This window comes from Rattus norvegicus, chromosome 10 (assembly GCF_036323735.1).
Source record: "Rattus norvegicus strain BN/NHsdMcwi chromosome 10, GRCr8, whole genome shotgun sequence".
Classification (NCBI taxonomy): Eukaryota; Metazoa; Chordata; class Mammalia; order Rodentia; family Muridae; genus Rattus; species Rattus norvegicus.
In genome coordinates, this window is record NC_086028.1 from 11,107,206 (window position 1) to 11,342,339 (window position 235,134).

The 235,134-nt window shown below is 47.9% G+C and overlaps 8 protein-coding genes, 1 long non-coding RNA gene, 1 other non-coding gene and 3 pseudogenes across 54 annotated transcripts; 7 read left to right on the forward strand and 6 right to left on the reverse strand.

The window, feature by feature from the left end:
- Nucleotides 1-782: 782 nt before the first annotated feature.
- Dnaaf8 (dynein axonemal assembly factor 8) lies at nucleotides 783-14,270 on the reverse strand. Of its 5 annotated transcripts, none has more exons than XM_063269293.1 (9): nucleotides 14,102-14,270; nucleotides 12,478-12,615; nucleotides 11,298-11,444; nucleotides 9,563-10,021; nucleotides 7,192-7,309; nucleotides 5,092-5,233; nucleotides 2,868-3,014; nucleotides 2,546-2,629; nucleotides 783-1,440 (listed from the first exon to the last, which is right to left on the reverse strand). In XM_063269293.1, exons 2-9 carry the CDS (start codon nucleotides 12,583-12,585, stop codon nucleotides 1,200-1,202), a joined length of 1,446 nt encoding a protein of 481 aa, XP_063125363.1. In that variant the 5' UTR covers nucleotides 12,586-12,615; nucleotides 14,102-14,270; the 3' UTR covers nucleotides 783-1,199. The 5 variants fall into 5 exon arrangements, with proteins under 5 accessions (XP_063125363.1, XP_017452853.1, XP_063125362.1 ...); XM_017597364.3 differs by having other exon boundaries at nucleotides 12,478-12,636; nucleotides 13,394-14,174; XM_063269292.1 differs by lacking the exon at nucleotides 14,102-14,270 and adding an exon at nucleotides 13,828-14,020.
- A 28-nt stretch (nucleotides 14,271-14,298) lies between these two features.
- Anks3 (ankyrin repeat and sterile alpha motif domain containing 3) lies at nucleotides 14,299-35,056 on the forward strand. 12 transcript variants are annotated; one of them, XR_005489787.2, is made up of 17 exons: nucleotides 14,299-14,422; nucleotides 17,491-17,662; nucleotides 19,876-20,074; nucleotides 20,262-20,383; nucleotides 22,135-22,216; nucleotides 24,089-24,224; nucleotides 27,165-27,320; nucleotides 28,600-28,737; nucleotides 29,206-29,315; nucleotides 29,528-29,695; nucleotides 30,704-30,828; nucleotides 32,796-32,937; nucleotides 33,241-33,413; nucleotides 33,709-33,794; nucleotides 34,211-34,265; nucleotides 34,489-34,577; nucleotides 34,681-34,723. XR_005489787.2 is itself a non-coding variant. In NM_001414337.1 (17 exons), exons 2-16 carry the CDS (start codon nucleotides 17,493-17,495, stop codon nucleotides 34,563-34,565), a joined length of 1,968 nt encoding a protein of 655 aa, NP_001401266.1. In that variant the 5' UTR covers nucleotides 14,356-14,422; nucleotides 17,491-17,492; the 3' UTR covers nucleotides 34,566-34,577; nucleotides 34,681-35,056. The 12 variants fall into 12 exon arrangements, 9 of the variants coding, with proteins under 9 accessions (XP_063124966.1, XP_006245850.1, XP_063124967.1 ...); XR_005489786.2 differs by having other exon boundaries at nucleotides 34,494-34,577; NM_001414337.1 differs by having other exon boundaries at nucleotides 14,356-14,422; nucleotides 34,182-34,265; nucleotides 34,681-35,056.
- A 364-nt stretch (nucleotides 35,057-35,420) lies between these two features.
- Nudt16l1 (nudix hydrolase 16 like 1) lies at nucleotides 35,421-37,337 on the reverse strand. Its single transcript, NM_001100782.1, has 3 exons — nucleotides 37,172-37,337; nucleotides 36,830-37,090; nucleotides 35,421-36,257 (listed from the first exon to the last, which is right to left on the reverse strand). The coding sequence occupies exons 1-3, from the start codon at nucleotides 37,322-37,324 to the stop codon at nucleotides 36,036-36,038; spliced, it is 636 nt and encodes a 211-aa protein (NP_001094252.1). The 5' UTR covers nucleotides 37,325-37,337; the 3' UTR covers nucleotides 35,421-36,035.
- On the reverse strand, nucleotides 35,421-87,568 carry Mgrn1 (mahogunin ring finger 1). Of its 13 annotated transcripts, none has more exons than XM_017597213.3 (18): nucleotides 87,314-87,547; nucleotides 66,970-67,058; nucleotides 66,488-66,606; nucleotides 63,206-63,294; nucleotides 62,550-62,696; nucleotides 60,256-60,373; nucleotides 57,960-58,026; nucleotides 57,628-57,677; nucleotides 56,126-56,173; nucleotides 54,735-54,803; nucleotides 52,420-52,579; nucleotides 50,387-50,496; nucleotides 48,770-48,835; nucleotides 47,208-47,434; nucleotides 44,844-44,967; nucleotides 44,516-44,558; nucleotides 43,372-43,470; nucleotides 35,421-39,595 (listed from the first exon to the last, which is right to left on the reverse strand). In XM_017597213.3, the coding sequence occupies exons 3-18, from the start codon at nucleotides 66,578-66,580 to the stop codon at nucleotides 39,486-39,488; spliced, it is 1,620 nt and encodes a 539-aa protein (XP_017452702.1). In that variant the 5' UTR covers nucleotides 66,581-66,606; nucleotides 66,970-67,058; nucleotides 87,314-87,547; the 3' UTR covers nucleotides 35,421-39,485.
- Nucleotides 60,589-60,689, reverse strand: Mir3568 (microRNA 3568). Its single transcript, NR_037356.1, has one exon. It is a non-coding gene; the product is annotated as a microRNA 3568 (primary transcript).
- On the forward strand, nucleotides 81,514-81,873 carry Rpl37a-ps12 (ribosomal protein L37A, pseudogene 12; annotated as a pseudogene).
- Nucleotides 87,569-91,202: 3,634 nt separating the features above from the next.
- On the forward strand, nucleotides 91,203-92,120 carry Rplp0-ps14 (ribosomal protein lateral stalk subunit P0, pseudogene 14; annotated as a pseudogene).
- A 2,871-nt stretch (nucleotides 92,121-94,991) lies between these two features.
- On the forward strand, nucleotides 94,992-99,757 carry Ubald1 (UBA-like domain containing 1). The gene is made up of 3 exons (NM_001007668.1): nucleotides 94,992-95,164; nucleotides 98,129-98,188; nucleotides 98,674-99,757. The coding sequence occupies exons 1-3, from the start codon at nucleotides 95,045-95,047 to the stop codon at nucleotides 99,022-99,024; spliced, it is 531 nt and encodes a 176-aa protein (NP_001007669.1). The 5' UTR covers nucleotides 94,992-95,044; the 3' UTR covers nucleotides 99,025-99,757.
- Nucleotides 99,758-106,583: 6,826 nt separating this feature from the next.
- C10h16orf96 (similar to human chromosome 16 open reading frame 96) lies at nucleotides 106,584-149,975 on the reverse strand. The gene is made up of 16 exons (XM_063270076.1): nucleotides 149,528-149,975; nucleotides 127,189-127,293; nucleotides 125,727-125,807; nucleotides 125,443-125,529; nucleotides 122,120-125,366; nucleotides 121,517-121,602; nucleotides 121,135-121,245; nucleotides 119,116-119,190; nucleotides 118,078-118,242; nucleotides 114,215-114,333; nucleotides 113,703-113,765; nucleotides 111,511-111,606; nucleotides 110,246-110,417; nucleotides 109,972-110,065; nucleotides 107,706-107,786; nucleotides 106,584-106,968 (listed from the first exon to the last, which is right to left on the reverse strand). The coding sequence occupies exons 1-16, from the start codon at nucleotides 149,945-149,947 to the stop codon at nucleotides 106,793-106,795; spliced, it is 5,178 nt and encodes a 1,725-aa protein (XP_063126146.1). The 5' UTR covers nucleotides 149,948-149,975; the 3' UTR covers nucleotides 106,584-106,792.
- Nucleotides 149,976-150,153: 178 nt separating this feature from the next.
- On the forward strand, nucleotides 150,154-151,260 carry LOC134480753 (uncharacterized). Its single transcript, XR_010055519.1, has 2 exons — nucleotides 150,154-150,497; nucleotides 151,021-151,260. It is a non-coding gene; the product is annotated as an uncharacterized LOC134480753 (long non-coding RNA).
- Nucleotides 151,261-171,007: 19,747 nt separating this feature from the next.
- Cdip1 (cell death-inducing p53 target 1) lies at nucleotides 171,008-196,210 on the forward strand. Of its 15 annotated transcripts, none has more exons than XM_039086264.2 (8): nucleotides 171,008-173,712; nucleotides 179,997-180,070; nucleotides 186,622-186,734; nucleotides 192,400-192,466; nucleotides 192,933-193,040; nucleotides 193,281-193,436; nucleotides 194,037-194,310; nucleotides 194,407-195,709. In XM_039086264.2, exons 5-8 carry the CDS (start codon nucleotides 192,956-192,958, stop codon nucleotides 194,516-194,518), a joined length of 627 nt encoding a protein of 208 aa, XP_038942192.1. In that variant the 5' UTR covers nucleotides 171,008-173,712; nucleotides 179,997-180,070; nucleotides 186,622-186,734; nucleotides 192,400-192,466; nucleotides 192,933-192,955; the 3' UTR covers nucleotides 194,519-195,709. The 15 variants fall into 15 exon arrangements, with proteins under 15 accessions (XP_038942192.1, XP_006245875.1, XP_063125364.1 ...); XM_006245812.5 differs by lacking the exon at nucleotides 171,008-173,712 and adding an exon at nucleotides 173,851-174,035; XM_063269298.1 differs by lacking the exon at nucleotides 171,008-173,712 and adding an exon at nucleotides 174,024-174,226.
- A 96-nt stretch (nucleotides 196,211-196,306) lies between these two features.
- Hmox2 (heme oxygenase 2) lies at nucleotides 196,307-230,435 on the reverse strand. Of its 4 annotated transcripts, XM_063269916.1 has the most exons (7): nucleotides 230,301-230,412; nucleotides 224,690-224,776; nucleotides 200,228-200,346; nucleotides 199,172-199,289; nucleotides 198,032-198,523; nucleotides 197,228-197,354; nucleotides 196,868-197,138 (listed from the first exon to the last, which is right to left on the reverse strand). In XM_063269916.1, the coding sequence occupies exons 3-7, from the start codon at nucleotides 200,308-200,310 to the stop codon at nucleotides 197,011-197,013; spliced, it is 948 nt and encodes a 315-aa protein (XP_063125986.1). In that variant the 5' UTR covers nucleotides 200,311-200,346; nucleotides 224,690-224,776; nucleotides 230,301-230,412; the 3' UTR covers nucleotides 196,868-197,010. The 4 variants fall into 4 exon arrangements, with proteins under 4 accessions (NP_001264002.1, NP_077363.1, XP_063125986.1 ...); NM_001277073.1 differs by lacking the exon at nucleotides 224,690-224,776 and having other exon boundaries at nucleotides 196,307-197,138; nucleotides 230,301-230,407; NM_024387.2 differs by lacking the exons at nucleotides 224,690-224,776; nucleotides 230,301-230,412 and adding an exon at nucleotides 211,445-211,595 and having other exon boundaries at nucleotides 196,307-197,138.
- Hmgn4-ps3 (high mobility group nucleosomal binding domain 4, pseudogene 3) lies at nucleotides 200,343-204,568 on the forward strand (annotated as a pseudogene).
- Nucleotides 230,436-235,134: the final 4,699 nt, after the last annotated feature.

A 235,134-nucleotide genomic window follows, 5' to 3' on the forward strand; every position in this document is an offset into this window, starting at 1 on the left:
ACTGCAGCAGAGTTTATTTTCTATCACTGTGAGTCATTCTCAACAAGCCTTGTAACTAACATTATGTGGGTTAGGGACAGTGGGCACCTTTGCTCTCCACAGTCAGTGGTTGAAGTAAAGGCTGCTGGGCAGAGGTGGAGTCATGCTGCCCTGGAGTTCAAGCAAGGGCATCGGCACCTGGGCAGAGCAGCCTGGCTCCCACCTACAGGGAGGCTGCCTGTGGCCTTGGTAGAGGCCTGACTTGCATGTGGCTTCTAAAGGACATGTCTTGGGGTTGGGACGGATGGTGGCATCCCTGTGGACAGGATTGTGTAGGCTTAACACTGGCTCCCAGTGGCCTGCCATGGACCTGCCCTTTGTGTGGCTCACAGCTTGACACTGAGACTCCTGCCTATCCTCAGAGGCCAGGCAGCTGGCAGTACCACTCCACCTGAATGCTAAGACATCTGGTAGGTGCCAAGTCTCCTGCCATGCCACCTGAACCCTGCCTCAGTAATGGCTTCTCGCTCTTTCACAGAGCAACCAGGGGAAGACTCTTGAGAGATGAGGTGGTAGGAGATCCAAGGGGTTGAGAAAGCAGGTACAAAACAGTCCTAAAGATGGAGTCTACGAGGTGGTTGTAGGGGGGCAAGCTTGCAAAGTAACCAGGTGGAGGAAGCGCAAGTGTCCGGGAGGCCCGGGTACACAGCTGCTATTGGGTACCCAGGGAGGGAGACGGGGTACCATTGCATTTCATACAGTGTTAGAATTCCCAGGAAGAATGGCATTCCATTCAGACTAGCAAAGATTGGTGTCACCTTTAATTTGGAGTGACCTGAAATCTATGTGTGCTTTTGTGTCTCAGTTAAAAAGAGAGAGAAAGCAAATTTCAGGTTCTGCTTCCTTTTCCATCAGATCTGTATGGGTGTGTACATAAAATACCAGGAATCCAGGAACCTGGGGACATTTTCTATAGGAAACTATAAATGTGTTTAAATATGGGAACGGAAGAGGCCCTGGATGCAGTTCCCAACACCGCAACAACAAAAGTTTAACTGTTAACTTAAACTGGCTTAAACTGGCTGCATGGGGTCTAGACTGGGGGTCCCAGCCCCTGAGGCCCATGCTGTTAGAAACAGGCAGACTGTAGAGACCACCAGAGCTGTGTGGGTAGAAAGTCTGCCACCCAACCTGCTTCTCAGGTCTTTTACCTGAGTTGCCTATAGCTGGCCCATACCAGGGAGGAGCCGTGTCCCAAGAGGGTCCCCTAGATTTAGGGCATTCTGCTTCTCAGCCCAGAGTTTGATGTGCTTCTTCCTCTGAGTTTGTGATCCCCCAGTATCTTCTTGGGCCTGATCCTTTTGGCCTCCAGGGCCATCCTTGGCAGACAGCTGAGGTGGAACAGCCCCCTTTCGAAACGCCCTCAGCTGCTGAAGAAGCTGGCTTTTCCCAGTACAGTACCTGTGACACAACATAAGCAACCTCAGCCCTGTCACCTGACAGCCAGAATTCCCAGCACTGAAACAGCAATGTCCTTATGTAGTTTCAGTTCCATCCCAAAGCAAGGGCAATGTCGGACCACCGCTGCAGTTGGTAGGGATGACCAACTTTTCTCTTTGTAAGGGACATTGTCCATAAAACAGGCTAGTTTTATGTCAACTTGCCACAAGCTAGAGTCATTCGAAAGGAGGGGAACCATAAGTAAGAAAAAGTCTCCATAAAATCCAGCTGTGAGGCATTTTCTTAGGGATTGACAGGGAGGGACCAGCCCACTGCAGATGGTGCTACTATCCCTGGGCTGGTGTCCTGGGATCTATAAGAAAGCAGGTTGTGCAAGCCATGGGAAGTACGCTAGTAAGCAGCACCCTCTATGGCCTCTGCATCAGCTCCTGCTTGAGATCCTGCCCTCACTGCTTTTTGTTTTTGTTTTCAGTTCAAGATTCTCTCTGGGGGTTGGGGATTTAGCTCAGTGGTAGAGCGCTTGCCTAGGAAGCGCAAGGTCCTGGGTTCGGTCCCCAGCTCCGAAAAAAAGAACCAAAAAAAAAAAAAAAAAAGATTCTCTCTGTAGACCAGGCTGGCCTATAACTCACAGAATCTGCCTGCTCTGCCAATACTTCCCACCCTGTTTTCCTGGGATGTCCACATTCTACATCTAAGCTCTGCACATGATCTGCAGCCTGGGCTCTAATCCTCCCAGCAGTGCAGGCAGCTGAGACCCATACTTCTCATTCACCAAGGGTCTAGGCTCCCCGGGCATGTCTGATTGGATGCTGCTCTTTAACCAACTGGAACTTTCACATTTGGCTAACCTCTGGCCCTACATTTTATCTTCTGCTGGGATGCAGCAAGGCAATCAAACTAGGGAGCTGTTCTCAGAGGCTGGAGAAAGCTGCCATAGGGGGAGCTGGGTACAACAGGCCTGGCCACACAGACTTCCCCTAGGGACACGTCATAAAACACAATGATGTCCACTCTCACCACACCACGTGCTGGCTTACATGTGTGTGTGTGGGGCAGGGTACATCAAAGGAGTGTCCCTAAGCAGAGGAAGAGACTCTAAAGTTACCTTTGTTCCCAGGAAGATGCCACTGGTATGGAGCCTGCTGACCCCACTTCCTCCTCCTCACTGTCAGAGGAGCTATGTTCAGAGCTGGGAGTAAAAGGAAATGGATTCTTAGGATGTTCTGCAGCTTCCTTGCCAGGCCTACCTCTCACCTTCTCACCCAGGGACCTCCCTGGGAGTTCCAGAGGGTTGGTAGCCAGCCAAAGCTAAGGAGCCACTGGGCTGTGCTGCCCATGTGCTGACAGGAAGGTACGATGTGCTCAAGCCAGATGAGCGTTGCCTTCTGTCCCACCTTCCCACCTCAGGCACAGTTCCTGCTTTGTACCTCTCCTGGGACTGGTGTTCTTGTGGATCTGATGGTTCTGTCAGCCGCAGGTCAAGGAAGACAGTGGGAGGCTCTGTCTTCAGCCTCCTACTCTCTGCCCTCTTCTGGACTCGCTCAGTTTGAAAGCCGGACTCTGCTGAAGCACTTCTGCAATGGAGGGTGGGGTGGCCCTTCTGTGTGATTCCTTGCCACCAGATGAGCTGCTCGAATCACAGTGCTCAGGCAGCTGTGACAGTGTTCCTGCTGTGTGTTCATGGGCACCTGGAACCTGTGTGTTCTCATGGCTACTGTTGGGACAGGCCAGCACTACCCTATAGAACTGGGCAAGTCTGACGTGCTGCACATCAGCTTGGCTGATTGGTAGGTCTGTCATCCCAAGTGCCAGGGAAACCGAGGCAGGAGGATGGAAAGTTCAAGGACTAGGCAACTTAGCAAGACTTTATACATGTAGTTTGCTTTTCAAGACATAGTTTCTCTGTATAGCCCTGGTTATTCTGGAACTTGCTCTGTAGACCAGGCTGGCCTCTAACTCATAAAGATCCACCTGCCTCCGCCTCCCAAGTGCAGAGATTAAAGGTGTGCGCCACCACCCAGTTTATACATGTGTTTTTAAAATGTGCATGTGTTTGCTTTCATATATATCTATACACTATTTATATATCTGGTACTCATGGAGGACAGAGAGGGCATCAGAACCCCTGGAACTGGAGTTTCAGACAGTTGTGAGTCACTCTGTGGGTGCTGGGAATCAAACCTGTGTCCCCCAGAAGAACAATCAGTGCCTCTCACTATTGGGCCATCTCTCTGACCTCCTAGAAAGACTATAAAAAGGAAAAAGAGACTGGAGAGATAGTTCATCGGTTCAGAGCACTGACTGCTCTTCCAGAGGTCCTAAGTTCAATTTCCTACAACCACATGGTGGCTCACAACCATCTGTAATGGGATCCGATGCCCTTTTCTGGTGTGTCTGAAGACAGAGACAGTATGCTCATATACATAAAATAAATAAATTTTTAAAAAAGTAAAAAGAAGCCTGGGGTTTGTGGGGTGGTGGTGCACACCTTTAGTCCTAGTAGTTAGGAGGCAAAGGGAGTGGGATCTCTGTGAGTTCAAGGCTAGCCTGGTCTACAGAGCAAGTTCTAGAACAGCCAGAGAAACTCTGTCTTGAAAAACTAAACAGGGCTGGAGAGATGGCTCAGTGGTTAAGAGCACCGACTGCTCTTCCAGAGGTTCTGAGTTCAATTCCCAGCAACCACATGGTGGCTCACAACCATCTGTAATGGGATCTGATGCCCTCTTCTGGTGTGTCTGAAGATAGCAAGTGTACTTACATATATAAAATAACTATTTAAAAAAAACAAAGGGGTTGGGGATTTAGCTCAGCGGTAGAGCGCTTGCCTAGCGAGCGCAAGGCCCTGGGTTCGGTCCCCAGTTCCGAAAAAAAAAAAAAAGGAAAAAAAACCAAAAATAAACAAAACAGCAAATCCAGCAACAACAACGAAAGAGTCAAAAGACGACTTGTGATGCGGCAGTGGCAGAGTCAAGCACATGTGAGGCCCTGGCCTTGCTCCCCATAGCATAAGAAATTCTATTCAGTTGAAGGAGGCCACTAAGCACAGGGGGCTGTTTATATATTCAAGCTAGTCATTTCCAGTAGGTCCATAAAATTACATAGTCCTCATCCCAGTAGCCGCATTTCCGGTGCTTAGTAGTCCTGTGGAGCTGGTGGATTTCATACTGGAAAGTGCAGGCCTGCTAGCCATGCAGAACCTACAACTACCTCACAGAAAAGGCTCCCAGACTCCTGAAGGCAGTGGAAGGAGCGTGTGGGAAAGGCAGGCCTCAGGGAACCCATCTCCACCTCTGCTACCCCAGCTTCACTCTGTCCCTCCTTGCTTCCCTCCATGTCTAGGACAGGTTGCTGCCCACAGCCCTTCCAGCCTCCCTCACCATCCTGTTCCCACTGGTCATGCAGACAGTGAAGACAAAGTGTCTTTAGCATTAGGGAACAAGACACAGCTCTGCCACTGATGGACTGGGACAGGCACAGCGATCTAAACCTCGGTTTTCTCATCAGGAAAAACAGAAAATGCAGCATTTGCCTAATCAGGTTCCTTAGTCAAAGAAAAAGTACATGCCCAGTGGCCCACCAAAAGGCCCAATCAGCACTGCCCAGAGGTAGGGTGGTTCTAAGGAAATGGCTGCGGCTGGTGGAAAGTCTCACCTGGTTCTGGCTACCTGCTCTTCTGTGTCTTGGAGCTTGTCAGCAGATACCTTCCAGGTAGGGTGTCGGACTCTGGACTGAGTGGCACACAGGAGGGCCAGCTGTTCCAGAAGTATGTCCTGGGAGGGTCCAGTGCTGTGCCCTGGGGATTGCCAGGAGAGGGGCTGCTGAGCTCAGGTCTGCCTCTGAGAGGTGGAGCTTGACTCCAATGTGCCCCACCCCAGCTTGTCCTGAGGCTTCCAGCTTCACCTGGCAAAGTCAGGGGTAGTCATGTCTTCAACAGGGACGGCTGCATTTATGCCTTGTGACATAGGGTCAGAGTGAGCAGATGCTTGTAGCTTTCAAAATGTAGGAAACAGGCTTATCATATAGATCAATTTCTCTCTCTCTCTCTCTCTCTCTCTCTCTCTCTCTCTCTCTCTCTCTCTCTCTGTGTGTGCGCGCGCGCTCGCGCACACGCACGCGTGTGCACTTGGGAATGAATCCAGGGTCTGTGTGTGCTACCAAGAGCTCTGTCACTGGGCTACATCCCCACCCTCTTATACATCTTTATTACTTTTTTTTTTGAGATAGGTAGCCCTGTCTGGAACTCAGATCTGTAGACCAGGCTGCCCTGGAACTCACAGAGATAAGCCTGCCGCTGTGCACCACCTGAGTGCACCACTACCCTGCTCATAGTACATCTTTCTGTGAATACAGTTCGATACTGAGCTAAGGGCACTCTATGACGAGCTTGATTTAGCTAGACCCCTATTGAATATGAGCTCTTTTCAACTTTTCAGAATTTTAAAGTATATAGCTCTGAGCATCCTTGTAACTTTTTTTCCCTTTTTTTCGGAGCTGGGGACCAAACCCATGGCCTTGCGCTTGCTAGGCAAGCGCTCTACCACTGAGCTAAATCCCCAACCCCGAGCTCTGAGCATCCTTGGGTGTGTGTTTACAAGAGATTTTCTAAGTGGAATAGCTTAGCTGGTGGAAATGGCACTTGGGAAGTAAAAGCAACATCAGGAGTTCAAAGCCAGTTTCAGGTATAACATGAGTTTGAGCCAGCCTGGGCTTCATGTTTCAACAAAACAAAACTAAACAAAAAGGAACAGCTTGATCAAAAAGCCATGAACATTTAAAAAAAAAAAAAGAAGACTATTTCCTGCCACAGCACACTCAGAGGGTGCTCATGCAGAGGACGGCTTTGCCACACCCTGAAGCTCTGCTGACACAGGACTTGCTGTCACATGCTCATTAGGGGCAGACCTTTGAAGTCTGCAGCAGGAGGATTGTCAAGAGCTCCAGGCTGGCCTGGGCTAGTGTGAGACCCTGTCTCAAACACAGGTGGTGGTGTATTCCTTTCATATCAACACTCAGGAGGTAGAGTTCAACACATCAAGTTCCAGGTCTACCTAGCCTAAACAGCTAGACCTTGTCTCAAACACAAAACAGAGCTAGGGCTGAAGAGATGGCTCGGTGGTTAAAGCACTTGCTGTTCTTGTGGAGTACCTGGCTTCAATTCTAAGCACACACTAGGTAGCTCACACACGTAAGGAACTCCAGTCCAGGGGATCGGTTGCCCTCTTCTGGTATATGCACAGTTAAACAGCCCAGAGGCTGTTGGTCTAGTGGAGTCTTTGGTCTGGACTAAACCCTAACCTTGCTCCTCAGCTCAGATGTGCTTGCACCAGCTGCTGGAGGCCTGTGTGAGTAGGGACAGCATGAAGAGCTTCTGCCTTTTACAGAGCTGCTCACAGCAAGGCCACAAGGACAGTGAGAGTATGACCTCCTCTGCCTTCCTGCGGGAGTGTGCAAGATGCCGGAAGGGGAGGAGGAAGCAGGTTCTGCTTTCCCTTAGGAAAGAAAGGGGAAAGAAAGGAAGCTGGAGGAATGAAACAGATGAGCCACAGGGCAGGTCAACTTTAAAGGCCTGAACATGCCTGGAAGATCAGGCAGCCACATGTATGATGAATGAATGACGTCTTTGTAAGGCCCATTGAAATGTGTGCTGAGGGCAGTAAGGGAGACCGACCCTGCCCAACCCATAGCCCTGCCACTGAGGCTTAGGAGGAGGTGGGGACTGACTGGCTTGGGCTTCAGGGTTGAGAGTCAGACCTTGGTCTTGGCAGCGATCCGCTAACCACCATGCACTTCTGGATGCACTGTCACCCTGGCTGCCTTGTTGCCCTGGCAGACTCTGGAGGATGTAGTCCAAGTCCCAGCCTTCAAGTTGCTGAAATGGTAACACTGATTACAAGGTTGCAGAAGTCCTGCAGGAGCCCCCACTTTCACATCAGCTGCGCCAGTGGAGGGGAAGATCATCCACTGCAGTGAGGGGGCAAACAGGGAATAGTGCAGCTTAGGACCCCCCTCCCAATTTGGTTTTAGATTGTCCATATCCCCACTGCAATAATGCACTTGGCAGTGTAGTTCCTTCACTTGCACGCACTGCACAGACAAAGCCCCCTTCAAACACTGCGCCTAGAAACCTCAGAAGTCTCTCGTCATCCCTGACCTGCATCAAGCTACAGGTATTCCCATCTCTCTGAATTATGGTATAAATCTTCCCCCTCAACTCCCCTAGCAATCAAATTTAGACAGTTTCTATTCAAGTGGGTGTCCAGTGTATCTAGGCATGGAGAAAAGAAGGAGCTATCTTGCCTGAACTGATTTTGAGTGTATAGGTATTAAGGAAAAAAAACTGCGTCTCGAACAATCTTTTAGGGATAACCTATTTACTGTAATCTTGAGCCTGTGCATAACTAGGCTTTGATGCATCGTGGGAAAGGAACATGTGCAGTAGGGAAAAAAAATCAATCAAAATAGAGAACCACACATTTATGCTCTTAGTAGCCAGCCCCCCTTCCTTTAGACCTTATAAAATGAAGCCCTGTCAAACTTGACAGTGTATAGCTTTTTATCTGTTGTCACTGAGCTTCAATAAAGTTATCCTGCTTCAAAAGATAACTTTGCACATCTGTGTGATCTGTGTGAGGCTTTGTTTTCAGCTCCTTGGATAAGGGGCCAAAAACCTGGAAGGACCCCGCCCAGACTCCAACCACAGTAACAATAGAGTGGTGTCTGGAGTTTGGGTGCATATAGCAAATGAATGCCCTGTCGTGACTGATTACACTGAGCCAACCCTTTAATGGGAGACGTACATTCCTTGGCATCTCCTTCCTTTGGCGGCTTTGCCGGGGGTGGGGGAGTGTGTGTGGCACAAAGATAGCTAACCTGGAGGAAGCCCCGGTTTTTTTCAGACATGATCTCATTATAGCTCAGGCTGGTATTGAACAGTGTAGCCAAGGATGACACTGAATGTCTGATCCTCCAACCTTTGGAATTACAGGTGTACACCCATTTTGTGCATGCAAGGTAAGCACTCTACCATAGAGACACACCCTTGCCTTTTCCAACACATAATTGTTTTTTGGGGGGCAGCATTTCTATGTGTAGCCTTGGCTGTTGTGGTACTTGCTCTGTATACCAGGCTGGTCTCAAACTCAGAGATCCACCTGTCTCTGCCTCTCTACACCCAGATCATCATGTAATCTTTAAACTGTCTAAGTTCATACCAATTTAAGATGTTAGAAAGGTTTTGCAACTTTAAGAACCTGGTGGTTCAAGCAGGTGCTTAAACTGGAGACCCTGTTGGCATGCTTGCCTTGGCAGGCATTAGTATGACAGAGGGAGAACGAATGCTTATGTGAGACCTTTCAAATTCTTGTAGCCCTATAGGTGAGAAAGAATTAAAGTCGTGAGGGTGAACAGAGGAAATTGTTGGCTTATGCAAACAGCAATGAAGAATCCTATGCAGGCTACATGCTGACACTCTGTACAATGTTTGAGTGATGCAGGGCTGAGGTGCATGGCCTTCCCATGCCAGGCTGGACCATCTTCCATCATGCCTACCTGCAAGCTGACCAGGTACTCTTCTCTTTGAGAACTGGGCTAGTATGATGGCTTCTTTCCTGTCCAGTGGGCAGGGTAAGCTCATAGATCTCAGCTGTGTCCCCCACAGGCTGCCTACCCCACAATGGGGAACGGCTCCACCATGGAAGGACACAGAGCTGCTGCTGTGGTTTACCGGTTTGCTTTCCCAGTGGTCCTCATACTCCTTTCTCTGCTGCAGTACCTCACAGGATGGCCTCTCCTACTCCCAGCCTGTCTCCCTGGCATATGACGTCTGCCCGCCAAGGGCCTCCCTTCTGCAGTACTGCTTGTCTTAGCATGACTGACAATCAGCACTGACATTTGGTTCATGTTCTCTCAAGAAGGCTGGAGTTGGCTTCTCTTGCTGTTGCCACTAATTCTCCCCGAGGGTGAGCTCTGTGCCAGGCTATCCCACACTGTCACAGGAGCAACAGGTGGACTTGGGACCTGGGCTCTATGTCCTGAGGCACTGCTTCCAGCCTCCACTGCGGGGCAAGAATATGCCAGGCAGTAGGGACTACCTGAGGGCAGGGTGGGCCGTGCGGACACCTACCTTGAGTGAGAGAACTGGTCTTCCTTCCCAAGACTGCTCTGAGGTTGCTTTTGGACGGGGTCCTAACTCTGCCACCTGGCCCTGGTCACCAGAGGCTGGGTTCTGAGCAGCCTGGGTCACTTTCTGAAGGATCTCTCTCTCTATCATCTTCCTCCTCTCCCTGCGGAGGGCTCTTCGCTTTGCAGAGTTTTTAAAATCAGTATCTGAGGGCTCTGTCTTCAACTTTCCTTCCAAAGGAAAGGTGGCTCCTTCTCCCTGGGAACTCCAGGGAGGACTCTGGGATCCTCTGCCTTCAGGCCAAGCGGGTGCCTCCTTAGTATCCAAAAGGATTGGGCTGCTCTTGACACAGCTCTGGCAAGACCAGCCTGGGCCTCTTCTTTCCTGATGGGCCAAGTCCTTTGATCTTACCATCCATTCACTTCTGGGTTCTATGGCTAATCTCCCAGGAACCAGAAGTGGCTAGGGAAAAAAGGCATCCTTTATGAACACCTGGAGACATTCTTCAGAGAGTGTATATGCACGATTAAGTCAGAGTATAACTGAGAGCTGGTTCTCTCCTGCCATGTGGGTCCCAGGGATGGAACTCAGGCTGTTAGGCTACCACCAAGCCATCTCAGGGACCCCATTTTGACTTTTCCCCCCCTTTCCTTTTTTCAAGACACAATCTTACTATATAGCTCTGGGTGTCCTGAACTAGCTCTGCAGACCAGGCCAGCCTTGAAGAGATCTGCCTGACTGTCTCCTGTGTTGGGATTAAAGGCATGCACCACCATCGCTAGGTCTCATTTTGACCCTTCTGAGTTCAGCAGTCTGTCAAGTCATGTAGTCATTGCCACTGTTTCCCAAACTGTTCCACTCCCCACTGCCTCTTTCCCAGAGGTTGGCAATCCTTACGGAAACAAAGACAAAATCTCATGAAAATCCTGCTGTTGGGTGTGAAGCGCACACCTTTAATCCCAGCACTTGGGAGGCAGAGGCAGATGGGTCTCTGAGTTCAAGGCCAGCATGGTCTACCCACTGAATAGGACAGCCAGGACTGAGAAACCCCATCTCTAAAAACCAAACCAAACAGACTAGAAGTGACCTAAAGTGACCAGAGCCCCAGTTGCCTCTCAGGTTCTCCTGTGGAGGGCAAGGGGTGTTATTTACATTTGTTCTTCTGAGGGCTGGCCTTCAGGCAATGTATATGGTGGAGGTGGGTCAGGTGATCCTGTTCAGCCCTTGCATATCCAGTTTGTTTCGAAAGGATGTTAGGATTAACTGAGCAGAGGGAGGTTACCCAGAGCTGAGTGGCTCCTAGAGCCCAGCCTGGCCTTTAAAATGGGTTTTGGCTCCTACAATGTTTTCTTTGGGAAGTATGTTTAACCACAGCAACTTCAAGAAGTGTTATCAGGTCTAACAGGCTGGGGTTGCCAAGGATAAAAGCCTCGGGTGGGATCTATTAAGGTAACGATTCATTTTCATCATCAAGCCAGTGATGTTTTAAATCTATCATCCATCCATCCATCCATCCATCTATCTATCTATCTATCTATCTATCTATCTATCTATCTATCTATCATCTATGTATCTATCACCTATCTACGGACCTACCTACCTATTTGTTTTTCTGAGACAGGGTTTCTCTGACCATTTAGACCTACACTGCTGCTGGAATCCTTGTGAGACTTTCAATGACCTCCCTCCCCTCCCCTCCCTTCCCCTCCAGAGCTCCCAAGGCCTGTGTCCCACAGACCTCAGGTGAAGGACTCCTCCCTGCAGTAACCCAGGTCCCAGACTCATCGACACCAACAGGGTCTTCAGCCAGCTCCTCCGTTAGGTCTGGAATCAGGACAGGCTGGTTCCGCTGAAAGATGAAGGGTTCTTCTTCCTCACAGTCAGACTGCGGACAGACCGGAGTACTTTAGAGGAAATGGCAGTCATGTTTTGCCCATCCTGCCCAGGAGCAGGTCTAAGCAGGTCAGTTCTCTACCAAGGGCCTAGTCCTGTGCTGCTTTCTGCAGCCAATTTGAAAACAGGCCTAACAGCATACCTCCTGTTGGTGAGATGTGGGCTTCATTTTTCACAGGCCATATGCAAGCCTTGCAAACCACGGATGCTGTGTTAATGCCAGCCCTGAACAATGGTGGTGAAGAGGCAGCTGAGAATGGAGGCCAGCTCACTTTCATATTGACTAGTCACTTAACACAGGAGCTTTGGTCACCTGTCTCTAGTGGAGAGAGGCTGAGCGGGTACTGGCCTGCCTCCTCATAGGGACTTCACAAGGCAATGGCAGCATTAGAGCACTGTGGCGCTGTCACTGTCTACCTCTTCTGCCTCGTTCACTATGAACTGGATGGTGCCCGAGTCTCAGCTACACCATGCTCGTCTTGGCAAATGCTCAGGCATGGCACAAAGCAGCCATCTTGCTTCTAGAACCCTTGCTCTTCACTTGAAATGTCCTATGTCAACCTGTGTGCTAAGCCTCTGGCCAGTGCATCACCATGTATCCCTCTCACCTGTGTTAAAAAAAATGGTCGGTGACCCCTGGATCACCTCAAGTAGCAGAATCCCTGCTGGGCCATACTGTGTGGCTCTGGCATGATGATCACTCTCAGAGGTTGGAGCTGGCTCTGACCTGACCCAACAGAGTTGAGAGCAGCGGAACAGCAGGGTGGGAAGACTCTGGACTTTGGCACTGAGCCCAGCTGGGTGTCAGGACCACAGCAGGAGTGGCCTTGGAGATACAGAGCACTAATATCCACACTCAAGCGTTCTGGCAAACCCAGAGAGAAGCCTGAAGGAAGTGGATACCCAGAAGTAATCCCAGACACTGATGAGTGAGAACAAAGCCCATAGACCAAGGTGCGGTCTGTAGAGAGAAGTGCCCGAAGCTGTCCTTGCCCAGGCTGGACAGTTAATATCTTCTTGCTCACCAGGGAGGAGTCTGAATCCAGAGATGGCAGCTGGTCTTTGGCAGCCTTAAGGATGGCATCCCAGGGAGAAACTGGCAAGGATACCACAGCTTTGTCTTTGGATGTCATGGGGGCCAGGACTCAAAGGATGCCCTCTGTCTGTGTCATCATCAAGGAGCCCTGTGGAGCACACAGGGTGAGGTGGCGGTGACTAGGTGTCCAAGGAGAAACTAACATTGGTAGCCTTCCCCGGGCCTTGAAAAGCTGTAGGTGAAAATGCGCCCGCAGAATCCCACTTTCTACCTATTTCCTTCTGGTTTTGCAAACTTATGCTACTGTACGTGTGGGTGTGTGCAGTAATGAGTGCACAAGACCATGGTGTCTGCACATGTGTGAGATGTGCTTAATGGCACGTAAATGGAGGTGTGTATGATACAAATGGTGTATGTATAGATACACAATCCTTAGGACTTGGAGATTTTATATATGTGTTTTAAGAACACGATTACCTCCATTCTATATGCTTAGAGAGGTTGAATTAAAGTTAAGGGAAAGCTGGGAGAGCCTTTAGTGGAGCATTTGTCTCCATGTAAGAAGAACACGAGTCCAATCCCCAGCATTGAGAAAAGGAATGAGATGGCTCAGCAGTTACGATGTCCTCGTAACTACTCTTGTAGAGGATCGGAATACAGCCCTAAACCACAATTACTTGTAACTTCAACCTCAGGGAGAGCCGATGTCTCTGGTGTCCACTGGTACCTGCGCTAGACTACACATATACATACCCACCTTCACACACATACATATAATTACAATAAAACTAATAAAATCAAAAATAATTTTTAGAAGTTAGATCCATTATACGATTCTGTTTGTCATCATTCAAATGAGTCCCTATAATCCAGTTCCTGGCTCAGCTCCACCCTTTGTATCTTACCCTAAAAAAAAAGATGCTCAGCCTTCAGGGTTTCGAAAGAGGGACTTTAGGATTAGGGGGTGAGGGCCTAGCGAACCAGGCAGATCAGCTAACGGTGTCGAACCGGAGCAGCATCAGGGGAGTGTGTGGGGGCTTAAGGTCTTTGAATATTGTTTTTTTTTTTCTTTTTCTTTCTTTTTTTCGGAGCTGGGGACCGAACCCAGGGCCTTGCGCTTGTTAGGCAAGTGCTCTACCGCTGAGCTAAATCCCCAACCCCGGTCTTTGAATATTGTAAAAAGGACGTGTGCTTGGCGGTCCTGAATTGGGAACCATAGGTGAAGACGCTTTTGGTATACGCAAAGGATGCTTCATAACAGGGGCTTTGGCAGTACGGTACAGAATCACCAAAGTGAAGGGGGCCGCCCAAGACTGGTCGTCCTTTAGGTGTGCAAGACCTTGAGGTTGAGGGAAGGTCTGACTCGCAGGGGGAAGAGCATGAAGGAGCTGAGAAGACCGAGGGGCTCAGTGTTTCTCCTCAAAGCCAGTTGGTCTCGCCTCGCTCTGCCCCGCCCCGCCCCGCGCCGCGCCACGCCAGGCGTCGTTGTCAAGGGGACTGGAAGGCAGCGGGACAAGCCGGCCTGTGTTAGAGCAAAGGGGAGGGTCGACTCCCTGCCACCCGCAGCTGGGACCAACACATGGTCGCATAGGTTTCCGCGGTCTCCTACTCGCCTCGTCCGCTCCGCTCGTCCACTTGCCCTGAGCCCGGGCTAAGCACAGCTACCCAGCGCAGCCCGACAACCCGCCTCCTCGCCTCTTCCTCGCCCGGCACGGCCCGCCTCTCTGTCTCAGGATTGGCTCCTGAGCAATGAGCGGTATCTGCCATCTCATTGGCTGCTATGGGATGTCAATAACAGAACGCCCGTCGCCTTCCCGGGGTGCTCTGCGCTGCCCGACAATTACTTCCGGGGTGGGCCGGGCGCAGGGCTGTTGGCCGGTGAGGGAGCGTGCAGCTGCTGCTGGAGGGTGGCGCGGGAACCTGAGGCCTTGCAGGTAGGCCGGGCCGCGGCGGGGCCCTCTGAGAGGCGGGGCCCGAGGCGCCCCGCGGCCGCCTTGACGGTCAACCCTGGCGCTTGCCTGTCACAGGGTCTGGGGACGCGGGCCCGGCTCCGTGTTGCTAAACTGAGGTACCTGCCAGACTATACAGTCACACGGGAGCCAGCGGTCGTGCACGGTCGTCGGGACCGCTATAGGGCCGGAACCGCGTCTCACATTTGGGCTACAGGGGCTCCCTCGAGGCCTTCACGAACCTCTTGAAGGAGTGACAGTTGCCTCCAGAATAGATTTTTTTTTTTTAAACGAAGACTTAAAAAATTTAAGAGTAACGTCAGTGCTGTTACTGAAATTCTGGAAGCGAGGTGCAGAAGACATACAAACCTTTATTTTACTCGAATCGATTTTTTGGGTATTGGTTTTTTTGAGATTGTGGGCGTGTCTCGCTGGGTAGACCAGGCTGGCCTCGAACTCAGTGAGGTCTGCCACCAAGTGCCGAGATTAAAGGCCTGAGCCACTACGCTAGTGGGCTGTATGTTTTTTGAGTAAGCATCTCATGTATTCCAGGTTGTCCTTGAACTCAAAAGTGGTCCTATTTTCTCAACCCCCACCCCCACCCCCAAGAGCGGAATTACAGGTGTGAGCCCTTCCAGGGTTCTGCTTATCTGCTAAAATTGCACCTTTAGGCCAGCATGTGTCCACTATTGGTTCAGACTCGGTTTCACCAGTGAGGTTAGGTACTACTTGAGTTCAGGCGTTGCAACATGAGAAGCTAGTGCTTCCAGAATGCAGGCCTTGATTTTCACCTCACCAGCCTACACACATCACTCACCATGAGGCTTGCAAGCTGCTCCCCAGATTAGTGATTTGTACGTTGTCCTTTTTATAATTCAATTTTTAAAATATGTCCTTGCAAGCTGTGTATATATGATATTTATCACTAAGATAGCTCCTCAACCAGAAAGACAGATCTTTCTACCCCCCCCCCCCCTTTTTGGCACTCACCAACACAGAATAATGCTAGAGTGTTTAAAAGCAGGGAATTAGTACTTTCTGGGTACACACTTCCTTCAGGCTTCCTCTGGGTTCCTCTTGAGTATGGATATTATGGTGCTCTGTGTCCTTGAGGCCACTGCTGCAGTGGTCTTGACCCCCCTAACCCCCACCCCTGATGGGACCCAGGTAGGCTCAGTGCCAAAGCCCAGGTCTTCCCATCCTTCTATTCTGCTCTTGACTCTGATAGATCAGATTAGGGTCAGTTACAACCTCAGAGTAATAACCTTACCAGAGCACTGTGATTCAGTCCTGGAGGGGTTCAGCCACTTAAAGTAGTTTGAGGTCACTGAGGTGGCCCCATGGATGCGTAGTACCAGTGACCAGTGACTGAGTATAGAGGCAGATGCCTTCAATCTCAGCAAAGACTATCTATGAGACCAAGTCCAGCCTGGTTTATAACTTGAGTTCTAAGTTATCCAGGGATACACAGTAGGACCTTTTCTCAAAACAAAACAGTGGCCATTGCACATGTGAAAGTTGAATGTGAAACTAAGGCCCTACTCACAGTAAACTGCCATTATCTCTTCTCTCTCCCCCTTCCCCCCCAACACTTTGCCTTGCTAGGGCTTGGACTCAGGACTCAAGGTCTTATGCAGTAGGGCACCTGACATCTCCCATCTCTTCCTGTTCTGTACTAGCTTCCTGTGCTCCTAGACGTAAGAGTCTGCTAGAAGATAAATGGCTAGTCTTTGGTTTGAGTAGGCTTACCCAGAATAAAGCACTCCTAACCATACACTTGCCCTCCTTGTGGTCATCTTTCCTACTTAAAAGGGTTGTGTGGGTGGGTTCCTGCTCAGGTAGCATTTGCTGAACATCAGGATTGCCTTCTGCAGTCTACTAGGGTTTTCTTTTCCCCTGCCCTACTTGTCCTCCCCCCACCCCACCCCCTTTTTTTTTTTTTTTTGAGGCAAGTTCTGTCTGCCCAGGCTGTTTTTTTGTTATTTTTGGTTTTTACTTCTCTGAGGGTTTCACTATTGTAGTCCTAGTTATCCTGGAACTCAGTCCTGTTTCCATCTCCCCAAGTACCATAATTAAGTCGCATCACCACATATAGCCTTCCATGTGGTTTGTGGAGATGCAAATGCATGACATTCCTGACCTTTATGTGTGTGTGATCCCCTGGAGGCAGCTGTGAATTGCCTCATATGGATGCTGGGAATTAAACTCGGGTCCCCTGTAAGAGCAGTACGTGCTCTTAACTGCGAAGCCATCTCTCCTGCCTTGGTTTGTTTTAAGAAGACTTGAAATTCTGTGTATGCATGTATCTTGGGGGTAGTATGTGCACACACGAATGCAGATCCAGGAAGCCAGAAAGGAGTATTGGATCCGCTGGAGCTGTAGTTACAGGAGGTTGTAAGCCACTGGACATAGTAAGTGCAAGGAACTGAACTTGGGTCCTCGGTAAGACCAACCCCTGAGCCACCTTTCTGGTCTTACTTACTCTTGCGTTTATTCAGAGACGATCTCTGTGTAGGTAGACTGGCCTAAACTTGTTGTATAGTCCAGGCTGTCCTTAAATTCATAGTCTCCCTGCCTTTCTTCTACCTTCCCAGTGCTGGGATTACAGAGGTATGCCACCACACACAGCTTCCGTGCATTTTAGCAACAACCTTTTATACACACATGTCCATAAGTGAGGAATTAGGAACTGGAGAAGCTAGACACAGAGCTCAATTTTGCCGCCCACCCAAATTCAGCAAATAGTGCTAAATAACCCAACTTGCACTGTTTTGCTACCAGTGAAAAGGCCATCAGACTCCTGGAGAATCTGATGCAGACAGAGCCTGTGGTATGGAGCAGGTATGCAGCAACACAGTTAATGGCTCCATAGGTGTTTCTGTCCTCTGGCTGGCCTCAAACTGCCAGCAGCTGTGTGATGTTAGGAGGAGGCTAAGTCAGCCTTAGTGGCTTCAGTTCTTAGGAATCTGAGGTGATAGCCTGCTGTTGGTAGGAGTTTTTCATCTTTGGAACAGCCAGGGAAGAACAACTAACCCCTGGGCCTCCCTCTGCAGCCATGTCTGAGCTCAGCGATGAAGCCAGCGAGCCGGAGCTTCTGAACCGCAGCTTGTCCATGTGGCATGGACTTGGTGCACAGGTCAGCAGAGAGGAGCTGGATGTCCCCTTGGATCTTCACACAGCTGCCTCCATTGGCCAGTATGAGGTGGTGAAGGAGTGTGTGCAGCGGTAAGAGGTCTTGGGGTGTATCCCTTCACCTCACATTCTAATTTGCATCTTGGTGGCTTCACTTCCCAACAGGCTGCATGCAGCCTTGCAGAGCTCAAGGTCTTCAATCCATATCAAATAGGCTCACCCACTTGTTGCAGGTGTCCTTGACAGCCAGCTCCTGTTCAACTCCTAGAAAAAAGATACCTTTGATTCTGAGGACAAGAAAGATGCTTAAAACATGTTATAAATACTAATTTGTAGTTTATTTGAACCAGAATCATTTGGGGGTTTCCTCTGACTGTAGAAAAACCCAGAGAAAACAATAGAAAGGACAGACAGCCAGCACTCTGACTCTGTGACTACAGGCTCACTGTGGTTCTTGAGCACAGAGGTGAGAGGGTAGCCTCCTATCTTCACTGCCTGCTTTACTAATCTGCATATGTGTATTTAGTTCCACAGCCTGTCTATTATTCTGTGTGGTCAGAAGGTTTGGCTGAAGAAGGGTCTCTTTACTTTCTTGGTTCCACCCCACTCTATACTTAAAAGTTTGTCAGTGCTCACTCATTTAGTATCTTGGTTAGATGATGTCTCTCAGCCCTCTCTGTGCCATCTCAATTCCTGATGAGCCAGGGGAAAGCCTCAAAAAGCCTGTGTCTCTGGTTGCTAATCAGAGCCATCCATCGTCCTTGGCCAGCAGAGTCTGAGTGCTCTCAGTCTAGAGCAGTCTGTAGGACTCCTTTACTTAGTGCCTCAGAGGTGTGCAGCTAGGTGTGTAGTCAGCACATGTCCTTACAGGATCCCAAGACTCCTGCTGAAATTCTTTGGAGTCCCAAGTTCTTATATGTTGAGTGTTCTGTTAAAAAGAACATGTCTCAAAGCAGCCCAAAGAGGGGAAGATGGAGTAGATCTGTGCTCTCACTGGAGTTGACCCAGTTGAGAAGCACACTTGCTCACAGAAGCCTAGGTTGGGGCCAAGGGATATTGGAGGTTTCAAGAACAGGTGCTGAAAGGTAGGTGTTGGTTAGCTTTGCTGAGGTACTTGCTACTGTTGACCTTGTTGAATTTCCACTCATGAAGCCATACAGGGGTGGATGCCAAGTCATTCCAGTGACTCCAGAGGTAGCTACATGTAGCTCTACAGGCAGGGCCTCAGGCCACTGCAGAATGCAGAGCCAGCTCGAGCTGCTAGTGTGTGGAAGTCACTGCCTCAGTCAGCTTAGTATGGATCTCACAGGAGGCACTGATCAGACAACAGTTTCTACACGGGGAATAAGAACTGTAAAGGGGAAGGCCTGGGCCTTAACATACCTTCTTTGGAGTGGGCAGTGGGTGTTATTCTAGAATGGGACTATCATTCCCAAGCCTTAAAGTCTGAGAGCCCCAATCTTCTGCTTTTCTCCGTGAAAGTGCATTTCCAGAACTATAACAGAAAGAACTTAGGTAATAGGTACTCTGGTGATAAGTTTTTTTATAGGGTGAAATGACAAAGGATCAGTGGCAGTGATGTCCTTAGTTCCTTTCTCTTTGCTTGACCACTCTGCATAACTCTGAAGGCAGACTGTGTTAATTTGGTGCCTCGTGGTTAAGGTGACTCAGCCTCATTTCTACTAATAAACTAGGCCAGTTAGTCTTTTCTGTGCTGGGTCCTTTGTGCTGTAGGGTGTTTAACCCGCTACCTAGACCTAATCTACTATGTGCCAACAGCTGGCTACTTCCTAGATAATATAACTGGGGAGAAATGGCAAGACCTTACCTAACTCCCCTGCTTGATCATGGTTGGTATTGCTGTAGGTACAAAAAAGATTATTGGCCTTGTCCAGGAGGTACTGGACAGGTGAGAGCATTAAAATAAAAGGGTTATATCAGTCACTTTTACTTTTTTCCCCTTTTCTTTCTGTTTGTTGTTTGTTTGTTTCTTTTTTAAAATTTACTTATTAGTCTGTAACCACAGCCCATGGAATGCTTCCCACATCATTTTACCCAGTCTAGAAAATTCCTCAGACCTGTGCAAAGGTATGTCTTTTAGTTGATTCCAGACCCTGTCAAGTTGACACTCACGATTAACCATCACAAGACTCTGAAGCAGGGTGGAAACACTTACCTGGGGATGACTCGAGGCAAGTGACTCCTGCCTTCTGGAAGGGCAGCTTGTCCTACCAGGCCTAGCACCTGGCTCTGACGAAGCCACATGTGAGATGCTGGTTATATCTAGCATAACTTGTGTTATTTAGGAGAGAGTTAGATTTGAATAAGAAGAATGGTGGTGGCTGGACTCCGCTGATGTATGCCTCCTACATTGGACACGATACCATTGTTCACTTGCTGCTCGAGGCAGGTGTGAGTGTGAATGTGCCAACCCCAGAAGGACAGACTCCACTGATGCTGGCCTCCAGCTGTGGTAACGAGAGCATCGCCTACTTCCTGCTCCAGGTGAGCTGTGAGTGGGCCCAAAACCCCAGGTGCTCCCTGGTTGCCCTGACAGGATATGAGATGCTGCAGGCCACAGTGTGCATATACGCATAGGTCAGCTGAAGGTCCAGTGGATGCTTCCCAGGCACCCACCCAGATTATATATTTTGGAGACTTGGGGCATAACCCACATTCTATTCTTTTGAAGCAAGGTGCAGAGCTTGAGATGAAAGACATCCAGGGCTGGACTGCACTCTTTCACTGCACCAGTGCCGGCCACCAGCAGATGGTCAAGTTTCTTCTGGAGAGTGGAGCCAATGCCAACGTGAGGTGATTGTTGCAGCCACGTGGTCATAGGAGTGGGCTGGGTTTCTGAGATCAGATGGGTGGTTAGCAGAGAGGAGCTAGGCAATGAACAAACCAAGCCAAGATTCCTACATGCAGAGCATGTGTGCAGGCTCAGGCCCAGGCTCTCGTGCACTTAGAACTGCTGGGATGTTGAGATTGGGCTGGGGGGTGGCAGTTCAGTTGGTAAGGTGTTTGTTGCACAGGCATCAGCTTGATCCCCAGGGACAGGAAAAAATGTTGCCGTGGTTGTGTATGCTTATAACCACAAGGCTAGTAGGAAGAATAGGCAGATGCCAGCCCAGTCCACTAGTCCAGTTGGTGAACCCTAAGTCGTAGTAAGAGAGCATCTCAATAAAAAAAAAAAAAAAAGGTAGGTGGTTGTCAAGAAACAGCACCACTTCCAGCTTCTGCACTGTGCACACCCACCCATCCCGCGCTCACCCTCACTACACAAGGACACCAAGGAGATGAGGTGGAATAGTCACGAAGACCACATGAGATTTAGTAACTCCTCTGCTTCATTAATAGTCCATCTTCCCTTCCTCAAAGCCATTCCCACTTCATTCTAAATCCCCACTTTAATCATGCTCAAAAAGCATCTTCTGCTAGGCATAGTGGAGCACACCCTTAATCCCAGCACCCAAAAGGCAGAGGAGGATTTCTGGCCAGCCTGGTTTACACAGCGAGCTCCAGCCAATGGACAGCCAATGCTACCTGAAGAGACCCTGTCTCAAAAAACATACTAACTGAACAAGCAGATGTTAAAACATACTAACTGAACAAGCAGATGTTAAAACATACTAACTGAACAAGCAGATGTTAAAACATACTAACTGAACAAGCAGATGTTAAAACATACTAACTGAACAAGCTCGTGTTAAAACATACTAACTGAACAGGCTGGTGTTAAAACATACTAACTGAACAGGCTGGTGTTAAAGCAGCTACTGCTCTTCACTTCTCACAGATGGTGATGTCTCTTCCCAACTGTCCAAGTCTTATCTATTGGGTTCAGCAGCCCATGAACTGTTTCTGTTAAGCCCATCTGTGTTCTCAAACAGCCCCTTCACTGTTCCTCATTCTCTGCTGAAATAGAAGCCAGGAGTCATGCTAAACCTGTCTCTCAACCATTGTAAGAAACAGTTTTCAACATCTCTCAAGTTAGAATATAGCTTAGAATCATTAGACAAGTTGAATTTTAATTAGTAGCATTTTATTTCTATTTTAGAGTCATTCAGAATTATATCGTGTCTCCCAGCATGGGTACCAAGAGCCAGAATTTGCCGTGCCAGCTTAAGGTGGCGCTCAGTTGGTACTTGCTGTGAAGGGGGATCATTACATAACATGCACCAGACCACAGTAGCTTCATGTCATGAAAGTCATGAAGGAGACTAGGGAGGTGGCTTAGTGGGCAGAAGTGCTGTGCAAGCCTGACAACTGTAACTGTAGGATGCAGTCATGTGGGTAGTCTGTAAGCCAAGCACACAACAGGAAGTAGGAGGGCAGAGACTGAATCTCCAGAAGCTAACAGGCCAGCTAGCCTGGGATACCCAGCAACCAAGAAACCATGACTCCAGCAAGGTAGAAAGGCAAAGATCAATACCCCAGCAGTTGTAACAGCACGAGAGCCTAGGCCTGAGCCTGCACCCCTACTTTGCATGTAAGGATCTTGGCTTGTTTTGTTCATTGCCTAACTTCTCTCTGCTAACCATCTATCTGATTTCATCTTGCAGGGAACCTGTATATGGATTCACTCCTTTGATGGAAGCAGCTGCCGCTGGCCATGAGATAATTGTGCAGTATTTTCTGAATCATGTAAGTACCTATTTACTACCTTATAATTTACTCACAGCAAATGGGAAACTATAAACTCTAACTGGGGTTTCTTTTACATGTGTAGTTAGCATATTGTATATATGCACGTGTATACATGTGGAATAGAGGACTGTAGGAGTCTGTTTTCTGGGACGTGAACTCAGACCGTAGGATTGATGGCAGGTGGTTTTACCTACTGAGCTATCTTGCTACTTTGTAGGCAGTACATTTTCACTGAAACATACAGTGCTGAGTAAAAATAGACACCCACATTTATGTATTTACAATGATTTTGAAAACACATTAACTCTATTCCTGGTGCTGGAGATTAAGCCCAGGTCTTTGCATGTGCTGTGTAAGCTCTCTATTGCTGAGAGAGATCCTCGGCCCTTTTAAAAATGTTTTATTTTGAGACAGGCTCATAGTAAGTTGTCTAAATTGGCTTTGAACTTGTGTAGCCCAGGAAGACTGTAAACTTTTAATCCTTCTGCTTCAGCTTTCTGAGTAGCTGAGTTACAGGCCTGTGGCCTGTGACAACCAGGCAGTGTGACTAGAATGACAAGAAGGGAGGGATGGAGTATGAGTGACAGTGTCCAACATGAACCTCAGCAGACTTCCAAGTGGCATCGCTTGTCAGGACACAGTCTGGTAACTCTAGGCCCAGCTAGCATTACTGTAGCATGCGTCAGCCCTTGTCTCAGTAGGACTGAGAACTGTGTCCACACAGAATTGTACACAGTGTCTACAGCAGGAGTCTTCCTAAGCACAAAGGGGAATCAGCGTGCATGCTTTGGGATTTACTTTTGCTGTTTGCTGTTTGTTACTTTTGTTTTGCTTTCTGGAGTTTGCATCAGATGTAGCCCAACCAGGTCTCATACCTACTATCTAGGTGGTAAATGGCCTTGACTTCCTGATACTCCTGCTTCCACTATAAGTACTAGGATTATAGTCATGAGCCACCACCCCATAATGCGTGTTTTCTCCACGGGTTTTGGGTGTCCTTCCTGCACTGCATCCACTCCTCCCTGGGGAGTGGTGGGAGGTATCTTATTTGCTCCCACTGACACCTACTGCAAGTTCCTCTGAACCGCAGTGTTACTTGGAGTTACGCTGTCAGTCCTTAATTATCAAGTTAAACTCCTGGAAGAGACTCTGGGCCAATTTTTATTTTCTAAATTCCTTGTCATTTGTCCTCAAAACCTTGCTGGGCAGCCTGCCACCATGATATTAGACTGTATTGTGAACACTTTGAGAGGAGAAATCTATTGCATTAGGTTCAGAATAAGGATCTTCCCACCTCAGGAAACCTAAACTGTAATCTCGTTAGGTTATTCTAGCAGGAGGATTGTGAGCTCAAGGCCTGCCTAGAATCACAGTGAGACCCTGTCTGTTTCAACAAAACACCAATAGTTGGAGGTGGAGGCAGGAGAATCAGGAAGTTAAGGTTGTTCTTGGCTACATCCTGTCTCAGAAAATCAGGGACAACAGACATAAGTTCAGTTTGGGAGGATGGAGCCTTCTTTCTGGGGGTGGGCTGAATGGTTGTTTGGTTCTCTACTAAGAGACAGATATAGTAGGTGTAGAGGGTGAAGGTGGGCCTCTGTTGCAGGTTCCAGGTTTTTTGTGTCTCCTTGCCTTATGGCAGGCAGTATTCAGGAGGGAGAGTGGCTGCCGCTGCAAGATGGCTTGGTGACTGCTCTTGGTGATGGGCTTGTTGTCACCAGACCTTTTCACTCCTACCCCTCCACCCGAGTGTTATCTCAAACAGGGGGTGGGGAGTTGACCATAAATGTCCTTGTTTTCTCATCCCTCTGGACCAGCAGTCCACTTAGCTGGAAGAATTTCTGACTCTTCTTTTGTGAACCTTTTTAGGGAGTCAAAGTGGACACAAGAGACCACAGTGGAGCCACAGCCCGGATGCTAGCCAAGCAGTATGGTCACATGAAGATTGTGGCTTTGATGGAAACTCACTCACCTGTACTGCCCAAGAGCCTCTACCGTAGCTCAGGTACCTGATCTGCCTGTGTCCTGATGGAGTTGAGGCAGCCCTGAGCAGTAAGGAAACTAGGAGACAAGGAGGGCCTCTCCCCAGTCCATCCCTTTGCTCAGGTTGGGCTCTACCAGCCCTGCTCTGAGGCCTTCTTTTCTTACCAGTTCCACTGTGGAGCAGAGGTTGGGGTCCAAGGCCTAGGGCCAGAGAGATGCAGACTTTCCCACAGAGAACAGTGTCTGTCAACTGATATCACGCACAGCACAGGCTGTGGAGCCTAAGGAAGAAGGGGAAGAGATATGCCTCACTCACAGAGAGGCCTCTCTGGCTTTTAGTTCTTGACTTTGACAATCTCGTGCTGTGTAACTTTTACCTTTATGTGAGCAGGTGTCCTTTCTTGCCTCTGGATGTTGAGTCCTCACCAGTGTTTCTCAGGGCTGTGATGGCCATGACCCTTCTAGCCTGTACGCTTTCATCTTTTACGTGTACATGTCTGATCCGTGATACTTGTTTCTCCTTTCCAATTGTTCACAGTGTTGCTGGAATTTCCAACCCCAGTAAGCCCATGTAAAAACCACACAATCCAGCTATTATAATTATCAGCCACATGCCTAGATTGTGCAGATCTAGCACTATACTAACTTATTCTGCAGCCAGGAGACCCTTTGCTATTTGTGGTTCTCTGAGCCACATGGTTCTGCTCCATCATGGCCACCTCCTCTCCCTCCTCTTCTTCCTCCTTCTCCTCTTCCTCTTCCTCCTCTTCTTCCTCCTCTTCAGTACTCTCCCTTCTCATTCTCCTCTCTTCACCTGCCCCCACTCTTTTTTTTTTTTTTTTTTTTTGGTTCTTTTTTTCGGAGCTGAGGACTGAACCCAGGGCCTTGCGCTTCCTAGGCAAGCGCTCTACCACTGAGCTAAATCCCCAACCCCCACCTGCCCCTACTCTTAAAGATCTCCTGTCCCACCTTTCCCCTCCACTGCTCAATCACAGGCTCTAGCCTTTATCGACCAGCTAAAATGGGGAGAAGGTTCACAGGAAATCAAGTACATGATCGACTGGTCATGGGGACAACCCCTGAGGAAGTGGAATTAACATCAGAATACAAATAGCACTAGGACAGCCCTCAACGATACAGTTGGGACAGCATGACTGACATGTACAGTTGGGCCAGGATGATGGACATGTACAGTTGGGCCAGGATGATGGACATGTACAGTTGGGCCAGCATGATTGACATGTACAGTTGGGCCAGCATGATTGACATGTACAGTTGGGCCAGCATGATTGACATGTACAGTTGGACCAGCATGATTGACTTGGCTCCTTAAAAGGTGTTGTTTTAATTAAGATGGTTGAGGGCTGGAGAGATGGCTCAGTGGTTAAGAGCACTGACTGCTCTTCCAAAGGACCTGAGTTCAATTCCTAGCAACTACATGGTGGCTCACAACCATCTGTAATAGGATCCAATGCCCTCTTCTGATCTGTCCAAAGACAGTGACAGTGGAATAAATACATGGAATAAATAAATAAATCTTTAAAAAAAGAAAAAGATTAATTAAGATGGGTTGAAAAGGTGTATATGATGGTGTACAGCTACAATCTCAGAATTTTGGATTGAGAGGCAAAGTAGAAGGATACAAATTCAAAACCAGTTAGGAACACAGACTCAGTCTCAAAAAAACAATGAGCACATATCAAGGAGACTACAGGAAATGTGTAAATTCACTGTTTCTATGGTGTCACCTGTCCATCTAAGAACACAGGGCATGTTTTATATTTAGTATACTTTTGGGACGTTGAGGACGGATTAAATTTTTCCTGATATATATTTTGTGTATAGCTAAGTTTATTCTGAAGTGTTTGTCATCCTTTCTGCTTTTGTATATGGGTTCACTACAGTTATTTTCTTTAACTTCTGATTGAGGGTTTGCTCCAATTCTTGGTGTGTCCATGCAGGAGACCCTGGACTCCCACACTGATCTTGTCAAGTTAGTTTCTTCTCCATTTGTCCAGTCTGCAGACAGAGCTCACCCTTTGCTTGGCATGCTTCTGTATCTTATTTCCTCCAGTTGCCAGTGCTTCTAGGATGGCGCTAATCATTGTGCACATCCTTTCTTCACACTGTAACCCAGCCTGGGGCTAGCTTGGGAAAGTGTGTGTACCTTTCACCATGTTAAGAAAGTTAAGCCAGATGGTGGCTCACGCCTTAAATCCCAGCACTCTGGGAGGCAGAGGCCGGTGAGTCACTATGGGCTTGAGGCTAGCCTAGACCACAGAGTGAGTCTGCAGGACAGTCGGGGTTAAAGAAACCCGTCATGAAAAGGACGGAAAAAACCAAAAGAATTAATGAAGGTTTCAGTGCAGTGGCCTGCCAGTTGTAATGTTTCGAGTCCAGTCTTGGTAAACTTTTCTTGAGACAGGATCTACCTCCCATATACTTGAATTAAGGGTATGGCGGGAACTACCATACACCAGCCCAACACATTTTTCTAATTCAATATTATTAAGGTGGTTTGGCTGGAGAGATGGCTCAGTAGCACTTAAGAGTCAGTTACCTATTGCTCTCTCAGGGAACCTGTACATCTTTTACAGAAGAAAGTTCAGCTCACCCCTCCCCACACCCACCCCAAGGCAATGTGCACAAACACCTGTAATTCTAGCGTCAAGGGATCTAAGTGCCTTCTTTCTAGCTCCATGGCACCTGTATTTTCACACTCACACACAACTAAAGATGAAATCTTAAGAACATATTAAACTGAGTATGGTGGCATATACACATAACCCCAGCATCAGGGATAGAAAGGCAGGAGGATTGCTGTAAGTTCAAGGCCTGCCTGACCCTATGTAGGGAGTCATTTTTTCAAAAAGCATACACAGACACATGACCTTAGTGCTTAGTGTTGGCAAGTGAAGTTATTATTGAACCAACTGTCTTAATTCTCATGTCTGACCTTTAGAAAACTATGAAGACCTGAGCTCTTCAGATGAGTCCTGGCCTGTTCCTCAGCGCCAGAGGCCCTGTCGAAAGAAGGGCCTGAGTATCCACGAGGGGCCTCGCGCCCTGGCCAGGATCACAGCTACTGGACTGGGAGGCAAGACTCCGGACAGCTATGGTGAGAGCCACATTTCCCAAGGCTCTTTGGTATCACATGCCGAGACTGGATATGGACAGGACTGCCCTGGTACATGGGTCCCTACTACAGTAGGATTGGGTGCTTCAGGAGTGAGGCTCAGAATTGACCTAGTGACAGGCTCCAGGCATCCCTGATAACTCAAGACACTTGGTTTCATTCTGTGGATTTTTCTTTTCATTGGATGTTTCTATTCTGTCAATTATATATCACACCAATTGTGATGTGTTAAGGGTTTTAGTCCCCGTCTGGCTCTGCCCACACCTGATCCTGGGGAGCTGAGACTACAAATATGAGACATTTCTTTGTTTCTACTTCCTCTCCTCTCTTTCCCTTCTGGGTTTCACCCCATAAACCCAGGCTGGTCTTGGATTCAATCCTCCTGGCTCTGCCTCCTGAATTCTGGGATTACTGGTGTGTGCCATCATGCATGGAGGATTTGGAGTTTGTTGTTTCCAGTGCTGGAATGGAAGCCCGAGACTGAATGCTTGGGAAGCACTGTACCCTGGAGCCACATCCCGTCTTTTTGCTTTCTGTGGGCAAACATGTCAAAGGTTACATGAGCTTGTTCTGCATTGTCCACTTCTAGGTCAGTCTCTCTTGAAATACACTGTAGCTGTCGTCAGACACACCAGAAGAGGGCATCAGATCCCATTACAGATGGTTGTGAGCCACCATGTGGTTGCTGGGAACTAAACTCAAGACCTGTGGAAGAGCAGCCAGTGCTCTTAACCACTGAGCCAACTCTCCAGCCCTAGGTCAGAGTCTTTTTCTTCCTGTTCAGGCAGATTTTTTTTGGCTGGGGTTGGAGCTCTGGTACAGTACTTGCCTATCACATAAGGCCTCGGGTTCTATCCCTACACTGTCAAAAAAGTAAAAAGAAAAAAGAAAAAAAATGCTATAGTTACACAGATAACTGGTGGGTGGGTGTGTGCATATTAAGTTTGGAGTTTATACTAAATGTGCCCAGATAACCTTTAAGTTGAGGAATCTGTAGATCCAGCCTGCCTTGCCACTTTGTCCCTAAGAAAATAGTAGCAGGTGCTAAGGGCTGACCTTGCCTGGGTGCTGACTCTGGCCCCACCAAGCTCATCTCCTGTGATGTGCAGATTAATCTGTCTTGGAGCATGGTAGCATGGCCAAGTTACTGTGCCAGAAGATGATGTGGCAGCTGTGGAGCTGCTTCACCCCCAAACGCCTAAGACAGGGGGTTCCTTCCTTCCTTCATGTCTGAGGGTTCACACGCCCATTCTGTACACAGAGCAAGTTCCTCCACGGGGCTATGTGACCTTCACCAGCAGTGATGAGAACACCATGGAAGGCGAGGGCCTCTGCTACCGAGATGTCACTTCCCCCATCAATGAACGCGATGTGGAGAGCAGTAGCAGCAGCAGCCGGGGTATGAGTTCCAGTCCTTGTGGGTTCCCGTAGAGGAGGAGAAAGAGAAGCCCCCAGTTCTTGTGAGGTAAACCAGAGTTGGCCATGGGCAGGTGAGGGCAAGCATTCCACTTCTGAGTCCCCACAGGCCAAGGAGGCACGCCACTCAAAGGTTCAGTGCAAGGGCTTCCTGACAATCTCCCCTGCAGGGGGCTGGGCTATGACCTGGCAGTGCTATGACCTGGCAGTGCTTTGCCAAATCTCTCTTCACGCCAGGCTCTGTTGTAGGTGTGGGGAATTTATGAGCACATAATAAAAATACATACAAACTAATACCCTAGACAAGCACTATCTACCCTATAGTGTGGGGTTGAGACAGGAGCCAGGCCAGACGAGCAGAGCTGAGCTGTGTAAGAGGCAGTTGAGAGTGAGCTAACAATGCAGGCAGCTTCACTGGTGAGACCTGTCATCAGGTGTTTTCCATTACCAGAGGAACCCACTTTCTGTGCCAGTCTTGGGCCTGTGTGGAGGAGCAGCAGCAGTGATGGCCTAGCAAGAGCCCAGGGTCTCAGCAGTGAAGCCTCCATAGAGAGCAATGAGGTAAAGGTCCCTCTTCCTCCTTCGGTGTTGTAGGAAATGGGTGTTTAATATATGTCTACACCATGTCTGGAGGACTCAGAACCCTTGAGTGTGGGGGCCAAAGCTGCAGGTAAGTCATGATAGATTTCACAGCTCACCCTTGCCATGGGTGAGGAAGGCTAGAAGTTTAGGGCCAGACAAGGGCTGTTCCCAACACACCCCTTTCACTGCAGGATTCTGATCACGCCCGCAAAAGCTCGGTTCGTAAACAAACCAGGACTTATTTGAAGAATAAGAGTCGTCACAACAACAGTGATGGTCACTGGCCTTCTAGCACAGGGACTGCTCGCACTCCAGGGTCTGAACCCCAAGCTGAGAAGTCCCCTTACTCAGGACCCCAGGTGAGACCATTCAAGAACCTGATAGTACATGCCTAGAAAGGTGGTACTTCTCTGACTGTGGGATGGGGATTGTGGCCTCACTTATGTGTATACTTGACAGGCCAGGCACTTTTGAGAGGAGAGAGGGTAACTGGGTTCTCCCACAAGTTCTTCCACTGGGAACTGATCAGGCTCAGAAAGGGTTTTTGATGAGCAGTGGCCAGCTATAGGGCTGGCCTACTTTTCTTCCTGTGTGCAGGTACTGTCTCCTTGCAGTCTTGCTCTCTGGCCCTCCCCAAGCCTAGGGAGATAACAGGATGCTCATGAGCTGGGGACACAATAGTGGCATGTAGCAGATGCTTATGTGGGTCAGCCTGGTGCAGCATCATCTCTGGTCAGATCAGCAGCTCAGGGTGTGATAACATAGGCCTAAGTCCCAGCTGCGCTGCTCCTAACAGCCAACTCTGCCTGCAGCCTCTTTCAGGCCTAGGCCTGCAACATAGTGCATCTCTCAGTTCTACAAGCATGTTAACAGATGTGCTGGGATCTCAAAGCTGGTTCTTTGAGGAAGGTGGTAGAGGAGCAACCTTGGAACATATTCTCTCCATCCTAAGCAACCAAGCACGGGCAGAAATGGAAACTGGAAATTCTGGTATTGAAAAGCTGCTGGGATTGAACAGTTGAACTCAGCAGCAGCTGACTTGGCAGGGCCGGCTATGAAAAGCTTGTGCCATCACCAGGCACCCCTCACTTGGAGCTCTGGAAGCTCCAGGTGGAGTCAGGATAAGTACAAGAATGGCCATGCAGACGTGGATTCACACAGTGGCACCAAGTTCCACAGGACTTGGACTTTAAGCCTGAGCCGCCTCCTGGATTCTTTTCCTTTTGCTCTGTCAGCATCTCTTCTCTGCCTGAGGCACTAAGGTTGCAGGGGCAGTATAGGGGATCTAGTCAAGCTTGGGTCAGAGCCTTGAGGAGACCCGTTCTCCAGTACTGGCCCCAGCCTCCCACTTGTCTCCTCTACCCCAGGATCTTGCCACACTGTTGGAACAGATCGGCTGTCTAAAGTACCTGCAAGTGTTTGAGGAGCAGGATGTAGACCTGCGTATCTTTCTGACCCTCACTGAAAGCGACCTGAAGGAAATTGGCATCACGTGAGTTCCCTAGTGCCTCCCTGCAACTCCACCAATTTCAGTCATCCTTCCAGCCTGTGCTCCAACAGGTGGATGAGCAGCCTGTCTAGACAGTTGGTCTTTGTGACCACATGGCTTCAAGATGGCCTTGCTGCTGTATGCTGGACCTTTGGACTTAGTTTTTTTTTTTTTTCAGTTTGCTTTTCTGTGATTTTAAAATATTTTTTTCAAGGTAACTGTCACAGTTCTGGAGTTAGTGTTTTATAGTATAGGTTTTATTTCCCAAAAGCTTGAATATAAAAGCTTTTAATATAAAATCCAAGCTATGTAATATAATATGCCTTTTGTCTCAAAACATTCAATATACACAACTGCAGTGTGTGACTTGGAGGTAATTTCATGGTTGGCTCTCACACTAGAAGTGCTCTCCCCTGAGCACTGGTGGCTCTGCTGCAGCAGGTCCCCTGCTGTCGGCAGGGCTTCCTCAGTGTTTGCCGATCTGGGAATGTCTGGTTCTCTCCTGCACCGGGAAGGACAGTTTTCCCAGGTAAAGGATTCTTGGTGACAGCTGTTTGCTTTGACACTGTGGCTGCCTCAGCCTTGCAGAGTTTTGAATGAGAACGTGCAGGTACTTTACTTTTTTGCTCCCTGCATGGGACAAGCTGCTTTTTTTTTTTTTTTTTTTTTTTTTTTTGTTGCTCCAGGGTTCTGTAAGTCTTTAGCTTAGCTGTGTCCTAGTATTCATCATCTGTGGCGTTCACTTTGCATCACAGATGTTCCTGTTTTTGATGGAGGTGGAAGTGTCCAGTTGCTAGCTCCTCAGACCCCCTGCCCTCCCTCCTAACACTGAGGCATTCAGGGAGAGGCTGGCCCCATGAGGTCTTGAGCCCATGCTTGTGGTTTTCATTCTCTTCCTCCTCAGACCGAATTCCAGCGTGCTCTAGTTTGCTGTTCCAGTCTGGTTGTTCTGTCGTCTGTCTGCTTACGTAAGGCTGCCTCCACCTGTTTTAGGAGACTTTACCTCAGTCACCATACTTGTTATATTTTACATTTCTCTCCATTGTATCTCCATTTTGTATTGTTTCCACATCATCTCTGATTATCTTTAAGATGGTTGTTTCAGGGCCTTTGTCTATCAGACATGCTGCAGGGCTTTCTTGGAACTTTCATGAACTCAGGACCTCCTTCCTTCCTGGGATCTGCAGGTTTTGTTTTTGGTTTTTAAACTTACTGTTGTTGGCTGCCTCTGTGCACAGGACTAGCTGGAGGGTGAAACCTGAAGGTCCCCCTCAGAGCCTGCACCTTTCCCTAGGCACATGTAATGACTTTCCTCCCCTCTGTAGTTGCTTTGAGACAAGCCACTTCTATGTGGTTGAGGGTGATCTAGAACTCTCATGCTCATCTTCCAAGTGCACCAGTGTTCTGAGCGTGCAGGTCCTCTCAGTGTCCTAGTCTTTATTGTTGGCTCCTTACACAGGGAAGATGAGGAAGAGGCATTGCCCCTTAGACCGCTCCCCGTTCCCCCACCCCCAATTCTATTCTTCAGGCAGAGAGTGAATGCGTGGCTTATTAGCAGTAGCCCTCAGTAACTAGAACTTCTGTTCTTGATACTGGGAGGACAGGGTCTGCCTTGCCTACCCTGATTCCTGCATGTTGGGTCTGGGTGGCTGCTGCTATGCAGAGCTGAGATAGCCTAAGCTGGCTGCACTCACTGTGAAAGCCTGCAGTGACTTCCAGGGCACTTGTCTGGAGGGGAGAGATTCCTGGAGATCTCTCTTGAGAGCACAGACACCGTTGTCCAAGTCTGAAGCCAGTGATGGTAGGTAGAGGCTTTTTGAACCCTCTTGTTTTGGTTCTCAGCCCCAGGATCTTCTACAACCTCCCTTCTTCAGAGTTAGGTGTTCCCTAGCAACTGGCCTTGGTAGCGGGTTGGTACCAAGGTCCATGCACATGACAGAGCTGATATGCACTCTGATTTACCCATTCAGGTTGTTTGGGCCCAAAAGGAAAATGACCTCTGCCATTGCCCGATGGCACAGTAGTGCCCGCCCACCTAGTGATGCCCTAGAGCTGGCCTATGCTGACCGGCTGGAGGCGGAGATGCAGGAGCTTGCCATCCAGCTGCACAAAGTAAGTGGGGAAGTCCTGGTGGGCTGTGGGCACAGGAGGCAGAGTACATCTAGAGTACTCACATCTTTGTAGCAGGGGGCTGGAGACAGGTCGATGGAATAGCCAAGTCAGATGAATTTAGGAGGCAGAGCTAGTTAGAGAAAGGGGCTCACGGAACCTGGAAGCTGCAGGATGGAGTCAAATGAGTAACTCCTACAACAGGCTGGGGAGAAGCAGACAGGCACCTAAGAGACTGTGGGCAAATAAGCATGCCTGGGCCTTGGCTTCCTGGCTTGGGCCCTCTAGCCTGGTATTTGCCTACAGTGCTGTGAGGAGGCAGAGGCTCTGCGTGGCCAAGTCTCCCAGGAGCAGGAATTGCGGGCTGTAGTAGAGAGCTGCCTCCTGGAGCAGGATAGTGCCCGAAAGGACATCCATGCCCAGCTGCAGGAGGCCCAAACCCTGGCCCAGGATGCTGCTCTTGTCCTAGACCAGCTGCGGTAAGTGGGCTCACATACTCAGGTAGACACCCACACACACTTGTTGGTCATTGTCCCTTCCTAATCCTCTAAGCAGTTGAGAGGTGGGGGGAACCATAGTGCCTTTTCCTGGGGCTCTGTCTCTTACAGAGCAGACCCAGGCTTGACTCTAAAGCAGACTGGGGATCTGCATGTCTTTCCAGCCTACCAGTATGGGCTGGCTACAGGGCTGAATTGGTTTTCCTTACCCGGATGGTTTGGGCTTGGGTTGGTGGCAGGGGCTCTCCTGTGTCACACTTGATCCTATGTCCTGTAGGGCCTGTCAAGCTGAGTTGTCAGCTCGATTGAAGCAGCACCACTCCCCCAGCGAAGCTACCCAAAACCCACCCTTTCTCCCAGCAGGTATGAAAAGTAATAGCGTGGCTCTGGACCAGGACAAGGGCGGGCAGGAATCCGTTAGCTTAGGTTCAACCAGTGGTTCTGCAGAGTTGGCACAGTGGCAACCCCATCCCCAGAACAAGCCCACTTGTGATAAGAGATGTGCTATTACACTTGGTGCGTAGGTGGCAAGTGTAAGGGCCATAGTCTCATGGCTCACTACACTCTTTAAGGCCTCTAGTGAGTTGGGTGGCTATAGCTCCCAGGGTTCAGCTCTATTTAAAGCCTGAGCCTTAAGTGGCAGCTATTAAGCTCATAGCCTGGTACAAGCATGAGAGGCACCCTTGGGCGGTCACTCATGCATAAGCAGTAAGGACACACCTGTGGCCAACCCACCATTCTATACCACAGATTCCAAAGGCTGGCCTATTCCCCTGCAGGCCTTGAGCCTCCCTGAGTTGTCAGGAGCCCTGGAAGACCGTGTCCATGAGATGGGTAAGTCTCCAAGAGGGTAGCCAAGGCTTTAACCTGACCCTTCCTCAGACCCTCTTCCATGGAATGAGGCTGAGACCTGAACCTAAAGCTATCCATATTCAGACGGCTCAGAGCCCTGAGTAGTCTTACCTCAGGGTCACCTATTCATAGTGCCCTAAGTTTCCCTTCTAGACTGCTGCTGAGACTTGACCACAGACCACTCACTAATTGGCCCTCTCCCTAGGACAGGCATTATGCTCCGTAACGCAGAGCCTGGAGAAACTACAGATGCTGAATGGGAAGAAATGGAGGGAACCATAGCCAGGAGGGACGGTGAGAGTATCCACTGCGTGCCCATGAGTGCCTTGGACCACTTGACCTTCCTGTCCCTTCTTACCAGGTGCTCTCTCCCTCTCTCTTAAACAAATTTATTCAGATTCTGACGTTGGGTGACGAATCCACCCTGAAGTTATGTGCCACGCAAGACAGGGCAGTGAGCAGATGGCTGCGGCAGCCCAGGGAATAGAAGACCAGCCCAGGGAGCAGCTTGTGGACAGGAGGACAGGACTTCAGTCCTCACTAGGGCAGCTTGGGCCAGCCCTGAGACAGGATGAAGGGCCTAGCACCCAGATTCTGGTGGAGAGGCCCATGCTGGTAGGCAGAGGCAGCTTTGGCTCAGACCAGGCAGGGCCGTATGGAGAGGCTAAGTCCTGCACATGTAGGGGCCACACTGAAGTCTGATTTTACAGTCGAAGTCTGGGGTGCCTAGAAAATGTACTCTTTGAAAATAAAATTAGACGCAAGTTGGTGGGAGCTCATTTCTGATCACATGACATATTCCTTACTGCCACCAAAAGATCTATCACCCTTGCTCTAGGGTTTCTCCTGTTTCTAAGCCCTAAAGTGGAGCTGGCACACATCCTTCCTTACCCAGTTGGTTTTGAGCTGTGGGGATTCTCCAGCCTTCCCAGTGTTTGTGCGCCAGGCTGTAGGACTGCTGCAGTGTCAGTCCTGTCCCATGGTGGCATGCTGTTGTCCCTCTGCATACTAGGTCTGTGCCTTCAGCTCCACCATCACCACTACATGAGCTCAGTTCAAGCTGCCACCCAGATTGATTTTGGTCCTGGGCCCAACCTTCCACCTCAGAAAGATGGCCATGCCACTCAGAAGCAGACATGAGCATCAGAGGAATGGCTTTATTGTCTTCTTTCTTCCTCAGTTTCACAGAGCCAAGTCAAAGCCCTCATGGGGAAAACAAAGCCATATGGGGCACAGCCATTCTGAAACCAACCCACAGTTCATACACCAAGGAAAAAAACCCAACAGAAATCCAACAACCACCCAAGCATCATCCTACCCCAAGCTGGACCGGGTTCTGGGCTAAGGGAAGGAAGGGCTGATCTAATATGGGTCCTCTCTACTGAACAAAACCCACAACCAGTCCAGGATCTGGGTACCATCCGAGTGGTTGCCTGGGAAGAATGGCTCTAGCTGGGGCTCCACCAGTCATGAACAGACTCACGGCACAGTTTGAGCCCTGGGATGGGTGAGAAGAACATCTTCAGCTTGAAAAGCTGGGCCCGGGCCCAGGCCCAGCCCACTGACCAACCTGAGAGAGGGTGGCTGGGTCCCAGGGACTGCTTGGGACAACAATGATGAACAGCTGCCTGCTTGTCCCTTGCAGTAGAAGGGATGCAAAACCAAACACACTAGAAGGCACGCTTCTCGGGAATTCCAGGGCCTGTGGGCAGAGACAGCCAAGGGAGGGCAGGGACCTGCACAGGAACCACCTCAGGATGAGGCCGGGAGCAGCTTCTCTAGGGCCTTCTTCTGCTTCTCCGTGGCTGAGGCCAAGGCCTCGGCCAGCTTTTCCGAGGGCATCATGTTGAGTACCTTAAGGGCAAATAGGAGCTGATATTTGGCAGTGCTGACGAAGGCGTTGCTCAGAAAGTTAGGGAAGCCTCCTACTCGATCCTTCTGTGTGTACAGTGGGACACGTACAAGGCCCAGGACCTGCGGGACAGAGGGCACGGGTGGGGCTGGGCTCTCCTGTAGAGGCAGGACTCTGGCAGAAAGGCCTGTCAGCCACCAGTTTGCCAGAGACAGGGAGACCCAGGCCCGGTCTGGCCAGGCATTGCTAATGCAGTAAAGCCCCTTCTCCCCAAGTTTCAAGGCCAATCCTACGCACTCCCCACCCTGTCTGGCTGCAACTCCCATGATCACTAGTTTCACTCTATGCCCTTTAGACCAGAGAATCCTCAAATCCCCAAATTTCCTCAGGAGGTAATCCTAAACGCTACAATCCGGTTTTTGTTTTGTTTGTTTTTTGTTTTGTCTGTTCTCAATTTTCCAAGCAGGCCCTGATCATCCCTTCCAGTGACCCCAAGCCCCACTCCCAGGATTGACAATGGCAGGCAACAAGGCAATGTAAACAGCCCATGACCCAGATCCCAAGTCCCTCTTCCCATCCAACAAAGCCAGGGTGAGGACCCTGAGGGGCACTTGTTACCCATTGGTGCCTTCTGTGGTGCCAGAGCCAAACCTCAGGAGTGGGAACGGGGGCGGGCCCCAGGCAGTAGTCCCACCTCCAAACCGTGGTCCCGCGAGTGCACAGCGCTGATCTCCACAGCATGCAGCTGTTCCAGCGTCAGCTGCCGTGCGTACAGGTGTGCCACCACACGGTGTGGACCCTCAGTCAGGTGTGAACTCAGGTAGTCAGCTTCAGTAAGGCGTAGGCCGCCCAGGCCCAGACCCAGGACCCGGTTCAAGCCATCCTCCAGTGACCAGAAGCGGCGGTCCACGAAACCCCCGGGAAAGCCCAGCAGCCCATCGAAGCGCATCTGCATCTGCAAGGTAAGCCTGGTCAGGACGCGGGGTCCACTGGGTGTCCCAAGCGATCCGCCCTGCTAGCCCGCCCGGCTCCTCACCAGTACTGAGAAACGCATGGGGATACGGCCGAAAAGTTGCCCGGGGTTGGCAGCGTACAGCATGGCGTGGCATGAATGGCTCCAGCCGGGCCCCAAGCGCATTGCTTCCTCCCGACTGATCTGCTTCAGCTCCGGAACCGTCGTGGTCGACATCTTGATGTGCTCCAGGCCCACTGCCCAAATGAGCATGCGCGACCCCGCCCACGACACATAGGCCCAATCCACGTGCTTCCACGTGCATAAGCCCGCCCCCACCAGCCCTGAGACTGGTGTTGAATCCAGCAAAGACTCGAGCTCTTGGTGGAGGCGGGGTGGGGGTGGGGTTATGTAGTTAGCTACTCTCCTTTACATAGGAGACCCCCCACGACTACCAGAAGACTACGGCTCCCAAGATGCACAGCACCGAGGCCAGGTTGTCCTAGGGAGGTACACTGATCATCAAGATGTGCCAGTCTCAAGTCCCAAACGTCATTGAGAGTGCAGCTGGAAATCTCAATATCCACCTCATCCATGATCTTTCCCTGAGGCTCGACCCGGAGCTTGTGACTCCACTGCCCTGTGAAATCATGCCTTTAAAGACTTAAGCATCTAAGTGACTCCAGCTCAAGTGATGGGTCCCCCTTGTCATAGGCTTTGCCCTCTGGTACATTGATTAGTACTCGGTAGACATCACAAGAGCTGGGGTGGGTATAAGAACTAGGACCATCTGCCCACCTGGAGGCTGAGATCCAGCAATTGCTCCGTGGAGGTGAGCCAAATTCTATGTCAGCTTCAGACAGAGCGAGCAACAAAACAAGCACAATGACCGTTGTCTGTGTGTGGAGGGGCTGCTCACTGCCCCTCTCACAGAAGCAAATGAAGGCAGCACCAAAACCTGTCAGCCAGTGTCCTGTCAGTACACCGAGAGCCAACAGTGCTGCCTACAGTGCTGTGGCAGAACAAAGGCGCACATAGAATATTGCTGCATGATTTTATTACTATAAATATACAGTAAAAATGAACCCAAACTAGCCAATCAGTACATCAAATGATAGTACATGTGAATCTGAGACAGGTAAGTGTGGAGTCTGCATCCCATCTTTCAAAGTACTGGCACCAGGCGCCAGGGTGTTGGCAGGTGAGAAGTGAGGGGTGGGCATGCACATGCTGACATGTGTGCACATATGTGCATTCAGAGAGAGAGAGAGAGAGAGAGAGAGAGAGAGAGAGAGAGAGAGAGAAAATACGGATGGATATGCAGACAGAACTGTGCTTACAGGCTTACCAGAGACCAGGCCAGTCACTGCTAGGAAGGAGCAGGGGGAGAGCCAGAGCTCAAGCAACCCTGAGCCTAAAGGGGTCTCCATGCATTGCTACAGGCTGTCACCTGGGTGAGTGGCAGGGCAGCTCCTTGGGCTGACTTCCCTCTCTAACTGACCAGGGAGCTGCATTGCCTGGGGCATCTCTGCCCTGGGGCCACCCTTGGGCTACTTCTGCCTTAGAAACCAAGTGACCCTAGGATCCTGTGACAGAAGCCTCAGACAATAAATCGGTAAGAAAGTAAAAGGACAGGTAACTGGCAATGGATGTGCTGTGGAAGCTGCTCAGGCTCGTCCCTGGCAGGTGGTGGGCAGTGTTGCCCTGCAAGCACAAGCATCTCCATCTTGGAGGCCTGTGAGGATGTGAGTGAAGCAGGACCTGTGAGGGCTACTGGACACTGACCACTGCAAAGGACTGTGGTGTTAACACAGTCTGACTACCCCCGCCTTGCCTCAGCTGCCTCAGCTGGACAGCTGCCAGAGATCACTAGTGGGTAGTAGAGCAGAGCAGGAGGGGACCTGGAGGCTCCAAGGAGGGTCACCCATGCTCAGGACATCTGTAAGGTGAAAGAAAGCAGCAATGACAGCCTGGCTGCCTTGGGGTCACATGAGACAGGCATTGTTTCCTTCATAACCGTAACCTAGGCGGCCCACCTTCCAGAGTGTTTGTGAGGATGACACTTCAGTCCATGGGTAGATTCTCTTATGCTGGTTTGCTAAGTGCTCAAAGCATCAGCTTTGACAGTTGGGGAGAGTCCCTCTAGGGCTCGTGGCCCATGGGGACAGCTGCTGTCCTTCATCTTGTACCATTTACAAATCTATTGACCATAAAAAAGGAGGGTGTGGGGAGGAACAACCCACTGTGCAATTGGATCAAGGTTCCCTGTGGCCCCTCAAATCCCAGTGGCCACATGAGGCGTGCAGACAGGAGAGGCCAGGGTCTCGCTGGGGTCCAGGGAGTCTCCTGGCAATGTTTGGGATGCTGAGGGCTCTGTGCTGCCCACTGAGCCATACTCTCAGAGAGGGGTCAGCTCAGAAGCTCCAGGTTCGGGACTAGAGCCACTCAGCAGAGGCCAGGGGGAGCTGGTGGTGGCAAGGCTGTGTGTCTCCATGGAGGTGGACCATCCTGTAGGTGGGAGCAGAGAAAGGAGGAGTCATGATTGGTTGGTGGTCTTGCATCTGTTCATCAACCCAGAGCCTCATGGGGCTTGGTCAAGAAGCTCCACTGGAGAAGTGGGCCTGAGCCTGTCTTCCACAGAGGCCTCTGCTAAGTGCCAGATGCCAGAGCTATGGTGCTGTGTAGCGTTATCCCAGGGCAGAGCTTCAGAGACATCTCCAGCTCTACCCTCTGCATTAGGAGCTTCAGCTTCAGGAAAGGCAACCTACGTACATCTCCCGTCTGTGACCTACACTCCCACCTCACCCAACACAGCTGCCCCTGCCTCCTACAGAAGTTATAAATAGCAGTGGCTGTTTCGGGAGTGCAGCTTAAGGGGGACAAGCAAGTTCCAAAAAACCATGAACCCTACCAAAGCCAAAGAAACGGCACCAGGTCTGGCTCCCTGGCTCATGGGAGAGGACTGCGGCATAGACGTCTCACCAACTTGGCACTTCCCAGACAGGTTGTGTGAACCTGGCTATTATGGTGCTGTCCTTCTGGGGAGCCCTGACAGGAAAGGCTGCCATCCCCTCTGTAAGAACCTTAAGAAAGAAGAGTCCCTGCTTGTCAGCCTGGTCTTCACGGGTGCTTCTGTAACCAGCAATCTGGGCTACCTCCAACAGGGCACCAATCCACTGGTCCCTAAGATTGTCTGTGTGTTTGTGTGTGTGTGTGTGGTGTGGCAAAAAGGTTTCAGAGACAGGATGGACAGGTTCCCAGTGGCAATGATGGTTTCATGACAGAAAAGCTGAGCAGTCCACAAGAGAGCTGCATACCAGGAAAGGGGACAGAGGCCACAGTGACAAGTGAAGGAGGCATGAAGAATTCCCTTTGCACAGGCTGTGCCTTTTTTTTTTTTTTCTCCTTTAAAACCAGAGACAAGGTTTCTCAGTATAGCCCTGGCTATTCTGTAACTCCCTCTCTAGACAATGATGTCCTAGAACTCAGAGATCTGTCTGCTTCAGGGTCCTGAGTGCTGGGATTAAAGGCCTGGACCACCGTGCCTGGCATTATACTGTTTTAATGTTTCGTTTTCATTCTAAGTCTGAATGTTCTGTCTGCGTGTATCCCTGTGCAGAAGTTGCATGCCTGGGGCCCACAAAGGCCAGAGAGGGTATCCAATCCTTTGGAACTGAAGTCAGCTACCATGTGGGTACTGGGTCTTCTGGGGAGGAGCCAGTGAACCTTCTCTCCAGCCCCCCAGGATACAACAGACCTGGGAGGATGTACGTGTCCCACAGACTGGAGCACTGATGGGAGCAGGTGATGTAGGGCCTCCCAGCAACTGGAGCAAATCTCAACTACTGCTTAAGGCCACAACTGCAACTGAGGCAGGAGGAATGTATACTAGAAGTATGTTTGGGCTGCAGAGCAAGTTCAAGGCCAGCCTGGGGAACTTTCTAAAATAAGACCCTGTCTCAAACAGTAAAGAGGGCTGGGGATATAGCTCAGTGGCAGAGTGCCTACCCAGCACTGACTTTTGTTGTGTGTGGGCCCTAGGATGTTGCTGCACATGTTCCTAGGACTCCCTGACTCTCCAACTCCTCCCTCCTACCAGTGACAGTAACTCCAGAGCCTGAGTTGAGTCACTGCTCGAGGGACCCTACATTATCACTTTAGAAGAGCCTGGGTGGACAACTGTCCAGGTAGGAGACCCTCTGGCTCCAAAGCCAGGAACACCAGGAGGCCACCTTTCAGACACCAAGGTACAGCAACCATCAGTGGCTCTGGACTCTGGATCCAGAAAGCACCCCTCAGGGGATTGGGCTCTTCTCTGCAGATATACCCAGCCAAGCCACCAGAAGTGTGGAGGAAAGGTCACGTACCAGCTTACTCCTCTATACCAACAGAGCACGACTCAGGACCCAGGGCTGTGCAGAGAGGAGGGAGAGATAGACGGAGCTCAGTTAGCAGAAAGGCATGAACTTTAGGGTCAGGGGTGGGAACTATCTAGAAACAGACTATTCATACATCACCTGCTACAACAAGAACCTCCAGGACAGATCCTGAACAACTTTCTAACCAAGAGAGAGACGTGTATGTGTGATGCTAACAGGCATGGTTCCTCTTGTGGCTACAGAAGCCAGGCTACTGGACCATGGAGAGGACCCAGCAGTCTTCTATTTCGTGGCTTTCCCCCGGCCCTGTTCTTTCTATCTGCAGGGGACCTGGATTCGGTGAATTCAGCTGCATCCAGAGGATGACAGTGCAACCATCAGAAAGTAAAGACACCAGCTACATGTGTATCCTTACAAAGATAAAAGATATGCAGCTTTCTCAGACAAAAGCCCACAGAAGAGACAGTGCCACTGTGAGAGTGAAAAGCACATGCAGGTGTGTACAACAGCCACACACACTGTCCACCATCCTCCAGAGAGCTCCAACAGGATGTGCAGAGATGGCAGTATGCCTCCATAACAAAGGGTTCTCAGAGAGGAGCTGGGATCCAGAAGCAATTTCTGCGCAGGACTGCCCAAGACTAGCTCTTCCGAAGCTACGCACACAGACCCTGCCTCCCCATGGCTTCTACAGCTCCACCTCCCACTTACTTGGTGGAACTAAACACAGCCTAAGATCCTACCTACAGCTGTCTCTGTGGCTAGTCCTAATGTGTTGCTGGTCACAGCTGGGGTTAAATACTCTATGCTGGACAGTGAAGGTGCCCTCAGGGCCATCTGCAAGAGCAAAACTCATAGCTGGGACTCAAGAGGTCCAGGGGCCTCTCCTGACTCCCTGCTCAGCCAAATTAAATAGATACGGGGGGTGTTCCTAAGAACATACCAGAATTGTGTCCTTATAGAATGTGTTGGTTCTAAACACACTTCGCTTATGGGTTTGTTTTGGATAAGCCATGGTGATCTAAGACAACCCATAGCTGCTCTCCCACAAGGGGTGACCTGATGACCCCTGTGTCCTCTATGAGTCACTTCATATCCAGAAGACAGGGGCAGACATCCTCTCTGCCAAAGGATGCCACAATCTACCACTATGAAGCAGCCCTGAGAAAGTGAGCAGGGCCAAGCAGGGGCAAAGGAGTCTCTCTGCTTTGTGGAGCAGCCCAGCTCTCTAGGTAGCTACTTTTAAGAAGGTGTAGCTGCTTAGAAGTTGTAATGGCTGTTTATCCAAGTTTCCAAATGGCAGAACTCTTGTAAGTCTGAGAGACCCACTTCTAGCCCTGACCTGGAGCCCCCAGTGTGCAGCTGAGGTCTTCATCCCAGAACAGAGGAGGAAATAAGCGACAGCCTGTACCAAAACCTTCAGAGAATAACAGCAAGTCCTGGCCCACTGCCCGTGGCTCAACCGGTGCACCCTACACTTAACCCTCTGGTCTGACTAGGAATGAGCTGTTGTAGCCTAGGTCAGCCCCAGGCAAACATCTGTGGCATGGGCCACAGAGGAAGAAAGAAGGCAATCTCAGCAGAACCAGACTGGCTTCCCAGGGTCTCTGCAGGGAGCAGACAGAGAACAGACTTTGTCCTTTTACCCTTTTAGTTTGAGCAGCTTGTCCTGCCTTCCTTGGGCAAAGTTTATCTCAGTGGGAAACAATCTTGGCCAGCAGGAAGCCAGCAGGCAGACAAGGTGGGCCTGACCCATGCTGTGGGGATTAGCAGGGTAGAGCTCAGCGCCAGAGAGGACCTGGGCTCTGAGAGGGTACAACAGGTCTCTGAGATTCCCTTTTTCCTGCTCCCTCAGAGACAGAGGTAGGCTCTGTCCAAATGTTAACACAGGCTTGGTGCTGTTACCTGGTAGGTAGATGTCAGCAGGAGGGACTGGCTGGCTGCAACCATGATGCTGGGGACTGCCATCCTGCAGGACATCATCAATAGAGGGTACTCGGCTTCCTGCAGCATGGAGAGGAGTGAAATCAGGACACACAGGTAGAGAGAGGTCCTTGTGGTGCACTCTGACTCCATATACTCGAGAGATCAGTGGTGGGCATATGCATAGGTGAGAAGTTTTGCTTCTTTTGTTTCAAAACCAGTCTTGGTTGGAGCCAGGTGGTGGCTGTCCTTTGCTTTTCCTTGCAGCTGAGCCATCAGGAATGGTACCATTACCCCAACCAGTAATGGTGCATTGCAGGGCAGCCTTCTGGAGCAGCCCTGAGGACCATCCCTAGTCCCCATCCCTCCGCCCCCACAAGTCCTTACCAACTTGAACCTGCATTCCTAATAGAGGGAGGGGCCCAGGCCCTAGGTGGGAAGCCGAGGCCCTGCCTGAGACAGAGGACAGAAATACGAGGCCAGTCTAGAAAGGCTGCAGTGACCACGTTGCTCTTAGTGGTGCCACCCCATGCACACCCAGGGCCTCAGCCTCCTGCAGGTGGGCCTCGTATGAGGGGACCTCTCAGGAGGACGCAGGATACAACAGAGCAGCTACAACTGCACGGGGGTTGGGGGCATCTCATCATCCCATGAGCCTCATTGCTAGTTATAGCCATGTCTGAGACAAGTGACGGGCCTCTCCTAGATGCCAGCCCTGAATCTTGCTTTGTTCTTCTGTCCAGCAGCAACATGGCAAGGACTAAGCAGAGGCAGGCTTGAGGGGGTTCCTTACCACCCAATAAGGATGCAAGCAAGAAGGATGGGGGAACCCAAGCCTCCGGGGCTCCCGATTAAGCCCCCACTATAGGAAGGTAAGGAAGTATCAGCTGTCCTCAACTCATCAGGAAGACATAGCCACAGTATGACAAATGGCTCCCACACATGGGCAGAGCTTCCAGGACACACATGCGGTACTGGCCAGTGTCACAATGCCCTTACCATCTCTGCACACTAATTGTCCAGGTTCCTGACAGCAAGAGCAGGGTAGGGCGAAGGGGTGTATGTCCCTGACCAGGACCCAAAGCTTACCAAGGGCTCAGGGACAGACCTGGGAGAAGCGGCTCACCTTGCTTTAGGGATGGCTCACCCACCTCCTCTGTTCCGAAACTCTAGAAGACAAAGAGGAAAGGCCTCTGATGCAAACGTCCTCAGGTCAAAAGGGCCAAACCCTGAGACTAAGCTGAGGGCAGTAGGCAGGGATGCCACGGGCATGCAAAGACATTACTGGAAGCCAGGCTTCATATGTGGGCTTGTCTACAAGCTTCAAAGTGACTCCACCACAAGGCACCCCACCTAGTCAGGGACACTCATCTGTCTAGCTATAAGTGTCTAAAGGGCTGGGGAAAGGTCAGGATCAGTGAGGAAGGCCTGGGGAAGGCTGGCCATGGCCTCACCTCAGGGGAGCTGCTCTCCTGAAGCACGAGCTCCACACCGCTTGGTGGGAGAGGAGCCTCCGGGTCCTCTGAGAGCTTCTCCTCATCCTCCTCATGAATGGGAGATGATGGAGACCGCAGGGTGCTGGGGAGAGGAAGGAAGCAGGGCTATAGGACAGGTGTATGAGGAATGCAGTCCTACAAAAGGCCACAGGGGCCAGCAGCCTTTGCATATATATACACCTGGAGACAGGAGAGGTGGCATGTCTGCAAAGATTCAAAATGTGAACCTGCCCAACAGAGGCTCCCTAGGGAGAGGTGCTCTTCAGCACAGACCGGAACAACAGAAATCTAGGCCGGCACAACAACTTCCTGCCTCACAAGGACATCAGCACAGGCCTCACAGCCTGACACTACAAGAAGAGACATTGAGCCCCAGGCAAACATCAGAGGGGACTGTGTCTCTGAAGTTGTTCTGCCATATACACAGAGTACAGGGCCTCGGCAACTTGCAGAAGACATTCCTTTCTTATACTTTTCTCCTTGAGGATGTCAGCAGAGTGAGACTGACCAGCCACCCCAGGCTAGTCTCCGAGGGAGCAAGACTGACTCTTGGGCAGCCTGAGGGATGTGGTACCAGAGCGTCTTGTGATGCTGAGGGTGGAGCTCTGTGATAGAACTGTGGCCCCACATGCACATGGTCCTCCGGAAACACAGATATACAAACCCCATCTGACAGATTAATATCGAGGGCACATAGAACCTCAAGAAGTTGTACTCCACATAGCAACTCATCCAATCAATAAATGAACTCAGAGCAGTTTGCAGAAGAAATACAGCCTTAGTTGTGTGGCACTGGGGAGATAGAGGCAGGAGAATCAGTGCTCTAGGCCAGCCAGTCAAGGCTGCATGAGAGCATCTCAGAATACTCAAAAAGAGTAAGGTCACCAGGAAGTGATCAGGCAGAGGCAGATGGATCTCTGTATCCGAGGCCAGCCTGGTCTACAGAATAAATTACAGGATAGCCAGGGCTACACAGAGAGACCCTGTCCTGAAAAACCAAACCAAACCAAATAAATAAATTTGCAGGAAAACTGATGGAACTAGAGATTATGTTCAAACAAATCTAGCCAGACTAAGACTCCATCATATGCTGCAGAATCCAGATTTTAGTAAGTATAAACTTAGTAAGTGTATTAACATGTGGGGCATGAAAGCAGAAAGGGACTGTGTGGGGGAGAAGTAGCCAAAGGAGGCAGCGACAACACAGGGTGTATGACAATAAAGGTGTATGTAAATGAAGGTGTATGTAAATGAGGTCAGGGAGAGAGAGGGAAAGAACCAGGATGGGTGTGTGGGACAGTTCAGCCACAGTGATACAGATGTGTGAAATGCCACAGTGACTATCACTGTTTCATATGCTAATAAGGTAAGACCAACCTAGCAAAAATACCCACTTACAAAAGCGAAGGGTACCACTTGCAGAGAGCCATGGGCCTTCCAGTGTGAACAGAGAAGCAGTGGAAAGTGGCAGAGCCTGGAAAGGGGGCACACATCTGGCTTAGCCAGCACACGGAGCAGCAGCAGCAAGGTGTGCTGCCTGGTACTGTCAACCCGATACAATCAAGTCAGCCTCAGAGCAGAGCCCAAGCCTGTCCCCGCGCTTTTTTAGTTATTGAAGGATGGATAGGAAGGGCCCAGATCATTGCAGTGGGATCATCCCTGGGCTGGTGCTCCTGGGATATATAGGAAAGCAGGTTGAACAAGCCATGAAGAGCAAACTAGTAAAATAGCACTCCTCCATGGCTTCTTTCTGCACAGCTCTCCCCTCCAGGTTCCTGCCCTGTTCTAGTTCATGCCATAAGATACAGAAGTGTAGATCCTTTCCTCCCCAACTTGCTTTTGGTCATGGCATTTCATCACAAGAGAAACCCTAACTAAGACACAAGGCAATACCTGCTTCACGCCCTAGCATCCCCATCTCAGCTGCTACTGCTGCTCCTTAGACGAGATATGCTTAGGTGATCAGCTGCTAAAAATTCCAAGATTTAAGTCAGCTCCCTGGGCAGGGACATGGCACAGGCCCGTACAAGTCACGACAGCAAGCAACTGGTAAGGCTTGAGGCCTTGTGAGCACTTTCCTTGATGCACTGCTCTACTCAGTGCAGGCTATGACCAACTATGGCAGAGTCTGACCCGCTGTTGTGCCTTTTGAGTCCCAATTATCAAGGAACAAAATGTACCACAAAGTTCTGTAAAAACACACAGAGAGAAGCCTTGCAAGTCTTACATGCACACACAGCAGATCGCCCTCCCTCCCTTACATATGCCCACTTTCACTCAGTGTGCTGACACACCTCATCAAGGGAGAGACACTGGCCTCACCTGTCTGGAGACTTGCTCTGTGTCTTGCCCTTCTGTATTCCATTTTCTATGATTCGATCGAGTCCAGCAAGGGGACAACTGGCCTGGGAAAGACCGTCCGAGATGCCTGAGTAGGTGATTTCCTCATAGAGGGGAGCTGATGGGATAGCCGGGGAGACAGCCCGTAGTCCATTGAGTGCCTCGAGCAAGGAGATGGGCTCATAGCCAGGTGGGACACTGTCAGAATTCTGTGGGAACAAAGCCAAGTGAGGAGGGACCAGACAGGCTCCTTGCCCACAGCCATGAAACACCAGAAAGGGGACATTCTCCTCCCTAAACCTGCTTGGCTATGTCTCGATCATGCCACTTTCTGAAGGCTTAAGCCCCATCTCTTATCAAAAGCTACCTTGCAGAATGGAAGTCATCCTGCTCAGGATTCCCTTGGCCACCAGCTTCAGCACACATCCCAACACCCAGATGTCCAAAACGATCATGAAGGTCTGCAAAAGTCACTGCGCCCCTCACTATCAAGGCCTACAGAGCTTGCTTTGCCACCTTGCACAAGTGGAAAGTGTGATGGGTTAGTGAAAACAGCAGAACTCAGGTAGAGCAAGCCATGCCAGAGGCTAGGTGCTGCCCTAGACCAGGGGAAGTATGGCCTCCAGGGACCCCAAGCAGGATGACAGTGGGGGTAAGGGAGGGTGCTAGCTGCTGCAGCCTCTCATTAGGACTAGATGGATTTGGCAGGGGGAAGGGGAGAGGACCATGCCCAGATCCCAGGGAATAGCGGCCAGGCCGTGGAGTTCTGTAGACAACTGTGCTGCTCCCACAGGCTCTCACAAACCAGACAGAGGGGAGGGCTCATGATTGCTCACACAGGAAGTGCCTACCCTGTGAATAACAGGAGGGGCAGCACCCCTGGAAAATGTGATCTGCACCAGGTTGGTGCTGGTCCTCTGGCTAACTCTCATCTGTTCCTACTGCCTTCAACTTAAAGGTGAAGAACTGCCTCCTGCCCCACACCCTCCATAAAGGAAAACTCGCTGCTTCCCAAGCGTCTTCCTTCTGTTACACTAGCTGTCAACTGGCTCTCACTACTACCTGACTTTTGCTCCCTCTTTCTCTGTCTGATGCCTGGGGTGCAGGAGAAATATCAGAAAACCAGAGTCCTCGGCCCAAAGAGCCAAACTTCAAGAGACAGCCAGCCAGGATGCAAGACATGAAGCATGCGGGGAATGCCGTGTGCCAGGAGGAGCAGCATTGTCAGCTCCACCTTCAGCATCAACTCCACTGCCAGCAAGAAACGAAAGGGAACCAGGGCGCTCAGGAGCTACAGCGAGCAGAGCTGGAAAGAAGGGCTGTGCCAGGGCTGGCTACCCCAGGCACCGACCCCGAACAACACACCTTCAGCTTTGCTTGTGCCATAAAACTCCCTTCCTGGGCAGGGGTGCCGGGACTAGGGAGAGCAGATTTGACAAAGTGTGTTAAACACATTAGCTTGGGGTTAAAATGACCTCCCACACTTGTTGGTTTAAAATTAAGGGTTGAGGCAAAAACGGAGCCATATGACCAAACACACTTACTGTTTCCCTTTTAGGTTTCTTGCTGGCCAGGGAGGCAGGGTGCGACTTTGATTTTTTAAAGGGACACTGTCAAAATAAAAATCACATGTTTTACAACTTCTACCTCCACATGGCATGGGGATTAGTGGGGTGAGACAGGCCTCTGGTTTACTGCCCTCCAAGCACACCCAGGAATTGAATTCCAAAACTATGGTAGACTTTAGACCATACTCAACACAACAAAAATTCTGCATTAGGGCTACATAGGCTACCTGCACATTTAAACAGTTCCTGGGAGCCCTGCAGTGGGTCCCACACAGAGAAGAAGGGTATGGGATCTAGCCACCTAACTTACTCATGGACTGGGTCTCCCCAAAAGAAGAGGTCTTGGCCAAGGTATCATGTGGCTGGTCATTCAGCCCCATCTCTACCTAACGACTCTCTAGAGACCTTATTTGGGGACTTCACAGCCATGGCCTCGACAGGACAGGTGGCAGAGAACAAGCACCTACTGAGGTTCTCAGAACCCTGCAAAAGGTAGGTGCTTCCCAGAGCAGATTAGAGCTTCTGGCTACTTACAAATCAAGGTTGTGTCTATTCTGTAATTGGTTCACTCAGAATAAGAGGACGGACAGAAAGGGATCCACCTGACCTTCAACCAACAGGGTAAAACCAACTAACAAGCCAGCACTGCCCAGCACCAGTGGATCCCTCTGCCACATTCAGACCCCTCCTTCATGGGGCAGCCCCACCTCAGAGCCATTTTCCTACAACCAGCAAGCACAAGGTTGGTGAGCGCATGGTTCTTCAACCAAAGCCCACACAGTATGCCTGAGAGCAGAGTTGTTGCAGGGGTCCTTGTGTGTGTGTGTGTGGCCGGGGGATGGTCCATTGCAGCAGGAATGCTACACTTCTAGCCTGGGGGCCTGAACAAAGCCTCAGTTTTTGAAAGAGAGGAAAAAAAAAATCTACATTTCATGGAATACTTCTAGGCTTTTAAATGTTGGCATAGGCCAGGTGTGGGGCCGGGGCAGGAGCAGGGGCAGGTGGATCTCTGAGTTCAAGGCCAACCTAGCCTACAAATGAGGTCCAGAATATCCAGGGCTACACAGAGAGAAACTGTCTCAAAAAAACAAAGTAAAACTGTTGGCCCAGTTTTCAGAAGTCTACTGTGGGAGAGCACAGCACAACTGCTGAGCTTGCTGGCTGTAAGGAAATGAAGCAGGTCTCTCTGGGAACAAAGGCTTTGTCCCCGATGTCCAGGCCACAGAGCTTATTGCTCTCTCCTCCCATGCACTTCTTGGTTCTGCTCTCATGTCTCTGAGCACGTCTGTGTTAGTCATTATTTATGCCTCACTCTTTAGGTCTTTCGATTGACAGCCTTCCTGATCTGCCTGAAGCAAGGCCTACCTAGGCGATCTGTAGAGGGAGGCTCTCGGCTGAGGCTGAAGCTAGCCCACAGACAGTAACATACAGGGGCCCCTCAAAGGGTGCTGCCTAAGGCAACAGTGGGAAGAGAGCAAACACTCTTGCCCTGCAGGCTCCTGTCAGCACTGGTCCTTCATTAGTACCTCACAGGCTGCTGTGGGGCCCATGCCTACCTTGTAGACAAGAAGAAAGAAACAGAAAGGCACTCACAGAGTGTTCATCGTGGTCCACACTTTGGGCCAAGACAGGACTGAAGGAGATGGGAGACAGAGCTCCTGGCTTCTTCCGTACAGCCCGGATCTGTAGGAGAGCTCGGAATGCTGTGGCAGAAAAAGCAAGAAAAGCATGTGAAGAAGGCTGCAGCTTCAGAGGCCTGAGAAGACACTAGACTGTGGACACTGGACACACTTTGCCATTCCCAGTGCCGAGAAACAAGGAACACGTTTCTACATCAGAAGCAGAGGGAATCCTTAGCAGATGGAGAACTGGCCAATCTGAGGCAGCTAAGAAACCAACAGCTACCTCAGGTCCCTCTACAAGAACAGCAGCTGCGGTGCTGTGCATGCCAGTGGGCTCCAATAGTGGCAACCACAGGTCTCCACACTACAGCTCTGCCCTTGCCCTTCAGAGGGCAAGGACATGCGATGTCTACCACAGACACCAGGAAGGATAGTGGTTATGGAGCAGAAGGGACAAATTAGGACAAAGGTCATCTCTCGTGCCAGCTCTCCCCACAAACGTGTGACATTCTGAAGACACAGTGAAGTGAGGTGAGGCCCATGAATCTATGATAAATAGATTCTATCATGTCCCATAAATCAGGATCGAGTAAGGTATGCCATCAGCCTGTATCCCGGTGCTGTGGAATGAGAGCAGGCCACGGAACAGTGGGCCTTCTACTCACATCTGCAGTAAGTTCTGATCCCTTCCAAATCCATACCAGAACCCTTTCCATCCTTCCAACCTCAGCCTACACAGCTGCCATCCTGACTATCCCCATCACCTCAGTGGCTGTGTCCCCTCTGCTTCCAGCACTGGACACAGAAACACAAGGCCTGTGCTGCCTGTTCATCTAGGCTCCTATAACAGCCTCGCTTCCCCACAACCACTTGTACTTGGATATCTAGCAATCAGGAAAGGAAGGATATCTCCATATTTTCAGCCCAGCCCAGGATACACACCTGCTTAAACCTGCTGACCTGCGGGTCCCACCAATACACTCCCAGAGTGCCCAGGCGGCCAGGCCTGGTGCTCAGCCTCACTAGAGCGACCACCTCTCACAGGCTGAGGCTCTAAGCTGCTGTGTATATTTGGGACAGTAGGTTCGCAAGGGGACAGTGCTAGAAAGGACTACTCCAGAAAGACGGCAAGTCCTGGCCACCTGGCTCACTGGGGACTCTCTATGTAAGAACAGTACCTCTCAGGGGTTGGGGATTTAGCTCAGCAGTAGAGCACTTGCCTAGCAAGCGCAAGGCCCTGGGTTCGGTCCCCAGCTCCGGAAAAAAAAAAGAAAAAAAGAAAAAAAAAAAAAAAAAAAAGACCAGTACCTCTCCTTTGTCACACATAGGTACCAAGCCCTGCAGAAACTCAGGCTGGAACAGTCTGCTTCCCTTACAAAAAGACCTATAAACCACCCAAGCCAGCCCACCTATGGCTCCATCCTACCTCAGCGGAGTCACCAGGAGCCCCCAAACAGGCACTCTATCTTCCCTTTCTGTATATGCTGCCTGTCTTATGACACAAAGGAACTTCCACAATGCTAACTCACACATTATATGGACATACACACACTGCATTCAGACAGTGAGGTCAAGAGCAGAAGCCAGAACTCCACCAAAGAAGCCATTTCTGACACTTTAGTAGCCATGAGCCCGGGTGAGTTTCCTTAGAGTCTACATTGTTGGCAACAAACCGACCATCACCTGCCAACTTTTCTACCCACCAGTGTTCTGCTTTTGACTCACTTCAAGGTTATCAAAAATAGTTCCTCTGCTACCTTGACAATAGATTTTGTTCAGAGCTTAACCTGCCTGGTTCAAGTGTCATCACACTCTGCCTTGGAAGACCTCTATATCTTCCTTCTAATCTTTCCCTGAAGGAGCAACACTATGCCTTGCATGTAAAACTCTTAGTGTTTCCTTTTTTCATGTAGTAGGGAATGGCAGTCCCCAAACTGCCTGGAATGAGCAGCCCCAAATCTCCTGCCCCTTCCACAATCAGAACCCTGCCCCGGGTATGCTCACGCAGCCGGCAGATGGGGCAGTTGTTGGCCTGGTACCGCAGCGTGTCAGCACAGGAAGTGCAGAGGCACAAGTGGCGGCAGGGCAGGATTAGCGTGTCCCGCAAGTCTGACAGGCACACCACACACTCACTGCTGTTGTCACTGTTCTCATCGTCGGAAGGCTGTGGAGACAAATGTCTGCATGTCAGTGGCTTCCTAAGAGCCTGAGAATGGGCCTGATGCTGCCTGGAGCAAGCCCTCCTGAGTTTACGTTTGCCGCCATCCCCAGAGACTATGGAAAGGGAACAGGAGCTATCAGGGTCACATGGAGCTCCCCGAGCACCATCCGGGGAGCACCAGGCTCACACACAGGGAAGGGCCTCGCCTCCCCTAACTCCAGACAGGATATAAAGAAGCAGAGAAAGGTAGGACAGCACTGAACCATGTGTCTACAACAGCTGAAACGTCTATTCAGCCAAAATCATTAAGCAGATCTAACTTGGAAATAATTTCATTTATATCAGCTTCCAGAAACCACAACAGGACCTGGAAGGAGAGTAAGGAACTATCTTAAATGTGAACTCGGTAACTGAACCTGCTTATTTATTGGGACGCTGCCACACATAGTCATCTTTGTGCTATCCGGGACGACGTCTGAGCTACGGCTGCCATATACGGATGGCTAACCTGGTGCAGTGGCACACACCTTCAGTTCCAGGACTCGGGAAGCAGAGGCATGGATCTATTGAAACTTGTGGCCAGCATGGTTTACACAGTGAGTTCTAGGGCAGCGAGAGCTACATAGGGAGAGTCTTTCTTAAAAAACAAATAGGGGCTGAAGAGATGGCTCAGTGGTTAACAGCACTGATTGTTCTTCCAGAGGTTCTGAGTTCAATTCCCAGCAACCACATGGTGGCTCACAACCATCTAAAATGGAATCTGATGCCCTCTTCTGGTGTGTCTGAAGACAGCTACAGTGTACTTATATATAATAAATAAAATAAATCTTTAAAAACAAACAAACAAACCAACCAACCACAGATGGCTCCTAAAGTCAAACATACTATGTGACCCTGATGTGTCAATGCAAGTGAACAATATGGGCTCACCCTGGTCAAGCTGCCCTGCTTCCCAGCTCTCGTGATGCCACATCACGGTTGCTGTCTGTTTATTAGTTCTGGCTGACTTGGAATTCGCACTGTGTACCATGGTTAGTCTCAAGCTTGCAGCTTTTTTCCTGCTGCCTCTGCCTTCTGCATGCTGAGATTATAGGTGTGCACTACCATGCCAGGCTGACTTTCAAAGGTTTTAAAAGCAGGAGGTCTGGCTGGACCACTAAGACAGCTTAGTAAGTAAAGATGCTTGCTACTAAGTCTGACAACCTGAGTTCAATTCACCAGGACTCACACTGTGGAAGAGAGAATTGTCTCTCACAAACTGTCCTCTGACTTACACACACAGACACACACACACACACACACACACACACACACACACACACACACAGTGAAAAATGTTCTAGCCCTCACACAAAACAGTCAGCAAATTGATTTACACCATTATATCTTTAAAATAATAATACAAGAAACCAGGCTCCCATTCCATTCTGCTGCACTTCCCAGGCCTTGCTGAACCTCTACTATCAGCACCACAGCTTCGAGAACTCTCTGCGATGTCTGTCTGTCTGTCTGTCTACCAGTCTAGAGTGTTCTCTGTCCGTGAGAAGGTGGGAACCAGGAGATAGGGAAGGTTCTGCCAATGAGGACAAAGCCCAAAGCGGTCCTGTATGGATGGGAGGAAGAGACAGAGGGTCCCTGAACCCCGGCAGCCGGCAGGAACCCTGGCTGCCAGGATAATTTAGTGATTTAAACATGCTGGGGGAAGGACAAAATATCAAAAAACCCTGCTGTCTTCTGGTGTTATTGGGGACGTATGAAGTGTCTCTCCAAGAGGCTTATGTGTTGGAGACTCTGAAACCCAGCTATTAGGGGAGAAAGTGGGCCACTAAAGGCCAGTGCTTGGAGAGCCAGGGAGCGTGTGACTGCAATGGTAGGGCTAGCACTTGCAAATCTGTGAATGAATTGTCCTTGCTGTTTTCAAGTACTCAGGCATAAAGACACAAAACTCTAATTGGCTTAACTGCTGAAAGGGAATTAAGGAGAAATGATGGAGTCTGGGTCATAAACCTCTAGGGAAAGACTTCTTTCCCATCAAACCTTGTGGGTTCTGGGCCTAGGAAACCTCAGCAAGTTACCCCCTGAGTTATCCTTGAAAGGCAGATGGAGACCTGGGCATGTGGCCAGCCTGGAGCCTAGGTAGTTGCCCATAAGAACGTACCTTAGTCTCCTGGTTGTTCTTGTTCTCAATGCCGTAGATCTCTTGCAGCAGGTAGCTGACCCGGTCCACCTAAAGAGCAGAAAGATGTGCTGGGGTTTGGTCGGTCTCCACTAGTGGGTTTCTCTGTACCTAGAGCACCTCCAGAGCCACATGTCCCAGGAAAATTATGGCTAGAAAGTCTGTGAGACTAGTTGAACTCCTTTTCCTGAGAAAGGGCAGATGCCAGGAACAGGAGGAGGAAACCCTGCCCTGTGCTGAGCTCAGCTAGCAACACAGGGAGTAGAAAATGGGGCCAGTGGTCCCATCATCCATCCATCCATCCATCCATCCATCTATCCATCCATGCATGCATCACCCATCCATCATCTATCCATGCATCCATCCCAGAAGGCCCAGCTCCAAGCTGCCCACAATCATCCCCATTACCAGAGAGCAAATACTTTAGACCCATTCTGTCCAAAAACAAGAGGGCTCACAGGAGGGCTATAGCTGCTGTCTGTAGGCAGGAGAAAGCAAGCCATATAATTGATGTTTCCACAAGATGTGAAAGTCATTAGACACAAGACCAGTCATTTTTTGACTTAAAGGTCCCATGTTGACCTGTCTCAAAGTGCCCTCAGTCACTGGTTCCCAAGTTCCATGGGCTATGGCATCCCTCCAGAAAGCCAGGATCCTACTAGCTAGCTTAAGGAAACAAGTGCCCCAACTACAAGTAGGTCTTCTGCCTACCTAGTATCATTAGGATCTGAACCTACCAGGAAGAATTCACTCTGTCTCTCCTTTAAAGGCTAATAAACTCTATCCCACCCTGTAACTTTAAACTGATCTCTGGTATCTGAGTAGCTAGCACAACCTCACCACAGCCTTGGAACACAAACTCCTGCTTATCAGTCAGTCTCATGATAAAGGTCTCAAACAGAATAACTGCCTTATGTAATAACACAAAACATAAAATGCTATCCCAAGTCTCCCCTATACCCTGGAGTTCCTCCCGTGTGAGGTGCTGACATGGTTCATTCAAGTCTTTACCCAATGCTGCTCTATTTCCAGTAATTTGTAAGCAAGAGGCAGCTGCCATATTTCTGCTTCCCGTTTTTCCTTAGTTCCTCCACCCACTCATTTAGCAAACACTCACCAAGAACTAACTGCAACCCACGCACCATGGTTCACGATAGGCAGGACTCAGGCACCTACACAGTTGCTGTAGCATCAAGTAGCTATGTAACCACCACACACAAAGCACAGACCCCAATATCCCAGAGCACAACAGGGCAGACTCAGGAAAGCAGCTCCTTCATGTCCAGAAGGAACAGCCATGGAGACCAGGCATGTGTTCACAGCTGCATTATGTGTGTTTTGCAACCCAAAGGCCCGTGTTATCTGGCACTTACAATTTGCTTCTGCTTTAATGGCTTCACGGAGAAGCTGCCATCCACGTGCTGCAGGAGAGAGACACAGTTACTCTCAAACCAGCCCCTCCCTGCACTCTTGTCCAGACCGATGAAGGCCAACCTACGTTCATGGCTGACAATAAAAGGGTGAAGACAGGAACCAGGCCACAATGACCTCATCTGTGACTGCATGCCTGCCTTCTACAGTACCTGGAGCACCGTCAAACATCCCTGGAGAACCCAACTATCCTGAGTGGGTCTCAGCATGCGCAAACTGAAGCCACTCAGCTACACTCTGATCTTGGCAAGGCACTTCCTGCTACCCAGAAGCAAGCGTGAATACACAAAAATTCTTGAGCATGGCTTAGTCAGGAAGATGACACAAAACACACTCAGAGAGCTAAAAATAAAGAACAAAGTGGGATAAACAAGTGTGCTTAGTGATATCTAGGGAAGCAGAGCTCTCAGAGTTGGGAAGGTTTATCAGGGTTTAGAGTGGAAATTTTGAAATGACACCAATTACACGGAGTCAACTAAAACCAGCACTCAGGGTCGTAGATACTAATGGAAATCTCTAGAATGTCATACTACAAAACAAAGTTTCTTACTTAGCTTTCCATGCAAGCACTGAATGGAAACCTGTGAGGGACAGCCCATTGGTCTCACCAGATCCTGTTGTGAGCACTTCTCCCAAACATGGGGTGCTCAGGAGGTGAGGGCCAGCTCGCTCATGTCAACTGCACTTCTGCCCCAAAAGAGCATCCCAAGGCTTCCCACAGAGCAGGCTGGCAAAGCTCTGAAGACCCCAGAGTGGTCCAGAGACCTGGGTCACAGTAGGAACGGGCTCGGCACTGAAAGCATGCAAACCTTGGTAAAGGACCCCAAGTCAGCAGGACTCAGGATGAGTCAGCAGAAAATGAGCCATGGGGACCTCCCAAGTAATCCAGTCCGTTGTTGGGATCCTTGTAACCTGGGCTCCAGCCTGGTGCTGTTTTTAGCTGCTAACTAAGGAATGACAAAGGCCTGGGGAGTGGACCCCGCCCACACCTCCCACAAGCAGGAGAGTGTGTATGTATACAGGCCAGAGGCTGTTCCAGCAGGCAGCAGACCCTTACCCACCAGTCAGCCCCTCCTGCCCTGACACACATAATAACATTAACAGTTGTTCTGAGGGACCAGGAAGGCCTCCTATGGGGATGGAAATCTGCCCAGCCCTACCTGGACTACAAGCTGCAGCTAGCAGGAGGGGTGAGGTAGACACACACCTCAGGCAAGGCTGAGACCAGTGCCTGGTGGCACCTGAGGATACTGAACCTGGTGGGAAAAGATGGTGGCTGGCGGAGGGAAAGTTAGTCTGTAGTAGGGTTTCCATGTTGGCACCCTAGCTTGTGCTGGCAGGTTCTTGAAGGTCCGATGGAGCTGGTTTTTGTCTACAACATTCTGCCTCACCACTGCCTGCCCCAGTTCCCAGGAGACAGGGTGGTGGCCAGGATGGCACTTACCTTCTCAAAGGCAGCCAAGAGCACATGAGCGTGGCCAGTCACTTCCACAACTAAAGCAGTGAAATAAGAGAGGGGAGGCCAGTGTGAGGTCATGGCTGGGACTTTTTCCCTTTCCCTACAGCACTGGCAGAGCCCAGAGTCTACTCCTATCCTTGTCCTCATCCAGCACCCACTTCTCAAGCTGTCGCACGGCAATGAACCTGCATGTGAGCTATGACGGACACAGTTTCCAGAAGAGGGGTCCTTTGATGACTCAGGAAGAAGGAAGCCACTTCCCCCCACAGGTCCTACACAGTTGACAATGAAGATGAGGAAAGACCAGCAATGCTCACCATCTCCTTCATCCACCACAGCCTGGATGACTACTGGAAACACACCCCGGTCCAGGTCAAAGTTCAGCTTCAGAAAGAAAGCAGAAATGGTCAGGTCCACAGGTAGTGAGCTGGTCAGCTCGAACTGGAGCAGACCGAGGGAATCAAGGACACTCAGTGCCATTGGACCACTAGACCACATGGCTCCCGACTGGCTCTCCAAACAGAAAGGCCATCTTCTCCATCCTTGACAGCTACTTGCGTGCCTTCCAGAACTGTGGGTGTGCCTCTCTGGACAGTTCCTACGGTGAACTGTTTAGTGTCTACCTTTTTATGCCTAGCTTTTTTATTGAGCACGCTTTCTAAGTTCAGTCACAATTCCCACAGTCCCATTCCCTTTTTGTGTTGCAGTTATTCTAGGCGGTGGGTAAGCCACATTGTCTATTCATAAGTTGTGGATCCATGGTTTTGACATTGTGAACACTGTGAACAGTGCTGACACCCAGTCTCCTGCTTTGGGTGAAATTTTATTAGGTAACTGCTTGATGGAACGTGTCTGGCTTAAGCCCCACCAGAGACGGAATGAGAGCAACAGTGAGTTAGAGACCACTTGGCCCATGCTTCCCTTTCTAGGCCAGCAGCTGCCTTCCTCCCACACCCAACCCCACACAGCAGCCTGTGACAGAACAGGTCCCCATCACTTCACAAAGACCTACTATCCTGGAACCCCTGGCCCTAACCCTGCAAAGTTCAGCCTGTCCAGCCTCTAGAGCCCTCTGGTATCTCAGGGAAGCAGACATTTCCATTTATTCTCACTAAGGAGTTACTGGAAGAGTGGTCAATGGGCCAGATATAGCAGTGCACACCGCTGACTTCAGTTACTCAGGAAGCAGAGGCAGAAGAGTGGTGAGCTCATCAGTGAAACCCTGTCTTAAACAACAGTAGTGCATACCATTAATCCCAGGCAGGCAGATCTCTGTGAGTTCAATGTTAACTTACACACACACACATACACACACACATACACACACACACACACACACACACACACACACACACACACACACACACACACACACACACACAAAGACTGCCTGAATACCAAAAGCAAGCCAGGCAGTGGTGGCACTAGCCTTTAATCCCAGTACTTGGAAGGTGGATCTCTGTAAGTTCAAGACCATCCTGGTCTACAAAGTGAGTTCCAGGGCAGCCAGGGCTGTTACAAAGAGAAAACCTGTCTCAAAAATCAACATCCCCCGAAACAAAACAAAAACAAACAAAAGCCCATACCCTCCCAGTCTCTTTCTGGCTGCGACTCTTCACAAAATATGAGCTCTCACCTCCTGCCCCAGCGCCATGCCTGCCTGCCATGCTCCCACCATGATGGTCACAGACTCACCCTGTAGGTAAGCCCCCAATTAAAGGCATCCTTTAAAGGCTGCCTTGTATGGCATTTCATCACACTCGGAGCACTGGCTTCCAGCTCGGCCCTGTGCTCATTCACTGTGAACAAACTCAACTGAGCCTGATTCTCATCTCTAGAGGAACAGGCCAGTCTAAGTGCAAGGCTGAGCACAATGCCTGGGACAACATGCTTCACTCCACACGGTTCCTTTTGTGTTTGGAAGTAGGATACAGGCAGTAGAGGAGGTAGCAGCAGATGGCCATGTGGGCAGTCACAGCACCAGGCTGGGTAGAACACTGTGAAGCCACAGGATGGGTACATCACCCAGAACAGCACTCCTCACAAACTGGGATGTAAGAAAGCGAATGACCTTCCTGGGTGACTGCCTTGCTCTGGCATGCGGTCTCTTCAGAGGAGCCACTCCGGAGTGCTCCTGCTGATGCTGACGTTGGCAGCATGCTGACCCTACAAGATCATAAACTAAGACCAAGAAGAGCCTCTCATGTAGGAAGTGTCTGTTAGTCAGGTAAGCTAGCTACAAGAGCAGAGCCGCATGCCCATGCCAGGCTGGAAGCTGACAGAGCGCAAGCCTGAATGCACTGGGGTCTCTTATGCTCCGAGTAGCCCCAAGCATTCGTGCTCTTCTCAGCTGCACTCCGCATCCTGGAACAAGCCAGCTGCACTAAGTGAACTCAGCACAGAACCAGTGGCTGCAGAAGGTGTGCAGTGACTGCAATCCTGTCCTCTGAGTAGCCCAGGACAAATGACAGTGGAAGAGGACACACACCCACCACCAGAGGGAGCTAGAGGACGCTGCTTGTTTTGTTTTTATTTTCACATTTTATGTGCATGGGTGTTTGACCTGCAGGTATGTCTGTGCACCACTCGAGTTCCCGAATTCCCCAGGGTTACCTCATCATCCTTCCACTCGGAGAAGTCAATCTTGAAAGAAGGCAGGGAGAACTGCTGGCTAACGCCTCTCTTGTAATGGACAGTCTCAGATTGCAGAGAAGGGTTCTTACAGCTGTACCTGAGGGCAGCAAGGCAGCCACCTGACTCCTGTGGAGCCATGGACCCCCAACCCAGCATCCCATCTCCAATGTTACTCCTCTGAACCAGCAGCCATTTTTTCTATAGGGACTGAGAGCTTCAGCCATCCCAGACAGAAACAGGAAGCAGTCAGCTTAGCCAAGTGGCCCTTGCTTTTCCAAGAGCCTGCCACTGCCAGCTCTGCTCACCACGAGGCTGCCCAGTCACACCAAGTGGCTAGTTCTTCCAGGGCCCAACCAGCCTGATATCTCTGCTGCTTCTGCACGGGAAGAACAAGCCCACTGGTGTTTGGTGCATTTGCTTTTTCTGAATAATCATGGTGCAGTACTCCCTGTGCCAATTCTTGCTCCTCGCTGCCTGCTTCTCAGGCATTCCCACAGAGCGTGAGGCCTTCGCTTCAATGTGAGTCATGTTCTGAGAGTGTGATGTTCCCTGAGCCATGCTGGTCCACTGAAGCTTTGCTCTAGTGACTCAGAGACTAGCCTCCTGTCTTGCCAGTCCCCACAATGCTTCCAGGACCATCCTTTTCCTTATGCAGAAGTCCGTCTCATGCCAGGCTGACCATCAGAAAATGAGAGCGTTGAGCCCGTGTCCCCATTCATGAACAAAAGCCATGCCCCTTGCTGTTCCCACCCCCAACCCATGCTTACTGTCCCAGGGCTTCTCTGGGTCTCTAGGACAAAGGCCACACTCAGCCTGGGAAGCTGGGTGACGTCCCTGCTGTCCCGACTATCAGTGCCAGTATGGGAGGGAGCCCCACAGGGAGGTCCAGCCTATATGTAGTGAAAAGCCCAGGACAGGAATCTCAGTACTTGGGCTTCAATTATATGCTGTAGAACCCCAGAACCATTCTACTTCAAATTTCTTGACAAAAAATTAAGGGGGCCAGGAAAGGAACAGGAGGACTGCCTGTCCTACAACTCAGGACAGAGAATTCCTGTTGGCTGGGTTTAAGAGTCTAAAACACAGCCTTTAAGACCTGGAGCCTCTTCCTTCTCAGTCTTGGTGATTTGGTGCTGGTGTCATGCAAGCTAACTGAGAGGCAAACAGGCCTCATGCAGATCTCAGAAAAGGTCTACTAGAACAGAATCCCTAGGTAGCCATGATTAGCTGACCATCTATCTAGCCCAGGTGGTGGCAGTAGGACCCTGTTCTTATATATCTCACAGGACACAACAGAGAACTGCTGATCTGGATGGGTTGGGTTGGGAGCCCACTGCACGGTGGTCCTCACCTCCACTGGAGCAGCTCCAAAGCACCTGAATCCAGGGCGTATCTGCTATGGTGGCTACTCCCAAGGACAACTCAGAAACAGGAGCTCTTCTCAACTGTCATCACACTGGAGGCCCAGAGAGGTGGCCATACTCCCTACTGACAGTCATCGCACATTGGAGTACTGTTACGTAACAGTAGTAGCTTACTGCTTAGGCCACAGTGGGTCCTCAAAGAACCAAGTGTGGCAAAGTCATTCTCTCCCTACGTGTGTGCCACCACTCGGGAAGGGGTCTGCTAATGGCCCAGGGCCCAGTCCTGAGTCCCAGAGGAAAGCCTTGAGTTTTCATAACCAGCAACTAGCTGTGACCAGCTACTATGCCCCATGATATATGGGTGCTGTTCAAGCACAGCACCCATAAGAGCTGAACTCCCCAAACCTCATTCCCAGCTGAGGAAACTTGCAGAGAAGAATTTATATCTCTGGTCACATAAACAGGCAGAGCTGAAAAACACTCAAAAGCCCTCCTCTTTCCAACTCCAGATCTGAGCTTCTCTAAGGTCTTCCCCAGTGTAGGAGGGGTTCGACATGCTGCTACCCATCTGTGAAGCCACTCAGGGCAGGGCTGACTCTTACTGAGGCAGCACTGCTGAAGTCATGCTGCAGGGTGCACACTCCTAAGAGTGTCAATACTCATTTTAAAGGAAATCTCCAACAGTTAAAATCATAACTGTAACATAACAGAATGTCTTCAAGTTTTCTGGGTGTTGGGTGTAGAGGGTCTGTGGAGGTTTCTGGAGGGGGCTGGTCACCAGAGAGACCAAGCCACCATCAGCAGTGGGGACCTTTCAGTCCAAAGCCGTACAGGAAGGGGGAAAGGTGAGCTGACTGTGAGGATACCGCAAAGCCTTCAGAAAGCCCAAAGTGCTGCGGAGGGACTCACACCGTCATGCCGTTGACAAACTCCTCCACTGCCTGGCAATAAATGGTGATAGCCACACGGGCATCAGCATCAAAGGTGAATTCCAGACTGTAGAGCACGCGGGGCTTCTCGCCGTCCTCTGTGGGGCTGTCTGTGTCATCTTTGTACCTACCGAAAGTGAGCAGGAGATGGCAGGTAAGGAGCCACAGCCCCAAGAACTGGCCTGCCCACACAGCCGTGGGGCATAAAGCTGGGTGCTTAGACATGTCTGCTTTGCTGGCAGAAGAAGGAGGCCTGTTCCCTATGGCATAAGGCCTGTAACCCATAGATAGTCTGTCCCCTTTCTTCTTCCTGTCCCCAGAAACCAGGGATACGTGCTGTTGGTGTGGACGTCTTGGGTTTAAGGCAGTCTTGTATGCTATTAACAACAGGTGGTAGCCATCCCACGCACAGCAGGAACTTGACATTATTCCCTGGACTGCTTTCCAAACTGGGCTAGTAACTCTGGGACGAGACTGCTGGAGGTGTGAGACCCTCGTTTAATGGCTCAGGTCCCGTCACAGAGTTAGGATGCATAAACAACAGAGACTGGGCCCTGGAAATACCACCAGTCCCAAGGACAAACCAAAGCCTTGCATCGCACAGAGTCCCCAGGAGGGCAGCACTAAAGGAGTTACCTCACCAGCCGGAGAGAGTCTTTGCGAATGTTTACCAGGCTCCTGAGTGTCTTCACTGGCTCATGGGGGGCAGGGGTGACATAGGGGAACTAGAAGAGAAAATACAAAGGAACACTGGAACTGATGATGCAAAGATGCAGCAGAGAGCATCTGCTACTACACATACTGCTCGTTTACTAAGGATGTGGGCTAGGTCTGGCCCACACAGAGTGGTTTGACTATTTATCCACAGTCCTCGGCTCTATAGGAGGCGCAGAAGTGGCCATGGTTAGGTTCTTAGCGTTCTCCTGTGATAGGGCACACCTTACTGCTGCCAACAAAAACAACCATACAAAGCACAGCAGCAAGGCTCTGGAAAGACAACGCACATGTGTGCATGCGTATAATTACACCCTGTATAACATACATACAACTGGTGACATGAAACTGACTGTATGTGTCCATGTCTTCTGCCAGCAACATGGTGCCAGAGCTTGACAGGAAAGCACCCGTGAAGAGATTAAGCTGAGTAAAGCAGATGGACTGAACATGCTCTTGATCATAACCCAGGTGGGCCCCCACCTGTCTCAGCATGGAGTAAAAATAAAAGATCTGGAGGCCAGAGAGACGGCTCAACAGCTAAGAGTACTGGCTGCTCTTTCAAAAGGTCTGCCTTCTATTCTCAGCACCCACATCATAACCACATGCATCCCCAGTTCCAGGGATATGATGCCTTCTTCTGCTGTCCATGGGTACTGCGTGCACGTGCCTCATACACACACATCCACTCATAAATAAGTCTTCTTAAAAACTTCACAGAAGACTCGTGGGAGGTAAGACTCGTGGGAGTTGAGGCAGCAAATGTGAAAAGGGAAAGATCCCATGCCAGCTCCCAGGCAGGGGAGGACAGCACCTGCCCCTCTGTCCCACAGGATAAACTACCTGCCTGCTCTGGACTACACTATCTTAAAGCTCCTGGTGTAGGCCAGGATGCAGCCGTGCTCCATGCTGAGGAATGAAAGAAACCCAGCGTTCCGTAGAGAGGGAGGGCTCCTGTCTTGCCGATCATTTAAGCTCTGCCCAGGGATGTCCTCCCTGACCCTTGTCTCTCTCCCCTAGGACCCTATTCCTCAGCATCACACCCTGCCCTAGTCCCACTGGCCCCGCCCATCACTGTGAATGTTCTGCCTTTTGGTGTTCCTTGCTCTCACGTAGCCAGGAGCTACTGTGCTTTCCTCAATACTTCCCACATTCCAGGAACCTCTGCTGCTCCTTCTCACCTCACCTGACCTGGGTCATCCTAAGGCACTGCACAAGCCATCCAGTAGGGAGTCTTTCTTGCCCTAGGCTCCCTCATCCCCTGAGGGCTTTCTGGCCTCTGGGTTGTAACTCACAGGATGTGTGGTCTACTTTCATGCCAACTCAGCACAAGCTGCAGCCATCAGAGAGGAGGGAGCTTCCCCTGAGAAAATGCCTCCAAGAGACTGGACTGTACGCAGGCCTGTAGGGCATGTTCGTCATTAGCAATCATGTGGGAGTGCCCAGCACACTGTGGGCTGATTCTCTAAGAAAGCAGGCTGATGCTTTGGGAACCCTTTCCTCCCACAGAGCTAACTCTTCCAGCCTTAATAGGAAGGGCGGTCCTGCTCCTATTGCAAACTGATATGCTGTGTTTCATTGATGTGCCTGAGAGAGCTGACCTTTTCTGAAGGGAAACAGGGAGGAGTGGATTGGGGGGACAGAGAGGAGATAGGGGAGGAACTGAGGGTAGAGGAGGGAGGAAGAACTGCAGTTGGAATGTAATAATATATGAGAGAATAGAAAAATGAAAACAAGGGGCTGGAGAGATGGCTCAGAGGTTAAGAGCGCTGACTGCTCTTCCAGAGGTCCTGAGTTCAATTCCCAGCAACCACATGGTGGCTCACAACCATCTGTAATGGGATCTGATGCCCTCTTCTGGTGTGTCTGAAGACAGCCACAGTGTATTCTTATACATTAAAAAAAATAAAATCTTGGGGTTGGGGATTTAGCTCAGTGATAGAGTGCTTGCCTAGGAAGCGCAAGGCCCTGGGTTCGGTCCCCAGCTCCGAAAATAAATAAATAAATAAATAAAATAAAATCTTAAAAAAAAAAAAGTCGAAAGGCAGGCAGGCAGGTAGGCAGGCAGGCAGCCGGGCAGGTTAGCTGAGCAAGTCACTAGGAGCAAGCCAGTACACAGCACTCCACCAGGGCCTCTGCATCAGCTCCTGCCTCCTGCTTCCTGCCCTGCTTGAGCTCCTGCCTTGGCTTTCCTGTATGCACTGTGATTCAGGACATGTAAGCCAAATGCATCCTTTCCTCTCCAAACTGCTTTTGGTCATGGTGTTTCACCACAGCAGTGACCCTAAGGCAAGAGGCCTACCCTCTGGCATCACAGCCTACTTCTTTGGGATTCCAGGATACACTGAAGACCAGAGGAGTGAGACATCCTGCCTAGTGGACTGAGCAGCAACAGGGTTCCTGGACTTTCCCTTCACAGCCACTGTTGGATTAGCTGGACTACAGCCTGTGAGTCATTCTAGCGAATCTCTCTCTCTCTCCCCCTCCCCCACCCCCTCTGTGAGAACCCTGACAAATACCTACTTCAAGTTCCTACAACTGGCTTGCGGACCTGCTGCGTGCTGGAAGCCTGGATTAGTATTCCAGCTCCTCCTCCCCATCCTGCACAGCTCGGCTCAGCCATGGACTCTGAATGGGACCTTTCCCTGTCACTTCTTTACTTGTTCTTCTGTTCCTCCTTTTTCTCTTTCATTTAACTGCTCGTCCTATATTTTCTTCTTTATGATTCTTACCATTTCAAAAATGGGAAAAGGACTGACTTCGACCTCCAAGCCCATCCAAGAGCCCAAGAGACACACCAGTTGCCAAGTGTGTACTGAAGGACACATTTGCTGAAATGTGTGTATTTTTACCGATTATTGAAGTTCTCTAGGCACTCACATTCCCTGTGGGACCATGGCTCTTTTCCACCGTTCCACAGAGTGTGGCTGCTCTTTCTACTCACACAAAAGGCCTAGAATGAAATCTCTCACTTGTGCACCCTAGAGGCGCCAGGCTCAATAATGGCTGTTCTGTCCCTCAGTGCTGACTCTCTGGTCTCTCTGAGGCAGCACCAGGACACACTCCAAGTCACATGCCCACGTTCAGCTCTGTTCAGCTCTTGCATGCTCTGTCCCATCTGGGGTAACTTGGTGCCATCGTGTCCTCACAGCGGGACAGTCTTCCCACTACTCACCCCAGCCAGCCCTACCAAGACTGACTCACCTGGACTGGACGACTACCCAGGAAGTTCAGGTCCATGTTCTCGCCAAAGAGGTAACCTTCAGGATGGGGAGTGTCAAACTTCTCTCCTCCCATGAAAAAGTGCGAAGCAAAGTAGTTTCCTGCTTAAAAAAGGAAACATGTTTATTTGTGGAACATGGTACTGTGCAAAACTCTGTGGGAACAGTCAAGAAGCTCCCAGAGCCCTTGTCCTAAGGGGCTCATGCTCTGGCTCTGTCTGCAGCCAGTCTTCTGCACACCACTGGCCTGTATACCTGCTTCTCCCCGCTCACAAATGAGTTCTGGATTTGGACGTCACTGCCCTCAGGAGTTGGGCAAACCATGTCCCTAACCACCAAAGATGTGTTCCACCCCGTACCTCTGGTTTGTTGGTGTGATTAATCACAATGAATCCAAGCAGACTAGAGAAACCCTAAATTCAGTGATGACACGTATCAGAGAGGGAGGTGTGGATAGAGACGCACCCAGAGGAAAGAAAATGTTGAAGATACAGGCACGGACTGGAGGGAAGCAGCTACCAGGTCAGATGTGCCCAGGACTGTAGCCTCCAGAGCTAAGAAAAGAGCAGAGAAATTTTTTCTTTGAAGCCTTCAATGGGAGCACAGCCCAGCAAGATCTTGACTCCTGACTCCTGGCATCCAGAATACTCAGAAGTTGAAGATTAAAGGTTAAAGGTTAGTTTTCATAGCTTCTCCATACATCCCTAGACAATTCTTAGTCCCCCACTTCCTATACCCTGCCCCCCAAACCTTAGAATACCGGCAATGATCAAAGTTTAAAATTTGATGTTGGTCTGGATTCTTTCTCACAAGTACTGAAACTGTAAGTTGTTTCCATGTCAACCCCAGAGCACTTAAAACCCTAAACTTGGGGTTGGGGATTTAGCTCAGTAGTAGAGCGCTTGCCTAGCAAGCACAAGGCCCTGGGTTCGGTCCCCAGCTCCGAAAAAAAGAAAAGAAAAAAAAAAAAACCAACCAACCAAACAAACAAACAAAAAAAACTCTAAACTTGCAGGGCAGGAGACATCCCTCAATGGTTAAGAGCACGAGCTGCTCTTGCAGAAGAGTGGGTTTGGCTCTCAGCATCCACATGGTGCTCAACAGATATCCAAAACGTCAGGTCTAGGGGTCCAATGCCCTCTTTAGCCTCTGTGTGCACTAGGCATGCATGTGGTATACATACATGCATACATACATACATACAACATACATATATACATGTAGAGAATACACTCTCATACACATAATATAGGGTAACTATATATTAAGATTTTTAAAAATTAAAACACTAAACTTGCATTTCTCCTCTGAGGAAAAAAGATGAAATGCTTCAGATGTTGAAAGAATTGAGCACACACACCTCTGAGGACAACCAGAAGTCAGGCCTCTCCCAAACATCCCAGCTACCATAGCCCAGGACTCTCCAACACAGGGGACTTAAGCAAAAGCCCAGGTAACCATGGACCCAACAAAGTTTGGGCTGTGTAAACTGTACATCTGCTTCATGAGTATCAGGAACTTCTGGGTTCCTAAGCCTTTAAGAGTTCTTCTTAGGGTCCCGGTGGGAAATCTGGGCCTCTCAAGCAACTAAGAGCAACATAAATCTGTGACTTTCCTGAGAATTACAGCCCCAGTGATGGCAAAACAGACAAGGCCAGTAAGGCAGGTCGGGGCCTGGAGATAATGCCAGACAGCTGTTACCCAGGGTAGGGGACCAGAACCAGCTCTCCATGACTACAGGACATGTCATGTGCACCAGACAACCAACTGTGGCCAAGCATGACAGCTAGTTTAAATGTGAGTTTATAGATTACTTTACAGTGCTCCACAAAAGACCTACACATACACACACACACACACACACACACACACACACACACACACGCATGGAGCAGAAGGACTTATACACATGTGCTAGTAAGGTCAGAAGAGCATGCTGCATGTACTCCTAGATCTTGTTTGGAGAGACACATGACACAAGCTGTGAGAACAGAACAGAACAGTCTCAAAAGACATGTTGAGAAGACAACAAAAGAAGCCACATAAAGTCTGAGAAAAAGACCAAAGCCCTGGCTCTCTGATCTGCATTAACATGTGATGTTGTGGTTTTAAGTCAATAAAGAGAAGGCCACAGAGACAAGCATAAGAGCATCTTCCCAAATCACTGCAGCCACACACAGCCCTGCTACCATGAAAGCACTGGCACATACAAGCTCTAGAGGGAGAGGACTCCAAGGCACAGGGTTTCTGACCATGCCTGGGCCTGAGCCTCAATGCTGGCTGACCTCTATCCACTAATAGTAAGTGTGAACCATGGAGCATCGGAGTGGGACTTTGACAAAAAGCCTAGTCTGCCCTCACATACACAGTACATCGAATGAATGGCTGGTAGGATGCTAGCCTGTGCTAAGACTCCTCTGATGGGCTGGCACTGCACTAGCTGGGCAACAAGAGAGGCAAGAGGCACTGGATGCAAGGAAGCCTCCTGACAGCACACATGACCCTATGTCCCCTTAGAATACCTGTCCATCTAGGCACTCCACTACAGAAGAGCCTTGGTCTGGAGGGAAGGCTTGAGAGAAGGTACATTGAGCACAGAAGCTGGCTGCCTCAGAGCCCCAGGCAAGACACAGGGACCTGGCTGGGAACACCCAGACTTCCTTTAAGACACAATCACATTGTGAAGGCAGACTGCAAACAGGCTCCAAGACATCTCACAGGCTCTCACCTCTAGGTTCTAACCTCTAGGGTTTCTCTAACCCTAGAGAAAACAGAAGGGCTGAGCGCATACCAGGGCTCTTGTGGAAATAGTGGAGTAGGATTCCCAAGACTCTGGACAAAGCAGATGCTACACTGGAGCACATTCAAGCAGCCAGCCCATGGAAAGGTCCTGTGGTAAGGAGTAGGGAAACCATATTAACCTGTAGGACATATGCAAGCCAGCCCTGAGGCATCCTGCAAGATCTCCAGATGGTTCCCAGACTCCTGAGCATGCTCGCATGCCGGTAAATTCTTTTTACCAAAACCTAAATTGAAAAGACATTCTTTTTTCTTTCTTTTTCTCCTTTTTGTAGCTTTTCAAGACAGGATTTCTCAACGTAGCCCTGGCTGTCCTAGAATTTGCTCTGTAGACCAGGCTGTCCTCCAACAAATGTGCTTAACAGTCTTAAGAATCCTTAGGATTGGACTGGGGATTAAGCTCAGTGGTAGAGCGCTTACCTAGGAAGCGCAAGGCCCTGGGTTCGGTCCCCAGCTCCGAAAAAAAAAAAAAAAAAAAAAAAGAATCCTTAGGATTGCCAGGCATAAGATCTTCAAAACAGGGTTTCTCTGTGTAGCCCTGGCTGTCCGGGAACTCATTCTGTAGACTAGGCTGACCTCAACCTCACAGAGATCCACCTGCCCCTGCCTCTGTAGTGCTGGGAACTGGGATAAAGGCATGTGCTGCCACTGCCTAGAACTGATACATGCTCTTAACTACCAAGCCATCCCTCAAGTACAGCTGTTGGCAGAATGACGATTCTTCCCACACAGAGCCTTGGCGCTCCTAAGACAGTTGTATGGCCTGATTGAGGCAACCGGTGTCTTCCTGCCTCACAGGCTTGACACTACCATTAACCCACCAGTCTTTCCCATACCCTGGCACCTCCAATGGTTTTTTATCTGTCATACCAGGACAAGTTTCATCCTCTTGTCTGTATCACGTAGAGTGTGCTGCCCACCTCAGGACCTTGCACTTGTTCCCATTGCTTACGGGCTCCTCCCCACGAGCTCTGCCTCCATCTTCCTTCCACCTGTCCCTTCTGGGCGGGGCCTCTTCTGAACACATGCTTCAAACTGTAGCCTTCATCTCCAACCTGCCCGCCCCTTGCTGTATTTCCTACAACTTCCTCAGTCCAGTGATCCTGTTCTGGAGGCTTCAAAGACTGAGGGTGAACAGTTATAGGTGTCATTAACTTCAGAAAGTAAATGGATGAGTAGTGAGTAAACAGCTTCCTTATTTATACTGTCACTATTTATGAATAACATTACTTGTAAAACAAAATTTTCCAAAGGTATAAGATATGGGAAAGCATGTCTGTCATCGCAGTGATTACAATATGTCAGGATAACTCAAGTTCTATCTAGAATGAGTTATTTGTGATGGCCACACAACTGAATAAACTAGAAACCAGCAACTATATTTAGGAACTGACATCAAGGTATATGGGTAACGTTCCAATAAAGCATTAAGAATAAGAAAGCTGGGCAGTGATGGCGCACACCTTTGATCCCAAGACCCAGACAGCACAAACAAGTGGATGTCTGTGAGTTAGAAGCCATACTGGTCTACAGAGTGAGTGTCAGGACATGCAGGGTTGCAGAGAAACCCTGTCTTGAGAGAGAAAAAACCCTACCAAGAAGAAGATAAGTAACTAGCAATTCGATGTTATCTGTTGGGCTGCAGAGGTAGCTCAGAGGGGATCTGTTTGCCTAGTATGCTAGGGCAAGGTTTTATCTCCTCATGTCCACACCCACACACTCACACACCCACACCCACACACACACACACCCCACACATACACACACACCACACACACCCCACACATACACACACACACCCACACCCACACACACCCCACACATACACACACACACCCCACACATACCCACACACACCCCACACATACACACACACACCCCACACATACACACACACACCCCACACATACACACACACCACACACATACACCCACCCACCCACACACACACACCCCACACATACACACACACCCACACCCACACACACACACACACACCCCACACATACACACACACCCACACCCACACACACCCCACACATACACACACACACACCACACACACACCACACACATACACACACACACACACACACACACACACACACACACACACACCACACACATCCCTAAACTGAGGACATGACTGCTCCATAGTATAGTATTGTTGAGGGGAAGGCTTTTATTGTACATATGAGAGAGAGAGAGAGAAAATAGCCAGAGGCATCTGGAAGAATCCAGAGCAGAGAGAGCAGCAGGCTGGTCCTGGCCAGGAGAGGGGCAGAGTAGAGACAAAGGAACAAGAGTGTGCACAGTCACACAGCAGGGTTCTAAGGACAATGAGTAGCTGCAGGAGGAATGCTCATGAGCTGGGGGAGTTTGTAGTGTGTAGTGAGAATTCTGAAATTTGGTTTCATTACAAACACAAAAATTATAACTGTTTTTGTTTCAATCTCAGGTGTGGAGAAATGTGGCTGCTGCATAACAGCTGACTATGGTTTGCCTCACACTCTAGCAGAGGCGTGGTTCTGCCAGCTGCAGACATTTTCTGCAACTGTGTGACAAATGTAATTCCAAGGACCTTTCAGAGGACATATAAATGCTACAGCCCTGATGGTATGGTGGGTGGTTGCTGGTCACTCAGGGCTGTGGTTTGTGGTTTGTTAGTAGTCCTGCTCAAAGAAAAAAAGAAATTAGATCTCTCTCTCTCTCTCTCTCTCTCTCTCTCTCTCTCTCTCTCTCTCTCTCCCCCCCCCACCCCATCCCCAATCCTTCTTCCTCTTCTAACTATAGTGATAGGGGGTGAAACAGGAAGCAGGGGGTTGGGGGTGGAAGGAATAAAGGGTGAAAAAAAGAAGAACCCACAAAGTAGCAAAGACTGTAGCACCCAACATGTGATAAAGAAAAAATATAAACTTTGATTTCAAATGCCATAGAGGAAACAGCAAGGGACAAAGAAATTAATTTTTTTCCAAGAGGCCAGCAAAAAATTTATTGCCTGCTAACACTGGGATATCCCCTGATTTGCTTCCAGAGATTTCCTGTTTTTTCTTTTTCTTCATATATTTTGTTTCAAAGTTTTTGAAAGACTAGCTGAGCAGTGGGAAGAAACTGCAGGTGGAAATGGAGGAGCTTGAGAACAAAAACCAGCTGAAATGGAAAAACAAAATGGTCACTCTGCTCTTCCATTTCAGAAAAGGGCGGGTGCAGAGTTGGTGGTGCAACTGGAGAGGCTGCAGGTGGGAGTGGAACATCTTGGGAAGTGAGGAGCACCAGAGAAGAGAACAAAAGGCACCAATGACTGAGCAAAAGAGTGGGAATCTGGGGCTGGAGAGATGGCTCAGGGGTTAAGAACACTGACTGCTCTTCCAGAGGTCCTGAGTTCAAATCCCAGTAACCACATGGTGGCCCACAACCATCTGTAATGGGATCTGATGCCCTCTTCTGGTGTGTCTGAAGACAGTGATAGTGTACTTCTATATAATAAAAATAAATAAATAAATAAATAAGTCTTAAAAAAAAAAAGAGTAGGAATCTGTACCAGAGGTTGCTCTGTACCAGAGGGTGGTCGAGTCAGAGAAAATCTAAAAAAGTGGGAGGACAATCTGATGAAACTTCTCATATGGAGAGAAAGGGTTAATCTAGAACCAACTGTACTGCCAGAGTGGGAGGAGGGGCAGCCAGCTTAGATCACCCTCATCTTTCCTAGTAGTCCCAGCCTAATGGTGTGGGACAGGGTTATGATGAGACAAGATGGAGTCCTACAAAATGACAGGTCTAAACTGGTTTAAAGAGACCATGATTTCATATGGGATGCACTCATTTTATATTCAAAACATTATTCCCTAAGACTGGAAGGGATCGTAACAGCTGTACTACAGGCTGGTCTTAAGTTCCTACCATGGTTAATATGGTGGAGGGAAGGAGCCATGAATATTAAATAGTGGGGTTAACGAATATAGTCAAAGACCAGTTGCTAGGGGAAGGGAGGTACTCTGACATACAAGAATTGATCTGATTTGATGATGTTACTAAGAACAATGTCACTTAGTGGCTTTAAGAGCTTGGGACAAAGTTGAGGAGCTCTGGAAAAAGTTTACCTTGTTTACAAAGATTATACAAGGTTCTAGAGAAGCCTTTACTAATTTTTTTTTTAACAAAGATTAGTCTTAGCTGTGAACAAAGCTGTAACAGACCCTGATACAAGGCAGGTGTTGATAGAGACCCTGGCATTTGAAAATTTGAATACTGAATGTAAAAAAGTTATTAGACCATTAAAGGCACAGGCAATGCCTATGTGAATGGCTAAGGGATATGACCAATATTGGTTCTAATGTGTACCATATTAATACAATAGTTATAGCAAGGGGTCTCCAATACCAAAACGCCTGGTGCTTCAGTTGCAGGAAATGCAGTCATTTGCAAAGAGATTATGACCAAGCTGCTAAAGATCTCAGGTCTCAAAATACTTAGTGCCATAACTGTAAGAAATACTGTACTTTGGGCCACAAAAGTGGATGGCCCATTTCTAGGAACAATGGTTTCCCTAAACCTCAAACAGAAAGAATACCTTGGCTTCCAGGGTATGCATGTAAATGCCAGCACTGAGCACTGACTCTTTAGGGTGCAGATCCTAAAGAGATGTTCAAGGCAATTTCTTGCCATCAGAAAACAAAATGGGGGGCAGGGGGAGCTCGAGGCCCCATAACAAGAAGTACAAGCCAACTGGCTCTTGCTGGCCAAGAAATAACATGCAGCCATAGAAAGATCTAATCAGGGGTTGGGGATTTAGCTCAGCGGTAGAGAGCTTGCCTAGCAAGCACAAGGCCCTGGGTTTGATCCCCAGCTGGGGGGGGGGGGGGGGGGGAGAAAGATCTAATCACACCTTAAAGGAAATGCTTATAGCACCAAACAGAAGAATGAAAATCCCCAGGGAGAGACTAAATAGTGCTCTGCCAACTTTAAATTTTCTGAATGTTAATGAGAAAGGATCAATAACAGCCCAGAGACACTGACTGGGTCATAGAAAAAACTGTGACATTAAATCAGCCTATCTATATTCTATAAGGATGTATTAACAACTAAATGGAAGGCAGCCAAAATTTTGCATTGCAGATACAGATTATATTCCACAAGAAATTAAAAGTTATGGATATCATTGAAACAGATAAAGATTAGAATTGAACAGAAAAGGTCTCCTGAAAACAGTGGTCACTGACCGAAAAGGGCTTATTTCGGTTTATAGTTTCCTGATAGACACAGCACAATTAATGGCTTAAAACAGGTAATAAATATAGTGAGAATTCTGGGATTTTTGCTTCTTTAAAAAACAGAAATATTACAAGAAAGTGTTTTCGTTGTAATCCCATGTGTGGGGGTACGGGGCTGCTTCGAGGCAGTGGACCATGATTTCCCTCGTGCTCTAGCAGGGGCTTGGTTTTGCTCACTGCAGATAGTTTCTGCAATTGTGTGATGATTGACACTCTGGGGACTCTTCAGAGGGTATGTAAGTGCCACAGCCCCATAAGTGTGGTTGTTGGTTGCTCAGGGGGCTTGGCTGCAGTTCATTAGTAGCTGTGCTCAAAGAAACAAAAGGGAAAAAATTAGATTCAGGGATACTCCCTCTCTCTGTCATTCTTCCTCTACTTGGTGACAGGGGTGAAACTGGGAGCTGATGAAGGGTGGGAAGAAGAACCCACAAAGAAGCGAAGACCAGCTGCAATAGTAGAGATGAGAAGAGCTAGGAGCAGGCACTGTGACCCTGAGGGAGCCTGGAGCCCAGCGTGCACTTTGGCTAACTGGCCCACAGAGAGCCACTTGAACCTTCTGCCTTTAGGAATTTAGGAAAATGGGAGTTTCCTTTGGGCCTGACACGGGTTAGATGGATAAGGCCACTTGACGCCAAGCCTGGTGACTGAGTCTACTCTTAGGCCTCGCATGGTAGGAGCCCTTTGCCTGTTATCCCTGAATGTGCACACACTCACACACAAAAATGGATGAATAAAATGTAATGAAGAAAAATAAGGTGCTCGCCACCACTGCCTGGTTTAAATCTCAGCACTCAAGAGGCAGAGGCAGGAGGATCTCTGTGAGTTCAAGGCCAGCCTGCTCTACATAGTGAGGTTCCAGGATAACCAAGCTACACAGAAAAACCCTGTCTGGGGGTGGGAGTGAACCCTAAACTTTTTTTAAAAGAACAAAAGAGTGGAGAATAAGGGCAAAGCCTAGAGTCCCAGCAGGAGGTTAGGACAGATTGAGCAACATCCATCCACTCAGAGACAAGGAAGGAAAGGAAAGACCAATCTGCAGGAGCTAAGGAATCCTGTTGACAAACTCCAGAGAAGTCAGAAGAGCCAGAGGTGGAGGTGTGAGACAGAACCCCATGTGTGTTGCAAAGCCAACTGCACTGCAACTCTCACCCACTCATTCAGGTCCTGTTGCTGTTTTAATCTAATTTCAGAGAGAATCTGAGATTAGGTAAGAAGTTCTTGGTCTAGACCCATGGTTCTCAACCTTCCTAACCTTGTAACATTTTAATACAGTTCCCCATGTTATGGTGATCACAAAAATAAAATTATTTTTGTGGCTACTTTGTAACTGTAATGTAAATATTTAATCTGCAGGATATCTAATATTCAGACCCCTATAAAAGAATCATTCAACCTACAAACCCACAGTTTGAGAACTGCTGGTCCAAATCCTTAAACATTTGCAACCAAACCAATAAACCCTTGATCAGACCTGGGCTGAAGATCACTTGTTCAGAAAGGACTTCCCAGGCACCCTCAGTATCCCATATTCTCTCCTGAACATGAGGACAGAGGCCCTGTATCTGGGTGTGGGTGTTTTCACCTTCATTTCCTCTAGACCTACATGTCCCAGGAATGGAGGCTCCTGATTCAGAGGTTCAAAGTTCAATTCCCTTTTCCTTATACTCTAGGTACCCACAGCACAACAAATATCACTGTGCCTGGCCCTATGCACCCCCTCCCACCCGTTTACTCTGCCCTCCTCCTGCCCAACAGACTGTGGCTGCTTAGGACTCCTAAGTGAGGTCAACCTCAACCACATAGAGGCTACTTACTGTCAATCCCTCCCTGCAGGACTCTGAGTCACAGCATGACTATGCAGTTAGAGGCCAGCACACACCAAATAAGGGAAGGCAGAGGTGGTTGTGTCCAATGTTTGATTGCAGAAACTGAGCACACAGGGAGGTCATAAACTCAGGCCATACAGCCAATGAAATGCCCTTCCTGGCCCCCTGTGCCCTTCCTTCAACCACACTAAGCAGAATGCTGTGACAAAGCCACTTAGTGTACATACCCTAAGAAAGAGAGCAGCTCCTCAGGAACAATGAGGGAATGTAAGCTGGCAGGGTGGTTTTCACCATCACCCCACTCTAAGGAAGGAGCAAGCATGGCAGAAAGGAGGGGATTGCCATGCACACACGGGAAAGAACAGACTGTACCTGAGGAACATTTCTCTTGATCTGTTCACAGGACAGGTGTCGCCAGTTCACAAAGTGCTGACACTGCCCCTAAACCCAGCTCAATGATGCAACCTGTGAGATCAGAGCATCGGAGGTCCTAAAAGAACGATGCTCTTGGAAAGCTCCCCAGGCAGGTCCCAGACTTCCTGCCAAGTGGGAGACCATGAGGGCATCTGCCCTATCGTTTGCCCGTGGCCAAGGGTAGGTCCACTTGCCCCAGTCATCTGCTCTCTGAACCCTGGACTGTGTCTGTCTATATGTGTGCACAGACCAGCACTTCTCTCTGCTCCACATGGAACTTCCCAGTTCCTAGGGCTCAAACTCTGATGTAATCTGCCACAGGAAGGGGTACTGACTGGGCTGGTGCGACAAGGGAAGTCACCCATAGCTGGAATCCTGGCTCATCTGCAGACTAGAGATACTAGGCCCAGCAGCACCTTGCCTCACTCAGGACACCCCCAGGACTGGCAAGTGAAGACACTGGTGGCAATGTTTCCCAACCTCTCTGTGTGCCTGGTGGACGGCCTGTAGCTCCTCACTCCCAGCATGGAGGAGGGAAAACAATGGTAAATCAAGCTAAGCACAGGAGTGATTAAGAAAGATTCTAGCTCCTGTGTCTCCACAAGCTTAGCCTAGACAGTTCTTTTCTGGGAAAGGTTTCCATCACGTGAAGGATGGCCCGATGGCTGGGCACTGGAGGTGCTTAGTGCAAGGCAGATGCTGGGGCAGCTGGCAAACGCTATGGTGTTTCACGCACAGGTCAGGAGGATACACATCAAGGCTGTGAAGGTAAACAACCAATGTCGTCACGTAACAAAACAAGCCAGAAGCAAGCGTCGGGTCCCAAAGACCCTCACCTCCCACCCTAAAACCTCTTCAGCCCTCAGCTCTGTTTCCCTCCCCCAGCTTTTGACTCCTTTTTTTTTTTCTTTTCTTTTTTTTTCTTTTTTTCTTTTTTCTTTTTTTTCAGAGCTGGGGACCGAACCCAGGGCCTTGCACTTGCTAGGCAAGTGCTCTACTGCTGAGCTAAATCCCCAACCCCCTTTTTGACTCCTTTACAACCAAGCCATTGACCTGGTTTTCTAGGTCCTCTGCTCTGGCTTCTAGTCTTCTCTCTGCTGCCCCTCTCTCCCCTTTAAGTTCAGTCTAGGTCTTCCCCTATACAATAAAAACCTCCCCAATCATACCTGTATTGTTCATGTTTTCATTTTCATTATCTGGTACCAAAACCAAGGAGAGAGATAAAGGAGCCTCCTTCCATCCCCTTTGTCTACTTGGTGTTTCTCTGGCTCCTAGAGCCTGACATCTGTCTCTCCATCTCTCTGGCTTTTATACCTTCAAGGGCGTCTCTGTACAAAGACACTCCAAGGTTGGAGAAATTGGAGGCTGGTTTCCACTGCAGCTATGGAAACACAGGCCCAGAGAAGCAGAAACTTAGAGGCAAAGGCAGCAGCGCACCACAGAACTCACCAATTGGCTCTCCCAGCAGTTTGTTTGCACAGACTGAGTAGAGCCAGGCCCCTACTGCCTCTAAGTGAGATACTCTCAGTCCTAACTACCCTAGCAAGAGAGGTGAGCAGAGCCTTTTAGGCAAGAAAAGAATTTACCAGGTCCTTTTCTATTTATTTGAGATACAAGTCTCAATATGCTGTCCAAGTTGATGTCGTACGTATGGGCTCAAGCCTCCTGCTCAGCCACTCAAGGAACTAGGCTACACTTGGCTTTTATACTTTTGGAGGTGGGTGGGGATGAAACCGAGGCCTCATACAAGCTAAGCAAGAGCCTCCCACTGCACTACATACATTCCCACACAATAGGGCAGTTCTTGGCTTCCGTCTCTTACAGAGGCATCAACCCCATCCAAGATGAGATGGACTTGGCTCTGCCACATATCTGAGGAAAGAAGAACACCTTCTCTGGGTAAATGGAAACAGGGAAAGAGACAAACATGGGCTACCCAGACCATGGAGGCCTTCTCATCCACAGAGATGAACGGAACTCACACACCCCCAGAAGAAAGGTGACCCCTCACTCCTCCTCTACTGGTTCTATTTTGAGTGACCTGGTATGTTGTGGTTTTTTTCAAATAGCAGGGCAAGGAGTCAGCTCCACATGCCAGTCATTTAAGTGTGTGCTCAGTGACTCCACACCTGCTTTAGCCCTCAGCTGTGTGAGGAAATGAGCAAGGGCTGTGCTCTGCATCCACAGGAGCGGGACAGGGCTTGATGAGCAAGCTGTTAGGCTCCTGAACTCAGCAAGCCTTACGGCTGCTGACACCACATGGACCTAAGTACTGGGATTCCACAGAAGCCAGAGGGGAAACTTGTAATAGAACCAGATCCCTTGTCCAAAAGAACCCACACTTCCCATTTAAGCATAAAAGTTCCCAGACTTGGGTGCCCCTCAGCTCAGTTCCTGCCTAATTCACTTCCTGAAAAGGAATGGCAAGTCGTCATCTCCAGGGACACACACAGGATTGTAACGTCACCCTGCTCTCTTCAACCCATAGCAGAAAGGGCGTACGGGAGGACTCTTCAGCAAGTTCACAGTTCTACAAACCTGACCTGGTCACTCTGTACAAAATGCCAAATGAGAGGGAACCTATGGAAAAGAACTGCAGTTTCTAAGACTGGTGTGTTGTGGCTACCAGGTCCCTTACAAGCAGGCTGTACTGGATAGGTTTATGTCAACTTGACACAAATTAAAGTCATCTAAGAGAGGGGAACCTCAATTAAGAAAATAACTTCACAAGATCAGACTGTAGGCAAGTCTATAGGGCATTTTCTTAATTAGTGATTTATAGGGAAGGCCTAGTCCATCGTGGATGGTGCTATCTCTGGGATTGTGGTCCTGGAGTCTATAAGAAAGCAGGCTGAGCAAGCCATGAGGAGCAAGTCAGTAAGCAGCACTCCTCCATGGCCTCTGCATCAGCTCCTGCCTCCAGGTTCCTGTCCTGTTTGAGTACCTGTCCTGACCTCCTTCAATGGCAGGCTATGGAAGTGTAAGCCAAACAAACTCTTTCTTCCTTATCTTGCTTTTGGTCACGGTGTTTCAACATAGCAACAGTAACCATAGGACACAGGACACAGGAGGAAGAAAGCATAACCAGGGCTGGGAGTTAAGGGGCCCTGGCATCAGCTCACCATGTGACCCTGACTGAATCACTTCCACTTCTGGGCCTCAGTGTCCTCAGACAATTGTGGCCATGTGACAGTGACATTATTCCCTAAGCTGCAAACATTGTGTGGTTACTTAAGTATGTGATTTTGACTAGTATTTTCATTAAAATTAACTTGTAAGTAAAGGAGCAAGGCCCTAGACCAGAGAAGCAAATATCACTCACTTTTAAAGTTATCTTTAAAAAAAAAAAAGGGGGGGGTGTTGGGGATTTAGCTCAGCGGTAGAGCACTTGCCTAGCAAGCGCAAGGCTCTGGGTTCGGTCCCCAGCTCCGGAAAAAAAAAAAAAAAAAACAAGGACAAATTGATAAGATTTTCAGGAGGTGGGAGAGGAGATAGGGTCTTACCAAGTAACTCAGGCTAGCCTGAAACTCACTCTGTAACCCAGGCTGACCTCAAATTTGTGACAACCCTCCTGCCTCAGCCTCCAGAATACTAGGATCACAGCTGTGGTTCACCATACCTGGCCCTGCTGCGAAGACTGAAGGATCTAAATGGATGTGGAGCCAGACATAGCCGCACAAGTCTACACTCTTGAGAAGTCAAGGCAGGAGGATAATGAATTTGAGCCCAACCTGTGTTTCAGGGCCTGAGGGATAAAATACAATCACACGAACATACAAAAGAGATAGATTTATCATGTTCGCGGGTATGAGAAATCCGAGTAGAGATGGGAATTTCCCTAACGTGATGCATAATCCCTATCCAAATCCAACTGTTTTGTAGAAACTGACAAACTATAAAATTTCTATGGACATATGTAAAAGTAACTTATTCTCCTGTTGTAATTGTCGTCTCTGAGGCTCGCTGCCTCAGTCTGCTGACCTTGCCTGGAAGCTTCTAGCCCTCTGTACAATCTTATCTAGGCCTAGAATGCTTTCAGCCTCTGAGACTTACTGTTGAATAAATATGCTCACCCGTTCTAGTTCTTTCTGAGCTCTGGCCAGTTCAACTCAGCTGTTCTGCATCGAAACTCCTCTCCACGATAACTGATTCAATCTGGCCTCTCGGCTTCTGAATTGCTAAAACTGGCCTCATGAACTAACTTTGGCAGTATGTTCTAATTCCCTGGCTCCTCCTCATTCTCTGGCCCATTCTTTCTTTACCTGTGTCTAGCTCGTTCACTTTCTGCAACCTGCCTCTGTACAACTACACAGTGCCTTCTGCCTCTCTGCACTGCTCTCTTAAGTAGCTTCCCTTTCCTCTCTCTTCTTGTGAGAGTTGGACATATCCTGGTCTGTCAAATCTTTCTCTGATTCGTCACTTTGCCTGCCAATCAATTAAACATCACTTTCAAAAATGGGTGCTTCCGTCTACAAACTAACTTTACGTTCATTCCTTGAGTTTAAAGGTGTCTACTAAGGGTATGTCTATATTTCAGCCAAAGGGATTAAAGGTGTCTGAGAGACACCACAACTAGAAACAGGTTAGTTTGGCTTTCTTTTTTCCCCCCAGTAAATAACACAGTCCTGGGGTTCACAGTGTGATCAAAAACCTGCAACAGATAGATGAAGGATCCCAAGTAATGTTAAGAAAGAACCGCTCTTCGGGCTTGGGCTTCGGTGCGACATGGCTAAACGCACCAAGAAGGTCGGGATCGTCGGAAAATACGGGACCCGCTATGGTGCCTCCCTCCGGAAAATGGTGAAGAAAATTGAAATCAGCCAGCACGCCAAGTACACTTGCTCCTTCTGTGGCAAGACCAAGATGAAAAGGCGAGCCATTGGTATCTGGCATTGTGGTTCCTGCATGAAAACAGTGGCCGGCGGGGCCTGGGCCTACAATCCCACTTCTGCAGTCACAGTGAAGTCTGCCATCAGAAGACTGAAGGAACTGAAGGACCAGTAGAAGCCTACCTTCTGAGACTTGCCTGGTCTGCAATAAATGGGCTAATTTACAGAAAAAAAAAAAAAAAAAAAAAAAGAAAGAAAGAAAGAAAGAAAGAAAGAAAGAAAGAACGAACCACAGTAGAGAGCCTGGCTCCTACCCAGCCTCTACTTATCAGCCGTGCGCTGCTGGTAGGATGAGGTAGACCAGACTTTCCCAGCCTTAGCAGATCGGGCTCTTTGGACCCTCCAAATTCTGTTTGGGGTGGGGGTGGGAGGATGTCCTGTGATTGTATCCATTAGATATCAATAACACATACACACCCTGAGCTGTGACAAACTATCTCTATGCACTGACAAACACAAGCCCCAGGAGGTATAGGGACATGGGGGTGGGAGGACAAAATTGTCTCAGTTGAGAAAGACTAGAAAAGAGTTACAAAGCAAAGAGAGAGAATGCCGTCCAGAAATAAACCTTTCCCATTTACAGTTAGCTGCGTTTTGACAAAGATACAGAGGCACTTTGATGGAAAGAGGGTGGGCTTTGTCTGAAATGAAGGCATGCCCAGGACCTACACAGTGTAAGTAAAGAAACAACTGCAGCACGTTACTCTCTGATGTCACACTTAAACTAGAAAAAAGTAGGAGACTAGGAAACACCCTGGGGTCAGGGCGTGTGTGGCACATGTGAAGACCAAAGTCTCTATCCCAACACCCACGAAAAAGCAGGGTAAGCAAGCGTAGTGGCCCACCCATAACTCCAACCTCGGAAGGTTCAGGATGCGTCAGAGTAAACTGAATAGCTAGAATAGCCAAATCTGGCCAGCTCTGGGTTCAAGCTCCTGCCTCAACCAATATAGAAGGCAGAGGGCAAACAAGGAAGGCAAGGTGGAGACCTCCACACACATTTATAAGCATGCATACTGACGTGCACAAACCTACCACCACCAACCCCCACCTCAATAAAGAGAATCTGTGATCTTAGGCTAGGCAACGGTTTATTAATTACTCCAAAAGCATTATTCACATTAAAACTGTTAAACTGAGCTAGATGTGGTGGGTCCTATCTGTAATCCCCAGCATCGGGGAAGCTGGAGCAAGAGGCTATCCATGACAGAGAGGCCTCAAGGGCAACACAGTAAGTTCCAAGCCAGATGGCCTCCCACATAAAACTTTGTTGGAAATCAAAAACAAAATTTCAAACCCAAGGAGCTTGAGACAGAGCCTGTAGTGGATAGTACTTGCTGCTCTTACAGAGGACCACACAGTGGCTCAGAGACAATCTCTAGTTCCATTCCCAAAAGGTCACACACATGCCTTCTGACTTCAAAGGGCACCAGAGCACTCCCATAGTTCACACATACATGGAAATAAAACACTTACTCACAGAAACAATCAATTTAAAACATTTTTAAGTACTTAGGAGCTGGCTGTTCTAGAAGGCTTTCAGGGGTCTATCACCCTCTCCTGGCCTTCACAGGCACCAGACAGGCATGTAGTACAGACATGCATGTAGACAAAACACCCATAAACATAAAATTAAATTAATTCCAGAACCTAGAAAGCAAAGGCAGGCAGGTCTCTGTGAGTTTCAAGGCCAGCCTGGTCTACACAGAATTTGAGGCCAGAGAAAGGGACATAGCTGAGAGTGGCATGAACACCTTTTTGCTCACAGATATGCACTAGGAAACCTGGAATGTTAAGCACTTTAAATGTTCCCACTTCAAGGGAAGGGATGAACTTGAGAGACTGAGAAGCTAGATCCTGAGTTCTAGTCAGCATGGGCTACATGGCAAATTCCAAGCTAACTTGATGAGTGTAGTCTCCTAAAAATAAAAGCACAAAGTGAAGGAAGCCAGCCACACAGACAACAGCACTAGATTTTATGATTCCATTTATGTGAAATATCCAGAAAAGAAAAATTGCAAAGACAGAAAACTGAACACTGACTGTGCTACTAACACTGGCTACAAACCGGCACAAAGTAACTTCAGGAGAGGAGGGTCGCAAATGTGTTGTACATTCTACCCACTTACTAAAAATCCACTTGTGTTTACAATAGGTCAGTGACATAGTGCACAAATTATAACAAAGCTGTCAAGAATAAAATCAATGGGACGAAAGCAGAGCGAATATTACTGACATCATTGTTGACAGCACATGATAAAACTCCCTAAGAAAGAAAACTGGGCAGCATGAAATGTTAAACATTGCTTGGGGAGCTGGAGAGAGAGTGGTTAAAGAAGACATTTGCTTTTCCAGAGGACCCAAGTTCAATTCCTTGCACCACACAGTGGTTCCTTCCAGTTCCAAGAGATCAGACACTCTCTTCTAACTTGTATGGGTACCAAGCATTCATATGGTGCATACACACACATACAGACAAAACATCCACATATAAAATATAAAATGAATACATCTAATAAAAATTTGTTTTAAAAAAAATTGCTTGGGCTCTAACAATGGCTCAGGAGTTAAGAGTACTTGTTGCTCTTGTAACTAAGTTCAGTTCCCAGTACTAACATGGCAAATAACAACTGTCTGTCCAAAGGAGCTGATGTCCTCCCACAGGTACTGCATGTACAGGACATGTGGATACAAGATAAAATAAAAACAATACTTTTTTTTTAAAGATTTATTATATATAAGTACACTGTAGCTGTCTTCAGAGACACCAGAAGAGGGCATCAGATTTCATTACAAATGGTTGTGAGCCATCATTTGGTTGCTGGGATTTGAAATTAGGACCTTCAGAAAAGCAGTCAGTTCTCTTAACCACTGAGCCATCTCTCCAGCCCAAAACTCTTTGACACAGGATCTCTTACTATGCAGCCCTGTAGACCAGGCTGGCCTAGAACTCACAGAGATCCTACTATCTCTGCCTCCCAAGAGCTAGGACTAAAGCTGTGCACTACCTAAATAAATGTAGCTTTAAAGAAAACAACAAAAATTAGCACATTGTTCCTTGAAATTCAAATCAAGAAAACCAGCAGAAGGCTGGGAATACAACTTTGCACAGTTAAACAGTTCATGGGAGTACCCTTCAAGTGTTCACCATTTCTGTCATCCCCAGTTGGTACATGAGACCTTGAGAACCCCATGGTAAGTAAAAGACTGGAGAGAACTAGGAAAGACACATTGTTAATGTTGTTATCCAGGAGGGTATGAAACAGAGTAGCACTCTCTAGGTGCCATGCCAGTACCAGCATACCAAACAAACAAAAGTCTTGGGACTGGGCAGGCCCAAATCTCAGCAATGTCTGAATAGCAGCCCAGTGAAGGCCGGGTGGCCCATGGACCTCACCTGCTGTGTTAGAACTGTCTGACAATGCTGGCTAGAACGATCTGGGATGGATTCTGGAAACCCCATCCAGGTTGGAGGAATGTCTGAGCAATCAGAAATCCTACTTCTGTGGATCTGTAGTGTGTGCACAGGCCACACATTGTTGTTTTATCCAATTGCCTAAGTGAAGGGACATTAACAGTGCTCAGGGAGCTGGAGAGATGGCTTAGTGGTTAGGAGCACTCACTGCTCTTCCAGAGGTCCTGAGTTCAAATCCCAGCAACCACATGGTGGCTCACAGCCATCTGTAATGAGATCTGATGCCCTCTTCTGGTGTGTCTGAAGATAGCAACAGTGTACTTACACATAATAATAAAAAAAATTCACTTAAAAAATAGTTTAAAAAAAAAAAAAAAAACAGTGCTCAGGTGCTAGGTGAGAGAAGGAAGCTAGGTTTCCAGTATCTGTCACACCACTGCCACATACAGGTAGGGTTTGCCAGTCCCTAGTTACCTCTGAAACAGTTACAGTAGCTAACATTTGCAGAAGAATTCCTATGTGCCTGGCATAGTTCTGAGCACTACAGATTATCGACCCTTCTCAGAGAAGAGAAAACTGAGATGCCAATAAGCAAAGTTAACCAAGGTCACTCAGTGGAAGACAAACAGGGAGAATCTCAGGGGAGGGGTAACAACAACTGTTGTCTTAAGATGTGCAGGCACTAGTCCCTGAAGTCTCCACCAGAAACTCTGGAGGGGCCACCTGTACTAGAGATGCACACAGGCAAGGAGGTCTCCCTACACTGGCATGTGACCCCATCCGATTCACTGAAGTGTGTCACTAAATAGTGCCAGTTTCCTGTTCTTTCATCCTGGGAATTCCCTAACTTCACACCAACACTTTCTCAAACTTGAGTGGGCATTGAACAAACCAAAGAAAATAAGCTTAAAAATGCAGATTCCCTAGGCCAAAACAAGTCTTGAAGAGCAGCCTGAAATGTTTCACAAGCTGTCCAACTAATGGGAGCAGATTCTTCTCAGTCACACAGGAAATCTGGCCAGGTTGGTCTGGAAACACCTGAATACCAAACAACACACTGAACACTCAGAAGACTGCGTCTAAAGACCCAGCGTCCCACCCTATCAGGAAACTGTGGAGAAGTGAATGTAGCTTTGACAAGGCACCAGGCATTGCTGCGTGTAGCAGAACACACCTGTCATCTCAGCACCAGAAGTCTAAGGCTGGAGAACTGAGTACCAGGCCAGCCAGAGCTACATAGCAGGGCTTTAGTCTCAGAAAAAGGCCTGGTCTATGAATGGGACTAAGTTAATATAATGTTTGACTAGCATGCACAGTGCTCAAGTCTCCAACACCTCATAAAACTGGGCAGAGTGGTGCACATCTCAAATCCCAGCACTGGGAGGGTAGAGGCAGGAAGACCAATGTTTGGTCAATGTCACTCTCATAAGGAGTTTGAGCCAATGTTTGGTCAATGTCACTCTCATAAGGAGTTTGAGCCATCCTGGGCTACATGACATCCTGTCCTTATTTAAAACACACACATACACAGAGGGGGGGGGGGAGACAGAGAGAGAGACAGAGAGACAAACAGAGACAGAGATAGACAGAATGAATGAATATGAGACTAGGACCAAGGTGCTCCTTTGGGATCCCACATCTGATGCTGGTTCCAGTTCCATACAGCTCCCATAATCTACTAGTGAGTCTCTGCCCTGAACGAGAGGGGAAGGTCAGTAGTCCTCTCTAATCACTCCAACCATTATCCTGTCCTCCAATAGAACCCAGTACCTCCCTATTGATCATCTCCCTAGGTCAAACACCAGTGTCCCTCACTCGCACGGGAAGAGGAAAGCCCGGGTCCAAATCCTAATTAGTTCTCACAATTCGGGGCCGGTCATGCCTCCAAGTCTGGCGACCCCCAGGGGTAAAGCAGTCCTCGCTATAATGCAGTCTTATCCCAGAGATGCCAAGCACGGCTGTGCAAAGTGAGCGGCCCAAGGTCATCAGTTAAAAAGGGGCCGCATAAGGTGCGACTGCGGCCAGCAGGGCTAGCCAGGGCCGCAGCCACGCCTCAAACTCCACAGGTACCGGGAAGGGTCACAGGAGGAGGGTCAGCGGCAGGGCAGGGCGCTCGCGCGTCTGGTTCCCCGGCCTCCTGGTGTCCCCAGTCCCCGTTCTAGCCCCCTTCCGCGATCCGCGCCCTTGGAAGCTCACCGGACTTCGGAGGGTAACGATAGGCCGAGTTGGCCTGAATGTCGATGTCCTCCACGCCCGCGATGCGGCGACTCAGGATGGAGCCCATGGTGCGGGTTTCTGCGGACCAGCCGGAGAGGAGGGGGTGACGGCTGCGGCGTCCTCACACGGACATGGCTCAGACCAGGCCGCACCGACGCGTACCCACCGCCGCCGCCGCCGCCGCCGCCGCCGCCGCCGCGGCTCCTCTCCACAGCCCCCGCCCCCGGCCGCCCAGGCCTAGGCCCGGCGCCCCGCCCCCCTCGCTAGGCCCCGCCCCGCAGCTCCAGGGGAAATGGAGTCCACGCCCGGACGCCGATGCGCCTGCGTACTACGCTTCCCAGGATTGCCCCCCCCTCACGTGAGTGGCCACGGTGGGATGAACCAAGAGGCCCGGTCTGCGGGGGTTATCTCCTTCACAGACACTAACCTCTGCGGCTCCACTGGACATTGAAACCGGAATGCCTCAGTCACTTCATCTTCTTTTTATATTTAGACTCTCTCAGAAGTTCGAGCGTCTCTCATGTGAACCTATCTGAAAATCTCGACATTTCTACAGTGGCTCTCCCCCACTTCCCAAGGTTCTCGCGTTCTCAGCCTCAAAGGGAACACCTTTAACCTGACGGGAACTGGGTAGCCACCAAGCGTTAGAGGAATGCAGGGTTTGGTTGAGCCTTGGCCAAAAAGTCCAGACATTTACAATCGACACGTAATTTTCAGAAAACAGATTTCTCCCCATTTTACATATAGGGAAACTGAGGCCCAAAACAAGGCAGACTGCAAGTAATATACTAAAAGCAAGTTCAGAAAGACCAGGTTACTGATTGCAACATTACAACTTAAAAGCTGTGCCCTGCCTTTTCACACACAAGCACGCAAGCAGGCATTTCTTTGAGGATGCCAAGTCATGTTTTTATGATCCTCAGGTGAATTGAGTTTCTTAGAAGTGTAGCCAAACTTGAACCGGCTGTGCCAGGAGAGCAGTTAGGGAGACCAACAGATAATGAAGTGTCCAGTGGTGAATTCACCATAGTACACTCTAAACTGTACAACACCTGAATGCAAAGTCCTCTGGGACCCTCTCACTATACCTTGTAGATAAGGTGAAGTGCCTAGGCCTTGATGTAGGAAGACCCTCAAGTGAGGAAGAAGGCAGAGAGACAACAGGTAAGCTGAGAGCTGTGTGAGGAGGCGATCAAAACGGCTGGATGATGGAATAACGTACAAAATTGAATATAGTAATATTCAAACCATAAAGGGCCAGCTCTGGAACTGGTGCCAATGGAGAGAGTGGCTATCCAATTGGAAGGCATGCTCAAGGTTGCCATTCACCAGAGACAAGACTTCCCTCGAGACCATGTTGCTGAGACTAGTAGGGAACCTCTAGGATGTCAGAGGTCCTCCAAAGTTCAACTAAGGCATCAATGAACAGCCTAAGAAGCTGGATGAAAAGCTCTGTTTCCTGGTTGGAAATTCTTTCCTCTTACACTGGAAACAAAGACACAAAGTCTAAAGCAAATCTGTCTGCCAGACTGCCTTTGTCCCTCAAGGGGCAGGCTCCACCATCCACCTCTACTATGCCTCCCACCCAGGCAACTTACTCCATCCCCCGAAGAGTCAATGTTTTGGTTATCCTTTGGTTAACACTACTCTATAAGGTAACTGTATTCTCTGAATTTCTTCAAACTCAAAACTACAGCAGCAAGTTAGCACTATGGACCAGTTGAGACGAAGACCCATCATCTCTTCATAAACATATTAAGAATCACAAGGCTTAACACACACTAATGACTGTTGTGGAAACATGCCTAGACTAATGAAAACAAGGCCCTGATGATGAAATTGCACCAAGGCTACAATTCAATACATTTAGCTCACAGGCTGTGCCTGAGGGAGAGACATCTTCTTGAACTCTGAAGACAATCACTGGAAACTCCACAGTTCCTCAGCATCCCACCACCCTCTCTGTGACCGCGGCACAAACTGCAACCAACTTGAGCTGCAAATGAACCATAACTGCCTGGCTCGAGTGTGTCAGCCACCACAGAGCTGCATAGCGACATACTCCTGCCGAGCAACCTGTCTGATACACAGGAGAAGTGAGTCCACGCACAGCTTGGGTCACTGAGCTTGCATTTGCAACTGTACCAGGATATCGCAACCAGAATTTCAATTTCACCAAAAATCTGGAAAGCTGAGAATGAAATGACCCGGGCTGGAAAGATGGCTCAACGGTTAAGAGCATTGACTGCTCTTCCAGAGGTCCTGAGTTCAAATCCCAGCAACCACATGGTGGCTCACAACCACCAGTAATGCGATCTGATGCCCTCTTCTGGTATGTCTAAGACAGCTACAGTGTACTCATGTAAATAAAATAAATAAATCTTAAGAAACAAATGAAATGACCCACTAGATAGAGTCCAGGTGTTCAATGTAACCTGAGCATATCTGTCCTATAAGCTCTACATTGGCCCCCATAATGCCTGTCTGTAGCCCAGGCTGGCCTCCAACTCATAATTCTAAGTACTGAGTGTAAGCATGCATAACCACACCAAACCTTGGAACCAAACACTTTTCAGATGCGGTCATCCTGCCTGAGGTATCTAAACATATTCTCTTACTTAGTACTCTGGCGTTCCATTTTCTATTTTCATTCCCAACTTACCTTACACTACAGGAAAGTACTGTACAAACGAGTAAGGGCCCTATGCCAGTCACACAGAAGATAGTATGATGGCTAGTGTTGACTGTCAATCTAATAGAATCCCAAGTACCTGGAGAGGCTCGCCTAGGCATCCATGTGGGAACGGCCTTGATTGTACTCATTGATGTAGGAAGGCACATCTTAACTGTGCTGAGCGGTAGCATTTCTTTTTTTTTTTTTCTTTTTTCTTTTTTCTTTTTTTTCGGAGCTAGGGACCGAACCCAGGGCCTTGCGCTTCCTAGGTAAGCGCTCTACCACTGAGCTAAATCCCCAGCCCCGAGCGATAGCATTTCTTAAACAGGGGACCCTGGACTGCCTAAAATAGAGAAGGCTAGGCCGCTGAGAGCACAGCAGGTGAAGGCGCTCGCCACTGAGCCTGCATTTGATCCCTAGAACCCAGAGAGTAGAAGGCAGCTGACTCCAGAAAGTTTTGCTTTGCGCTCCACACCATGGCATTCACATGCCCACATAAACATACAATAAATATAAAACAAAATATTAAAAAAAAACGAAGGTGAAGTGAGTATCGATCCCATTTTCCTGATTTCGGATGTGATGGGGCTAGCTGCTTCAACTCCCTGCACCTTGACTACTCTGCCACAACAGACCATACCCTGCAACTGTGAGGTGGGATAAACCTTCTCTATTTTAAATATGCTGAACTCTTGGATCAATGAGCTTAATTAAGACACCCAAACCTGGTTTAGTCTTCTTTAAAAATCAAAAAAAGGAAAGTTCCTTCTTGTGAAATCCTATCACTCTTATGCATATATCTTATGGTATATATGCTACATGAATGTTTTAACACGCGCGCGCACACACACACACACACACACACACACACACACACACACACACACAAATGCGTGCCCTAATACTGCCCTCCCTGATCATGAAGAGGGAAAGTCCTGAGGGTTCTGATTGTCAAGGAAATGGGGAACTGTTTTCACCAAAGAGATGTCTCACTAAACATTGTTCTTAAGAGTTTGAATTCAGGGGCTGGGGATTTAGCTCAGTGGTAGTGCGCTTGCCTAGCAAGCACTGGGTTTGGTCCCCAGCTCTGAAAAAAAGAAAAAAAAAAAGAGTTTGAATTCAGCTCGCCAGGCGTCCTTGTTAGAGTGACATTGTCTTTAAACCCCGCATGGCAATCCCTGACGCACTGCCGTGATGCCCAGGGAATACAGGGCGACCTGGAAGTCCCAACTACTTCCTTAAGATCATCCAACTTTTGGATGACTACCCAAAATGCTTCATTGTGGGAGCAGACAATGTGTGCTCCAAGCATATGCAGCAGATCCGCCATGTCCCTCCGCGGGAAGGCTGTGGTGCTGATGGGCAAGAATGCCATGATGCGCAAGGCCATCCGGGGGCACCTGGTGAACAACCGAGCTCTGGAGAAGCTGCTGCCTCACATCCGGGGGAACTCGGGCTTCGTGTTCACCAAGGAGGACCTCACCGAGATTAGGGACATGCTGCTGGCCAATAAGGTGCCAGCTGCCGCTGGAGCTGGTGCCCTCGCACCATGTGAGGTCACTGCGCATGCTCAGAACACTGGTCTGGGGACTGAGAAGAGCTCTTTCTTCCAAGTTTTATTGCCACTAACATCTCCAGAGGTACCATTGAAATCCTGAGCGATGTGCAGCTGATAAAGATTGGAGACAAGGTGGGAGCCAGCGAAGCCACACTGCTGAACATGTTGAGCATCTCCCCCTTCTCCTTTGGGCTGATCATCCAGCAGGTGTTTGACAACGGCAGCATCTACAGCCCTGAGGTGCTGGACATACAGAGCAGGCCCTGCACTCTCGCTTCCTAGAGGGTGTCCGCAATGTGGCCAGTGTCTGTCTGCAGATTGGCTACCCGACTGTTGCCTCAGTGCCTCACTCCATCATCAATGGATACAAGAGGGTCCTGGCTTTGTCTGTGGAGACTGACTACACCTTCTCACTGGCTGAAAAGGTCAAAGCCTTCCTGGCCGATCCATCTGCATTTGCAGCTGCGGCCCCTGGGGCTGCTGCTGCCCCAGCCAAGGCCGAAGCAAAGGAAGAGAAATCAGATGAGGATTTGGGATTCAGTCTCTTCGACTAAGCCCCTCACACCAAGTCAGCCTGCTTAATTTGAGAAAGATGGAAATAAAGGCTTACTTCTCTTAAAAAAAAAAAAAAAAAAAAGAGTTTGAATTCAGGTGTTCCAAAGCCCCTCGAGCAATTGCCCACACCCTGAGGAAAATAAGCTCCACTATCAACAGTTGAGTTAATTTTATTTAACAAATATTTATTGTGCAGCTATAGTGGATGAGTTGGGCAGCAGAGATCAACTGACAGAATAAAGGAGCCTGCAGACTAGAGGAAGCACCACACCTCCATTGACTAGCTCTGGGACATGTCTCAACTTACCTGACCCTCGGTAAGAGAAGGCTGGAAATGCCCTACTCTCCCTCTCTCTCTCTCTCTCACACTCTCTTGGCCCTGCACACAGGTCACATCACAGACTGCTAAAAAAAATCCAAAGTCTACCCTCCAGTCAAGCAAATGGTAGTTGAAAACAATGTTGTTTTCCTTCCCTGCCACTCCTGGGAAAAACAACCTAGGTGGGGTAACTTGGGAGCTGGGTGACCTATCCTTCTGTCAGCTCTACCTGTTCTGCCAGTGCAAGACTTGCACGGAGTAGCTGTTTCTGGGATAAGCAAGCCACTGAGGTGACTGGAAAAGGTAGGGGTGTGTGTGTGTGTGTGTTCCTACATCCATGAACAAAAGGTCCCCCAACCCAATACTCAGCTTCCTTTGCCAGAAAGATGCAGCTGGCTCACTGGATGCCTGTTCTTTTTTTTTAGCTCTAAATGTCGCCGGTTAAAGGATGAAATCTATCGTGAGCTCACTTAATTATAAAAATGAGGATCACACTCCCTAGAGTGGCCAACGCAGGATTCGAAAAAAGATGCATGCCAGGTCTTGAACACAGTAGTTCCAGGCCTTTTGCTAGGTCTGCCATGCTCATCCACCCCACACTGCACAGTGAGGAGAGTTCCCACAAAAGAGAGGAACATGAAGAAACAGCGGTCAAAAATGCCATCCAAGTCTGTCTGGCTACCAACCTACCCACCTTCCTTCAGGCTGTGTTACAGTCACCATGGCAACAGTGGAACCCGAGCTGCCTCTTACTGTGATTTCCTTGTGTGTTGGCTTTGCCTACAACAACACACAAGCTCCGTGCTTCCTAGAGATAAAGGCGCGTTCTCAGCAAGAGCAAAAAAAAAAAAAATATTTTGGTACTATTGCTTTGCAAAGAACAGTGCTGAGTGATCCCCCAAAAGGCAGCAAAGAGGCTGAAATCTTACTTCCCGTGAACAGATGGGAAAGATGCTTAAGAAAGAGAGACACGGGGTTGGGGATTTAGCTCAGTGGTAGAGCGCTTGCCTGGCAAGCTCAAGGCCCTGGGTTCGGTCCCCAGCTCCGAAAAAAAGAAAAAAAAAAAAAAAGAGAGAGAGAGAGAGAGACACTCATTTGTCCGGCTGCTACCCATAAACTAAACTCCCAGCTCTAAGAGTCCTCCCAGTCTCCCCACCCCCTTCCTTCCGTACAATCCTGCCCAGGGGCCGAATTTCAGTACTTGCCCACCTACTTCCCATCTTCTTGCAGCCACCCGATGTGACAGTCCTTAGGAGTGAGGGGCTAGGAAGAACACCCGCTATTCCCTAGGTATCAACTGCGCCCCACACCTTTATGGCCTCAGTGGTCCTAGCAGGGAACAAGCGATCAGGTGTATTAAAACGACGTCTAAGTAGCCCGCAGTCTGCTCCCGCGGCCTGCGCTTACTTCCTTGGGGCAGGATCAGTATAATGAATGCCCCATTTGCTCGAGTTTTCTGACCTAACGTCAAACCCCCGGTTGGTTCTATTCAGCAGGGGGTCAGGTCAAAGAAGCGGACGGCGAGGCCAGGGAGAGCAAAGAACCCAGCCAACGTCACTCAGCCGGGGAAAGAACGCCAACCTTCTTCCCCAGCTTCTGGGCGACTCTTCCGCTTCCGACCCGCCACTCTCCCACCCGCGACGTCAACCGGAAGCGGCATGTGCGGGGCTGTAAACACAGCCTGCAACACTCCACACCCTGCTCCGACCCCGCCCCCACGCCACGTGATGCTCCCGCCCCCGCCGCCGCCTCATTGGGCCGCCAGCTTTGTTTACCTTATATGGCCAGGTCCTAACACCCCGTGGCGGCCCATTGGTACAGTCGCGGCCTCATTCAGGTGACGTCACCGGGACAGAAAGATGCAAATAAACCGGGGCATTATGGGACTGGCAGTCGTGGCCGCTTTCGTACGTGCTCCCCGCGGTCCTGTAGACTGCAGGCTGCTGGAAGTTTTTCTTCTTTTGCGTGGGAAAGTGGAAGTCAAAAGGAAGGGGACTCCAAGGCTCCAGAGCAGGGGCTGTCTCTTTTTTTTTTTTCCTAGACGCTCTTCCTGCAGGACAGGCCAAGAGTCAGGCAAGGATGCTTTGCCTTGCGTGCTCTGGAAGGCTTCCAGGAGGTGGTGATTTCTAGCAGCACCTTGAAAGGCAGATGATCTGCTACACCGAACGTCTTCTAAGTCTGAGGACTTAAGGAGTCTTGCAGCCTAGGGCAGTGGAGTAGGACCAAAGCTTTCAGGGAGCCCCCTAAGAGTGTGCCTACTAATACTGTGATGCAAACCACAACAGAATACAGGACCCCCGGGACCCAGTGATATGGCAAGCTTGTGCTGTGGTCCCTGGTTCCCAATTTCACATCTCAGCCTGGGGTAGGGGCTGCACGCCCCACTGAGATCAGCCAGGAAGAGGGCGTCCACGCTCCTCCCCGGTCCATTCGGCGGGGGCGTCGCGGACTACACATCCCAGCATGCTTCGCCGGCCGCCGGGTAGCAAGGCGCGGTGAGTCAGAGCGCACAGTAAATATTTGTATTAGCCGGGGCCGGCTCGCTAATGGTGGACGCGTGAGGCTAGCGCGCAGGGAGGCCGGAGCGGGCTGCGCGGCGGCGCCATGTCCGTGAACATGGACGAGCTCAAACACCAGGTCATGATCAACCAGTTCGTGCTGACGGCGGGCTGTGCGGCCGACCAGGCGAAGCAACTGCTGCAGGCGGCCCACTGGCAGTTCGAGGTGCGTAAGGGAACCAGGGACGGGCGCGGGCGGTGTGGACACGTGCCGGGGTGCGGGCTGCGGGTTTCACTGATCGCCAGGCCCGAGTCCCGGAAACCCAGCGATCTGGACCGGACACTTCCCCCCCACCCTCGGTCTCGGTAACGGCTGAGGACGAAACAGCGGCCGCCTGTAAGATGCCCAGGGCCTGGCCGGAGGCGGAGTCGCTCGGAGTGAGCGGTCCTGGGGTCCGTGTGCCCGGTGGGCGGCTTTCGGCGTGTGCGCACACGTACATGTGGATTTGTATTTACGCACGCACCGCGCTTGGGCGTCAGCAGGGCACATCGAAGGTTGTGGGCATGTGGGCGCGTGTGCGGACTCGAAGCCTGGCCCGAGTGCGTGTCTGATGTAGGATACCCTTGTGTCGTGTTTGTGTGCAGCGTGTACATAGGTGGTGGTTTGCTGATGGTGGCCATGCTGGGTATGGTGTGGCGTGTGTACACACACGGCATGGAGTGTATGGGTGGTGTGCAGGATCCTAAGAGCAAATTACGAGAATCTATATATGTGTAGCCCACTCCAATGGTGTCACTGGGGCAAGATCCTTATGAAGGCCTGGGTATCCTCGGGCCTGACAAAGGAACCTGTGTCTTTGGGGTGATGTACTATATGGTTCACTAATTTTAGGGCATTTTAGACAGACGATGGGAATGTCAGTCTGGCCCCCACCTACTCCCAGGTTTCTCTTGACCGGTAGAATAATGTGCCCAGTCTTTTGAGTTACTGGGATGCCTGTTTTCCTCTAACTCAAAACTCCACATTCACTCCTTGTGGGCATTTTAAGATGAGGCTAGAGGACTTGGAGCTGTGTCCCTTACAGGTGTGAGTCACAGCGAGAGCCAGTCTAGTAATCTGTGCCCAGTTGGAGACCCCAGAGCCTGGTTTCCCAATGGGAGCCGTCCCATTTTCTCTAGGAAGAGTCAGGAAGTGGAGACCGAGGCTTTGCTTCCTGGTGCAGGATCAGACCTCCCGAGCCCAGGAACACAGTAGCCCCTCCAGCTCTGTAAACCCAAGCCTTTGCTCTCTTTGCCTAGTCCCTGCTAGACTTCCAAGCCAATGCCCCGACACAGGAGAGGGGAGACATTCTTTCTTAGCCTCAGTTTCCCTACCCCTGGAGGTAGCAGTGTTTGTCAGGCTCTACGGTCTGAATGCTCTGCCCTCTAACCCCTCCCCCCTGCAGCTCCACCCCAGGAGCTCTGCAACAGTCTTAATCTGCCCTGTTGTCTCTGGGGTTGGATGTGGTAAAACTTGTAAAACCACATTCATGGCAGTTGCTGGAGCCCAGTGGCTGTGCTTGCAGGTCCTTGCCTGAGGCTGGGCAGGCAGGTGTCTCGTGGGAAATGGGTTGTGTGGAAGACTCAGCCCATCAGTGTGGGACAGGCTGGACGGAATGGACTGAAATATATGGCTACCAAGATTAGGGAAAACTGTCCTAGGAGGAGCAGGGACTTCCTGCAGCCTGGAAACAGACTGACATGGGTAGGTTCTCTGCCCTCTGGGCTTGCAGTCTCTCCTTGTCACTGTGCACAAAATGAGGAGTGGGCTGTGAGCTCCCCTTGACCTGAGGCATCTACCTAGGAGTGAGGGGTTCCTCATGGTTAGCCCTCCCCCACCCTCCTGCCAGAACCAGGCAGTGTTTCTGGGTCACATTCTCAGATTCAGGTGCTAATGGGGGCAGAGGCTGGGGGTGGGGGCCCCTGTCCATGGAGAACTCACAGTGCCCTTTGGAGGACAGTACCATGTGTATCATGTTGGGGTCCTAGGCTAGAGCAGCAGCTGCCCCTGCCAGGGGGTCTTGAGTGACACAGGTTCATCCCCACTCCGCTGTTTGGGAACCTTGGTGTAGGGTGTCTCCAGCAGGGTATGCCCAGAATAATTCATTTGAATATATTTGAAGAGAAAAAAAAAAAGAGCAAGCCCAGTAGTCAGACTGGGTTTCTGGTGTGAAGTCAGAAGGGCTCAAAGTCCTGGTGGCTTTCCTGGACTCCCCCTGGCTCTTGGTTAGGTAGAGGAGTGGTTAGAGGCTGGAGTTTAGCAGGCTCCAGAGGACCCCTCACCCACTTGACAGCTGTCCTCACCCAGCACTTTCACAACAGCATCCAGTTTCCTCTTGTCCTGAATCGGGCCAAGGCAGGACATGGTCAATACAGACACTATCCTTTGGGTTCCCTGAGGCCACCTTCCCTAGTGACAATGCTTTTCACCCTGAGTCCTCTTTCACCACACTCTTTGGCCAGTCCTGAGTATTTGCCTAGAGTCCCAGTCCAGGGTTCTGTTACTGTTCTCACCTCATGCTGGCCAAGGGTCTTAAGTCACTCATCCTCAGTTCTCCTTCTGTAAGAGGGAGGACACCAATTCCAGCCTCTCGGTTTGATGGTGTGTCCTTGCTTTGATAGAGCTGTGCTTGGTGAGGCTGTAGCTTGGAACAACAGGTAGTTAGGGAGTTGTCCCATAAGCTGTCAGGGGAGCAGTCTTCAGTTTTGTTAGGGGTTCAGTTTCTGGGTCACCCTTAGCTGTCCATGTTAGGGACATCCCTCCAGAGACAGAAGTTATGCTAAGAAGTTTCTACCCTCTCCACCGAGACTCACTCTTTGAGAGTCCCCTGGTTCATATGTGATACAGAGACTCAGAGAAGAGTGGAGATTTGTGCTCCCCTCCCCCCACTGAGGTGAAAGACCCAGGCCACAATAGAGTCCAGAAAAGCCACAGTGACAATGCTAGGGTGTGGGGTGAGGGTTCATTAGGCCACAGCCACCCGACTGGTGGGAAGCACAATGTTGTGTCTTCACTGCCTGTCCATCTTGCGGGGAGTTCCACGAGACCTCCTCATGTGGTCACCGACACACTGCTGGACCTCAGTTCACCCTGTCCCAATGGGATGGTTGGACAGGTCGTAGAGGGTAAGCACAGCCTTTCTCCCTGCAGACAGCCCTCAGCGCCTTTTTCCAGGAGACCAACATCCCCTACAGCCACCACCACCAGATGGTAAGTGTCCCCTGGAGACCCAAAAGTGGCAACACTGGTGGCTCCCAGTCCGGGTAGGGGGAGGCTGAGCTTACTGGCTACACCTAATGAAACCTCAGGTGGAAGAGGGCGGGCGCTGGAATGAAGGCATTCTTCACGTGAGGTAGGAGTGTGGGCAGCCTGGGCCCTGCAGAACCTGGAGAACACTGGCTCTTGGAGCTCCGCTCCCGCCAGGCAGTCTGCCAGGGCTGCCATACTGACCACGGGCTGGAAAGCCTCAGAGCCAAGGCAGCAGGCACTGTGCCAGGTGGTATGGTCTCCATGAAGCCCGACTAACCCATCTTTCTAGATGCCTTTTCCTGTGAACCCTGGGTGGTGGGCCAGCTGGGGCCATATGCAACCCAAGTAACTCCCAGTAACTTCTGGGCATGTCTCCTTTTTAGAGACAGCAAAGGCCCCACCAGGACAGGGTGCTCAATCCTCCATCTGTGCTTTCTCCCCCACAGATGTGCACTCCCGCCAACACCCCTGCCACGCCCCCCAACTTCCCTGATGCCCTCACCATGTTCTCCCGTCTCAAGGCCTCTGAAAGCTTCCACAGTGGTGGCAGCAGCGGCAGCCCAATGGCCACGTCGGCCACGTCACCCCCACCGCACTTCCCCCATGCCACTGGCAGCTTTGCAACACCCAGCTGGCCAACTGCAGCCTCGCCCCCAGGAGGCCCACAGCACCTCCAGCCGCAGCCGCCCCTGTGGACTCCGGCACCCCCTTCCCCGACTTCAGACTGGCCTCCCCTGGCTCCCCAACAGGCCACCTCAGAACCAAGGGCCCACCCTGCCATGGAGGCAGAGAGATAAGGGAGGCCCCTCCCCCCTCCCGGAGGCCAGAACCCCGTGGGGTGGGGGAGAGGATGTCTCCGTGGGCCCCTTCACCCCTCCTCTGTCTGCACCCCTAAACCCCAGAGCCCTGGAGGGGAGAGACTGGACTCTAGCCAGGCAGTCTTGTGCCAGCACTCAGCTGCACGCACGCACGCAAGTTCACAGCACAGGCACCCCCAGCTCGCATGGATCTGACTCAAAGTGGCTTGGGTGCCTAGTGGGCAGCACCTTGGAGACCAAGCAGCCATCCCAACGAAGACTTACCTGCCTGGCCCCACCACCTGGAGTGTTTCAGAGAATCACTTGGTGGCAGACACATGATGACTCCTGTCTTGGGGCCAGTAGGCCTAGATCCCTACCCTTGGGAATGCAGAGCCTTCTCCGCATGTGTGCGTGTAGCTGTGTCTTATGTATTTATACGTATGTCGCTCTTCAAAAGCAACCTAGTTTATGGGGCAGCTGGACTTTGCATGTTAGAGTGAGCCCCAAGCCCCTTGGCCCGCCACCCTGTTGTTTGAAGGGCCCTGCCTCACTCCACCTCCTTATCTGCCAGCATTGCTGTTTCCTGCGAAGGATTATGGGAAACTCCAGGACTCTTCTACCCAGCCCCTGCCTGCAAGGGTTCCCTGCATGCCTGTTTCCCAGAGCCCAGGGGTACCTGGTCCCCATTTCCTACCCCTCTTTTAACAAAAGAGAAAAGAATTCCAAACCACCACCAGGCTCTGTAGTCTTGCCTCGTATGTGCTGGGTGTTGCTGGCTGGCTCTGGAAGGGGGTGCTGAGCTGAATAAGCCACCCCATTCTCTCTAGCTCCACACCCTCCTGTCTCTGACTGTCCTGTCTACGTGTTCTGAAATCATCTTGCCACCAGAGCCTATCTCTGCCAAGTTCTCTAGCATTTGTTCCCAGAATCTCGCATCTTACTTGACCCCTTTTCTGATGAAGTGAAGGGGTCTTAGTCCTACTGCCTGGGCTCACATGGATCCACTTGGACCTTTAGCCTAGCCACCAACTGCAGGGCCTGGTGAGCTCCCTTACCAACCTGGATGCCTCTCTGAAGGGAGAGAATGAGGCAGGAGGAAGGTAGGTGTGTTTGGCCTGAGTCTTACAGCTTCCCTACTCAGGGATGGTAGAAAACTGTTCCTAGGGATCCTAGGGCCACTCGCTGTGAAGGGTGGCCTGTGGGCTCTATATATGATGCAGTGCATGGCCTAATGCCAGTTTTTAAATGCCCAGCAGCCACTAGGTGGCCTGTGGTGGACCATACCGGCCCTGCTTAAAATAGTTTGTCATGGCAAAGTGGAAACCATCACCCTAGAACTTGGTTCCTACATGAAATTAGTGTGCAGCCACACCCCAAGTCAGAATCCAAGGTATAAGAGTGAAAGTACACAGTGAAGCTTATCCCCCCGACCCCCCAACAAGGTTTCTCTGTGTAGTTCCTGTCCTGGAACTCACTGTGGACCAGGTTGACCTCAAACTTAAGAGACCCACTTGGCTCTGCCTCCCAAGTGCTACAATTAAAGGTGTGTACTACCACCTGGCTGAGTTTTGAGACATATGCTTGAGATAGCCGCCACCAAGCCTAGCTGTTTGAAAAGACTCCTGAGAGTTGGGCCTGGGGATCTCAAGTGGTTGCACACATGAAGGCAGAAGGGACTTTTTGTCTTTATCACTGTGAACATCTGGGTATATAGTGGTTTTTTTTTTTAAGATTTATTCATTTATTATATATAAGTACACTGTAGCTGTCTTCACACACTCCAGAAGAGGGCATCAGATCTCTTTACAGATGGTTGTGAGCCACCATGTGGTTGCTGGGAATTGAACTCAGGACCTCTGGAAGAGTAGTAGTCGAGTGCTCTTAACCGCTGAGCCATCTCTCCAGCCCTATAGTGTCCTTAAAGTGAGAGCTATCCTATATACAGTGTGATGCCCAGTGTTCTGAAGCCTGCCCAAAAGATCGGGTAGCACCCATCCCCACTGTGGTGATCAAACCCCACTGTAGACACCGCTGACATCTTCTCCTTTGGAGATGGCCATTGCTAGTCACATGGTTCCCATGCCTAGGTGCCCAGCCTAAACAGAGCCCAGGTCTCCACACCTGTCTACATCAGTGCTGGGAAGAGTAGCAGGTAAATAACAATGACCCCTCTGCCTAAGCCATTGGTTTACACTTGGGAAAGGTGAGCTTTTTGCTGTGTCAATTCTCCTAAAAAGCTGTTACCAAAAATATACAGCTCCCACTGCCAGGTGGCTCTGATGTAGCAGCTAAGCACACAGCCACCAGTCTCCTGATCTCCAAACGTGCAGAAGGCTAAGAGTATTTTGAGTGCTGTGAGTGGTTTTGTTTTGAAGCAGGGTCTTACTGTGCGGTTCAGGCTAGCCTTGAACTCCCCTCCTAAAGGCTAGGATCACAGGTTTGAGTCATTTTAACCGTTTTTAAGTACTTGCCAAACATCCTGGATTCCAGCCTAGTAAGAACTTCCTGTGATGAGCGTCCGTCCTAGGTACTTGAGTTTGTAAGATGCTGGAGCCCTGCTGGTAGGACACTGGGCTGGAACCCTGGTCTGAGCTGGTCTGAACAACTCAAGAGTGTCAGGACTAACTTGGGTGAGTCAGATGTGGCTGGTGACGAAGCTCTGGACCCTCAACCCCCCACCAGGAAGCTGAGAAGCACAAAGATAAACGATGTGCTCAGAAGTTGTTGGGTAAAGCAAAGGAGTGAAGTTCTAGAACAAACCTTGTAAGCCATCCTGAGCAGTGCTTCATCTCAAATACTTCCTCAGAGCAGCCTGAGCAACCACGGAAAACCAGCTCATGGTCTTCGCATGAGGCTGAGTTTGCAGCGTGCTTGCCTAGCACATAGGAGGCCCTGGTTGTGATCCCTGGCACTGCATAAACCGGTCAGGCTCAAGAACATACAGTTGTAGTCTCTCAACTGTAGAATGTGGAGGCAGGCGGGCAGAAGCTCAAGGTCATCCTCAGCTATATATTTAGTTGAAAGCAAGCCTGAGATACAGGAGACCTGTCTCAGAATATCCACAAACAGCCTGTTAGAGTTGATCATGTCCAACATGCCCAAATGACTGGTGTCCAAGTGATGTTTCACAATCCCAATCTTCTAAAATTCCATTTGCATCTATGAAGTTGCTTTAAAGAGTGTGTCCGATTCCTAAAGGACATTGTGACATACAGAAATAAGGGAAAACATGGCTTTGACAGGTGGTGGCTGTATCCTCCCTAAGTCGGGAGGAAGACAGTTATCTCAGGGGCTTACTTGTCACATGCTCACACTGTTACCTGGTTTGCTAACTGTGTCAAGTGTTTTAAAGTCAAGAGGTTTGATGTAAAATCCTCACTTCTGACTTACCTTGGAAAACCCACAGGTGGCAGGAGCTGGCTGTCACACTAGGGACACGGCCTGGCCCACTTCTGCCAGGTTGGTCCCTCCATTTCATTGGCTAATAGGTAGCTACTGTCCTGAGATCAGCCAGCCTCTGACAGGCACCTTGCTTTTCACTCAGAGCAACTACAGAGCAGTCTGCCTCAGGTGGGCGGAGGACACCAGCTGATGAACACAAGTCTTAGCTCCTTTCTGCAGCTGACAGGGCTCCTTCAAACAACCTTGAGGAGTGAAAGACTTGTTCTTTGAGAATCTCAGATGTGGAGCCACACCCAAGACTGCTCAGTCTCCCCAGGGTCTGTCAAGTGGCGCAGCCAGAGTTCTCTGAGCACACATCATGACCAACCCAGAGAACCACACTGTCCCCACTGCTGGTTCCAGTCCTAAACTTCTCTAAGAGGCTTTTTCACAGCAGTCCCTGCCCAGCTGAAGACAAATGAACCCTTTGGCTGGGGTCTCCTGGTTTGGAGAGGCCTCCTGGGTTGACTAAAATGAAGATCTTTTGATGGAATGCCAGTTCCAGTCCCTGTATTTGGAAAGGTGTCAGTGTGTGCTTAATGCATGTATTTAGGAAAATATGTACCTCAAATGAGCCTTAAAAGCTGGCGTTTTGTGGTGGGGGCGGTGAGTTCTCGAGATAGACAAGGTGGAGCTGGCCCAAGAAGGCAGAGCCACGTCTGTGACTGCATACAAGGTGTTGGAGGACCAGCGGCAGAAGTCCTGCTCTGCTCACCGGGGAGGTAACCGTGACCTCAACTGTGGTCATTTTCTCCAGACCCCGATAAAGCACGGTTGGTGGGACTGGTGGGATGAGGGAAACTTCTCTGGTAGGTAGTGTGAATTGGGAGGGACTGCCTAGAGCCAGCCAACCCCAAGTTGTGTTGGGGTGAGCACTCTGTGGGAAAGGCTCTTTCTTCCAGCACAGGAGCCTCCACCCTGCGCTCTTAGCCTGAAGCACTGGTGGAGGCTTTCTAATGCAGACATCAGCTTTGTCAGTAGTTTATACCTTAGGCTAATGAATTTGTGGTCTTAGGCATGGAGAAAGTTCGTGATCATTCATTTATGGCAATGTGGATCCGGTGGTCACTGAGCAACAACGGCCCTGCTTCAATAGCACACCCAGGTGACCTCTGCAGAAGACACCCCCTTTTGTGCTGCCTGCCCCCTGTGCAGTTCAAATCACTCCCCCCACCGTACCACCATCTCAGTCTTGGTTGGTTAATTCTTTTTTATGTGATTGAATGTTTTGCCTGCAGGTATAGATGTGCACCATGAGCATGTCTAGAGGCCAGAAGAGGGTTTCAGTTCCCCCGGAACTAGAGTTCATGTGTAGGCGCTGAGAATCAACCCTCTTGACCAGCCTGCCTGTGCTTTTAACCATTGAGGCACCTCTCCAGTCCCTCTTGTTTTTTTGAGACAGAGTCTCAAAAACTTCTTGTAGCCAAGGTTGACCTTTACCTTCTAATACTCCGGCCTCTGCTCCATGAGTACAAACATCACAGGAGTGTACAACCGTCCCTGGCTACCACCTTAATCTTAAAACACAAATGCTGACATCCTGAGATGCCCTATGCCAATTGATGAATCAAGACAGTGGGCCACCCTGCCCTGCCCCTTCATCCAGTCTGATCTTGCAGCTACTCCTAATCCAGGTATTATGAGCCCCATGTAGAGGAAAAGGCTCGGACAGGCCTGGGATGGGGTTCTACTGCTTTGGGTGGTTCCCCCATTGTGGGGTCAACCACATTCCTAGCAACTGCCTGCTCCCAGCCTCCAACCTCCAGGCCTTTAACTTTTGGACCAGACCTGTCTTTGAAGTTGCGCTCCCGACAACTTATTCTGTAGTGGAAGGATGGACGTTAGCCTGCAGGACTGACGACTCATCTTCAGTCCCTGGGCCGTAGGATCCAGCTCAAGTGTTGACCACTGAGGTTCTTCAACCTATAGAGGAACCTCTGAAATGACCATCCAGGGGTTAGACATGAGTTTGCGAGGGAGAGTAGGCCCTCTTTGAGGACCAGCAAAGACTCTTGGGTGTCCATATGCCAGGGACACATGCACAGGCATAGCCCAGACCCCACCTCCCCAGCAAATCTGTAGCAGAGGAGGGGGTAGCACAGTGCCCAACGGTTATGACCATCTGCACGAGTCAGAGCTGTGTGACCCTGAGCCCATGGAGTCCCCAGGATCTGTGAAACAGCTCGGGAAATGTGGCTGTTTGGAGTGAACAGCTTTTGAGTCTGCAGACTTCTCATATTCTAGATGGGGGTACTGGGAGGCTGGGCCTCACTGTCAGTGACCAGAGGAGGGGCCACCAAGGCCCACCCATGTGGAAGAGGACAAGGTCTCTACCTACAGATGGCTCCGGGACAAGCCCTTCATTTGAAGTCCAAAAGGAATCAGATTTTATTCTGGCCAGAGAATGCTAAAAATATGTATCTATGGTATGGGGTTGGGGTCTCCAGGCAAGGATAAGTGAGTCACCTGTGTTGGAACTGACCCAGCCTGATTTGGACACCTTTGTAAAAAGAAAAGGTAAATTGGCTGGAGGGGTGGCCTCAGGCAACAAGCTGGTACTGACAAGAGGACACAGGGAGCTTTGGAAACAGATAAGCACATAGCACCCTACACACCGATGGCCTCCCAAGCCAAGGGTTTCTTTCCTTCACACCAAGATCCCCTCCTCCAGCTCTCTAGGAAGTGCCAGACCTCCATCACCACCTCAGCTCCCTACTCAGCAAGAACTCTCTGAGGTGGGGCAGGAGCCATGACTGGAACCTGTGCTCAGGAGAGGTATGTGTGTGTGAAGTGGGGTGGAACTCTCTCAGCAGCAGAAAAGGGGGAAGGGAGGAGACAAAGGAGAACTGTGAGGGAGTAAAATTAAGAGGAGCAAGGAACAGGCAGGGGGATAGCCCAACTTGAGTGTCCAGGGGAGTGGCTGCACTTGCACCCCACCTCACATCCCAAGGCTAGTCACTAACTGCCAAGAGAACGGACCTCAGGGTGCTGTTCTTCCACAAGTACATGGGCTGTGAACCTGCTGGGATGGGAATAGATTTGGAGTACCCCACCTTGGAAGGCACCTGCAGTCCTAGACGACACCAAGGTGCTATACCAGTCTGTAGACTAGTTGAGACATAGAAATAATTAAATGGTTAATCGATTAAAAAATGGGCAGTGTAGCTAGAGTACGTGCCAAACATGCCAGAGTCCTTGATTTGATTCTCAGCCCTGCAGAAGTAACAGCTGCACAGGACTGTAAACCCATGTCTGGGTGGCGGACACTGAAGTGTCAGGTCAAGGTCATTCTTCAGCTACAGCCTGAGGTCTAAGTCATCCCAGAATACACAGGGCCCAATCTCAGAAATAGAACCAAAGAAATAGCTCAAAAAGCAGAGTGTCTGTTGCATAAACATGAAGACCTGAGTTCAAGTCTCTAGAACCCAGGTAAGGAGCTGGGTGTGGTCTCTGTAACCCCAATACTGGAGAGTAGAGGGCAGAGACGGGAGGGGCTATGGCTTACTGGCCAACAGCTTAGCAGTACCATGTTCTGTGAGAGACCCTGTCTCAAGGGAATACAGTAGATCGTGATACAGCAGGACACTCAATGTCTTTAGTGGCCTCTGTACATGCACAGGGACACACTCCACATACACACGAGCTTACACTATAGCACATCCTCTCTCTCACACACAATTCAATTCATAATAATGGTCACTGGTAGAAATGATCACAGGAAATAAAAATAATGCATGGTGACATTTGCTTCCCATGGGAAAACTAATGGCCTCTAAGAAAGATTCAAGGAAGAAGCCAATCCTAAGGATGCCTTAAGCCAAATACTAAAGAAAGGGGTTTCTGTTTCTGTTGTTTGACCCAGGGTCTCATGCATCCCAGGCTGGCCGTGAACTCACTGTGTGACTGAGTGTGATCTTGGCTCAGCCGTCCTTCCATTAGCACTGAAGTGCTTATATTATCAGTGTATGCTAGAGGGTCATTCTCAGGGCTGTGACACCAGGCAAGCACTCTGCCAACCCAAAGGGGATTGTTTTACAACTGCTTTGTGCTTAAATTCCGTTGACTCTGTAAAAACTTCACTCAGAAGCTCTGTTATCCATGAAAAACATTGGCTAGGAACGACTGTGTTTTGTATTTCAGATACACAGTTAAACACTGAGTCAACATGGGTCCCTTATGCAGACCCTCCCCCCCCCCCCCCATCCAGGATCCCCACACCCTTTCCTGGATCTGTTCCAGGGCTCCGGGTCTCTTTCTTTGAGCAAAGGGGACCCCTCCCCCTATAGTAGTTGGGTCACAGGCATGGGTCTCACGGGTTGGTGTGCTACAGTCGTGGAGATTTCAAGCGCTTGGCAGATCCAGGGGCCTCTTGGGGATCCCTTGAGACTGGGATGAGTGGTGGTAGCTGCGGCCCTGGTGGCAGGGATGGTGACCGTGCCATCATGGTGGTTGCAGAGTGTAGACTGGTGGCGGAGTTGATGCTGGTGCGGGGGCCCAAGGCTGGAGATGAAGGAGAGACCCACGCTGTGTGCCTACATCTCTGGAAGCAGTTGGCCTCTTGGCGTTCTACCCCCCAGGGAGCAGAAGCTGGAGACTGGAGGTACATTGTAAGCTATGGCAGGACCGGCCACTGCATCTCCTCTGGTCCTACTCCTAAAGAGATCCTCTAGGGTGACCGAGACACATAAGCCCAAGAATGGGTGCTAGAGTACAGTGGTGCACCTTGGGGAGGGACTCAGGGTTTAGGCACAGGTGTGTGGGCTAAGCCTCAACTACTCTGCCTTTGACAAGAAAAACAGCACCACCCTCTGAGCCAGGATAAGAACAGAAGAGACAGACAGTAGGAAGTGGTGCTCTGTGAACATTAAGGTGCTTCTATAGAGACGCTAAAGGACTCAGTCCTCTCAGACTGGCTCCTAACAGCCCTGCCCATGAAGCTCAGAACTATAAGTGGGCTCACTTGTCCCACCTCTGTAGCCAAGGTGACCTTCTGGGGACAGGCACTGACTGGCCAAGAAACTCTCAGAAGCCCAGAACAACTGGAGGCCCCATAACCTCCTGCCACCTCCTGCCCTCTGCCCCCCAGCCAGAGAGAAGATGGGTGCCAGGATGTGAGCAAAGCAGGCATGAAGTGGGGGAGGGGGTGAGTGGAGTGAGAGCTGGGATAGAGGTGAGGAATGGGAAGGACTGGGAGAAACCGGAAATCAGCTGGGACCCCAGGTGGGTCAGGTACTCACGCGGGTAGCCTGAAGCAAGTAAGGATCCTGGGCGCACGCGGTCAATCAGGTTTTGAACGGTGTGACACGAGACTTTCACAGCTGAGGAGGAAAGCGCTGAGTAGCTGGGCCCATCCAGAATGCTAGCTCCTACATCGGGCCAGATTTCTCACTCTGAGGGGTCTCCAAGCAAGGTGAAGCCATTGGGCTTGTCCCAATCCAAGCTCTGTCATATAATTTGTCTCTTATATACCACCCACTGAGAGAAAAGCCCATCACTCCATCCTTGTAGAAGGTCTTCAGTGATGGATGGGATTCAGTGTCACTCCACTGATCCACTCTTCTCTCCTGAGACTGCCTCACTCAAGCAGACCTCACTTGTTCGTTTGTAAAATGCCTTGCCTGGTTGCTAAGGGCAAGGATTCTGGAGGGGCTGGCACAGAGATGGGGTTCATCGACATTAGCTATGTTGCTTCTGTTATCCCCGAGGCCCAACCGAGTCCCAACCGAGTCCCAACTGAGCCCCCTCCCCTCAGATCTTCAGGGTGGTGGCTGAGCAGTCAATTCCTGCCTGGGCAAAGGCCTGGGAGATGCTGTTCCACCTCCTTGGAAATCGGGTAGAGTCTGTGAGTGAGTTACATAGCGGGCTCCTAAAAGGTACATTCTGTGGAACTTACAGAAGTGACGTTATTGAAGCAAAAGATTTTTGCAGGTGTAATTTCAGGTCTCGGAATAGGCTGACCCCAGGTTATACAAAGCCTGAATTGAAGTCTAGTGACAAGTGTCCTCATGAAAGTCAGAAGACAGAAAAGTGGAGGTGGCACAGCATTGGTTGCCGGAGTGACCTGGCCCCTACTTCAACAGCTACAGGAGCTGGCTGGGACCAGGAGAGACTGGGCAGCTCTGAGGAGAGCACAGCTCCGCCTACATTGCGACTTAGGACCTCCAACCTTCAGATCTGGGAAAACTGTTGCTTCTCTGGGACCCTGGGCTGTAGTGATCAGCTCTGGTGGCTGCTATGGGGTGTGTCCTCAGTCTGTCTGGACTCAGTGCTCTGGTCCCTGGGTGGCCCATGGGGTTACCATGAGTTAGATGCCCTGAGGATCCTGTGTCATCCCTGATATAAGAGCTGCTTTAGACATCCCCTTCCCAGAGGAAGACATCTCCAGGGTGTGCAGAGAAGCTCTGTTTTTTGTTACTACTTTATTACATACCCAGTGGTGAAATCAATAATTTCCAGCAGGTCTTAGACTCCGGGGTAACCATAGCAACCAATTCAGAATGCAAAAAGGTTGGGGTCCCTTGCCGATCTGACCCTTCCTTGGTCTCCCTGTTCATGGTTCTTTACCCTCGCCCTAGTTTTCATGCTCTAAGTAGACTCATCTTCCCTTGCCCATCCTACCACAGGGCCTTTGAGCCTACTCTTACCCCAACCTGGAACACACTCCTCCTTCTCCACCCCTTCGCCAGCTAACTCCTGTCCCTTTTCAAAGGCGTTCAAAGAGTGGTCCAATTGATCCCCATGGACCAGCTTTGCCAGGCACAGCTCACTGCCAGCCCAGCATCCCTCCCTCCTCCACCAACCTCTGCCGGTGCCTGGTTGCCTTACAGCTGGGGCCTTCAGCTCAGCTATTCATTTATTTTCCAGTACTGGGGGAAGAACCCAGGGCCCTGCATTTGTGAGCTTCGTCTCTCAGCTGTATTCTTAGGCTTTCGGGTCAGTTGAGTTTATTTTCGTTTGTTCGTTTTGTTTGTGCAGCCCTGACTGTCCTAGAACTCACATGGCAGAGCAGGCTGACCTTGAATTCAGAGACCCACCTGCCTCTCCTGGGGTTAAGAATGTGTGCACTGCTGGTCAGTGGTGGCTCACACCTTTAATTCCATCACTCAGCACAGGCAGGTGGCTGTCTGTGAGTTCTAGGCCACCCTGGTCTGTAGAGGGGGCTCCAGGACAGCCAGGACTACATAGAGAAACCCTGTCTTGAAAACCCAAAACAACAACAAAAAGCTTGGCTCAGGTTAGTGGTTTGTGTTTGTCACCATGGACTCCTGCCCTCTGATGTGTGCTTACAGGCTGTCCCCACCCACAGGGGCCACTCATCGCTTTCGCTCCCCACTCGTTCCTGGTGCCTGGTGAGGTGCCACATAATGGGGACTCTATTCCTGCAAGTGGCTATGAGGACTCCTCAGCCAAGGGCAAGACCAGCCCCAAGTCCACCTGCACCCCCCCTTTTCTGACCAGCAGTCAGATACTATGGTGGGGATCCCAGGAAACACCAATGCTTACCTGCCAGGTCCTTCTCCCCCATCCGAGTCCCAATCTGGCTGCACATTCGGCCTTTGTAAAGAATTCCGTTTACCCCCAGGATGTCCACCTCGGCCTGTGGGATGGCCCAGACCCCAAGTCAGGGTCACCATTGCCACCCCCTTTCCTTGATGCACACAGATGCCCAGAGCCAGAGCACAGCTTCCTCAAGGTGCCCCCAGCTCAGAGCTTCATCTCACACTGGGGCTGGGTATGCTGGTGTCTAGCCTCTATGGGAGGGAACAGCCAGACTCACGGTATCATAGTCCATCAGCTCGGGGTCCCCATAAGGATAGAATGTTGTCAGGTCGTGTGACTTGTGCTTCAAGATGGTCTCATTTCGGGGCCCATCACCCCAGTCCTTCTGGAGGCCCAGGCCCTCCTCATGGACTCCAAAGGTCTGGAAATGCAGCTGCTGCTGTTGCTCCCTGGACAGGGCAGAAGATCAGCAGCCACGGGGAGACCCTCTCTAACACAGAGGAGCCACGGGGAGACCCTCTCTAACACAGAGGAGCCACGGGGAGACCCTCTCTATCACAGAGGAGCCCCGCAGGGCCCCAGGCTCCGGACAGTATCAAGGAAGGAGGGCAGAATGACAGGCAGGCCTGGAACGTGGTGAGCCAACACAGACATGGACAGTTCTGGAGAGAAATAACCCACATTCCCTTCCCTGAGCCAGTCACACCTGAAGCCCTGGTCTGGCCTTGCACACTTTTAATCGTGGGCTCCAACTGTCGGCACAGGATGGGTGAGCCAGCGTGGATGTTTCATTCTTCCCCTGATGCTGACTACCCCTTAAGTCGTTCATTCCACTGCCCCAGCCCCGCTCCTGGCTAGAAGCTCACATAGGTTAGGCCCTGGAAGGAGCCCCTGGCATCCAAGGATGAAGGAAATGGTAGAGTGAGAAAACTGATGGCAGGTAAGGCTCCCCAGCCACTCGCTAGCAGGTCACATGGTCTGAGTCTGTTTCTTCAACTGTGAAGTGGGATGATAATCCCAAGGAAGCCATGTGGCCCAACAAGTTTCAGCAAGTCTCCCAGAGGATCCTCCAATTACCCACTCACAGGAACCGTGCATGTTAACTATAACCCTGGATCCCAGGACTTAAGGGGAAGCCTTCCCATTTGCAAATGCCCACTTCTTCAGCAGTGCTGAGATTCATCCAGGGCCTTGTGCATGCCGGACACACACTTATCACTGAGCTATGACCCCAGCCCTTCTGTTCTTTTTACTTTGAGGCAAGATTTTACCCTAAAGCCTATGAAGCCCTCATGATACTTTTGCCTCAGTCTCCTAAGTAGCTGTTACAGGATGCATCTGCTACAGGACCCAGCTAAGATCCAGGTCACAGTATATGCCAATGCAAATGTCGGTTCCTCTCCCCCACTGTCCTCTGTGTGCCCATCAGCCACCTCCCAGATGGGCATCCTGGGCCCTCTTTGGCGCTTGCATCAAAGGAAAGTCTCTTCAGGACAGAGGTCTTGGCTCTCTCCCGAGGGTGGGGGTGGGCATAACCCTCACCTCATCAGCTGTCGCTGCAGATACTCATAGCTGTTGGCACTGGCTGGCCTTATTCGTGACAGCCCCCCGTGGATGTTGCGAATGGTGATGAGCTGTCTGTGGAGGCAGAGGGAACCAGGGCTGTGAGAGGTGCACATGGCCAGCAGAGGGCTCCAGGCTCCCAGGCCTGTTCAAACTGTGTGTCTGCAGCTCACAGCCCAAAGCCAACTCACAAAACCTGCAGGGCTTCTGAGAACCGGGGGAAGACACAAACAACATTCTGAATATAAGTGAAAAACAAGCCAGGGGTGGTGGTGCACCCTACAATCCCAACACTTGGGAGACCGAGGCAGGAGGGTAGCAAGTTCAAAGTCGGCCTGTACTATTAGTACATACTGAGTTCAAGGTTAAGGCTATCTTTGGCCTTGTTTCCAGTAATAAGTAAATAAATAAATAGTCAAAAACCAACACATAACTGTGGTGACTACCTTCATATGGCTAAGGTTGTATCCTGTGTATTTTGCCTCCAAAGGAAACAAAATAAGGAACTCCAGAGCAGGCTCCCAGGGAGCTGGGTCTTGTCCCACATCCCATCTGAGATGTGTGGTTAAACACATGCAGAAGTGTCCTTTACATATAGACGGTAAGCCACTCGGTGCGTGCTCATCGAGACACTGGTTACCACTTTATAAAACTCAGGAAGGCACAAAGAAACAAGCACCGTGACCAGGGATAGACTTTGATTCAGATCCTTCCAGTATGTCTCCATGTTCATGTGATTTCTCTAAAGAAGATGGACAAATCACACACATGGTTCGAGCTCATTTATCATTTTTTCAAGCTATTAATATTCCTCTATTTCCATGGTACCCAGTATAGTTACAAGTGGCTAATTAACAAAACTCAAAGATTCACCAACCAGATTCTTGGTTGGTAACATTAGTCCTTAGCTACGCGTGTACAAAGCCTTCCACCCAGGACTACACAGTTTGCACAGTTTCTGGTTGCTCACCAGGAATGTCCTATTGGACATTCTCCAGTCTACACTATTTGCTGCGAACATGCCACAGTTCCCCAGATGCTGCCATCTTTTCACTGCCATAAACAAAACTGCAGCGCCATCTTGTGGTTTGAAACGAAAACCTCAGTGGAAGCCCTCCAGCTCCCTGCTCGGGTTGAGGCTGTGGCAGATCTGTAGATCTCAAAGCAGAGCCAGCTCTGCAGACAGCCAGCATTCCAGGACTGATTACTGTCTGGCAGCTTGAAGAGTCATTGTATGACTTTTCCTCCTAGGTGTGTTTCTCAAACAATGGAAAACTGGTACTCCAATACACACCGATATTCACGGCAGCACCGTCACAACAGTTGGAGGACAGAAACATCCCGAATGCTGTCCAAGTGATGAACACACCCACCAACCCACGCATGCACGCACGCACGCACGCATGCCTGCAGGACATGCTTTCTGCCCACACAACGAGATCTTACTCAGCTGTAACAAAGTAGTAAAACATAGATGATGTCTGCTGCTGTGTGGAGAGAACAGTAAGCTCAGGAAAGAAGCCAGACACCAAAGGTCCCATATTGTACAGTCCCATTTACAGGAGACATCTGGGAAAGGAAAGCCAATGGTTTCCTGGGCTAAAAGGAGTTGGCAATGAGAAGTGACCAATAATGGCACTGGGGATGTCTTTGGGGGGACTAAAGGGGACCAGAACTGACTAAAAACAACAGTTGCAGTGTTAGAGGCCGCTGAACTGCAGGCTTTCCAATGGTCTCAAAGTAAGAGCAAGGACTTGGAACTAAACATGTGCACCTGAAATCCTAACGCAGGGAACAATGACAAAGGAAGACAGCAAGTTCTGAGCCCAGTCTGGGCCTCATAGCAAGACTCTCTCGGGAAATATGAATGAACTCGGAAATAACAAATTCCTGCTTTTCCTCAGTCTCTGGAACAAAGCACTGACAGTGTTAAAGGTGAGAGGACGGACCTACTCCCCTGCGAAGGGAGCCACAGAAGTGGAGCAGGCGATGGTGTCTAGAGAATGGGGTAGAAGAATGGATATATACATAGGTAGGTGTGTGCCTTGCCTATGGAACAGCTTGGTGTCAGGCTGTACACAGGTGACAAAAGTGGAAAAGCACACACTGGACCTGCGCTGTACGCTGGACCCCCACAAGCCTGGAGGGTGCCCTCTGGCGGCAATACTCACGGGCCAGTCATCATCTCTACAGGCCGGTCGCAGGAGATGCACTTTACCCTCTCAAACAATTTCCTGGAGGACAAAGAGATCAGTGGCCAGGGGCTAACAGGGCCCGGGGCTGGAGGGGGTGACCTTAAGGTCCTCCAATCCCCCTTGTCTGTGCCTGTGGCCCCGGGACAGAGCTTTGGTTTCCCACCCACTGAAGGCACATCACATCAGTTAAAAACAAAAAAAAAAAAAAAAAAAAATGCCCTTGGAAGAGGGAGGTATATGGAACCTGATGGCAAGCCTGCTTGCCTGTGGACAGGAATCACTGGCCTGACTCAGTGTCCACAATGGACTGCCAATTGTGTAGGCTTGACCTGGTTTCCCTTCCCTCTCTGAGCCTCAGTTTCCTCATCTGAAGAGAAGGTCAGAAGGCTCCGCTGCACCCCTCCTCCCTGTCCCCATCCTCATGACTGAGGACTGGAATGCTAGGCTTTCCTCTGCTGGCAGCAGAGGCATCACCCTGGGGAACTCACTTCTTAAAGCCTGCAGCACTGTCAGGGTCGAACCGGAGGCCTTCTAGCAGAAGCTTCCTGACTATGTTCCAGACCTCTTCTATGTCCTTCTTCAGGCTATTCAGATCGCTCTGCACTAGCTGCCAATCACAGGGAAGAAAGAAGTCCCATCAGTTAGTTCACCCGAACAACCCGCAGTCACACAAAGACTAAGATAAAGACATCAAGGGATCCCAGGGGAAAAGGAAAACCATTAGTAGTCGTGACTTTGTGGGTGCGAGATTCCCGGTGGTCATTGCAAGAAATGACATTAGTTCCTGCCTCCAAACCTACCATTCTGCTCAACTGCAGGGCTGGAGGCTGGAAAACTATTTCTCCAATGAATCCTATGCCCTGACTTTCACATATCTGACAAGTATTTATGGAAGGTTTGCATGTAAAATGGACAGTTCCTTTAATATACTCACAAAGTATGGAAACATCACAATCAAATATAACTACTACCACCACCACCACCACCATGACCACTTCTACCACCACTACTACTACTATTACCACCGCTACTACTACTACCACTACCACTACTACTACCACCACCACTACTACTACCACTACTACTTTTTTTTTCTTTTTTTTTTTTTTTGAGCTGAGGACCGAACCCAGGGCCTTGGGCTTTCTAGGCAAGCACTTTACCACTGAGCTAAATCCCAAACCCCTTTAAAGATTTTTTTTAATTTTTTATATGCCAGTTCATTGTCACTCTCTTCAGACACCAGAAGAGGGCATCGGATCCCATTACAGATGGTTGTGAGCCACCATGTGGTTGGTGGGAATTGAACTCAGGACCTCTGGAAGAGCAGTCAGTGCTCTTAACTGCTGAGCCATCTCTCCAGCTACTACCACTACTACTATTACCACCACCACCATCACCACCACCACTACTACTACTACCACTGCTACTACTACTACTACCATTACTACTACTACTACCACTGCTACTATTACTACTACCACCACCACTACTATTACTACCACTACCATTACTACTACTACTACTACCACTACTACTATTACCACCACCACCACTACTACTACTTCTACCACCGCTACTACTACTACTACCACCGCTACTACTACTACCACCACTACTACTACTACTATCACCACTACCACTACCACTGCTACTACCACCACCACCACTACTACTACCACTACCATTACTACTACCACCGCTACTACTACCACTGCTACTACTACTACCACTGCCACTACTACTACAACTACCACTACCACCACCACCACCACTACTACTATCACTACTATACTTCTACTACTACCACTATTACTATTACTACCACTACTATCACTGCTACTATCACTACTATTACTACACTACCACTCCCACTACCACTCCCACTAACTACTATTGAGGCAGGGTCTCTAGAGAGCACTGGCTGTTTTTCACAGATCCACTTGTCTCTATCTCTGAAGTGGGATTAAAGACATTAGATTAAAGGCATGTACCACCACGTCTGGTAAATTTATTATTTCTCTTTTTTAAAAGTTTTTGTTGATTTTTTTTTTTGTGAATTTCACATCATGCACTCAGTCCCATTCATCTCCCCATCCCTTCATATCTGCCCTCTACCCTTGCAATCTCCCTCCCCTCAAAAGAAAATTTAAAAATTAACAAATGAGAAACCAAACCAAAACAATCTCATTGTGGAAGCTGCACTTCAGTGCGTCCCACGGTACAGCCTTTTGCCCACACCTTTACTTGTAAATGTTCATTGCAGTGAGTTGCTGGTCTGTTCCAGGCCTCTGGCGTCTGCTACACTATCAATACTGAACCCTCATGGGGCTCCTCTGGGATATCCTACTGTTGCCCTGTGTCATGGGGGTCCTGCAGCCCTGGATCTGCAGGGCCAGGCCCTTCACATGTTCCACAGTTCATAGATGGGGTAGATGTTGAGGTGGCCAACTCTGGGTCTGGGTGTAGCTGAGCAGGTCAGCATACCAGCTCTCTTGCACCCATACCACCGGGCAAGCTCTCTAGTACTGCCCGGACTAGCTCGCCCAACTCGGCAGCTCTCCCATGCCCCTGCTGCAGCATGGTAGTTGAGGGTGGGTCAGAGAGGAGGGCAGTATTACTTCTTCTGAGACACTGTTTCACTATGGAGTCTGGCCTGGAACCCACAATCTTCCTGCTTTAGCATCAGAAGGGCTGAATTTGCAGCCTTATAGTATACTTCACACCTGGCTTCACAATCCGTTTCAGAACATCATTCTCCAAAGAAACCCCGTTACCAGTCACCCCTGTTTCTTCCCAAATCCTCAGCCTCTGGCAATCAGTCACCAACTTACTGTCTTTAGAACATGTCTATTCTGGGCCCCATTTCCTTTTCCCTGTAAAACAAGATCTTGCTATATTACCTCAGCTGACCTTCAGGCCCAGTCTGGACTTGAACTTGTGATCCTCCTGAGTACTGGGATTATGGTTGTGCACCACTCCACCCACATCCTGAGTACACCAAGTTATGTGATAATTCCTGCGTGGGTCACATTGTCAGTCCAGCTTTAGAACCAGCTCCACATCAACAAGAGAAACACGGGTCGGCTGTTCGTGAATTCTCTGGAGTTACGACTTTGCATTCATTTGGGTCCTTTCCTTGATGAACATGTCTCCACAAAGACAGTGCCCCCATCTGTTTGGCTCACTGCTTACCCAGCAAGGATCGCAGAGGCTGGACTCCCTGTCTACACTCCTGAGGTGTGGCACACCGGAGGTAGCTACTGAGTGATGAAGGAACAAATGGCAGGCATTTCTGGGGAAAGCCTCCTCCCATCCCCCACCTACGAATTTTCTTGCACCACACCAAGCATTCTGGAAGGGAGCCTCCAACATGGCTCCAGATATGACTGGGGACTCATACCACTGGACCCAGCCTCTCTTGGCACTGAATGAGATTGCCTTGGATAACCAACAGACTAATGCACTGATGGGAGTGACTTCATGCTTGTGCATGTGTGTGCTTGTGTGTGTGTGTGTGTGTATGTGCATATGTGCTTGTGCATGTGTGTGCTTGTGTGTGTGCATGTGTGTGCATGTGCATATGTGCTTGTGCATGTGTGCATGCGTGTGTGCATGCATGCATGCTTGTGTGTGCGTGTGTTCTTGTGCATGTGTGTTCATGTGCGTGTGTGCTTGTGTGTGTGTATGTGCATGTGTGCTTGTGCTTGTGTGCATGCATGTGTGCGTGCATGCATTCTTGTGCATGTGTGCTTGTGCATGTGTGCGTGTGTGTGCTTGTGTGTGTATGTGCATTGTGCTTGTGCTTGTGTGCATGCATGTGTGCGTGCATGCATGCTTGTGCGTGTGCATGTGTTCTTGTGCATGTGTGTGCATGTGTGTGTGCGTGCGTGCGTGTTTCAGGGTATGTGCATGCGCGCGCGCGCGCGTGTGTGTGTGTGTGTGCGCGCGCGTGCGCATGTTTCAGGGTGTGTGCATGTGTCAGGGGAAGTTGACTGCCGTATTATAAGGACCCTTAAGGGCTGGAGAGATGGCTCAGCCGTTAAAGGCTAGGCTCACAACCAAAAATATAAGGACCCTTAATTGATCCTGAGAAGGAGTCATTAGATGAGAAACAAACATTTTGCCAACAGTCACGTGAGGGTATAGTCTTTGAAGTGGTTCCACATAGCCCATTCAGATGATATAGCTGGGAATGACCTGTTCATCTGACCTTGTGAGTCACAGGTCCTGAACGACCCAGGTAAGCTGCTCCCAAGTTCTCTCTCCTCAAACCTGTCAGGATTTGCTCTCTGTGGCTGCCAAGCTCTGGGACGTTTTGTTAGGTAACCCGTGCTCCCTCGCACCAGCTCACCTTAGTGTTCAGGTCCTTCCTGAGATGTTTCAGAGACTTCTTCCAGTCAGACTCGTAGTTTGTGATCTTGAGAAGCAGACTGTGGATCATCTCATTCAGGTCCATCGCCACCGTCTCCAGGTCCACTCTATTCGCCTTGCTCGCTAGCATGTCCCTGTCAGCTTTCTAGGGAGAGGGCGTTCAGGGCAGCAAAACTGCTGGGAGGTGGGGCCTCTCTTCCCTGTGGTCAGTTTCTCTAGTTGAAGGACACAAGTGTAGCCTTGGCTTAAGTTCAGTGTTGGTGTCTACACTGTCAAACACAGCTGTGGGATCTGAGGCAAACGGGAAAGTTGACGTGACGTGTACACCAGGTTGGCCTTGTTCCCATAGTCCAGGATAACCCTGAATTGCTGGTTCTCCTGCTTTCTGTGTTGGAATTATGGCTACCTGTCACTATGCACAGTTCATACGGTGCTGGGGATTGAACCCAGGTCTTTGTGAATGCTAGGAAGGCACTTGACCAATTGAGTACATCCCCAGACTAATGCCTGATTTATTTATTTATTTATTTATTTATTTATTTATTTATTTATTTATTTAATTTTGTTGGGCTTTTTCTTTTTTTCGGAGCTGGGGACCGAATCCAGGGCCTTGCGTTTGCTAGGCAAGCGCTCTACCACTGAGCTAAATCCCCAACCCCTTGTTGGGCTTTTTGAGACAGGATCTACCTATGTATCCCTGGCTGGCCTGGAACTCACTTTGTAGACTAGGCTGGCCTTGAACTCACAGAATCTACCTGCCTCCGCCTCCCAAGTGGCACGTGCCACCACCACACCTGATCTGATGCCTGATTTTTAAAATAATAGCGTCATCAATCTCCAGTCGTGGAAAAGAGGAATGGATGAGTACTTTTTGAGAGGAGTGCAATTTCCTGAATTAATAAAGGAAGAACGAATGCTCTTGCTGTCTCCACCTGGGTGCATCTGTCCCCATGGTTGGCACAGTAGAGGCTCAGGATTAGCAGGGAGAGGAAATGGGGGAGCTAGGAGGATGTCTTACTTCATTCAGCTCCAGATCTATGGCTGTTTTATCTGCCTTAACCAGATCCAGCCTTTCGAGTTCCGCCTTGAGGACCTAAGAACAGAACACGGGCAGGTCAGCCTTTGTCCTGACCTTGAGCGTGACATCTACTTTATGACCTCGAGCGTGACATCTACTTTATGCTTCTAACTTTGCCATGTGGACAAGCAGCAGGTGGGACTGTTAGAAGGCTCGTGCTCACAAGCAGCAGGAACTGGAGAGGGGTGACACAGGAGCAGGGATGGGCTAATCCTTGGAGAGGGTGTCAACCCAAAAGAAAAGAAGCACAAACCGGGGCTGGCTGGCGATTTCACTTCCTTAGATGCTTAAGGCCAGCTCCACCTCATCTGATCTACAATGGGGTCGGAGTGTGCTTTGCTAAAAGCAGAACACTAGTCACAGACCACACATAGTGTCCAAGCATGATGGGGAAACCCTCACTTCCCATGACATAATTTCACCAGTGCCGGCCTGTCCACTGCCAACCGATTTCCCCCACTATTGGAGCAGCATCGAATCTCCCTTGTCCCCAGAGCCTAGGGTCACTTTCTCTCTCAGTCTGCACACCGGCTTCTTCTCTCTTCACTTCTGGTCTCCCTCACCCACAGGGGAAAAATCCAAGTTAGCTACTCGAATCAGGACTGCAGTCTAGAGCCTGCCTTGCATTTATGCGACTGGGATGTAGACTGAGGTCAGTGGGTGTGGTTAACCTTCTTCACCTATACTCCCTGTGTCCTAGAGATGGAGCTCAGGGCTCTGCAGATGCTAGGCAAGTGTTTACCACCTTCCCTCCCCTCTTTGCCACTGGCTTGAACAGAAGAGTCAATGTTTGGAGACCAGCCACAATGACATTATGAATGGTAGTCACAAAGAACTAGAAAACGGAGCTCGTGTTGGTAACCTCGACAAACACCCTACCGGCTCTAGACCAATCACTTGAACTTTTTTTTTTTTCTTTTCTTTTTTTCGGAGCTGGGGACCAAACCCAGGGCCTTGCGCTTGCTAGGCAAGTGCTCTACCACTGAGCTAAATCCCCAACCCCTCACTTGAACTTTTTAATGTGAAAGATAAATACATTTATACCTTTTGTTGGTTACTCGGGGATTCTTATGTTATTTGAAGTTAAGCTCAGCTGTAACTAACACCAAGTCGTTACCACATCCATCTTGTCCCCAAGGTCACCAACGACAGGGGGGCGGTGTCGGGGGCGGGGGAGTCCCCAGTTTGGACTCTCATTTAGTTCCTTTCTGTTAGTCTGCTTGCCTAGCGTGCATGAGGCCCTGGGTTCTATTCTCAACCCTGAGGGAGGAAGAACTGGTTCAGGAAAAACGTTATTAGCATAGTTGTTGGTGCAAGAGAGCCTCTTATTCACTCACTGATCCCTTCAGCAAGTGTCATTAAGCCTTAACCTGTCCTCCTACCCTCAGGTTGGTGACACAAAGACTCTCAAGAATGGACACTGTCCAGGACCTCTATGTATAGGGCGGTGATTCTTTAAAAAAAGGTTTATGTATATAAATGTTGTACCTGCCTGTATAGATGGACATCACAGGCATACAGGTGCTCCTGGGATCCAGGACAATGAATCCACTGGAGTTACAGGTGCTTATGTGGGTTTTTGTTTTTGTTTTTGTTTTGGGGTAGGGTTTCTTTGTGTAGCCCCAGCTGTCCTAGAACTCCATCTATAGACCAGGCTGACCTCGAACTCAGAGATCTCCCCTGCCTCTGCCTCCTGAGTGCTGGGATTGAAGGTGTGACCACCACCACCCAGCTTTGAAGTTAAGCTGGGAGTGGGCCCCAGGTGCTCTGCAAAAGCCAGTGTGGTTTTAATTCCCTCCAGCCCCTGGGGTTTATTTTTAATTGAAGTATAATTTATGCAGAATAAAATGTTGTCTAGTTCCCTTGTATTTTGTGGACCTTAGGGGATGGTCTCGTAGTCTCAAGGAGGAATTCCCTTGTGGTCTCCACCCCCCCCGTTGGGTTGTCAGGCCTCCGAACCTTCAAGTCGTCCATGCGAACCTGGAGCCTTTCCACCGCCCTGTCTAGCACCATGTAGTGACTCTTCATTGTGTCTATCTGGTGTCCCCAAACTCTCTCCAGTTCTTCCTCCTAAATGGCAGAGACAGTGATATATCCAAGACCTCTGCTACAAGTCAAAGGGTCCCAAGACCGAGAGGAGATACCAGTCTGCCATCTGACAGCCCACGAAATACTTATTGACAGAGACAGCAGAGCCCCGGTTAACTCTGCATGGAGGCAACTGCTGGGCCACCCCATGCACTTCAGAGTGTCACTGGGAGGGTAAAAGTCAGGAGGCTGGGTCCTAGCTCAAGCCAAGCCACCATTTTCTCCAAAGCCCTTCTGTGATCATGACACTGACCTGCAGCCTGGCCTTCTGGAGGTTAACAATCTTTTCCTCCAGTACATTTACCGTATTACCAAGCACACCAGAGCTTCCCATGTTAGCTGAAAGGAAAAAGAGGGACCAGGTGTTAAAAGGAATGATGGGGTAATGTGACAGGAGAGAGCTCCCATGTTTGTGTCATGTCCCAAAAGAAGACAGTGGGCAAGTCTAGGGGGGGCACTTAAAGAGAATGATAGGTTTTCTATTACAGTTTTTAAGAAACTCACAAAAGAAATTCTTTTGTGAACCAAGCATGGTAGTGCGTGCTTTTAATCCCAGGACTCAGAGGAAAAAGCAGGCAGATTTCTGAGTTTGAGGCCAGCCTGGTCTACAGAGTGAGTTCCAAGACAGCCAGGGCTACCAGAGAAACCCTGTCTTGGAGAGAGGGGGGAGGGAGAGAGAGGAGAGGAGAGGAGAGGAGAGGAGAGGAGAGGAGAGGAGAGGAGAGGAGAGGAGACTAGTGTTTAAGCCAAAGGAATGAGTGGCTAATGTTTGAAAGCAGAGTTTGTAGAGGAAGCCTGAGGAGGCTACAGGGAGGATCAGAGCCTCTGCTGCCCTCCCCGGATGGGCCAGCCCTACCTAGGTAATTTAGACGCTGGTTTAAGTTGGTTGACAGGTTGGCAAACTCTTCTTTCAGGGAGTCATGTCTGATAGGCATCTGGGCAATATGGCTCATGGAATACTGCACAGCCTTTTTCTTTTCTTCAGGACTCGTAGCGTACATGGCATTTATCATAGCCTGGGACAGGACTGGTTTGGCTGGGAAGGGGTTAAAGGGTGCTGTAAATTCTTCAGGAAACTCTTCCATCTCCTCATCACGGAAAGGTAGGTTGATGGTGGCCCCACGGCGAAATCCTGCACCCAGGATATCTGCAAAGGCCCCTAGAGGCACTGAGGATGCAACGCGTGATGCTTCGGCAGCCATCTGGGTTGCAGGAACATCCTGGATGGCCTTGGCAGCATCTTTGGCTACCTGGGCAGCTGAGTTTGCTGCGGCTGCATATGCAGCGGCAGCTGCTGCAGCTATGGTAATAGCAGACCTCAGCTTCTTTAAGGCAGGCGGTGGGGCCTTATGGCGTTGTTCCGAGGCCTTGTCCTTCTGGGTTTTGTCTTTGTAGATCACCTTTTTGAGGACTTTGACTTCAGGAGTCTCTTCTTTGATGACCATTTCTTGGGAGCCCACATCCTTGGGGGCTCTGTGATGGGAAACCCTCTCCTTAGGGGTTCTGTACCTGGGGGCCTTTACTTTGGAAATCTTCTCCCGAGGAACTCTTCCCTTGCGAATCCCATCCGAGGGAGCCCCTTCTGTAGACATCTCTTCCTGGGAAGCCCCTTCCGAAGGGATCTCTTCCTCGGGAGCCCCGTACTCAGAGATCTCTTCCTGAGGAGCCCTATACTCAGAGATCTCTTCCTGGGGAATCTCATCCATACGCATCTCTTCCCGAGGGCCTGGAAGGAAGTACTCGTATTCATCCCCTCTTTCTTCAAGACCCGGGAGCCGGTAGGTCTGCGGCATAGTCCACGGTATTCCAGTGTCCATGACGGAGAAACGAGCACGGGCCATCTGTCCCATGGGGCGAATTGGACCTGGGCCAGTCTGGTAGGGCCCCATATCCCACACGGGCCAAACATTACCCCTAGCCCAGGCTCTTGGTGGTGAGGTCCATACACCTGGGGGAACCATTCCAGGTCTAGGGCCAAAGACTGGCATGAAACCAGGCCCAGACGCAAATCCAGGGACCCCGGCAGGGACAGAGACAGGGGCAGAGACAGGGACCCCGGCAGGGACAGAGACAGGGGCAGAGACAGGGACCCCGGCAGGGACGGAGACAGGGGCAGAGACAGGGACCCCGGCAGGGACGGACACAGGGGCAGAGACAGGGACCCCGGCAGGGACAGAGACAGGGGCAGAGACAGGGACCCCGGCAGGGACGGAGACAGGGGCAGAGACAGGGACCCCGGCAGGGACGGAGACAGGGGCAGAGACAGGGACCCCGGCAGGGACAGAGACAGGGACCCCGGCAGGGACGGAGACAGGGACCCCGGCAGGGACAGAGACAGGGACCCCGGCAGGGACCCCGGCAGGGACAGAGACAGGGACCCCGGTAGGGACCCCGGCAGGGACGGAGACAGGGGCAGAGACAGGGACCCCGGCAGGGACAGAGACAGGGGCAGAGACAGGGACCCTGGCAGGGACCCCGGCAGGGACAGAGACAGGGACCTTGGCAGGGACCCCGGCAGGGACAGAGACAGGGACCCTGGCAGGGACCCCGGCAGGGACAGAGACAGGGACCCTGGCAGGGACCCCGGCAGGGACAGAGACAGGGACCCTGGCAGGGACCCCGGCAGGGACAGAGACAGGGACCCTGGCAGGGACAGAGACAGGGGCAGAGACAGGAACCCTGGCAGGGACAGAGACAGGGACCCTGGCAGGGACCCCGGCAGGGACAGAGACAGGGGCAGAGACAGGGACCCCGGCAGGGACAGAGACAGGGGCAGAGACAGGGACCCCGGCAGGGATGGACACAGGGGCAGAGACAGGGACCCCGGCAGGGACAGAGACAGGGGCATAGACAGGGAACCCGGCAGGGACGGAGACAGGGGCAGAGACAGGGACCCCGGCAGGGACAGAGACAGGGACCCCGGCAGGGACAGAGACAGGGGCAGAGACAGGGACCCCGGCAGGGACGGAGACAGGGGCAGAGACAGGGACCCCGGCAGGGACGGAGACAGGGGCAGAGACAGGGACCCCGGCAGGGACGGAGACAGGGGCAGAGACAGGGACCCCGGCAGGGACGGAGACAGGGGCAGAGACAGGGACCCCGGCAGGGACGGAGACAGGGGCAGAGACAGGGACCCCGGCAGGGACGGAGACAGGGGCAGAGACAGGGACCCCGGCAGGGACGGAGACAGGGGCAGAGACAGGGACCCCGGCAGGGACGGAGACAGGGGCAGAGACAGGGACCCCGGCAGGGACGGAGACAGGGGCAGAGACAGGGACCCCGGCAGGGACGGAGACAGGGGCAGAGACAGGGACCCCGGCAGGGACGGAGACAGGGGCAGAGACAGGGACCCCGGCAGGGACGGAGACAGGGGCATAGACAGGGACCCCGGCAGGGACGGAGACAGGGGCAGAGACAGGGACCCCGGCAGGGACGGAGACAGGGGCAGAGACAGGGACCCCGGCAGGGACGGACACAGGGGCAGAGACAGGGACCCCGGCAGGGACGGACACAGGGGCATAGACAGGGACCCCGGCAGGGACGGACACAGGGGCATAGACAGGGACCCCGGCAGGGACGGAGACAGGGGCAGAGACAGGGACCCCGGCAGGGACGGAGACAGGGGCAGAGACAGGGACCCCGGCAGGGACGGAGACAGGGGCAGAGACAGGGACCCCGGCAGGGACGGAGACAGGGGCATAGACAGGGACCCCGGCAGGGACGGAGACAGGGGCAGAGACAGGGATCCCGACAGGGACAGAGACAGGGGCAGAGACAGGGACAGAGACAGGGACAGAGGCAGGGATCCCGACAGGGACAGAGACAGGGACAGAGACAGGGACAGGGACAGCCTGTCTCAGACTGTGTGTCTGAGACACAGAGGCCTGACCCAGCTCTATGCCCTGGGAGTCAGCAAACTCAACAGCCCGAGTGAACTCGTCCCCCTTGAGGATCCCTGTGGTTCCAAACTGCACCATGGTGTGCATAGGGGTGGCACTGGGAATGGGGACATCCTCAGGCGGCTGCTGCTCCAAGGGACTCTCTGGAAGAGAAGTCACGCTCTGCCGCACAGTGGACGGCTCCACTTCCGGCTTATGCTTTCCCTGCAGGGGAAGGAACTGAAATGGTTGGTCTGTTCTCACCATCCTCCCTTCGTCCCGGTCTTCCTTTCCCACTCACCAGACTGAACATGGCCTCGTGGAGGCTACTCCAGAGTACCATCTCCTCAGGTTGGGGGATAGCACGGACCTTGTTCTGGAGAGTAACCTGTGTAGTGGGATGAAGAAAGTGAGTGGATGCCTGGGAAGGGCGGGGTGGGGTGGGGCGGTATAGCATATATGTGGCTACTACACCTGATCCTGGGGACTTGCCTGCTCACTGAAACCCTTTCCAGAATGTGCTGTTCTCCAAACTTATTGCATCCCTAGTGCACAGGGCAAGAGACTGGAATCCAAAGATCTTACCACTTCCCGCTGCAGGGCACCCAGCTTCCGGTTCTGTACTTTCAAGTCATCACAGAGAAGTTCCATTTTTTGTGGGTTTAGCTGTCCAAGAAACGGAATCCGAGGCTGGGGTATGGGCTGTGGTCCCAACCTGGCTGCTTCTCACCATATTAGCTAACTGAGTCTGGAATGGAAGGATGTAATTCCCAGGAAAGTTGGACTACAGAGTATTTAACAATCTTTGAATTTTTCAGGATGCCGAATGGGTAGATCATGAAGAATCTTCAAGAGGGGCAAGGTCACAAGGGTGGCAGAGCAGGCATGGAAAGACTGGGAAATGAGTGTGAGCGGGGTGCATGACATGAGGTTTGCAGAGAATCAGTAAAATCGTTATGTTGTGGGGAAAGAGAACGATCGAGAGGAGAGATGGCAGTGTGGCTGAGTTGGTAAAATGCTTGCCAAGCATATCTGAAGCCCTCAGCTTGATCCCCAGTGCTGCATAAAACCAGGAGGGATGAAGCTTGCTCTGATGTGGAGGGGAGAATCCAATGTAAGCCAGTCTCTGCTGGAAGCCAGCCGGGGCTACAAGGTACCCTGTTACAGAGCAGATTAGCATGAGGACAGTGAATGTGCAAGAGATGGGCCAAGGAGGAATTATTTCTCAGACATACTTCCCCCAAGGTGTCCTTTTCTAGCACTTAGTGGTCCTGACCCAGCCCCAGATTAGCCTGAGGCTCAGATGTTACAATCAGTCCCTCTCTTTGGGGGAAACGGCCCAGCTGTGACACTTGGTGGCTTGCAGATGAAGACCTGGCTCTGGACTCCAGCTCAACTTCATCTGCTGTGGTCCCTCTGGCTTCAAGGATTCTGTGTCACTCCATGGTAGGCTGGGATGTGTTCATGGTAGGCTGTTCCTATATGGAGCAGCAGGAACCCGTGTGCCTGTGCTAGGTTTAGCCTGCTTTTTAGATTGGATAGCGCTTCTAATGAAAGGAGTGCCGGGGAACCTGAATTCAGCAGTTGCCCAACACCCGGGCAACTCTGAACCTCCCAGCATCTACATAGTGGACCCTAACCATCTGTAACGCCAGTGCTAGGGGATCTGACACCTTCTTCTGGCCTCTGTATGCACCAGATACACACATGGCACACAGACATGCACACCCATACACAAAACATTAAAACACATACAACACACACACACACACACACACACCACCCAATGCATTTTAAGCAATTTAGAAAGTAAAACAATAATTTCTATTATTTTCTATAATTTTCTATAATTTTTATTATTTTTCTATAATTTCCTAAGTCAAGATGAAGTAAGTATGTTTCTGTTACCGATACCTGACGCTTGGCACAGCAGAGGGAGGACCATGTAGCGGGATCACAGAAAGTTCAGGGGGACAGGACAAACGACTAGGCTGGCTTAAACCTTTCTCCCCCCTTTCCGGCCGAGTAAAGGGAGAGGGATGACTACCTTTTCAAATACAAACTTAACCGTGTCCATATCCTTCTTAACAGTCTCCACAGTGCTCTTGGTTACGTGAAGGTCACTGAGCAAATCCTGCAGAGTCTTTGCAAACTGAATAGGGAGAAAAGAGGGGAAGCCATGAAATTTGGTGTAGAGAGAATAAGTCATATTGAGAGATCTGGGTGACAGCTACCTAAGGGATCTTAGGTTCTTGAAAGTCCTAAGATGGATGGATGTACTAGGAGAGCAGCAAAGGAAACTGAGAACAGCACTGTGCTCCTTGAGCAGTCTGGGTAGGAAAGGCACACAGTATAGTGTTCTCTCTCTCTCTCTCTCTCTCTCTCTCTCTCTCTCTCTCTCTCTCTGATGTATATTGGACATGGTGACACTAGAGAGGCAGCATAAGCCATCCTCATGGGGAGCTCTCGGCTCTGCTGCCCAAGCCCCATGGATCCATAGTTTCCAAAGATCCCTCTGGTTGCATGTAGAGACTGACTCCAGCTGGTGAGAGAGGAAGTCACAGGGCTTACAGTGTAACCTCTGGGGCAGAAGCTCATGTCTGTGATGCTGGGGTCATGGCTGAGCTCACAATGACTGATGATTTTCTGTGACTTCCTAAGTTTTGATTCTTCAGCTAAAAAGTGAGTGGGGGAGTGGAACCGTGGTCATGTGTGTAATCCCCTGAAGTGGGGTTAACCATTTTACACATAACAAAATGGCACGGGCCAATATCTCTTCACAATTACACTAAGAGCAAATGTATGATTCATATACATTATAACATATATATAACTTCCTGGTAAAAGATTAAAGAGCAACATATAGGTAATAATGAGATATAGTTATGCCAGGCAGTTGTGGCACAAGCCTTTCATCCCAGCACTCAGGAGGCACAAGCAGGTAGATCTCTGTGAGTTCGAGGCCAGCCTGCTCTACAGAGTGAGTGTCAGGACTGCCAGGGCTACACAGAGAAACCCTACCTCAGAAAACAAACCAAAAATCCAGCTACAAGCTCTGTAAAGGGCACTTTTAGTGTGTGTGTGTGTGTGTGTGTGTGTGTGTGTGTGTGTGTAGGTACATCTCTGTGTGTGTACCCCAGAGGTCACCCGTACTGTTGTTCTCAGTCACCATCCACCTCATTTTTTGAACCAGGGCTTTTCGGCGGAAGCTGCAGATCGCTGATCAGTGTAGGGTGAGCAGCCAAGCAGCCCCAGGTTTCCTCTGAGTTCTGCATCTCCAGCACTGGGGTTCTGGTGGAAAACATGTGCCTGGCTTTTAATGTGGTTGGTGGGGATAGAACTTAGGTCCTCAGGCTTGGGTGACAAACACACTACCAACTGGGGCCTCTCATCAGCCCAAGAGCACCACAGCTAGTTATTTATTTGAGGCCCATTTGTCCATTTGTTATACATCCCAGGCTGGCCTGAAACTTGAACTCCTTTGCCTCGGCATCAGGAATACTAAATTTCCAAGTCTGAGACATATTTCATGATCAAAGTAAAAAATACAAGGAAAAGATTCTCTGAAAGCAGTGACCTAAAGAAATCTAGAGGGGGTTGGGGATTTAGCTCAGCGGTAGAGCGCTTGCCTAGCAAGCGCAAGGCCCTGGGTCCGGTCCCCAGCTCCGAAAAAAAGAAAAAAGAAAAAAAAAAAAGAAAAGAAATCTGTAGGGGCTGTACCAATACCAATCAAAAACAACATATCAGCCCTTAATGGATGCCGGAGCGGAAGACACAGAGGCATTTATTGTAGCAACCAGTGACTGTGCGTCACTCAACAAATGTCTCAGTGCAATGGCTCAATCCTCCATCTTAAGGTCCTGGAACAGCTCGTAGTGATGGCTCATGACCATAACCCTTAAACTCAGGAGGTAGAGGCAAAAGGAGCGGGAGTATAACATCATCCTCAGTTATAGAACACGTTGAGGCTAGCCTGGGCTACACAAGACTGTCTCAAAACTAGCTAGCTGCCTGCAAACATAAAGAATCCCTGTCTCAACAAATAAACAATCCCCAATAAAATTGTAATTAAGTCAAGCGATATGTGAGAACTGTGTGTCATGGCCAAGTTGGATTAATCTCAGTGAGTCAATTCTTTATCTAAAAGTCACTAAATATAACACAGTAAAAAAAAAAATCCTGTCTATCAGAAAGCAATAAGGGGCTGGGGATTTAGCTCAGTGGTAGAGCGCTTACCTAGGAAGCGCAAGGCCCTGGGTTCGGTCCCCAGCTCCGAAAAAAAGAACAAAAAAAAAAAAAAAAAAAAAAAGCAATAAAAGCTGAGTGTGGTAGCTCATGCCTTTGGTCCCAGAACTTGGGAGGCAGAGAGAAGCAGGCAGGTGTCTGTGAGTTCGAGGCCAGCCTGGTTTACACAGTGAGTTTGGGGCTAGCCAAGGCTGTGTAATGAGACCCTGTCTGGAACAACAGCAAAGCAACCAGCCAAAAAGACAAAACAAAACAAAACAAACAAACAAACAAAAAAACCCAGAACATTTTTCATCTCAGGGGCATTACCAAAAAGCATTTATTAAAACCCATTCGCTCTCATGGTAAAAGTTCGAACTTCCTCAGCTAGATAAAGCCCAGTGCCAAAAGACCTAGATCTATCTCCCTACCAGAGTGCTCGCCACGTGTGTGAAGCCCCGCCTCCAGCAGCGGCAAGGCAGCAGAGTTACCGTCTCACCTCATGCATCTGGCCAGCACGATTACTCCACGGAAAGAATAAAAAGCATTGGATTGAGAAGGAAGTTAGACTAAGTGCATTTGCTGGTGACATTATCTTCCACCTAGAATAGGCTAAAGGGGCTGGAGGAGAAGTATCTGAGTGCTTAAGGAACTGTTTTGCTCTCGCAGAGGACCTCGATCCCAGGGTACACACTCTTCTGACCTCTACTGGCACCACCCAAGAATGTGGTGCGCATGCATGCATGCAGGTAAAAAACACTCATACTCAGAAAAGATAAGAAGAAAAGTACCGGGAAATCGATGACTATAGCTAATAATTTAATTCAGCGGATGTGTAGAATAGGTGCAATATTACTCTGCAAAAAGCAATTGTATTTCCAGGCTTCCCAAAATGAAGAAAAGTAATCTCATTTCCCAGCAGTAAAGAAGGCTACAGTTCTGAGGAGTAAATTCAATAACAAATGCAGGCCCGTCAGCCTGAGCAAGGTGACACACCTGTGATCTCAGCACTTGTGAAGCAGAGAGGAGCACAGAGAAAGTTCGAGGTTATCGCATGCTATAGCTAGTTCAAGACTAGCTTCGAACAGAACAATAAAGCAAGACCAGCAGGATAGCCTAAATGGAGGGACTCCAGCCAGCCCAGCATGGCAAGTAGAGCTCAGACAGCCTTGCCCTTCTGCCCCATTTCCTCTGCTTTGCTCAGTTCCCTCTGCTTGCGTTCCTAAAGCTAGTCACAAGGTCTATTCCTTTTTTTGGCCACTTCCCTCCTGATGCTGACCACCAAGGTCCAGCTATCAAAGTATTGAAGTCCAGCAATCAAAAGCCCCCTTTAGCTGCCCTAATTAACATGCCCAGTTACTCTCCTCATCCCATACAGGGTTTCTCCTTTCCCCTTATAATCCACCATTTGCCTATGGGCCATCTGTCTCCTCTCTTCCTGGAGTCAGTCTTTTGTCCTTCAGGATAAATACCCCTTCCCCCTCTCCCTTGTTCCCCTCCCCATCATCCTCTATCTCCTGTCTGTGTCTCTATTCCCTGCCCTCTGTCCCTCTGGACCAAATGAGTCTCCTCTGTGCTGAGACCTTGGTCTTGGAGGTCCTAAGCTGGATGCTTTTCCTTTTACCAGACACTTGGGTTCCATCCATGTCCTGGTTAGTTAGCTAGGTAAAGGTTTCTCTAAATAATTAGAAAATATTCTCTCCTCATGTTTCTGTGGTTTTATTTATCCCTTACAATTTCATGCATGTTCACAATGCACATGTAGTGAAAATGTTTACATTTTAAAATATATATACATACATACATACACATACACACACACACATATATATATATATATACATATACATACACATACATATGTGTGTGTGTGTGTGTGTGTGTGTGTGTTTTACCTGCAGGTTTATCTGATCATGTGGATGCCTGGTACCTTAGGAGTTTAGAAGAGGACATCTTGGTCACCTGGGTCTGGGGCTGTATAGTTGTGAGCTGCATCATGGGTGCTGGAAATGGATCCTGGCCCTCAGGAAAAGCAGCAGTGCTCGTCACTACCAAGCCCCAGACTGCACGGTTCAGATCTCCAAACGTGTCTACCAACCCATTCTAATTTAATCCAATCCCCGTCGGGGAAGTTCACAGAAGTAGATAATCTTGTAGTTCTCATGGAACCTCATGGCTCCAGAACAGCCAAAACAATTTGAAAGAGCAACAGAGGAAGCCTGAACTCGCAGATTTCAAACATCGAGAGTCTTGTTGATGGCAAGACAAGAGTCATCAGCTCAGTGCGGCAGAGGTCAGGGTCAGAGCCTTAGTCCAGTATACACAAAGCTCTGGCTTCTGTCTGCAATACAGCAAAAGAGAGGAAGTATGGTGTTGTCGTGAGGACGGACGTACAGATCCACAGACAAAAGCTGACAACCTGGCGACAGACTGACAGGCTCACATTGAACTAAGTTGTAAAATTTTACTTGTGCGTAAGAGTCCTTTGTTTGCATTTATGCCAATGTTTCACATGTGCACATGATGCTCCCACAGAGGACAGAAGAGAGCATCAGGTTCCCAGGGACTCGAGTTACACATGGTTGTGGCCACCCTGTGTGTGTTGGGGAATTGAGCCTGGGTCCTCTGGTGTAGCCACCAGTGCTCTTAACCGCAGAGCCCTTGACTGATTTTTAGCTAAAGCACCAAGATGATCCAACGAAAGAATCATTTGTTTTAACAAATGGGGACAGGATAATTAGATATTCATATGTAAAGTTGTCTTGGATGGTGGTTTGGGTCTGTGGTCCCAGCTACTTGGAAAGAAGGATCAGTTGAGCCTAGGAACCTTGAGGCCAGATTAAGATTTTGTCTCAAAAAAAAAAAAAAAAAAAGAAAAGAAAAGTGGGAGCAGGGTGTGCTAGAGATGGACCAACAGTTAAGGGTACTTGGTACTTTCTAGAGGACCAGAGTTGTTCGATTCCCAGCACCCAGCTAACTCCAGCCCCAGAGGCTCTAGCATCCTCTTCTGGAGGCAGGAGTGGGGCTTGACTGCAAATCATTAGGGAATCTCTTCTGGGGCTCTCGATAACGTCCTAGAATTAGATAGCAAGAGTCACGCAGTTCTGTGAATGCGCTTAGGCACAACCAGCATTGGAATGTTGGCGCTGGTGTTGCTCGTCGCTGCAAACGCCAGCGAGCGGAGACAAGTGTTGAACCTGTATGTTGTGCTGTGTTCAGAGAGCTGGTAGTCCCAGAAGACAGTGATTTAACACCCTTAATATGCTGCCTTCTGCCTCAACTCTAGCCAACAGGCTGTATAAGGACAGGCTTTCTGCCTGTGGTCATCAGATTGATGATGCGTGTGCCTCCATTACCGTTCCTTGAACTCCTGCTTTCTGGAAACTGAGTCTAGTTAGTGTCTGCTAGTGTTCCTCTAGGCCCCACCTATCCTGGGGAATTAACTTAGGGCAAGCAAGTCAGTAACTATGTACATCTGCTAAGCTACTTATAGCAATGTGGGCAGATGCCTTTCTAGAATACGGAATATAAAAATGCCCTATCCACTCCCATCCCTGGTCATAACTGAATTCCATATACTTAAAAAAAGATTTATTTTATGTAAGTACACTGTAGCTGTCTTCAGATACACCAGAGGAAGACATCAGATCCTATTACAGATGGTTGTGAGTCATCATGTGGTTGCTGGGAGTTGAACTCAGAACCTTTGGAAGAGCAGTCAGTGCTCTTAACTACTGAGCCATCTCTCCAGTCCTCCATACACTTTCAAAAACATGAATTTTCTGCTTGTGTGGAATATTTTAACAAAGTAAAATATCACAATGGTGGTGGTGGTGGTGGTGGTGATGATGATGTGATGACGACGACAGGGTCTCCCTATGTAGATCTGGCTGTCCTAGAACTCTCGCTGTAACCCAGCTGGACTTGAACTCACAGAGATAAGCCTGTCTCTGCCTTCCAAGTCCTGGGATGAAACATGTGTGTACCACCACCAGGCTCGAGATGGGTTTTAAGGTCCCGTGTACTTGTGATTGGAAACTGTCCTTCAGAGAGACCTGTGCTATATATAAACTAGAAAGTCTAAATCCTGCTTCTTCTCTTCTATCTCCTTTAGAGCCACTCGGGGACCAAACTCCTCAAGCAGGAATAACCTTTCCTGACAAACACAGCTAAGTGTCAGGTAGGGCCACATCTGAAACCCCAGTATCTGGAGGCAGGATGATCAGGAGGCCAAGATCATTCTTTGCTGCAGAGCAGGTTTGAAGCCAGCCTTGGATATATGAGACCCTATCTAAAAAAAATCAACAACAACTACCCAGAAAAGACAGCAGAATCTTTGGGCTGCCCCATGAGTGAAGGCTGAAAACAGAGGAAGCAGGGTTCTGTTCCAATCTGAGGGTCTGTTCTGTGTCACTGCATTGCAAGGTTTCCTATGGCCAGTAGCCCCACCTCCTGTCTCTCATGCCGGGAGTATGCCCCCTCCCTGGAGTTCCCCCGCTGGGCCTGCGAGTCCACGGAGCTCTCCACCCCCAAACGGGGAGACCCCTGCATGCAGGAGATTCAGCTGAATAAACGCTCTTTGCTTTTGCACACTATTTGAGTCTGGGGTATCTTCAGTGACTCTTGGACCCTAACAGGATCAAGCAGCAGTCAGTCACAACTTTGGACAAGCTTGGCTTCTAGAGCCTTAAGGGAAAGTTCTCCCTCTGCCCAGGCACACAGGCCACAGACTGGATGGAGCTGGGTTTACAGAGTGAAGTCCAGAAGCTAACCGGCCTGGTGCACAAGTCAGGCGTGTCCTTACTTGTGACGGCTCCCGCTCTATATCATTCTCAGGCCCCAAGGAGTACACGACAGGGACCCAAAGCAAGCGGTGTCTTGAGCAATCAGCCACCTAGGCTGTCGTGTCACGTCCAGAGCTGGGACAGATGGGAATGGAGACTGAAGAAAGGCAGAAGTACTTCACAGCACTCTGCGAAGGGTGACAACACCTTTAAGCAGCATTATACGACCCCCAAATCCAAGTTAACTGTGAAGTCATTTGAATTTGTATGATGTACAACTTTGGTTGTGGGAGAGAAGGGGAGGGAGGGAGATCAAAACAGACACAGCGCTAATGTCACTCTTTTCTCCTTTGAAGCGGGATGCCAGGGTCGTTCTTAAAGGAAACCAGACAGGGACCAACGAAGGCAGCTTTCCAGGGAGGTGAGGAGTTGGGGGCTCAATAGGAGCCTGTGATTTGGGGAAAACCTGCTGGAGGGAGCTGCTGTGGGAACTGCTGGGACTGGTGACAGACTGTGAGCTACAATATGGAAGAGATGGCAGATGGCTGAGACTGTGGTAGAAGCTTGATTTTCCTCTCTCCTTTCCTTTCTTCTCTTCCTCCTCCCCTACCTTATCCTCCCCTCCCCTCCCCCATACTCCCATCTTCCTCCCCTCCCCTCCCCTCCCTTCCTTCCCTCCCCCTCCCCCATACTCCCCTCCCCCATACTCCCCTCCCTTCCCTCCCCCTCCCCTCCCCCTCCCTTCCCTCCCTCTCCCCCATACGCCCCTTCCCTCCCCCTTCCCTCCCCCTTCCCTCCCCTTCCCTCCCCCTTCCCTCCTCTCCCCTCCCCTCCCCCATACTCCCCTTCCCCCCCTCCCCTCCCTCACCCTCTCCCCCATACTCCTTTTCCCTCCCCCTTCCCCTCCCCTCCCCCATATTCCCATCTTCCTCCCCCTCCCCTTCCCTCTCCTTCTCCCCCATACTCCCCTTCCCTCCCCCTCCCCTTCCCTCTCCCTCTCTCTAAGGTTTCTCTGTGTAGCCTTGGCTGTCCTTGAATTTGCTTTATAGACCAGTCTGGACTTGAACTCACAGAGATCTGTCCATCTTTAAAAATGTGCACCACCACCACCTGACAGTTTTCTTTCTTTCCCTCCCTCCTTCTCTCCCTCTCTTTCCCTTCATCTCTCCTTTCCATCCTCCCTCTCTTCCTAAGATAGGGGTCTGGCTACCTAGTTACAGCTGACCTTGAACCTGATATATAGACCAACCTGACCTTGAAGTTAAGGACTGCCTCTCCAGGTCCCCAGCCTGGAGCCCAGGTTTCTTAATCCAGCAGTCCTCACCCGGGTTGGTGGGCGCCTGGCAGTATGCGGAGGTGTTTTCAGTGGTGGTAAGAAGGTGGCACTTCCAGTGTCTGTGGGTGTTACTAGACACCCTCCAATGCACAGGACAGTCCCAAGCCGTAGAGAGTGATCCTACCCACCACATCAATATAGTATTGGGACAGAGAAACCTGACAGTCTAACCCTGCTAATAATGAGTTGTTGTGGGACCAGCATGCATGGGCCCTGGACCCACCCGTGGGGCAGGAGGCCTCCGGTGTTTGTGTTGGTTTCCAGGCACCTCCTGCCTTCTCCAGTGAGTATTGAGAGCGACAGTGTCTTCTTATGCCCTTAAAGGAGGGACGTGAAGGTGGCAGGATACAGTGACCCAAGCATTGCAGAGAAAGGAGGTGGAAGGGCGCTGTGGAGGTGGTCCCAGCATCTCATGTCTGTGACATCTGGCCTGCCATCCTCACTGTCTAGCTCAGGCAGACACTTACCTAAGTAGCTCCCCTTGTTCTTGTACAGTACCATGGCAACTTCATCCAGTGGGTCGCTGGCAGCGTGCTCGAATGGCTGGAGCATTCCTTATTGGTACAGACAGTCCTCTTGGGGCTGCAGTGCCAGGTCTGATCCTGTCCACGAGGCCTCTCTTGAGCAGAGGAGGTGATCTTCCTCAGCTTCTCAGGGCACGTGAGAATTCTAGAAGCCTTTACTCATCAAGGCCAAAGTCCCTTGAGGCAGGCTGTGGCTACACGTCTAACATCTGTATCCACCTATCCTACCATAAGGCCCTGAGCCATCAGGGGCAGCCTTGTCTCCAGAAGTGTTGTCTTGAAGCCCAACAAGGCTGGTGCTGGCCCAGGCATACCTGCTCTGTTCTGATCCTGAACGCATGCTTTTGCATAACTTCAAGACATTTTATTGCCCTGCAAAAAATTTCTTTCTCCATTAGCAGTCACTCCTCATGCCACTTCTTCCTAGAAACTACAAATCTTCTCTCTGACTCCTCAGATTGGCCTTTTCTGAACACTTTATATAAATGGACTCCCAGAGCATCCCCTCAGCAGACTGGCTGACACTCCTTTCTGTATTGCTTGGCTCTTTAGCCTGGTGTGAGACCTGGCTGTGTTGGCCAGACAGGGTTTCTGCACTCTCCTGCACTCCACAGCCTCAGGCTCCTGTGCTCCTCATGAGACTCCCTGAGGTTGTATAATGTAATGTATGGTTTACAATTAATCGAAAATATTTTTCTAAGGTGGGCTCTCATGTGGTCCAGACCAGCCCTGAACTGAATATTAATCAAGGATGACCATGAACCCCAGACCTTTCTGTATCACTCGTGTACTGGGACGCAGCCTCCATACCCAGCTTACGTGTTGCTGGGGTAGAACTCAGGGCTTCATGCATGTTAGGTGGGCATTTTATCAGCTGAGCTGTCTCTTTGGCCCCAGTTTGTGTGAATTCCAACTACAATTCTGGGATAAGAAAACATCCATCGACAATCAACAAGCCCCACCCTTTCCTACTAGCAGAGGGCTGGAGTTAACTCCCCCTGCCCACTCTTCTGGGCCTTGATAGCTTCTGTTTCCCAACATAATGACCTCAAATGGCTCAGTTAACCTGTACCTCCACTTCAGCATTTGAAAACTGGAATTAATAAACACGTGCCTTATAGAATTACTACAGAGCTTAAAGGTGCTAACTAGGGCAGTGTGCAGCTCACATGCTACACAGTGTCACTGTTTTCCTGGAGAGAGAGCAAAGGGGAAGCGGGGAAGGAAATGGGACAAGCATACAGCCCAGGAAAGTCATGGCACTGAGATAGCGGGCAGCCTGTTTCTTTCATCATCTCTACAAACTCCTGAGTTGAAGATCTCATACCTGCAGCCCCTCGGTCAGACCCAGCAGCCTCTCTGTGGCTGGTGCCAGTTTAGGCTCCCGTCTGAGACTTGTTGGGTGACTGGTATAACTCTAATGACTGCCGCACACTGGGGGTGAGAAAAGCCCTTCCTATCTCTAAACCAGTGACAATTCTCTACTTCTCTCTAGTCTAGGGTTCTTCTAACCATCAGGGCTCATAGACTGGTGGAGAGTGGAAGAGAGGAATTCCTGAACCCAGTGCTTCATTCAGTCTGGCTTCACTCAGTCTAGACCTGCAGTCTTGTTCCTGGCTCTCAGCCCAAACTATATCTCCCCACCCCCTCCACCCCATGTCTCACAAGGCCTAGGATTTACTTAGTGCTAGCTGAGTGTCAAGGACCTGTCCTCTACACAGCAGAAGCTCAAGAAGGAGTTACAACTTTGATCTCCATTTCACAGACTATGGAACGGTGGTGGAGGGCGAGCTGCTCAAGGCCCATGGCTCTAAATGGATGTGGGGGTCAGTACAGAAGTACCCTCAGCTGAGAGACATTTGGCTAGCTTCTGTTAGGTACATCAGTGTGCAGGCGTTTGGCTGAATCTCTTTTCAGTTCTTTTGATTTCATACCCCAGAGTGGAGCGGTTGCCATAGTCACATGGTAACACTGTTTCACCTCTTGAGGCCTGTGAGCTGCGTTCCAGAGGAGTTGCACCTTCTTACATTCCTCACAGCAGTGGGTGAGAGTCCAGTTCTCCAGTTAACAATTCTTCTTCAGTAGAGATGAAGCCCAGGGCCATATGCTTTCTAGGACACTATACTACCACTGCACTAGACCGTTGGTCCTTGAGACAGTTTGATAGACGGTTCGGGCCAGCCTTGAACCTAAGCATCTCTTGCCTCACCTTTCCCATGGGTTGGAAAATACACCTGGATGTTTCCTTCCCTTCCCCCTTTTAAATTAATTACATTTATTATTATTCTCTCTGTGTGTATATGCATGCAGATTCAGGGAATTCATGGAGATCAGAGGATAACTTGTGGAGTCAGTTCTCTCCTTCCACCATGTAGCTCCGAGGGGTTCAACTCGGGTCGTCAGACTTGGTGGTAAGCAGCTTTACCTTCTGAGCCATCTTAAAGGCTTTGTTTCTCTCTCCTCTTCATTTAAACAAATTTTAAAGATTTATTCATTTTATTGTATGTATAGATGTTTTTCCTGCATGTTTGTGTGTACACCATATTCACGCCTGGTGTCCTTGAGGGTTAGAAGAGAGCATTGGAATGGAGATTATGGATGACTGTGAATCTGGGAACTGGGGATTGAACCCAGGTCCTTTGTAAGAACAGCAGGCGGGTTTTTTTTCTTTTCTTTTCTTTTTGATCTTTCTTCTTTCTTTCCTTTCCTTTTCTCTTCTCCTTTCTCTCTTTCTTTCTTTCTTCCTTCATTCCTTTCTTTCTTTCTTTCTTTCTTTCTTTCTTTCTTTCTTTCTTCCTTTCTTCTTTTTTTGTAATTTGGGCTGCAGAGGGATACACAGAGGGACGGGATACACAGGGCTTTTCTGTGTATCCTGACATCTTGGAACTCACTCTGTAGACCAGGCTGACTTCAAACTCAGAAATCCACATGTTTCTGTCTCCTAAATGCTGGGATTAAAAGTCTCCATCACCAAAGTCTAGCACAACAAATGTTTTTAATTGCTGATTTATCTCTCCAGCCCCTGGTTTTCTTTTCTTATTCTTTTTGAACTGGTTTTGTTGATAGAACTACATCCTAGAGTAGGAAGAATTGGGGTGTGGCATTCCTAGGTAGGGATCTGAGTCAAGCGCTGGACTCCTGGTTTCAGCATTACTGGCTGTGGAGCCTCCAGCAAATCGTAAAGCATTGCTGAGTATCAACTATAGATACTTCTCATCTACAGGATAGGGATAATTACCTTTTACATGGCTGCTTCTCATGGATTTGTATTCATTCATTTTATGTGTGTCTGTAGGCAAGTTGAAACTCCTATTATCATGATGACGAGAGTGTCTCCCTGATGATAGATCCTCATATTAATTGATATTTTCAGATAGGGTTTCTCTGTGTGTAGCCCTGGTTGTGCTGAAACTCACTCTGTAGACCAGGCTGGCCTTGAACTCACAGAGATCCATCTACCTCTGCCTCCCAAGTGCTGGGATTAAAGACGTGCATCACCACCATTCAGCCTCTTTTTTTTTTATTGAAGAGTCACATGACACAGTATTTTTTGATATTATTATTTGACTAGGGGTCCTATTTGCCAGGCTGGTGTGGGATTTCCCTTGAATTTCTGACCCTCCAGCCTCTATCTCCCAAATATTAGATTGCAAGTGTGTGCCACATTTTTGCTTTTATTTGGGGCTAAGGATCCAACCCAGGGCCTCACATATGCAGGCAAGCAATTCTACCAACTGAGCTGCTTCCTCAGCCAAAACAGCCATTTAAACACCTGTGCGCGTCCGAGAAGCGGTGGCACACACCGTTAGCCCCAGAACTCAGAAGACAGAGGCAGGTGGATCTCTGCGAGTTCCAAGCCAGCCTGATCTACAGAGTGAGTTCTAGGACAGGAAGGACTGCACAGAAAAACCCTGTATTGAAAAACAAAAACAACAACAACAACAAAAAAACCCAAAAAAAACCAAAAACAAACCCAACCCTACAAACCCTAAAAACAACAAACAAGAAAAGATCTTTGTGTGTTTGTACGTGGTGCTATGCAAGTGCAGGAACATGTGTGCTGAGCATACAGGAACCAGAGTACACCCCTAGGTGTCAGTCCTGCTACCTTGTTAGAGGCAGAGCCTCAGTAATGCTCTGATTGACAGGCTAGGTGGCCTTTGATTTCTGGGAAATTTCCTCTCTCTACTTCTCAGCTCATCATAATTGAATTGGAATTGGGCCTAGAAAGATGTCTCAGCAGTGAAGAACTTGCATTATACTTACAGAGGTCTTTTTTTTTTCCTCCACCTTTATTAACTTCAGTATTTCTTTTTTTTTCTTTTTTTTTTAAGATTTATTTATTTATTATATATAAGTACACTGTAGCTGTCTTCAGATACACAAGATCTCTTTACAGATGGTTGTGAGCCACCATGTGGTTGCTGGGAATTGAACTCATGACCTCTGGAAGAGCTCTTAACCGCTGAGCCGTCTCTCCAGCCCAACTTGAGTATTTCTTATTTACATTACTATTGTTATTCCCATTCCCAGTTTCCAGGCTAACATTCCCCTAACCCCTCCCTCTCCCCTTCTAGATGGGTGCTCCCCTCCCCATCCTCCCCACATTACCGCCCTCCCCCCAACAATCCCGTTCACTGGGGGGTTCAGTCTTGGCAGGACCAAGGGCTTCCCCTTCCACTGGTGCTCTTACTAGGATATTCATTGCTACCTATGAGGTCAGAGTCCAGGGTCAGTCCACATATAGTCTTTGGGTAGTGGATTAGTCCCTGGAAGCTCTGGCATTGTTGTTCATATAGGGTCTCAAGCCCCTTCGAGCTCTTTCAGTCCTTTCTCTGATTCCTTCAACGGGGGTCCTGTTCTCAGTTCAGTGGTTTGCTGCTGGCATTCGCCTCTGTATTTGCCGTATTCTGGCTGTGTCTCTCAGGAGAGATCTACATCCAGTACCTGTCAGTCTGCACTTCTTTGCTTCATCCATCTTGTCTACTTGGGTGGCTGTATATGTATGGGCCACATGTTGGGCAGGCTTTGAATGGGCGTTCCTTCAGTCTCTGCTCTAAACTTTGCCTCCCTATCCCCTCCCAAGGCTATTCTTGTTCCGCTTTTAAAGAAAGAGTGAAGCATTCGCATTTTGGTCATCCTTCTTGAGTTTCATGTGTTCTGTGCATCTAGGATAATTCGAGCATTGGGGCTAATATCCACTTATCAATGAGAGCATACCATGTGTGTTTTTCTGTGATTGGGTTACCTCACTCAAGATCATATTTTCCATGTCCATCCATTTGCCTATGAATTTCATCAAGTCATTGTTTTTGATAGCTGAGTAATATTCCATTGTGTAGATGTACCACATTTTCTGTATCCATTCCTCTGTTGAAGGGCATCTGGGTTCTTTCCAGCTTCTGGCTATTATAAATAAGGCGCTATGAACATAGTGGAGCATGTGTCTTTGTTATATGTTGGGGCATCTTTTAGGTATATGCCCAAGAGAGGTATAGATGGGTCCTCAGGCAGTTCAATGTCCAATTTTCTGAAGAACCTCCAGACTGATTTCCAGAATGGTTGTACCAGTCTGCAATCCCACCAACAATGGAGGAGTGTTCCTCTTTCTCCACATCCTCGCCAGCATCTGCTGTTGCCGGAGTTTTTTTGTTTGTTTGTTTTTTGTTTTTTTCTTTTTCTTTTTTTTCGGAGCTGGGGACCGAACCCAGGGCCTTGCGTTTGCTAGGCAAGTGCTCTACCGCTGAGCTAAATCCCCAACCCCCGGAGTTTTTGATCTTAGCCATTCTGACTGGTATGAGGTGGAATCTCAGGGTTGTTTTGATTTGCATTTCCCTTATGACTAAAGATGTTGAGCATTTCTTTAGGTGCTTCTCAGCCATTCAGCATTCCTCAGCTGTGAATTCTTTGTTTAGTTCTGAACCCCATTTTTTCCCGTCTAGACATACACTATGACTTTTTATTTAAAAATAAGAATCCCATTATAATCATTAGACACCAAAGTCATCTGTGTTTTTCAGTCTCTTCAAGGAGGCAAAGAAGAAAATGCAATGTTTGTATGTTTTTCTATTGGAAATGACACTAAAACTTGATCAGCTTAGAAAGAAAGAAAGAAAGAAAGAAAGAAAGAAAGAAAGAAAGAGAAAGGAAGGAAGGAAGAAAGAGAAAAAAGGAAAGAAGGAAGGAGAGAGAGAGAGAGAGAGAGAGAGAGAGAGAGAGAGAGAAAGAGAGAACAGCAGGTGGGTATTTTCCAGGCACACTCATGTCAGGGCAGTGTCAGGATGCAATCGTCAAAAAGCCATGGAATGACTGTCCCAGGAGTTCACACAATCATCAATGAAAATAGAATTCCAAATTGAAATATCAAACACATCCTTGCATTTCCTTGAATCATCTGAAAATATATTTTCTAAAAGAATATCCATCTTCAACTCATTAGTCAAATCTGGGTCTCCGAAACTGCCGGCACATCTGGGCCAAGAGAATGGGGTGAGCGGAGAAGCTGACCTAAGTACGGGAGGAGATAGGATTACATGTGTGCAGTTCACAGCTGGAGATGACATTACATGTCCACAAGAACATAGTATTCTGGACATATATGAATTCAAGAAAACCTATGTGTCAATTACGGGAGGAGAGTTATGCCACAGAGAATCAGGGGCTGCTGAGAGACCCATGCACACACCATCACAGCACATCTTACCAACACCACACTGTAGTAATGGTTCCCAGGAGCATCAGGAAACGGGAATTTCCATTTACCTGTCTCCTCTATAATCAGAAGAACTCAAGTCAATTCGTCTAATGTGCGTAAAACTAAAACTGCAAAAGTGGGTGCCATTTTTAAATATTCATGGCTCTAAATGGTCAGGCTACTACTGCTTAATCAGAACTTGGCCAAGATAAGAAGTTACACCTGAGAGGGCAGGAAGCTCACACACCACTGTGAGTTGTTTAACACAGCTGGCCCAAAAGAGCATCGTTGTGACTAATGAGAAACACTTCCCTTGCCCACCCCGACCTGACGGCTCATGGCACCACTGCAGGTTACTCGCACTAAGCAACGGAATGAGGAATATAGGCATGGAGGACCACAAAGCAAGGCAGGTCGACAGAAGGCAAACAGGCAGGACAGGCTTCTCTGTGAGGACGACCATCACTGAACATAGCCCAGGTCTCCATCTCGCTCCTGTACCGCTGCTCGGACACCTTGCTTTTGTGCTGCTTGCTCTCTAGATGCTGCTGGAACTCCACCTCTGAATCTCATTTTTTAATAGGGTTATTTGTCTCCCTGCAGTCTAACTTCTTGAGCTCTTTGTATATTTTGGATATGAGCCCTCTATCAGTTGTAGGATTGGTAAAGATCTTTTCCCAATCTGTTGGTTGCCGTTTTGTCCTAATTACAACGTCTTTTGCCTTACAGAAGCTTTGCAGTTTTATGAGATCCCATTTGTTGATTCTTGATCTTAGAGCATAAGCCATTGGTGTTTTGTTCAGGAAATTTTCTCCAGTACCCATGTGTTTGAGATTCTTCCCCACTTTTTCTTCTACTAGTTTGAGTGTATCTGGTTTGATGTGGAAGTCCTTGATCCACTTGGACTTAAGCTTTGTACAGGGTGATAAGGATGGATCGATCTGCATTCTTCTACATGCTGACCTCCAGTTGAACCAGCACCATTTGCTGAAAATGCTATCTTTTTTCCATTGGATGGTTTTGGCTCCTTTGTCAAAAATCAAGTGACCATAGGTGTGTGGGTTCATTTCTGGGTCTTCAATTCTATTCCACTGGTCTATCTGTCTGTCTCTGTACCATACCATGCAGTTTTTTGTCACTATTGCTCTGTAATACTGCTTGAATTCAGGGATAGTGATTCCCCCAGAAGTCCTTTTATTGTTGAGTAGAGTTTTAGCTATCCTGGGTTTTTTGTTATTCCAGATGAATTTGCAAATTGTTCTGTCTAACTCTATGAAGAATTGGATTGGTATTTTGATGGGGATTGCATTGAATCTGTAGATCACTTTTGGTAAAATGGCCATTTTTACTATATTAATCCTGCCAATCCATGAGCATGGGAGATCTTTCAATCTCCTGAGATCTTCTTCAATTTCTTTCTTCAGAGGCTTGACGTTCTTTTTTTTTTTTTAAGATTTATTTGTTTATTTTACATAAGTGCACTGTCACTCTCTTCAGACACCAGAAGAGGCATTGGATCCCATTACAGATGGTTGTGAGCCACCATGTGGTTGCTGGAAATTGAACTCAGGACCCCTGGAAGAGCAGTCAGTGCTCTTAACCACTGAGCCATCTCTCCAGCCCGAAGCTTGACGTTCTTATCATACAGATCTTTCACTTGCTTGGTTAAAGTCACACCGAGGTTTTTTTGTTTTGTTTTTTTTCTTTTCCTTTTTTCGGAGCTGGGGACTGAACCCAGGGCCTTGCGCTTGCTAGGCAAGCGCCCTATCACTGAGCTAAATCCCCAACCCCTACACCGAGGTATTTTATATTATTTGGGACTATTATGAAGGGTGTCATTTCCCTAATTTCTTTCTCGGCTTGTTTCTCTTTTGTGTAAAGGAAGGCTACTGATTTATTTGAGTTAATTTTATACCCAGCCACTTTGCTGAAGGTGTTTATCATGTTATTAGTTCTCTGGTGGAACTTTTGGGATCACTTAAATATACTATCATATCATCTGCAAATAGTGATATTTTGACTTCTTCCTTTCCAATCTGTATCCCCTTGATCTCCTTTTGTTGTCTGATTGCTCTGGCTAGAACTTCAAGAACTATATTGAATAAGTAGGGAGAGAGTGGGCAGCCTTGTCTCGTCCCTGATTTTAGTGGGATTGCTTCAAGTTTCTCTCCATTTAGTTTAATGTTAGCAACTGGTTTGCTGTATATGGCTTTTACTATGTTTAGGTGTGGGCCTTGAATTCCTGTTCTTTCCAGGACTTTTATCATGAAGGGGTGTTGAATTTTGTCAAAAGCTTTCTCAGCATCTAATGAAATGATCATGTGGTTTTTATCTTTCAGTTTGTTTATATAGTGGATTATGTTGATGATTTTCCATATATTAAACCATCCCTGCATGCCTGGGATGAAGCCTGCTTGATCATGATGGATGATTATTTTGATGTGCTCTTTGATTCGGTTTGTAAGAATTTTATTGAGTATTTTTGCGTCGATATTCATAGGGGAAATTGGTCTGAAGTTCTCTTTCTTTGTTGGGTCTTTGTGTGGTTTAGGTATAAGAGTGACTTCATAGAAGGAATTCGGTAGTGCTCCATCTGTTTCAATTTTGTGGAATACTTTGGATAGTATTGGTATGAGGTCTTCTATGAAGGTCTGATAGAATTCTGCATTGAACTCATCTGGTCCTAGGCTTTTTTTGGTTCAGAGACCTTTAATGACTGCTTCTATTTCTTTAGGAGTTATGGGGTTGTTTAAATGGTTTATCTGTTCCTGATTTAACTTTGGTACCTGGTATCTGTCTAGGAAATTGTCCATTTCTTCCAGATTTTCAAGTTTTATTGAATATAGGCTTTTGTAGTAGGATGTGATGATTTTTTGAATTTCCTCTGATTCTGTCGTTTTGTCTCACTTTTCATTTCTTTTTTTTTTTCTTTTTCTTTTTTTTCGGAGCTGGGGACCGAACCCAGGGTCTTGCGCTTGCTAGGCAAGTGTGCTACCACGAGCTAAATCCCCAACCCCTCCCTTTTCATTTCTGATTTTGTTAATTTGGACACACTCTCTGTGTCCTCTGGTTAGTCTGGCTAAGGGTTTATCTATCTTGTTGATTTTCTCAAAGAACCAGCTTTTGGTTCTGTTGTTTCTTTGTATAGTCTTGTTTTGTTTCTACTTGGTTGATTTCGGCTCTGAGTTTGATTATTTCCTGCCTTCTACTCCTCCTGGGTGTATTTGCTTCTTTTTGTTCTAGAGCTTTTAGGTGTGCTGTCAAACTGTTGATATATGCTCTCTCCTGTTTCTTTCTGCAGGCACTCAGAGCTATGAGTTTTCCTCTTAGCACAGCTTTCATTGTGTCCCATAAGTTTGGGTATGTTGTACCCTCATTTTCATTAAATTCTAAGAAGTCTTTAATTTCTTTCTTTATTTCTTCCTTGACCAGGTTATCATTGAGTAGAGCATTGTTCAACTTCCATGTATATGTGGGCATTCTTCCCTTATTGTTATTGAAGATCAGCTTTAACCTGTGGTGGTCTGATAGGACACATGGGATTATTTCTATCTTTCTGTATCTGTTGAGGCCTGTTTTATGACCAATTATATGGTCAATTTTGGAGAAAGTACCATGAGGTGGTGAGAAGAAGGTATATCATTTCGTCTTAGGATAGAATGTTCTAAAAATATCTCTTAAGTCCATTTGGTTCATGACTTCTCTTAGTCTGTCTATGTCTCTGTTTAATTTCTGTTTCCATGATCTGTCCATGTGTGCTTTGAGGTTTCTTTTACATATGTAGGTGCCCTTGTATTTGGGGCATAGATATTTAGTATTGATAGTTCATCTTGGTAGATTTTTCCTTTGATGAATATGAAGTGTCCTTCCTTATCTTTTTTGATGACTTTTGGTTAAAAATCGATTTTATTTGATATTAGAATGGCTACTCCAGCTTGCTTCTTCAGACCATTTGCTTGGAAAGTTGTTTTCCAGCCTTTAACTCTGAGGTAGTGCTGCCTTTGTCTCTTAGGTGTGTTTCCTGTAGGCAGCAAAATGTTGGGTCCTCATTGCATATCCAGTTTGTTAATCTGTGTCTTTTTATTGGGGAATTGAGTCCATTGATGTTGAGAGATATTAAAGAATAGCGATTGTTGCTTTCTGTTATATTCGTGTTTGGATGTGAGATTATGTTTGTATGTTTGTCTTCTCTTTGTATTGTTGCAAAATGATTAGTTTCTTGCTTTTTCTAGTGTAGCTTGCCTCCTTGTGTTGGGCTTTACCATTTATTATCCTTTGTAGGGCTGGATTTGTAGAAAGATATTGTGTAAATTTGGTTTTGTCATGGAATATCTTGGTTTCTCCATCTATGTTAATTGAGAGTTTTCCTGGATACAGTAACCTGGGCTGGCATTTGTGTTCCCTTAAGGTCTGTATGACATCTGTCCAGGATCTTCTGGACATATCTTTCATAGTCTCTGGTGAGAAGTCTGGTGTAATTCTGATAGGTCTGCCTTTATATGTTACTTGACCTTTTTCCCTTACTGCTTTTAATATTTTTTCTTTGTTTTGTACATTTGGTGTTTTGACTATTATGTGATGGGAGGAGCTTCTTTTCTGGTCCAATCTATTTGGAGTTCTGTAGACTTCTTGTATGTTTATAGGCATCTCTTTCTTTAGGTTTGGGAAGTTTTCTTCTATGATTTTGTTGAAGATATTTTCTAGTCTTTTGAGTTGGGAGTCTTCACTCTCTTTTATACCTATTATCCTCAGGTTTGATCTTCTCATTGAGTCCTGGATTTCCTGTATGTTTTGGACCAGTAGCTTTTTCCGCTTTACATTATCTTTGACAGTTGTGTCGATGATTTCTATGGAATCTTCAGCTCCTGAGATTCTCTCTTCTATCTCTTGTATTCTGTTGGTGATGCTTGAATCTACGGCTCTTTGTCTCTTCCTTTGGTTTTCTATATCCAGGATTGGCTCCCTTTGTGCTTTCTTTATTGCTTCTATTTCCATTTTTAATTCCTTCACCTGTTTGATTGTGTTTTCCTATAATTCTTTCAGGGATTTTTGTGTTTCCTCTCTATAGGCTTCTGCTTATTTATTTGTGTTTTCCTGCATTTCTCTAAGGGAGTTCTTTTGTCTTCCTTGAAGTCCTCCATCATCATGACCAAATGTGATTTAAAATCTAGATCTTGCTTTTCCGGTGTGTTTGGATATTCAATGTTTGCTTTGGTGGGAGAATTGGGTTCCAATGATGCCATGTAGTCTTGGTTTCTGTTGCTTGGGTTCCTGTGCTTGCCTCTCGCCATCAGGTTGTCTCTGGTGTAATCTTGTTCTGCTATTTCTGACAGTGGCTAGACTGTCCTTATAGGCCTGTGTGTCAGGAGTGCTGTAGACCTGTTTTCCTGTTTTCTTTCAGCCAGTTATGAGAACAGAGTGTTCTGCTTTCAGGTGTGTAGTCATTTCTGTCTACTGGTCTTCAGCTGTTCCTGTGGGTCTGTGTCCTGAGTCCACCAGGCAGGTCACTTGGAGCAGAAAAGTTGGTCTTACCTCTGGTCTCAGGCCTGGAGTCGCTCCTCGGGGCTGGGTTTCAGCTCTCCATGAGGGCAGCAACCAGAAAGGCCTGCCCTGCCTTCTCTTGGGTCCCTGTGCACAGGGGGCCCAGATGGCGCTAGGTGTTTTCCTCTAGAGTCAGAAATGTGGGCAGAGAGTAGTCTCCTCTAGCTTCCCAGGCGTGTCTGCCCCTCTGAAGGTCTAGCTCTCCCTCCCACGGGATTTGGGTGCAGGGAGTTGTTTGACCAGGTCCCTTCAGATCCGGGCAGTGTCTGGACCGCAGCGCTCCTGCAGCTTGAGTGCCCCTATCTTCCTGTTCCCAGAGGCCCTATACAGTTTCCTCTTGGGCCAGGGATGTGGGCAAGGGTGGGAAGTATTGGCGGTCTATCCTGCCCTGCAGTCTCAGGAGTGCCCACCTGTCTGACTTACAGAGGTCTTAAGTTCAGTTCCCAGCACCCATGTTGGGTGGCTCACAACCAGCTATAATTCCAGTTTTAGGGGGGATCTGACACCCTCTTGTCTCCTCCAAGGGTTTCTTCACACAAGTACACACACACACACACACACACACACACACACACACACACACGGGGGGGGGGTAAGAAGGATGGGGAAGGGGAGGGAGAGGGACAGGTAGAAGGACAGGAAGAGGGAGAGGGACAGGGAGAGGGAGAGGGACAGGGAGAGGCAGAGGGAGAGGGGGAGGTACAGGAGAGGGAGAGGGAGAGGAATACATTTAAAAGGAAAATTTGAATTAGAGAGACAGGCTACTGTGCCTGTCTTTTATATGGGTTCAGGGAATCTGAATTCATACTCAGGTTTATATAGCAAACACTACCCACTGAGCCATCTCTGCAGTCCAAATTACCCAATTTAAATAAACAATTCAGTGGTACTGACACCATAGAAGTTCATCATCCATCACTTTGATTTGATACAGTTTCAAACGTCTTCATCACTCCCAAAGGAAACCCCATATACACCTGATCACCATGCCCCATGCCTCTCCCCTTGTCTCCTGGAAACTGCCAGTCTGCCTTCTGAATAGGAACATTTGCCTACTCAGGGGTATTTTGCAAAAGCAGGATCTTTAATTATGTTGTCTGTTGTGTCTGGCTTCTTTCCTCAGTATACAATTAAAGATGCAAGCTTGGAACCTGAATTCTGTCCAACAAAGTCTCACCTACTCTCCATAAGGGGACATATATCCCGTCGCAAGGGAGAAGAGGGGACATAGTGTGTAGGAGGAGAGGCGGGGTCTAGAGTGCTTCTCCAGAAGGGGGCTTTACCTTTTCTGTGGCTAGCTCGTTGCCCTCAATCCTCTTCTGGATCTTGATGTTATTCCACATATCCTCAGCCGGCCGCTTGGTCCCCTGGCTATCCTCTAACAGCTTAGCAGTCGTGGGTATGCCCTGCATCTCAGCCAGTTTGACCTCTATCTTTTCCATCCGGTCTACCACGTGGTCAAAGATGTTGCTAAGCCTCTTCATTGGGTTGATGATGGGCTGTGCATCTCCTTCCCTGGGTATAAGCATCACTGGTGAAGCTTGAAGGAAGTCCTCGTCCCCTGAAAGGACTTTCTTGAGCTCAGCGATTTGGATGTGATCCAGGATGCCCTGTAGCAGGAGATGAAGGGCCTTGAAGTTCACTACCCCACACTGTGGTATGGCTACGTTGACCAGCTCAGTGTATGTGAGAGAGAAGCTCATCTTGCCAGGAGATGGACTGATGTGGCAGGGCTTCTGGGTGTCCTTGTGGAAAAGTAGTGCCTTTCAATTATCTGAATGGGTACACCAACAGTTCCTGAGAGACTTGGGGCAGCAAGTCACAGTGGTCAGCAAGGAATGGCTTCTGTCCTTGTCAGAGCTCAGATGAGGGCTTCTGGTTGCTAGGACACCAGAGAACATGGTGGAGTGGGCATGCTTCCGAGAACCCAGGGTGGGGTGGGTGTTCATAGGTGAGCTTGCTCAGAAGAGGTGTTCAATTAATATTTGACAAATGCTTCAGGGGTGAATGGTAGCCCTCTGATTACATAAGACTTGTGCCTCTAAATAACACAGAGAGGTGAAGGAAAGGAAGCTCGCTCCCTGGAAGTCTCTGGAATCAGGACAGAACACAGTTTTCTTAGAGTTAGAAAGTCCAAGGTTTTAAGAAAAGAGCCTAAAGAATTAAGCTGGTTTCTGGATGTGGTCAAAGGTACCTCTACCCACCCCACCAGCCACCCAGACACTCATTCCTGAAGAGGGAGAGGGCAAGCAGGTGAGGTTTAAGGTATGTTCTAGGATCAAGGGTTGCATGTTCCAGTAGCCCAGGTGAAAAAGCCTCTGCAGTGTTGGGCTTCATTGCTCCCCTGGGGGTGGCACACATCTTTGATTCTGGTACTCAGGAGGCAGAAGCAGACAGATCTCTGAGTTTGAGGCCAGCCTGGTTTGCAGAGTGAGTTCCAGAAGAGCCAAGGCTACACAGAGAAACTCTGTTTTAAAAAACAAAAACATAAGAAAGAAAGAAAGAAAGAAAGAAAGAAAGAAAGAAAGAAAGAAAGAAAGGAAGGAAGGAAGGGAGATGGAAACAAAAAGGAAAGAAAAGGAAAAAGGAAAAGAAAGGAAAGGAAAGGAAAGGAAAGGAAAGGAAAGGAAAGGAAAGGAAAGGAAAGGAAAGGAAAACCTGTGTGCTTCGTGTATCCTTCTAAGGTGTGTATTAGGGTTCTCCAAAGAGAACCACAGACAACAGCAGTGACCACGAGGGGTTTATGAGCATTGTTTTTTGTTTGTTTGCTTTGTAGTTATGGAGACTGAAGTCCCATGACAAACTGCAAGTGGGAGACCCTTGGATGCTGGCAGTGTGACTTCGGCCAAGTCCCAAAGACTTCATAACTAAGGAAGCCTGTGGTTCCTTAGACTAGGTCCAGGGTCAAAGGTCTCCTGAGAAAACTGGATAGGGAAAGCATAGGTATAAATCTTGGAGTTCAAAAGCAGGAGAAGAATGCCCAGCTCCTGGACATAAATGAACAATTTGTCCTTTCTTTTTATTTTATTTTTATTTCTGGGGTGTGTGTGTGTGTGTGTGTGTGTGTGTGTGTGTGTGTGTCCAGGAGTTAGCTTACATTCTGCTAACTGATTGATCTTGGCAGTCTGGCTAGCCAGCAAAGCCCTCAGAATTTGCCTGTCTCTGCCCAGTAGTCCCGGAGATAGACATATGCCAACATGTCTGTGAGTTCCAGGACAGCCCAGGCTACATAGAAAAACTGTTCTGAAAAACAAAAACAAAAATGAAAGAAAAGAAGGAAGAAAGAAAAAAGAAAGAAAGGTTTATGAGGAGTTTATGAGCATTGCCTTTTGTGCTTATGGAAACTGAAGCCCCATGAAAAGCTGTCTGCAAGCTGGAGACACTTTGCGTGCCAGGGATCTGAAAACAGACCCACATTCTTGTACCGTGAGCACTGTTACCCACCGAGCGGTTTCCCAGTCTCACCACCACACACCCCTTAACAAATGCCTCTCGGTTTCCCCACTGTGCTGTGAGATGTAAAACTTCAAGTGCTGTCATCGCACTGGAGTTGCACAGGGCCCTTGACTTCTCTGACAGTAGCGGCTCACCCAATAGGAAAGGCTTCTGTTTGGCCACTTCCTCCATCAGTCAGACCAGCTATGCTCAGACTTACCTACCTCATCTCTCGAGTTCTCTTCCCACCAGCTCTTGGAAAACATTTAAACAACCCACCACATCTTTCCGTGGGAAGCTGAAGGTACAGTATGCCCTAGTCACCACAAAGCCTGCTTCCCACATGCCTGCTGGTTCCCTTCGCAACCAAGTGCTTCTGCATGTCCTCACATGGGCTATGAGTGCATGCGACTAGTGAGCTCGGTCAGTCATCAGCATCCAATGGGATCAGTAATGGATGTTTGGCCATCTTACATTATGAAAGGCGGCCAAACATCCACAGGCTACTTCTGCCTTGATGCAGTCCCCCGTCCTGAAGGAGAGAACTGAGTTTGTTAACTTAGGACTATGTTTCTGTGGCCTAAGTCTTGTGTCACAGTAGATATTTAAGGAAGCATTCTCCCGCTGGGCAAAGGAAGACAACAGGGATTTAACACAGTGGGATTGGGTACGGCTGGGGCCATACAAACACTGCTTGGTCATTCAGAGCCGGACTGCTGGCTGGCTACATGGCATCATGAATCTCTCTCTCTCTCTCTCTCTCTCTCTCTCTCTCTCTCTCTCTCATTCTCAGTATCTGAACCATTTCTGTGTCTGGTGATATCTTAATTTTTTTTTAAGATTTATTTTATATATGGGAGTACACCATCACTGTCTTCAGACACACCAGAAGAGGGCATCAGACCCCATTACAGAGGCACCATGTGGTTGCTGGGAATTGAACTCAGGACCTCTGGAAGAGCAGCCAGTGCTCTTGACTTCTAAGCCATCTCTCCAGCCCCCAGGATATCTTAATTTTAAGAATGTTGGTGCGCTTCATCCTTACACAGCTCCAGGGATGGATTTGAAATAGAGGTAGCCAAGGAATGAAAAAAGACAGACACAGAAATGCTGGGGTCGGATGGTCTAGGCTCTCAGATGGAAAGACCTCAGCACTCTGGATCTCAGGGTGCGTGTCACAGACAGCTGAACAGAAAGGTGGGGTTATTGCATACAACTGAGCGAGCACAGGGGAGCAGTCTTCAAGCTACAAATGCCCCAAGAGAAAGCTGTAATGGCTACTTTCTAAACACATAGACCAGAGGAGAAAGCTTTGTCATCTCTCTGAGCCGCATTGCTGGGGGTCAGGCTTTGATTTCCCTCTAAGTCTTGATATGGCCGTGTCTGTATCCACAGCATTTACTAGGAATGTCTTTCACTCGGGGCTTCCTCCTCTCTCCACATCTCTCCCTTCTTAGCTCTCAGATGTTCAGGATAGGACTTCGTGCTTAGTCCAGGGGCCGTTCGCTGCTTAACCCGAGACCGACAAGACCAAGTAGGATCAAAACAGCTGCTATGCCCGTCAGAAACAAGATGAGTTTTAACAGGTCTAAGGAATCGAAACCTTGAAACTTGACGGAGTTTGTCGAGGATCCTTCTCACAACATTAACAGAAGAAAACAACCTGATCACAAACTTTTTGCTTTTCCAAGATGTGCCCACATAATTGACCATACCCGTGATATCGCAGCTGGAGCCTCCCAGGAGAGCGATAGGTCCCAGTTAATTCCCAATTACCCTGTCGAAAATGCAGCACCGTAACACCCGGAATAGTTAAATGGGGCTAATTGGGACTCCTAGGGTTAGAGCAGTAGCCCCACCCCCACGCTCCCAAACAAAAAGACTCATTAGTATAAACAGGTGTGAAGGATGTGACCAAGCTACTGGACGCAAAAGCATCAGCCCAGTACGTACCTCCCTTGAATTTGCATTGAGGGATACAAATACAAGACAGCGCACTTCCCCTTCATCTGACTATTTACAGTGTGCGCCTTCTCGCCCTGACGAGGGCGCTGCAGCCACTGAGGTGGTTGTTGCCTGTGTGCTTGCCAACCCCAACCCCAACGCTAGGCGAGACTCAAATAGGCTGTACTTAGGGATCATGCTGCAGCTTGCGGCCCACGCAGCTGCCTGAGCCTGCACACAAACGCCCCCTGCACGCTGGATTTTTTTTTTTTCTCTCTTAAATGTAGTATAAAAGCAGTTAAACTGAAAGCAAAAATGGCAACATGCTCAGGTCCCGAGGCTGTGTACCCATCCCGTAATCCTCATATTTTAAATTTTATTTTTCACCTCTCCCGTCCCTAGAAACCAAGGGCACGCCTCCTTAACCACAGCCCAAGAAACCTTGAGGCAGCAATGGCCTCCACCTCACTTCTGAGTTCCCAAAATCTCTTTCATGTACTGACATTCAACCCCCTGTCTCTGGGTTTTACTTACCTCAAAACGCTTTCAAATACTCACACGCAACCGCTTATCTCTAGTTTCCGCATCCTGACGGTTTCCGCTGGGGCTTAGCACCGCAAGCTCCCGTCTTTAATTTGTTCCTATCCAACTTAACGTTTGTTTCTTCCCTTCTGCTTTTGTTTCTTCTTTTACCTGTATGAGTTCTCCCAAGAGGGTCCCAACTTTCCCACCACGATGGACAGTACCTTCCAATGTGAGCCAAAAACCAACCCAAAGCCCTTCTAGAATGCTGTTCTTTTGAAAACATTCTTGTTTTTTTTTTTCTTTTCTTTTTTTTCGGAGCTGGGGACCGAACCCAGGGCCTTGAGCTTGCTAGGCAAGTGCTCTACCATTGAGCCAAATCCCCAACCCCAAAAAACATTCTTTTCTCACAGTTTCCCCTCCCTCTCCTCTCCCAGGTCTTCGCTGTTTTCCCTCTGCTCCATGTCCTCTTTTCTGTCTCTCATTAGACAAGAACGGGCTTCTTTTTTTTTTTTTTTCCTTTGGTTCTTTTTTTTGGAGCTGGGGACCGAACCCAGGGCCTTGCGCTTCCTAGGTAAGCGCTCTACCACTGAGCTAAATCCCCAGCCCCAAGAACGGGCTTCTAAGAGATAACAATCAAACCTAGCAAAATAAAACACAATATACAGCAAAAGCCATTGTTATCAAAGTCAGACAAAGCAACCAGACAGGGGGAGAGTCTCAAGAGAGTCTGGCAAAAGCCTGTGTCTCGGTGACAGGGAAACCTGAGAAACACAAAACACCATCCATGCTTGATGGTCACTGAGATGCTTTTTGTCAATGTGGTCTCATTTAAAAAGGGAGGGGGGCAGAGAGAGGGTCAGAAGTTCAAGGGCATCCTTGAACACAGCAAATATGAGGCTAGCCTAGGATGTATGTGATCCAGTCTTTTTTTTTTTTAAAGATTTATTTATTTATTATCTATAAGTACACTGTAGCTGTCTTCAGACACACCAGAAGAGGGTACCAGATCTCATTACAGATGGTTGTGAGCCACCATGTGGTTGCTGGGATTTGAACTCATGACCTCTGGAAGAGCAGTCGGAGCTCTTAACCACTAAGCCATCTCTACAGCCCGTGATCCAGTCTTAAAAAAAAAAAAAAAAAAAAAAAAAGGAGGGTGGGGGGTTTTAACTAGTTTTCATTCATTGTTTCTTGGAAATGTATTCTCCTCCTCTCTGCACAATGGTTGTCAGACTTGAAGGCTTTCTGCTTTTCTCAGCACCCTTAGATGGATGCCCAACAGGAACAGTCACATATAATGTCGAAGGGCGTCTGTGATGCCAATAAGCACAAGAGCCAAAAATTCCTTCAAATTCCCAGGGTAGCAAAACAAACAAACTGGGCTAGTGAAATAACTCAAGGGGCAATTGCCCGCTGCCAGGCCTAGCAGCTGAAGTTCCGTCTCTGGGTCTGCACGGTAGACAGAGAGAGCAGAGTCCTGTAAGTTATCCTTTGACCACAGCAGGCATGTACAACATCATAATCAATTTTAAAACAGAAAGCCTGTGGCATAGCTACCCAATGAGAGGGAAGGCTCATAACTATGCCACAACAATGGGCAACTTTTACAGCTATAAAAACAGGCAGCAGAAGCCATATTTAGTCAAGTTTACATTGCTCGAGGCAATGACCAATGGCTATGAAACATGAACAGGGTATGGTAGGACACTTCTTTAATCCCAGTACTGGGAGGCACAGGCACGTAGATCTCTCTGAGTTTGAAGCCAACATCATCTGTATAGTGCGTTGCAGGACAGCCGGGGCTGCACAAAAGAGATTGTGAAGAAGAATTTGTGGAGTCAGCCTGGAATATTCACAAGGTGTTTGTGTGATGGTTTGTATATGCTTGGGCCACAGAGTGGCACTATTAGGAGGTGTGACCTTGTTGGAGTAGGTGTGTCACTGTGGGCATGTGCTACCCTAGTGCTAGCTGCCTGGAAGCCAGTCTTCCACTAGCAGCTTCAGATGAAGATGTAGAACTCCCAGCTCTGCCTGCACCATGCCTGCTTGGATGCTGCCCTGCTCCCCCCTTGATGATAATGGACTGAACCTCTGAACCTGTAAGCCAGCCCCAATTAAATGTTGTCCTTTATAAGGCTTGCCTTGGTCATGGTGTCTGTTCACAGCAGTAAATCCGTAACTAGAACAGTATATATTTCTGATGGAAGCCCTGGTCTATAGCAAAGGTCTTAGAATAGCAGAGCACGGTAACACCCACTTAGGATCCCAGGACTTGAAAATCAGAGACAGAAACATTGCAAGTTAGAGGATAGATTCATTCAGAGTATCTTCAAGATCAGCTTGAGCTATGCATTCAGACTTTCTCAGAACACCAAGGGCGAGCTAGCAAGGCAAAGTTCAGTGGCAAGGTGTTCATCCAACACACGCCAGGCCTCAGTTGGATCATTGGCAACACAAAAACAAAGAAAACACCTGGGTATTTATAACCATGAAACGATTGATGCCACAGTGGGCTCCACAAGATTGCTGCCTCAACTCAGGGGACCCCTCTGAACTGTACAGGGAGTAAACAGATTTTTGCAAAGAACTGGCCTGAGTCCAACACCCCCCCCTCCAGATTGTGTGTGTTTATTCACATACAGTCCTGCAGTAGTGGGGTCTATCTCAGACTAGAATCCCAAGACATGAATTCTGCAGGGCCCTGACCCTGGACATGTTCTTTATCCCACCCTACTCCACCCAGACACCAACTGCCCCTTCTCCATGTATGCTTGAGAGACAGAGGTAAACATTTCCAGGCTCTCCGTTGAAATGAACGAAGGTGCATTCTCAAAGTCCTTGGCTTGGTACCCAGCACAAAGTGTTCCGTGATAGTAGTTGTGTTTCTCAAAATGAGTACATGATTTCGTTGGAGGTTTTCAAGCCAAGGACACATAAACTCCTTCGTTGGATGGCAAGAGAACAGAGTATGCAGGAGGGGAAAATCCTCCTGACTGTTCTGTCTGCTCCGGGGAATGCAGCTGCACACAGAACACCCTTTAATCAACTCAGGCCTCTGCACCATACAGCTTACCTACTGTGGGTGCCACCAGCTCTAAGTAACAGGAAGGGAACACGGGGCCTTCCCAGGCAAATGCTCTGCTTCAGAGCTGTACCCCAACATTTCTAAGTTATCTTGGGAAAAACACCAAATGAAATGAACCCGTGACTTCTGTTGGGGCGAATGAGTGGAAAAGGCCACGGACTGCAGAGTTGTGGGCACGTTCTGTTCAGTAACCTGGTTCTGACTGCACTAGTAATTGAGGTTTATGAAAATTACAAAGCCCAGCAAGACTTCCTTTTCCTGTACCGTGTAGTGCTAGAGATGGAGTGTATGAGCTTGCACCTCCTAGATGAGGACTCACTGGGCCACAGCCACAGACCCAAAGTGCTCTCTGCTTTATGCAGTCTCAATGTAAAGCTCAGGGCTGAGTCTCTCTCTCTCTCTCTCTCTCTCTCTCTCTCTCTCTCTCTCTCTCTGTGTGTGTGTGTGTGTGTCTATGTGTGTGACATTGATTGACTGACTGTGACAGAATCTCATTATGTAACCCAGGCTAGCTTCTTTGAACTCCCAATCTTACTGTCTCAGGCAGGTGCCTGAACCTGTGGGGCTGCACATGGCTCACCAGGTCTAACTGTAATTCTGGCCTAGAAAGATCTAACATCCAAGGACAAGCAACAAGGGATTTGTCCATTGTGTTATTGCATTGAGAACTGGCTGTGGAACTTCTAAGTCCTGACTTTCCTACCTTTGGGCTGTTTCTGTAACTAGGTGTGAGCAACACACACACACACACACACACACACACACACACACAGATACACACACACAGACACACAGACACACAGAGTAAATAAATGGCTTTTATAAGCGCTTGAACTTGGGGGCCAACCTGTGGAGAGTAACTTTTACCCAACAGCAGAAGAGTGCTCTTGTGGTGGCAGGGCCACTAAGTGAGCAAGCGCCTGTCACTGAAGATGTACTGAGTTTCTGGCACTTCTCCCGTCCCAGTTTTGCTGAAATCTGGATTTCAAAATAAAAGGTGGCCAGCTCTGCAGTGTGCACACAAGGCTGGAAGGAGCCAGTGATGTGAAGGAACTATATTCCGATGGATGAAGGACCTGGGCTCCACTGTCCAGGTAATGGTGACACTGTCAAGCTGGAACAGTTGTGGGCTCCTGATCTTAGACATAGACAATGAAGATTCTAGAGCAAGTGATATAAACACAATGCCTTTGAATGGGGCTGTTGGGGGAGAGTAGCATTCTGTTGTTATTTTGTATCTAAATTCTTTGTGAATTCCTTGGAGTAACAACGTATTACAATGTAACTTACAAACTAAACAATCCACCCATTTAACTTGTACAATTTAATAGCGTTTAGTGTATTTACAAATATGTGTGATTGAAAGACCACCGAAGTGGGGAGACCCTCACTCAAGTCTCGGGATGACGCGACCCCCCCCCCCAAGACTTGATGCAATCAAGAGAGACCAATCTTGATGCAATCAACAAGAGGTTTATTGATAGGGATGACAGAAACCAGTGCACTGGGGTTGAGACTCTTATCCCATGCAGGGGTAGAGGAGTTCGACCTTGAATGGTTGGGAGAAGGGGTATTTAAAGGAAAAACCATACCGAATCACAAGGAAGAACCTCCTGTTTCTCATGATTGTTCTTTAGGATTTTAATCTAACTTTATGGTTAACCAGTTCCTGCTACTATGATCAACTGCTATTATGGTTAGCTAGTTTCTGGAATGAAGTGGCTGAACCAGCTGGTGCAATTACTCTTTCTGTGATCAGCTCGTTTCTGGAACAGACAGTTCCAGGGCCCGCTTTTGGCTTCAACTTTTGTCTAGGGGGCAATTTTAAACTTTTTCCTTTCATGATCATCTTCCCAATTTCATAAATTTTTATCAACATGAAAACAAAACTCAGAGTTAAGGCTTTAGCTCAGTTATAAAATGTTTGCTTGTTTAGCATGTGTTAAGGTCCTGTGCTTAATCTTGGGCACTGAAAAAAAAAATCACCACAGGCAGGCCTGGTGCATTCCTGTAATCCCATCATTTGGTAAGCTGCTGTAGGAGGATGGCACATTAGAAATAGCCCAGGACAACATGAGATGTTCCAGGCCAGCCTGGACTACATGGAAAACGTCCATCTGTTAGCTTGTACTACCCTCCCCATCTCCTTTGAAGTTGTCCAACCTGAAGAAACCACCAATCACCCAGTCTGCAATTTCACCTTTTGTGGATTATTTTCTGTTCTCAGATTTCTGTTGTCGTGATAAAATGCTTGGGGGAAATCAATTTAATAGCTGGGTGTGGTAGCACAAACCTGTAATCATAGCACTGAGAGGTAAGAGATAGAATAGAGCCTGTGGCATGATGGCACAGGCAGGTGGATCTCTGAGTTTGAGGCCAGCCTGGTCTACAAAGCAAGTACCAGGACAGTCAGGGTTACACAGAGAAACACTGACTCAAATAATATATTATAGGGGCTAGAGAGACGGCTCAGCATTTAAAGCACTGACTACTCTTCCAGAGGCCCTGAGTTCAATTCCCAGAAACCACACAGTGGCTCACAATCATCTGTAATGGGATCTGATGCCCTCTTCTGGTGTGTCTGAAGATAATGACAGTGTACTCATAAATAAAATTTTTTTAAATTATATAGTATAAAATATTATATGGTAATATATTATATATAATATATAATAATATATTATGATTATCATATATACACACACATACCCATATATAATTACACACACACACACACACACACACACATGTGTGCACATATATAATTACTGTGGTTTGCTGGTCTAATCAAATTGGTGAGCTAGGAGAAAAGGTTTCCTCTGGTTCGGCTTCAGGCACTTCAGTCCATGGTCACAGCCTTCTTATTTGCAGGCAGGGAAGAACACCACAGTGTGGAGGAAGTAGCAGAAGAAAGTTGCTCACCTCATGGTAGCCAGAACAAGACACATCCTTCCAGGACACCCTCAAATGACCTAATTCCTCACTAGACCTACTGGAGTCTCTATTGCCTCCGAACAGTGCCCTTAGCTGATAACGAACCCTAACATATGGCCTCTGTGGGACTGGAGGCATGGCTCAGAGTCTGAGGGCAATTCTGGCTTATCTTAGTTAGGGTTGCTGTTGCTATGGTGAAACACTGTGGCCAAAAACAATGCAGGGAGGAAAGGTTTATTTTGTTTACAATTCCAGGAGTTACTATTCGTCAGGCCAGGATCTCAGAGGAGGAGTCTGGAGGCAGGGGATGATGCAAAAGTAATGGAGGAGTGCTGTTTGCTGGCTTGCTCTTAATTACTTGTTCAGCCTGCTTTCTTATAGAACCCAAGGCCACCAGTCCAGAGTGCTACCATGTAATGTGAGCTGGGCCCTCCCACATCAATCATGGAAGTGGACATTTCTGGTAGTGTCACTCAGTGCAGACTCACATGATGTTTTGCCGAGGCAAGACCCCTGAGAGCACAGGTGATGTTTGGAGAGAGTAGAACTAGGACTCGATGGACAGTGATGCTTGCAGAGCTGGCTGTGCAATTCTTCATTGGTCCCTCGTCTTGGCTGATCTTTATCTCCTTGAGAGGCACGGTAGAGAACTCTGGGCACTCTGGCTGGTCCTGGTAGCTCCTGCTGACTTAAGCCAATTTGATCTGGCAGAGGTCTTGCAGGTTTTGCAGAATAATACCGCCACTGCTGGTTCATGGTTGGTGACTGCTGAATTCTGACAAATGGAGATTGGAATCACCTCAAAGAACTACTTCTAAACAGGTCCACATCCCCTTGTCCTGTTTACCATCTTTTCTCCTCTACCTTTGGACAGTGGGCTAGTAGAGGCTTGAAGCGTTTGAGAGAGCTTATTAAAGTAGCATTTTGGTCACTTTGCCTTCAATTCATTCTCCTATTGGGCTCGCTATGCAAAGAGAAGATAGGATTATGGAATGGATCTTTCTTAGCTCATAAACAAAATAAAAAATTGGAGGTATATAGAAAACATTTTTGAGAATTATAAAAGCAGAATAATATCGATTCAATTATCAGGAACAGATCCAGTTGGAATTATAGTACTCTTCACAGTGCTGAGGCTGTGTCATTATGGGTGATCAATGAGGACTGGCAAAGAGCTGGATGTAATTACTTGGGCAAAATTAATAACAAATATCGGAAAAGCAAACATATACAGTTTATATAAACAAAGAACCAATTGGATTTTTCCACATATAGTAAAGAGAACACCAATCCCAGAGGCTCCAACATTTTATACAGATGCAAACAAGACGGGGCTGGCAGGTTATAAGTCAGATAAAATAAGCACAGTGGTCAGAATCAGAACTGTACGCTATGTGTATGGTGTTATTAGATTATCCGGAACCCCTTAACATTACTACTGGTTCTTTACATGCAGGATGAGTTGTTTTGCGTGTAGAGACTGCCAAATCTGTCCCTGATAACTCAGAATTAACTTCGCTATTTTATACGTACGACTGCAGCAGGTCAACAGAAGCAGAAATTACTATATATATTTCTGATCTCATACAGGTTTGCCTGTCCATTAGCTCAAGGAAATGATGACATTGACCAACTACTAATAGGAGATGTGTTAGAAGCCTTGAAATTTCATGAAAAAACATCACGTTAATGGGAAAGGTTTAAAAAAAAAAGTTTCCGGGGTTGGGGATTTAGCTCAGTGGTAGAGCGCTTGCCTAGGAAGCGCAAGGCCCTGGGTTCGGTCCCCAGCTCCGGAAAAAAAAGAACCAAAAAAAAAAAAAGTTTCCATCACTTGGCAATAAGCCAATGACATAATTAAAAAAAAAAAGTCCTATGTGTTCTCTGCACAACCAAACTCTGTTACCTCCTGATAATAACCTAGGGGTACCGAAAGAAATGACATCTGGCAGTGGATGTTGATTGCAAAATTTGGAAAGCAAAGGTATATACACCATGCATACCATTGACCCATTCTCGGGGTTTCAGTGGGCAACTGCTTTAAGTTCTGAAAGGCTGACTGTGCAATTACACACTTACTGGAAATAATGGCAATTATGGGGACAGCTGTGCCAATTAAAACCGACAACGCTCCCGCGTACGTATCCGATAAGATGAAGCAGTTCTCTGCACACTGTAAGATAAAGTTCGCTACCACACAGCCCCACAGGACAAGCAGTTACAGAAAGAGCCAGTCACGCCTTAAAAGAGATGCTGAGTAAACAAAAGGGAGAATGAAAACCCCCAGGGACACTAAACAACGTTTTGGTTTTGTTAACGCTCAACTTTCTTACTGTTGGTGAGAAAAGAACTACAGCAGCTGAGAGACACTCCATGGCCTTTCTAGCTTAAAGTTCCAACGTCTTTCCACAACCCTCCCCAAAACAACATGGGCAGGTCCTTCACAGCAAGAACCCGCACTGCTCTGGCAGAGGTTATGGGTTTGGTTCCCGGAACCCACGTGGTGGCTAACAGGTATCGGTTACTTCAGCCCCAGGGGATCCCTCCATTGCATGCGTGTGGTGCAGGCACGCCATATTGTAGGCATACTTATTTTTTCACCGAAAGAGCAGTTCTTTAACTGGTCCCAATATTACACGAGGGAAGGCGGTCTCAGTGGTAGAGGACAACCCAGTAGTTGTCAACGTGGGAACTAAATAGTCGCATTTCCCCACGCTTTTGTTATTCAGCGAAAAATAAATGAGGCATGTATTTTTTGCAACCTAAGGGTCTAATAATAAGGGTCTAACCTCTCCTCTAGCCCACCACCCAGCAAAGGGAGTGGAAGAGGAAAGTTATTAGGATATGGGGAAGTGGACCTGCTCAGCAGTAGTTCTTTGGGGAAAAGCTCGATTTTCTTTGGCAGCAGTTCAGTCCCTTAGCAGGCACCAAACACAACTCAGCAGCTGCAGACTAGTCAGTCCTCCAAGCAGGCAAACACCAGGCACGAACCCACATCTAGAGTTCGATCCTCATGGTTCTTGGGCAGGTCTGTCTCAAAGGCAGTGTTACCACGAGTTGGGGTCAACAATACCACGTAAGACGAACCAATACATCTGTGTCGTTAGTGAAGAATAGCGAGGCGGAGCAAACCAAACCAATGCTCAGTGCTCGACCCCCGCTGTCTGTGGGATCATAGTTATACTCCTTCATCGTGGGTCCTTTCACCTATCTGCTATATCAAAACATCCTTTCACTGGCGTCTGCTTCAGGAAAACAGACTTTCACGCGTCTGCTTTAGCAAGACATCTTTTCACCTGAGTTCTGCAACAAACCATCATTTGACACAACTGACTCTCCAAACAAACAAACAAACAAACAAACAAACAAAAACCTAGAAGTTTTTACTTCACCATACACATAAAAATAAATCATTTTTTTGGTATTTTGTTTTGTTCTTTGAGATGGGGTTTATCTGTGTAGTCCTGGGTGTTCTGGTACTCACAGACTAGACTGGTATCAAATTCACAGAGATCCACCTGCCTCTGCGTCCCAAGCACTGGGATTAAAGGGCTGCAACCACCATGCTCAACTATTAAAATTACCTTAAAGGGGCTGGAGAGATGGCTCGGCGGTTAAGAGCACTGACTGCTCTCCCAGAGGTCCTGAGTTCAAATCCCAGTAACCACATGGTGGCTCACAACCATCTGTAATGAGATCTGATGCCCTCTTCTGGTGTGTCTGAAGACAGCTACAGTGTACTCATATAAAAAAATAAACAAATCTTTAAAAAAAAAAAAGACAAGCATCCAAACAGACCACATGAGCTCTGGGCCATAGTGTAGACATTTTATGTAAAAGTCTTCTTTCGCTAAGCATGGACCTTTCAAGCTTCATCTCTGTTGCAGCCTATAGCAGACCTCAGATTTCATTTTTCACAGATGAATACTATTCCATAGTGTGGTGAGCAAATACTTTGTTTAAAGAAAACACAGCTAGCAGCAGTTGCTTATAAAACAGACTTTATTCAGGGACTATGGCAAGAGGGGAACATTGAAATAGGTTCCGTTCTGTTTACAAGGAAAAGCAGATATTTATATCCAGTGTGTGTATGTGGGGAGGGGAGCAGTTGTTGTTGTTGGTGGTGGTGGTAGTGGTGGCAGTTGGTTGGTGGAACATTCTAGAGAATGTTAACTCTAGGATAAACCTAGTGAGAGTCTTGCTGAAAGCAGGCAGGGTGGCCTAAGCTCAGTTTGGTAATCTCTGAAGGTACATTGCCTTTTCATTTGCACAGGCACACGCGTGCCCTCTCTCTCTCTCTCTCTCTCTCTCTCTCTCTCTCTGTCTGTTTGTCTGTCTGTCTGTCTCTCCCCCTCTCCCTCTCCCTCCCCCCCCTCTCTCTCTCTCTCTGTGTGTGTGTGTGTGTGTGTGTGTGTTTTTTTTCAGGGCTTCTTTGTGTACCCCTGCTGGAACTCATTCTATAAGCTAGGCTGGCTTTGAACTTGAAAGATTCACCTGCCTTTGCCTTCCCAAGTATTGGGATTAAAGGTGTGCACCACCACCTTCCAGCTATTCCATCATTCTTTTTAACAGGAAGTAGGATGTAAATCCATTTTGTCACTGAGAAAACTACCCTCTTTATCTAACAAGTAACACCCAATATTCTATAAAGTGTTGCCCCTGTACGGTACACCCTAAATTAAGCCAGTCTACGATTACAATCCTAAGAAGTTAATGTTGTGTGAACAACACAACACAATGGTCTAATGGTCGAAGACCTTGTCTTAGGTTTTTACTGATATGAACAGAGACCATCACATCAAAGCAACTCTTATAAGGACAACATTCAAATGGGGCTGGCTTACAGGTTCAGAGGTTCAGTCCGTTTTCAAGGAAGGAGCGTGGCACTGTCTAGGCAGATGTGGTGCTGGAAGCGCTGAGCATCTACATTTTCATCCGAAGGCAGACAGAAGACTGGCTTCCAGGCTGCTAGGAGGAAGCTCTCAAAGCCCACACCCACAGTGACACACTTCTTCCAACAAGGCTACACCTACACAGTAGGTTACACTTACCACAATCAGTCCGGACTTCCAAATAGTGCCATTCCCTGGGCCAAGCATATTCAAACCACCACAGTTGAACCCCAGTCTGCCTTGCTACATTGTAACCCAGGCTAGGCTACAATTCTTGAACTCTTCCTTCCACCTTCGGAATGATGTGATCACAGGCATGTAGCCGCTTTATCTGGCTTTGTTTTTTAACCTCTAGCCCATACCAGACTGCAGAGGGTTAGGGAATTCTCATAGGCAACTGTTATAGAAGGTGGATATAGCCTGTTGTATTTGGTCTCTACTGCATAGGACCCTTCTAACACCCTTTGGTTCTGTTGCATGAGAAACTTTTGTGAAAGGAGTCCATGACAGACTAAAATAACAACTACGCACATGTCCAATTGTCTGAGCCAATGATGGTTTTTGTTGTTTTATTTTTCAGATTTGTTCATTTTCTTTTAGGCATATAAATGTTAAATATATATCTCATATATATGATATATATTATATATGACACCATGTATAAATATGGACCAAAATTCAGAAGAGGTGTAGGATCTGGAACTGGATAACAATGGCTTTGGGCCTCCGGGTAGGTGCTGGGAACTGAACCTGGGCCCTTGTGAAAGGAACTGTTCTAAAAGCTATTTGATCCTGACCCTGCCTTCTAACCTGCCTTGATCATTGAGTTCTCAGATTAGAAAAGCCACAGCCTTTGTGTTTTTAATAAGCTTTAATCAGCACAAGAGCTGGGCAGATGCTTGGCTTCTCTGCTGTTAGAATCTACTTTCTGATCCATAACCCTGAATTGTTATTATTTACTGTGTTCATCTGGGCCGCCCACTCTAATCGGCCAGCCCTCAGGGCCATGTTTTTATGACTCTGCTAACCCATTGTGGCTTCTCCTTTTCTGACCCCAAGCCCAGTAAACCTAATGTCTCTTCTGCCCAGCCATTGGTGGTTGGCATTTTTATTCACCAATCAGAAATAACTTAGGGCAGGGTCACAGGGGCTACATGCAGATTCCAGGTTTTGGGGGCCACACTTAGCATTACAATAGACAAAACTTCAACAAGGAACCAGTGCTCTTAACCACAAATGTTCTCTTCAGGGTCCTAGAAGTTTTTAAATGGGTTACTAGTGGGAGTATGGATAAGGGGTTACTTACAAGGAACAGGGGAAGACTCATGAACACCGGGAAGAGGACTTAGAGGAGCAACTCCCATCTGTGTTGTCGGGAAAGCAGCAGTTCAGTCACAGGTCAGCAGGCAGCGGCCGCTAAATCCGCTCGCAGACACCTTTCATGTGCTTGTTTTAGCAGAACATCCTGCCTCCTGTGTCTGCTTCAGCTAAACGTTCCTTCATGCCTCTGCCCTTCACACTTGTGTCCACTTTAACAAAATGTTCCCTCATGTGTTTGCCCCAGCAAAACATTGTCCAATCGACTTTCCAAAGAACCCTTAAGTTTCCACTTCAGCCTTGGCTCGAGTCAGTAGGAGGGACCAACAGAACACCAGGAGAAGTTTTCAGCTGTGTCTCTTTCAGGGAGGTGAAATCAGTGAAGACAAGAGACCCACAAGCGTTGTACAGCTAGCTGTACCAGCAAGCCAAGCTCTGTCTCTGTCATTCCATTGAGGTTTATTTATTCCCTCTAAGTATCACATGTCCTCCATGGGCCTTGCCTCAGCAGTGCCCCTACCTCAGTAAGTGTCCTGCCTTAGCACAGGTCTAGCCTTAGCATGTGTTTTACCTCACCATGGGTCTTGCGCATACAATCAGCCCGAGTCCTTGGAAGTCACAACGAACATCCTCTCTCCTGTGTCTGTTTTAGTGAAATACTTCTTTACTTGTTTGCCCCAGCAAAACACCATCTAACCGACTTTCTTTCTTTTTTTTTTTTTTTTTTGGTTCTATTTTTCGGAGCTGGGGACCGAACCCAGGGCCTTGCGCTTCCTAGGCAAGCGCTCTACCACTGAGCTAAATCCCCAACCCCCTAACCGACTTTCTAAAGAACCCTTAAGTTTCTATTTCAGTCGATGGTGGGATGTATGTGTGGGCACACAGGCAGGTGTACATGTTATTGTATGTAGGTGTGGAGGTTAGAGGACAACTTTGGGTATTTTAGGAGCCATCTATCTTGTTTCCTGAGACAGAGTCTCTCATTGGCCTGCATCTTGCCAAGTAGGCTCGCCTGGCTGGCCAGAAAGTTCTGTCTCCACTTCCTCAGCACTGGGATTAAAGCATGGGTCACAACACCAGGCTTCTTTCGTGGGTTGTGGTGGCTGAACACAAGCCCAGATGCTTGTAAGGCAAGACTTTACCAACCGAGATACCCTCTGAGTCCTGTTTGTTTTAGCGTATGTCTATATATGTGTTTGTGTTTGTATATGTATGCACATGTGTGTGAAGGCCAGAGGTCAATATTCAGTGTCATTCCTCAGAAGTTTCCACCTAGTTTTATGAAACAGGATCTTTCATGGGCCAAGGTTTGCAGATTATGCAAGGCTGGGGCACACAAGTCTAAGGGATTTACCTGAGTCTGCCTCCTCCAAACTGGGATTAAAAGTACACAGTGCCTATGGGAAGCTCGGCGAGTTCTCACGCTTGTGCAGCAAGCACCTTTTCCTTAGTCCCTTGTTTGCTTTGTTTTAAAACAGGGTTTTGCACCAGGTGGTGATGGTGTATACCTTTAATTTCAGCATTTGGCAGGCAGAGGCAGAAGCAACTCTGAGTCTGAGGCTAGCTTGGTCTACAGAGTGGGTACCAGGATAGCCAGGGCTACAGAGAGAAACCCTGTCTTGAAAACCCAAGAAAAAGAGAGAGGGGGGGAAGAGAGGGAGGGAGGGAGGAAGGGAGGGACAGAGAGAGAGAGAGAGAGAGAGAGAGAGAGAGAGAGAGAGAGAAACAGGTTTTGTTATGCAGCACACGCTGATGTCAAGTGCATGGCAATCCCGCCTCAGCCTCCTGAGTCCTGGGATTCTACACCACCATACCTAGCTGTTTCCAAGTACTTTGTCATTTTCAAAATAAGCTGCTATACCAGACTTTCCAGCTGGACAGCATGTACTTTGAGAACAGAGCTTGGCCTTACGCCATTTTGTGTATTTCCAGGGCCATGAGACCTTGCTTGGTTGAACGAGTGAAGTAATAAATGTCCTAGGTCAGTGTTAACCAATAGAGCGGCCGCAGACCACATGTGGAGGTTCCTGAACATAGCAGATCTAAATTTGGACGTGTCGTAAGAATAAAATACAGGGTAGATTTCAAAGAGACTGTGAAGAAAAGTAAAATGTTTCATTGATATTTTTATATTGATTAAATATAGCAGAGAATTAAATTTGTCTCTTTTTATGCTAATTCTTTTAATTAAAATGTGTGTGTGTGTGTGTGTGTGTGTGTGTGTGTGTGTGTGAGTGTGTAATCCTAGGGATACTGAGATCTAGGTTTTTGGGGATCCAGTATGACTATGTAGTCTAGGCTGTATTACTCCCTCTGTAGACCAGACTGGCCTTGAACCCAGAGATCCACCTGCCTCTGCCTCATGAGTACTGAAATTAAAGGTATGTGCCACCAGGCCCAGATGAAGCACCCAGGTTTTTGGGTTTTTGTTGTTGTTTTTGTGTTTTTTTTTTTTTCAAGACAGAGTTTCTCTGTGTAGCCCTGGCTGTCCTGGAAGTCTCTCTGTAAACCAGGTTAGCTTTGAATTCAAAGCCTTGGCTGCCTCTGCCCCCTGAGCACTAAAGATGTGCGGCACCACTGCCCAGCTACGCCCAGCTTTTTAATGCGTGGGGAGTTGAAAAGAATTGTATGTTTTTAAAGTTGTGACTTATTTTCTTGTGTGTGGAGGCAGGAGTGCCTTAGCATAGAGCTCCTGTAGAGGTCGGACAACAGCTGGGCAGTCATTTCTCCCTCTCCACTGTGTGGAGGCTTGAACTCAGGTTGTCAGCATTGGTAGCAAGTACTTTTACCCAGTAGTCCATCTCATTAAGCTGCTATTTTTTTAATTACTTTTAATTTATGTAGGGTACGAGCATGTGAGTACGGGGACCTGTGGGGGTCAGAGGTGTTAATCCCCTGGAGCTGGGTTACAAGCAGGTAATTGAGCTTGAAATTGAACTTGTTTCCTCTGCAAGGGCACTATATCTTCCTGAACTGCTGAGCTGTCTTTCTATCGCCTGTAATGCTGGGGTTAGTAAAAGATGGTTGGTAGAATTTTTTTTTTCTTTTTTTCGGAGCTGGGGACCGAACCCAGGGCCTTGCGCTTGCTAGGCAAGTGCTCTATCACTGGGCTAAATCCCCAACCCTGGTTAGTAGAAATTTTTAAATTGCATTACGTGTATGCATTCCAGCTTCCTAAATGCTAGTCTTGGTCTAAATCAGTCTTTACATGTTAGTCAGAATGAGCCCATGAAATAGCAGTCAAATCCTAGTCAGAATTTGAGGTAGCTACAGTCTATCAAATTACTACAGATAATTAGTTCTGGCTACAACATCTTTCTTCTTGGTAAACTAACTAATCATTATACAAACCTTGTTTTTTTGTGGAAAAAATTTTTTGGGTGTTTATGATTAAAGACCCTTTATTTAACATATACTCCTGGTTCTGTTTAATTAAACTTAAAGCCAAGCCTACACAAAACTCATCTAATACATTTTCTCAGGCACTGTGGCAATGCAATAATAATCTGAAAATATCTCTTATACTCTAGAGTCTGGAACTTTTGCTGGACCTCACGGCCAAAGTTAATACCTTAATTAAAACTTTAGCTTAAGGTGGCTATCCTACTGTGAACTCAAACTGATTGTTTGAACTGTCTTTAATAGGACAGTGTAATAATCCTTAACTGGCCTCGAGTTTCCCAAATAATCAACATTACAATCTAAACTAATTCATAGCTATGATCTTAGATTGTGTATACTTCCATGCCTCCTACCCAGATAATGTTTGCGCGTCATTTGCTGAAAGCAGCAAATAGAGGTTAAAAGAAACTTCTTAAAACCTACAACGAAGTTTGAAAGCATCCAAGATCATTGATGGACAATGGTGTTTGTTATCTGTGTCGGTTGGGATCAGTAGGACCCAGTGACTTAGTTCCTTCTAAAACTGTTTTCTGTAACTGTACCCCATGTGATAGCTTCTGTACTATTAGATAAAGACAGAGTACCCTTTGTTAGGTACAGACAATCACAGCTCATACAACAGACCTGGAGACACACAGACACAGAATCAGAGACCCAGAAACAAACCTTCACAAGACAGCCTTCAAGCAGTCCCAGATTCAGACAGCAGAGGATGGAAGACACAAGAAGCATAAAGTACAGAATTAAAACCTGAACTTGTGAAGCTGGAGAGATGGCTCAGTGGTTAAGAGCACTGGCTGCTCTTCCAGAGGTCCTGAGTTCAAATCCCAGCAACCACATGGTGGCTCACAACCATCTGTAATGTGATCTGATGCCCTCTTCTGGCATGCAGGTGTACATGTAGATAGAGCACTCATACATGAAATAAATGAAAAAACAAACATACAAAACCCCTGAGCTTGTTCTTGATTAAAGGACTCAAAGGGGAAGTGCTTTTATTTCCTTTTTTAATGTGATGCTGATGATTACTGTTGATTCCAAGTTAATCACTAATGGGTATAATTCACCCAAAAGACATCAAATCTAGTTCTACTCAGAAACACTAGACAGCACTTCAACTTTAAAAAAACCATACATGCAATAAAATATTTTTGTAACAGGTTGTTCTTAATTAACTCAGCTAACAGGATCCATATGTCCACGAATAAATGACAAAATACAAGTATTGATTTTGGAAAAGAAATATTTACTGACCAGGTGAAATTTGCAATACAAAGCCTGAGACTAACTGTGATGGTTTGCATATGCTTGGCCCAGGGAGTGGCACTATTAGAAGGTGTGACCTTATTGAAGTGTGTCACTGTGGGGTGGGCTTGGAGACCCTCCTCCTAGCTGCCTGGGGATGCTCAGTCTGTTCCTGGCTTCCTTCAGGTGAAGATGTAGAACTCAGCTCCTCCTGCACCATTCCTGCCTGGATGCTATGATGCAGTCATGCTCCTGCCTTGATGATAATGGACTGAACCTCTGAACCTGTAAGCTAGCCCCAATTAAATGCTGTCCTTTATAAGACTTACATTGGTCATGGTGTCTGTTCACAGCAATATTCCATATTCCATATTCCAGCTCCTGCAAGCAGCAGAACTCAGTTTCAGCCATGTGTCTCTGGCTTTATAATCTAAGAGGAGGAGGAGACTACTGGGACAATTGATACTGGTTAGCTGGAACTAAGGAAGAGATTAGCATCACTGAGGTGAAATCTTCTGGGAAGTGTTTTTCTGTGTGCACAAAGAAGCTGTGTTCCAGAGATAGCCAAGGTTGTACCTCTTGCTGTGGCTGAGTCACCCAGGTGGTACTGGTTTTGAAGCCATGAAGGGGTCATGAAGAGCAGCTGAGACTGGGCACTGTGAGAGGCGTGGAAGACCATTGGTGAAGGTGCAGCCTCAGTTGCAATTGATGGCCCAGGACTGAAGGAGTCATGCAAAGGAGTTGAGGCTTGGCACCATGAAGAGAGCCTGTGAGAGGCTATTGGTGAAGCCTAGTTACAACGAAGAGCCCAGTGTATTGGAGATGCCAGTACCATAGGATGATCACCAAGGACAGCTAAGGCAGTGGAGTGGATCAACCTGAGTGCTACAGAGGGCAGAGCTAGAAAAGTGAAGCCAGCCCTTTGGAGGATCATGTGTGGATCCAAGACATTGAAACAAGCTGTTACATTGAAACTGTTTGAGACTCAAAGGTGTTTGAGATGTTAGAGCTATAGGCTATCTACTGAGGAAAGCTGCTAACGGGAGTGGAACCAACTCAGGAAAAAAGTTTGTTGCAGTCAACGAAGATGAAAAAGAAGTTGAAGATCTGAAGACCCCATTGACATCAGACATGGAGACGGCAGAGTTTGAAGTTTGTCCAGCTGGCTGCCTGTCTTAATTCGGGGATTACAGTTTAGTGATTAGATGGTTCTCAGAAGACTTTGAACTTTGGACTTTTAACATTGTTGATACTGCTATAGACTATGGGGACTTTGGAAGTTGAACTAAATGTACTTTTTTTTTTTTTTTTGGTTCTTTTTTTCGGAGCTGGGGACCGAACCCAGGGCCTTTAAATGTACTTTTTTAATTATGCTGTGTTTAGGTATGGCCCCCATAGTCTTATGTGTTTAAACAAGCCAATGGAGGCCAGGGAGGGGAATGTGATGGTTTGCATATGCATGGCCTAGGGAGTGGCACTATTAGAAGGTGTGGCCTTGTCGGAGGAAGTGTGTCACTGTGAGGGTGGGCTTGGAGACCTTCTTCCTAGCTGCCTGGGGATGCTCAGTCTGTTCTTGGCTTCCTTTGGGTGAAGATGCAGCAGGTCCTGCACCACACCTGCCTGGATGCTGTGATACTGCCATGCTCCTGCCTTGATGATAATGTACTGAACCTCTGAACGTGTGAGCCAGCCCCAATTAAATGCTGTCTTTTATAAAACTGGTCATGGTGTCTGTTCACAGCAATAAGACCATAAGACACTAACGAAGCTCAATTGTAATTCTAATCCTTAGAACTCCTCAAAATGTGATGTCTCCCTGCCTGTAATCCCAGCACTTGGCAAGCTGAGGTAGGAGGATGGTCATGAGTCTGAATGTAAGGCCCTCCTGGGCTCAGAGGGAGACCCTGTTTAAACATACAAAAGGGTCCATGAGATGGCTCATGGGTGTTTGTCTGCCAAGCCTGAAAGACCTGCATTTGAGAGCCAAAACCTACACGCTGGAAGGAGACCTGACTCCTGAAAGTTGCCCTTTGACCTCCATGAGTGACTATTACACAAACAAATGAAAGAGAGCTTTAGTTTCCACATGTAATGATCCAAACTTCATTGATGACCTTGGTGACTTGGATCTAGCCTGTGTTTCCAGAGTCTTCACCTTGCTGGCCAAAATGTCTTTCAGTTCTTCTACAACAGACTCTTTACTTCACACCTCACCCCACCATTGCCTTTCCTACCTTCCCTGCCCAGAGGCAACCCTATAATTCTGTTGGACACCATTGCTTTCCTTTGAGGTGCTGGGCATTTTGTGGCTTATTTATCGTCTGTCAGAGTGGAAGCTGTGTGATGGCAGGGACAGCTGGTGTGGTTCCCGGCTTCGTGCACGCAAGGGCGGTAACTCTCCCTCTACCCATGGCTGGCGGGCCTGAGGGAGCGCAAGCACTGCCATGCTCCTACTTTTCAGCCTTTCCCCCAGCAGAAAGGCCTGGGGTACTCCCACTTGCTCGCCTCACACCCGCAACGCGCCTCGGCTGACGTCACCCAAGCTCGTTATCTGAGGCGCGAAGCTCCGCCCTAAGCCGTGAGGCCAGGAGCTTGGGCCTTTCTCCAAAGCCTTCCCGTTTCCTCTTGACAGCTACGGGCTGAGGCAGCCATTCCTGCAGCAGCGCTCGGCCGGTGAAGGGCCGAACTGACGGTGAGTCACCTCTGAGTCTTCCAGGCGGCTTCCGGTGGGACCCCTCTTTCACTCCGAGGCGGGGGCTGGGCTTTGAAACCCTCGGCCCGCGTGACCTAGAACGGAGCCCCGCCCTCACCCCGCCGCCGCGCGGTGGGTGCCGGGAGTTGTAGGCCCCCGCCTCAGGGAATGCTGCGGGTGCGCCGAAGGACTACAAATTCCAGGGTCCTCTCCGTGCGGGGGCGGTGAGTGCTGCGAGCCCTCTGGTAGAGGGGCTCGTCTGAGCACCGGGCTGGACCCTTTCAGATTTCTGACCCCCTGGCCTCAGGCTCCTGGATTCCGAGGTAAACGGGGCTAGGTTGGCGTGGTGGAGTCCATTCCCTCTGAAACGCTACGCAGAATCAGGGCAGTTGATTTCGGTGTGGCTGCAGCTGCGGGGCTGTGAGGCTGCGAGGCTGCGAGGGATAGCATTTCAGGGCCCGAGCGACTGGGCCTGCAGACGGGATATCAGCCAGAGAAGGTCCAGCCCACTCGGGTGATTATCTCGACTTTCTGTATTTCTGTAAGGGAAGGCTGTGTGTGCCATTTCTCCTCTGGGTATAGAGGAACAGCAGTCGGTCCCGGAGGATCCCTGAGGCAAGCCTCAGAGACCCACGGGTGACCTTGGCGGTCTTGGAGGAGGCCGTCGTCCTCCTTTCCCCGCCGGTTTGCAGATCTGGACTTGGCTTTACGTGGCGCTCCGGCAGGACGTTAGGAAGGCGACGGGCTGGCGAAGCCCCAAGCCATCCAGGACCTTGGAGGAGGTGGGTCTCCAGGGGCCTCTCAACAGGTGTCAAGGAAGATGGAGTGAACTGGGTAGAATCCCCTGCACCAGAGAGACCTGGACTTTCTCCATCCCCCAGCATCTGATTGAGTGTTTACGGGGTAAGGCCTAGAAATCTGCATTTAGCAAGCCCTCCAGAACTACAAATGCATACCTGGGACTGAGAACCTTTGTCTCAGGAGTAAGGATCAGGGGCTCTGGAGAGAGGGCATTCAGTACTCTTTATATCAATTTTGTAGTGTACTCCGAACAGCATTGTCTGGGCAAATAGGACTGCTCTGTCTGGTACTTAGCTTCTTGTTGGTGCTGACCAGAGTTGGGTGGGAAGAAAGAGGTGAGCATGTCTGTTCTTCTTGCTCTCTGCTCCTAAGAAGAAAAATATTTTCAGTCCTTCACTGTCTCAAAGACCTCCACTGCCCTGACGTTTAATTAGGAAAAATTCAAAGCATACGAAAACCGTTGAATCTCACAGTACACATCCATAGACTATCACCTGGAATGTACATTTAATATTGCCCTTTAACTCTGTACCTATCCGTCAGTTTTATTTTCAGGCATGCCAAAGTACACTGCAGATAGCGTATCTTCTCATTCCTAGTAAAGCTTGCATATTATTAACCAGACTTAGAAATTTTTGTTGCTTATTGATTTTTCTTTTTAACCTTGCCTATTTGAAAGTCAGTTTGCCTCCCAGCCCTGAAGATCCAAAGGGATTTGGAGGGTTTTCCTATAGGATGTGTTTCTAGAACCAGGAAGGACCATGGACGTTAAGAAGACTTAAGTTAGCTGACCAGAAGAAAGAATGCACAAAGAATACTTCAGGGAACAAAACTGTTTTGAGAGAGAGAAAATGGAATGTGTCCCAGAGGCCTGTTGTCCCAGCAGATTATGCTGGCAATAATTAAAGTGAGTTGTCTGCTTATCCAGCCCTTGGCCTTGTCTTCTTGGCTCTTTTGTACGTTCCAAGCTTGCCCAGTTTGAGCCTGCTGGTGCCGTGGATGTTTTCTAAGCTGAAGTGCACAGTTGGTGACCTCACAGTTACAGCTTTGAATCCCACAGGCCTCTCTGTACTTGGCTCCATAGCTGTGAACACCAGACTGTCACACACTCTCTTCATTTGAAAGGGAGAAGAGACAGGCTCTGTAAAACTCTCTGCTTTCAGAAACTCTACTTGGAGGGGGAAAATGTAAAGAGCATGAGCTTGGGAGACGAGGCAGTAAAAGTTTTGTCATTTATGTTAAGGTCTTGTAAGTGAAAGATGTTCTAGTGAGAGGTCAGCCTGTGTGGAGTTCTCCAGAGTTCTTGGTCTTTTGGGGTGGGGGGTGGAAGCATGGATGGGAGGTTTCTTGTCCTGTGAGAGAACTTAGAAGTAGATTGTACAAAATAGAAGTGGACCCATTTCTGGGAGGCACTCTGTCTTGTAGGAAAGGCTGCAGAGTAGTATCCCACTACGGAGGTGACAGCTCTCTACCCTCAGCCTGCCTTACAGCCCCCTCCTCTCCCAGAACTGCACAGTTCTGAGCCTGTGGCCCCTTGGGCCTACCTGATGCCTCGAGTCATCAGACCCCGCTGGTGATAGTAGGATCCTGGGACAGGTTTCCCAGACTACCCTGAAGGGTCCTCTTTGTAACTCTGAAGCTTTATGACAAGCTTTTCTTTTCCCAGAACCTCGTGTGCTCCGTTTATGCACAGAACAGCACCCAGACCAGATGAAGACCTGTGTCTGCTCTGAGTGCTGAAAAGATTCTTATTCCTTCACGATAGACAAAGAACATGAAACTTCATAACACAAAGAAGTCTTAGAAAAGCAGCCTGGGGGCTGGGGATTTAGCTCAGTGGTAGAGCGCTTACCTAGGAAGCGCAAGGCCCTGGGTTCGGTCCCCAGCTCCGAAAAAAAAAAAAAAAGAACCAAAAAAAAAAAAAAAAAAAAAAGAAAAGCAGCCTGGTGGTGCACCCTTGCATTCTCAGCCACTCTGAAGGGCGAGGTGGAAGGATTGGTTGCTTGAACCCAAAAAGATGGGCGGGGGGGGGGTGGTGGTGTTGGTTTCTAAAAACACTGTTATTCTTCCCTTGAAAGCAGTTGTAGTGCATTTTCTTTACAGATAATATTTCTTGTCACCATGCTCTTGATGTGTGAGTGCCGAGAATCCCTTACAGGTCTGTTCACTGGGTGGTCTAGCTTGTCAGTTGTTTGTTTCTTTCTTCTTCCTCTTCTTCCTGTTCTTCCTCCTCCTCCTCCTCCTTTCCTGTTTTGAGATTCTCTGTGTAGCCCTGGCTGTCCTGGAACTAGCTCTATAGACCAAGCTGGCCTCCAACTCCGAGATCCACCTGCCTCTGCCTCCTGAGTGCTGGGATTGAAGACACGCAGTGCCATCACCCAGCTGCTTGTCAGTTCTTAACTACAAGGTGTCCAGTTCAACTAAACCTCTGAATGTGCCTGAGAAACCACATAATCAATAAATATTAATTTAGTCTAAATTCAGATCCAATTGTGTGTTGTGCCTGGGATTCAGAAAAAAATGCAGTGAACATAGGAAGTAAGACGGCAGGGCTGCAGGGGCTGGGGATTTAGCTCAGCGGTAGAGCACTTGCCTAGCAAGCGCAAGGCCCTGGGTTCGGTCCCCAGCTCCCGGGGGTGGGGGGGGGAAGACGGCAGGGCTGTTTGGGTGGTGTTTGAGAAGAGTTCTATACTACTTGATGAGTATTATGGTTCAGTGATATTAAGAGTTGGGGGAATGGGACAGGACATAGTGTCCTTTGTGCATTTATTGTTGCTTCTTGGCTGATTGTCACTTGACATCTGTATCTGCCTAAGACAGTGGTTCTGATTCTCTGGGTATTAAGCGAGCATTTCACAGGGGTCATGTAAGACCATTGGAAAACAGATATTTACACTTTGATTTTTTTTTTTTTTTCGGAGCTGAGGATTGAACCCAGGGCCTTGTGCTTGCTAGGCAAGTGCTCTACCACTGAGCTAAATCCCCAACCCCTACACTTTGATTTCTAAAAGTTGCAAAATTAGTAATGAAGTAGCAATGAAAATCATTTTACGGATTAGGGGGAGTCACCACACAGGAGGTGTACTACATTAAAGGTCACAGCTTTAGGGAGGTTGAGAACCACTGCTCGAGGTGGTAACCTAGGTATAACCCTTCTAGCAGAGGAAGCAGCAAGAGTTTCTAAATAACAAAGCAGGCCTTCACATCCTAAAATAACGGGTTAAAGTGAAGGCGGATCCCAGAAGTGGGAGCTGTCCTGGCCTCACTGTGATTATTTCTCCTTGGAGCTGACTATGATTCAGAAAGTGGCATTCTTTCTTGTTTTGAATATTGGCCATAAATAAAGGCACCTTCAGAAAGAAGACGGTGACATCTACCTCAGATGTGGCTGTGCTCTGCCTCTGGAGCTGAGGGTAATGGGCATTTGGGTTAGGACTAGTGTAGGGCGTCCAGGGAGGTTAATTCCAAATCTCATGACTCATTTATTCAGCAGGTAGATCAGATAGATGGGTCAGAGCCGTGAAAAGTACAGTAGGAGGAGCTGGAGTGGACTGAAGGAGGTTTGGGACATAGGAATGATCCTACCTTTTCTCTCAAACCTTGGCCATCAGATGAGTTAGGGGTTTATTTTTGTTTGTGTTTTGTTTTGTTTTATTTGTTAACAGAATTAGAAGTACTAGTCAAGGTTTAAAGGAAATGTTTTAAATTGTCAAGAGTTGGAGAAATGGCTCTGTAGTTAAGAGCACTGGCTGTTCTTCCATAGAACATGTGTACAATTCCCAACACCTATGGCAAATCCAGTTCCATGGCATCCTATACCTCTTCTTGCCTCCTCAGACACTGAATGACATACAGACATACGTGTAGGCAAAATCCCACACACATTTAAAAAAAAAGTCAGCTGAGAAGATGCCCAGCAGCAGGTAAAGGCATTTGACTTTAGAGTTTAATCCCCAGAACACATGTAGCAAAAAGAAACAAACTGCCTTAGGTTGTCCTCTGACTTCCAACAGGCATACATACCATGGCACATGAGCCCACCGATATTACATAAATAAGTAAATTGTAATTTTGAAGAAGAAAACAACGTTGGGACCCCTTTCACCCATCTGGTTTGGAGACTGGGGTGGCAAATAGAAATAAACTTTCTAGATGGGGAATCCTGCCGAGGAGTGTCAGCCATGCTGTAGTATACATATTTTATGAACTGTAGAGACTGTCCCCAAGTACCAGTCTGGGCTCTTGAGCACAGTGTTTGATCCTCTGCTGGGAGTAACTAATGCCCTGGCTCTAGGACTGTCCTGCAGGCCCCTGGCTCACAGACCTCCTTGTGGTTAGAGCCGTCTGCTTTTCTTGCCTGTTCTGTAAGTTCTAGCTCAGGTCCCCTTGTGGGTCTACAGTTCTCTGAGTATTGGGACTGTGAATTGAGTCATTACTCTTGCATGCAGTGAATGTCTGAATTAAGGAGTCAAGGGTCTTGGCTCTTGAATAAGTACTCACTTAGACCAAGAAACTTGGCTAATGTTGGGTTCACTGATATAACTGGCCCATGTTCAGACCTGAAGAACCCTGCTCTGTTCAGGGAAGAACTCAAATGATCACTTCTCAGCTCTCAGATTTCCCAGGCAGGTGTTGTGTGTCCTTTAAGGACGCAACCTTAGTTCTGACCCTTGGTGTAATCAACTTGGCTTCCATATATGCATGGCTTACCTATTAGCCACATTATGACCTGTTTCTCTGGCTTCAGTCTGTCCAAAAAGGAACTGTACCAGAGGCAGCCTTCCCCTCTGGTAGCCACCTATTTGATAATGGTACAGCACACAGTGCGAAGGGAGACTGGGACAAACTAACCCCTCCCACTTCCTAACTTATCCCAACTGCCTCCCTGCCCTCAGTGTGGGAGCTCCCCAGGTCCCCTCTCCCACCTGCTCTGGGGACCTTTGCATGTAATGTTTTGCCCGGACCTTTTTCCCACGCTATATGTAATTCACCTTTGCCTGTGCTGAAATGCTCCGTATTCAGTGAAGCCTTTGCTGTGTAGAATTAAGCTCTGTAGGACTCCTTCCCTAATTCTTATTCCTGTATCACGTACCCCTCTGTTTATAGTTCCCTCTCCCCAGTCTGTTAAGGAAAATGTCTCCTACCCAGATCGCCTAGGAAAGTGTCTGACACAGCAGACAGTGTGTATTGGCTGAATAGAATCAGGTACTGCCTGCGTTTCACTTGTTTTCCTGTTGAGCTTATCAACTCTGAAAGCACAGAACCATGGTATATGCATTCTTCTCTCAAAATACAGTTTTGAATGGAGAGTTGAATCCTCAGTTGTCCAATCATTGGATTAGTTCTAAAATCAGCTAGTAGAGCAAAGACTTCATGAGGTCACACTGCCCTTTAAGGTCCTTGAATGGCCTGTGAGCTTTGAGAAATGTGGAGAGACTGCAGCCCAATGACACATTTCATTTTGTTTCCCATTTTCTTCCCAGCCCTGCTTTCATAGGAAAAACCAGTGCGAGGCAGTGAGACTTCAGCCTTTTGTTCATGGCACCATGAGATCCAGGTAAACTTGAGTGAAGAGGATGAGATTTCACTGGTGAAGCTCTTTGTTGGGGTTAGGATCCCACCCACTCAGATGTTTGCTGTTGTGTTACAGTTTTTGAGGCAGGGCCCAAAACACAGCCCAGGACATTCTCAGATGTTCTATGCAGTTGAAACTGGCCTCGAACTTCTGATCCTCCTGCCTCTACCTTCCAAATACTTATACACTTGGACCACCATCCTGGGCATCCAGTGTCCTTTGAACATTTTGGACAGTGTGAGCAGAGAGCTAGAAAGCTGCAACGTTGTGAGAGTGTTTGTCAAGACAGCTGAGTCCTGGCTCTGCTCTTGTAGCCAAAATAGCTACATCACTCCTGAGCCCACTCCCCAACCTGTTGCTTCCATTTTCTCTACTGTAGTCTCCAGTAGTTCACATGGCTCCTGCTTAACAAGGGCTTGACACCCAAACGAATGTTAGCTGAGACTTCAGCTTCAGTTATCTCTGCTGCTTTTCTAGCCAGAAAGGTGAGAGACCTGAGTCAGAGAGAACTGTACACATGCCAGTGACAACTCCAAACATGACCACCTTCCCATTTCCCAAATCCAGAGCCATCGCACCAGCTGACATGAGTGAACATTGCAGGGTCCCATGTGTGCCTCAACTATAGGGGTTTGGTTGACTTCTGCCATGTGGTAGAGTGCATGTAAGGCGCCAGTTGCCTTCCACTCTGTTGACGTTGATTCCCTGTGTTTTGTTTCTTTCCGGGTGCCTCTGCTGACATCAGTGCATGGATCCACAGGGCAGCAGTGATGAGATTCCACTGTCACCCTGGACCAGGCACATTTCTCTCAGGTTTTGGGGTCATGCCTTGTGACTTACTGTATAGTTCTGGCTGGTCTGGAAAAGTGGACCAAGCTGGCCTTGAACTTAAAGAATTTAATACCATTTCTCAGAGTGTATGCTAACATACAGGGTTCTGTTTTTAAATTGCTCTTGAAAACGCAGTTGACAGTAACTTAGGGTTGATGAGGTCTGACTCAGGCCTGCTGTGTTCTGTGGTATTTTCTTTGCTTTTAGTAACTGCTGTTACTTCTATAGTGTCCAGTATTAGCAGTGACACATCTCTGCAGCTTCCCTTCCCCCAAGCAGAACTTTCCCTAGAATAATAGAGGAAGTGATGTTACAGGAGAGATCAGTATCTTAAGGATGACGTCACCTCATCTTTGTGAGAGAAAGTTTGGAGGGTGAGCTGTGTGAGAGAAGGGAGCCCAGGGGTGGTTTAGTTCTAGAATCAAAACATCTATGACTCCTTTCAGGAGGTTTGATGCCCACCTCCGGCCTCTGCAGGCACCAGAGCTGACACAAGTACATACACATAAAAAATAAAAATTTTAAAAGCAAAAAACTTGCACCTGGTGGCTATGACTGTGGTGACTATATGGCGTGACTACACATCAGGGTCTTGTGTGTTCTCCTTGGTCAGAATAACAATTTTAATCTCACTAGGCGCCTGGTGAAAGTAACTCAGAGATCTGTCTATTTTGTGTCAGTTCACTGCAGGCAGATGTCAGGACTTTCCCCCGCTACGGTTCCATTTTGGTGGCTTGAGAGATGGGTCTTTAGGCTTGTGGTGTTTCTAAAATTAACTTTCAGTCACCATGGCCTGCCTTGGAACAGGTGCCGACAACTTGTTTATCTCTGGTTGTGCCTGCAGCTGCAGCTCTTCATTTCCTCTCCTGTGTGGACTTCTCTCACGTCCTATGCCAGCAGCAGAATGTATAGAAACAAGCTCCTGAGGACAGAAGCAGCTCAGAGAGCAGGGCAAGGGCACAGGACCAGCCTAGGCTGTGTTCTTGGCTCAGAACCAATCATCCCCTGCCTCAGGCCCAGTAACCTCATCACCCTGTAGTGTATCATGTGTCCTTTGGGGATTTGCTTGCTTGCTCTCCTCCATCAAGTGGTTTGCTGGCTCTCCATGCAAGGCCTAGCCAGCTTGACAATCTGCTCAAAGCCCTGGGCTATGATCCAGAAGAGAGGTGGGAGTTATTCTACAAAGCCCGGGAAGATGCAGTGAGAGATATTTGTGACATCTGAGAGATAGAGTTCTTAGAAGCCCCTGTTTCGACAGAAACACTCGTCGTCTCAGGCACCTTTTTGGTTTGAAAAATGATAATATTTAAGACCTTTGAGCATTTTGAAGAAGGAGCTAGTGCTCATCATAGAAAAACTAGAATCTGCAGGTAAGTAAAAGGCTTCTGCATTTATGTCCTCTCAAGATCTCACTATTCAGAACTCCATTGAAGGAGGATTGCTCTATTCTTAACTGCTTGTGCTCAGGTCCTAGTCCATACCGTCTTCCATAGTTGTTAAAAATAGGTGTCCTTTCGGGTGTGAATGCAGTTACTTTGTAACTGTATTGGAGTTAGCCATCCTTTTGGCTGAATATCAAGACAATACATACAGATACCTTTGCTTGTGGGAATTGCTGCCCTCAAAGTGGAATATACCTGAAAGCACAACTTTCCTCCAGAAAAGTAGAATTAGCCTGTTCCTTGTGGCCCTTCCTTTGATGTCACAGGAAGTGAACGGAGTTTGCTGGGAGCTCTGATGAGAAATCGTTAGGATGTCAGTGCACAGTCATTGTCCTCACCTTGGCCTAGAAGTCATACCTACTTGTAAGGTTGGAACCACTAGTCTTATCTCAATTTGGCTTCTCTCTCTCTCTCTCTCTCTCTCTCTCTCTCTCTCTCTCCCTCTCTCTCTCTCTCTCTCTCTCTCTCCCTCTCTCTCTCCCTCCCTCCCTCCCTCCCTCCCTCCCTCCCTCCCTCCCTCCCTCAACTGAATGTATGTAGACCAGTTGGTCTTGAACTTACTTTCTCTTTGTTTCTTGCCTAGCATATTGTCTCTGGGCAGCTGTAGAAGCCCTAGCCTGGTTACACACTAATAAGTGCCTGACTTAGCTACACATCTGTGCAGAGTTTGGTGGAGAGGAAGATGGTGTGGGCCTGAGACATCCCTGTACCTGCATTCACTTTGAGCCTTTCCTTTCTGTCCAAATGATGGGTATCTATGCCAGCATGGTACACACTCCATCAGTGTTCCCTACACAACAGCAGAAGCCCCTGCAGCCTCGTTCCAGGGCCTCTAGTTATCTTTCGTTTTTGTATATAGTGCTGGAGATATTAGGACCCTGCTCATATTAGGCAAGTGTTCTACACTGAACTACATCCCCTGCCATTTTTGTTTTTGTTGTTTTGGTTTTTTGTGCCCTTTCTTTTTTGCTTTTGGTGCCCTTTTTTTTTTTTTTTTTTTTTTTGAGAGAGAGGATTTCAATGTAGAGGCCCATGATAGCTTCTGTTGATAAAATTTCTTTCTTTCCTTGGGGAGACATAATACATACATACATACAGTCTACCCACTCACATGGTCCCAATAACAAAACAAGGTGTGATTCTACCAAAGTGTATTCTGGGTAATCACTGAATTTATTAGGCTATTGACAGAGCTTAGCGCATAGTAACCTTAAAGCAGCCATACTGGAAAGTTTGCAGCCAGCATAGATGATATACTTCCCTAGTTGTATACCATTGGGAGATATGGCTGGGTCTGTTTTTAAACAACAAAAAGCATTTATCCCTGACAAAGCCATTTACTTGGAAAGTTTAATAGAAGTGTTTTGATAGTTCATTTCCTGAAAAGACATATGCTTTTAGGCCCAAGTAACGCTGGTTTTTAAAATGCTAGTTCTTTTCTAATGATTGGAAGTTGTTTCCCAGGAGCTGACAAAAACAGGTTTATCTATCAGTGGATAGTTAGAGGTGATCCGAGTCTCCATGGCCATCCTTCATAAGCGGTATATTTCTCCATGGTTGCCGCACTACTGTAACCGCGTCCTATAGCCCGGCTAGCAGGAAGGAGAAGAGGGTCTGTGGTCTAGACTGAGCTGACTTCTGTCAGTGCCTCCATGGCCCAGGCACTAAGGACAGAGCTTAGTCAGATGGTCAGTGAATTAGCTAATCCACTGATTTCATAACGGAAGGAAAAACACAGGAAAGATGGCTTTGGGTGCAAGTAGCTCTCTGAGCCACCTACTTCATGGGGCTGTCATTCTTTACAATCTGTCACTGCTATTTTCAATGTGGCATAAGCACAGCCTTGATTTCATTAGGAGTGGATGATTTTTCTATGCATAGTAATTCGATTAAAAGCACCTTCTGGAAAAACTACTACTTATTACCTATGTAAAGCCCAGCATGTGGAGTTCAGTTCTGCCTCACAAGAACATTGTTTTCTAAAACAAGTCAAAGACTAAGGAATTTGTATAGGGCTCCAACCATTATCCTGATGTAGAGTGCCCGGAAGACCTATGCTCTTAGTGTGTCATTGACAGGCAGGAAAGGAAGGTGGCTCTTCTCCATTGCTAGCTGAGGTTTTGTCACCACCCCCACCTCTTGTTGTTTCTGAGACAGGATCTTACTATGTAGCTCCAGCTTTCCTGAGTTTTCACTACAAGAAATTAAACCTATGGCTTCGTGGATGCTGTGTTAGTTAGGGTTTACTACTGTGAGCAGACACCATGAAAAGACAACATTCAATTGGGGCTGGCTTACAGGTTCAGAGGTTCAGTCCGCTATCATCAAGGCAGGAGCATGGCAGCATCCAGGCAGGCCTGGTGCAGGAGGAGCTGAGAGTTCTACATCTTCATCTGAAGGCTACTAGCAGAATACTGGTTACCAGGCAGCTAGGACTAGGGTCTTAAAGCCCATGCCAACAGTGACACACCTAACTCAAATAAGGCCACACCTCCAAATAGTGCCACTCCCTGGGCCAAGCTTATTCAAACCATGACAGGTGCTAAGCAAGTGCTCTGCCACTGAGATCTCAGAAGCCTGTGCTTTGGAGGGTCTGGGACCATCTTCCCTGACCTGTGGTGTCTTGAAATCCGAGGTTTGGAGCTTAACAGTAGTCCCTGTAGCTGGGTCCTCCTGCAAACCTCAAGGCTGCTGTCCTACGCAGCTAGCACAGCCACCTTCATCACTGTTTCCTCTTTCTTTCCTTTGCCTGTTGGACTTTGTCTCCTCCAAGCCTTCCTTCTGGGCTTTGAATAGGGCTGGGTCTAGACCCCAAAACACTGCTTCTTCTGGCTTTTGTTTTTAATGGGACCACTGAGTAGTTGTTGGAATGAGGGCTGACTCAGCTGTGATACTAGCCCCAGTGACTAGTTGTTCCAAGAGCAGCACCAGCCATCTGGATCTCACCCCACATGGCCTTCCTACACATGGCCACCATATAAGCCTGTGTTAAAACATACTTTTAGGGTATTTGGGAAATCAGGATAGGGCAGCCATGTGACGTTACCCAGAAGCCAGTCTGATCCAATGATACACTTGGGTTGTAATGACCCATCACATTGCATGACTTTCTGCCCTGTCCAGCAAATGGGAGACTGTAGGTGAGGCTGAATGTCCTGCCCTGGGGCCAGATGCCAAAGACCTACTTCCAGAGACAGTCGAAGGCCAGCTGGTGTTTTAATCCATGGATGCCACAGGGGACCACCTCTGTGAAGGGGCAGTCAATGATCCTGGGAATGCAGCTCTGCAGTATGTGAACCCCACTCCCATGCCACTGGATCCAGGGTACAATGCCTTCCCAGGAGTGTTGCTGACTTGGGGAGCTCTAGGCAAGTCCCATGTGTCTTAAGAGGGCAGTCTGACAGGAGAGCAATCTTGAGGATTTCTCGGAGGCTATGACCTCTGCTGTTTTGGAAATGGATGCCACAGGGGTGAGCTGCTCAGACTAGGGTCTGAATATCTGACTATCTCTGAATGTGGTCATCGCAGGTGACCACAGGCACCATGATCAGAGATCAGATAACTCCAGGATAGAGGCATTGGTTCCTGTAAAGTAACAGGCTCTTTTTTTTCTTTTTACTTTTTTCTTTGTTGAGAAACACAGTTTACAGGTTTCTCTGTGCAGAGCCCTGGTTGTTAGAAACTTGTTTTGTACTCCAGGCTGACCTGGACCTCGGAGATCCACCTGCCTCTGCCTCCCGAGTAAAGACCTACACCACCACCTCGGGCTCATGTAACTGGTTCTTTTTATTCAGTGTTCTTGTGGGCCAACCCCTGGCGTCCAGCAGAGGACATTTCGTACACCCTCTGGTAACAACCTTCCTTCCATTCTGAGAGGAAGGCAAATGAGTTAACCAAGGCTCTGATGTCAGAGCCAGATAATGGTGGAGCTGGATTTAGTAAGGTTGATGCAGAGTCCTTGTCCCAGCTGCTTGTTTAATTTAAAAAGCTTGCACAGCAGCAGGTGTCTCCCTGGGGTACAGTTCAGATAGAACAACAACAGGCTCTGATTTCCCTAGGGAAACAGAAGACTCTAGGTCTCTTTGGCAGTGGAGAATTGACCCTGCATTCAGTCTAGTGGGGTCATCTCTCTAGTACATGGTGTCTTCTGCAGCCTGGAAGGAGGATTTCCTGAGGTATAGGGCGGAGGTCAGACTATCCTATTAGTAGAGCAAAGATGGGATTAGACCTTGACTTTGCACTGTACTGGTATTTGCACAGATGCCTCAGAACTAAGTTGAAAGAAAGTACTGGAGCCTGAGTTGGATCAAGGCAGGGGCATCGACCTGCACCAGTCTTTACCACTACACAAAGCAGCGCACACATAAAGAAAGGTAGTAAAAATTAACTTTATTCTTTTTTATGTTTAAAAATAGATTTGATTTTTTTTTGTTTGTTTGTTTGATTGGTTTTGTTTTTTCAAGACAAGAGTTTCTCTGTGTAGCTCTGGCTGTCCTGGAACACTCTCTTTAGACTGGGCTGGCCTCAAACTCAGAGAACCACCTTCTTTGCCTCTCCAGTGCTGGGATCAAAATATTCACCACCATCACCTAGCTAAAGATATGTTTTTATTAGTTAAAAGTTAATGGCTAGCCAGTGAGATGGCTCTGTGGGTAACGATGCTTAACATGCAAACCTGATGACCTGAGCTCTGCTCCAGAGCTCACGCAGAGTTGGATTGAGACAACTGACTATAGAGAGTTGTCCTTGGACCTCCACACATACCATGGCAGATGTGCACAGACCATAAAGTGTAAAACACTTAATAGCAACAAAGTACAGTAAAAACCTTTTCCTTTAACTTTACACAAAGCTTTGTCACAAGAAAATGGTTATTAAACTAAACACAGCTAATAAAGAGTTTCACAGTAACAAAGAAAAAAGCTACTGAAGCTTGAATTGACCAGGCTTTGTGCGCAGGGGGTGCTATCTCTGTGTCGTTTGGATTTTAGTGTATGTGCTGCCAAAGCAAGCACAGCTTTATCGATTCTTAGTGTGCATGCACATAGCTTTTGAACATCTCGTGTGATAAAGTGTGAGGCACACAAGAAAACCTCAAGCCTGATAGCCACACCAGGACTGATGGCCATCTGGGAGTTCCAACTAGCTGCTTTTCCCTCTCGTGCCCAGAAAGCAACTGTCAGGGCTGGAGGGACAGCTCAGCAGTTAAGAGCACTTGCTGCTCAATCAAAGGACTAGAGTTCAGATCCCAACACCCACCTCAAATGGTTCACAAATGCTTATAACTACAGCTCAAGAGACTGACATTTTCTTCTGGGCTCCAAAGCCACCCATAAATACACATTAGCAAACAGATAAACAGACATAAGTACATGTCTTAGTTAGGCTTTTATTGCTATGAACAGATACCTTGACCAATGTAAGTTTTATAAAGTTTTATTTAATTGGGGCTAGCTCACAGGTTCAGAGGTTCAGTCCATTATCATCAAGGCAGGAGCATCGCAGCATCCAGGCAGCCATGGTGCAGGAGGAGCTGAGTTCTACATCTTCACCTGAAGGAAGCCAGGAGCAGCCTCAGCATCCTAGGAGGAGATAGGAGGAGGGTCTCCAAGCCCACCCCACAGGGACACACCTCTTCCAAAAGGCCACACCTTCTAATAATGCCACTCCCTGGGCCAAGCATATGCAAACCATCACAGCACACTTTCCTTTTTTAGTGCAATTTCTGGGGGTGTTAGTGGCCAAGCACACATAAAGCATTTGAGGTCCTAAGTTCCCTCTTCTGTGCTTCCCAACTTCCCCAGAGAATTACCAGCAGAAGCAAACGGGTGATTTAGATATTCAGAAATACTGTGTCGAATACAAAGGAAGTAATTCCATACTGTAGGGGAACTGTTTTGTTTCTTTGTATGTTGCTAGTAACTTCTTGGCTTTATTTTATGTTGAGGGTGTGCCACAGCATCTGCATGGAGGTAAAGAGACAACTCTGTTCTTCACTTTTTGTGGGTTCCAGGGTCAAACTCAGGCTCCAGGACTTGCATGATGCACACTTGCACTTACAGAGCCCACTGGTTGACCAGCCACTGGTTGGGTAGGGTTTATCACATATATGCCTGGTGCCTGTGGATGTCAGAAGAGGGCATTGGATTCCCTAGAACTGAATGGTTGTGAGCTACTGTGTGGATGCTAAGAACTGAACAAGGGCTCCTCACTGCTGGGCCATCTCTTTGACCCCTGGTTTGGATTTTTCAAGGCCGTGTCTTACTCTGTAGCTCAGTTTACTTCACGTTTACAGCCGTCTTCCTGCCACAAAACCCAGGTGAGCCACTGTGTTGCCACTGTTAAGTTGTGTTCTGTTGGTGAGTATTAATTGGAATTTTGGAAACTTAATCTGCCACTGTAAGCTCAGTATTTATTTATTTATTTATTTATTTATTTATTTATTTATTTATTTATTTATTTATTTTTGGTTGAATCTAGGACCTTGCACATGTAAGGAAATTGCTCTCCCTGAGCTACAGCCTTAGCCTTGAACTACTTTTTATTTACTGTCCTGGAACTGGCTCTGCCTACTGAGTGCTGGGATTAAAGGCTCGCACTACTACTGCATGGTCAAACTAACTTTAAAATTCTTTATTAAGTATGTAAGAGATATTTTCTAATATTGTATTGGGAGATAATCCAATTGAAGTCCTTGATAATCTGGTATAAAGTCCACAGAACAAGAGTTTGGAGAACCATTGGTCTTGTAGACCTGGAAAGAATCATGTCAGAAAGTCCCTCTGAGCCTTGTCCTCTCTGTCACCTTTTGCCTCATCCCCTCAGTACTTGTCTTCAGTCCTGTGAGAATTTGTGTACAGAGCTGACCCAGCTGATTGCCCCAATATGTCTCAAGATGCAAAATTCCCCTTTCTCCTCCTGGACTTGGTAGAATGCCTGTTCACTGGCACTCTGGGAAACAGAAAGACCATGGGAGTGTGTTGGTTACCCTCTGTTGCAGTGTGTAGGACAGTTTCAACCAGAGAGTTAAGTTTGCCTTCAGCCCCTACAGCTGTGCTGTCACCCCACTCCAGGGCCCTGTATCAGCAGACAGGCTGCTAGGCGCTCTCTGCCTTGGCTTTAAGTCAACTGCACTGCATAATGAATAGTTGAGAGCCAAACAGAATGCAGCTCTCAGGCCCCTGAGGCCTCGTACTTGAAACTTCTCTGGGAAGCAAGAGACACAGGAAAGCGACTGAACCTGGCACCAAGAATCCATGCTCCATTTCTTTCTCACTTTCCATTCCGAGTGATTTTTTTTTTTAAATCCCAACAGCAGTTTGTTGTAGTGAAACACCATAACCAAAAGCAACTTGGAGAGGAAGGGGTTACTTTAGTTACAGCTTACAGGTTATAGTGTATCACCACCAAGGGACATCAGGACAGGAGTTCAAGGGGAAACCTTAAAAAAACAAACAAAACGAAAAGCACTACTTACTGGTCTGCTGCCAGACTCACAGGGTTACTACTGCCCAAGGTTATTGTGGCCACTCCTACATCAGTTAGAAATGAAGACTTACTGAAGGTCAGTCTTACAGAGGCAGTTTTTCAGTTGAGGTTCTTGTTTCCCAGTGTGCAGGTTGACAAGATTAGCTACCATATCAGGCAGTACTGCTGCCATCAGGGTCCTATTTTGGAATCATGTGCTTTTCCAGGTACAGCCATGTGCTACATAATGTCTTGGTGAAGGATGAGTTTCATGTACAACAGGATCCCATCAGATCTTTTTCCTAGCCATTTTAGTTTCTATAACGTGTGGTATTTATACTACATTGAATTGCTGAGTAATTTATTTGTAAGAATGCTTTCCCACTGTTAATTATGTTTGGTGCTTTTAATATGGTAATAGAGCTTTAGGCTGTCACCGTGATGTAACTGCAGAGCCTCCTCCCCATGGATGTCCTAGAGATTGGGATGTGCCCGGGCCTGGGGAAGGGAAGGAGGTTTCTCATACAGGAAGGTAAGGCCTCCTGACATGCTAAGGTCCTGGACTTGAGGCCAGGTTTGTCTAGCTCCAGATCTCTTTGCTGTCCATTCTGTTTACTGGACACAAGGCCACTCCTTTCTTCTCTGGGGGGGGCAGGAAAGGAGTTCTGGTGCTTTGCAGATTGGGGGGTTTTGTTTTTGCCCCCTTGTAGCTGAATCATACTCCACGTGGCCTGGGTTAGGGTTGGGGGAATAAAGCAGTTTTGCTCGATTCCATGGCTCTGTGGTGTTCCTGAGTTATGGTAGGCATCTCAGAATGTCAGTTGCATCCTTGTTTCTGCGAAAACCCCCATCTGGAGTTCTTCAGCGAAACAAGCCCAGGCTGGTGGGTAAGTGTGGCCAAGCAGAGGTAGAGTACGCAGCTCCCTGGCAGAGCTTCCTACAGAGTGAGGGGAAGCCAGGCAGGGTTGTACTGCGGGTCTCCTTCTGGTCGTTACTTGGAATAAGCAGCACTCACAGCAGCTGAATGAAATGCTCATGGCATTATCTGTAGGTTGGAGCTGTGAAATGTGAGGGTGGCTTTGTAGAGTGGTAGTCCTGTAATCTGAAGTAGTGGACCTGTTTCTGGAAGCCTCAGATGTGGGCCTGCCTAAGGAAAGATGGGCTGAAGCTGTAGTTGGGTGTGGCAGAGCAGTAACTTCCTGCACAGGGCACAAAGGGTGTTAGGCTATATTGATCATGAATGGAGTTTCTCAAACTTGTATTAAAATTTGTCTTAGGATTTTATTGCTGTGAAGAGATACCATGACCACAGCTCTTAGGACAGTTAATTGGGGCTGGCGTATAGTTTTAGGGGTTTAGTTAATTATCGTCACGATGGGAAGCACGGCAGTGTGCAGGCAGACATGGTGCTGGAGAAGGGGCTGAGAGTTCCACATCTTGATCTGGGAACTGGACTGTACAACTGGACATGGCTTGAGCACATATGAGATCTCAAAGCCTGCCTCCACAGTGACACACTTCCTCCAATAAGGCCACACTTCCTCTAATTGCTACTCTCTTCAGACATTCAAACACTAGTCTATGGGGACCATTCCTATTCAAATCACCACAAAATTGACCCCAAAGCTTGGATCTGATCCCTCTGCCCCTGATTTGTTAAACTTAGGAAGCCAAGTTGTCCTGGTGTGTGCCTATATAATTCTAGCACATGGTAGGCTAGGCAGGAGGATAAAGAGTTAGAGGCCAGACTAGACTACACAGTGGGACTCTTATTTTGTTTTTTTTTTGTTTTTGTTTTTTTTTGTTTTGTTTTTGTTTTTTCAGAGCTGAGGACCAAACCCAGGGCCTTGCGCTTGCTAGGCAAGTGCTCTACCACTGAGCTAAATCCCCAACCCCGGGACTCTTATTTCAAAGGGGGAAAAAATTGAAGTGGCTTGGTACTTCTGTGTTTGGACTTACTGTAAGGGCTCTAGGCTTTGCTAGAAATGCCATTTTTACTGAACATACCATAGTACTGGAGTTTTTCTATTTGTTACTGCTTTTCAGTTAATAAAAGGCAGTCCCCACTTCAAAATGTTACTAATGACTAAATCTTTTATTTTAAATAGAGTGAAGGCAAGACCTGAGTGTGTCTACTTCTCCACTAATGCAGTATGGCAGGCTCCGAACATTTTTTTTTTTTTTTGGTTCTTTTTTTTTGGAGCTGGGGACCGAACCCAGGGCCTTGCGCCGTCCTAGGCAAGCGCTCTACCACTGAGCTAAATCCCCAACCCCGGCTCCGAACATTTGATGAAAGGAATAAAACATTGTTTCTTTTGACTGTCTCTTTCCTTTTCATACCTCCTAAGCAAAATCTGAAGACAAACCAGTGCCAGACACCAACCCACAGCTGACTCCTTTTCCTTCCTATCAGGCATGGGAATTGGATCTGTAGCTGGAGAGTGGTGGGCACACAGGATTCAGCAGCTGTGCTTGGGGAGTGGAGTGGTTAAGCTGTGAGTAAGCATGGGGGAACAGCTTACCTGGAAGCCTATGGTTAAAGCTTTTGCTTTCTCTCTTTCCCTGAAATAGCCTCCTAGATCTGTCTCGGCTGAATTACTCTCACCCGTTTCCATTCTGTGTGCACCAGAAATCTGAGGTAAGAAATCACCCCTTTCCAAACCATGTTGCAGCCTGTGATAGAAGTCTGCCCCTCCATGGCTCAGTTAAGAGTTGGGAAACTGTAGCCAGGGTTAGGTTCCCAGACAGGATTGCTGGGCCTTGTCATCAGAGTTCTGTCCTTACCCTCCAGCTTCCAAAGAAATGTGGATGACCATGGAGCAGTATAAAGGATGGTAGCTCTGGTGGGTTGTCCCTGGCAGAGGTAGAGTATCCCAAGTGTCAGAGGGAGCTCAGTGGTCGCTGATGCTCCCACGGGCACTGCTGGATCTAGCCACCAACCTGATCCTTCTCACACGTTTGAGGAAAGGAATGGTGGAAGGACTCAGGCACTTGAGTTTGAGCCAGGGAATCGCTGAGGAGCCCGAGAAAACCCGTGCTCGGGTTGATGGCTTCTGAAGATGGGTGGTCACAACAGCAAGGAGCTAAATTTGTTTCTCCTCCAGATCCAGGAGTATCAACAGCAAAGATGTCTAATGAGCCACCCCCTCCTTATCCAGGAGGTCCTACAGCCCCACTACTGGAGGAAAAAAGTGGAGCCCCACATACCCCAGGTAAGGATGTTAAACTGACATTAGTAGAGGTCTGTATGAGGTCCATAAATGGGACTGCTGGGCCAGTACCGTGTCATTGGCCCTTAAGGGTCTTTCCTGACCTCTGCTTTCTGGGGTCTTGCCACAGCTCTCAATTCTAAGTGAAGTTGAGGCTTTCCAAATCCTGCTTCAGGGCCCCCCTGTGTCCCGCTTGTGTGGAGATCAGCTGAGCAAATCTTCCTTCTGCCCATCTCTATCCAGGCCGAACCTCTCCAGCTGTGATGCAGCCACCACCAGGCATGCCACTGCCCTCTGCTGACATTGCCCCCCCGCCCTATGAGCCGCCTGGCCATCCAGTGCCTCAGCCTGGTTTCGTGCCCCCCCACATGAATGCAGATGGCACCTACATGCCTGCAGGTGAGTCCATTATGGAAAGTCATCAGTCATTTCATATACATTGAAAATGGTAGTTAGAAGGAACTTACCATCCATCGAGCAAGGTCACAGTGGTTCATGCTGAGGAATGTGGTATGGTGGGAGCTTTGATAGGGGTGGTAGGGGTGATTTCCCTATTAAGGACAGAAGCCCCCAGGGGAGGCCTGGACCCAGTAGCTCACTGGCACTACACTTAGGTCCTGCAGTATCTGGGGTTAGGTTGTGTTGTCTTTGGTGTTTCAAACATTGACTTGCAAAAGAAGCCTTATGTGCTTGAGAGGAATGATACTTTCCTTCTTTCTTAAGCCCCATCCTTGCAGGCAGAACAGTCTTGACAGGCCAGAGTCATGGAAGTGGAGTTGAGCTATGCTCCTAGCTTTCTGCCACATCTGTCTGTCTTGGTCTCAATGTGGTAGGGATCAAATGGGTCATTATAACGGTCACCTCGAGCCAAGGCTTCTTCCTGCCGACACTCTGGCCCTCTTGGGGAAGACAGCAAAAAGCTGTGGGTTGTGCTTTGAGTGTTGGGATCATAGGTTCTGAGTTTTCCCAGCTCAGTGACCTCTCTGTGTGTTGTTCCAGGTTTCTACCCTCCTCCAGGCCCTCACCCACCTATGGGCTATTATCCACCAGGACCCTACCCACCAGGGTCCTACCCTGGCCCCGGGGGCCACACGGCCACAGTATTGGTCCCATCAGGGGCAGCCACCACGGTGACAGTACTGCAGGGAGAGATCTTTGAAGGCGCCCCAGTGCAGACAGTGTGTCCTCACTGCCAGCAGGCCATTACCACCAAGATCTCCTACGAGATAGGCCTGATGAACTTTGTGCTGGGTTTCTTCTGCTGCTTCATGGGGTAGGTGTGGGGCACTGGTAAGTGGTTGGTACTGCTGGGGCTCTATATGCTGCCTGAGCCTTCTCAGGACTCAGCCTGTCTCTGTCTTCAATTCAGGTGTGACCTGGGCTGCTGCTTGATCCCCTGCCTCATCAATGACTTCAAGGATGTGACGCACACATGTCCCAGCTGCAAAGCCTACATCTGCACATACAAGCGCTTGTGCTAACAGAGCCAGACTTGGACTCCCCCGCCTATCAGTCTGGCCCCATGTGCTTTGCTCCCCATGCTCAGTGGTTATTACTCCCCAAACCCCACTTACGGTTGGAAGTTTTGCCACTGTACCCTGGAAATCCTGTCCTCACCTTGCCCTTCCCTGAGCATCCGACTCTTCCAGCAAAATTCTGTTGGATTGAAGGCCAAGGGCCAGTGGGTGGCATGGGGGTGGCACTGATCCTGTGTGTTGCTTGGACATTTGCAATTCAGAAGATAAGCTAGAGTGGCTCTCTTACTGGGGTCCTCATTTCTCCTTTCTGTGTAAATAGACGGTTCAGGCTGGTCCTTATTCTTCCTGGGACCAAAAGCACCCAGAGGCATCAACAGGCCCCCCAGACTAGGGCCTACAGTGAGGATCGTGCCTGGAACCACAGTTCCTGACCTGCTGGAATGAAGTCAGGGTTTTATCTAAAGTTAAGTGGACCCAAGCAAGACAGGGTCTTATGGTTTAAGTGGGGTTTGTTGTCTCGGGTACCAAGATAGGGAAAGAAATGAAGACTGCTAACCCTGGACCTCAGAACTCTCAGGTATGGAGACACCCAAGAGCTGCCTGGTATAAGGCAGAGAGGATGCTGGGCTATTTAAAGCTCTGGTAACGAAGAAGAACTTGCCCCTGTCCTCACCTAGCTTCTTTGAGTCAGTCAGTATGCAGATCTCCTTTCTGGCCACACCTCTGTGAGCCCCTCTATTTTCTGGGGCCGGAAGGAATGAATGCCCATGAGCCTGTCCTGTCTACTTCTGTCTCTGTGCTATGTAGGTGCAACTTCTGCCTGGTGGTTTGCTGACATGGCAGGTCAGAAGCACCTCCTTGTAAGTTCATTGGTCTCTGGAGTAAGTGCCAGCCTTTTTGCCATAGTTGACTTGCTTCCATATTGGAGCTCCTCAATAGGAACGAACAGCTGTGGCACCGGGGACCAGGAAAGAAGTCACAAGTGGTGGGAGTATCCTAGGGACATGAGTCGTGCCCTGGGTGTAAGCCCAAACCTGTCCATTTCTTGAATGGTCTGTGAATATGCCCATGTGGACGCTGTAACCTGCTGCTGTCCCTCTCCTGGTCTCACACACTGCATGGCCTCCTATCACTGTGAACTGTGGCCTGGTCCCAGTTTGTAGTTTCATTAAATTGGCCCTTTCACTCCCCTGCCCTGGGCCTCTGCTGTCTTGCCTGGCTTCCTTCTTTTCTGAGAGACAGGGTGGGACTACAGGTAGTCAGTCTAGTGGCAGGCAGGAGCCTGGGCCTGGGAAACAACACATTCAAGAACCCAATTACACCAAACCAGAATTATATATAGACCTGCCCTGGGGGAACCGAGCTGTTCTGGGCCAGGGCATTGGTTTCTACCGTTGCATAATTAGATGTCCAGGCTTCTGAGCCTGCAAATTGGAGCCCTGTCCTAGCTTAGTGACCTCCTAACCTATAGCTATTGCTCTTTTGTCCTTAAAGAATACAGCACTACTGGACTAAGACCTTATATCTGAAGATGACACACTGAAGTCTCGGCACTCAGTTCTTGGTAAAATCAATCTTCTGAACTGTGAAAGTGGTGAGCTCAAGTCTTTTTGAGTTTCCCTGCTGTTCTACCATTTTTTTCACACAAAGACTTTTATAGGAATAGATTCCTACTAATAAAGACATTTAACTTCACATTTCTATTTTAGAGCATGAATTGCTTAAATTTAAGTATGTACTTTTGAAATAAGAAACCTCAAAGAATTTGAGTTAGAAAAATCACAGGTCCAAGCAGATGTTAAGGATCTTTTATGGTGTTTAGCATGAATACAAGGAAATAGAAGGTGCTAGGAAGTGGGCAAGGAGTGTCATCAAAGAGGATGTCCATTGGTATGCAACATGCCACTGTTTCTGAGGACTCTGTACTGTCCCAGGAAGGAGGGGAGTGTGTGGAGTTTGTTTTTAGAGTGCTGTGGCAGGTGTAGTCAGTGGAGACAGACCAGGCTAACAAGACTTCTTGGGGAGATCCTGGTTATGCAGGATAAGCTCTGTAGGCTTTGAGGCAGGAATACACAGCTTCTACTCCAAAAGGCCTGGAAAACTGACCCATCAGCTGGCATGACCGTTTTCCACAAAACCTGGGTGTGGGCAGCTCACTCCCAGCATGGCAATGACTATTCCAAGTACTGCTAAGAAAACAGTGTACCCAGGCCTCCCAAATGGCAAACGTCCTGGAGCACTGCCAGATGAGAAGTCCATGACTGAACTGCAGTCGGGCACTGGCTGTTAACAGAGCGACAGCCGCTGTCTGGTATGTACCTGGTTGGCAGAGAAGATGCTGGCAGGCAGAGGTGCTAGTGTCTGGCTTTTATTGGTTGCTTGTTTTCTCAAACCCAGCATTAGAAAAGTCACCTGAGGTGGTAGTTTTGGGCAGAGGTGGAGATGGGGATGGAAGAGGTCACTTGGGATAGGATGCAAACAACATGACAGGTCCTTCACATGTAGTACCAGGCCAAGAGTCCAGCTACCAAGGCCACACTGGCAGCCAGAATGAGCTGCAGGCTAGGCTTCCTCAGCACAGCCATGGCTGTCCGGAAGGGGCAGTTGCTGCCTCCCAGGGTACCTGCATGCAGCACAACATAAGACATGGCATCAGTGTAGGGCAATCATATACCTGTTCCCAGAAATGTTAGTTGAGGACCCATAACCTACCTTTGTCTGGCTGAGCAGCATAAAAGGGGCATTTACGTACATCTCCTTTCCCATCATGTACTGGGAGCCCATCCTCCAGGGTTTCTTTTGTTAGCATGGAGCCAGCCTGGTCCAGTTCACTGAATATCTGAGGAGCAAAAACAATCATTAGAGGCTATCCCTAAACTAGGGAGACTCAGAATTTACACTCTACAGATGACCCATGGAGAAGCTAGAGTCCAGAAACACCTCATCAGGACTGAAAACCAGATGAACATCAAGCCAGAAAAGTGAACACCGCCCTGCACATCTTAGTGGGAGCTCAGGTGGCTGCTGCTAAGGACTCTGCTTGAGTGCCCACAGCTATTCTCTCCCAACACTGAGGTACTGGGGACAGAAATGGCTTCTGTAAGATCAGCCCTACCTGAGACTTGTAAAACCTCTTTATTCTACTTCCCAATGAATCTGGCTCCATATTAAGTGATATTTTTATATCAATACTTGCTACAAAATGAAACTCTCCATTCCTCAATCCTAATATCCTGTGGTAAGATAGAGGGAAATAGATCTATTTCAGACCTTTCAAATGCTGGGGCTTTGCCCTTTCCAGCCCTAGTCATGGCCTCCAGCCAGGCCTGGGAGCCATCCACTGCTCCATGATCCCTGATGGCTAACTGGTTCCCTCACTTTTTTCTAGGGCATGTAGGAACTCATTTGTCACACTACCAATAGCCTCTCAAGAAACTTCTGGCTTTGACTCTACTACGCATGCATCCAAGGTTATAACCGCATGGGTCAGGTTCCATGGTCAGTGCCCAGTAATACCTGCATATTATATTCAAAGGCTTTGTTGGCCTCCTCCACAATCCTCTCTTTGGTCTTCATACTCAGGTCCAAGGCATTCATCCTGGCACGGTAGAACTGCTTGAATTGCTGGGCATTGTCCACATGCTCGAACAGGTAGAACTGGGTCCCTTCCCCAGTGCTGGGGAGTTTTAGTGCCCGCTGAGCCACCTTCTTCAGCACCTGGCCTCCCGAAAGGTCCCCCATGTAACGAGTGTAAGCATGGGCCACCAGCAGCTCTGGCTCATTCTGTCCTACGTAGTGAATCCGATCCACATACTTCTGGGCAGCCTCGGAGCACTTCACCTGCTCCTCCCAGTTTTCACCAAAGAAATACTCCATGTCCTTGATCAGTGCTTCCTTCCGGTGTAGTTCCGTGGGGAAATATAAGGGGGCGAAGGCTGGGTGGTCCTTGTTGCGATCCATTTCCTCCTCAAGGGCTGAGTATGTGAAGTAAAGTGCAGTGGTGGCCAGCTGTGAGTGTGATGGAAGATTGTGGGAAAGAGCTATAAGCCAGCAGCAGCTCTAGAACCCACTAAGCTTTGTTTTTTTTTTTTTAAAGATTATTATATATATATGAGTGCTTTATCTGCATGCCAAAAGAGGGCATCAGATCCCATTACAGATGGTTGTGAGCCACTATGTGGTTCCTAGGAATTGAACCAGGACCTCTGGAAGAGCAGTCAGTACTCTTAACCACTGAGCCAACTCTCCAGTCCCCACCACCATCACCACCAGTTTTAAGAGTAGCTCAAGACAAAAGCCACTTGTCCAGTTCCCAAAGATCCAACTGTGGTCCTTTTTAAATATATTTAACTACTTAATACACCTAGGAAGCTTCTAGTGAATATTTGCCAATATATTTTTGTTACTCCGTCTAGGCTAGAATAGGCTTAACACCAGGAAAACAAATATATGGCTGGGCATAGTGGATGGGAGATATATATATATATATCCATCCATATATCCATCCAGACTGTCTCCAAGAAAAAAGTAGAAAAGACCCAGCAGCTTCTTCCTAGAGTGGTTGCATGACAACTTCCTCAACTGACTAAAGCCACCCCACTTCCCACCCCTTATTAAAGATTAGAACCCAACCCCATCTGACTGAGGGGCACAAACCTTAAATAGCTCCTTCTTAATGTTTCCTTTCAAGAAGTCTTTGACAAACTGGGTATTTTCTGCCCGGTCATGTGCTTCCTTGGTCCCTTCCTTCAGGAGCTCAGAAAGGTCTGCCATTCTGTGGGAGATGAATTTTGGGTGAGACAGTAGCCCTTTCCAGTTCTCCAGAAAAGACTAAAAGGCCCACGATGGAGCCAGGAAACAGGAGCTGCTCAGACACTATTCCAGTCCAATGTGAGTAACTGAGCCTGTCAGTGAGCACAGGGCAAGATAGGACAATCTGACACAAGAACTCAGTGGACAAGACACTTACTCTGGTCTCCTCAAGAGTGCCTGCATTGGTATCTGTTAGCAAGCACCCAAATAAATGACGCTTTGCTTTGTAGCCACCTAGTGGCTGAAGAACCAATACTTAATCTATCCCAGAAAGAGCTGCCTTCCTCCCAGATGATATGTGGATGGGCCTAGTTGTGGGAAGATGAGATAGTTGAGAGACAGACCAAGATCTTGGTTGGTTTCTTTTTCTTTTTGTCTTTGAGACGGGGTTTCTGTGTAGCTCTGGCTGTCCTGGAACTCACTCTGTAGACCAGGATGGCCTTGAACTCAGAGATCCACCTGCTTCTGCCTCCCAGTTTTGTATTTAACAGAATTACACAGGATAAAGTTACATCAATAAATGGATAAGGAAGAAAAATATCATCATAAGGACAATGGAACCTAGGAAGGCTCCTGTGTATTCACACACTCCATCTGTTAGAATGAGAAAAATCTGGTTCTCTTGTGGTCTAGTCTCTATAGTATTTTATTTTTTTAGGAAATTATTCTGTATCACCCCACATCCTAAGAACTGGTTTATTAGCAAATATAGTAAGATATAGGAAATGACTTAGCCAATGACAGGACTCTAATGAGAAGCTAAGGAACTTGTGCAGCAGGGCCCTTAGTGCTGACGACCATTCCCTTGTCGCATCAGACTGAACCAAGCACGATGACAGGGGTGAGGACAGGTGCTGAGCGAGGCCTCCTGACAGGCAGCAGCCAGCTGCCGTCACTCACTTGGTATGGTTTTCCTTTTCTGGTGCCGTAGAGTTGTTCTCTGACTCATCGACGCCCTCCGAGGTCTCCACCTCTGAAGACATTGTTGCTGAGTTGTTTGTGCTGCCCTCACTTCGGTCCTGTACAGACACAAGGAACTGATGACTGCATAACCTTTTCTCATTTAAGCCAATATAACAGACACCCCTGCACCTCAAAATTCTGCCATTGCGGGAGCATTTCAGAACATGGACAGATCTGAAGATGGACAGGGGGTTATAATAATGCTTTTGTTCTTGGGCAATACACACTGGCATTTGGAAGTACATGGGATGCTGTCTGCAACTACTGTCAGCACGTAAGCTGTATGTGGGGATGTGAGGCAAGACAAAAGTGCCGACAGTCTGGCTAAAAGGGGTACAGAAGTTCTTTGCACTAGACTTACCTTTTTTTCTGCGTGTTTGAGATTATATATAAATAAAAAGCTACCAAAGATATAAAAGAAAGCTACATTAAAAAAAAAAAAGATAAAAGGTTCAGGAGCTCTCAGCTTAGTAAGCAATGCAAAGCCTCCATTTTACCACACAGTTCGTTCCTGCCAGGTGACAGGAATGAGAACAGTACTGACCAGAGTTTACTTAGGCCAGGCTATGTCTGACGGCTCCACTGTAGAACAGAACAACCCATTAAGTCGCCCAGCAAACTGTCCCCCGCCTAGTCTGTGCTCTGCTGGTGCAGGGAACAATAAGCCAGCTGATTAATTCCCATGCCTGCTTCAAGGCTGAGCTTTCGTCAACAAGGGAAGTACAATCCCATAACATGATGACACCATCCTCCATCCCTGGAGACGGCTACTCTGGCGGTATATACAGGGGGTGCCCACTCGGGGAACTTTCTAGAAGAGCAGTGTGGCACAACAGCACCAACTAAGAAAGTCATTCATAAAGACAAGAATTCCAGCTCTGGAGCCTTATCTGGCTAAACTGGGCCAAGGAAAACACAATTTTCTACCTCAATTAGCACTTACTTATTGAGCATTTTCCACAAGGGAGACAATTAGGTGCCCATAAAGTGGGAGTGTATGTAGCTCAGGCTAAAGTGCTTGGCTAACATGTGTGAGACCTTTGGTTCAAATGTCTAGCACTGTGGAAAACTCCCTTGAAGCCAGGCAGTGATGGCACCTGCTTTTAATCCCAGTCCTTGGGAGGCAGAAGCAGATAGACCTCTGAGTTTGAGGCAGCCTGGTCTACAGAGCAAGTTCCAGGACAGTAAAGAGTACACAGAGAAACCTTGCCCCCACCCCCACCCCCCCAAAAAAAGGAAGAAAAGGAAAAGAAAAAAAGAAAAAGCCAAGATCCTTGGAAAGGGAGAAAACAAAAACAAAATATACCATAAAACATATCTCCCCTACAGAATCACATTAGTACATCGTCTAGGGACCCAGCTGCCATCTTTGCGTTTTTAGGGTATGTGTGTGGTTTGCTCAGCACAGTCCTCAGTTTTTAAAAAAAATTTAAGCGGATTTCTTTTAACCTAATATATACCTATTTTACCTGCATGCATTTCTGTGTCATGTGCATGCCTGGTGTCCAGAAAAGTCAAAAGATGGTGTAGAGAATGCCTTGGAACTAGAGTTGTGAGCCACTGTGTGGGTGTTGAGAACTGAACCCTAGTTCTTTATAAGATATAAGAGCACTAAGTATTCTACTACTGAGCCATCTCTCCAGCCCCTTCAATTTTTTTTTTAACACACATCCTGCACTTCCTAAGCCTTTTCTGAAGTAGATCTATAGCCCAAACTAAACTTGTGCTAATCCTAATGCCTCAGCCTCCTGAGTACTGGATTACAGACATGTGTCAACAAGCTGGGTCTTCTACTTGCATTCCGATTGAGGTTTAATGAAACTTACATAGTACAAGACAACATTTGCTTGACTCCAAAGCATACATACTTCAGAACTATGGGACACAACTGCCCATCAGAATGTAAAGGCAGATGGCCATCAAATATGGAGGAGGCTTCTAGAAGAACCGTCAACAACGCAAGGGCTCAGAGTTGGGAATGTGGTGCAGCAGATTAAGGTAGTGCAAGGCTGCCGTGCCGTGTTTCCTCAGGAATGGCTGAGGCAAGCTTTGTCAGGTGTAGGATGACTCCTACATGGGCCTTCTAAGGGTTTGCAAAGAATTAATGTGGATTTACAGAAGCAAGAGGATCACTGCAACTTCAAGGCCAGATCTATAAGGCTAAGTCTATAACGAGTTCCAGCCCATTAGGGCTACCTACTAATGTTATGCCCAGAAGTGTTCGTGAATCCCAAAGACACCAAGGGGCCATTTCCAATGCAATCACATTAAGGTCTCTTTATTACAAGCTTGGGCTTGGGCTCTCCTTCAACCCAACCCTGACATAGGGGGTGTTCAGCCTGGCAAGCACCTACAGGTAGGTGTCCTGAAGTAAGACTGAACAATCACAAATGGTCTCACAAAGAAACAATCAGACTGATCTTTGATTAACTGTTGCTAGGGAGTAACTCTGGGGTATGGGCTAATGACAGGCCATGAGGTCCTCCCTGGAATTTGAGAGCAGCTTGGGTTCAGCTGCAGGTCAAGTTCTCAGGTTTTTTTTTTTTTTTTTAGATGTAGGCCGGTACCAAGACAGAGTAGGTTTGGCCTCTCATTAAGACCATGAAAACAAACAAACAAAAAACCAAATGCACAAAGAAAGGGCAGGAAAGAAGGTGGGGTGGGGGAGGAGCAGTGAAAGTTGAAGGAGGCTATGCCCCACACCTCTGGGGACCCTAATAGACAAGAAATGTTTCTGGTCTCTCAGTGACAGATAGCAACAAGGCAAAGAGTACCACGATGAGAGCCCCGGTTACTCAGAAGAGAAGAGTACAATGCGGTAAAGTGTCCCAGAGCTTCTAAGCTGCACTGTGACACCTTAGAATTGCAGATCCCCTGCTTTTCAAAGTACAGCATGACAATGGCAGGGACAAGCGCAGTCACAAAGGTTACCATGTAGTGAGGTAGATAAAAGAGTAAAGTAATACTAATGTAATTTATCACTTCAATAGTTCTGTGAATGATACTTGTACCCCAATTATTACAGTGAACAGCAGTGACTAAAATATAGTCGCTGTTTTATCTGGGACTAAGTGCTCATTCTGGGAGTGCAATTTTCTTGAACAACAAGGCCCTTTTCATCTTTTAAAAATACAAAAGAAGAGCAGTGTGAAGAAGCAGCGAGGATGACCCCGGAATGGACCAAACCCGTGCGCCGCTGTAAACCCGTGCTCAGCGCCCACATCCCCTGCCACTGCCATGCCCAAAAGAAAGGCTGAAGGGGACGCTAAAGGAGACAAAGCCAAGATGAAGGAGGAGCCCCAGGGATCTGCAAGGTGGGTCTGCCAAACCTGCTCCTCCAAAGCCATAGCCCAGGCCTAAAACGGCCCTGCAGAGAAGGGAGAGAAGGGGAGAGCCAATGCCGGTAACCATGCGGACAACGGAGATGCCAACATAGACCAGGCACAGAAAGCTGAAGGTGCTGGAGAGGCCAAGGGACGTGTGTGCATTTTTGAAAACTCTGTACTTCTGGTGACTGCACAGTTTGAAATACTATTTTTTATCAAGTTTTATAAAAATGCAGAATTTTGTTTTACTTTTTTTTTTTTTAACTATATTGTTAGCACACGGAACACTTCATTGTTGGGGGTGGGGGGAAGGATCATGTGTCACCAACAAAATATCACCCAAGCTGAATTGAGGACAGAAAACCCCTTTCCCTGATAATTTCAAAAGGTTCCTGTTGGCTTCCAGGAGAGACGTCCTGGTCTTGCGTGGGTAGCCACCAAGGCCTGTGGTCTCTGGAAACTCTAAATTCATTTCTATATCCTGTTCCCTCCCCCCGTACCATCAACACAGACTTAATTCCCTTAAAACCAGAGACCCGTTGGAGCCTCACCCCCAAAATTGGTTTTCTAGTCTATTGGGCGACGTGGACTTTGCAGTGACTTCGAGTGTTCTCGGAAGAGCACTGGTTCCTTTTGTAAAAGACTGGATCTTCAGATTCTGCCATGTTCAGTTCCTGACAGTCAGGGTCGGCTTGTGGAAAGTTGTTAAACAACCTCCTTAACGTGAAATGTCAACCCTCACTCTAAGCTACTCCCCCTTTCAAAGCACTGAATGAAGACTTCATTGGGTTTTATAGTGGATTTCTGATTTTGGTAGTCTATACAAGAAGGGAATTTGGAAGTTCCTGTATATGGTTGACTGTCTGCCCATGTCTTGCCTGAAATACCATGATTGTTTATGAAAAGCATCTTTAATAAAGCTGGTTATGGTTAAAAAAAATACAAAAGAAAAGTAAGAGTTGGCTTTCATTGGTACCCAATCACTAGTTTCACATTCTGAGCACTTAATTTGTGTGTGTCAGCCCCCACCCCGAGCCATCCTCACATACATCCTTTTCAATTTTACCATCTGCCAGCCCCTACTTCAGTCTTCACAGCCAGTAAAATGGCTACAGCTGTCTTTTCAACTATTTAGCTCCAGGACAGGGAACACTGGGCTTTCTAGAAATCCTTGCTGATGTTAAACAAAACACTCTCTAAACTAGGTAGGTAGGTAGGTAGGTAGGTAGGTAGGTAGGTAGGTAGGAAGGAAAGAAGGAAAGAAGAGAGGGAGGGAGAGAGGAAGGAGTATACTGGCGCATGCCTGTAATCCTAGTACTTTGGGAGTAAAGACAGGAGTTCAAGATTATCCCTGGCTAAATAAAGTTCAAGGCCTATAAAAGGGTAGGGACGGAGGAAAGGAGTTAAATATATCAACAGTATGTATCCTACCTTGAGATTGAAAATAGCCTGAGCTATATAGTAGGGTCTAGCCATGTAGCTCAGGCTATGCTATTTTCTTCCTTCCTTCCTCCCTCCCTCCCTCCCTCTCTCTCTCTCTCTCTCTCTCTCTCTCTCTCTCTCTCTCAGAGAGAGGGTCTTACACTGTACCTCTGGCCATCCTGGAACCATGTAGACCAGCCTGACCTTGAACTCACAGAGATCTATTTGCCCGTCCTTTTTTTTCCCCCCCTTTTCTTTTTTTCAGAGCTGGGGACCGAACCCAGGGCCTTGTGCTTGCTAGGCAAGCGCTCTACCACTGAGCTAAATCCCCAACCCCTGCCCGTCCTTTAAAGGTAACCCAGATGACTTTCAATCTCAATCCTCCAGCCTCACTTCAGCTTACTAGGATCACAGGCACGTATCACCGCATCTAGTTTACAATATGTAATTTTAAAACAATAAAATAATACTAATAACCTGCTGTCTGTCATTTTAAGTTTTCTAAACTACAAGTACAATTTACTTATTTATTTCCCTTCGAAGAATACTGAGTCCTTAAAGGGTCTGAAAGCTCCCTTACTGGGAAGGCTCAGTATCACTTTCAACCAACATAGTCTACTGCTAAGGGAAACAATATGTGTCCATTCCTCAAGTGAGTAACCATATAGGGTAACACTAAGAGGCTACCTTGCCCCAGTAGAAACAATTATCTTCAACCTCTGAAAAGCTACATATCCAAATCCTCTGCTGATCTGTTTACTCTAGGATATACTCCTTTAAAATTGCTTATAGCAATCTGTACAATCATAATATACAGTCACACTAGAAAGGATAAATCACAGTCAAACAGCCAAGGACACTAAGCTCCCCAAAGGACAGTAAACAGTAGAGGGCTAGCACAGCTATGGCAAGCTGACTAAGCTGTGGTTGTGCGCACACACACACACACACACACACACACACACACACACATGAGAAAGCCAAACTGCTGACCACAACTCTCTAACAGCATACTGCAGGGCCGGGGTGTGGTGTGGAGGTGCACCTCGTGCCCAGCCTGGACTGCATCAGCATGTAAGCACGTCACTACTGACAGGAAACGGGAAAGCTCTTCAGTCCTGCTTTCTGTTGGACAGCTTAGCCAACTGGTTGTCTCTTTTATGTAGCGTGGTTCTATTAGGAAGAAAAAAGGGTAGGACACAAATACAAGGAAGGAAAGGGTAAAGAGGAAACCCAGATAGGAATTGAATGGTGTAAGCAAACTAGTTAAGATATGTCCTCAACTAGGGGTTGGGGATTTAGCTCAGTGGTAGAGCTCTTGCCTAGGAAGCGCAAGGTCCTGGGTTCGGTCCCCAGCTCCGAAAAAAAGAACCAAAAAAAAAAAAAAAAAAAAAAAAGAAAAAAGATATGTCCTCAACTAATCAACAAGGAAGTCAGTCCTTGACCCTTCTGCTATCACAAGTTCCAGAAAGGTCACTTCTGTGCCCCTCCCCGTTTAAAACACTGACTGCTACTCCACTCACATCCTCAGACTGCCAGCTATCTTTCCAATCAGCTGCTGTCTCATGCTAACACCTGAATGAGTGAAGCAGCAAGTTCCATTCACAGAAGCTTCCAGAAGAGGTTCCTAGAGACCCACCTAGCAGATAGAACATCCACCTCAAAGGCACCATGACTTTCTGAAATAACATGTTATTCAAAGAAACTCTCCTTCGTGGAGACTAGCTCCAAAAGTTTCACAAGGCCGGGTAATTCAGAGCACTGCTGCTAGGCAGAAATGTAACCTAAGGACTATATCATGGTTCATTTCTCATCTGATGATCTAAGAATAATAAAGACTTCTTGTATTCATTCTATACTGAAGGAAAGGAGCAGGTTGCAGACCACGGAAAAGGACTGTCAGAGTTACCTGCTCCCTGGAATGAGACAATGCTGTAAGCCTGACTCATTAAGTAGTGGCACCCAGCAACAATGAGTTTATGTCCACAGTACAAGTCACCGTTATTCTCCATATGGGAAGGGAGGCTAAGTGGCTGTTGTAAGCATTCCTCACCAAGACTTGATCATAATTCCCTCTGAATAGATTTCTGCTCAGTATCAGACTTATCAACATTGTGAATCCCTGCCTGCTTCCTAGAAGGCTGTCTACAGTTCAAGATTTTACTCCTATATAGAACTGGCACCATCTTGCCCTATGTAACCACCCCCAGTTAAACAAGAAGCTTCCTACCCAGCAGATGAAGACTTCCCTCAGACTCAGTTTAACAGCACACCTCAGAGCCTCCAATCTCCATTAGAACAGTTACAATGTACACAGAGAATGCACTGGAAATACAAGCTAAATGAGAGTTATGTGTTGAGTGTGTAATTGGGTGCCATGACTCTAAATTGGTCAGTATAAGATTTGATTTTAACTTTTTACCTGGTTCTTTGTTCTCTTTAATGGAAACCCAGCTTATCTTCAAGAGTGGAAAGTGCAGCTTGACCCCGCATAAAGGGCCTGATCTTTAGGGATAAAAATATTTAGGTCTGAGTAGCTCTTGGCACTGTATGAGTCATAATTTCCTGAAAGCTGAGTTTCCTCATTCATAAAACAGGCCAAGAAAAACTGCTTTACCTTCTCAGATATGCTGTGAGGACTACAGTGAGACGCCTTACCTGAAAAGACTGTGTGAGATAAATGTAATGCTGCCTCAATTGCGGGTCTCTTACTGAGAAGTGTGGTAAGGATTCACTGAGAAAGCCCTGGGTTTCACCCCCGACTAGGGTTAGTAACCTGGGCCCAGTAGCCTAAGCCAACGTGTCGGACTCAAGGCAGGAGGACCAGAGGTTCAAGGTCATCCTTGGATACACAAGAGTTCAAGGCCAGCCTGGGATACATGAGACCTGTTCCCAAACAACTCAAAAACTAAGAAATAGCAACTGGACAACTGTGAAACAATGAGGAAAGAAGTATGAGAAATACAGCCATATGATTCTGGACAAGTCATATCAGAAAACTCAGCCCTTCTGTGGCATGTGGGGAAATGGCAATGCCTTGTTCTTTTCACAGGTAAACATGTGACTAAGACAGGACAGAATGCCCACACTCAATGGCATTCTTTGGGCCAGCTCGGCTCGGTTGTGAGCTCTGTGTTGGATGCTGGGAACAACAGACAGGTAAATCGGTTCTAACCTAACAAGACATTTGATAACAGGGGCCTCGCAACACCCTGTGGAAACCACATTATCTTAGTAACTCAGCAGTTTCTGAGTTTCTATAATAAATGGCCCAGAGGGCTCTGAACTCTAGCAGTCATTCCCCAGGAAACCTAATAAATACGTAAGTTTCACTCTTTTTACATAAATTTCACTCTTTCTTCATTTGATTTGTTGAAGTTCAACCCTGCAGTTCACTGAACAGATGATTATTAGCCTCTTGATAAAGAGCAAGATCAGACAGGAAATCTTGTTAAAGACCCAGTGACGAAAAACTTTAGTCTGATTCATGAAACACACCCTTGTAAATCTGGCTAAGTAGCAAGAAAGCTAGGTTAGTCCTTAGCAGAACATTTTCTAGTATTCTTGAGGTCCTATATTTCTCCCCAGTACTGGGGAGAAAAATCAGGGTATAGTGGCGCACCCTTGTCATCTTAAAACTGGGGCAAGAGGGAGTGAGGCAGTTCAAGGCCAGCCTAAGCGGCACAGTGAAACCTAATCTCAAAAAATAGTAACAAAAACAAAAGTGCCAGCCTTTTATAAACCTCAATAAGTCACATCAGCTCAGGATGTCTAAGTCTCCTTTCAGAAACATTTTTTCAGTTGAGGAAGACAGGTGCCCTCATCTCTAGCATGTCCAAATACAACTGCATGAGCAGTCAAAACTCCACGGATGCAATGGTAAACACACACACAGAGAAGGACCTGGAACTGACTGCTGAGGTAAATTAAGAGACCCGGTTGTTAGGTTTCAGACTTGGAACAAATGACTGAGATGCCGATTTAATACACATCAAAGCAGACCTTGCCCCAGGCTCTCTCAACAATCCCTTTGCCCCATCCTGTTACAGGGTCCTCCTGGCTGGCCCACCCTGAACTCTCCAGCTCAGGGTGCTGGGCTCCTTTCCCCTATATAATCCAACCACTCTGGTTACAAGCTCACTCTTTTTGTACTTTTGGTCTCCTGGCTGCTGCATCTGGTTCTATCCTCCCCATCCCCTTCCCTTCTCCTCCCCCTTTCTCACATGGCTCAGTTCAGTCTGGTCAGGTCCACTGTGGATCTCCCAGGTGTCCCTGCCTCTAACTACACTCTCCCACAAATCTCTAATAAACTTTCCCTTCCACCATACCTAGATGCACTCATATTCCTTTCCTTTTTCCTTTTTTCCCTCAATCGTTTGGTGCTGAAACCCAGGACCAGTAATGTTTCCTTTTCTTCCCTTTTTATTCTTTCACTGGTTACACAGCCTTTCTATTTGCCCAGCATATGTGAGACACTAAGCTTACTTATCATCACAAACCAGGGGGGAGGGAGGGACGGAGTGTAGGCATTCCTACAATAAATGAAATCAACAGCATACTCCTCCTGCTCCCTACATGTATGTTAAAGTACCGTGTGTGTGTGTGTGTGTGTGTGTGTGTGTGTGTGTGTGTGTGTGATATTCATCATTCCCTCATTAGGCCACTTCCTCTTCCTGAGGCTGAATACCAACTTCCACCTATCAAAGTATTGAAGTCCAGTAATCAATCAAAACCTCTTTGGCTCACTTAATTAACATGCTCAGTTAAAATTAAACACCTCATCCTAACACGATTTGCCTATGAGCTACATCTGTGTCCTCTCTATCCAGAGGCTGTCTTTTGTCCCCCATGACAAATATCCCTTCCCCCTCTCTCTTCTCCTCATCCTCTCTCCTATCTTTGTCTCTTATTCCTAGACCTCTAGGGCAAATACATCTCTGTGCTGAGAACCTGGTCTTGGGGTGTCCTGAGCTGATAGTGGTCCCTACAAGAATCACATTTCTAGTTGGAGGGAAAAAGTCAGCAATTAAGATGGCTCCAAAATGCAAACCCAGCTCCCAGATACTTTCCTCTCCAGTAACACTAAAAAGCCTTAGAAGCTATTCTTCTGTAGGGCAAAACACAGAGGACCACAGGCCATAGCATGACAGATCTGGGCATTCTATCAGTGTTGAGCAGTTCCACTAACTATAAAAAACTAAAATCAGGGTTGGGGATTTAGCTCAGTGGTAGAGTGCTTGCCTAGCAAGCGCAAGGCCCTGGGTTCGGTCCCCAGCTCCGGAAAAAAAAAAAAAACTAAAATCAACAGGCTGAAGGGATGGTTCACTAACAGGGTAAGAGCACTGGCTACCCTTCCAGAGGACCCAGGTTCAATTCCCAGCACCTACCTAGCAGCTCACAACTGACTGAAAGTTCCAGGGGACCTGGCCCTCTCACATAGGCATACATGCAGGTGGAATACCAATGCACATAAAAATAAATCTTAAAGAGAAAGAACGCTAAAATGAAACAATCGCAGAGGCCTGGCGTTGTTTCCTTAGTCTACTTTAAGAGAGGGGAAGGATGGGACTAAAATTTGATTCGGTTGGGCTGTGGCTCAGCTGTACAGTGTTTGCCCAGCATAGACAAAGTCCTGGGTTAAATCCCCAGCACTGCATATATGGAGCATGCTGGTACAGTCTGGTACATAATCCTAGCACTCTGGAGGGTGGAGGGAGAAGCCGGAAGACCAAAACTTCAAGGTCATTCTTGGCTACAAAGTAAATAAGAGGCCAGCTTTGGCTACATGAAACACCTAACAGTCAAGTTGGAACTAAACCCGAGTCATTCAGAAGGTAAGAGGTTCTTCCTGTGTCCCCAACAGTTTTCACTGGTTCACACGTGTGAGTTAGTGTGGTGTTACCACACACTCCAGGCTACACAGAAACTGAGGTACAGCTGCCTGTACTACACTATTTATTCCTACAGGAAGGTAATAAACTATAGTTTGTTTCAGGATGAAAAGCATGACCCTATGATTTCTGAGATATAAATGCTTTGCTGGGGGCTGAGGACACAGCTTGGTGGGTAAAAACAACAAGGACCTGCATTCAGATCTGCATGACCCACATAGAAACAGTGGCATATCTATAGCTTCAGTTCTGAGGGTGAGGAGAAAGGCAGATCCCTGGAGCTCACTAACCAGCCAGCTAACCACATCAATGAGCCACAAATTTAGTGAGAAAACCTGTTTCAACAACTAAGGTGGAGACCCAAGGACTGAGCAAGGCACCCAGTGTTGACCTCTGGTCTCCATATGTGCTTGCAGGCACTTGGGCATGCGCGCGCGCACACACACACACACACACACACACACACACACACACACACACACAGAGTTGTTACTTCCTGTCTCTCAAACACCTACCTTGGCTCATTCAAATTATATAATCCAAGATGACTGCTCCTTGGTAAGGCCAACTTTGCTAAGAGGGCAACCCAAGGTGGTCCCAAAGGGGGAGATGGCACACCCCAACACTCCGTGCCTGGAGAGAAATAGCCAGACTTATCAGACCTTAGTGGATAATAAAATCAGAGCTAACCAACACTAAAGAGGTCACAATAGGGTCTCCACATCTCTATAGCACTAGTTGCCATAGTGATTGAGAGAAACAAAGATCTAGTTACAAGAATCACTCTGGAGTGGTGATTCTGAGAATGAGAACTCTCGGTGAGCTCCAGGGATCTCAGTGTGTATGCAGGGAGGTGGTGGTGAAGGCTTTTAATCCCAGTAGTTGGGAAACAGGCAGGCAGAGCTATGTGAGAGGGAGGGAGGGAGGGAACCCATCTTTGTGTCAACTGTGTAGTGATTACTTAAAAATCTAAGCAGTCCTACCTGCTTCTGAAAATGTATATATACTGATGGGGCTAAGAGCACTTGCTCTCCTTACAGAGGGCTTGGGTTCATTTCTCAGTGCACACATGGTAGTTCACAACCATCTTTAACTCCAGTTCCAGGGGAATCCAATGCCCTATTCTGAACCCCTGTGGGCACCAGGAATGTAAATGGTACACATACATATATATACACATAAAACTAAAAAAAAAATGAATAAACCTAATTTTAAATTTTTTTAAGAAAATGTATGTTTGGAAATGGTAGGGTAAGAGGGGTGAGAGAAAAGTTCTGTAAGATCAGCAACTCTACAGGATAAGACTTTCATCAACTGGTACCTTCTACATTTCATCTAGTTTTTGCAAGGCACAGTACATGCTTCCTAGGGCCCTTCAGAGTATGGGATTATTCGAGACTTCCTAACAGTGACATTCCTGACAAGATCAAGTACTTCCAATGGCTGTTTTAGGTTTACACAGCTTGGTAGCTATGGCAGTTAAGAATAAAGCACAGCTGACGGATGAGAATAAAACGGCTGAATTTCTTAGAACAGCCTATACTTGAGGGGCTGTCAGAACTGAACTTTCATCTCATACTTTTTCCAACCTTAATGAGCAAGGCACCAGGAATCTCTAGGAGTGGGGGTCTTCAACTGTGTTCTCATCAAATAAGGGTTGATTTACATACAGACAACTATGTCCCACAGGAAGACACCCAAGTACAGACTCATCAACTTTCTTCTATGACAAAAAGCTCTGGAGCTGGAGAGATGGTTCAGCAATTAAGAGCACAGACTGTTCTTGGTGAGAAACTGAATTCACTCTGTTCAGTGATTCACAGCCACCAATAACTCTAGCTCCTGGGAATCTGACGCCCTCTCCTGGCCTCTGCAGGCACCACACCAACACTCAGATGTATACACACATAATTAAAAATAAGATTCGGGACAGTGGTGGTGAGAGCCTTTAATCCCAGCACTTGGGAAGCAGAAGCAGGTGGATCTCTGAGTTTGAGGCCAACCTGGACTCCAGAGTAAATCCCAGGACAGCCAGAACTACACAGAGAAACCCTGTGTGTATGGGAGGCTGTGTGTGTGATGTGGGTGGGTAGGTGACTGAGTGGGTTTAAAAACACTCAATGCAACACTCAATGCAGACCAATATACAGGAATGTACTTTAATACAATCAACCTTTTTTTTTTTTTGCTGAGGACTGAAATCAGAACCTTATGTATATAAGACAACCATCCTATCAAATGATCTATGTATCGTCAAATTTTTAAGATAAATTCATAATCATCCACTGTTAGCATAAAGTACTTGCAATATACCTCGTAATAATATTTAAAAATTAAAAAAAAAACAAAACCCAATAGTGACAGTGATTACTTAGCAGAACTTTGCACTAGGCTCCTCGATGTTACTTCCAAGGATTGAGAGGAAGAAGAAACAGCTGCTGCCATGCATTTACTTGATCTACATCAGAAATTTTGTGTTATTTTCCTAAGTGGTAGATTCCCAGATCATAGTCTTTCCAACCCCACAGCCATCTGCCATTTACATGAATGTAGTCTAGACTATTGATTTAGGTACACATTTCAGCGTTTGTATCACACTACACTATCCTACGGCCTGAAGACGGAGTCTCCTCCATCTGAAGTCTCTGGGAAATGAGTTCAGCAGCTCTAACAGCAGGCATATGCCCAGACACCTTCCTGCACAGCAGTCCACCATGTGTGCTATCACAACACACAAGAGGCCAGACATGGGGTACTGAGGGATGAGCTCCCACAGACGGGGTACTGAGAGATGAGCCTCAACAATATCAAGCACTTGACAAAAGCTAACAGATCGGTCAACAACAGAGAAGCCTACTGGCTACACCAGACAAGAGGCATCACAAGGATGTGGCTATAGTTAAAGCACAAGCTTTCAATGCTCACAATCAGGAGCAAACCCTGGCTCTGTCACAAACAAGCTTATGTGACAGAACACAAGACTGGAACATCTACTTAATTTCTCTAAGTTTCTACTCTTTGTAGTAACAATTCTGCAAGATAGTTAGGAAAAATTAAATGAGTCTAGAACTGTCAAACCGCAGAGGATGACTGCATACATACACCTGTAATCCCAAAACTCAGAATGCTGAAACAGAAAGACAGGAGTCTGAGGCCAGCTGGAGAGAGTCTGTCCCAAAATAACATAGATGCAACAACAGTAGTCAGGAAGCTGAAGCAAGAGGATTGCCACAAATCAGGGCCAGCCCGGTTTACATAGTGTGTTCTAGGAAAAAATGAGGGATATAGCCACGTGGTGATGGTACACACCTTTTAATGCCAGCACTTAGGAGGCAGAGGCAGGAGAACTTCTGTGAGTTGAGGCCAGCTTGGTCTCTAGAGCAAATTCCAGGACAGCCGTGAATACACAGAGAAAACCCTGTCTGGGGTGGAGGTGGGCAGAGGGGAAGAACCTTTAATAGTAAGAACCAGACTCTGGCTAATGCCCAAAGAGAAGACTTAAGAATCCCACATATGTAGGCTGATGTCAGGCGATACATGATTGGACAGTAGAGAGTCGGAGACAAAGTTTTTGTAAGGCAGGAGAGGGGAGGAAGGAGAGGGATGAAGATGGCTCAGATTTAAGTGAACTAGGTCAATTTTATCTTGTCTAGGTGGGCGGTTTATATCGTTATGAATTGGCAGTGAATTTATTGTGTGTATGAATTGTGGATTGAGAATTTAACATGTAAATCTAATAGCTAAATTACAAGTTTCTGGGACTTTGATTCTACAGGGCTAAAGAGGGCAGTGTGTGAAAGAAATGTCCGAGAGGCAGTTTGAACACGAGGATCTGGCTCTGTTGCCCTCGAGGAGTGAGAATGTGAAAGGGCCCACAGAACGAGGTAGGTGTGTGCGTGCACGTGTGTGTGCGTGCTTGGAGTCAGTGGATCCAGCTCTCGGGAACTGATAGCAAATGATCTTTTTAATTGTTACCACAACACGCACGCATACATTGTCATCCTTAAGTCTTTCAATTTCAGCCCCAGGTCACACTTTGAACAATTTAAATAAGGACAGGAAACGGCAAGTCTGGCTACTTGGACAGATGGGATATCTGCACAGTAAAGATATCACCAGAATTGTATCCAGATATTGCCAGAATTATATCTTTTTCTTTTCCCGCCCACACCCTATATCTTTTTTAAAAATAGTCAGTACTCGTAACCACCAAGACATCTCTCTAGCTCCCGGATTTATTTCTTAAGTACACCACTTGGAAGCAAGGAAGGAAGAGAGGGAGGAAGGGAGGGAGGGAGGGAGGGAGGGAGGGAGGGAGGGAACCTAATGAAACAAATATTATTCTTTTTGGAGGTCTATCTTGCCTACTTGGCAGGATTACACTTTTCCTAATAAGGGCTTGAGGAACTTAAGGCAGATCAGGACTCAGTCATGGTTGTAGCCTGAGCTGGCCCTCTGAACTACCTCTGAGCATGTTCTTTGCTATGAGGATGGGACTAACCACTCATTTTAAGTCAGAAACCTTCAATTGTGGAGTACATTTCCTAACAGTTTCTAACAAGCTGGTAGGTACACTACTATCCTCAAGGAGGCCCCTTTAACTAAGTTATTCTTGTGTGTAATAAGCAATTGGGGGTTTGTTTGTTTTTTAGACAGGGTCTCACTGTGTAACAATCCTTTGTAGCTGTCCTGGAACTTACTATGTAGATGAGGCTGGTCTCAAACTCACAGATATCCAACTGCCTCTGCCTCTGCCTCCTGATGCTGGGATTAAAGACATGCACCTGGCTCATAAGCAAGTTTATTAGTAAATTCTTTATAACGTCAATTTTACTACTTCAAGTTTCTCCTGCATCATTATTTTATGATGCATAAACTTAATCAAGAATTTTTTAAATGAATGAATGATTTCCAGAATTGAGGTATTTTTAAGCAGGGCATGGTGGTACACCCCTTTAGTCCCAGCACTCGGAGGCAGAAACAGGTGGATCTCTGTAAATTCAAGGCCAGCCTGGTCTTCAAAGTGACTCTAGGACAGCCAGTACTGTTCATACTTAGAGCTCTGTCTCTAAAAGCCAATATTTTTTTTTCAAAAACAGGAAAGAGAGGGGTTGGGGATTTAGCTCAGTGGTAGAGCACTTGCCTAGAAAGCGCAAGGCCCTGGGTTCGGTCCTCAGCTCCGGAAAAAAAAAAAAAGAAAGAAAGAAAGAAAGAAAGAAAGAAAGAAAGAAAGAAAGAAAAGAAAAGAAAAGAAAAAACAGGAAAGAGAAACTGAGGCATGCTTAAGAAACAAACAACAAGATGAATCCCAGGGGGCTGGAGAGAGTGCTCAGCAGTTAGGAGCACTGCTGCTCTTCCAGAGTTTCCCAGTATTCAAATAAGGCCTGCTTCTGACTCCAGCTCCAGTCACTCCAACACACTCTCACACACACACCACACACACACACAGACATTACACACACACACTCACACACACTCTCACACACACTCACACACACACAGACACACACACTCTCACACACACACCACACACACACAGACACACACAGACATTACACACACACACTCACACACACACTCACACACTCTCACACACACACAGACACACACTCTCACACACACTCACACACCACACACACACACAGAGACACAGACATTACACACACTCACACACTACACACAGACATTACACACACACTCACACACACACTCACACACTCTCACACACACACAGACACACACTCTCACACACACTCACACACCACACACACACAGAGACACAGACATTACACACACTCACACACTACACACAGACATTACACACACACTCACACACACTCACACACACTCTCACACACACTCACACACACCACACACACTCTCACACACACACTCACACTCTTACACACACCACACACACACTCACACACAGACACACACTCACACACACTCACACACACTCTCACACACACTCACACACACCACACACACTCTCACACACACACTCACACTCTTACACACACCACACACACACTCACACACAGACACACACTCACACACACTCACACACTCACACACACTCTCACACACACATTCTCACACACACACACCACACACACAGACATTACACACACTCTCACACACACACTGAGACACACACACTCACACACCACACACAGACATTACACACACACACTCTCACACACACACTCACACACCACACAGACATTACACACACACACTCACATACCACACACACTCACATACCAGACACACACACAGAGACACACTCACACACAGACACACACACTCACAGAGACACACACACACCACACACACTCACACACCACACACACACAGACATACTCACACACAGACACACACTCACAGAGACACACACACCACACACACACACCACACACACACACAGACACACTCACACTCACAGAGACACACCACACACACAGAGACATACACACGGACACACACTCACAGAGACACACACACACCACACACACTCACACACCACACACACACAGATACACTCACACACAGACACACACACACTCACAGAGACACACCACACACACACTCTCACACACACAGACTCACACACACAGATTCACACACACAGACTCACACACACACAGACACACACACAGACTCACACACAAACTCACACACATTCACACACACATACACACACAGACTCATATACATACAAATAAATAAAATTTAATTATAGAATGAAAAACAATACCTAGCTAGGGAGTAGCCTGGTAGTTTATGACAGGATATTACTATGTAATCCAGACTGTCCTAGAACAAGCTAACCTCCCTCTTCAGGCACCCAACTGAGATTATGGGTATTATAGGTATATACTACCACAACTTACAAAAATAACCATTTTCAAAACTTGTTTTCTTTTGGAATAAGAATTTTTTAGGTAGTACTTTTATAGCAGAAACTCCTAGTAGGGTAAGACTGGCCTTGAGGGAGCATGAGTTTTATGTTCTCTGTCTAAGGGGAAATACTGGGTTACACCATTTTGTTTGTTTGTTTGTTTGTTTTCTTGTGGTTCTTTTTTTTCGGAGCTGGGGACCAAACCCAGGGCCTTGCGCTTCCTAGGCAAGCGCTCTACCACTGAGCTAAATCCCCAACCCCGGGTTACACCATGTTTAAATAGGCCCTCTCACTTTCCACACAGAAGAGGACAGTGCAACCACAACCTTCAACCTTTGAATTCTGTAAGGTCTTGGAAATTCTAAGAACCCAGAGTGACCTCTGTGGTTTTTTTGTTTTGTTTAGGCAGTACTAGGGACCAAACCCAGAGCCTCAGAGCATAACAGGCAAGCATTCTGCCAGCAAGTTAAACTTCCACCTCACCTTTTAAAGATAAATAAATAAATATACAGGATGGCTGAGAATACAATCCAATAGCAGGATGGTTTCCTAGCAGAGTTAAGAGAGATGGTTTAGTGGGTAAAGCTCTTGCTGTACAAGCATGGAGACAACATTTCCCAGTACCCGCATGAAAACTGGGCATGGTGGCATGCACCTGCAACCCTAGTGCCGGGGGAGGAGAGATGTAACAGTAGATAGATTCTAGACTCAGTGACAAGACAATCTAGTCCAAACTGCAAGCCCTGGGTTTTGTAAGGCCCTGCCTGTCTCAAAAATCAAAGTGGAAAGTAACCTAAGGAAGGTACCTGAAAGGAGGGTCTTGAGTGGGAGAGGAGAGGGGGAGGAGAAAGGGGGAAGCAGGATCAGGTATTAGGGGAAAACAGGAGAGAAGCTCAGAAGGCCAGGAGAACGTATGTGGCTGCCGGGGTGGGGAGTTGAGGGTGGGGGAACCTCTAGAAAGTCCCAGAGACCTGGGATGTGAGAGGCTTCCAGGACTCACTGGGGGTAACCTTAGCTGAAATGCCCAACAGTGGGGAGATGGATCCTGAAGAGACCACCTCCAGTAGTTAGGCAGGGCCACCAGTGGAGGGATGGGGACACCAACCCGCATACAAAATTTTTGACCCAGAATTGTTCCTATCTAAAAGAAATGCAGGGACAAAAATGGAGCAGAGATTGAAGGAATGGCTGACCAGTGACTGGCCCAATTTGGGATCCATCCCATGGGCAAGCACCAAACCCTGACACTATTACTGATGCCACATTGTGCTTGCAGAAAGGAGTCTAGCATGGCTGTCCACTGAGAGGCTCTACCAGCAGTTGACTGAGACAGAAGAAGATACTTAGAGCCAACAATTGGACTGAGGTCAGGACTCCTGTGGGAGAGTTTGGGGAAGGATTGAAGGAGCTGGAGATGGCAACATAGGAAGATCAACAGTGTCAACAACCTGGACCTCTGGGAACTCCCAAAGACTAAGCCACCAAACAAAGAACATACATGGGTCCAATCCCCACCACCACCACCACCACCACCACCACCACCACCACCACCACCACATGTAGCAGAGGACTGCCTTGTCTGGCCTCAGTGGGAGAGGATATGCCTAATCCTGAGTCCCAGGGAAGGGGATTCAGGGAGGCAGCCTCTCAGAGGTGAAGGAGAGGGTGAGGGTTGAAAAACTCTGGGAAGAGAGACTGGGAGGGGGAGCAACATTTTCAGTGTAAATAACTAAAAGTTTTTTAAAATTAAAGAAGCTACCTTTAATTTTCTTTAAAATTAAAGAAGTTGGCCTCTGGTCTCCACATAGTCACACAAACACAGGCAAACATACCCACACATACATAATATACAGACATATACAGAAAAAACAAAAGAAAGACAGGGTCTCACTGTATAGCTCTCTGGCTGTCCCGAAACGCAGTGTGTAAAACAGGCTGGCCTTGAACTCAAAAGAGATGCCTTCTGTCTCCCAAGAGCTGGAGTTAAAGTTGTGCACCACTACAGGAATAATTTAAAAAAGGGGGGGGAGTGTTTCCAGGGGAGTTAGGAAACAGAAGCAAAGGCAGAGACAAACTGAAGTTTGGCCTTGGTTCTTCCTTCCAGCCCCATGCTCCCAGAAGTAAGACTCAGACTTAACAGATGTTTACAAATCCCTTGGCCATATGCTACTCTTCTCTGAGTAGGTATAACTAAAAATGCCCCATGTTCTCTAGCCTACACTCTGCCACGTGGCTGGTACCTGTGCTCGGCTACATGCGTCCATCTCCTCACATCTTCCTGCCAATCTCCCGCCTCCTTCTCTTCCAGAATTCTTTCTCCTCTTGAGGTCCCACCTTCTATTTGCTGCCTAAGTCATAGGCTTTTTTTTTTTTTTTTTTTTTTTTTTAGTTTTATTTGTTTTATGTAAGTACATGGACACTGTCTTCAGACACACCAGAAGAGGGCATCAGATCCCATTACAGATGGCTGTGAGCCACCATGTGGTTGCTGGAATTTGAACTCAGGACCTCTAGAAGAGCAGTCAGTGCTCTTAACCACTGAGCCATCTCTCCAGCCCCAGTCATAGGATTTTTAATGGACAGGTTATGCATCCATACAATACACAAGATGTTCTCTCTACAATTCCCCTTTTTAGTCTAATAAAAGGCTCTTTGGTCTACACAATAGTCAGAATTGGACCTTCTATGATAGAGTCAGCTACTTGCAAATGACAATCTAAAATTCAGAATGATACTTTTTTTCATTAAAGATAGTATATGTTTTTGTTTGAGAATAAGTGTGAATATCCTTAACAATTTAATAAATACACATCAATCTTGAATTTATAGAAAAGAGAAAAGGGAATATAGGTGTATTTATCCACACAGACATTAATCTCCAAAGAAGGGAGAAAGAAATGGGAATTGATATAAATGTTTTCAAGGGTACATAGATAATACATAAATCCAGGCCTTTGATCTCAATACTTAAAGACAAAGGCAGGAACCCTTGGGTTCTTTTTGAGTTTGAGGTCAGCCTAATCTACAGAACAAATTCAAGTCAGCCCAAGCTACACAGAGAAACTCTGTCTCAATAAAACAACTGTTTTAATTGTTTTAAATTAAGGGATTATAAGTTCTACGGTTGGGATGTATTACAAATCTTCTATGAAAGAGGTCAAAATAAAGCAGACCAGGATAGAAAAGGGCTGCTAACATGGATCCATCCCTACTCTGAATGACTTCAGACTGCCAGACAAAGGACATGCTATGTCGGGAGAAGGCTCTAAGTTTGTGTTAACAGGAAGAGGAAAGGCTTTGGACTCCTTCCAAAATAATAAGGATCAGATTTGATGGGGGTCTCGGCTGCAGACAGGAAGAAGAAAATCACGAAGAACAAACAAGATAGGTAACATGATTTGCTGATCCCTCTACATGGGAACAGCCCTGAAACTGGGTGAGGCATAAAAATGTCTCTAGCCGGAACTTCAGCTTTGGATATTACTGGCTACAGAGTCCTTAAGATTCATCGTGCCGTCCTTTCAGGTGGCATGAATGGAGATTTATACTGAAGTTTGATTATATAATCAAATTAACCTCTTAAAAAAAACAGCTGTCTTTCACCTGCTCAAATTAAGAGCAGAAAACCATCCTTAATTGATCTGTGCACCCGGCACATTCCATACAGATGTCTTTGGAGAACTGTAAGGTTTATATATTACAGAACAGAAGACCAAGAGGGCAGCCCTAACAGGACTCACTCTCAGGGTTGCTGAGATGCTGAAACCTGCTGTTCCAGCTCCAACTGATCCTGCCTCAAACTCATGTTTCCAGAGACTTGGTTCTAGAACAGCTTCACAAAGGACTGCTGATCCCAGATGACCCTGGTTCATCCAACCTATCAGAATGTTCTAGTAGGGACTTCAGCTAAGCCCTGGTCTTTCTCAACATGTAGAGACAACAAATGATGCCAGTTAGCTTTCTTTTGACTTAACCAATTTTCCAATTTCCTTTAGGGAAGCCAAACAGGAATTCTTCATCCCAATTCAGCAGGAAGCAATTATAAGAAGGCCATAGTCCCGGTCCCTTAAGTTAGGGTGGATGGTTTTGGTCATTTTATGAGTTATGGATATGATGTCATTTAGGGGATGACTGCAAATAATAATGGTAATGGACAGGGAGAAAACACACTAGGGAGCTTAGCTCAGGGATTTCTAACTTTCCTTTCCTCTTCTCTAATCTTTCTTTCTTGGGTAAGCGTCTTAGGGTTTTACTATGAAAATACATAATGATCAAGGTAACTCTTACAAAGACATTTAACTGGAGCTGGCTTACAGGTTCAGAGGTTCAGTTAGTTATCATCAAGGTGGGAGCACGGCAGTGTCCAGGCAGGTGTGGCATAGGAGGAGCTGAGAGTTCTACATTTTGTTCCGAAGGCAGAGAAGACTGGCATCCTCAGGCAGCTAGGAGGAAGCTCTCAAAGGCCACACCCATAGTGACACACTTGCTCCAACAAGGCCACACCTCCAAATACTGCCATTCTCTAGGCCAAGTATATTCAAATCACCAGAGTAAGGGAACAGAGATTAAGAAAAAACGGGGATATAGAAATATTGTAAGAAATTAGACAAACAAGGGTAGATAATTAAATCTACTCTTAAACCAAAAAAAAAAAAAATTCTATAGCCATAATCTAACACTGATAGAGATCTTTATATTTTGATGCAGTACTGAGGTTATCTTTTGTTACACTGGTACAGAATTTTGTATATTGATAAAAGTTTAAGGTTTTCATTGGTTAAAATCTTTGTATACTGACACAAAATTTAAGATTAATTTTGTTACAACATGTGTATGTTTCAACTCTTCAGCTTATATGCACCATACATATGCCCGGTGACCTCAGAGGTCAGGAGAGGGTGTTAGAGCCTCTGGAACTACAGTTATAAATGGTTGTGAACCACCATGTGGGTACTAAGGATTGAACCTTGGTCCTCTGCAAGAGTATTTCTTGCTTGCTTGATTCTTTCTTTTTTTAAGATTTATTTATTTATATGAGTACACCATCACTGTCCTCAAACACACAGAAGAGGGCATCAGATCCCATTACAGATGGTTGTGAGCCACCATGTGGTTTCTAGGAATTGAACTCAGGATCTCTGGAAGAGCAGTCAGTGCTCTTAACTCCAGCCATCTCTCCAGCCCCAGGAACAAGTTTTTACAATCATGGCAACAAACGCTTCTCAGCCTCCATCAGAAATTCCTTGTTGTCTACATCAGTTTAAGAAAACAAATCCTTGTGTGGTCCCAGTTGTCCTGAGAGTCTGCACTTCCCTGCAGCCCCTTTTCTCATTTGTTTCTTAAGCAAAGGAGCTAATCATTAGAAGGTAAGATCAATACAACTACACAACAAATTCACACACTGTCTATTCACAGTTTAAAACACCACGACGAGGCCCTAGGTACACATCACAAAGGGAAAAAAAAAAAAAAACAACCGGGAATGTCAGGGCAGGGAGGCAGGAAGGGGTGGGTGGTTGGGGGAAAAAAAAAAAAATCAATGACCATCCTCTGTTGTAAAGCAAAAGTCAAAAGTCTGAGTCTGGACATAGTTCAGTTGGTGGAATGCTTGTCTAGCAGGTAGAAAGATACGGTTGTCCATTTCTGAATATGAGAAGGATGGCCATTTGCCAAAATAATGCTTTGTCATTTTTTACTATGCTGAGTCAGATAAGGCTCCAGGTCTAATCGATTTACACAAATAGAGAAGTTCCCTGTTCTGTCTGTGAGCAAGCACAGGTCTCCATACAGTTAACCTGGAGACCCAAAACTTCAGATTAAGAACCCTATTTGAGGAGTCTATGTGTGATGCTCTTTCTGCAAGCATAAGACTTCCACTACAGCTCGGAGGTCGTCCAGCTCTCCCCTCTCTCTGGCCTCCCTGCTTTTCTCTTCCTCTTACCTGACCTACTGTGGGTTTGGTTCTAGTCCTCCAACTTTTCAATTTCTCAGATCTTTAACTTTCCTGACTCCTGAAAACACCGAGCATCAGGACGATAATAATAAATCTTACAACAATTGTACTGTTCTGGGTTTCCCAAGATGAGTGACAGCTCCTAGTAACAATAATGCTAGGACCTGATGTCTTTAGTTCAACTTCACTTAGCACAGTGTAGAGATTGAATACACACCTCCCAAATGGGCTCACATTTCTGCTCCGCTATCCTTATACCACTAGACATATGTACTTAACATGTCATCTCCTTTAAAATTTGGAAGAATATGCCAGTGTGATACTGAGGTTTTAAAGAGATACACAGTTCCTGTAGTCCTTACAGAGAATGACATAAGAATCCTTAGTTCTGGCTAGATATAGTGATTAATCTCAACACTTGGGAGACAGAGGCAGGTGGATCCCTTGAGTTGGAGGTAGATGTACACAAAAACAACAAACAAAACCAATCAACCAACAACAGAAAACCCCACCCTGGTTCTGATACTTGGTTTTGAACCATAGCCTGTCACAGAGCTCCTAAATTCCTTTGAGTTCCCCAGATGGGAGAAGACTCTGTTATTCTAATGCAGTGTCTCTGCCTGTGCTCTTGGATAGCTTCAGAACTTTCTAGTGAAAATAACCACTGTATTAAAGTGGATGCTTTCAGTCCTAATCCCAGACCTCTTCTGGAGAAAGAGGTAAAAGTTGAAATGCTATGACAGTGGTTAATGATATCACGTATTCAGAAAAGTTCAAAGAGCTGGAGCAGATTAGCTACTAGAAAGAATAAGCTAAAATTTCAGGAAGACACTCGAAGCCACTGCCTATATGCTGTGCATTTCATCCATCTAGTTGTTCACCCATACGGTTTTATGTTCTTACATGAGCATGTGTCTGTGCATGTAAGTGTCTGTGGAGGCCAGAGGCTGATGTCTTCTGTCCATCTGTCTTCCCCAATTGCTTCTCTACCTTAAAAAAAAAAAAAAAAGACAGGATCTCTCACACAGCCTGAAACTCACAGATTTGGTCACACTGGTTGGCCAGCAAACTCTAGCAATCTGCCTGTATCCACCTCTTCAGCACTGGAGTGCAGATGTGTGCTGCTACATGAACTCACTGGCTCACCCACCCTTCCTTCCTTCTTCCCTTCTTTCCTTCCTTCCTTCTTCCCTATGTCTGTATGTCTGTGTATGTGTACAAGTATTCAGGTATCTATGGAGACCAAAAAGAGGCATTGTATCCTGTGGAATCTGTGGAGTTGTGAACCATCCATGCTGGGATCATAATTCCAGTCCTCTCCATGAGAAGCAAGTTCTTTTCTGAGCGGCCATCTCTCCACTCTACACAGCTTTTTACATGCATACTGGGGATCAGAAGTCAGGCTGTCACGGCACTTTACAGACTCACCCCCACCCATGTACACCTAGAAGAGATTAATGTTTTTTAAATTTGTCTTAGAGGGCCTATAGTGGTAGCTTGCAGTACACAGCAGTCTTGCTGGAGAATGCAGCAAATCAAGGATCTATGAGGGGATTATGCTATTTGAGCAAGTGCTGCTACACAACTACCAACAAATATGCCCTACAGCTAGAAAAGACGGGGTGGAGGGCTGGAGAAATGGCTCAGTGTTACGAATACAGCTGATCTTCTAGAGGGCCTGGGTTCAATTCCCAGGAACCACATGGCAGCTCACAACTGTCACTGGGGTGTCCGGAGGCTCCAACACTCTCACACAGACATACATGCAGACAAAACATCAATGCACATTTTAAAAAAAGCAAGGAGGACTAAGATATTGTTTTGGATTTCAAATAGCTTTTATATAAGGGTGATAGGAAAAGTAAAAATATAACACAACAGGGTGCGACAGTTTACACATGCTATCTGTATAACACAGGTAACAGTACCATGGGGATTCTAGGTTTGACAGAGTAGCTCTGATTTCAAATATACTGCCCATCAATTCCTTCAGTTCACCTGTATGCTTAGATTACGGGTCACCATGTTTGGCAGAAAAATATAGTTATAATAACTACTTTAGAGACAAGCCAGACAACTAGATTAACCTTGTGCGGTTTAAAAAGTACTAACAATATAGTATTTTTAATAGATGGGAAGTACTAATAAGCCTTGAATTGGACACATGCCTGGAACCCCCACATGCAAAATGCTCAGGAGGGTCAAAGTGAGCCTGGACCCACAAAGTGAGCAACTGCCAAAGAGAAAGAGAAAAAAGAAAGAAAAGGAAAAGAAAAGAAAGAAAAAAGTAGTTGGGACTCTCAGGACAAGACAGCAGTCTCATTACACCGTCCTTGCCTAAAGCCCTTGTAAAGTTACTGAGAACTATGTCAATAATTAGCTTCATGATACTCCTGGGAAGGAAACCAAAGCCACTCCTGTGACAAAACTTAATTTTCCCCTAGGCAGAAAGAAGATAACAGCTGCTTGGATGGCCTCTTGCACACAAACTGAGAACACAGCTAATCATACGACAACTGCCCCGTCCTCTTCTGCTGCTACGTTGGCCATGTAGCCCACTAACTTACAAGTTCATCCCCTTCTTTGCTCAGCCTGGGCTTTATTTCACAGAACTAATCAAAATCAAATCCTAGCTGGGCATTATTATTACACACTTTCTAATCCCAGTAATTGAGGGGCAGAGGCAGGCAGTTCTCGGACTTTGAGCCTGGCTTACAGGGAGTTCCAGGACAGCCAGGGCAACATAGAGAACCTCCCCCCGACTCCAACCCCACCCACCAAAAAGAAGTTAAATCCTAAAAACCACAGATTCCCAGTCTCAATCTCAGATTTACCAAAACGGATGGTTTTAGTAAGCGCCATCTTAAATCAATGAGCAGCATTTAAAGGCTCTGAGGGCTGGGAAACTCAGCAAGTATTAATAACCCCTTTTGTGGATATAAAAACTAAAGCTTGGGCTAGGTATGGTAGTGCAAACATTTACTCCCTGCACTGAAGAAGCAGAGGATGATCTCTGTGCATGCAGGTTAACAGAGAAACACAGTGAGACCCTGTGTCAAACAAGGAAGGAAAAAAAAAACACATTTATTCCAACATTTAGGAGGCAGAGGAAGAACGACCCCTTCAATCTCATACATAGCGTTCCAGGCCAGCCAGGTGAGACCGGCTTTAACAAGAAGCGCAGCTGGAGAGATGGCTCCCATTAGAAACACTTTCTGCTTTTGAAGAAGACCCAGGTTCAGGTTCAGTAAGCCACCTGGTGGCTTACACCATTCATAATTCTAGATCCAAGGGGCCTTCAGGTACATGGCACATGTGTGGTGCACAACTTAACATGCAGGCGAAACACTCATAAGTAAAAATAATCTAAGAAAATTTAAGAATAAAAAAGCAGCACAGTTCTAAACTGTGTATAATGGCAAACACTTGCCATGCCGGCACTCAAAGAACTAGAGCAGAGATCTCCACTTCAAGCCCACCCTAGGTTACAAAGTGAAAGCCTTGTCTCAAAAGAAAGCAAAACAGGACCAGCGAGAGTACAGTAGATAAAGGCATTTCGCGACAACCTGGGCTTGATCCCTGGAACCCAAATGGTTGTAAAGAGAGAACCAAGTCCTGCATGGTGTCCTCTGACCTCTACAACCCCAATCTCAGTTTTTAAAATTTAAACAAACAAAACAACCAACTAAAAGAGTCTCTTTCTTGGGCAGCAAGATGGATCCTCTGTTAATGGTGCAGTTTAACCGTAGAGCTTGACCCCTAGAATCTCTGTGGAAGGAGAACGTCTATAAGCTGTGCTCTCACCTCCCCAACAAGCACACATAAAACATCATGCACACACACAATTTTGTTGTTACTGTTTCAAGACAAGGTTTCTCTGTGCAGTCCTGGATGTCTTGGAACTCTTTCTGTAGTCCAGGCTAGCCTTGAACTCAGAGATCTGCCTGCCTCTGCCCCTAAGCGATGGAATGAAAGGCATGCGCCACCACTGTCTGGCTGCTCCTGGATTTTCAAGTAGATTTATCTTGCACCCCAACTGCAGCTCAGATACTACAAAAAGTCTGAAAACCAATGCCTGGCTACAAATTTTGCCATGCAAGAGAATCTCTATTGCTAAGATTTGATAATTGGGGGTTGGAGAAATGGCTTAGCAGTTAAGAGCACTGCTCATAACTGTCTATAACTCCAGTTCCAGGGGATCAGGCACTCTCACACAGACACAAACGCAGGAAAAACACCAATGCCCATAAGCAGCTAAGGATGTCCTCGAACAACTCCAAATGCTGGGATTAAAACAGAAGATCATCATCTCTCATACCAGAGAAATTCCCACTGGTTGTTCCCCAAGCCTCAAAAAAAGAAATACATTTAACTTTTTACTTAACTATGGCCAGTAAGATTCAAAGAAGCATATCTGGGGTTTTAGTTTGTTTCGTTTCTCCAAGGAGTGACAACCGAAACTACGAATTTTGCTCTGAATTATGCAATTCCAGTTTCTAAAAGATCTGCCTTCTGGGAAGGTGATGCTCCAGTTTTTGGTGCAATACTGATGCAAAGTCCTTTAGGATCAGCTACTAAGGGAAAATTTTTAAAAATCAAGGTAGGCCCAACTATGAGAGTCTGCAAGTTTGAAAACTTCTAAGTTAAAGACAATTAACATTTGACCTCTGCAGCTCAGTGGCTTTATCAATTGCAGAGCACTCGTATTCGCTATATCTCAACATCTCAACTGACTGCCCTAAGCAAAGAAAAAAAGAAATTCAAGGCAAACCAGAGGACCCTCAGGATTTCCTCTTCAGATCCCCAGTGGGATCAGGTCACTCAGTGAGCATGCAACTTTCCAAGGCTCACGGACCTGCAACTCTAGTCAGTGTTTTGGCCCGGGCACTTTATCAGAAAATGTTTACAATTTTATCAAGTGAATTTATAAATATCCTACTGAACTGGGAACTCCTAGCAAACATATCATGTCTTGTGATGTTTCTGGGGAAAAAAAAAAACCTGAATAAATACTTTTTACTCTTCAAAGAAACTAAAAACATTGATAAACGCTGTAAACAAAACATACAGTTACCTCCCGGCATGATGTACACACCTTAATCCCAGCACTGAAGAGGCAGAGGCGATAGGGTCTCTGTGAGTTGAGGCTTATCTATAGAGCCAATTCGAGGACAGAACTAAATAATTTGAGAGATCCTGACTCAAAGGGGTAAAAAAAAAAGATTTAGGCTGAGTTCATAATCCTAGCAGTTAGAAGACTGAGGCAGGAGGATCTCAAATTCAGTCAGTGTAGACTACATAGCAAGATTTCCTTCTCAAAACAGAAAACACAGGGTAGTGTTGAGGGTTCACTAGTAAAATACATGCTCATCATGTTCAAACTCCACCACCACCAAAAAAAAAATCTTTATTAATAATAATGTCACATATTATATGATGTTTATAATAACTACTATAAACATTAGCACCATACCAGGAGCAGGAAAGCACAAAATCTCCTATACGGCTGGACTGTTTAAGGCTAGTATGACCACTTGAACAACATAACCATTTCTTATCTCTAATCCACTTCTGAAAAATCACAGGATGCCCAAGCAGAACTGCGATCGTCTGTGCCGTTATCTTGCCCGTGGGATATTAGTGGATTTACTTCACGAGTCTCTCAATAATCTCATTTTATAGGTGGTGAAACACTCAAGGACTTAGAAAGGATTGAAGAGCAAACGCTCTCCCTCAATGGGACATTTCATGGTGTTTATGTCTCTCGGCAACACTCCCTCTGGTTGAGTTTGTGGCGCCAGCACTAGAACACAGTAAGGATGAACAGCCACAGGCCACAACAACTGGTCCTTCAGAACCGATTTAAATGGCATGGCTCAGACAGCCCTTGTGCAAACAGTGTACAAGGCGGTCCCGGCAGTTTTTACAGGGCAATTAAGTCACCTGGAGACCTGTGCTTTGGAGGTGATAGGTGACCTCCTGGTCCAGACCAACCGGCTACATCTACGGCTGAGTCTTGCACTCCGCACCACAGGTCACTCACTCATCAAGTCCCTAAAGGGATTCTAAGGGTTCTTGGCACCGAGGGGAGCCACTGAAGGCCGGACCAAGAAGGCCACCACGCCCCAGGCTCCTCTGGGACTTCAGGTAGGCTGGACTGCTGCACTAACTTCGACCCCGGAGTCACCTCCTCAAGAGTATTCGTGACGCTGGGAGGAGCTGTGCCCTACGGGAACACCAGAGGACTCAAGGGGATGGGGCTCAAAGGTCTTCTAGAGCGCGATGTCCGCAGTTTCGGGCTCACCTGACGCTCAAGGCCCGCTCGGTGCCCCCTCTCCGACCCCTAGTCTCCTGCTCGCTCGCCCGCTTCAGCCCGCTTCCGGCCAGCCCCCGCCCGATGTCCCCTCAGGCTGAGGGCGAGTCACCGAGAGAAAGCCGAGCAGAACTTTCGAAGAAGGCCTCCGCCAGGTTAGGACCTGGGAGGGGAGGACTGGGGACCGAGCGGGCCACTCACCCTCAGCCGCTCTGTAGGTCAGTCAGTCTCCGCGTCAGCGACTCCCTCCGCACCGTCGCAGCCGAGCCGGCGAGCGCGAGGACCGCAGGGCGGCAAGACGGCAGGACGGCAGGACGTGCGCACGCAGCGAGGGGCGGAGCCATAGGCCACGCCTCCAGACGCGCGGCAGCTAGCAGGAGGCTCCTGGCCAAGCTGACACTGCCTTCCAAGACTGCTTCGGGAGTGGTAACATTAACCCGAGAGGAAGGAAGCGTGTCAGTAAAAGCCAACTGTTTGTTGATCGAGAATCGGGGCTCGGGGCAGGAGAGATGGTTCAGCAGTTAAGAGCACTGACTGCTGGGCTGGAGAGATGGCTCAGTGGTTAAGAGCACTGACTGCTCTTCCAGAGGTTCTGAGTTCAATTCCCAGCAACCACATGGGATACAATGTCCTCTTCTTGTGTGTCTGATAGCTACGGTGTACTCAGATAAAAATAAATAAATCTTTAAAAAGAGAGAGAGAGAATCGGGGCTCAAGCCTGGAATCCTAGCACTCGGGGGAGGAGTGGGGGGACAGGGATGGGACTGAGGCAGGAGAATTCAAGAGCAACAGTGTGAGCATTTATCAAAAAGACAAAAACACAACAGGATTGGGGATGTAACTCATTGGAATACAATTATTAGATCCTTAACACTGCAAAAAGAAAAAAAGAAAAAAGAATGAACGCTTTGCAGTGACATCATTTTCTTGCTTATCCTCTTATATCTGTGCATGTATGTAGGAGCCAAGTTAACCACTTGGCACTTAACACACAAGCCCCTTGACAACTTGGCACATAACACGCGAGCCAGCCCTAGGAAGTTCCAGTACAAACGATCATCTTCACTCAGGTCTCTGTCCACCTCTGCTAACAGTCCCCTGTCTGTCTTCTGTGTGGACCTTGTTTGTGGGGACTAGAGATGTAGCTCGGAGTAAGTAATGCTAAGGATGAGGGGCCAATTCCATTCCCAGCACCTACGTTGGTTGTCTAGCAACTGCCTGTAACTCCAACCTCAGGGGATCTGACGCCCTCTTCTGGCCTCTGCTAGCACAGGCACATACCAACACTCAAGTGCGGCTAATTCAAAAATAAAACAGCTTTCTTCTTTCTTTTTCTTTTCTTCCTCCCTCCCTCCCTCCCTCGCTTCCCCCTCCCCTCCCTTCTTCCTTTAAGAACTCACTTAAGTAGCCTAGGCTGGCCTCTAGCGCAAGGTCCTCCTACATCACAATACCCTATCATCAAGCCCAACTAACAATTCCACTTCTGGGTAGCTATTCCTATATATTTGTATATTCTATATACTTTTATAGTGAAAATTTTACTTTCTTTAAAAACACAGAAAAGTTATGTGAATAGGGTTTTTTGTTTGTTTGTTTGTTTGTTTTTTATATATGAATGCTCTGCTGGACTTACACCCACATGCCAGAGGAGGGCATCAGATCCCCTTATAGATGGTTGTCACCCACCAACCGTATGGGTGCTGGGAATTGAACTCAGGACCTGTGGAAGAGCAGCCAGTGCTCTTAACCCCTGAGCCATCTCTCCAGCCTGTAAATAAGCTTTTGTTTTAATCTCAGAAGTGGGACGTGGGCTGCTTCAGACTGTCCACAGCAGTTAATTGTGATTTGTCTCCTGCCCTGGCAGGGGTGTGATTTTGCCAGCTAAAGAGAGCTTACATATGGAATCCTGGGGACTCTTGAGAGGGAATAAAAATGCCAGACCCCAAGGCTGCAGTGCCTGCTGCTCACCCTCCTGCTACACATGCCCCTCCCCACTCCTTCCCCATCCCTGCCTCTGCTGCTACCGCTGCTGCTACTGTTGCTGTTTGGTGAATTGCTGGTTCCTAGTTGGAGATATCCTGACAACGAAGGTCAAACTTGTCCCATGAATCTGAAGCCCCTGATCAGCAGGAAGCAGTATAAAGATATCAACGCCCCCTTTCCCTCTAGCCTTTCTCTCCTACCTTGTGTTGGGCGGTGGAAGGGATAAGGGCGGAGTCCGGTGGTAGAGGGAAAATAACCCAATGAAGTAGCCAAAAGTTTGGTTACATACTTTCAAGACCCAAAGCGAGGCATAAATAGGAAGATCGCTACATAGCATTAAACGATACTCCTGGGGGGAGGGCGGCAATGGGGGAAGGATGGGGAGGGGAACACCCATAAGGAAGGGGAGGGGGAGGGGGATGTTTGCCCGGAAACCGGGAAAGGGAATAACACTCGAAATGTATATAAGAAATACTCAAGTTAATAAAAAAAAAACAAAAAAACGATACTCCTGTTAGATAAAAATTATAGGGTAACATTATGTCAGCATGAGTTCTTTTACTAGGTCTCATGAGATCAGGCTAAAAATCACTCAGGCTTCACATTCCGGAGTTGAAACTAAATTGTTTATCTCAACTTCCAAAAAAATATAACTTAGAATAACCAAAGACAAACACACTGGTTTCAATGAACAAGATACAAAAGTTTCCTTTGCCTTAATCCTTACCCAAATGGAACCTGGGGCAGCCTGATGTTAAATAATCCGTTATTTTATTTTTCTAGTGTGTCTGTCTCTCCCCTCCTCAAGGAAAGTTGCTTTGAAATGAATCCATAATAAATCATATACTTTGAACAACAATGCCAACCAATCAGAGCTTCCAGGGACTAAGCCACTACCCAAAGACTATACATGGACTGACCTTGGGCTCCAACTGCATAGGTAACAATGAATAGTCTAGTAAGAGGGGTTGGGGATTTAGCTCAGTGGTAGAGCGCTTGCCTAGCAAGCGCAAGGCCCTGGGTTCGGTCCCCAGCTCCGAAAAAAAGAAAAAAAAATAGCCTAGCACCAGTGGAAGGGGAAGCCCTTGGTCCTGCCAAGACTGAACCACCAGTGGACGTGATTATTGGGGGGAGAGTGGTAATGGGGGGAGGATGGGGAGGGGAACACCCATATCGAAGGGGAGGGGAAGGGTTAGGGGGATGTTGGCCTGGAAACCAGGAAAGGGGATAACAATTGAAATGTAAATAAGAAATACCCAAGTTAATAAAGATGGAGGAAAAAAATAAACCATATATTTTCTTATACTTTCTTCTATTTTTTTTTTCAGACACAGCCTCTCTACATAGCCCAGGCAGTGCTAAAACTCAAGGCTGGCCTCAAACTCATAGGGATCTGGCTTCTTAGCTCAGCTGGTACAGTGCTTGCTGTACAAGTGTGAGGGCCCGAATTCAATCCTTAGCATAATGTAGAAATGTGGGTGTGCAGGGGCTGGAGAAATGGATCAGCAGTTAGCAGCACTTGCTGCTTTTGCAGAGGACGTGGGTTCAATTCCCAGCACCAACATGGTAGTCTATAAACTTCTGTAATTCTAGTTCCAGAGGATCTAATGTCCTCTTTTGATCTCTGTGGGCATCACACAGGCCTGTGGTACACACACACACACATACATTCAGGCAAAATACCCACATACACAAAATAAAAATAAATGTTTTTAAGTAAACATTTTTAAAGACTTAATTATTTTATGTATGTGAGTACACTGTAGCCGTCTTCAGATACACCAGAAGAGGGCATCAGATCCCATTACAGATGGTTGTGAGGCACCATGTGTTGGCTAGGAATTGAACTCAGGGCCTCTGGAAGAGCAGTCAGTGCCCTTAACCATTGAATTGAGCCATTTCTCAAGCCCCAAAAAATATTTTTTAAAGCTGGACCTGGCATACTTGTATCATAGTGTTAGCAAGGACAGGTGACTCTCTAGGACTTCCTGGCCAATCATGTTAGCCTAATTTTCAAGAACCAGGCTAATGAGTAAGCCTGTGCCACTGTGCCCCCGCCAAGTGGATTGCTTCTGCTTCTTAAGATGAGAGCATGTGACACCCATATGTACACACACACACACACACACACACACACACACACACACACACGAAAACAAATGACTTCTAAAAAGTAAGATGGAGTCCGGCCATGATGGTCCAAGCCTTACATCCCAGCACTCAGGAAGCAGAGCAGGCAATGTCTGAGTCCTAGGACAGCCAGAGAAAGTTTGTTTCAAATAAACAAAAAGAAAAAAAAAGTAAGATGGGGCTGGAGAGGTGGCTCAGCCCTGGAGATCTGGCACTGCTCTTGCAGAGGATTGGAGTGGATTCTCAGGACCTACCTCATGACATTCACAACCACGTGTAACTCCAGTTGTAGGGGGATTTAAGTCCTCTGGTCTTTGAGGGCATCTGCTTCATGTGCACATACCTCAACACACATGTGGACATGATCAAAAATAGCAAAAATACATCTTATAAACAAAATTGTATAAACTCTTAGACAAGGGAGATGAGCAGAAGGATGGGCAGCCAAGCACTGCAGGAAAGAGGATTGCAGAGTGTTGAGGACTGCGGAATGCAGGTAGTACACACATGGGTTCTTACTGTACAGTTCCTTAAGCCTTTCTGTATGTTTATAGATTTTCATAGTAATGGTGTGGGAGACATGTAACTCAATTATTCAGTGATTGCCAAGCAGAATAAAACTTTGGAGAAAACTACTTACTTTTTTAACTATTAAAGTTTTGGTTTGGCTTCGTGCTGGGATGGAATTCTAGATTTTGAACGAGCTCTCTCAGTGAGTTATGCCGGAGAAGTTTCTATGCACTGTATATTCTTAGTCTGACTCCTGTACTCAGAGATCCAGTTGCAGTCTAGACTTTGGTAGGACTCAGTATTTTGTGAAATGTTATCCTCCATCACCTCCTGATTGGTTAAATAAAGAGCCGAACAGCCTATGGCCGGGCAGGAGAGGAGAAGGGGGAACCTCTGAGCCCAGAGAGAGGGA

Bases quoted from the DNA above. Each gene is read 5' to 3' on its own strand.
- Cdip1 (XM_039086264.2), top strand. From the start codon at position 192,956: ATGTCTAATGAGCCACCCCCTCCTTATCCAGGAGGTCCTACAGCCCCA. The intron at 193,041-193,280 runs GTAAGGATGTTA...ATCTCTATCCAG, and splicing joins TGGAGCCCCACATACCCCAG to GCCGAACCTCTCCAGCTGTG. The intron at 193,437-194,036 runs GTGAGTCCATTA...GTGTTGTTCCAG, and splicing joins TGGCACCTACATGCCTGCAG to GTTTCTACCCTCCTCCAGGC.
- Mgrn1 (XM_006245792.5), bottom strand. From the start codon at position 87,401: ATGGGCTCCATCCTGAGTCGCCGCATCGCGGGCGTGGAGGACATCGAC. The intron at 48,836-50,386 runs GTGAGTGCCTTT...TTATTTTGACAG, and splicing joins TGGACCACGATGAACACTCT to TGTCCCTTTAAAAAATCAAA. The intron at 47,435-48,769 runs GTAAGTGTGTTT...TTGTTCCCACAG, and splicing joins AGAAACCTAAAAGGGAAACA to AATTCTGACAGTGTCCCACC.
- Ubald1 (NM_001007668.1), top strand. From the start codon at position 95,045: ATGTCCGTGAACATGGACGAGCTCAAACACCAGGTCATGATCAACCAG. The intron at 95,165-98,128 runs GTGCGTAAGGGA...TTCTCCCTGCAG, and splicing joins CGGCCCACTGGCAGTTCGAG to ACAGCCCTCAGCGCCTTTTT. The intron at 98,189-98,673 runs GTAAGTGTCCCC...TCTCCCCCACAG, and splicing joins ACAGCCACCACCACCAGATG to ATGTGCACTCCCGCCAACAC.
- Nudt16l1 (NM_001100782.1), bottom strand. From the start codon at position 37,324: ATGTCGACCACGACGGTTCCGGAGCTGAAGCAGATCAGTCGGGAGGAA. The intron at 37,091-37,171 runs GTGAGGAGCCGG...CTTACCTTGCAG, and splicing joins CCATGCGTTTCTCAGTACTG to ATGCAGATGCGCTTCGATGG. The intron at 36,258-36,829 runs GTGGGACTACTG...TCTGTCCCGCAG, and splicing joins CGCGGGACCACGGTTTGGAG to GTCCTGGGCCTTGTACGTGT.
- Hmox2 (NM_001277073.1), bottom strand. From the start codon at position 200,310: ATGTCTTCAGAGGTGGAGACCTCGGAGGGCGTCGATGAGTCAGAGAAC. The intron at 198,524-199,171 runs GTTTGTGCCCCT...TCACACTCACAG, and splicing joins TTAAGAAGGAGCTATTTAAG to CTGGCCACCACTGCACTTTA. The intron at 197,355-198,031 runs GTATTACTGGGC...TTTGCTCCTCAG, and splicing joins CCTTTGAATATAATATGCAG to ATATTCAGTGAACTGGACCA.
- C10h16orf96 (XM_063270076.1), bottom strand. From the start codon at position 149,947: ATGAGCTTCTCTCTCACATACACTGAGCTGGTCAACGTAGCCATACCA. The intron at 114,334-118,077 runs GTGAGCTGGTGC...TGTGATTGGCAG, and splicing joins GGAAGGACCTGAACACTAAG to CTAGTGCAGAGCGATCTGAA. The intron at 106,969-107,705 runs GTGAGTACCTGA...CTTCATCTCCAG, and splicing joins ACTTGCTTCAGGCTACCCGC to CCTTGGGCCCCCGCACCAGC.
- Anks3 (XM_006245788.3), top strand. From the start codon at position 17,493: ATGTCTGAGCTCAGCGATGAAGCCAGCGAGCCGGAGCTTCTGAACCGC. The intron at 20,075-20,261 runs GTGAGCTGTGAG...ATTCTTTTGAAG, and splicing joins TCGCCTACTTCCTGCTCCAG to CAAGGTGCAGAGCTTGAGAT. The intron at 27,321-28,599 runs GTGAGAGCCACA...TTCTGTACACAG, and splicing joins CAAGACTCCGGACAGCTATG to AGCAAGTTCCTCCACGGGGC.
- Dnaaf8 (XM_063269293.1), bottom strand. From the start codon at position 12,585: ATGACATCCAAAGACAAAGCTGTGGTATCCTTGCCAGTTTCTCCCTGG. The intron at 11,445-12,477 runs GTGAGCAAGAAG...GTCTGTCCGCAG, and splicing joins TGGATTCAGACTCCTCCCTG to TCTGACTGTGAGGAAGAAGA. The intron at 5,234-7,191 runs GTCTGACTCTCA...GGCAATCCCCAG, and splicing joins GGATCGCTGCCAAGACCAAG to GGCACAGCACTGGACCCTCC.